This window comes from Molothrus ater, chromosome 17 (assembly GCF_012460135.2).
Source record: "Molothrus ater isolate BHLD 08-10-18 breed brown headed cowbird chromosome 17, BPBGC_Mater_1.1, whole genome shotgun sequence".
NCBI classification, from domain to species: Eukaryota; Metazoa; Chordata; class Aves; order Passeriformes; family Icteridae; genus Molothrus; species Molothrus ater.
In genome coordinates this window covers 4,551,245-4,839,602 of record NC_050494.2, presented here as the reverse complement: position 1 = coordinate 4,839,602, position 288,358 = coordinate 4,551,245, and the positions used below count along the sequence as shown (strand labels likewise).

General features: G+C 44.6%; 4 protein-coding genes across 7 annotated transcripts; all 4 read right to left on the bottom strand.

Annotated features, from left to right (window-relative positions):
• Window positions 1-165,629: 165,629 nt before the first annotated feature.
• DHX35 (DEAH-box helicase 35) lies at window positions 165,630-195,492 on the bottom strand. Of its 2 annotated transcripts, none has more exons than XM_036395761.1 (22): window positions 195,447-195,492; window positions 193,926-194,059; window positions 193,438-193,530; window positions 193,205-193,282; window positions 191,514-191,618; window positions 190,599-190,660; window positions 189,880-189,949; window positions 189,194-189,253; window positions 187,239-187,351; window positions 186,980-187,076; window positions 185,736-185,894; window positions 183,581-183,791; window positions 181,061-181,185; window positions 180,531-180,585; window positions 175,573-175,668; window positions 175,075-175,169; window positions 174,422-174,499; window positions 173,178-173,307; window positions 172,408-172,489; window positions 171,776-171,847; window positions 169,678-169,816; window positions 165,630-167,388 (listed from the first exon to the last, which is right to left on the bottom strand). In XM_036395761.1, exons 1-22 carry the CDS (start codon window positions 195,484-195,486, stop codon window positions 167,344-167,346), a joined length of 2,139 nt encoding a protein of 712 aa, XP_036251654.1. In that variant the 5' UTR covers window positions 195,487-195,492; the 3' UTR covers window positions 165,630-167,343. The 2 variants fall into 2 exon arrangements, with proteins under 2 accessions (XP_036251654.1, XP_036251656.1); XM_036395763.2 differs by having other exon boundaries at window positions 169,705-169,816; window positions 195,447-195,491.
• Window positions 195,493-198,582: 3,090 nt separating this feature from the next.
• Window positions 198,583-201,746, bottom strand: LOC118694597 (protein FAM83D-B-like). Its single transcript, XM_036395745.1, has 4 exons — window positions 201,297-201,746; window positions 200,133-200,300; window positions 199,428-199,552; window positions 198,583-199,205 (listed from the first exon to the last, which is right to left on the bottom strand). Exons 1-4 carry the CDS (start codon window positions 201,744-201,746, stop codon window positions 198,815-198,817), a joined length of 1,134 nt encoding a protein of 377 aa, XP_036251638.1. The 3' UTR covers window positions 198,583-198,814.
• A 1,152-nt stretch (window positions 201,747-202,898) lies between these two features.
• On the bottom strand, window positions 202,899-209,113 carry LOC118694553 (protein FAM83D-B-like). Its single transcript, XM_036395684.1, is given in 5 exon segments — window positions 202,899-204,132; window positions 204,135-204,721; window positions 205,057-205,181; window positions 205,886-206,053; window positions 208,664-209,113. Coding segments are annotated over 5 exon segments (1,695 nt in total). The 3' UTR covers window positions 202,899-203,767.
• Window positions 209,114-209,884: 771 nt separating this feature from the next.
• On the bottom strand, window positions 209,885-273,354 carry PPP1R16B (protein phosphatase 1 regulatory subunit 16B). Of its 3 annotated transcripts, none has more exons than XM_036395605.1 (11): window positions 273,274-273,354; window positions 254,529-254,931; window positions 224,035-224,105; window positions 222,029-222,174; window positions 220,387-220,490; window positions 219,981-220,105; window positions 218,143-218,268; window positions 217,718-217,793; window positions 217,212-217,341; window positions 216,311-216,479; window positions 209,885-215,752 (listed from the first exon to the last, which is right to left on the bottom strand). In XM_036395605.1, the coding sequence occupies exons 2-11, from the start codon at window positions 254,773-254,775 to the stop codon at window positions 215,231-215,233; spliced, it is 1,716 nt and encodes a 571-aa protein (XP_036251498.1). In that variant the 5' UTR covers window positions 254,776-254,931; window positions 273,274-273,354; the 3' UTR covers window positions 209,885-215,230. The 3 variants fall into 3 exon arrangements, with proteins under 3 accessions (XP_036251498.1, XP_036251501.1, XP_036251500.1); XM_036395608.2 differs by lacking the exon at window positions 273,274-273,354 and adding an exon at window positions 272,716-272,775; XM_036395607.1 differs by lacking the exon at window positions 273,274-273,354 and adding an exon at window positions 264,247-264,327.
• Window positions 273,355-288,358: the final 15,004 nt, after the last annotated feature.

Genomic DNA, 288,358 nt, shown 5'->3' with positions numbered 1-288,358 from the left:
ATTTAATAGAAGGGAACCAGCCATTTGTTGAGTCTGCTGGGTTTATCACATGTACAGCCTCCATCAATGGACACACATGCATTTTCTGGTTGTCTTTTGTTTTTACAGTCTCCTTTCTCCAAATCAGAGAACTAAAATTAACAACCTCAAAACCAGCTTGAGTTGCCAAGAGTCTTTCCTGGCTTTACTGTAAGTCTGGGACAGAGAAGATTTAACGTGAAAAAATTCAGGTTGGGAATGACCTTCTGCACTGATTGACTTTAGTGGAATGTAAATGATGGGCAGTAAATCAGGAGACCTGCACACTGCTCAGTGAATCACACCATTCCCTTCAATCCCATCTAGAGGGAGAGACATAAATCCTCCCAGTTCAAGCTGGGCCAGGAGCAGCCCTTTATATTTCCAATTAAAGATGTCCTGTCCTTTGCCCAGCACTCAGTTGGGACACTGCACATTAATATGGCAATCAGCAGCCCAGCAGTGGGACACAGGGACCTCACTGTCTCTGCCATGGCCATCCCCAGGCTTCCTCCCTGCTGGATGGAGCAGGGTTTGGTGTGACAGGCAAATCCCAAGAGGTGAGAGAGAACCCTTCATTAGAACTGATTTTAATGCCACACTGCCAGTAGGCAATGGACTTTGGTGGTCAGGGCTCTCACACCAATCCTCTGAGGCTGCAGGCTGGGTGCAGATGCTGCCCACCCCAAAACAAGCACACAAGAGTCCAAAAACAGCCTCATGGCTTCAATACCCATCAATTACCACCATGTCACTGCCAAATCTGCAGCTGGGAGGTTGTGTCTTATGGGAACGGCTTTGCTCTTCTGTGAAATCATGGGAGAGCATAGCCCCAGGCTGAGCCCTAAGGGACATTCACAGCCACCACCAGCATCCATCCCTCTGAGCCCACTGGTGATGGTTTTGGGGTCCTGGAAGGGGACTGCCTCTGCATGAGAGCCTGGCAGCACTGACCAACCCTCCTGCTGGGCCCTGCATGTCCCTTGTTACCCTGCCATGAGATAAAGGAACCCAGGAAAAGAGGAAGGGGCCAGGGAGCTGAGGGTGGTGGCCACTTTCTGCACCAGTTTTGGAGATCATCCTTGTGAAAAGGAGTTTCAGCACATGACTAAAAGACAATAAAACTCCTCAGACTCCACAGGCAACTACAGGGAAAGTGACTAATGAGACAGAGTCAAGTTAACAAACTGGGGGGTTTAGGTGCTGGAAATGAGGCATGGACAGGCATAAAAGGTCCCATCACAGTGAGGACAGGCTGCCTAGAAACAGGAGTAGGGAAAATTATTTTTGTTGCTGTTTTCACTAGTTTGGCATCAAACTGTTACCCACCCAAACACAGTTGAATGAATTCTCTGCCTTTTCTAAGTCCTCCTCTAATTCCTTCTACAAGAATCAGGTTATTTAAACAACCTCATTGCTCTGATACAGCTGCTTTTGCCCAGAGCTTTTGAAAGGAGTGGATGGAAAGAGTGGACATAGACCATAACAGTGGGATTCAACACAGTTAGGAGCTGAGCTTGGTCTCTCCAAGCTGCATTGAATGTAGTTCAGCCACAGGTCCAGGGCTTTAAGGCTTGGTGCTATCAACAATGGACAAAATGTGAGTATCTGGTAAATCAGTGCCTCTCTCCATGGCTGAGCTGAGGATTGCTAACTTCTGGCTTAAATCATGTGGACAGAGAAAATGGATGCCAGTTACTTCTCTAGAGAGTGGGTTGGAGTGATGCTGAGGGTGGGGCAGTGGTTATCCTTATTGCAGACCAGCAGGCATGGAGTGTTTTTAAAAACACAAGCTTTTCCCCTACAGTAAGCAGATAAAACCTGTTCTACCTGCAGAAGGTGGTGCCTTGTAACCAGTTTTTTTGTTTGTTTTGGTGGGGTTTTTTTGTTTTGTTTTGGTGGGGTTTTTATTGGGTTTTTTTGTTGTTGTTGTTGTTTTTGTTGGTTTGGTTGGGCTTTTTTTTTTTTTGTTAACTCCAAGGAGGATTTACCTTCCTTAAAAAGATGAAGAGTAAAATCCTGGATGCAAAAGCATCTCCTCCCGCACTGGCCACCTTACCCTACCCTGCTCTCTCCAGCACTCCATAGCTATTTTTAACATCTCATTTCCTCACATTATGGCAATTTACATACTTAAACACATCACATTATCGTCCAATATATAAACAAAGTGAGATAATGCACTGTAAAGAGACTATTAAAAAAACCCTGCAGATACACACACAGGAGCTTTTGGAAATCAGGCAGTTCTTTGAAGCAAAGCAGTTGTCCTGTATCAGTAATGGGAGGATTTCTCAGCAACACTTTACAATAAAGCAGACTTAATGAGAGCCGAGCAGTGGTGTAATTCCTGTAGAATTGCATATTGAAAGCTACATTCATACCCAAGGAGCCCATCAGGACCAGTATTGTTAGCATGAATGCTGAAGGAATTGCAAAATGAATTGCCATTTTGTTATCAAGTGCTTCCGATTGGCTCCATCCTGCCATCTGTGCCACTGGGAGGATGGGAAGCAGCTCAGGTCCGAACTTGGGATCTCAAAGGTGGGTCAAGGGGAAATTTTATGCTGCAGCATCCTCTGCTTCTTCACTGAAGAAGTTCAGTGCACCTGCCTTCCTGTCACTGTACTGGGAGGAAAAGCCAAAACAGAGAGAAAGCCAAAACAGATTGCCAGGTCCTGGGAAAGGCAACTTTTTGCCCTTCAAGTGAAGGGGCAACACAATTTATTGATGAGCCATGAAAAATCTAGGGATAGATTTAGAAAATCTAGGGATAGATTTTCTAGATAGAAAAACACCACTTAGAAACAAGAGACTGCAATTTATCTGTCTCTTTTGGGGCTCCTGCAGCCTTCTCTACTTCTTGGTGTTGCTACAGTAAATGTTGTAAGGAGTAAAAACTCAGAAAGTTCCCCAGAAAAAAAAAGGAATGTGCAGTTCATGTCTCATTTAGCTCTACAGAGAAAGAATAGATGTTTAAACTATTGGAGTGATTTAGAAGCCTAAATTACATTCCCAAAACATGCAGATCACACAGAAAGTCACTCAACAGTGTTCAAAACCCAGACTTAGTTCATATATGTGCTTAATTATTGTATAGAGATGCACAAAACCATTTTTTAAAGTTTTCTCTATTTGTTAACTTCTGTTGGAATAGTCATGATAAAAGAAATCTTTAATCAAAAAATGTCTTTGTTTCATCACCTTGTTCTATAACTGAGGTGCTGACACTCCAGTGAGTTAGATTTGATCTCTCTACATGAATTCCCACTTCTGTCTTTATTTACAATTCCCTCTCAGCCTTCAAGATAAAGAATTACTGTATTATTCATCTCCTTATGTTGGTATTGCCACATTGGGATGCTTTCCAAGGAGAAAAGCCCATTTTGACTCTTGGCACAGCCCTCACACCACAAATAACCTGGAAGCTGCAGAGCTCACACGCCCTTGAAGCCCAGGAGACGCACCGAGAGCGATCCGTGTGTACACACGGGAGCAAACCACAGCACCTTTCATCCCCGCTTCTTTTCAAGGTCTTCCAGCCCGACACCTCCCATCCTGTCTGTCTGTGCCAGGTTCAGCCAACAGCCTGGGAGAGGCAGTGCTGCCTCCTTCCAAAGATGTGGCATCCAGCTGTGAGGGACTGGGGGAAGGCAGGAGGAATTCCAAAGGTTGGTGATGCCCAGGGCACCTCCTGTCAGTGCTGGGGCTCTGAGGGGTTGTGCAAGTTTGCTTTAGGGTGTGACTTTTTCCTTTTAACAGTTTCAGAGCTCCATAATGGTGAGGTCAAGGACATGCTGATTTCATTTGAGAGAAACTGAGGCTCAGAGACAAAAACCCTTTGGTCTAGAAGGGTTTATACCCACAGCACTTGACAGGATGGAGCCAAACAACACAGACAGGAATGAATTAATGACAAATGACCTTGTCCTCACAGTCATGCCATCTAGGTTGTACTTTGACCATGCCAAAGCCATCACTTGGCTCTGTCCCCTTGCAATTTCTTTGTGGCTTGCTATAAAATCCATGCCAAACTGATCCATCTCAGATGATGAACATGTACCATGCAAATGTTGCTTATAAGTCCAATCTCTGACAGTCAAGTTATATGACAGAGCAGAAAGAACAAGTTTTTAAAAATTAAATTATTTAAATTTACAGTACTATAAAAAAAAGTTTAAATATTTCCAGATCTACCAGAAGAATTATTCAAACTAAGTTTATAGGTCTGACTCTCCCATACATCACTCTAAATCAGAGGGGATTTTACTAGACCTGAATGTAAATAATTTATGATCGAATGGGAAATACTCTTCACGTACCAAAAGCTTAACAATCGTTCCCTCTCCAGAAAAAAGGCCCCAGTTTAGCAAAGCACACACTTAACATCACAACTATTCAACTGAAGCATCATGTATTAAATACAAAAAATTTAGTCACCTTTAGGAAGGCTTGGTTGTAGTTCCAGCACTGGCAATAAATAAAGGTTCCTGTACTGCAGGCATTGCTCCCAGCCCTGTGCCTACACCCACAAACACTTTGCCAGCAGTACACACAAGGGAAGGTGTTCATCTTCCTTTCAGCTTCATTGCAACTGAGAACAACTTGATCCTGCAACACTGGCTCACAAGAGCACTTGTACAGGGCTCCAGTGAAATGAGAGGCCAGGGAATGCTTTAGAACGAAGCTCAGACTTAAAGATATTTGTGTGATAATTTGAGACAGATAACTCTTTCCTGTCAGTCAGCTTTTCCCTCCTAAAAAGGAATTGAGCACCATATCCAGAGGGTGAAAGAGACTGACCCTTCTATTTAAAAATGTTAAACCTTTTAGCACCATGTCTCTACCTGTAAAGTACCTGGACTGTACCTAATGTGAGTCCTACAAACACAGCAATGATTCAATAAGGGCCAATTGACAAAAAGCTTCAATGCCCCCCCTTATTCTTTCCTTTGAATAAGAGAGGGTGACAGGCATCTTGAAAATTCTGCATTTCAAAGTTATCCTTTTTCCTTTTGTTGGGTGGTGGCAAAATCAGACTATTTAAAGAATTGTCTGATGATATTTTAAAAGGCTTTGGTTACACCGCCTTGGGGAGTTGAGTAAAACAAAGGTAATTCAAAGATAGTGCACAGGTTTGTGATCTGTCTCAGCTTGGTTGCTCTTGCCCTTAATTGCATGCATCCTTCTTGTAGGGATTTCAAAGGAAAGTTCAGCACCTGAAACACTGATCCCTGCCTCTGCATTGGGAGCAAGTTCTAAACCACAATTTATGCACGTGCAGCTCAACTGAGCCACTAGGATCAGCCTCAGGTACACGCCACAGGCCAGATGTGCTTGGGCACTCCCTGAAGGAACCCCTGGCAGCACATCCTGCCAGGCTTTACTCCATATTACTCCTCAAAACCAGCATGCACATAAAATACGTGAAAGAAATCAGGAGACACACGTACAACCTGGTGTCCAAGCCACAAGGATCTCCAGCCTCTTTGCTATGTCCCATCCCTGCTTCCCATTGGAATCCTGACCCAGTTGCTGAGCACAGAATTCATCTCATCTGACTGAAACAAATAAAATAGGGACACCTACATGCAGGTACATCATTGGGTTCCCCTTCATGATCAGTAGGGGAAAATGGTGTTTCCAGAGCAGTTATTTTCTTCCAATGAGGAACACAGTAAACCCCAATATTCCACAAGTGCCTGCTTCACAGTGCTTCACTCTGGCTGTGAAGGCAGCACCAACTCCAAGCCTGCAGCTTAAATGAATCCCACCCCTGTGGACTTGGGCTGGGCCTCATGAGAGCAAGTAAAAAACTCCCATTCTTCTCAGTAGGCCCCAAAATAGGTGTCTAACCTACCTTATATCTTTGGGGTTAGTATTTTGCTGGTTTGAAGCAGGGTGGGGGGGGGGGGGGGTGTTAAAATTTTTTTATTTTTCAGCTGCTTTTAGCAGTTTCATTATTCCTTCAGCTATCATCAAAACACAATGGAATCAGTCCAGTTCAGTGCTCCAGGCCTGGGAGCTCTGCACTAGGCTGACTTTTTTACAGCTCCATATCCCCTCAATTCTCCTGAAGAACAGACCCCGCTATGCTCTGCTTTCCTGAATTTAGTACTACAATCAACTCTACCTCTCTAGACATCAAGACAACTCATTTAAGCACAGGAAATGTTACATATTAGCACTAAGAGAGGATATAAATTTTCCATTCCTGTTTCAAGTAACTTGACGAAATACAACATATTTTCCATTTATAATGCATAGTTTGAATTCAGATAAATGAGGTAGAACATTACATATGCCTGTTCCACCAGCAAAAAAAAAAAAAAAAAATCCTCACTTTTTAAAGCTATAAAAAACTACTGTTGCCAAAACAATAAAGAAAAATCCAACTTAGAATTCAGCAGGCACACTTCTGCAGCCTTTCAGTGCCTGGGCCAGAGCTTTAGACCAGGTCCAGTTGTGAGCCAGCGCCAGGCTCAGGCTCAGGCTCAAATCTGTGCAATGATGAGACACAGCCAGATGTGAGTGGTGACACTAAGCTGGCTGCATGCAAACCAGTCCTGCTCTGAAGCTGGAGAAAAGAGGATTTTTGTTTTACAACACCCTCATTAAAATACCTGAAGAGGTTTCAAGAAGATGCTGGATTCTGACAGCAAAGGCACACACATCATGAACAGCACTGTCCTTCTGAGGCAACAGAGCTCACATCTTCCTGCTATTTATCTTCATTGCCATAAGTGCAATTTCCTTATTTATTGAGGTGGAGAGATCTTTTGCAGATAGTTAGGAACTGATCTGTAATGTACACACACAGTATTTGAGCCTTAACAGTTAGCATTTAGAAAAACTTCTACATTCAAGAAGTCTTCCTGCATGCAGACACTAAAACTAAGTCCAGCAATTAGCAGTGCAAGCTATGTTCTGTCCTAATCACAGTTTGAGGAACCAAATAGAATCTATTTTATGGCTCAAAAAACACAGTCTCTTTCTTTTATTAATCATTACATTTTTCACTTTTGGTTGACCCTTATCTTCCCCTGGCCTATATCACTTTGCTGACAAAATTTTCATTATTTAGAGTTTTCCTCTAGACACAGGACTGCTTTGCTGCATTTGAAACGCAGCCAGAGAACACTCAGCATGGAGACCTTTCACAAAAGGTGGTTTTTGCCAGCTAGAAGGGTGGAGATGGCTACATTTGAGAGTTTTTGTGCTTCCTGAAGTGCCTTTTCACCCGCAGTGTAAATGAGTGGTGACCTTCTGTTCTGATCCACAGGTCTGAAGCAGAAGGGTCCTGCACATTCTTATAATTTCCGCAGGAACTGGTGGGATGCCAAATTCATTTCAGCTGCTGAAGGAAGCTGCCATACCTCAAGTTCAACAGACTTAATAGCCTTGAGCTCACAACAGAGAGCTCAATGCTCAATAATTGCATTATTCTGTATGTTGGATGGTGCATAAAATGCATTACACCAATATTTAGGCTATTGTGGACCTGACTAACCCATCAAGAATTGTGCCAAAACAAAAAGAAGTTCAACTTTGAAATGCCCAAACTTGGCTCTGCACCAGTTAGAGCACAGCTAAAATAAATAAATAAAATTAATCTAAGTTTTCTGGCTATTTAAAACAAAAATAAACCTGAAATTATTGTGATTCCTATGTATTCTGCTCTAATACTTAATGAAAAAGAGTGAAAGTAAAACCAGAATGTAGTTTCAAAAGAAAAATCAAGAATGTTTCACTTGAAAAAATCACAAATAAATCTTTGTACTTTGCTTTCAAAGTGAGATATCATGAGAACAATGATAATTCAGCAATTTATTCGGATTTGACAGAACTGAATTCAGGTGGATGTCTACTAAAGCTTGCAACAAGTTTGTATTTTATCTTCAATATCTTCTTTACAGCATCCTCTGCATCTATCAACCCCTGACCACCATGAGAGTTATTCTCTACAGTCAGAAGTAAAATAGGAATCAAGCTGCACATCTCCATATTCTGTTCAATCAAAAGGCCTCTGATTTTAAAAGCTTGTATTTTACAATAAATTTACATTCCAAATTAAGTAATGCCCATGATTAAGGCATCATCCTGCAGTGATAACTACACATCAAATGATGTTCTGTTATTAAATTTGATGAAAGTTTTTCCTTTTTGATTGGTGCTGTCCATGAGGCAGAATTAGGAATGCCTTTAAAGGAGCCCCTTTCAGAGTAAGAAGTGCCCCTACTTCCTGCCACACAATCTGTGTAAAACCATTCCTGGGCACAAAAAGTCAGCGCTGTCAGAAATCCTGCCCGGACACCACAAGTATAGAATACCTCAGAACCAGATAATAACATCACTTTGAAATCACAAACTGGTCACCCAACTTTCACTGGGAAGTGACTGGGATGGCAAGCAGGCAGTGATAGCTGGGGCACTGCTGAGGGCAGCCCTTGCCCACTGCTGGGCACCATCTCCACCTCTGCTCTCAAAGAAAATCCCTGCGCTCTCCCACCTGTGTTGGCAGTTTCAAACCTCTTCAACCTCCCTGACAATATAAACCAGCCTGTGATAAATTCAAATCTCCTAAGTCCAGAAAGAAAACCATGTTGAAATGGGCAGATTGTAACTATGAATATTCAAAGTCACTCCATTTCAGCTTTCATAAAGGGCCTTAGCTATCTGATCCAGGAGAAAGAAGAAGAAAATTTTAATTTTTTTTTCAGGTACGCCATTCTTTTATTGAAAAAGTTGTCTTACCTCTTCTCATATCAATATTTAATATGTCTACTTGATTACTGATGATAAATTGATCAATTAAATGTTATCCCAATGATATTGAAATGCTGTTAACAGGCATTCCCTCTTTCAGGACCACTCTGCACTGCAGACAGTATTGCAAAAGAGGCAGCAAAACAACAATTAATTCAAAGGGAAATACTTTCCACGCACCCCAAAAAAGGAAAAATATAAAAATCCTGGATATTAACACCCAGTGATGTTTCCAACCAGAAGCATATTTTCATTCAAATATTGTTCTTCCTACTGCTGCAAAATGTGCTCAGAAAAAAAACCATGACAAATGCTTGTAATATTTACAAGATGTCACAGCAGTAAAGTATTAATATATTTTCCTCCTTGCAGAACAACAGTGTACTCCTATTTCCATAGAAATACGCCCTGGGTTTATCAGAGCCGCTCGCTGTGTGCCGTACGAGCCTTTCCAGCACACACTCTGCACCCAACACTAACTAGGACTGCTGCCAATACAATTTGTACTACAGTAATCTATTAGATTCAGCCAGGCTTGCCTGAGCCTGAGGGGCTGAAACAGAGCAGCTACACTGGGAATGTTTTGTACAAGCCAGAGCTGAGAGGGAGAGGAGGAGGGCGATGCCATCCCAGCGCTGTGCCAGGCTGGGCTAGCACTGAGCTCTGGTCATCCCATGGCTGGGGACAGCAGATCACAGCATCTCCCCCTCACCGCCCTGCAGAGCCTCCTCACTCTCCTCATGCTGAATCAGCTCCTTTCAACCTCCAATTCTTCCTTAAACTTCACCAGAGCTTGAGCAATTTTGCCTCCACTTTCAAATTATCTGAACTTCAAAATATCTGCTGGGCAGAAGCACGATTCACCATTTCATAAGTCCTACATTTTCAGTGTCTCCTTGCCTAATCCTCTGCCCTTCTGCAGCTCCAGAAGGGTGCTGAGAAAGCAGATACTCCAGTTGCAGATGGCCTCAGGCAAGCCTAGGTTGGTCGAGGTCAGTCAAATCTGGCAGCTGTGTTTTGCCAGCCCTGCCTTCCTGCTCGGAGGCAAACAAGCAGCAGCTCACTCCTTTGCTGGCCTCCTCCCAGGCCAGGCTCCCTCTGAGGAGCTGAAGGTCTCCTTTCCATCCCAGCCAGTCCTCAGCTCAGCTTTCCTCTCGTAGCTCTTCCCCAAGGCTTGGTGTTGTCTTAGGTGTTGAGGACAGGGTTGCTGAATTTTCCATTTTTTTGGTCTCTTTTCTTAGTTCATACCAAGGTGTAATTATTGGCTCCATTAGGGAAACTTTCAGCCCCAAGTCTCTCAAAGCCCTGAGATAAAACAAGTGACACCAGTTTCTGGGGATTAGGGATGAAGCCACACAAACTCAGAGTGCTCTCTATCTGGGAAAACAGCAAATGTGCACCCACTCTGTGCCCCTAACATCAAAGAACAGAACACAACAACTGAGGCTTCTCCCAACACTTCCAAATGCTTCATGGGCCAGCACTTGCTTTTATTGTTATTCTTATGCTTCTGAAATAAACAACATGGAAAACCCCAATGCTAATTGACAACAGCTTACACAATGACAGCCAAATTAATGAAGCTTGAGATCAGAGTGGAAAGGTTTCAATTATCCACATGTCCTAATACAAGGACAAGGCTTGGAGTACCCTGAGCCTGTCTGCTAACCAAAGCTTCTCTCCCAGTATCCCAAAGATGACAACTTAGTTATTATTAGCAATTATTAACATCCTCCCAGCCTTTAGAGTTAACAGTTTTACCTCTAAAGTTACCATTAACACTTAATGTTAGAAACTAAAGAAATTCACTTAAGTTAGATTCTTTTATCTGAATGAGTCAGCCTTAATTTTTCAGGTTTGGGCTTTCTAATAGCTGAAGTTTTCATCATTGCTTGACTGCTGTTTTCATTAGCTGATACTGTTGAAAGTTAAAATACACTCAAGACTACAACATTCATTTAACAAGTCTTCTTAAGTAAGGTTTGGGTGTGTAACCTGCAATTAGACTAGAAAATGCACTATAAAGTGAATTTATTAGCATTTGTAAAGGGGAAGTCAGAATGATCTGACAGCTTTTTTCCCCTGTAACTTCAAGAAGTGAGAATTTACTAAAAATAGTGTGAAGTAAGGAAAGAGTTGAAAGGAACATGAAAAGGGGAAGGCAAAGGGAATAATGGGACCACATAAATATTTTAAATACCTATTTGTATACCATGCACTCCACAGAGCTACCACATATTACAAGGTTTCCAGCTACAATGACATCTGACCATGCTTCCCTTTGTCCTGGAGGGAACACACTCAAGTAGTGCAGAGTTTATAGAGGCCAGGAATGAGCACAAATACAATCCAGTGACCTCCAGCGTCCTTGTCACTGACATGTGATATTTATGCATGTGAGGCTAATCTGAAGCCTCTCTCAAGCTCCCATTCATCATCAGCCCATCAGATGCTGACTAGACCATATATCTCTACCTGGATGCTCGCTAATCTTTGACTATTAAACAGGGATAAAACACAAATTTTATACTGAGGGCTTGTCACTCAACTATTTGGATCTACTTTGTGGCCAGCTCCTTTTGTAAGGAAGCTGAATGTAACATTCACCTAGGGCTTGTGCTGGGCACAAAATGCTGCTCAGCAAGAGCACTCACAAGCCAAATTGCCAGGTTTTATACACCAGCATGGATCTGCTCACTCCAATGGAGTCATGCCAGATTGTACCAGCTGAGGATCTGGCCACACATTTTCAAGATACTCCATAAATTAATTAAGCTTTATAACAACCTTGCAAGGTTCAGCAGTACAAAGTGAAGTGGGAAAAGTGCAAGAACTCCGAGCCAACGGCGCACAAGGAAATGCAGCTTCCCAAAGGGCAAACGTCTTGACTGCCTTGCTTTTTAACTGTACATTCCACCCTTCCTCAGTCAAAACCCCTCTCTAAGCTCCATAAAGCCAAAAATAGCTGAAACATCAGGCTGCAGCATTAGGAATTAAACCTGTGGGCTCTGTACCTGTGTGTGAGATTGTGCAGGAGCTAAGAGATCAAGTTGGGCAGCTCAGGTTGTGTTAAGTTCACCCATCTGCTCAGCCTGGCAACAGAGAGATGCTGAGTTGCTTTGTATTTCAAAGAATTATCTGCTATTGAGGACAATAACTGCAATATCAGAAATTAAATGCTTACATTATGTTGTTTTTCCTAGCATTTAAAAGAACAGGGCATAGTCAGTAGAAATCCTCCTGCTTCCCCCATGTGCTTGCAGAAGGCAGCTTGACATCCAGAAGTTTTGAAACTCACAGAAATACCTCTTTTCCACACACTGTACTGAAATGGTTTGTTTTTATTCAGTAACACTGACAAAAACACTGAGACTAAGAACAAGTGAAAACAAGCTTACGATGGAAGGTTGGAAATCTATGAAACTATTAAGTTCTCTCCCTGAATGAGCAAAAACCATGGAATTTCGCCCAATTTATAATAAATAAAATAATTATTAAATAATTATAATAAATAATCCAATTTATTTCTTGGATAAATCATCCAATAGCTCAGCTATTCCAAACTGTGTTTTATTGCCCTGTGCCCACTCAGCCTTAACCCAACTCATTGCACTGGAGGAAGGAGCAGTAACGTTAATAACTTCCAGTTTTGCTGGACTTGCAAAGGGGTTCTACAAGCCTGTGCTGAGAGGGCTTGGGAAGGCTCCTGGCATTCTCTCCTGCCTTTGCACATCTTCAGCCTCGCCCAAATTACCCCACTGTAGTACTCCCTTCCTCATGCATCACTTTATCCTGCCTAAAGTGGAAAAGGCAGCTTATTCAGAGCATCCTCCTAGGCCATAGATCCTGCCTGGAGAGATGAGTGAAGAGCAGCTGGAGCAAACCCACGACCAAGCCCAAACAGCTCCCACACTCCATCCCTACCCTGCACATCCCAGCGTGCAGAGCAGGAGCAGCTCTTCAAAGGCACATCCTGAGCATCAGCTTGACCTTCAGCACCCCCGAGCAGCCTCAGGCTTTATCTGAAGGAGAAAAAACATCCCACCAAATTTCAATCAGAGGCTTTCAAAGCGTTGGCAGTTACAGAACAAGCTCGGAGGCTCCGCTGTGCCACAGGCAGTGCACAAGGTTTCCGGCTGTCGGGCCCAGTGTATAATAGGTCTGATTTATAGTTACCAGCATGGGACTTGATTCGAAAGCTCAATCACCGTGACTTCTCACAGTGGGGTTTGCATGCTGCAACGGGCCTCAAAATTGGAGAGGAATTTACCTCCCGCTGCCGAACATTACATAACAATCAACAGAAAACAAGCGGAGAGCAGCAGGAGGTCCCCATCATTAGCCTGCACAGTCATGTTAATGGAGATGTACACACACTCATCTATCTGCACTTATTATGGAGCTTGCCAGACTCTGGGATTACACTGCAAGAAGGAGTCTAGGGCACAGAGAGACAAGATACAGGCAAAGAGCTTCAAAACTCTGCTCAGCCCACTGAGATTTCCACATTAATGTGAGAGACTGGGGTCTGGGAGGTCCTGTTGCCACATTTCTCTTCACAGAGAAAAGCAAGGCACAATTCTTCCGAGGGACTTCTGAGATTCACATTCTCTGAACCTCAGAGAAGGGAAAACACAATTCTTATCACTTGCTGTGCCTGTGCTGTGCCAAAGTAGAATGCAGCATGGAGATTGTTTACCCACAGTGAGGATGTTTTGTTTCCTTGGCCTATCAGGACCAAGAGTGAGTGTGTGTGTGTGTTTGTGTGTGTGGACTGTTGGGTGACAGTCACAGGATTCAGTGCAGAGTGTGTGCAGTTGTGTGCAGGGCTAAGTGTTTGGCAGATTCAGTTTTAGAGGTACAGAATAGTATAGTAGAATAAAGTAATTAATTAGCCTTCTGATATCCATGCAGTCAGATGCATCATTCTCTCCCCTTCATCGCCTTTGATTTGCAATAAGGTCTGAATCTCATGTGTAGCAAAATGGCTCACAGAGGTTTGGAGGTGTATGTGACCTTGCACTGTGCAAAATGCTGCTTTTCCTCCGCAGAAATAACAGCTCTGCCTTCACCTGTCTGCCTCTTTCCAGCCTTGCTGCCAAGGCAACTGCTCCACCTCCACTAAAGGATGCCCACAAAGTTTTCTGAACTTCTGTCAGTATGGCCACATCGGTCTGCATCCCAAAATAATCACAGACTTCAATGCCAATTAGATGGTTCACATTAGACAAACAGTAGTCCCTGTGGGGATTCCTGCTGCCCTGGAATACAGAGAAGGACAAAAGCAAAAGTCTAACATAATTCAAAAAGCCATTCACATCAAAAGGACTAATTTTAAACATAATATTTTAGGTAACAGTAGCTTTGTTTTCTTATTATATATTGTCTTCAACATCACAGGAGTACTTCAAAACATTCCTAAATCTCTTAAGACTGAGGAACAAAACTGTTTCATTTGTGGGCTTTTTAAAGAAAAAAGTGCTTGAACACCTGATGTGACTTAGCAAAGGTGAACAGAGTCAGAGCAGAAAACAGCCACATCACATTTTCTCTCCAGCCACCACTTTGACTTTTATATATATTCCTGTTTCATTCCCAAGCCAGCAATTTATTGTTCCTCCTTCACGGTGTAAACCCTGCAAATTCATTCTAAAATTTGAGTATACAAGGTTAAGAAAAGGTCAAGACAGTCCAAGTCCCTCTATGCTAATTTAACATGAAGGAGGCAATCCATTTCCCCTTCCCAAACATGCATTAAATGCAGAGCATCTCTAATGGCCCAAGAGTTTTCTCCTTGATGTTTCAAATATTCTTTCTAAATCACTAAGCTATGGATCTAACTTGTGTTATTTCCTTTAACAAAATTAGAAATGACAGCTTTAAACAATCTTAATGTTATAATCAAATCAACAGGAATGTCATTAGCTTTCCCGATTGCCATTTTTCTTTTCTGATTAATATTGTGATTCCTGTAAGAAACACCCTTTTCTTAACCACTATAAACAACCAGTACATTAACCCCATGCAGACTGACAATTTCTTCTCTGTACTATTTACTAACCAAAGGAGAGGTCTCACCATTTCTCCCCTACTTCCTCAAAAATGTTCTATCTTTCTCCCTGTCAATAAATTGACCCAGAAATATTTGCAAACTATTGGTCATTTTACATTTTAAAATGAAAAGCCCCCTGCAGATTCAGCCACAAATTGATCTGTTTGCACAAAGATCTGGAATGTATCTGTTGCAAGGACTAGACAATACAAAGACAAAACTGTCAACTGAAGAGCCCCTGGCTTGTTTCTGAATATTTGTCTTTTAGACAGCCCAGAACACCAAGCAAGCTGTACTGTTTACCCATTTCAGACCCTCTTTAACCTGAATACTTCTATTAAGTTTGTATGGGAAAATAAACTGGTAGCACTGAGAGCTAGAGAACCATAAAGGACTAATAGATAACTGAATTAAGAAAGTGGCCAAACACTTTTAGACTCTACTTTAGCTATGGTAAAAAGAGCTGCCTGCTTAGTGGATGTTCAATGATCTCTGAAAATCGTGTGTTTAGCCATAACATCACTGAATTGTTCTCACTCAGTGTTTCTTCCCCAGTGAATCTCCTTCTGGTTCTTATCCTACATTTGAATTCTTTGTACTCTTTTGGGGCGAGAACACATTTCTTGTTTTGTTTCTGAACAAGTCCCACCATGACTAGAAATTATTAGCACTAATAAGTGCTAGTGAAGAACTAAGACACAAAGATTACTAGCTTTCAAATATTTTTGTTTGTTTATTTGTTTAATCTTAGCGGGAAGAAATGAAGCAATAAAATGCTTCTCTGCTGATTGTGCCTTGTTTTCATGGACAAAGCCTCTGGGCTACAGGACAGTTTAGGTCAGAAACGCCTCTCTAGGCTAGTGAGCCTTAACCCAAACCAACCAAGTGACATTAACTCAGAAAAGCCAGGGACCTCCTGTTTCCATTTCACCTGGTTTTCCTCTGGAAGATCATCTCCTTTTGACCATACTTTATGTTGGCAACTATGTGAAGCACCTATAGCTTAAAGAAGCAACATGAATCCCATCTAGAACTGCTTCTAGATCTGAAATGTGCATGGCAACAACTAACCAGAAACAAGGGGCAGCAAGAGATGTTCCCCTGCAACACAAGACACAGGGGCCAGCTTTCACATTCTGCTTTGTTATCCATAGTCAAACAAGTCAATGAATGGTGGAGTCCCTTCCTGCAGTGCTTAGGAGTGCCAGTGAATCAAAAAGGCATTATGGGAGACACTGTCATGGTTTAAAAATTAAAGTTAGCAATTTATAGTCTACCAAAATTGCAGCTGGAACTACGCTGTAAATTCTCCCATGCCACCTACTGGTGCCTTCTTTATCTACCAACTGTATTTTATAGAAAGCCACATAAATGTGGAGCATTTATGAATATTGTTCAAACTCATTTTTTGGTAGACTTAAGTGGAAAGACACGAGGTTCAGTCCATAACACAGGCTCTCCCTGTTTAACAAAATAAAACCTTAAAAGATAATTAATTATTACTGCTGACAGCTTCAAGACCCCACAAAGACAGTGAGAAGCAACACGAAGGAATTCAGGACAGAAAATGCTGCTCAGTACTAATGCAAATCCGCCACAGGAAGGGCAGGGAAGCCAAACCAGCTCACGCACACCCCTCAAGAGATTATGTGAGAGCAAATCTCTGTATGCTGCTCTCCAGAACACAGCTCCTCCTGCAATCCCAGAGCCAGGACTGCCCATGATCCTACTGGCATCATGATTACTTTCTTGGTTGAGCATAAAATGGAAGAAGTGAAAAAAAAATTGGTCTTGCTTAATCAACTCAAACTACTTTTTTTATTATTTAACATTAAAAATTAGTGTCCGTCCTCCCCTATTTAAAAGGAGAGCTGTCAGGTTCTGACCTAAGTCTAACCAAAAGGAGGGATGGGGAGGAGAAGGGGAGAGTTGGGAAAAATCAATGAATCTACACTAATAAAGGTTATAGGAGTAAAATTTACGCTGGATGCAAGTATGATCCTGTAGTCTTTTTATTTTTTTGGCATGCTGCCCCAGCATGATTTACGTCGAGATAACATGATGGAGCCTCCACCATTGAAAGGAATTAAATAAAAATGCAATAAAGGAGTACAAAATCAATCCGCTTACAGTTTTGTTTAATAAAAATTCATGAAGGATGGGCGGGCAGGCCCATAAGAAATACACCAGTTCAATGAGGGGGCTCTATCAAGCCCACAGCCATTAGAGTGTAGCAGCAGGATAGGATTATTGAACATTAGCATGAGTTAGCTGTGTGCCAGTGTGTTGAATATGCCTCAGTTCCCCCATCATTCCAAGCTCTGTCACTGCTGCCAGTCAATAGCGCATCTATCACCTGAAATAACGGCCAAGAAAAGTACAAAAGATGGGGATTTGACCTTGACTGAGAAGCTGATCCATGGGGATTTTCCAACAGGGGCAGCTGTTTTTTCGGTCAGGATGCTGGGACTAAAACCCCACAGTGGGCCCAGCCTGCCCCTGGACATTAGCAGGTTACAAGTGATTTCCCCAGCTGAGTTTGGGTCCCCAGCTGTCACTTCTCACAGCTGAGGGAAACTTCTGTCCTCTGGAGACATTTGCCCTATTGATAAGTTAGCATTTGTTTCCTTAACTACAGGCTGAGGCCTGAATACACAGGCAAACAAACATGCCCTGTGGCATGGTAAAAAATTAATTGCAAAATCCTTTAGCCACCCTGATTTTGTAAGAGGAGCTGTGAGGCTTAGCCTCACCCTTTCCCTCCAATGGGCATTTCAAAAACTGTTGCTTACAATCTTGACAAAATCATCTTGACAAAAAGAGGATTTTAGTCATCATAGATGAGCATTTGAGAACAGAACTTGGCCAAATCCATGCAGCATTTCTGTGGTTTTCCACCAATTTGACCAATAGTGGACCAGAACTGAGCAAACCATCTCGTCTTCAGAACTTTCATTTGCTCTATACTAAAATCCACACACTTTTCAGGGTTTTTTATTATCACACAGAGTTCAAGTGAAAACATGGCTGAAAAAATGGACTTGTGCCTTGCATGAGCAAAAGCAAGCTTGCAAGTCAGGTGTGAACATTCCCACTGCAAGTGCTCACAAAATACTCTGAGTGTGTGATGTCACCTAGTGGTCAGGACACAAGGGACTGACAGGCATTTAACATTTTCTGCTAATTCCTCCACTAGCTGGAGGTACCTGCTGATACTTCCCAAGGTCCTTATCAAATAAGGGCCATTCCAAGCCAGGATGAGGTAAATTTAGCTTTACACACTCCTGTGATGGGATTTGGGCAGAAACAGTGGGATGTGACTCATTTCCTCCAACACCAGCAACTGCTAACTCCAAACTCCTTCTTCTCTGTACTCAAGTCAAGCCAAAAAAGTTAAACCAACCTTTTTCAACCACCAGCAGTGCTATCATCATGCTGCAAGTTCTGCAGACACTCAGGAGCTGAGAAAAGCACAGAACTCATCAGACTCCATAAATTATCCCCAAGTGTGCTCTCTCTGAGAAATTCCTCTCAGAGCACAGCTGGGAACAACTCCATAGCCTCAGCCTCACTCCAGCTTGTGCCAGCCACACTCTGGCCTTGCTGGGCTGGCTGATCTGCCCACACCTTTCCCCCAGCAGAGGGAATTCATACCCAGGGAAGCATTTCAGCTTAGCTTTCCCTACACTGCACCAGTCTAGGGGCAGCTCAGCTGGCTGACTCTGCCCTGAGCATTTATCACACAGGAGCACAGACAAAAGGCAAAATGCTGTATTAGCCCATTCCTCCCCAAGTGAAGCCTTAGGCCAAGCAAAACTGCCCTGCCAGTTTTTCCTGGTAGGCTTTTCTTTGCTGTTCCAGTATGTTGACTTGTAGGACAATAACCTCTAGCTTGTTTAACAACTTGTCCCTGCTGTGTAATTACACTTCTTTTAATTGGCTCGTGGGGTTTAATCATCCCCTGGGACTCAGCTTGCAGCGTTTCTCATTAACTGCCTGCACACACTGGTGTTCTGAGGGCAGGGGGATGTGCTCCAGAGCTGCACACGGGGGAGGCTCTCTGAGGATCCAAAAGGAAAGACTCACAGCAAGCTCCCAGCCACGTACAGACACACACACACACTGCTCTGAGCCAGCTACACCCCATCTGCAGAGTGCTCAGCCAGCTCTGCATCCCCAGGGAGAGGCAAGCCAGCCCTGCTCACATCCACTGTCAGCTCCTCAGAACAACTAGAGGAGGCAGAACACACCAAGGACAGAGAAACCACGGAGAGGAAGACTCCTGGCAGAGGCATAGAAGGGTGGATATAGGAGCCATGCTGAGCCCCTTACGCAAGAAACTTCTCCCTCTGCCTCAACTGTTCCAACATTTCTCTCAGAAGTTTGCAAACTTCAGCTGATGTCAAAATGATGTTAAAAATATATCTGAAATACTCCCACAGTAATATTAATATTTTTCATTTTATGCCAAGTGCCTTTGTGCCCTCCTGGAGCACAGGAGCGAGTCCAGAGGAAGCCACAAAGGTGATCAGAGAGCTGGAGCACCTCTGCCTTGGAGACAGGCTGAGAGCAATGGGTTACTTGGAGAAGACAAAGCTTCAGAGAGACCTTGGAGCCTTTTCAGTGCTTAAAGAGGCCACAAGAGATTTGGAGGGGAACTTTCTACAGAGGCAGATAGTGATAGGACAAGGGGAGAGTGTTTAAAGGACTAAAAAAGGGAGAAGAGATTTAGGTTGGATGTTAGAAGGAAGTCCTTCCCTGTGAGGGTGCTGAGGCCCTGATGCCCAGAGAAGCTGTGGCTGCCCCATCACTGGAAGGGTCCAAGGCCAGGCTGGACAGGGCTTGGAGCAGCCTGGGACAGTGGAAGGTGTCCCTGCCATGGCAGGGGTGGGATTGGGTGAGTTTTAAGGTCCCTTCCAGCCTAAAGCAGTCTGTGATTCTATGGCAGCAAGGTGGGCTGTACAGAGGAAGCCTCTGCTCAGAGGTGACTGCCACATCCTGAGCAAATGCTGCTCACAGGAGGATGAGCCAAGGACACGATGCATTGCAGAAAATGGAAGAGGATTTTTGACATTTGCTGAAGGAACAACACTAGGTTAAACTTGTACTGGCAGGGCCTTGAGATCCAAGTAGTTTTCTATTACTTCTCAGCCATGCTCGGCCAGTTTGTTTGATTTTTCCATCAGAATCCTGCAGCTCAGTTCACTTTACCAGAGGGGGAAGTTGCTGGGAAAGGGACTGAGAAACAAGAATCTGTCAAAGAGTTGTTTTATTTCCTACAGCACTGGCTGACTGACCAAAATCCTATAAAAAAAAATAGAAAAGAAAAAAAGTCAAATTCAGGAAAAAGCCCTGAACGTGTCAAGGCTTTTGGAACAAATGGCACAATAGGTTTTTCCTGTAGCTATAGGCATGTATTTCTTCTTATTTTTTATTTATTTATTTAAGCCCCTGTAACACACCATTTCCCCCAAAGGGCTGCAAAGGTTCAAAGGCTTTGAGAGCACCAATAAATCATGACCACATAAATGTCCTGTAGTGAAGTTTGATTCTTATTTACCCGGGGTCTTTGGGCCAGTGCTCAGTCTGTGTTGGAGAAGGCAGATTTACTTCTCCTGAGATGCCCTCAATTCACAGAGTGCTCATCTTTCAAGCAGCACTGCTCCAGCCTCAGCTGCCAAAACACTTCTAGCTGCAAGTTTCCATCATTTGCTTTATCACACTTCCCTTTCCCCTCCCAGATGCTGGTCTAAACTCAGTTATGTTTAGAAATACCTTGTGAGTGGCCAGACTGTGAGTCAATGAATCTCTGTAAATCACTGCCATATGCAGAAGAATTTCAGCCTTTAGTGAGCTTTCTTCTTAGGCCACTTCTAGCCATGACTGCCTCTCTCAAATAATCCTCGGGACTGTGGCATGCTGTACAGCATGGAGGAAACCCAGCACAGGTATAATCAGGCTACGGGAGTGGGGTATAAGAAAAAGAGCATTCAAAACAGGGCAGAAATACTATTTTAGATGAAGTGGATGCCCAGCTGCACACCTAAGGTGCAGCTCTGTCCTGCAGGCAGCAAATCAGTATTTCAGTCTCCACTCCACAGCAAGGATGATCTGCTCATCCAACTCTGCTAAGAGGAAAACAAGATCAGCACCAGAAATTCCAGCAGTTTGATTAAAGCAAACACCTAATAAAGTAGCTGCTTCTTCACATTTTTTTTTCTGTTAGGTGACTTAGTCTAACATTCATTCTCTAATGTCAATGAATATTTACTCCCACTCCACTTTGAAGTACCCTTTTTAATTATTCACAGTTAGTACAACTGCAGGTATTCACCAGCAATTTGTGAACAGAGTCCATGTTAATTTTCTGGAAGCATTTTTTCTGACAGGAAACAGAACCAACACCCAGAGAAGTAAATTAACTACTCACATGCCTTAAAACCAAAAGACTACAGATGCAGATGATTCTTCAGATGTGTACATGGAAAAATAAGAACAAGAGACAACTAATTATAGCAAGCCATTTTGCTATAGAACCCTAAATTTTTTGAGACAAACAGAAAAATAGTGTTCAAGCACCACAGAAACATCACAGTTCCGTGCATCATGCATTAGAGACATGTAAATTTGCCAGACTCATTAACCAAAAAACAACTCTTTGATTCAGTGGAATGTGACTGTGACATACACAGGTTCAATTGCAGAGGGAACACACACAGAGAATCTCATCCTCTGACAACAGCCTTGAACCCTGCAGGAATCTGCACAGCTCTGCTTTTAGGAAAGGCCTTTTGTCATTAATAGCTTAAAAGTGTTGAAGGGAAATGTTGGCAAAACCCCAGCAGCAGATTTGAGTTCATTCTGTAACCTGAAAAACAGGTGGGTGAATTAATCTGCAACCAAGACCACTTTGTTCCACCACATGCAAAAAAAGCAAAGCCTAATTGGGGATCTAGCATGCTCTGAATTATATCTATTTGACTTTGATTTAATTTGCCTTAGTTTTCCCCACTCTCTTTTGTCTGGAGAGTGCAGAAGCTCCTGGCCAGAGGACCTGCTCTTTAGCTTATAAATTTAAGGTAATGCAAATGCATTTCAGGCTGGTTTTATTTCTGCTCTGATTGGTTGAGGGTTATTTTAATAAATAAATAAAGGCAGCTAAACACTTGCTTTGCAGCCATATTTTCCAAGGGTTTTGGTCAGGGTGGTGCCCACATTATCCTATGGTGTTGGTGTTGTGTGCTCTGGATGACAAGTTTATTGGAAAATGAACAAGAGCCCCTCTCCCAGCCACTGACAGCAAAAATCCATCTCTAACATAACAGACAGATATAATTGTTGTGCACCCTGTTAGACATGCCAAGTGATTGATACAATGCAAAAAGGAGTGGGGTGAAATTATGATGATCCATAAAGATCTTTCTGGAACAGAGAAAGAGGAAGAGAATCATTTTTAATATGATTAATATTGCAGCAGAGAGGGGGAGAAAGGAAAGAGATGGGATTTGTTCCCTGCTGTAACACTCTACTCCCAGGCAATACTGCTTAGCAGGAAAGCCTTCCAGCTGAGGGCTATGAAACAGTTATCACTGGTAGGTGATTAAGTTACTAATTCTTCAGGGAGAAGACATTTAGAGGCCCATATTAAAGGAGAGCGAGGCAAAATTACATTCCGTTTCAATTTAGTTTAGCAATTCTAGTGATTTAGTTAAATGAAAAGCAATTGTTCCAATTAATAGTATTGAATGTTATTCATCAAAAGTGTCAAAACAGCTGTGTTGGTGCATTAGTAACCTATTCTCTTGTCAGAGATATGGATAATTCCCCGGGATTGCACGGGGGGAATGGCAGAGCAGGCAGGAGCCCTGGGCGGGAGCCGCGCGTCCCGCAGCGTTAACGACTGCGGGGTCATGGAGCTGTTGTCAGGCCCCACACCAGCCTGGGAAGGACAGCTGGGGTTCAGCAGGGCAGGGGATGATCCCAAACACACCAATCTGGCTGCCACCCTCCCCGGTGCCATCCCATAAAGGTCCTTCAGGATGGCCTGGCAGGGCAGCACAGCCCCGCGAGGGGCAGAGCAAAGGCAGCTGCTGCTCCTCTGCTCCCCAGCCCACTCCTTCCTCAGGGGCTTGTGCAGCAAAGGGTGAGACCTCCACCTTGCCTGGCCTAGAGCTGGTGCAGGAGCAATTAGGAAGCCAAACCCCAACAAGTGCCAAGCACCATTTTGATCCGTGCTGAGTCCTCGGCAGAGACTGCAGCCCTGCAGTAGCTTTTCTCATGGAGCTCATCCATCAAAACAGTGATTAAGGAGCTAAGAGGAAAAGTTTGGACATAACCCCTGAATACAATGGGGTAATAAAACACAATGGTGCTGCTGGCCTGGGAATATGACACTCTGGCACAAGACAGAACCTTCTATTTTGGGATAAACAGACCCCGGTCTGAACATGGCGGAGTGCATCCTGGAGCTCATTAATCTGTATGGGAATGACAGAGACAGGATAACAGGTCTGATAAGGGTTTCCTCCAGCCTTTTCCTCGCACCATGCAGGCCCCTGCAGCCACCTCAGCTATCTCCACTCAATAAGGCTTTATACACTTCCTCCCACGACCCATAATTGCCATCTCAGTGCAGGCGATAGTATCGCCTTCCTTTCCTTCCAAATTTCCAGAGCCCTTTTATGGGAGATTAGAAAATCCTGTCTTTTTTGGACTCTGCTGTTTGTTTTCTCCAGGAACCAAAGAAAAACAAATGCATGCCGTGTAGCTGAGTTGAAGGACAAGGGAAAAAAGGATGTTAAGGGCTCAGCAGGAACCTGCTGCAGCCTGTGCTGCTCCCTACCCAGGGTGATGCCTTCACCCTCCTCAGGAACAAGAGAAACCATGGCCCAGTCCCATCCCACAGGGCAATGGTGAGATCCTCCAGGTCACACCACAAGCCAAGAAATACAACAGTCTCTTGTGTCAAATGATGTGTCTGTTCTTTTTTAAAGGTAGTTAGCAGATAAAATCAACAAAATTGTGGTTACATTCAAGGGGAAATGGAGTTAGATACCTCAAGTGAAAGACAATTCTGCTTTTTCTCTCTGTCTCTGGAGGTACATTTCAGGTCACACCAACCAGCCCTCCTCATGAAGGTAACAAGGTTTTGCAATGTGATTTTGCTTCCTCTTCCCTACTCCAGTGACTGCCAGAATCACACCCCAGCAGCTACCCTGCTCTAAAACACTCTGAAACAGCCCAGTGCTCTTGCTCAGCACAAGCTAAAGTCAGTGCAGAGCATCACATCACACCAGCATTGCTGGAATTGAAATGTTCCTTAACAGAGAGGGAAATAATCTCTGATCTGTGCAAGCCAAACAGTTTGTTATCACCTGCTCACACTCAGAGGAGAAGTAAGGCTTGAGAAACCTGTAGCTGCAAAAACCTTCCCCAGCTTTACACATAAAAATGTATGAATCAAGTATCCTCACTAGGTTTGGCACTCCACAAAATCCCCTTTAAGCCCTAGCCTGGAACTGTACCTTGTACACAAGCTTTTATCATAAGAGCTTGAAAGCAGACAGAAAAGAGCACCTTAACTGGGTTTTGTTATGAGCTCTGGTGCTCTGTGCCTCAGGACAAGCTGCTGAAATGCAGCTCCAAGCCAGAGCCATGAACTAAATCCCCCCTTGCTGGTCCAGCACAGGGGAAGGGACACACAGGAGCTCCACACTCAGCTTCTGCAGAAGGCTGGAGAACTCTCATGTTAATTCAGAGTGGGGGCCAGAAGAACAGAGAAGCTCTGTGGAGGCCTCCCCATATTACAATTCAGGTTTTTGGCATGAAAGAAGCTTATTTTTGGCAACTCTTATTTTCTCATTCCTGCTCAGGATGGTAGGATTTTAAAAGCCTGCAGGGCATAGAAGGTTACTGATAATAAAAGTGTGCATTTTAATACACCAGAATAACTACAGATATGCCTACTTTGGTGCACATGGCTCCATCTTAGCTGTATTTCAAACATGCCACATAACATTTATTATGAAAAATAATTAAAGAGCCCCTCATTAATTATTTGTATTACCATAGCACCTAAGGGCATTAATCACACATCAAGACATAGTTCAGCAAACACTGCCAGAACACAGTCTGCCCAAAATCAAAATCCAGGACAATGAAAAGGAAACAACTGCACAGAAATAAAAGAATGCATGGGGTGATGGCTTTAGTCAGCACGAGAGGCAGCAGAAAAACCACGTCCTCTGCCATCAAATTACCTGCACAGCCCAGGTGAGGAAGGTTTTTAAGAGAGGCTGGGTGAGGATTAAGAGTCAGTAATAAGTGATCAGATATTGGGAGCCAAACCCAAGGAGAAGATGTGAAAGAAAGTGGGCAACTTGCAGCTGTTGTGGTGCAGAGCCCACAGAGACAACACTGAGCAGCCAGGTCCAGTTTGAGTCAAGTTATGGATCAAGAGGACTTCTGGAAGATCCTTTCCAGCACAGTCCTTTGACTTTACAACAGTTAAAATAATTTTAAAACAGGCAGGAAAGTTCTAACACCAAGTTTGTTAAAGAGGCCCAAACTTTCAATGTTTCATTAGAACACCAACATCATCCCCTCGCTCTGAGAAGCCAGGGCACAAATGTGTTGGGAACTGCACTTCACCCATGACAGCCCCCAGGCAACAAAGCAAAGCTTCAGCATTCCTCAACATCATTATCTCCTGCCAAAGTTAAACCCCAGAAATAAACAAATACCAGCTTCTGGTCATAAAATGGAACTGAAACCAAAAATAAAAGCTCAGAGCCTGCTGAGATAGTGAATACTAACTAATACAGCAGGTGAGCTCTTTGCACATCTCCAGCTCCTACACCAGCCCCAGAGCTCAGTTCCAGCACAGGCTAGGAGCAGCCACTCATTCCTAACCCCCATTTTGAGTGCCCCATCTCTCGGAAAATGGGATGTGTCTTCATGTGGTTAGAGAAAACAGATGTATGTTGTGAAGTGAGCTGAGCAGCAAATAAAGCTGATCCCTCCTACCCACACAAGGCTTTGAGATTCTGGTGTATTAAATAAAGACAAATTTATGTCTGAAAAGCCACTGTTGCATTTCACATGCCCCATTTTCCTCTCAAGGGGAAGCTCTTGCGTTAAATTATTGGGTAGAAAAGAACAACTGCTGCACACAGAGATGATAGTGAAAGATGAAATTATTGTAATATAGCACATTGCCAAATATGAAATAAACTACTGTATTTTCCTAAACTCCTATTTTATTTTGTCACTGTTGTTAGATTTGTTCCAAAATAAAAACAGGATTATACACAGCTGAATAATTAAGTGTTGTCTTCATTAAAGGAAAAAAAAAAAAGCCGTGAAATACCCCATTTCCCTGAGGGAAAAAAAGTCAAATATAAAACCAGAACCAACTTCCCATTCGAAACCTTAAAGAACTGTTCTCCCAAGCCTGACTGTACAGGAATGTGGCTAACACAGAAAGGATTTTTTTTTTCTTTAATTATTTAGGTGCATTCTCAGAAGTTAATCAACTAATCTCCTTCTCGATTTCCTACACCAAGAAAAGGCCAGATGTAGTAATCTATTACAGACACGATATAATTGTACTGTAATCATAACAGAACAATATCTGCACATATGCTTTTGTTAAGCATGGGGCACAGCCTGACACTACTCATTAAGAAACAAATGGAACATTCAACCACGGCTTTCATTTGATCTTACAGAGATAAGGCTCAGTATTGTTATTCCGGATTTTGTGTGTGTGTGCAGGACACAAAAGCATTCTCTCTCACAAATGAAAAAAGAAAATAAAACCAAAGCAAACAGGCCTACATGGGCAATTGAGCAATGGAACAGTATATTCTGCTATTATCACTCTGTAATAACTTAAAAGTCACTCCAAGCACAGAATTAACACCAAAAAACAAGGCTAAAACAGTTATTTCACCCTACTAGAGGCATGCTGGCCATTTTTCTTATGCACAGCATTTTTCACTATCACATCAATGGTATTTTACACAGCATTGTACTGACTGGTATTGTAATTTAAACCTTGTCTATGCCCTGTGTATGAAAACTTCTCAGCATAACTAGCAGCAATACCAGAAAGGGAAATATCAAACAAGCAGCTGGTGCTGCTTTAGAACTTTCTGAAGGGTGGGCCTGGCAGGAAAGCAGTTAAAAAGCAGCAACATGAAATTGCATATGATACAGCACAGTGATGCTACTGCATTATAAATAATGCTGAGGGATGCATTATTTATATGTCTAATATTGGGCTCTCTTATGAAGAAAGAGTCTTTCTCCAGTTTGTCTCCAGTAGTAATAGGCAGGCAGGATCACACAGCAGAGATGGGAAGGAGACATGGCAATCCAGGGAAATTTGGGAGGCAAAACACAGAAAAACAGTGAGTGAAGCACTCTATTGCATTTCCTAGGTTTAATAAGTTGGAAATCTCAGAAGGTTAGGAGCTCACCCTTCATTCATTTAAACATTCAATAGGGAAAAAAAAAAAAATTGCATGTTTATTTGAGCCTTATCCCAAGTCTGTGTCCTTTAACAGCTGCAGGGCTGGCACGGAAATGCTCTGAGATTTCTGGCACCTCCACGTCTGATCACAGTTTTAAACCAAAACTGGAGCAATGCTTTATCCCATAAAGGTGTTTAAATTGGCTCTTGCAAGAGGATGGAGCCTCCAGCCCCACAGCAAGCTCCATCTTGTAACACACTCATTTTCTGTTCCTTTGTTGAATTCAGCACTTTGCACGGATCCAGCAGGAATGCAGCTGCTACAAGCACCTCTTTCCTCTCTGCACTGGAAACTCCACCAGCAATTTGTAAACAAGAGTAACTATGAGGGTGAAAGCACAAATAAACCTGGTGGTTAGCCCAGGTCAGAGCTCCAGTGGGGCCAAATCCAATTTTTGGCACCACCAACACTTTTCCCTTCAGCCAAAAGTTACCAGCTGTAGATAAATGCCTGGAACAAGTTCTTATCCCACTGGGTTTCACATCATGGTGTCAGATGTCCACCAGAGCCACCTTTCACTGCCATCCACACACAAAGCTGAGGTATGGACAGAGATGCCAGCCACCCATGGGCACCACGGGGCAAGAGATTTCTCTGGAGTTTGGGTGGACAACCAGTTTGGTCTGCAAAAAATAAATCAGTTCCAGTAGGTCAGAAACTGCTCTCAACGTTGAGCACAGAGCTGTTGTGGAAGTTAATGAGCCCCACCACTGTCTAATCCAGCCCAGGCAGGGCCTTGGGGGAAATTAAAGTGCTCTGGTGCTTTGCTGCTGTTGTTGCTTCAGTCCAGCTTTACCTCATAAAAGCAAACTAGGCCTGAGCTTGGGACCATGGTGCTGACAGTCACATGAGCTCATCCTGACAGCTTTCTTTTGTTCTTGGAGTTGCAGAAGGAAAAAAAGGCTTGAAGACCAGAATGGGACAATGATCCCAAAAGATAGCTGGTGGGTGCTTCTTTTTGAAGTACATTTCATGAAACCATTCACTCCAAACCCACTGTTTTGGAAACTTGCTTTCACAATCCTATGCTCCAAGGTCCCAGATTGTCCAAATTCCACATACTATTGCTGAAAATGTTTTATAGTTCCATGCCTAACTGAACCAGCCTCCAAAAACCACCCTATTAAAATCCAGTAAAACAATTCAAAAATTAGGGTGACCAGTGGGAAGGAGCTGAGGTTCTTCTTCAAGATTGAAGGTTATCTTCCAAGTCCAAATATTTCTTTTGCATCTTTTCAAAGCAGTGTTTAAGCATATCTAGTCCCATTTTGGTTCTCCCCTACAGGTCTTTTGCTGCTTCTTCATCTTTGTTTACAAAGCATTTAAAGAGCAGGAGGTTCTCAGCTCAGGGGCCACAGTGAAGGGCTCAAAGCCTCTTCTTCCAACCTCATTCCTCAGAGTAGCACAGGTAAGGAAAGGAATTGGCATCTTACCATTTAGATTCCTGCAACAATCAGCAATTTTTCCTGGATGCTCCCAACTGAGGCCAAAACACCCCCTCACCTAAACCCAATAAGATGAGAAACATGTTCATTTTCACGTGTTCTGGACTTCCCTAGCTGTGCACAGGAGTTGCAGACACAGGCTGAGCACACTCTGCAGCTTCCAAACTGAAAGCAAATGAGGGATGCTCAGGCTGTGTCACACAAATCAGTCACGAGACTTGGTTTGCATTTCCAGAGGATTGACTCCTTCAACTTGGCATGGACAAACTGTCTTTTCCTGTTACAGGGCTTGTAAGAGGGGTGCAGAGCTGGCACCACCTCATCCCAAGATGCAAAACTTGCCAGGAGTTCAGTTTTAGCCCACAGATTCAACTTTTTTGTCCCCTGCCACTCATGACCATCCTTGAGATGAGGAAATCCCCCAGAGCAGAAAGCCCAAAGTCAAATCACATCATGGAGCTTGGTTTATGCTAAGCAGAATTTCCAGATAAATTTTTGCAGTCCAATCTACCCAGCTCTGCTGATCCCAGTTCTCCACTTTGCTGTGCAATTTCAGGCACAGCTTAAAGGGGAGAAACCAAAAGAATCTAAAAATTAAAAACCACTTTCCCCATATTCCACTCAGCAGCTGTCATAAAGAAAATGCAAGTGGAGTGATTAATTCTTCCACTTATTCTGATGCAAGAGCATCAGCCTCTCAGATTTGGGCTTTATTATTATGCTCTGCCTCCCCAGGCCAATCCTAAGAGTCAAAATTTGACAAATTTCATACTGTGAGGCTTTTAAACAGTCAAATATTGCTTTATTATTTAGAACATCATTTTTGGGTTTTGTTTCCAGCTGTATGTAGTACTGAAGTTTGCATTAATGCCCTGCATTATATCATCCTTATCAGACAAGTTCCTGAGGTACAGCTGATTCTCCTTTTTGATTTTCTACAAGAGCTATTAAAAATGCTGACCAAAGAATATAGATTTTCATTAATATTTCCTCTTCTTTTGATCTGTTCCTTTGATTTACCTGACTCTACAATCCAAATAATCAGAGGAGTTCCTGTCTTTCATGCAACAAATGTAATGCCAAAATTTAATCAAGCCAAGCTTTTTAAGATGTGGGGGAAGAGAGGCAGTACATTTAAAGAGCTCTTCCTCACCCTGTCTCTCCAGATGGTTTTGGGAAAAGCAGAATCCCAAGAAGATGCAGTTAATGGTGTCCCATTAAAGCATCCAACAGCACTGGTGATTTCAGAGGGCAGTCTCTGCTTTGTGGGCATGAAAAACATTTCTGCCAACAGCAAAGCTGCTGAAGGTGAGAACTGAGATTGAGATGGAGAGAGCCTTTTTCTTTAGGCAGGGGAAACAAGGTGTTGCTCTCGTGTTTTCTCCGTGCTGTCTCTTGCTTCAGTTCAGTTTTCTCTGCTAGCTTCAGCAGCTGATATGTTCTCAGGACATCCAGCTGACTGTACACTTGTTTTTCAACCCTGTTTTGGCATCAGGTTGCTGTCTTTATTCCTTTTGGTATTGTTCCTGCACAGGAAGGCAGGAAAACACTTTTCCAGGCTCCTAATATATATTTGTTTTCGCTTACCGTTGTTCATTCTGTTTGCACAGTGGTTGTTTTCCCTCATCTCTGATGATGAAATTTAAACTCTCCCCTAAGAGGAGAGAGATTTCAGGGAGTGGAAAATACAAAGACAGCGTAATGGAGCAAACAGAGGCTTTGCTTTCAGCACTCTTGAGGAGTCAACCTTGACCCCAAGATGCCCAAACAAGTTGCAAGTGTAACATGTGCACTTTTGGATTAAGCCCAAGTGCCCTTGTTTTTGTGCTATTTCCACATTAGTGAATGAGGGGACAGATGTGGTTCACAGAAGTCAGTGCACCCCAAACACTGTGCTGCAATCAGTGCCATTAAATCACATCAGAACAGCTCTGCTCAGGAGTCCTTCAGCTGTTCCCTGTGATTGCTGCTCCAGCCCAGCTCCAACACACACCTCAAATATAAGGATAACTCAGAGAAATCAGGGAATTCCTAATTCACCACCCTCTGCCTCAGAGTCAAAATTACTCATGGGGTCTGACATTAAAAAACACAATTTCCTGCAGGGTGGTGAAAGCAGCCATTATATGTGTGTGACTATAGCTGTGTGTAGATGCATTTCTAGATCTGTAGTTACTCAGCTTTTTTCCACATTTCCAGTATTAACTTGGTGATGCAATAATTGGCATATGCAAATGATGGGGATATTTCCAGAAGCAAAGTTCTAACCAGGAGAGGTTCTACCTCCAAGGAGAAGTATGCCAACTAACATAGAAGTTTAGGTGATGTGTGCAATCAAATAAAAGAAACCTGCAGCTCCCCAAAAAAGGGCCAGAATGGCTTCCAACTAGCTAACTACAAACAAATCAACTTTTCTGATAGAAAGAAGGAAGAGTCTTCTTCCAGGTTTTCTTTTGGAATCAAATAAAGAAGTTCATACGTACATAAAAATGGGAATAAACTAAGTAGATCTGAAGGCTCCTAATCCTCAAAAATTCTTGCCACATCACCCCTCTCAGTGAAAGCCTTGAAGCCTCAACCCTCAAGCAAGCACTCTTGTTTTTTTTCACAGAAAAGGAGTTCCAAGGAAACTTCCCTGACCATCCAGGAGCAATTTGCAGCCACACTCAGACTATCTGCACTGGGACTGAGGCCCCTGCACACCTACAAAGCCCAGCACTCACAGGCAACAGCCAGCTTGACCACAGAACACAGGCTCAGATATCTTGATCCTTAAAATAATTTAATCATGGTGCAACAGCAAAATAACAGCTGGAGGTGCCTCTGAGCAGGAACTCCAAACAAAGGAGACCATGGGCTTTTACAGCCTCACAGCCCATGGGTACCAAATTCTGGAGTCCACAGCTCCTGCCATGTCCCTCCCCTGGCTGTGTCACAGTTCTGTGTCCCTGAGCGTCCCTCCTTGTGGCAGTGTCACAGTTCTGTGTCCCTGGGTGTCCCTCCTGGTGGCAATGTCACAGGTCTGTGTCCCTGAGCGTCCCTCCTTGTGGCAATGCCACAGTTCTGTGTCCCTGAGTGTCCCTCCTTGTGGCAGTGTCACAGCTCTGTGTCCCTGAGCATCCCTCCTTGTGGCAATGCCACAGGTCTGTGTCCCTGGGTGTCCCTCCCGTGCTGTGCCCCAGGTCCCTGTGCCCTCTGCTGTGCAAAGGCTCAGCAATTCTCAGCCTCTTGCCTGGGGCTCGCACCCAGAGCCCAAGTGCAGCTGCATCCTGAGCCCCCAAGCACTGGATGGATCCCCAGCAGACCTTTCCTCTCCCAGTTTCCCCTCAAGGAAAGGGCTGGCACCACCATTTCCCCTCTCACAGAGCTGCTGGCTGTCCCAGTTGCACCAGTGCTGGAGCTGAGATTCACACCCCACCATTTCACTGAGCATCATCCATGTCCTTTGTTCTCACAAGGGATGACCTCATCTCAGACCAATTCCAACTGTTTTCCACAGTGATATAATTTCCATACCTAATTCCATATGGTCAGAGCAAGGTTTGAGCATGAATAACCTGGAGCCTGAAACCACAGAAGGGGACCCACATCTCTGGATGACTTCATAGGTGACCTCTGTTGGTCAGGGGCCTTCCCCCCATCCCACCACAGCTTTGTGTCTAAAAGCAGAAACAGCTTTTAATCTCCTATTAAAATTATGCAAGAATGAGCCCACAGGTTATTTTGGAGACATCCAGAAAGATCCCTGAACCATCAGTAAAATTCTAGGAATCAATGGCCAGCTCAGGAAGGCAAAGGAGGAAACATAAAAGAAAAATACTCCTCTGAGCATACCATTATTGTTAAATATCACCATTCCAAATGTAAGAGATAAATTTCCAAGCGTTACAGCAGGTCTCAGAACCCTATTAATAGAAATTAGAGGGAAGTCTAATAGAAAAAGACAGAGAGGAAGACATTCTCTCCACTGCTCCCTGGGGAAGGTGAGAAAAGACTGAAAGATGACACTTTATCTCTTCTAATTCTCGTGGGACCCATAATCACAGCATTCATTCAGCAAATAATAATAATAAATATGGTCTGAAGCGACTCCAGCTATTTCAGCTTTAATAAATGGGCTGAAATAGAGGCAAATTCAGATACAGAGAGCATCTTTTCAATAAAATCTGATAGGGTTATTAATAACATTAATGGAGTACCATGCTGTCTCCATTTTGTTAATAGTTGCCTTGTTCTCCCCCAGTCCATTCCCCACTCCCATGCACAGACACAGACAAACACACACACTTTTCTCTCCAGTGATGACAAATTCAGACTGTCAGCTTTCTGCTGGCAATGCATCCCAAGAATTAGTCAAATTTGACATGATTTTATTGTTTTATGGGAACTGCCAACAGGGATTTTTCTGCCTGAAGTACATTTATATCCTAGTTCAAATCAGATCCTGGCTCAGTTCATGGCCACAAAGAGGATAAGCCAGGAAACCTGCAGCTCCTCAAGGACAAAAGAAGTTCTGGCTGTGATGGGATGCTTAGAGCCTTGCTCCAGGTACCTGTGCCTCTGTTTTGACTGGTCCCTTACTCTCAGGACAGCTTTTCCTTTCAGCTTTTTGTTCCCCTAGAGGGAATCATTCCCAGTGCATGGCCACAGCATTTGAGCTGCTGGTCCCAACCCAGACTTTTAAACTCGGAAAACCCTTGCTCACACTTTTAGAAGAGCTAAAAGACTGTCAGCAGAAGAACAAGTGCAAGCAGGTGGATTTGCCCATTTTATTCCTAATGGAGAGTTTAAAAAGGTTATCCTTGTGTTTTTGTTCTCCCTTCTCCCCCTTTTTTATGAAATAAAATCTGACTTCTCTCTCACCATACCCCATGAAAAAACAACTATTGATCCCAGTTGTACAAGACTGAGGGTTCCTGATAATTTAAAATTCACCCTCTTTTATCCCATTTCACAGCAGTATTTTCCAATAGTCAGGTTTTTACAGACTTAGTGAGATTAACAAAAAAACATGTTCCTTTCCCTTTGCATGTTATGTTTTCAGCTGTGACTTCCATAAAATCATTTTGGTTAGCAAACAAGATGGCTATATGATTAAAGAAATAAATGCATCTTATTTTCCTCATCCCCACCTCTAGATGGGGGAAAGGAGCAGCCAGAGCCAAAGTGTTTTTTATCACAGCACTTCCCTTGCAAAGAAACAAAAAAAAAAAAAAAAGAGAAAAAGAAAAGAGAAATAGAATTATAGAGTTGCAGAGAAATGAAATGTTTGAACAGAAAATAATTTCCCTAACTTGTAGCCTGGAGGCATAACCTGTCATAGCTCTGCAGGAATTGAACAGTCAGGGAGTTCAAGTTTTCTGCAGCTTACCATAAACTAATGTGCTCAGTCATATCATCCTCAGAAGACAGGGATTTGAAGGAGCCACTGTATTTAGAACAGCAAAAGTGATTCTAGGGTTTAATAGAATTAGAGGGAGCCATCAGCAGCCAAACACAGATGGAGATTAGATGGAAGGTGACGAAAAAATTCCCAAACCACACGCCACACTAAAGACAGAGCTAAGAGGTAATTCTATTTTAAACTCTTCTAGAGACCATGGACTCATCAGCTCATACCCTACAAGAATTCACCTGTTTTACATAGTGGTTCCCAGAATAACTGATAGATTTCCACATGAAACAGAGAGCATCACACTGTGAGTCTCTCAGTGTGGTGGGTCAGCCCCAGAGCATGCACTGCCTTCTGAAAGGGGGGGAGCAGGGCTAAGAAGGAAAAAAAAGCTCTTGAGGAAGAAATGAACTACTTTAAAATCTGCATTGAACAGATCAGGCAAGATTCTCTTCTTACATCTGCAGTCTCTTCTCCCTTGATCTTTATAGGCTTCTGCTGGTCTGAAATCAATGCAGAAAGCACAGTAAGGTGCAAGTCCTGGAGGCTACTCCACAAAGAAGACTCAGCTGAACAAAGTAAGTATTTTTCCTAAGATATTCTCTGTCCTCCAGCCTCATCAGGACCATACAAACACTGTGGAGTTGATACTGTCCCAAATGCTGCTCTCTGAACTGCTCATGGGTGAAACAAAAGCACAAGCTCTGCCAGGGACACAGGCTGGATTATGGATTGGCAGCATCTGCCTGGAAAAGTGCAGAGCAAGAGAAACACTGAAGAACCCCCAAACTGGCAACTGGAGGTTTGTTACCCATTCTCAGGCCAAAAATACTTCTCTATTTTTCCACTGTATTACACTATGAAAAGTTCTCCCATGAAGAAAGCAGGTCTGTACTGGGAAACCCTGAGAAGAAAGTCAGAGCTGACCTGGTGCCAGAGCTTCTCTCTGCCTTTATTGGCTCTGTTTGCTCTTCCCATGCTCCTATGGGACAAATTCCCCTTTACTGGGATTTGCTCTAAACTATCACAGGTCAGGTCTGAAATTGCTACAGGTATCCAAATCCTTGAGTTATCCAAGTGCTCTCCCCTTGGAAAAACACATCTCTGCCATCCCTACCCCAAAGTGTGACACATCCTCCTCGAGAGAAATAAAATATGCGAGATCCCACTCTGATTATAATTCCATTTTTACAGAAAGCCCACACTGGTACCATCCTGACCCAAACCCACAGGTTTCCAGCCCTAGACTCGAGTCTGCAATAAAAGCAGTGCCTCTGGCACACCTGAATGCACCTTATTTGCAAGGGGGAATGGGTGCCCAGCTCTGGGTTACCTGTAACTCACAGGTGCTTTCCTTTCCCATCTCCACTGGGACATGGAGTTAACTGCATTGCTTTTAGCTGAGCTAATGTTCAAGTTAGCAGCTGGGACAATCTGTTGAAGGTCAGAGGGAAGACTTCAGCCATCTGCAAAGTGCACTCATGCCCTTCCAGTGCTCCTCTAGCATCCTACCACGAGATCTTATTTTCTCTCCACGAAGAGTGCTTCCTCAAAGAGGGAGATACCAAGAAATCAGCATTCAGAGGCAACACTGGGAGAAAGGCACTCACACAGAGCTGCCACACGAACAGCTGCCTCTCTGGCTTTGCCCATTTACCCCTGAACAAAGGGAGGAAGCCACAGCATGACCTGCTGGGAGCAGGGGCTTCTCCGAAGCACTCCGTCTGACCCCGGGGTAATGAACAGAATTAATATGGCAAAGCCTCTAACACAGCACCACTTCCCAGCAGCACAGCCACAGCCTCTAATTGATTAGTCCATAAAAATCTGTGCACTAAATTGAAAGGAGCTGCACTAATTCTCTTTTATGTTAAATTTCTGTCTTTCTCCTTTATCGAATCCTTCGTCGAATGTCCCTTTTGCTGCCTATTGTGGGCTTGCTCTGGGCCTGTTTTCCTCTTGCCCAGATTAAGTACCTAATCAAAATCTTGTCTCCCTTAATGGCATAAAATTGAAAGATAGATATTGCACTTTACACAGCTGATTAAACACTAGAATGTGGCTAAATGCTTTACAGGGCTTGTTACATTAACTAACTCTGTCATCTGCCAGCTATCTTATAATTGCATATGCTCATGTTGCCACTGGTGAAGCCAAGGTAAGATTTCTTTTCCCTCCATTACCTCTTTCCAGTCTCCCTCCCTCCACATTGCCACGCACCAGGTCTGTGTCAGAGAGGAGCTTCTGACTCCCCTGCAACAACCACCTGAAGAAAATCTGGTTTTGGTGCTGGTTGACTGTAATTTTCTGTATGTTCAACTTTCAGTCGTTGGTTTGTGGCCATCTAAAGTGATGAATGTGATGGCAAGGCACAGTAAATATACATTTTATTTCTGAAGGAAACAATCCTGCCTACACTTCTTGTCTTGTCAGCTTTAATGCTGAGCACCTTGTTCCATAAGGCTGGAGAAAGCAAGGATAGGAAAAACCCCCAAAAGTGTTAACACTACTTTGTTTAAGAACATACTTTAAAAATTCTGAACCTCCCACTGGCTCATCAGAGCAGAATCTCATGTAGGTATCCAGTGTTGCACATCTTGGCTTTTTTCTTACACTGTAATAATGATGCAGATGGACTTTTTGGAAGACTTACAAGTCCATCCCAGCTGATTTGCCTTTCAGACAAGAGTTTCACCTTCTGCAAGGCATTCACAGAGAATAATCCCTAAATACAATCATCAACCAGATTGCCTCAAGAAAGACAAGAGCGAACCAACCCAGAAAAGCTATTCCAAAAATCTTTCTGGAAGAAAGAAAAGAAATAGAGGTTTTGTTAAATATTCTTAGGAGTTGTTAACAAGTGAAACATTCATCAGGGCTTGTATATTGTTTGAGAATACAAACCATGTTGCCAAACACTCTGCAGGTAAGATGTGTTGTCTTTGTCATCCACAGACCCAGCAATTTTAGAAACAGACCTTTACATAAGTATTTCTATATAGATTGCTTTAAAGCAATTGCCAAAACACTCCTCCCCTTTAATAAAGAAAATAGACTGCACATTACACCCAGCCTGTAAAATGTGGAAAGCTGGTTCAGTTCATGTGCATTTCCTCCTGACCCCAATCTTTTACAAAGAATCTATTTGTTAAGCAATAAAATAACCCATCATCCATTTCTGGTCCATATATTACCCAAAAAAACCTTTTTTTCTTATTTCCAAATTCCACTGCAGAAGGTGCTAAAAGTCTCTTTTTGCCACCTCCTTTCTAATTCTGCACCTTCTCATACAGAAGCAGGACTCCAGCCAGGCAGGGAGGCTCTGTCTGGGAGTCAGTCACTCTGAGGAGCTGCATTCACAGCCAGCTAATAAAGCCACCTCTAAGCTCTGCCCTAAAAACACCCAAAGGCCCAATCTTCTTCCCATGGGCTCAGCAATAAGGCTTTACTAGGTGGGCTCTCCCTCCCTGGTTTACATGGCTGCTAAATCAAACTGAGCTGAAGCAGACATTACAAACCTGCTGGCAATTAATAATCGATTAATTGTTTGCTTATCCCACCAGGATTCTGCACCTTCCCATCTTGCATTTGGTTCCCTCCTGAAACCACACAAATTAGTTCATTGTGCCATTGTTAATGGTTCATAAAAGCATACTAGAGGCTATTATGAAATCTTTACTAAGTGCTTGTGTTAAATATTCATGAAGGCACAATATATACTTTAATAAGACATGTAGCAAGTTGCGAAACTGAGCCCTGCACTAAACATTTACATCCCAGGAAAGATTCATTTGAAAGGAAAATATCCACAGAAAAAAAGGCACCCACAACTCTCTCCTAATCTTCCTTTTTCTTGATCTACAAGATCATCTTGCCAGATCCTTTTGCCTGCAGTTTCACACTTATTAAAATTCTTTGGTTTAACAAACATACCAATTCCAAATTTCCTCCTGGAGGAGGAGAATATTCCCCTTTACATGTAGATCCACATGCAACAGTAGATAGCAAAACTGATTTGGCAAGTTTCAAGGAAAAGCTGTAAGTTCAAGATTGATCTGCAGGTACCAAAGGTAGGTGGAAATTTACTCAGCAATCAGCCAAAACCCACCTCAAACTGGTCATTCAATACAGACAATTCATCAACAGTAAGCATTTTCTAAACAAAAAAATGAATAGCTCTGTGACCTGCCACACTATTTCCTACTGCTGACTTTTGAGCTGGACCCACAATTTAGAGTGGTTCATAAAAGCAAGACCAAGTCTGACAATTTTGTCCTAGTGCTTAGTGGACATTTGGCCAAAGCCACATTCCCTTGGCAGTCCTGCAATTCAGCACAACTGTCAAAGCCCTTCTAGCAGAGGCACAGCAATACAGCAGGACATTAAATCAACTTACAGAAGGATAGGATGAGGAACAAAGTTTTACCAGTTCTAACCAATGCCATCAATCCCTCACTTTCAGGATCAGATTCACAAAAAAACACATTGAATCCTTTATATACATCTAAGTCCCAGTGCTCTGATCCCTGCCAAGCATCCACTTATCCACTGGAGCAGGTTTGGGAGCCATGGAATTCCCATAATGTGCTCTCCAGAGCAGAGAACAGCACCTGCAGCAGTGAGCAACCAGGAATGTTCCATTCCAAGGCTGATCTGATGAGGTGCTGAACACAACAGATGGGCTGAGTCACCAATGCCATGGCAGCACCACAGCTCCCAAGGACACCCCTGCTGCCAGCCAGGACAGAGCCACTGTGTCCTGCTCCACGAGGGCCTGGGTGCTCCAGCCTGCCCAAATCCTGCTCCTCCTCCCAGGGCCTGAGCTGGTTTATCTGTTAACTCTACACCCCTGCAGTAGAAGAAGGATTGCTGACACTTGCTGAACTTCACACCCACATTCCAATATTGTTTCTTCTCTCCTTACCCCAAAAAGAGTCACAGCAGCTTGTGGGGGTCTGAAGGGGATGGGGAGGGCAGCAATGGGGTAAATGATCCCATTCAGAGTTCTCCACTTTTTGGTGTTTTGCAAATGGTTTTCCAGTACAGGAATATTTGGAGCACAAGATGCAAACAGCGTCCCTCAGTAGTGCTGGACATGTGCACCATGTGCAAAGCTGGTCCCAACCCAAGCAGGACAGCAAATTACCAGGCTGTATCCACCAGTTTGTATCCTGGGGCCTGTTCTCTTCCACAGACCCTCCAGGCAGTGGGGGCTGAGGAGGAATTGGACACAAACCTCCCTGTGAGGAGCCAGAGTGCAAAGCCATGGAAGAGAAGTCCAAGCAGGAAATCAGGAACTACAGCTGTGTTCAACAGAATAATCCTGTGAGGAATCAGTGATGACTGAAAATGCTTAACTGGACAAGCAGGCACTGATCTACCCTTCTGAGATGGTTGTTGGGTTTATTCATAAGAAAACTAAAGTATGAGAAAGACATTACCAGAAAGGGCAAGATAATTCCTTCCCTTTAAACCCCTGCATCTTCTTTGCTGATCCTCACTTCTCAGTTCCTATTCCATTTCTCCCCAGGGACTGTTTGATTAAATATATGTGAATAAAAAGTATCCATTCCCTTTTGAACTAGGTTAAATTAACAGTGACCTGAATCAGACCCCACAGTCCTGACAGCAATTACTTATCAATGAATCATTATCCATCTCTAAATACAATTCCTTGCTCTTTCCAGATTTCTTGAAGTTTATTAAAAAAAAAGGTACGTTGCCTTTTTTGCCAAATTTCTTGAAGTGTATTAAAAAAAAAAGGCAGAAATATTTCTACAAAGTCAGGATTTTGCCAGGGATGTGGGATGGACACTAGACAAAGAACTGACATAAGGGGAACAGAAAACTGTTACCATCTTCTCACCTCCTTTTACAATTTTTTTTCACATTTCCAAAAGACAATCAGAAACTGAAAGTGAACTCACATCCAAATGGAAAAAAAAGACAAAAAAAAATGTCAACTATTTTATTATGGCCACAGTTGCTATTTTAACACTTTATTTTCTTCTTTCCTGGTTGTAGCATGCCATGGGGAAGTGAGCTCAAATCGTGAGATGTAACTTTGGGGTTCCTAATTCTAATTCAGAGAAATGTTTTGCTGAGATTTTCTAAGATTCCTTTTTATTTCTGGACCACACTGAACAACAAGATCTCTTGTACTTATTCCGGAATTTTAAAAAAGCTTTTCAAGACAATGCCCATAAAACAGATGAAAAAATGCTACTATTAAACCTCTCATACCAGCAGATCTCAGGGCAGCCCAGAAACAAAGCAGACACATCTTTAGAGCAAGAGATTCCTCTCAGCTGGTGTCAGAGATTTGCTCAAGTGGAAATTAAAGGTCTTACTGCAGGATTTTAGAGCTGTTGTGCTGAATGCTCCAGCTTTACACACTGAAGCAAGATCTATTTTTTAAGCCCTGAGTGAACTTGACAGCTGAAGACACTTGTCCCACTAGCCTACAGTAAAGGAACTGCAAGGAACTCCTTGTCTTGAAGGAATTCATTCAGTCACATTTAAAACATAAAGGGGTTACACTGCCCCAAGCTCTGACACTTACCTGAAGCTTCCAGAGAGATCTCCAGATGAGCAAGGCAGCCTGGCCAGGCTGGAACACTCCTGGTCATCAATCCCAGCTCACCAAAGGTGCTTCACTTTGCCAGGAGTTTCCACTGTGGAGCAGCTCAAGGCGAACTTTTGTGGTCCACACAACAGCAGCAGCTGAAAGGCAAAGAGCAGCAGCATTATTTAAAATGTCACAATGAAGTGTTGGTTTAAAAATACTGACAAGTAGGAAAAAAAATCCAGATAGAAGATCAGCACTGACATCCTTCCATTTCAGGTGGGACAGCCTCCAGAAAAGGCTACAACATGAACACTGAGACCTCTGTGTTCCTGATGCAAAAGTACAACACCTTTGTACTGTGCTGAATGATGAGAGAGAGAACAAACCCTCTTTTCACACTCTTCCCACATCACTTAACCCCACTGACCTCAAAAAAATTGTTCCTAATCTCTCTTTCATCCTGGACATGATCTCAGAAGTGGACTGGGCATTGCTGAGTTTACTGATATCAAATTATAGTTTGGTCCATATCTAAAAATGAAGATTGGCAAAGCTACAGAAAACTGAAGGTCTGCAAATCTTCATCATTTGGGGTCCTGTCTAGATTTCAATTTCATTAAAGACTTTAAATTTAGAATGGTTTGGACATAAGAATCTCTGTTTTGTCCATCTATAAATGCCAGACAACCATTGTCCAAAACAGAAAGTGAGTAAATAAATAAATAATTCATATAACCAGAATTTAACCCTAATGAATTCAATCCCTTTTTACTGTAAAGGGAAAGTTATGCTTGCAGGCATAGTTTGGGCCTTGTTTTTAAATGCAGAGAATAGTAAAATAGATGCAATGTTTATGAATTATTAAAAGCTGCACAAGGATTTCTTTTCCTCTTCCACAGCTTCTTGTTTAATCCTTGTTCATTGTTGGGGGCTCTGGGGATGACTGACATTTACCACATCTCTGCTGTGCTTCCTTACCCACTGACATGGGGGAAGAGGGAACCACACACACACAAGCCCTTGCAGATTACAAATGTTCCAAACTTTCATTTCTCCTCACTGCCCACACCCCCTGAACCAAGTCTCTTGCACAGAGAAGACAGATAAATTCCCATCTGGAAGAGTGTCCCAATATCATCACTTCATCTCTAACATGAATAAGAACTTTAATCACCTTGCAAGTAACAGATATTAAGGATTAACAAACTTGGGATTTTGTGGTTGTGGTTTTTTGGTTGTTTTTTTTTTTTTTATTGTTTTGGGTTTTTTTTAATAAAATAGTAACCTTGTTTTGTAGATGCTGTGGTGGTCAAGGGACATGTTTTGATGTAATGATACTATTTTTTCTTAAGAAAAAAGATAGCTTAGGGGGTATATTTAGGAACAGGGATTTAGAGATTTGCAACCTGAAAATACTTGAGCATCCCATCCTATACCAGTTTTCAGCACACAAATAGATCCCCACAGAGTGCTGGCAGCATCAACCACTCCATTATTCCCTGGACATTTACAGCATCAGCTGCTATATAAAACCTATTTCCTATTTTCACAGGGAACAGTAAGACCAAAAATGCAGACACAGATTAATCACACTGTCTCATGGAGAATTTTGAAAGAATGGTTAATTCACTATGAGCAGCCTTATTACAGCAATGGTGGTCTGGGTATAAATGCCAGACGAGATTCCAGGTGGAAACTGATCTAAGCAAAGGGAAAACTGTCAAATTTGGGACCTTCTGCCCAAAAGTGGTTGGTTATTTCCAGCCCCCTCTATATCAAACACTAATGGGAAGGTGTCACCCTCCCTGGTAAAGTCTGCCTTGTTCTAAACACCACAGCTCAGAGAAGGATGAGGAATCCACAAGAGCAGCACTTCCAACAGAGATGGAATTTTCCAGAAAGGGATTTAACAGATTTGGGAGTTTGAGACTAATTCAGAGTATTTGAGGCACTGAGGAGTTAAGAGTAACAAAACAATAATTTGCAGAAGGTGGGGCCACAGTAAACTACCCATGTCCATTAGCACATCCCTAATTAACGTGTCAATGATGCAGAGTACTTTAAAAAAGCTTAATGTCAACCCTTTGCCTGTACTCCCAGTGAGCACAGTCCACCTACCCCAATTCTAGTGCACAAATTGTCCCACAGACTGATAAAGTCCATGGTAAACCACATAATAATACAGGAATGCTTTTAATCAGACTGCAAAAAGATGCTTGAAAGTTTACACTGAGAAACCAACATAAGCATCAGAATTAAAAACAAAGATGACAACAAGAAATGCTTGTGAGCTGCTGCAGCTTTTTTTCCAATCAAACCTGGTTCTCACCAGTGACAGAGGGTGTTGCGCCTTGTATTTAAAACACAAACCAAGCATAAAAGTACAAAATACCAGATGGGAGGAGAGAGAACCACAACTTCAAACAATGAAGATAAACTGGATTTTTCATTAAATTAAGACAGGATCCAAAAAGTTCCCTGCATGAGTTGTAGCTGTAGCTCAGAGTTACAGTTCTGCACTAATTGATGCTGCTGGGACTGTTTGGGTTTCCACTGGCTGGACTGAGCTCCATGCTTGCTGCTTACAGCAGAACAAAAATACAGGAGGGTGATGCAAGAGCTGCAGCCCAAACCCTCCTGCGTGGTGTCACAGCCTGTATTGATACACCAAATCAAGAATAATTTTGCATCAAGTTACAGGATATTATGCTGAGCTGAAATATTTAAGGAGACAATCTTACTTTACAGCTATTTTTCAGGAGTACTCAAAACTATTACTTAATAAAAGAATTATACTCTCAAATCTATTCTCACCCTGAAGAGCCCTAAGCTTACTGCAGCTCCACCCCGCATAATGAAGCTATTAAGAATTTTTGTTGTATTTTTACGTAATTTCTACAATTTTCCTTGTCCCTTTCTTATTTCTCCTCCTAATCACCAACAAACCCATCTCTCTACATAAACACACTTTATCACTGTATTATCGGTGGAAAATGGTACTAAAATAAAGCACATCCACCTTGCAAGTGAAAAATAGAAACAAGCTTGCCATGGTTTTAATGAATCTGTGTATGTGTAACATTTTCATTGCATAAAACCAACTATTAACTGCTCACTAGAGGGGTTAAACAACACATTTGTACCAAAATCTTTGAGATTGCTGAGTATTCCTATGGAAACTTCTCTTCAGTCTCCCCAAAAGGTGATATATTTAAGTGTTCTTTTTATTTTGGTCATTTTTACCCTCATTAAGAGCATGGTTTTCCCAAAAAAACATCCACCACCATTCTTCTGCATGTTTAAACTGCTGCCAGAAAGCTTTTGCTTCCCTGTGTTTATTAGTAAGCTATCTCTTTAAATCTACTCTGCTGTTCTCTACAAATTGTAGAGAGCATACAAATGAGACACAAAGCAGCTGCCAAGTGTGTAAGTAAAGCTTGGCCTGGCCAGTAATAAGCAAAAACTATTTAATCCTCCTTAACACTTTGCAATCTATGCAAAAAACATTTCTAGGAGCAACATCAAACCCAAAAACTATCAGATAAAGTTTCGACAGGTAAAGAAGAGAGATGTAGAAGAGATCAATATTTTCCTTAGCTAACAAAATCTATTTATGAGTTGCTGGGGATTGTTGATCAAGATTTTTTCAATCAAAATTTGTCCATCACAACACAAACTTTTGGGAGAACCAACTGTACTTACAGAGAGAGTTTTTAAAGTAATAACTTTATTACAACTGAATGCAAACACCCCCTAAAGGGTCTTCCCAGAATTCCCACTTGAAAAAGAACAGAAAAAAAGATGGAAAAAGCCCCATCACCACAACCCACAACAAACCACTGTAGTATGGTTTAAGGAGGATGATGCTCTGCAAAAGCAAGAGTTTTAATTATGAAATGAGTGTACAAAAAGCTGCATCTTCCAAGTTTGCCAACACAAAATAACCTGCTTGGTTGACTGAATTTCTGCTCTCAAAACAGAAAATAAAACACCATTTCCAACCTGACATTTCACTTAAACGTAAAAAGAGAAAGAAAACCTTAAGTATTCTAAATTTTCAGTGTAAAGAAATGGCTGTTTACCTCACATTATACAGCTTGGAAAGCAAAGGGAGCTGTGAGTAAATCGAGTCAGTAACTGCAAAAGTATCTCCAGTTTGAGGAGGGAGCACTGGGCCATATTTGGGTTTTCTGCAATGAAATAAACCTCCCAAAGAGTAAGCTGGGCACATCACAAACTTATGCACTTCAAACATTTATCAGAAATAGTCATCCTGCTATAACTTTTACCCAATTTAATGCTTTAATATTAATTTCCTGTGTGACAGTACCTGGCCATCACCTTGAACAAACTCAGCACAGAGCAGTGTGGTAACAGCTCAGTGCTCAGCTGAGCTGAGCTCTCATTTACTGCTTATTCCCTCTTCTGGTGAGGAAGACTCCTATAGGAAATTACACAATCTACTTTTTTACCTCACAAAAAGCCCAAACAAACCCACACATTTTTTTTTCTGAAAGGAAAATTAGCACCATTGCACCTGTAGAGGCACAATCTCAGTCACACGTGCCACGCAGTACTTGGAAAAGGATTCACCAGCAAAGGAGGGGGGTCTGCTGCCTGTGTCTCCTCCAGGCATCTTATATCACCTCTCATAAACTCCAGACAGCTCACAAAACCCACACTGCTTCACCAGACTGAGCATGTTATTTCCCAAGCCAGCTCCAAGTAAAGCATTTGAGTTACAGACCCATTTTTTGCCACAGTTTCTCTTCTAAAACACAGCAAAAGCTTCCCAGGGCTATTGCTTCCAATTGGGAGGAAAAAAATGAGCAGTCCTGAAACAGAATACACCAAGGGTTCATTCATGGTGGCAAAACAGCAAAATAAAGGAAACAAAACCCCAGAACAAGGCAGCGTTTCTGTTGCCCCCACAGATCCCCCCTTTATTTGCCTAAAACCATCGGTATGAGATGCTGTGCCTTGCTGTGCTCCTCACACACCTCCTAAGCCCAGGTTCATTTTGGCTGGAATTTGCAGTGTCCTATGAAATGTCACTAGTTTGAATTGTGCAGCAAGTCCAGCTTTGCCAGAAAATATCCTTTCCATATAATTTCTGTGAAATAGAAGAATTTGTAGCCATCTATGGAGCAGCTTGAATGACTGGGAAGGGAACAACCCAAACGTGTATTGCCAAGTAAGCTGTGGACATCTCCCCTGCTCCTCAGCTCTTATTTTGCAGTTCTCAGGTGATTTGGAGCAAACTTTTGCAGCTCACTGCATGTTTAGGAACAGTTGTTATCTGCTCCTAAGGTCCCATGTGACACACAGCTTCAATCTTCCTTCATTTGGTGGGAACCTGGGCAGCAGAATTCCAGCCAGTATGTGCTGAGCAGAAAATACTTGTGTTTGTCTATGGATTGCCACTGCTGGCATGCAAAAATACATCTTTGCACATGCAAGAGCCACCTAAGAACCTGCAACAACAAAATTATCTCCTAATCTTTTCCAGAAGAGATACCAAGGGCATTAAAGTCAGCAGCTTGGGATGTTTTTCTTCCTGGTGGGTTTGTGTCCCCAACCTGAGGTTTCCTCATGTTGGACATCACCATGCACCAGCTGTCCAATAAAAATCCCACCCTCAGTCATCCTCAAAGCATGAGAAATTAGATGCTAAAACTCACTTGTCAACTGACTATTTGGTGTTTGTGGTTGGATTTGTCTTCACACAATAATTTTCATCCTAATTAAGACTTCTGGGTGAATCCCCAATACAAATAAAATTAATTTGGGAAGAGTAAATACAGAGGAACAAATCACAGTTCAAGTGCACAGTCTCTTGGAGCCTGTGAGACTGCAGAATCTTGCTTGCAGATCATCTCAGCCAGCTCTAATCATTTATTTAAAAAGAGACTAACAGAATAGTCTGTCCTGGAGGATGAAAGCATATGTTAGTCTCAGCGTGGATTCCTTTAGGAGGGCAGCATAATTATCACATTCAGCACTACTGTAACTCAAACCTACTCTTCCATTTTCTCTCTTTAAATACCAAGTGAAGTGCATATAAATAATTTGACTGCACAAAATGCAGCTCTCCCCACTGAATTGTCACCAGGGCAAGACAAAGTCAGCTGGACAAAGGACAGGTTGGATGGTCCCAGCACAGGGGGGGTAACAGCTGCTCTGCCCATCTCCATGCTAACGAGACCTCTGACTTTTGGTTTGCCTGGGAACTTTTGGGGTGTGGTTTAGTTTGCTGTTCCGATGAGAATTTTCTGATTTTTGGTTAGGAGGGATTTTTTGTTTGTTTTTAAACCAAAGAGCCTTCATCACAGCACAAAACCAGTGAGAGTGGCATCCTCTGGCAGCAGCTTTGGGAACCCCAGGGATCTGTGAAGTCCAGGCAGAACACATCTGGAACCTGTCCAGATGTTTTTGGTTCCTCCTACATACTCCAGGGTGGTGGTGGGCAGGTAAAGACAGCATCAACTTTGCCTATGGACATGAAGTGGCTTCCTCAGCTCATGGAAAGCAAGAGCCTAACACAACCCAGATGAGAAAACTCTAAAACAGAAAAGAAAGCAATGCCACCCTTCCATGCTAGCAGAGGGACTCTACTCTGCAAATAAATTACTTGGAAAAAGATTTACTGAACAAGCAACTCAACATAAGCTCCCAGCACAGTGTTGTGACAGAAGTGGCTAATGTTGGTTTTAGAGGTATAAAGAGGAGCAGTAAGTGGGATTGATGAAGTGATTATACTTTTATTTATGACATTGGTGAGACCAGTAAAAGGCACACAAAGCTCAGTTGCAGCATTGCAACTTTGTAAAGAGTGTTGAGGAAAAGCAAAGATGTGAACAACTGGGGAGGCAAATAACTGGGTTCTCAATGAGAGCTGAAAGAGCTCAATCTATTTAGCCTATCAACAAAGATTGAGAGGTAACTTGATTAGTGTATAAGTACCTTCATGGGGAGAAAACAAAGGGTATTAAATGGCTCATTAATCTATCAGAGAGAGGCATAACAAAAACTAATGGCTGGAAACTGGAGCCAGACTGATTTAAATTTAAAACTAGGCACAATTCTTTTTTTTTTTTTTTTGTAAACACTGTGGGGTATTCTCCAGCTTTTGATACACTGAAATCAAGAAATGGATGCTGTCTGAAATACCTGCTTTAGGCAGACACAAGTTACACTGTAGTTAAGTACAAAAGCTGTTAGAATCAATACTGTGGTAACCAGGAGAAACGCAACGGCCCACGATACACAGAGAGTCAGAGGGACAACCCAGGAGTCCCTCTTGGCCTCAAATCCCATGAAGCTATGAACTATGAAAAAGGCTTTTCTCTGCCCTCCTAATGCATCCAATCATTCTGATTTTCCACCTCCATTCAGTCACTGCAGAAACTCCTGTGAGTTCCTGTTGTAGAGATTCAGAGTAAAATCTGAACCCAAGTTGAACCATGTGCTGAGGCATAACCTAAGAGTTAATTCTTTTGCTTGCTCTTTAAAAATGGGGTTTGCATTCGTGAAGAGCATTAGATTGATGACACTGATAAACTGAAAGGGGAAACAGAGGTAGAAGTGGAGAAAATAGGAATTTTAAATGGCTCAAGCACAAAAATACCTCATGCAGCACGATGCCTGCAGGACTATTCTGTCAATTAAAGTGTGTTCATCACTCACGTTTTTTCTGTCCCAGACTTGCAATATATATCAAGGAAAAGGGCTGTTAGTAAGCAATTATGTATTTACCAGAGGAGAGTCATAGAACTCATATTTAAGTCAAAGATTCTCATAAATATGATCAATATATTTAGAGGGGGGAAAAAGAAGGTGGTGGCAAGCTACAACTTTTAAGACCTTCTAGATAGGTTAAACAACAGTATGTAATTTAGTTGAGCTAAATTGATATTTACTGAGTTAAGTTAAAACTGCATAAACAAAGTATTTTCTTTGGCTCAGCATTTGAAATAATGCAATAATCTCTACCAGCACAAAACCCATTTCCTTTGCCATCGTAAAATTTGGCTACCACACTGAACACTCCCTGCCACCTCTGCATGGCACTGGGATTGTCTGCATGGAGGATGGGGCACTGCAGAGAGGATACCCAGCGACACAGGGATTCCCAGCAGAGCTGATGGTGAGAGGGCTCTCAGCTTTCTCCCAGCCTCCAGTTCTGCCAGGCACCATCAGCACAGGAACACCCAGTTCATGGGCACCCAAGCAGAGCCAGGAGGTGCTTCCTGCCCCCATCTCTCCCTGCTGCTTCCTCCTGGAATTATGAACTGTTTGCATTTCCTTCACAATCTTAAATTGTGTCTACCACACTGAACACTCCCTGCCATCTCTGCATGGCACTGGGATGCTCTGCATGGAGGATGGGGCACTGCAGAGAGGAAATCCAGTGTCACAGGAGTCTCCTGCTCAGGGTGGGGCCACAACAGCACAGACTCTTTGCACAGCCCATCAGATAATGCTCCTCCTGCCCAGGGATTCCCAGCAGAGCTGATGGTGAGAGGGCTCTCAGCTTTCTCCCAAGCCCCAGTTCTGCCAGGCACCATCAGCACAGGAACACAGGCACCCAAACGGAGCTTCCTGTCCCCATCTCTCCTTGCTGCTTCCTCCTGGAATTATGAACTCCTTGCTTTCAAAGAGGGCTCAGTTCACCCAGGCTATCAGTGGAGATTTTGGGTCTCCCTGGTGAATGAGACTCAGCATGAATGGAGCCGGCTCTGGCCGCACGCGCGCTGTGGATATGCACCAACTGCAGGAAGCTGAGACTTCATTTGATCTGAAAACCCCCCCAGCCAATGCATTTTAAAGACAGAACCACAAAGCCAATCAATAGGGACCATTCAGATACTTGCTGTCAGCGGCTAAAAGAAAATGGATACCGAGAAAGCCATAACTATGATAAATTCAGGCGCTGCTTCTCTCTGACTAATGTAGGCACTAAAACACTCCATGAATATCCTGCTTTGAAACGTGTCATATTTCTGAGAGGCCAATCAATCTCAGGTTCTCAGTGGACCACATTAAAATACATTTGTCACTGTAAGTTTATGAAATATTGATGGTGTTTTTTAGGGGGGTGTTAGGAGGTGGAGAGGTGGATCAAAAAAATGGGGAGGGGGAGCTTCTTTAATGAATTATCTTTAGGCTAGAAGCAAAAGAAGAAACAAATGTAGGTGCTTATTGTGGATGAGGGTGAAAAACAGGAAACAGAATTGCTTACTGAAGAAGGACTTTTCTTGGATTAATAAGAAAGATCATGTGGGTGAATACTTTACAGAGGCACTTCAGTATTTCAAGCTCAATTTGTACTAGATTTATTATTTTATTAAACTTTTAACTTTCTATATTTGGTATCTAGTACAGAAAATAAAACCAGAGCTCCCTTAATGACAGTCACAGAGGGGAAATCAAAAGTGTATCTGTGTTCCAGGGGGGAGCAGGGTTTCAGTGCACCAGGCACTGCATCATATTTATGCCTGAAAGGGGGAACGAGCCCATATGTGCTAGCAAACCTCACCAAGCAGGCACACACACTCTCCACGGAAAAGAAATGGAATAAAACACAGATACACAGAGCAAAACCACTTTTCCTACTGATGCATCTACACACACTCAATACCTGATATTCCTCGCTGTTTTTCACCAAGAAATTTTCCGTCTTCAGGAATTTATGGTCAGAGTAAGTTAAAGACCAGAAATGAGCAAGAAGGAACTGGGGACCAAGGTGGAAATGGGAACCATGTCACACAGAGTAATTAATTTTAGATCATAAAGGAAGCCTGTTGCAGATCCAAGCTGGGAGCCCAGGGCTTTCCAGACAAGGCCACTCCACCTTTCTGTAGCCCAGCATGCTGAGCACCTAATGACATCCTCAGCTTTCTACACAAGTAGCTCCACTGAAGTCAATAAAGCTATTCACAAGTGTAAAGTTAAGCCCGAGCTCAAATACTGTGGGGTACTGTGATCTATGTTTGTAAATCAAGTGTGGAACTAAAGCCAGTTTGGGTAAATAATTGGAAGTTGGGTCATTTTTCACCATTTCTGTCAACGCAAAAAGCAGTTTTTCAGATAAGAACAGCAGCAGCATTCACCGAAGGAACAAAAAGTAAATCCTCATATGCATTTTTAGCTCACAGATGCTAAACTTTTTGGTAAAGATATTATACCATGTCTCTAGAAAAAACACTCCTAGGCAATAAATAGCACATTTTGCTTTAGTGATGAATTGCAACAAAAATAAATTGAAGCAGAAGCATAAAATTTTTCATTTTTCACAAATCTGGAAAAATGTGAACTTTCTATTAGTTTTGGCCAGTGGCCCAAACATCTTCCCCTTCAACATTTAGGAAGAATTTCACTCTTCTTACTGAGATTATCCAAAGTGATACACAAGTCCATCCTCTATTTCTTTTGCCATAGTTTAGGTATTTTGGCTATAAAAATTTGGCTGCTTACAAAGCTTTCATAAAAAAAGCAGTTTTTCTACCTTCACCCCAGCAATTTCAGCCAAATTGAAGAGTTCCACATGCATGGAGGGTAGAGAGAAGGAAGCATTTTGTTTCCCCATCAATTACAAGCAAGTTTAAACATTTCAGCATGTTCTAGGGAAGCAGAGTGATTTGCTAAAGAGTTTAATATTGAATTACACCTCCTGCTCTGCTGCAGCCCTTCCCAAGAACAGTAGTTCAGGTGCCTAAATCCCTAACTTCACCCTCCCCAAAAGCTGCAGTCTTTAACCAAAGTACTTTTCCCCACCATGAACTGTAGTTTCTACTATGAACAAGAGACTCAACATAACTAAAATTATTTTCTTTTCCCCATCCTGAGCCTTATCTCAGAGGTTTGTATGCTCCACACACCTGTAGCACACACAGACTCATGGGCTGTGGCTCTGTTAGGTCAGGAGTTGAGCAAACAAATAAAAAAGGGAATTTTTTGAAGCAGATCTTTTGACACTTGATAGAAATAAAGTTTGGACTCAAATCTGGTGTCAGTGTGAGCCAGAGACCTTTGCAGTTACAGCAGCAAACACCTCAGGGCTGTGCTGACACTGCTCAGATTAATTACTAATATCAGCAAGAACCTTATTTGCAAACTTTGGGGTGTTTAGGGAAGCCAACAGCACCTGCTGGAGATGAGGTAAGAACATGGGGAGAAATATGAGGCATTTTAACAACCATCAATCAAGGGACATCCTAAAAATTCAAACCATTATTGTTACTGAGGTCTTAAATGCTGGGAACTGATCTTTGATGAAAAAAGGAGATCCAAGTATACGGAAAACACAAAATTCACATTCAGATGTTCTAAACCTTCCACAGACATATAGTATTTAAAAGGTACTATCTCACAATTAGTTAGAAATTAATTTACCATGTTTTAGTGACTACTTTTATTATCTATGTTTAAATTATACATTGTTCTCCCTCACATTCAAATTTCCTAGAACCTTTGCCAGATTCTGAAGACAAGGGTTGCATTTCAAAATTTGCAGCAGAGATTTCAAAATAGTGGATATTACAGCTTCTCTAACTTTTCAGTTCCTCATGAGACCAAGAATCTGCCATAAAATACCCTTAGCAATTTCCTACACAGGAACACGGATCAGTCATGGTTTAATATTAAGAGCTAGAAAAAACAAATCCTACCCTACCTACCACCATAGCCAGACTCTGTGCCTATAGTGTTGACACCTTGATAAAGCATTTAAAGTTACAAAAATGTTGGTATGAAATTCAGTTTTCCAAATAACTAATTTATCCAGTGGGCATAAAGGAAACAAAACACATCCTGAAAGTCATTTAGTATTTCTGCCTATTTATTTGGAATTTTTAGACTTTCTGGCCAAGATATTCATATAGACCACTAAAGATGTGAGATAAGCCATATAATTAGCTTAACAAAGAAAAAAGAATATGGAAGAAACTAGGAAAATCCCAACAAATCAGTGACTATTTAAATACTGAATATTCTTCCTTTGTTCAGGAAGTGTCTGTCCAACAGAAACTCTCCTGTTCAAAATTGGTGTCATCTTGAATGCCAACAAGGGAAGAAAAAGTCATTTATGAAACAATTAGAAATAAGGTTTCAGCCTTGGGGGTCTTCCTCAGGGCATGGTGAAACTGGGACACAGCAAAACTAAACAACATCCTGTTCTTCTTTAGCCTAAGGAAGGCCCCATGGCCAAAATGCCTTCTCTAATTTAATTTTGTACTTCTGACAAACAGGTTGACCCTTCCCCTGCTAATTACTGCTCTGCAAGTTGCCGCTCTGCACCAAGTTTGTCCCTTCATTTTTAGAGGTCACACACAACATAAAGCATTTATCCAAGCCATCTCCAAATCCCACACCTTCGTTTATGTCTGGAACCATCAGCTTTGAAACATTCACTTTGGGAGAAGAGGGAAGCAATATAACAAATTCTCCACTGCCTTTCACTGCTGCCACATCAACTCTCCTGGGCAGGAGGATGAAATGCTACTGGTAGGGGTTTGCATGACTGGATATGACCAGTCAAGGTGCAGAGCAGTGGAGAATAGGACCCAGCAATTTGAGGATGTCATCTGTAAAAAGGAAGAATGGTTTCTGTCACACAAGTTTATTGCAGCCCAGAAATGTCTACAGCAACTGTGGGCATATAATGTGATGTGCAAGGCTTTTATGAATGAGACCCTTGTGGCTTCTTGTCAGAACTGAATCTGAAGTGATGACAGGACATTTGTAAGTCTTTCCTGGGATGCTGAAGGACTTCCATAAGGGAGCATCTTGAAGATTGGGCTCTCGAGGCTTTCATTCAAGAGGAGTCCTTCCAAAAGTTGTTGAAGGTTTTTGGTAAGGAGCAGCAGAGACAGAGACCCTCAGAAGCACTGGGGGACCAGAAGTGCAGGGTTTGAACTCTTTGTGTGTCACTCACAGGAATGAGGCCTCAGGGCAGGTGACAGGACACTCTGCAGGTCAAGTTTGGGGAAAAACAAGCAAACCCACACCTTCCCCCTGCTGCTACTGACACTAGCACTGTCAGAAACATGGCAATCGTTTGTCTGATGCCTAATTTGACTCCCCAAGTACACGAGCAGTTGGTGTAATTTCTCTCCATGTGCAAGTGTACAAAAAGCTGTAAAAAAAAAAAAACAAAAAAAAAAACCAAGGAGGCCACAGAGGGCCCCTTCTCCCAGGCATTGCTGAGAATGGGGGTGCAAGGTGAATTTTACATCTGCTCTGCTCCAGTTCACACAGACTTCAACACAGCAAGCTCCTGCTGTGGTTGCACCACCACCTTCTCCAAGCCCCTACAGCCTGGTGCTCACACAGCCTGGGAAGCAGCTGATGAGCAAATTACTAATGCCTAGCTTAGACAAAGGTCTAGATACACTTGTACATTTCGTATTTTGGGGTTTTTAAACAGTAATTAAGAAGGCAGTCTATTTTAAGTTCCAATTCTTGGTGATCCAATCCGCCCCAAAAAGCTGGTAAGCATCTCTACCATGTCTATAGAAGAATTCTGCTACCAGCTTGGGACACAGAAAAAGCCTGTATTCTAATTTACCAGAACTATGGACATAGGCAGAAACACTGCCAAACCAAAAATCATATAAGTATGAAAAGCATTCTCTTAGCCCTTAGTCTTAGCACCTGGCAGCAGAACCTTCTCCAGAACAGGGAATTTATCCTGCAGAGGCTTCAGCATGAGCTGTTTCAACTCAGATAAGCCAGCTCCAGCAGAGCTGCTCCCAGGAATTCTTACTCATCTCTCCCTGGTATCTTCAAAATACACTTGAGGATTTTTTTGTTTGCCTCTTTGCACCCTTGTGCTACTCTTTGGCTTCTCACCATTTGACATCAAGCTCACTGTCAGCTTGGCAGCATCCCTGTCTCCAAGAATGTCTGTATCTGAACTTGCTGGAAGCTGTACAGCATCCCATTTTCCTGAAATGGATGAGCCTGTATGAAAGCCTCAGTTTTAAAAAACAGCACAAATGAAAGTTTTCATCCCTGGTTCCACTGATGAAATCAGTGTGAGCCTGCTCAGATATATTCCCTGTCTGTAAAATAAACCTAACATTTGCCACTGTCCTAGGGAGGCCTGGTTACAGGCTCATTAGTACTCCTGCAGCAATTAATATTTGGATGAGAGACATCAATGGGAAAACAAAGACACCTCTCAAGGGGGTACCTTTCTGCTGTGCCTCAGTTGGAGCAGAGCAGCACCCACAGGGGAGCCAGACTTGAGCAGTGGGAGGGAAAAGGCAAAGAGAGAATGTGGCTTAAAAAAAATAGACAAAAAAATCCCCCACAAACAAACAAAAACCCACCACCAAACAAAACAGAAAGGAAGGGAGCTCTCTTGCTGTTAAAGGGTTGAAACATCCCTTCACCTACAGTTATGCTGTACTGATCATGTTATTAAATATGATATTAGGATTATTTTTCTTATTTTGATTCACTTATAGCTAAAAATAATTGAAGACAATAACAGTGATTTTTTTGGGGGGGAAAAGATACTTTGTTAATAACAAGAAAGAGAGATGAGAAGAAGCATTTTTAGATAATGATTTTAGTTTTGGAGTTTTTAAACAGTAATTAAGAAGGCAGTCTATTATAAGTTCCAATTCTTGGTGTTCCACCTTTACAATTATATGTGCCTTAAATATCAGCCTTGGGATTGTCACTCTGGGTTGTCTTTGTCTTATTTTCCTAAATGCTCAGAACTAACATGGTCTTTCACGCTCACTCTGAGAGAAACACGGGGTTTTGAGGCAGGAGCACTTTGTCCAAGGCTCTGTGAGGAGCCAGTGTCACTCAGCCTGGTTCCAATCCACCCTTTGGTGGCATTTGGCACAGCTGTCCCCAGCATCTCCCCAATGCCCCTTCCTCACCAGCCTCAGCAGACCCTGCTGGCACCAGGGCATCCCCACTGCCACGGGCCTGATTTGATTTTAAACAAGGTGCCCGCCCTTTAATTGAAACTTTGGGTATGAAAAGTTGATTAAGTCAGACAGTGAGAGCACAGAGAGCAGTGCAGGAATTGCCCTCGGGCTGCTCCTGCCCAGCTCGACATTAGGTGCTGTTACATTTAATTGTTGCTGAAGACAACTCAGTGCTTAATCACACGTTAAACCCTCCCTGTGACACAGGTCCTTTGTTAGAGATGGATATTCAAATAAATTTGCAGAAGCATCTGAAAAGCAGGAACTTTACAAGCAGAGGAAATTACCAATGCAACTCACAGGACTGAAAGATTAAAGCCAGGAGAATTCAAGCACTCATTCATACAGCAACTATATTTTGTAATTTGATTCACTGAAGACTCAGAATTACAACTGACCAGGAGCATCAAGTTCAATAATGAAAGTAACATTAAAAACTGTAAATTCTTCAGGGACTTTCAGCAGATGCTCCAAGAGCTGTGATTACACAAACAGTAATTTAAAGGAATGATATGCTGGCCAGAAGAAATATTACAGTTTAAAAGATGAAAAAAAAATTAAAGTTTTAAAAACTGAGAACAGGGGACTAATGGAATATACAGATTATCAACAGACAATAAATAAGCAACCTATTATAAAGAAACAGCACCAAACCCCCTATAGTCAAGCATTCATTCCCTGCTAAATAAAAACATCAAAACTACACTTAGAGACACTGAAAAAGCAGGAGTGTTTCACAGGTACTGGAAAAAAAGACACTGATGTGTGTAAGCCTCTCCTAAATGCCACAGCTAGATCAGAGAGTGTAACAAAGGATTGTGGCTCCATGGTTTGATCAGATGACTTCTCATCAAGAACTGAATCATCTGCACTATCTTCAGCTGTCTGCCAAAAGTAAAAAAAAAAAAATTAAAAATAAAATTAAATCAACAGGTCAAGATAACAGAGACCAAAGGGTTTTAAAAGAACCAGTGCACTGTTAACTTTTTAATACATCACAGCAAACAAGCTCGTAAATGCCAAAAGTTGCAGGATTGCCAACATAATTTCCATTTGAGTTAAGGATGACTCCAGAGCAACTTGGACCAGCTAGTCTAGCCTTAATAACTGACAAAATAATAACAGATTTATTCATGGACTATCAATAAAGAACTGCAAACTGGAACTACAATTGTGATGTTTCATGGAAAACTGGTTTAAACAGACCACTCTTATCTTTTTTTGGCCAGATTACAAGACTGATTGATAGAAGCAGCTGTGATAATAAAGTGGACTTGGACGTCCCCAAGACTTCTGACTCAGCTGTACCTAAATTCTTCTTTAAAGCTCCATATTCTAGTCACCAAAGAGATTAAATAAATGGTCTAGAGACTGACTTCAAACTGTAGCTGTTAAAGGAGAGCTACCAGGGAGTACAGCAAGAACCAGTCTCAATCCAACCCTGTTCAGAATCCTACAGAAGCTGAAGGTAGCAACAAAACTCATGGTTAACAGAGGACAAAGACTGGACCAAGGGAAAGTTCTGCTTTTTTTGCAGGCTGATATCAATAGTTACCAGACAATTATTACAACAAAATATGAGTTATTGAGGGCAAAACTCTTCTAAAGAATATTATTCCCCCTACAGCCACATCTCCCACATGGCTGTTCAGCCTGCACCCTGATATTCCTGCAATTAAATCTTCTGTCTCAGGTTTGGGCTGTCAGTCTCCAGCCAGGCCAGAGTTGTTGGCACTTTCCAGCAACACTCCCAGTAAACAAGGGCAAAATGAGTTCACACCTGACAGAAGAATCCCAGCAGACCTGCTCAAGCTATGAAAAATCCTGATTAATGCATTCACTGCTCACTTATTGAATGTGCTCTCATACAATCCTGTGTCCCCTCCCACAGCCTATGAGCAGTATTGTTAATTAGCAAGATGGAAGTAATGCAAAATAAGATGTCCTGACAGTCCCTGAAATGTTAATATTTAGTTCAAACCCACATCTCAAGCTGAATGAATGAAATGTCAGCAAGGTTGAAAGCAGCACATTCAGTAACAGATGTAAAGCTGGATGTAAACAAGTGACTTATGACTGAAACATGGGTAATTGGATTCTGCTTCAAGTTCTCATTTTACCTTTTTGCACAACACTTTTCCTGTGCAACCAAAGCAGGCCGAGTGTCCCAAGTCTCCACAGGAGGCAGGTTCCAGTCTGGTTTTATGTCCTGCCAGGCCCTTCATTTAAACATCCTCTGATCCAATGCAGACAGGAATTAAATACAGCTGCTCTTCTGGTGAGTCCTAGCCTCATAAATGAGTGTTTAAGTGGTCTAATGGAGGACCATATTTAAGCCATACCAGGTTAGGTGTCCCCATGGCTTTGTGCAGCAGCGTGCAGACACCAGCCCTGGCAACACGACAGCCAGCTCAGACAGGAGCGTGCTGACTCTGCTTTTACACTGCTCCTCCTCCTCAAAAAGGGTCCAACACACTATTGTGAGCTGTAACAGACCAACTTGTTCTTCAATGCACTGATCACAACACCAGCAATCTACTTTCCTTGGCATATTAAAAAACACAGTGCAGACATTATGCCACAGGAGATTTTTGTGATCATTTCAGAATTTAACCTAGTGTTCCCAAATTCCTCACTTCAATATTTCCCTCTAGAAAGTATGAGTAATGGCTTTCTTTTTACACAAATCTCATTGCTACAACACTTGAAGGACACGAAATTGCCCAGCATCAGTGCTGTTCTAGACATAAGCGACTGAACTTCCCTGGATTTCATGGCAAGTCAGAAGCACTACTGCTCTGCCAACTTCTCCTGCTGCATTCAGTCACAACTATTCCCATCATTGCTGTAAGCAGGTTTGGGGCTCATATTCCTACAGGAGAACAAATCAAAGGTGTGGAAAATGGCAGGGACTGCAGGCTCACACTGGGACCCAATAAGACCAAGGGGGTTCTCTCTCCTTGCCTGCTTTGTACCACAGGCCTTGGACCAGCCACCCAAACAGCTTCCTCTTCCTCCAAGTCCTTGCAGGCATCAGCCTCACCTTTAGAGGCTGTCACAGCTGGAAGCAGCCTGGAGGGGCTCTGAAAGGCAACTGTGGGATGGTGCAGAGCTGAGAGCAGCTGATGCGCTGGGCTTGAGAGCCACATCTGGGTGGGAATGCTCTGCTTTGGGAAGAGCTGCCAGGGTCAGGCTGAGCTCCTGCCAGAGGCTGGGGGGAGTCCTCAACAGAAGTGCCTTGCAGATACTGGTCTGAAGGTGGCATCTATCAAAAAAAAGCTCGTTCTAAGACTTCAGACCTGCATGTGCTGATGCACTTTGATGAGTGGTGATAAATAAGAAGCAGGTAAGTTCATCTGTTTGCTGCACGTGGAAAGCATTCCCACTCTCTATTGAGTGATGATCAGAAATAGATAAACTCTGCTGAGGAGGGCCCTCTCTGACAGCATCCCACCTTTCCTCCCAGCACCTGTGTGCTGACAGCTTTTACTGCTGATCCTGAAGTTAACACAGACAATGTAACACCTGCTGGAACACACTGCCCATCCTTGTTGAGCAACCCATTTCATTTACTAACACTGCAAAGACTTCCACCAACAATCTTACTAAAGTTTCTTGGATTATGGGAAGAGTTATTTGGTTGGGTTTTGTGGGGTCTTTTTTTATATTGCAAAGGCAAAAGTCAGTGTGCTGTTCCACAGCTCCTCTTGCAAAGCTTTACCTTAGCCAAACATAGCCCACTTTCCAAAACATGCTCACCTTTGGCTGATGAATCTTGGGGTTTTCTTGTGCCTACACTGCTCTGAAGGAGAGGGCAGGTAGGTCAGAGGACTTCAAGGAGAAGGAACTGCTGAAACCATCGCTAAGGTCCCCATAAATATTCCCCATGGACCTCATTACACATTTGAGCAAACATTACCTTCACTCACACAGCTAAATTTCCTGTTTGCTTGGCTGATCAATTCCTCATCAAATTTTAATGTGGGGTTCAGGCCGTCCGTGGCAGTTTTAATTAGCCCTAAGATTGCACAGCGTTGGAGGCAAAGCTGAGAACCATGGAAGTCGCCTCTGCCTCGATGGAAAGGAGGAAGGGGGTTGGGGAGGAGCTGCAAATGAAGAGGCCAAGAGCTCTTGTTACTAGGCTAAGCCTGCTCTCTAGTGGTCACATCACACAGCAATACAGCATAGGAAAAGGCTGTGGAAAACAGAGCCTGAAACCGTGGCTGGATTCCTCTCCATTAAATATGAGAGGGATAAAAATGCACTGTATATCCTGCTTGCCCCTGCTGCTGCAACTTCCAGCATTTCTTTCCCTGTAACCAATCCTGTTTTCTTCCCCCCAACTCCAGAAATATTAATATTTGTATTGGTGCTCTGTTTTGGCAGGAGAGAAGAGCACAATGAACTGCAGCTATTTAACCAAACACACGGTGCCCCAATCCCACAAACAGCTTTGAATGCTGAAGAACACACAACCCATGCACCCCCTGTCCAGAGGCAGTCATCAGAAATGAGCACCAATGGTCTGTGGCTTTGGCCAGGAGTATTTTGACCTGCAGTTAGCTGCTGCCACCCTCAAGTTCCCTGCATTTTGTTGTCACTACATTAAAGCATCTCATTTAGCTGAGTTTGACCTGCATCCTTTGGCACTGAAGGCAGTCACATCATTTTGGTATCCAGTACAAGCAGGATAAAGAATCCAAGTATCCGGCATGATTTCTCCCACCCTTAATGTAAACAAGATAAATCATACCAACACTGAAATGTAAGTCTTTGATCCGTGGTGCTTCCATCAAGCAGCACTGCTGTGTTTCACAACCTCCTGAGAAGAGCTTTGTTTCCCAAAAAGTACCTGCACATTGCACCACGGGTATGCAGGAGCAGTTTCCCACAGCAAATTATTAGTGAATTTATCAGCAGTTGCTGCTGCATGGCAGTACCTGCTCCATTCCAAACCCAGGCACAGCCAATCTCAGGTTTGTGTAGCTTGATAGGAGCTGAATTATACAGCCAAACTCCTCCAAAATTCATTTGATTCATATCCAGGCTGGAGAAGTGTAACTTATGTAAGAATCTGTACAAACTTTTTGAAAAGGAAAAAAAAAAAAAAACCTGAAAAGAGCTGAAAGTGAAACAAATTTCTTATTTCCTTGCAGCTTGGGAATAGTTATTTTAAGTATTAGTCTGCACACTGCAACAGCAATGGATGTATTGAAAACAGCTGCTCATTTCAGACAAACAGCAAACTATACCCAGTTCTGATTTGCTTGAAATGAGAAGTTCTTTGAGACCCCATGAATAATATCAGCATCTGCAAATGCACCTATTTACCACAGAGACACTGTAGCATGTAAAGCTGCTGGTGCTGCAAGGAATAACCAGTCCCTATCATTTAGAGAACAGATACCAGGCTAACCCAGCAAGTGCACATTTTCAGCCTCAAAGTATGGATTTTAGTTGCATATATCCATTAATAAATGGTAAGATGTTCAGCTTCAGTCTGACAGGCAGAAGATTTGCACTACTACATGGAAAAGAGCAGAATAAATACTTAACCTGAGTCTAACCTCCCTGCTTGAAACCTAGATGCACTTAATTTAGCAAGTACAAATTAATTAGTATTATTAAAATAGCACTTAACACCAGGAACAGGCAGACTGCTAGTATTTAAAAAACACATTAGCTGGTCATCATAATCTCCCTGTCTAACAAGGCCTGGACCAGGTAATGTTCTTTTTGCCCACCCCAGGAATTACATGTTAAACAATTTACAAAAAAAAAAAAAAAAAAACCAACTCTTTTTCCAGTGCTGGGCTAAACACTAGAAGATCTTGATCCCATACTTTAATATAAAACCTCCTCAGTTTGGAAAAAAAAAATAAATTAAGGGGTAAGGGGCAAATCAGAAAGCACAAATATCACTTTACATATGGCTAGATAAAAATTGAGGAAGAAACATTCTTACCCAGAATTAATTTACAAAACAAATAAGTATTTTTTATGAGCAAATGCACCAGGGAGAGTTTTCTCATCCATTTCTAATTCTTTGTAAAATTTCCAGAACCTTTATTGCTACAGATGATGTCAAGCAGCAGCAGCACTTTTGCTTGGCTTTCCTCCTCCACCTTTCACAGATAATTTTCATCTGTATTTGTTTGGAGTTTCCTTGAAAATAAAAAGCAACTATCCCCAGGCTTTAGTAATTGTGTTTAAAAGCAAAAGAACCCACATGTAAGTCAATAGAACTGTATTAGCTCCCACAGTAAGGTGAATTCCAGCAAGTCCAAAAAACTTGGATTCACATGTCAACAAGTCTTTCACCTCAAAGCATTCTACAAGCCAGTTCTCATCTCAGAAACTGTACAAACCTGCATGTTCCAGGCAAAGGCATCCTCCCACAGCCCCTGGAGAGCAGGATTTGGCCTTTTATTTGCTGCTTTGCTCCCACCCCAAATGCCACCACAGCTGCTGTACATCAGCACTTATTAAAGCCAATAATGTTCAAATACAGACTCCCACCTGCACCAGAGGGGCAGATTTGGGGGTTTTTAGTGGGTGGATAAGATGAAACACCCTGTTTCTTGCAAATAATCCTATGGGATGCTGATGGCTTTGGTCCTGTGCTGTTTGCCAGCTATAGGATCAGAAGTGGTGAGCCACAGATGTCAGAATTTTTAATAGTGATAAATGCACTACAGCCAGCTCCAGCTGCCACTGCAAACACTTCTCACTGAGCTATCACTCCTTCCCCCAGCCCAGAGCTCGGGTGCTGACAGAAAACCAAGGTTTCTCTGGTCCCACAAACCCAGAGCCAGCAGCAGGCTAAAGGAGGGGTCATTTACCACAGGCAGCTTGCATTTCCAAAGGGTTTCCACTGTCAAGAGTTCTCCCCAAATCAATGTTATCAATCCTACTTGTAATTTTACAAACTTCAAAGGGTTAAGACAGCAAGCACATTTATTGACTGGTGCTTCTTGGTAGGTTCAGTAAAGCATGACTGATTAGAGCCCCCAGTTCTAAAGAGCCCAGCTTTGTGAGGCTGGAATAAATGGGAGTCTGTCAATAACTCAGATCCAGGCATATTGACATAGTTTACAGCCTCAATAGGCAATTAACACTTTACAGTGGATATTACCCAGTGGCCTCCCCATGTTTTACTGCACATTTTCTGCCGTCAGCTGCAATATTGAAGGTTTGGAATAAAAATGATATTGGACCGACAGCACCTTTGTTCAGCTGCACAAAAATTTTTTTAACATCTGGGAGAGATCACTGTTTCATTCCTCTTTATTCATTCTCTCACACCCCTTGTTTCACTTTCTCTGTCATTTACAGTTCCTAGCCTGCATTGGTGAACTTAAGAAACGCTCTTAACTAAGTAATTACATTGGTTACATACCAAAACTCCCCAGGGAAACCCCAAAAGAGTGACAACCCCAGCCTTTTCTCCTACCATGGGAGATGCTGAGCAAGTCCATGAACAAATGCCTCTTTGGCACACAAATTATACTGACAAACAAATGAAATCATCCCAGAGCATTTAAAACAGAAATAGCTAAAAAAAGATTTCACAATCATCTCTTGTAGTCAGGTCCAAGACTGTATCCCACTTGGATCAAGACAGAACTGCAACAGAACTCCTACCAGCTGCACATGCACAGGGAAAAGAGGAAAGAAATCCACAGGAATGTGTATTCTTGCTTGGCTTTCACTCTGTTTAGCCCTGGTGAAACAGGCTCAGCATTTTGACAGTCCTTTAGCTCTGTTCCTCTGCAGCAGCACAGCTCAGGCTGGCAGAGAGCTCTGAGGGCACCCAGCCCACCTGTGACCCAGCTCTGCCAGCCCATGTCCCTGAGCACCACATCCACACCCATCTTGGCGGTGTTGTGAGGTCCCCAGGATGAGGTGAGAGATGAGAATTTGACTCCATGTTCTCAGAAGGCATATGGTATATTCTGTATGGTATATTCTGTATGGTATATTCTGTATGGTATATTCTGTATGGTATATTCTGTATGGTATATTCTGTATGGTATATTGGAATAAGAAATGCTATACTAAAACTATACTAAAGAAAGAGAAAGGATACCTCAGAAGGCTAGGCAAGAATGATAATGAAAGCTCATGACTGACTCCTCAGTCTGACACAGCTGATGGTGATTGGTCATTAATTAAAAACAATTCACATGGGACCAATCAAAAATGCACCTGTTGGTGAGCAACCTCCAGACCACATTCCCAAACAATCAGATAATTATTGTTTTCATTCTTTTCTGAGGCCTCTCAGCTTCCCAGGAGAAGAAATCCTGGTGAAGGGATTTTTCAGAAAATATCATGGTGACACATTTTCTAAATCCCTTCAGAGATGGTGACTCCACCACAGCCCTGGGCAGCCTGTGCCAACGTCCAGTCACCCTTCCAGTGAAGAAATTTTTCATAATATCCAATCTAAACCTTCCCTGGTGCAACTTGAGGCTGTTACATAGGATAAGAGCCTTGCCCTGGATGTCTGCAATTGCTGGATGGCCCCTTTGAATTTCTCTTGAGGGACTGAAATAGAAATACTGTGGCAGCTTTCTTCCCTCACCCTGTCCCTCCATGAAACCCACTTCTATCTGCCATTTCCACAAGTCAATAGACTGTTGGGAGAGATCTAGCTTAGGCTTGCTACAGGAAACCAAGTACAACCTGCTCCAGAGCTGCTACTTGAAGAAAAGCACCACTTCAAACCCTCTGTGTTTAATGACTTTCAAAAATGAAATAAATACACAGAACAATGTGAGCCATATGCAAATCAAATTCTTTCTCCCAGGCAGGCACAGTCCTGGAAGTCTCCTGGATTTGAAAGAGGCCAAGGGCTCATCAGGGAATAAAACACTGTCCAGCCCAAGCATGGACAGGGAGCTGTGGCCTTAAAGGATCATGGTAGTTATTACACCTACTAAAATTAAAAAGAAAAAAAGAATTCCAGAGACTAAGAAAACGAATCCCCGAAAGCTGCTGTGAGTTTGCACTGATGTTCTTTCTCCTGTGTTTGTGGGAGCAGGTGATGTCCCCATCCTGTTTGGCAGAGGCAGCCAGCCCAGTCTGGCAGCCTGAGCTGTGACCCTTGCGTGGTGCTCTGCCAGGCAGGGACATCTGGCTGCTCCTCTGATCTGCAGTCCTGTGGTTTCCTTTGTGATGTGGCAAAGCACATGGCCCCCAGTACATCTGTATAATTAATGTGAGGGGAAAATATGAGCAACAACAGAAAAAGGAAAAAAAAAAATAAAAGAGCCCTCAAAGAACAGAAGATGTTCAGGGTCAGCTGAAGGGCTGATAAAATAAGGATGGGATACAGAGTCACAGGATGGGTTTGCCTCTATGCATTGGGGTATTTAGGGGAGGAAGAGAACTCTGATCTCACCCTGTGCCACTGAACAAGTTCTCCATTTCTTGAAACATCTGTTTCACCAGTTTCTCATATTCTGCAGGCCCTGCAGGGCAGGTACACTGCTGTATTTACAGATAAAGTCTCTACTGGACCCAAAAGAATATAAAAACAAGAATAAAAATAGAGTATAAAAACAAGCATAAAAAAGTCATCTGCCGATTACAGCCAGCAGGAGTTACCGTATCTGCAACCTGCTTGTTGTGTTTTGCCATACCGGGGTTTTTGGGACATTTTACTGAGGTGAGTGTCAGACTGAGCTTATGGGGACAAGTGTCCTGTACAGGACAGCAAAGGGCCATGGCCCTTGAAGAGCAGAGCTGGCAAGCTGAGCTCCTTGTCCTGTGAGCCCCCAAAAGCCAAACTGCAGTGACACTGAGCTAAGAGCAGCCACCCTGGGTGAGGACCCAGAGGCAGTGGTGACATCAGGGGACAGGGACTCCAAAGCCAGCAGGGTCACTTCAGAGCCCTGCTGGCCTCAGATCTTGGTTCATTGCAATTGCACTGGTTGAAAACAAAACAAACAAAAAAATAAAAAGGAGAAACAAAAGCAAGCCTTTTTCTCTTAAAGGAGAAAGGGAAATACTGAAATTCAAAGGAAACTTCTCATGTGATTTATAATATTTATAAAAATCTGTTATCAGGGAGGTGTTCTATTAATTTCTTCCCCCTATACACACCAAAGGTCATAGGTAGGGGATGAATTTCCACCTTTTATACTGTAAACACTGGACTGTTCAAATCTCTCCTATGACACGCTCCTCTGTGGGAATTTCACTTGTAGTTGTTAAACTGAGTGTCATTTAGTTGCATTAATGGACACTTAACAGGCTACCAACTATTTTTTGGTAAGCCTTTATTTCAGAGTTCCCATTATGATTAATTCATTTTGCTCTGAAAGCAATAGCCCCACTTGTAATGTATTTTTCTGGTATTAACATGCCTCTGCAAGCATGTCCATAGGTGCTCAAGTGCAATTTATCATTAGTTAAATGAGAGTTAATGGACACTAAAAGTGCCACTTATTTTCTGAGTGATCCATTAACACACACAAAAAAAGGAGACAAAAGCTGGCCGGCAGATTCCTTTGGTAGGATAACTGAGAGCTCTGCTCTGCACATGTCAAATTTGTTTTGATACCAGGGGTGGCCTTTAAAGCACTGAGGGGTTGCACATCTCAGGTGTCTGAGTGCAAGCAGCCGATGTGAAAAAGGGGAGGAGAGACTGAAAGTTTGTGCTGAGCACTGGGGAGGAAGGAGGCAGGAGCAGGAAATGATTGCCTGAATCCAGACAGACAGAGATGGTGTGGGTGCTGTAAGTGAGCAGTTCTGAATGCTGGGAAACTTCTGAATTCATTGGTGACTGCTTAGAAAAAGATCTCACATGAGTTAAGCTGGTTTTTACTGTAAGTCCTCCCATCACTGCTCAGCTGATATGGTAACAATCACACTAGGCCTATGTTTTAGTGTCATCTTTCATAAATTATAAATATCTCAGTATTAAATCAAAATACTAATAAAGTGGTCAATAAAACAGTTATTTCAGCTTGGTAAGGAGAAGGAAGAAAGGATGTTTTCTTCCTGGTATTCAAACTGAAGTGAAAGAAAAGAATGCTAAGCCTTGTGAATCATTTTATCAAGAAATAAATCACTGAAACAAAGTTGGTCATGGGGCACAAGCTTCCTCAATTTATATCCCATAACATTTCTTCAGAAGGTGAGACACAAGAAACCCAAACACCTGAGTTCTGCAGCAAACATTTCCAGGTGCTGCAGCACCTGCAGGGACTCAGTTCAACCCGAGGATTGTCCCAGCAAGGAGCAGATGCCAAAAACTCATGGAAAACACTACCAAGCCTCTTATCAAAATTAATACACTTTTTTTTATTTACCCTTAAATTAGATGCCACCATTTCCCACATACAACCCCCCAAACTGCAGTTCATCTTGTTGAATACTCTAAAATTCAAGGAATTAGCAAAACATCCCCCAATTCTCAGTCCTGCATCAGCTTACAAAGGTCAACACTCAGAGTCACAGAAATGCAGCACTAAGTCAGGTTAAAGCAAAACCAGAGCCTACTTTATCCATTTTTCCTTAAGAACAGAGATGCTTTGACATTAGTCAGTATTATTCCATTTGAATGTGAAAGATGAACATAGGTGCAGACTGGCATTAAATACAAGAAGGGGGAAGACTCCATAAGTTACCTAGATATATATTATATACCTTTTATATATAAAAATATATATTAAAAGTGTATATAAGATATATATTATAATATATATGTTATAATAATATAAAATATAATATAAAGTATAAAATATATATGTTATAAAATGCATCTATTTTTAAGTTATTTATTTGTTTATATCTAGCGCCTATGTATTTTTTTTATATGAGGGAAAAAGGATCACCAAGGGGTACCACACCCAGCCAGGAGGAGCAGAGAGAAGAGGGGATGTGGGTCTCATCAGCTCACAGGGAGCAGATGGAAGGGAGGTGCAAAGACAGCAGAGATCTGTGTGTAACAGAGCAAGGCAGAGCAACGTGGGCCACACATTTTGCTGCCTGTTTAATCCTTCCCACAGTTGTGGCCAGGCTCCCAAATTCCTGACTCCAGCTCTGTTCCTCTCTCAGATGAAGGTAAATGTACAGCTCAACAGAGCATGCTAAAACAACTTCATAAAACAACCTGGAAAGCAAATAACTGAAAGCATTTGACATTTAAAAATCTACTTTCATCAGTTTAAGGCAATTAGTTCAGGGAGATGATGATAAAGCAGTGAAGTTTGCTACAAGTGACAGCACTGAAACTCCTGACACAGATATGGTACAGATTGCAGGAATAAACACTTCCCATGTTTCAGAAATCACATTGTCATCGATGTTTGCAGGCCCTGAAATTAGCTGAAGCAGTCAGGAGCTGCTGGCAGCAGGCAGTTGCTTGGATTGCTTTTGTTTTTCACTGCAAGAATCTCCATTTGCAGCTTGAACTCCCTCACACCTGTAACAGCTTTCAGTCGAGTTTCCCTCCGTCTGTGGCCAAGGAATGTCCCCAAAGCTGATGGAACAGTCCAGGTCCCTGGGCCTTCTGCAGCCTTCCCCAGCAGCTTCTCAGCCTCAGGAGCACAGCCCAGGCTGCCTTTGTCCAAGGCAGAACAGGCCCTCCCTTTTTGTGTCCCCTTCAGGAACACACAGTTTTTAAAACAATAAGAAAACCCTTAAATTGTCAGGCTTTCCCCCAAAATGTGTCCTGCTGTCTTCCATTTTGTCAGCTCTCTGTTATGGTGTGGGTAGATCAGAAATTAGGTAAGTCACCTCTTCTTGAAGAGGGCTCACTGACAACCCTGAAAAGTCCTAATTGGTTATGAAATGTCAGAAAAATCAAACACTTCTGCAAAGATCCCAGGGATATTCCCTCTGTGGAGTCACCTCATCCATTCCCTGCAGTCAGGGTGTCAGGCACCAAGCTTCCAATTATCCCTTTATCCCAAAAGCAGCATTTGGGACAATCTCCCCTGCTCTGCTCAGTCCTGTGTAATTTTTTTAAATAGAATAGAGATGTTTCCAGCATTTTGTTGCTGGAGTAGAGGAGCCATGCTCCAGGAGAGCCTCTCCCTGTGGGACAGGTCACCCCAGGACACAGGGGGATGGCACAGGGAGCTGGGGAGGGCAGGCTGCCTCTCCCTGTGTCTCCACAGCCTCTGGAGAGCTGCTCAAAGCCAGCCCACCACTTCTGCAGAAGGCAGCACAGGATGAGGCTTCCTCTGCTTCCTTGTGAAGGTCAGAGGTGTCCTGATGGACAGGAATTTTCCTTCCTCCCTCCCTGGCCCTGCACCTGGTTGTCTCCATTTGCCAATTATCAAATGAAGCAAAGCAATAAATCATCACCTCAGAGGCAAGTCCCCTGCAACCACAGCATCCCAATTCTGTGGCACATTCCACAGTGAAATCACTGTGTGCTCACACAAGGGCACATTTTGTCCTCTTTCCTTCTGTTTCCCACCACTTTTGATGGTTCCCCCATTCCCAGCACCTACAGCTGACATCTCTGAGGCAGTGGGTTTATCTTTTTTTGCTTGTTTGGCTTTTTTTTTTTCCCTCCTTTGCACTCCTTAAAACCCTTGAGGAAGTAGAGTACCTGACCAGGATTTTTAGATTAACTCCCTTACACCAATCCCAAACCTCTCTTCTTCCTCCACAGAAGTGAACAATAGAAAAGATACTCCAGCAAGGCAGACAATTCAGTGGGTAAAACCCTAGGAGAGATGGAGGCCCAGCACCAGGGCTGTTAACTTGCATGATAAAAGTATTGAACCTGTTTAATCTGCAAGATCTTTGCCTTCTGCCCACAGAACTCACTTCAGTTCACTGCCCCGGCTACATTCAGTGATTTTGGGTACAGGGAGAAATGTCTTCAGTTGGGAAAAACAGTCAGAATCATCCCAAACAGCATTTAGAGGTTTTACTCCTAGGTTTTTCTACCATGTTTGCAGAGGGAAAACCCTTGGAGTAAAATTTCTAAACCCTGACAAGTCGCTCATATTCTGAATAGCCAGTATAAAGTTGGTTTTTATTATATTTCTGCATTTCAGAAGAGAGAATACAAAAGGCATTTTTGGCTAGTCAGTAGAAGAGGTGGAGAAAGTCAGTATGAATATGCAAATATACACAGATCACAGCAGAAAAAGTCTACAAATGAAAGATCCAACTCATGTTTCTCAGCTTGAATTTGTCTTTGCACTTTGACCTTATTGAGGTACAGTGAACTGCTTTCAACCTTGCCTTAGCAGCTAAGAAGGGTGAAGAAGCTTATTCTTTCTGTGGAAATGAACAGAGAAAGTCAACAAATACCAAGATTCACTTTGTCTTAATGTTACTGAGAAGGAAAAAAGCACAGGTTGTGGATATTGGGATCAGAGCCACTGAGTGAACTTGCAGCTGCAAATATGAAAGAAATTGGAACATGCAAGAGTTCATCAAATCATTTATAACAGCACAGGCAGAGCAAGGGAGAGTCCTTACAAAGAGAGGGTACCACAACAGAAATCTTACTGCCAAGGGCCATCATTACATCCGAGCAGTTTAATCCTGCACCAAGCCTTAATTTAGCCTCCAGGTTTGGTCTTTTGTCTCTGCCCACAGGATTTGTGTGCACAGTTGGCACATGTAAAGATGCCTCATATCCTTCTTTTAAAGGTAACAGAAAAATATAGTGGAGCCTCCAGTTCTATTTTTTCTCTCTCTTTTTGATGGTGAAAGAAGATCTGATCTGACTTTAAATTTGTCCCTTTTGTCTTCCTTTCCATATGGCTTATTTGTGGTTCAATTATTGTGATATTCTCCCTATGGATAGTGATGCTTGGGGAATCTGGTAATACTTAACAAAAATATAAAAATAAAAGGATCCTATCTGCCAAGCAGAAAGTAATTAAGGAACCTGGAACACAGAGGGCAATAAAGTTACTGAAGGAACAGTGTTCATTAAGCAAGATAAAGCACAGCAGGGCATGCAGCTCTGGCCCTGTCCCTGTGCCCTGCACACCACCAGGTATCCAAGGGCTGAGCTGCAAGCCAGGAGCCAAAGCAACAGAGCACTAATGAGAGGAAAGCCCAAACTACAACCTCTCACTTCTAAATCAGCCCTTGGTTAAATTAAAATCCAGCAGCTGGCTGAACAAATAATTCCCAACACCATTCTCAGCCTAAACTTGCTCCTCAGTGTTATTCCAGCACTGTATCCTGCTGTATGAATTCTAGATTGGCTGAAGAATAGCCCTCAGCAGAATCTAATGGCTCTGGGTTGAGGATCCTTTAACTCTGCCTGGCTGATACAGCATTGCCTCTGCTTCTGAGCAGGTACCTGGACAAAACTGGGCAACAAAACAGAAATAAACCCCTTAACTCCAGCCTCTCTGTTTACAGGTTCAGTTTCTTCAGTCATACACATGGAAATCCTCATGTCTTCAGACAAGTTGCAATAAAACAAACTCCCAGAAACTCCAGGAAACATTTACCCTATAACATGACAGCTCTGATTCTGGGGAATGCCAGCTCCCACCCCAGAAGCTGCTGCATTTCACTGCTAATTGAAAAGATCTCCGGTCCATAGCAGAGACCTTCAGAATCATTTGGTTGTATTCAAAACTTTCTCTTAAGTGACAATGGTTGTCACTGAGTTTAGTTTTCCTGTGTTGCCACAACATAGGAAGTTGTTATTATTCCCACTTCCCAAAGAAAATTGTCTCATTCAGAGTCACACAGAAAGCATGTGGCAGGAATGGGAGGTGGAGCCAAGTCTCCCAGCCCTTGTCATACCCTAATTCCTGAACTCCTTCATCATGACCTAAAACATTTGGGGATTTTTTTCCCTTTGTTTCCTCTTCTTCCTGTCCTCAGAGTGTATTTATGTTGTATTTTGAACCTTTTCCGTTCAGCCCTTAAGGCCAGAAACATGATTTGAACCACAAGCACACATGACTCCAGGAGTTACCACTCTCTGATTATTTCTCTCAGCTCTTGCCAACAGGTTGCAACGCCACATTTGTATTCCATACTCTTAAATGCTTATGGAAGCAGTAGTATGCACATAACCAAAACCTTAGATTAAATTAAAAGTATTTAAACATTTGAGTAGTCCCACCAGGGCCAATTCCAAGTTGCAGCACATGTGATAATGTCAGAGTTTAACTATAGCCCACAATAACCTCCTCTAGTTTGCTGGTTTCAAATACTTTCCCAGGGGCTGTTGGGAGCACATGAACAGATGATGAAGATGATTTTGCTGACAATTAACTACACATTATCAAGTTTGCTTTTAGCTAAGCCCAAAAAGTGTAGCTGGACACTGATCCCAATGGATATCTGCTACTGAAGGAGGCAGGACAGCTCCCCAAACCCATGGGGCAGCCCCACACCAGCTGCATCAGTTTCCCAAGCACACCCAGCCTGGCCTGGTGCTGTGCAGCTGCATGGGAGCCAACAGCCACATCCTGGCACAATGGCACTGTGGAGCCATCACACACACAAACTTATGCATATAACAACATCTCTTGCTTGCAGAGTTTAATGGGATTTTCTTCTTCGTAAACCTGTTTGATTTAATCTTCTTGCAATCTAAGTCTAATTTTCAAAATTCCATTTGCTTTCGCTAAAGCATCCTGTTATCAAATTTCTTATGTTACCCAAGTCCAAAGTCCATCACCTGTCTTGTGTCCCCCAGCATTCCAACATCAGGTCACACTCTCCACACATCTCCCAAACTTCACAAGATGTTTTTTTCTTGTATGTCTTTCAACCCTGGAGTTCTTGTGTGCACAAGAAGTACCTTAAACTCCCTGAACTCCTGACTGTGCTGCCTTTGATCAGGCCTCAGAGTGTCTCACCTGAGTGAGAAAACATCCTTTTTCCACCTAAAAATCAAGCATTTCCCATTTAAATGACCACTGCCACAATATCTATATCTTACTACACAGCAAGAAGATGGAAATATGAGAAGAGTGTCTGAGCATATAAATAAAGCAGGAGTTTATCATAATTTATTTATAAAAACTATTTCTAATCTAATTCTTTGGATATTATCTAGGGGCAAGAGAGACGAGACAAAAAAATGGTTCTTAATCAGGAATTGCCACATGGAGCGGTTTTGATTAATATGCAAAACTTAGATTATAAATAGATTTATAAATAAATGATCAACTACGGCTGCTGCTTTATTTATCTATGGACTTGCAGAAAATTTGAAGGCTGAATTCTGATTAAATGAGAATCACCACTAATGGTGGACTAGCTGGCTCAAAGGGACTGGTAAAGCAAAGTGAGAATATATTTGCATAGCACCTTTGATTCAGAAGAACTCCCAAGTGCTTTGCAGAATTAATATTATATTTTAGGGGTCACTTCATCCATTACTGAAATGCAGCCTCTGAGGAGGAGGGAAGATAACTTCCTGCATCTATTTCACCTTTCCTTGAAGATCTCTAAGCACTTTGCACACTAATTAAGCTTCCTATTGTATCTATGCAATCCACTCCTCCTGCCAGTTACTGAACCAGTAAAACCTAAAGTACCAGGAATAAAACCAAGAAAAATCCATCAACCTGATAAAACTTCATTTCACTTCCTGATCATCAGGCTGAGGTCAGCTCATACCTCAAAAAGATGAACTCAGCAGAATGGCAGCATAGATCTCAAACCACAATGTAAGAAACATAGTTTTGTCACCTTATTGCAGGCATTCCACGCTGTTGTCTCCTTATCACAAAAGTTCCATACCTCCTTGGTGTTTCTCCTGGGCAGCTCCTCCCAGCACTGACTCTTTCTCCTTCACAAAGCAGCCAACTGAGCCCAATTCCCTTCTCACCCAGCCACCCCACTCTTTTATAGCATCTTCTTCTCATTGGTCAACCCTGTGGCCTGTTAAAGTCAGGCCTGTTCCTAATCTTTGCTAATTGGCCCAGCTGCAGCTCCTTAGGGGTGAGAATACTTTCTATACTGTCTTTATTTTCTTGTATTCTATCCCCCTACACTTAGACCCATTGTGTCCCGTGTCACACCACACAAACTTCTCCCCTAAGAGCACTCCAGCATCCCATCATAAGCAAAACCCCAGGCCTGAGGTTTGCAGCCCTTCCTGAGGGCCTGAACTCCTCACTGCCCTGTCCTGCTGTGGAGTCACACACATCTCTGGGAGACTGGAGCTCAACACAACACTTCAGGGAAAATCTAAAGACCTCAGGGTTTGCAGATGCAACACTCAGCCCATTTCCATCTGTGCCAAACCTGGGCCAGACTCCCCCAAATCCATCCAACACAGGGCACAGGGGAGAAATACATCCCCTGAAAGTGCTGGTGAGCGGGTTCAGCCTCTTCCATTTACCTTGCCTTTTCAAAATAAGAAAGGCAAAGCATTTCTTTTCATATGGCAATGCTGTCCTGCCAAGACAGTTTTCACAGCTGAACACTTCCCCAGGTGCCAGTTCTGCAATTCAGGGCCTGGATGTGATCCCCTGAGCAAGATGGATGGCTTTAAAATAAAGGCACTGTGAGATGTACCAGCTGTCCAGGTGCACATTGGATCAGCTTGGCTGAGCCACCCCTCCTCCTCCTCCTTTGCCTCCCTCTGAGGAAGGAGTAGAAACTCATCCTGTATAGGAAGAAGGCTCTGATGCCAGGAGAGACACAAGAGCCCAGCAGAGATGTGGCCACACATAATTCAGATCTCATCCAAGTGCGAGGCTGCTTTTACTGTGTCTGAAATAACCTGCTGTTATGTGGCAAGATTGTGTGACTCCTTTTAAATTCTCTTTACTTGGCCACCTCATTTATGATTTCTTCACCCCATCAGCCACTAGCTAAGAGGCAGAAAAAAAAGGCAAAATTAACTTTTTTTCCTCAAATAAACCAAGCTCAGGCTCCAATAACACCCCACCCACTGTACACACTTCTTCCATGCATTCATTCCAGGTTTCCAGATATCCCTGGAAAGGGATTTCATTCTAAACCACCCTGTTATTTAGCAGTTTCTGTTTGGAGTCCAGACCATGAAGATAATCTTTAAACACTCCTTGCAGCCAGCAGGGCCATCTTGAACAATGGGCACCTGTATAGCACTTGCTATTTGGGGACAGCTGGGCTGAAATTCAGCCACACCACAAAGAAGGGCACCAGTGTGGCTCCTTGCACATTGTGCAGATGCAACTTTAGCATCCTTGAAAGGAGAAGATTGGTTTCTACACAGGTTTTCTTCTCACAGGGCTTTAGGAGACAGCACAGACCATATCCAAGGTGTTCTGGGGTGAGTGACATAGATCAAACTCCATTTAGTAGAAACCATACACCAATACAGCCCCATTTCCTCTCTCCACCCAGCAAATCAGCAGTGTGGACAGTCTATTGACTAAAGAGAGCAGATTTTACCACAGCAGTAATAGTCTGTCCAGAGAGAGCATTACCCCTCACTGCCAAATTAGAAAAACGTTGAATGTGTGGAAATGCCTTTTAAATAAACACTTGATAACCCTCAATAAAACTGTAAGAGAGAGTTACTGCAGATTTACTACCCAGGAAAGCAAAGCTCTTCAAGGCACAGCCAAGAGCTTATTGCTTCTTATTTAATGCTGGTAAGTGCAAGAGCTCCACAATCCCCCAGCAACCTGGGTTAAAGCAGCTTAGCAGGAAAATAAAATAGGTGTCCACAGATGTGGAAACCCAGGGCACTGGGAATATTTCTCTGGTTGCTCTGGGGTGCCCTGACCCCCAGGGGAGGGCACTGGCTTTGACCCTCATTCATGGAGAAATTTTCCCAGACTTCAAGATAGACTGGAATCCACAAAAGTGTGAAATAGATTCTAGAGAGTAGTGTAGGTGTGTCACTTGGTGAGAAATTGAGGTTTTGGGATTTTTAGTATGCTGTGGATGGAAGCAAGATGGAGGGCACAGGGTGTCATCCTGGGTTTCTTCTTCATGCTTCTTCTTTCTTCTTCTTCATGGGTTTGGGTGGCATTTTGTAATTGGGCAGAAAAGGCTGCACTGGGGGCTCTTTGGGATCAGTTATTGGGTTAAAAGGGAAAATAATCCAGGTGTCAGTTCTTAATTGGATAGTTTAGCCTTAAAAGCCCTTGTACCAAGAGATTGTTGGCCATTTTGTGCCTTCTAATGAAAAGCTGCTGAACTCACAGCAGTGAGACTGTTTTACTGATAAGAAACAATGAACACCTGAGTGTGAACATGAACCACTGTCTCAAGTGCCTTCAATCCAGACCCAGAGAAACCCACAACTGGTACCCCCACACACAGAGGGCTGGGGGAGCCACAGGTTGGCCACAGTGGCTGTGAGTTGCTGTGCTTGCTGTGGGTTGTGTGGGATTTGCTGAGGGCTCTGTCACCCCTCTGGAGAGGCAGTGCCACCAAGCAGCTGCACAAGGGTCCCTGCTCTGCTTGGGGGCATGAACTGCCCAGGCCCTGCAGCTGCAGGGGTGACCAAATGTTGGTCTGTAAAGAAGAGAAAAGAATCATTTAAGGAATGAAAAGTAACACTCACTGGCTAACAGTGACACCAAGATGCTGCTGCTGGGTTGTCCAGCTTTCCTGGTGATTTTTCTCTCCTTCTAAAACAATGGGCTAAGCCTTGCTTATCTCTTACATATATATTAGATGTTTGCTGGTCACCAATGGAGTTATTAAATTTTCACCCCCTTTGCAATGCATATTCTGGAACACACTCCCAAGACACAGTTCCAAGTTTGTGTAAAAGTGATTGTGCCCTTTGGCTTCAGCACCTCCCCTGCTCTTCCCCAGGGAGCACAGCTGTGAGGCACATCTGCCTGGTGAGAACACCTCTCTTCCTGCTGCCTCTCTGGGAGGAAAGGAGCACCCTCAAGTGCACCAGGTGTCAGCCTGGCCACCTCTGCTGTGAGGATGCTTAAATTGCACTGGGGTTTTCTGAAAATGTGTGCTTGGCAAGGAGGAAGGAACGGGCTGGCTCTATTTACACTAGTGCAGGTTTCCCAGCCCAGCTGCCCAACCACCTCGGGCAGCAGCCCTTCCTGCAGGAGCACAATGGGGATGTTCACAGCCCCAGGGGGGATTCCACAAATGAACATTGACATAAAGGTCCTGCCCTTGCTGATGAGCATTGATGTGTTGTTTTCTGTATTCACAGTTCTTGGTGATGGGAAAGCATCTACAGGGTAATTTTGTTTTCCTTCTTGAGGAGTCTAGCAGGGAACAGCCCGGTGCTTAAAAAATAAACACCCACCAAAAATCCTCACTAACTCCCTTATCATCTGTATTCACTTGAACAGGTTTCCTTCCCAGCAGCCCTGTAGCCAGTGCCTTACATCCTTGGGAACACCCAGGGTGCTGGAGATCAGAAACTCTGAGAGCAGAGCAGAGCAGCCCTGCCACCATCCCTGGCAGCAAATGGGTTCTGATTCTCCCACTTCTCCTCCAAGAAAGGATGAGTGAGCAGGTGTTGGGAAGGATGAAAGTTTGACAAGGAAGTCTCACAGATATGTGTGCTTAGCAGAAAGGTTTTTGAATGTAGAATATGAAGGAGGAATAGAGATGGAAGCAAGTTTTGATATAGAAGAAAAGAATTGCTGAGCCAGTCTCAGTGGCTAACCAAGGAGGCAAAGGGTGTGTGAGTTAGAAGGGGTTTTTATGGCTTAGAGCAAAGGATAAACCCACCCCAAACAAGAAGATGTTTTTACCAAGCAGAAAGATAGCACAGGCAAACAAGGCAGCAAATGTAGCAAATAGAAAAAAGTCTCCAAATTTTCCACTGCAAGAAAACTGAAAAACAACTTCTAGCTTCAACTGTAATTTATTAACTTTTAGTGATTGGAGAACAGTAACATGAATATGGTAATTATAGTAGTTATGATAGGCTATAGATAAAAGTTAATGTATAGATTGGTTCTACTGTGTTAAGATGCCCAGCAAAGAAAAGTCTATAATGCACTGTAACCAAAACCAAAGGGTCTCCAGGCCTGCCTGCAGCTGGAGCTGACAGCTGTGGGCACAGCTCTGTCACTCACAACCCTGGACTGCTGTAACATCTTGGATGGAATAAACTGCATTTTGTATACAATAAACTGCATTTTGCATACAAAAAACTGCATTTTTGAGAGCCCCTGGAGTCCCACACCCCTCATTCAGGCTCTCACAAGCAGGTCCAGCCAGAGCAGTCTCAAGGGCCCAGCCACTTGAGTATCTCAGCTTCTCCACCCTCTCCAGCCAAGGCAGCTCTTCCCATGGCACAGCCAGCACTGGCTGATGTTTGTTCTATTTTAGCAACTGCTGCTTTATTGAGGAGCCAGCAAAGTGGACTTTGGAGACCTTTCCTGCTCACACTATTAATGTACAGTGAGCAAACTTCAGGGTAATGGAAGAGAGCAATCAAAGGAATTTCCCTCCAGGCTCCCACTATTATTTCCTATCCAAAAAATAATATTAAATGTGGTCTACCATTGTAGTAATTAAAGAGATAATGTGCTATTTTATGTATTATTGGATCCCTCACACAAGGAAGTGGAGTTATATTCCTGGATGCAAAAACGTTAAGCCATTTAAAATATCACTACACTGTTCCCCTGGGTCAAAAGGTGCATTATCACTCAAATGAGGGTGTAGCAACACCTTCAAATCTTTAGTAATTTATGTCTTAATCACTGTGCATGGCAGAGATGGAGCTCTGAGGGTTTTTCAAGTGGGGAAACTGAGGAAAACTGAGGGGAAGAAAGAGGGTTTTGTTGGGATACTACAGTGGGTTGGTGACATCTGGACAGAGCATCTTCCCTGAATGAAGCTGGATCTGGATTCAGAAACTCATGCCCAGGGAGTTGCCAAATGTTGGTCTGTAAAGAAGAGAAAAGAATCATTTAAGGAATGAAAAGTAACACTCACTTGGTAAGCAAGATGCTGCTGCTGGATTGTCTAACTTTCCTGATGATTTTTCTCTCCTCCTGAAACAATGGGCTAAGCCTTGCTTATCTCTTACATAAACATTAGATGTTTGCTGGTCACCATTGGAGTTATTAAATCTTCACCCCCTTTGCAATGCACATTTTGGAAAACACTCCCAAGACACAGTTCCAGGTTTGTGTAAAAATGAGAATACATCCATGGAGCCCCTGGCGCATTCCAAGCAGGCTGCTGCAGTTGTTCCCACTAATTCAGGGAGAAAGGAGGATATAAATTAGCTACTGGTGTGGAATCAGTCTGTGCATGTTATTACAACAACAGCAACACCCCTGCACTCCATCTCCTGAATCAGTAAACAAACCCCACTCTCCTCTCTCTGATACCACATATATTGTCTTGGATTGCAAAAAGCAACTATTGAGACACAAAACTAGAGAAAAGAAAAGGCTTTTCATTCACAAAATAACGTCTTATACTGACATTTAAACTGGAATTTGTTAACAAGGAAGAATAAAAGCTCTGAAAGACACAGCTCCCCTATTTTCATAAGCAAAACACATCCAAACTTAAAATTCTCCCTGTGCAGTGCCTTCAATTAATAATGTAAAGTATCTGCCACTAATTATAAATCCTTTTTATGGATGCTAAATGTGGTTCCTATCTTTTCTCTCACTTCATCAGATGCCATGAATTGAAGGCTGTAACAACATCCTGGCTATTGCTTTTTTTTTTTCCCCACACAGAATCATATCCAAATTTTTCAATGTTTTTTTAATGTTTCATTTCTCTTAATGGCAAATGAGGTTTCAACATGAAAAGGAAGTATTGGAAAGATATTGGTGAAACAACAAATTGGAAAATAGAGGGAGGGAGAAAAATGAAGTACTATCTGCAGCATATTATATAAGTAGTAGGGGAAAATATTTGGAACATGAAGAGAGAAAGCTGTTAAGTGCTTACAGTAGTGAATTCTGATGTTTTACAGAATTCTCCCTAGAAGAGCAGGGGGAAATTATTAATGGATGTCCAGCACAATTCTCACTTATAAAAACAAGGACATTTTTACTGCAACTTAAAAAGAATTCTAATTTAAAATGTTTTAAACTCAAAACTTGTCAGGATCTGTCTTTTTCAATTATTTCTGCAGTAAAGTTTGTTTCAATTCGACTGAAGCAGGCATTGCAACACTTGGTCATTTTGCCATCTCTTCAGGGACCTTTTTTGTTTTCCTGCCTATCAGACTTGCACAAATGATGCCAGATCCTTACCATGCTCAATCATTTCTTTATCTGTGCTGCAAAAGTTGCAATTTTCATCCTGCAAGTTTTTCTTGCTCATGACTTACCTCTGTAGTGATAAAGATCTGTCTTTAAAAATTCAGCCAAAATCAAGCAAACAAGTGCAAACCCTACATTCAAGGCATTATTGTTGCCTACAAGGAAACAACAACCACTGGTGTGGATTTTTTCCTTTTCCCCCTGCAAAGTTGCATTAGATTTACTGATGTGTGATGTCCTCAGTTGTGCATCCTGCAAACCTTCTCTGAGGAGCTGCTCACACATGGACCATCACCCTACAGTGAATAAAAGGCATACACAAAAATCTTCCTCTTACCAGTAGGATCATCCTGTGAATTTTGGCTCTCTTGATTTAATGTCCAAATCCATTGTCCTAAATGTGGATTTGTACAGAATTACTGATGTATCTAAGACCAAACCAACCTCTAGATTTTATAACACAATTATTATTATTTCTTGTATACTTTTTATTGCTTTCATTACCATGACCACAATGGTAAGGAAGCTTATTCACCTTTTATACCAAACAAATATAAGCACCTTCCAAAGCACACCAAGGGAAAGCTAAGTTTGGGTAATTCAGCCTCCAGATCTCTGGATGAAGTTCCCAGAGTGGAGAACAAGCACAGAAAGTGCCATAATGCTTTGAGAAAGTAGATTAATATGCAACATCTCTTTGATGAGTGCATCTCCAGTCCTGGTCTTACTGAGCTCAGATGTTTGTACAATGTCTTGGACCATGGTCAGGAAGTCCTCTCTCTGCAGGGTGGACAATTTCAACCACCCAGAGAGACAGAACAAGGGAAAAACCAAGAATTACTCCCTGGTCAGTGAGGAAGAGGTCCAGCCTCATGTGCAATGTCATCCAGGATGTCCAGGGCAAAACTGGGAGTGGGCTTCAAATTTTAAATTTACAGTGCAAATGTTAATTGCAAAACTCTATTTTAGGGTCATGTACAGATTGAATTGATGAGCCAAATTCTGACAGTTTGTTCTGTGTGATTTTCATTCCTGCTCTAAATCACTGGGTGCTATGACACTCAAGGTAGAACAGTACAGTGGTAGTTAAGGGTTGTAGTAAGGACCCATCCCACAAAAAGAAAATTTAACCCACTTCTTTTAAGTCAACGGGGAAAATTGCATTTTTAGGACTCGTTTTGAGCTGACACACTGCACTGAGGTGGCTTTTTCCCTCTGCAGCTTGTGTGCAGCAGCTCAGCTCTGTCTGTTTTCCCCACCAGCTGCTCTGCACACAGCACCCCTGTCAGCAGGAAGGTGCAGAGCAATGAATGAAGACTGATGATTAACGAAGAAAGAGGGTGAATATTAATCATGGAGCCAACATTTGATGGGAACACTGATGGAATAGTGGTCCCACTGGAAGTTGTTAGGAGTTGATTTTTATGCCCCAGGGCGGTAGTTTTAAAGCAGGGCTCATGATGGAAGAGAGGTGGCTTGTAATGTATTAAACAGGCCATTGTGGAAAACCTGCCTTCAGCCTCCCCCTGCCCTGACTCCTGCTTTGCTGAGAGCTGTAGCCCAGGTCTGCTGGGCACCTACATTCCCCCAAACACCCCAAACTGGAAAGATCCAACCTTTAAACAGCAGCAAAACAGAAAGAGGACATCTCCCTTTTCCCTTGCTGAGCTGCAGGAGAGCCCTCACCACCTCAGGTCACATCAAGAAATGCTGATGCTGCTGGTTCTCAGCACCTTTTCTGTTGTTCAGCACCCTTGTACTAGACCAGGAGAAAGAGGAGAGTCCCTAGCTGGGTAATTCAGGTTTGAACTATGGCTATTTGCAGCCTGCTCCAAACCTGATGGAAGGCAAAAGGAGTCACAGCTACATCATGAAGTGGTGTTGTCCTAACCTAGGCTGGAATTTCCTGTATCTCAGATTAAAAACTGCACTTCCAATGAATGCCACAAAAGGGATATATCAAAAAAATTATGTTGGTGTTGTTCCAAAGGGGTTTTATTTGAGGGAGGAAGGGATATGTAAAAGAAAGGAGGGCTGTGCTCAGAGCTGGTAATCAATTGTTGTTCATTCTGTTGAGGTCAACAGAATTACCAAGTTTCTCAGGGACAGCTCTTTGGGTCCCTGTGGTGTTCCCTCCTCCAAGCTCTATCAGTACTCCAAAGGATGCAGAATCACAGCACACAACACCTTTCCTGAACTTTGCTCCACAAACTAATCCATAACATAGCTCCTAGCAGGAAAATACCACATGCCCAGCAGCTTTATGTACAGACAAGGTTAATTTTTCTAAATAAAAGTCTAACTTTAAAAGTATAGAGGGCTTATATACTTGCAGCAAACGGTTAGGCAGAGAATGGGTTGGTCATGCATGTTATACATGCATTTTTCTGTAGATTTAGGCTGAGGTCTTTCACCTCCCAGCAGTAATTGCTTTCCCAAAAAGGAAATGTGTCTGCTCAGGGGATGCAGCTTGGCTACCCCTCCATCCATGTGTCTCACAACATGAAGGAAAAGGCAAAGCTGTTCCCTTGATTTCAGCTATAGGAGTGCAGCTGGCTACGGTGCAACAAGTCACAAAGAGTCCCAAAGGCACAAAGCAGAAATTCTCCCAAGTGCACTGAGGCCAGAAGCAGCTGAACAGCAGAAGTTTAATCCTCAGTGCTGCATTTTATCCAGAACATTGGGCCTTCAACAACCCAGAAACCTTCAGGTGCATTTTCACAGTTAGTTAATGCTGTTCCAGGGCTGGGGATTTGCAGATGTGCAGATTATTTGCCTGGGAGCAAACCCGTGGCCCCTGCTCCTGTTTTTGCCTTGCAGTTCACAGGGTATCCCTGACAGGATTGCTGCTTTCCTGCACAGCAGCTGCTTGTGGCAGCAGCCACAGAGGGGATGGCTCAGGCAGCTCTACCCTGACATCCTTATAGAAGTAGGGGCTGCCTTGCAAAGGGTGAGATGCTCTGCAGCTCCCCTGCATAAATAACTTCTTAATGCATCTGTCATTTCAGGTGTCAGAGCAGAGACAAGGTCAAGCTTGGAGAGAAATCAGCCTGCTCCATCCTTGACCCATCATTCATCACTGCATTTGTCCACAGCCAAACATCCCAGCTGGTTAACAGGGAAAATACCTTGGCTGAGCTCTAAAAGGGTCCTGTTTCTGCTGTGGAGAAGTTTATTAATAACACTCTGCAGAAAGCAGCAGGAGTTTTGATGGCAGCATTGCATGGACATTTTTCAGTGGAGAAGTTAAAATCCTGCACTGTGCACCCAATCCCAGGGCTGGGGGAGACAAGAGGTTAATTTTGCAGACAGTAAATGGTGACTGTAAGTTATTAGAGATTCACAGTGGTGGGGATATATGAGCTTTGCCTTCACCTTCCCTCTTGGGTAAAGTACAAGCCATCCTGGCTGTGTTAACTCTGCCATGCCATACAGGTGCCCCCTCATATCACCAGTGTAATTAGCACTGATTTCACAGGATAAGCATTGGTTATTAAAATACATACCTGAATTCATGTTCATTCATATAAATTTCAGCTACCTTTACAGGTAAGACTCCTAGTTCCTAAGGAAAAAGAAAACTTTAAAAGGTGAAGCTTTGTCCTTAAGGCAAAAACTTGTGTGCTTCAATCACTCTTATGAATTGCTGGCATCTGCGTGAGGGTTTGGGATTTTGGAAGGGTGAGGTGGGAAGAAGGAATATATGATTTCTCCCCTGAATGCAGGATAGACAGTGAAAAGCTAGGAAGGAAGAGTTGACCTCTGAGGTTCATTGGTGAGGTGGTTGCAGCTACTTTGTGATGGCTTCAGTGTGCTCACAGCCTCAATAAATCTTGTCACAGCAGTAAGTGCAGAATGTGGGACATACACACAGATTTGGTACAGACCCAGGCTGACCTCTAAGTCTGACTCCTTTCAGCTGAGACAGCTACACCTGCAACATTTTAAAAAATTCTAATTTTTAAACACACAGACATCAGTTAACAGTTTATGGGCTCAGACACACAGACAAATTCCCACAGTCTAAAAAAGTTTCCAGCTCCCACCTAAGCCATGGTAAATTGTCACTCTAGAACATGAAATAAAACAACGCGGACACTGGACTCTCCAAGGTAAAAAGAGAGAAAGTTTAATTCTGACTCCAACATTTCTAGATTTTCAAAAGTGACAGTAGATTGGAGGATGACAGTGCCAGTGGACAAACCAACAGTCCATCAAATTTCTCCTCCTTCATGAAAGAGTGCAAAACAATGAGTTATTTACATGAAGTGCATGAGAAAGTTTGTAACAAGAATGGAAACATCAGAAGGCTCAAAAACTTAAAAAAACCAGGGTGACAGTAAGTGCCCCTGTAGGATCAGCATGACAGAGCAAGAATTTTCCACTCAGTGCAGCTTCCCATCAGTGTGAGCTGAATGAAGCTGTGGAGCTGAGGCAGCCCCGAGGTTCTGCCCAGGAGCACTCAGCAGTGTCTGTGTTGGTGTCCTGTGGCAGGAGCAGGCTGAAGTGTGATGGGTTACTCTGGGGTTACACACAGAGTGTTATCTCTGCCTCTGTTCCTGGGCATGGCAAGATTTAAATGAATTTTTTGGCATTTCTGCAGCTGGTGATCAGCTGGCACCTTTCAGGGCCGCTGCACTCTGCTGTGCACCATGGTGACAGCTGGATGCAAAGTTGGTTCTTTGGCTCACCATGCTCTTTCCTCAAAGATTTTACCTCCATTTACTTGCATCAGTTGTATCATGCCAGTGTTCCAAGAGCCACAGCGTTTTGAGAGGCAAGGTGACCACGTCCTGCAGCCACTGAAGTACTCGCAGGTACAAGCAGCTTACCCAAATTATCAGTAACTGCTCTGCCTACTTAAAATAAATAGCCTTAAGAATGCCAAAGAGGTGAGATTTTCAGTGAAATAGATGAGATCCAAAAGTCCTGTGGGCAGTGTTGGCTGAGGTCCGTGCCCATCACCTTTGAGATCCAAGGCTGCACCAAAAGCCCCCTCAGTTTAAGGAACGAGTCTCTCATGCTCTGCAGCATTTGTTACCCCAAATCTTACAGCATTCCTCAGCTAAGGTCCCATCATCTCTCTCCCGGTGCCAACTCAGCAGCTCCATTAGCCCCTCGTTTGTTTGCTGGGAAATGTGCTCCTCTGCTTTGTTTCTTTGGACCTAACATTATTTTTATTTTTTTTTGCTTCTTTCCTCCCTCCACAGGGTGACAGCTATTTTATCACCTCCAACAAGAAATGCTGAGCCTGTTGTGCAGGCAAAACATTTGCAAAGGGGCAGGGGGTACACAGAAAGCAGTAGGAAATTGATAAGGGCTGTAAAGTAGCTTTATAAAAATGCAGACAAGCCTGTTCAGGGCACAGAGCACCTGCACCTCTGCCCCCGGCAGCGCTTCCTTCAGATGCTCCTATTGTTTTCATTACTATTTGTGACTCCATCATTAATAAATTACTTTTTTTTTTTTTCCTGTTGGCTCCAGCCACCAAGGGAGCCAGCAGGTGCACCACTTTTACAATTAGCCCTTCGTAATGCAGGCTTGGCAAGAAAAGTTGTCCAGGAGCTGCAGAGTTTACTGAGTGGATTTCTGCTCGATGGCCACAGCTCTTGGAGCAATTAGAGAAGAATGTGCAGGAAAGCACCTTAATGCATCTGCTCATCTGGCCAAAAACTTCCACAGAGAGGCTAAATCGAAAACTTTTGAGTCCTGCTCATGAAGCTGGGACAGAGGGAGAATGCAGAGCAATGAGAGCAAGCTATGGCTTTTTAAAACCATAATTTCTATCACATATTACACTCTCCTGCTTTGACTCCCCTGAACTACATGGTTCAGATAAAATAGAAGAGAGGAGGGACTGAGAGGCTGGTGAAATTGTCTGACTTTGGTTTGAGAAGGGGCAGTAGAGCAGCAAACTCAAAAAGTTGCTCATTTCCTTCTCTCAGTGATTCAAGTCTGCGCACACCAGGGCTCTGCTCTGCCACAGCAGAACTGTTCTCTTCAATCATGCTGGGAAAATTATGTATTTACTGAATTCCTTTTCTCATTTGATATGACTTTCTAAATACCATCATATCTGCATTTTCCTCAAGGGTGGTGCAGTGTTTAAACAGCAGCTAAGGGGAAGGGGCTGTGGTTGTCTTTGAATGGGTTAGGTCAGGGACTGTCAGCTCTGGAGTGCAGGTTATTTCATTTCCACTGAGCACTTTTCCCCCATAGAAAAAAAAAAAAAAACACAATAAAAAAAACCAACCAAACAAAACCAAAAAACCACAAACAAAACACACAAAAAAAAAAAAAAAAAAAAAAAAACCAAAAAAAAAAAAACAGGAAAAGAAAATGCAGGGGAAAGAACATAAATTATTTGGTAATGCCTAAACAAAATAAACAGAAATAAGAAATCCAAGAAAGGGTAACTTACCACAGATTCCAAAGCCAGAGAAGTTGTGTGTCTGCTTCTGGCAGCTTTCCTTCAGTCCTTGTGATATTGGGTGTTTCCCACAGTTCTGAGGACAAAATTTGCTGGCATCTCTGTTAGAGACAACCAGCTGAAACACATACTAGGAGCAGAGGAAAGCAGAAAAACAAATATTACAGATGGCATATGTCAAAAACCTCCAAAACCAGGGCTTGCACAGAGCTGGCCCCATTGACTCTGCTGTGCTGCCCTTAGAGCCCAGGATGCCCCAGAGCAGGAGGAACGAGGCCTGCAGCAGGCACAAGGGGTAAAATCTGCTACAGAACAGCCTAGAGACTGAATCAAGCTTTAAATCACAAGTCCCCTTCAAAATCCCTTTCTGTGAAAGGCAAAACTTGATATTCTATTATTCATTTCCAAAAAAGCAGCCAAGCTCCTTATTGTGTGTTGTTAATTTGAATGGGAAAAATTTTTAAAATGCAACTTTTTCCCCCCTAACTTTGCATGATGGCAAAGGCAGAAACTTTTGAAAAGACTGTCCTGAGAGATCTGGAAATCACCATGAATTCAGCACAGCAACACCTGAGACAAGAAATCACTGTGAATGATTTGGTGTAGAGATCCAAATCTCTGCTGAAAATCTTAATCACTACTTGATCAGGTCATTCTTTGTGACCCAACAAGTGCTCAGTCTTAAATAGAGTAAAATAATTCTGACAGGAGAGCCTGCAGAGTTGAGCCAGTAGCTCTTATATCAAATTTAATGGATGGGGACAGCATGGGAACACTTTGGGAGGGGAGTCCCACCTGAGCCCCAACACCAAATCCACATCACTCAGTTCATGTTTGGTGTTGGTTTTGTACCTTCCTGAGAAAAAGGCTCATTGTGGTGAAAAATGGCAAAATTTCTTAGACTCAGGAGCCTCTCAAGAAGGAGAATTTAAGGCAGGATCAGTTAGAGCAGTGTTTAAATAGGAAATTAAATGAACACTTGACTCAGAACCACAGAAAGAGGTGGGGCCAAGCTGATGTTTTCTGTGTAGCTGAGGTGTGTCCTCACTGCAATCCAGCTGGCATGATCCTGGCCTGCCTGTGATATCATCATGATTTTCCTGTTCTCTGCAATTCCAGGGCAAATTGGCAATGAAAGACAAATTTCCTACTACAGATTTTGGTCTGAGGTCCACAGCACCAAGGTGGCAGCTCCCACCTGCACTGAGTCCATCCTGCTCACTGCCTCCCCCAAAATGTCAACAGCCTGAAATTACTTACAGTTTTCTCTACCTTAACATTGATTTATAACAAAATGCAACTTCATTCAAGTGCTTAAAGCAGATTCTCCTGGCCAGAATTTTCTAATTTATGCTCTTTAAAAAAACCCAAAAAAATAAAGAATATTAATCCAAGAGGGAGGAGAAAATCACAGTTCAGTCAGATATAATAGAGGCAACCATAAAAAAAGAAGAAAAGAAGAAACCTAAACAAAATCCAATGAATACAAAACTGAAAATTAGAAAATGAAGTGCAATGGAATCATAGCATGAAAAAGTCAGAAGAGTTGAAATCAGAGTATAGTTTAATTTCAGCTTCAAAATCAGTTCTTGATACAGACAAAATGAGTCACCTAGCCCTGATCCTGTCTACACAGCTGTGTTGAAATTTGCTAAATTAATCACACCTCAAAAACTCTGTTTTCCCTATTTAGAGAACATGGGGATGTTTTCCCTTTTCCCCCCTCCTCATTTGCAGGATTAACAAGGCTTCCTTTGTGTGTTTGCTTTGCCTGGCTGTGAGCAGGAGCCCTGCCCAGCCCCAGGGCTGTGACAGAGGTGATGTTCACAGCCCCTCTCTCTGCCCTGCCCCACTCAGTGCAGGCACTCACTGCCATATGTCTTGCTGAGGCCACATATTGTTAAGCCATTAGACTTTCTCCTGCAACCAAAACACGGAGCCCCTGAGCTCCTTCCCTTTGCTTGACCTGAACTATGGGTTCTGCTCGCAGTAAACTCGATCACTGTCCTTTCTCAGGCTGCTATTAAACCTTGGCTCTAAGCAGCCAAGAAATTAATCTCTGGTGCCCGACCTCTCTCAGCCCCAGCGAGCTCTACAGCAGCTCTGCACAACCTTTGATCCCCATCTGCATGGCTTCATCCATAAACAAAAGTACCTTGTGCAGTCCAGTGAACACAGCTGGTCCCTCACTAACAGCATCTGAAGAGAAAAATAAAAGAAAAAGAAAGAAAAAGAAGGGAAAGGGAGGGAAGGGAAGAAGGAAAGGAAAGGAAAGGAAAGGAAAGGAAAGGAAAGGAAAGGAAAGGAAAGGAAAGGAAAGGAAAGGAAAGGAAAGGAAAGGAAAGGAAAGGAAAGGAAAGGAAAGGAAAGGAAAGGAAAGGAAAGGAAAGGAAAGGAAAGGAAAGGAAAGGAAAGGAAAGGAAAGGAAAGGAAAGGAAAGGAAAAGGCATGAAGCGTTTCAGCTTGGAAGTTTTATGTTCTGCTGTCAAATCTTACCCTTAGATTTCAAACAAAAAAAAAGCAACAACAAGAAATTAAATCAGAACGTCCTGTCTCTGATCTGCATTTTCTGGGGTTCACATATATATTCACACTGTAATGGGTGAACACCATTGCTTTCTCCACTTGCCAGCTCCTGTGTTATTGAGTGAGACAGTGGCACACGTCCCTCTCCTCTGCATATCTGGGATGCATGTCACTCTGGCAGGATTGCTTGTTCCTGGAGAGGGACTAAATCATTACACGTTTGTTAATCCATCATTCATCCTGACAGCCAGCGCTGCTTGCTGACAGCTCCGGGCAGAGGACAGCCACCAAACCCTGGTGAGCTTCACATTCAAATTCCAGCTAAAGCATCAGCATTTCAGGCAGCTTAGGTCTGCCTCTGGAAGTTTTATTTTAATGATAGTGAGCAGGATTGCTGCAGCATAAACTGCTCTCCAGACTGCCGAGGACCAAACAGATGGGAAAAGCATTCATGTGAAAGCCATACCCATAAAAATAAGTTGGGCACAAAGGAGGTATTCTTATCAATTTAAAGGTGAGGAATAAAGGCTGAAAGTAATAAATGAGTTTTCTTGAGGGGATGCAGAATATTTACAGGAAAGTAAGAACCGAGCCTCAAATCTTAATCTACTGCCCAATCCCTTTTCTGCTAAAACTTGAAAAAGTCCAAGAGAAATCATCCCCTCATGCTCTGCCATGTGGGAGAGCAAAACTGGCTGCTTCCCTCTGAAAAACCCCACCTTCAGGTGGGCAGAAATTTATCTCTGATAAGGTCTGGACTCACACACCAATGCAGGCTGGCTTAGTATAGCTGATGAGGCACTTTGGGACTCAAACAAGCTGATTTTTTTCCTAAATGCAAACAATAGACAATCTCCTGTTTTATAACACTCTTTTCTTCTCCATATAAGCCATTCAGCAGTCAGCAATTGACTGTTTTTCAATTTTAGCAATAATCAGTTTATCTTTTATAATTTTCAGAAGTTCTCAGGAGACTCTCCCCTCTCACTGAGCACGAACACACAAACACTTGACTTGGCATTTGCCACAAGTAAGGAGACAAAAGCCCACGCTATGGGGGCGGGAAAAATCATTGGAAACCTTGTAAAATAAATCCCCTTGGAGAGTCCCACTCCCTTCTGCTTCTCCTCCCCTCCAATTTTCATCCTCCTCTGTTGTGCTGGAGACTGAGTCAATGGCATATATGGCTGTGCTCTGACCCTGGGGGTGCAGGGGTGTAGCAGCAGAAACAATAACTAAATCATACCAAACTTTCCAAGTTCAGTATCAGTTGTGCATACAAGGCAAAGTTAAAAATCCTCCTCCTCCGAAGTTAAAAGTCCTCTCTCTGTTGTGGAAGACCCCAGACAGGGATCTCCCTGCCCTGCCTCGCTGCCCCATCCCTGCACAGCAGCAGGGCTCCAGCAGAAACTCAGCTGCAGGAAGGAGTTCTCAACCTCAAGGGCAGCTGTCAAGCCCAGAAGGGAAAACACATATGAGATCACCAGCAAAACTATTTGGGCAGTGCTGCTATCAAGCCTTTTAAAGAGCAGCCCTCAGTTAATTCCTTTTAGAGGTCTTTGTTCCAGCATCTCCCTTCTCACAGCTCCCAGCCAGGAGCATGAGGAGACATGATCCTTCCCATGGAAGAATTGCTGTCCACAGCTACTTCTGCTCAATAAGCTTTGTCACAGACTTGAGACTATTTTTGGAAGCTTTAAAAATATCTAAGGGGCACCTTTCGTTTTTACTCAGACACAGCATCTTTTTATGTTTAATAGAGAGATTTAAAAAAAAAAATTCTGCTCAGCATCAACATGCTTTTCTGTTAAAAATAAAACAGCTGAGCTAGCGAGAAGATTCGGGCAGGAGGAAATTCTATTTATAGAAACTTTTACAACAGTTATCACATGCTGATAAGGATCGTTGTGAACCACAGGCTCCAAGGAGGGGTGGTGTGGGGATGAACCCGACACGGGAGGAGCCAAGGCAGCAGCACAGAGGAGACAAACAGCTCTGGGTCATGCCCTGGTGGGGACAGCAGCTTGTTCTCTGCAAGCTGGGACAGGAGCAGCCCTGGACAGGACACTCAGGAGCACTGCAAGTTCTTCTCCAAAGACTTGAAAGCCCAGGAGCTGCACAGGACAGTGTAAATTGCTGCTTTCACACAGCCTCTTTTTGCATTTTATGCACTGACTGGAAAAGTATCTGCTTTGTATTGCTTGGTGGTGTGGCTGGGCAGTCATGGGAAAGAAGAGAGACCTCTGTGCAAAGAAGAGATTTCCTCCAGTGCAGCCACTGTTCCTGTCTGTCAGACTGAGCCTCCCTCAATCAGTGCCCAGAAGTAAAGAATAATCAGCATGTCTGAGTTATCAAGGTGGGGAGAAAAAAAAATGGGAGAAAAAAAGGGTCAAATTTTCCTCTCCATTATAGGCCCATCAAAAATTACAGCCTTCAAACCATGAACAATAGGAAGGTGGGAGCAGATCTGATTTGAAACTACAGAGCAGATACATGGAGATAATAATAGAAGTGAAATAATGGCAGGGGTGTCAGAGGAGTGAGTCAGAGCAGCAGGCTTCTCTTCCAAGCCCTGCCACCAGCTTGCCACATGACCTTGAGCAAGTTCCTTTCTCTGTTTGTGCTGAAAATTTCTCATCTGGAAACCTGTATCTACCTAGCTTGGAAATACCTGGGTTTGTAGGTATAAAACATGGCATGAACCAAGTGCTGCTGTCACATTGCTACCCCTGGTTCAACATTTCTCTAAAAGAATAATCAAATATGTCTGGTAATCAATGATCAGAAACTTCTGGAAAAGACTGGGTCAAGTCCTGGTTCCTTAAAAACCCTCTTGAAGCAGGGGAAGCAGGATTTTATAACCAAGAAATAAGGCATTTTCATGTCCTTCTGTAGTTAAAATAACCTAGATCGAGCCTCCAGATGAACATAATAGATGTGATAGCCTAAAGAGATAACTTCTGAAATTTCACCTTAATTCTCAAGCATCTGTGTGTTCCCAGAGGAGCTCCCATTGCAAACAGGGATGTTACAAAAAGCAGAGTTTAAGGCATGCCATCCATTGGCAATCAGATAATGGAAGTCTTTTTCTTGTAAAAAATAAATCCCTGCTCATGAGACAACTTACAGGGCCTTATTTGGAAGCAAAGTTGATTTTAGAGTAAAGCTGAGCTACATTTTTGTTTCAATACCAAGCAACAGAAAGAGAAGCGAGAAAGAGAAGCAAAGAGAAAGAGACAACCACCCAAAGAAGATTTTCACAGGAATTACTTTCTCATTTCTGGATTCTTTACAGAGCTGCTCTTTTTTGGGCTCTACCAATTGGAATTTCCCCACAGATGATGGTCAAGGATGTCTTCTAATGGCCCAGGGCTTCTCTCCTCAGGTTTTTCATGCGCCTCTGTAAGAAAGCAGAAGAAAACAAGAGAATAATCCCTTCAAATTTGCTCAAATTATGGTCAATTTGGTCAAATTAAAACAGCCTACCAATAAAAACAGATTACAGGCAATATTGGATTCTCCTTTGTCACTGTCATGTTTCTGAAAAATCTCTTTGCCAGGATTTCTTCTTCTAGGAAGCTGAGAAGCCTCAAAGAAAAATAAAAACAAGAATTACCTGATTTGCTTCTCCTGTGTTTTGCTGCTTTGGAATGTGGTTTGGGCATTGTTTACCAACTGGTCATTGTTTGATTGGTTTCATGTGAATTGTTTTAACTTAATGAGCAATGGGGGTCAGGCTGTGTTGGGACTCTGGAAGGAGCCACCAGTTTTTCATTATTATCTTGTAGCCTTCTGTAAGTATTCTTTCTGTCTTCTTTAGTATAGTTTAGTTTAGTATTCTTTAATAAAATATAGATCATAGAATAATAAATTAGCCTTCTGAGAACATGGAGTCAGATTCATTCATTCCTCCCAACAATGGGGGACCCCAAAAATACCAGACTCCTTGATGGGAAAGACAGTGTTTTTGCAAGTACTTTACTCTACTTAGAGGGGTCCAGCAATTTTCAAAAAGAAAATCACCTTCCCTCAAGCTTTCCAAATGCTGAGCCACCCCGAGAGCTCCCAGCTTCCAGGCAGGAGCAGTGCCCTGCCCTGGCTGCACCACTGCCCATGCAGGAGCCTCCTGCACACTGAATAACGTGTCCTACGGGGTTCTCTAAAGAGTCCTTTGATATTTTTCTGAAAAGTAACCATTCCTTTAAACCATGGCTCCTCTTCTCCTGGTGCTCTGCAATGGGACTCGTTTTCCAGAGGCAGCACCTCAGCACCAAAGTGCTGCTGGCACCGGGCTACCATTTGTGCTGTAATTAAATTGAATCCACTCCTTGGCTTGGCTTTATCCCTGAACAATACCAGCATGTGAGCAATCCATTCTCAGGGCACTCATACATCACTGGGGTGAGCTCTGGCCGTGATGTATGGGCGCAATCCATCAGAGTGCACTCCTGCTAGCAGGATCTATGGGCACCATACATCATCAGGGTGAGGCTGAGTGCTGATGGATGGCTCCAAAGATGGTACCATGCAGCACTGGGCTAGGCCAGGACCAGGAGGATAAAGGTTGGCACCAATGTTACCTGATTTCCCAGTGCTGGCACTGAACCAGCCCTCCTGAACTGCAGTCTAACTTTAGCTCCTTATTTATTTATCCTGAGGTACTGGAAGCCCCTCTCTTGGGATGCAGCATCCTCCCAGAGGTCCCAGGGGTGGTACACAATTAGCAGGAGTATATTCTCAGTTTGATGTGAGGGCTTCAGCCCATTAACACTAATGGCAGCTGTATGCTGATGCTCTGTATATCACCAGAGACAGGCACGAGCTCAGCCTCACACCCACAGCAGAGCACCTGCAGGACAGGGGGAATAAAACCCTCACAATGCTCAGAAACCCCCCTGAAACCCTGAAAACCTCCTGCAGTAACTTCACTCTTTTCAAACATTCACCCTCTTGAGAAAACTCGTCCAAATTTGAAACATAAACCTGTCCAGCCTGTGCAGGCAGAGCATCCCATGTTCATCCTAGACTGGGGAGAGCAGCAGTCTAGAAGTGTGGACTGTGACCCCACTGTGAACAAAATCCACCATTCCCTTGAAGCAAGCCATGAGAGGGAGCATGACTGCAAAGCAGAGCTGCTCTAGGGCCTGGGGGATGATCAGGGCAGGGAAACAGAGGCACAAAGGAGGAAAAGAGAACATTTTCTGCCTGAGAGTCCTTCAGACCTGTGGTGGTGTTTGCAGGGGTTCCAGGACGAGGGAAGAGATGAGAATCTTGACTCCATGTTTCACAAGGCTGATTTGTTATTTTATTATATTTATTATATTAAAAGAAAATTATATATTAAAACTATACTAAAGAAAGAGAAAGGGGACATCAGAAAAGTAGCAAGGAAAGGAATGGAATTATAATAAAGTCTTGTGGCTGCTCACAGCCTCGACACAGCTGGCTGTCATTGGTCATCAAGTAAAACCAGTTTCCCATGCTGGGTAAACAATTCTCCAAATCACATTCCAAAGCAGCAAAACATGGAGAAGCTGAAGCTTCCCAGCTTCTCAGGAGAAAAGATCCTAACAAAAGGATTTTTCAGAAAATATGTCTGTGACACAGATCTCCCTTTTGAAAATGGCAAAGTTAAAGTATAGAGCAATATGAGGGAGTTTTAGGGATATTTGCTCAGGGGGAAAGTGGCCAAGGAGATCCCTCAATGAGCACAATCGTGCATCATCCAAGTCTGTGCCTGAGCCACTGCTGGGGACAGCAATGTCCTGGGGAGCAAAGGTGCTAAAACCAATCTCTGTGCTCCTTGTGGAGTCACTCAGGGTCTCCCATAAAGCAGACTTACTGCTCTTGTGAAAGAAGTAACGGGTATAATAAAATACAGATATCCCAGCCCCGAGGGGCAGTCAGAGGACTCTGGGCCGAGTCACAGCCTGTCCTTCCACCCCTCAGCTCCTCAGGGCAGGATCTGACCCTCAGCACAACCAGCCACCACCTGCTGGGGCCACCACAGGGACACAATTGTCCTCACCCCACACAGGGGCAGAGCCAGCCCTGCCTGGTGCACCCAGCTGCCCTGAGGGGGGGGCAAGTTCAGCAGCTGTACTGAGAGGCCAAGTCTTGCTGTCCTTAAATATATGGGCACAGCGATTTCCCTCCAGATGTATCTTAATAAAAAACAGTTCAAAAAGTCCTAAAGCGTTGACTGAAATAATTTCTCAGACTCTCAATCTAGTCTTTGAAAACAACCTGGAACTGACATTCTCATTAATTACACCCCATGTACCTGGAAAATGACAACATTGCCAAGCTCTGAGCGCAACAAGAAAACAGAAAACAGCTTGGGCAGGTGGATACCAAGCACAATCCCATGAAAAAATCCTTGTCCTCACAAAGGGGAGGGTGGCCAGAGCCCAGAGAGGAGCAGCAGCAACACTGATGGCAGCAGATCATTTGTGCACTGGAGCCATAGCAAGCAGTGGCAGCAGCACCTTCCAGTCACACCCAGAGGGAATTTCTGACAATATTTTCCCTTGTGAAGGCAGGACAAGCTCAAGCCAGACCAGGCATTTGTCTTTGCTCGCTCTGTGAGTTCCTATCAGTGCAGTGGGATTGGTTACTGGAGCTGGGGGCGTTCCCCACCACAACACAAGGTAAATTCAGGGGTCTGCCCCTTGCTGACCCCTGTGCAAGTCAGTGGGAAGTAGATGTAAACCATAAACACCAAAAAGTGGGGAAAATATTTGGTGTCTGCTTCTACTTTGACAGAAGACTATGAAAATTCATATATGAAGAACATGGAGAGAAGCAAGTCCTCTAAACTGGGAAAAGTCTGGCTAGAGTTGATGAAGGGGGTAAAAAAGCCTAATAAGAGACTGTGACGTGCCAGTGAGGGACTTGGAAAACCTGGATTTACTGGTCTGCAATGGACCTATAAAGTTCTCCAGACCACGGGTGAAACGAGAACAGCACTTACTCAAAGCTCAGGAGCATTCACAAGAACTCCAGCAGTTGAGTTAAATCTCACTGAAGCTGGAAAACGGGCTCCCTTCCCTGGGGCTGTCCCCTGAAACAGCAGCGTTGGTGCCCCAGCTGGAACCTGAGATCCCCAGCAGGTGGGGCTGGCACAGGCTCCAGCCCAGGGCTGCCTGCAGAGGAGGGAGGGGAGCTCCGGGAGCACTGCAGGGATGGAGAACACGGCCAGGGATGGAGAACACGGCCAGGGATGGAGAACACAGCCCAACCAGGGATGGAGAACACGGCCAGGGATGGAGAACACGGCCCAACCAGGGATGGAGAACACAGCCAGGGATGGAGAACACAGCCCAACCAGGGATGGAGAACATGGCCAGGGATGGAGAACACGGCCAGGGATGGAGAACACGGCCAGGGATGGAGAACACGGCCCAGCCAGGGATGGAGAACATGGCCAGGGATGGAGAACACAGCCAGGGATGGAGAACACAGCCAGGGATGGAGAACATGGCCAGGGATGGAGAACACAGCCCAGCCAGGGATGGAGAACACAGCCAGGGATGGGTAACACAGCCAGGGATGGAGAACATGGCCAGGGATGGAGAACATGGCCAGGGATGGAGAACACAGCCCAACCAGGGATGGAGAACACGGCCAGGGATGGAGAACACAGCCCAACCAGGGATGGAGAACACGGCCAGGGATGGAGAACACAGCCAGGGATGGAGAACACAGCCCAGCCAGGGATGGAGAACATGGCCAGGGATGGAGAACACAGCCAGGGATGGAGAACACAGCCAGGGATGGAGAACACAGCCAGGGATGGGTAACACAGCCCAGCCACAGCCAGGGATGGGCACGCTGCTGCTGCTGCTGCTGGGAGAGTCCATAAAAACCAACCCCGAGTCTGCTCCTGGTTGTCCAATTCTCCTGAGTACAACCAGGCAGGACCCTCGTGCTCCTTTAGAAGCAACGATAAAAGCTGCAGTAAGAGGAAAAACCTACTTGAGGAGTTTCTCCTGTCCCTGGAACAATTCATAAGTGATCCCTCTTTTCCTTCTCTTTGTTTTTGTTTTTCTTGTTTCTTTTACAATGACTCAGAGCAAAACCTGATTTCCATGAGACCCATACTTACCTGGAAGCACAACCCACCTTTGTTCTGAGCCCTGAAAGCATCACCAGGCAGGGAGGGGAGAGGCAGATTCCTGCTGCCACAGCCCCCAGTGGCATTCAGAGAGGTCACAAGCAGGAGCAGCAGCGCTGGGCACCCATCATGACACCCAAACCCAGCAGCCACAGCAGCTGGGACGTCACATGGAGGCTGCTGCAGAAGCTGACACAAGGAACCAGCAGCTCTGGTGGCTCCACTGGTTTTTCTTGGCATGGTTCTGCCGCCTTCTGCCCTGCAGAGGGAATAGCCTGGTTTCATTCAGGAGTTGTTTGATTTAAGAACGTGCACCTCTGCAGGTTGGAGCTGTGCAGACAGGCTGGTTTCGTGAGAGAGAGAGTGAAAACAGAGCAAAGTTTCAGAAAGAAAGTTTATTTTGAAGTATTTCTTACCATCTGGTCAGCTTATACTTTTAAAAGTTCAATTATCTTCTGAGATAAACTTACTAGCCAAATTAGGAAACTAAATACAATTATTAAAGCATAAGAGAACAATTTCACATTTGCTTTGAGTGCCAATCCAAATTTAACAAGACCACAGATCCTGATGGGTAATTCCAGAAAGATCCTTCAGCTTCCTTTCAAACTAGAAGAACAGATGAATGCCTGGTATATGATTTACATTTATTCTCATGTTTTTAATCAAAACTTACACAGTTGTTTTAGCTGGCCAAAACCAGAACCAGGATTTTATAAAAATGTATTCAATTTCTCCATGGAATTGAGGGATTTGAGCAGCTCTGCTATTGAAGTGCTGCACAGTGTGCAACCCAAAGTCTGCAAACCTGGGAAAAAATTCCATGTACCCCAGCATTTTGCAGAGTGATCTTTTATCCAGATGCTCTCCCAACAACTAAATTAATCTTCTCAAGAAATTCTTTATGGAAAAAAAACCCTTAAACTTAAAAGAAAACTTCCTCTAAACTCTTGCCAAGGGTTGATGCCCTCTGATTTTACACAACAACCTGCAGCATTAACACGTCCCCTGGTGTTCCTCACCCTGACCCACACCCAGTGTGGGTCATGGATCATGTGGTCACACCCAAAATGATCATTTACCCCACTGACTTCCAACAGGAACAAAATATCCATCAGAAGAGACTCAAAGCTAAAATGATCAAGAGCGAAAAAAACATCAGGATGCCACAACACCATTGGTGAAACTTGATGGCAGAAACGTCTCACCTAGAAATGAAACACTTTTCACCTTTTCCTGTGCACAACGGGGGCTCCTGGACAGCACAGGTCAGTGCTGTTAATCAGGAGCAGAGCAATTGCTGCCCACAGGCAAGAGACGCTGATTCCTTGGGCAGGGAGGTGGTTCCCAAGCTCAGTTTGTGGATTTTTGATGCTGTTGTGTTCAAAAGGCAAAGCCCAGGTGTGAGGGTAGTGCTGCTGGCTCTGGTGGTGCTACTGGGATAGACCCACAGCTCAAAGCTGCCCTTACTTACAAATTCCCAAGTCCCATATTCCAAGGAAAACCTTCAAAAGCATTGAAAAACCTTCAGCCTGACAACTTTCCCCCAGCAGAACTGTTCCAGGAACAAAAAGATAGCATTTAGAGGAGAAGGTGCATTTGAACCCCTGATGGAAAGCCACTCTCCTCTTGCAGCAATTTTTGCTGCTGTATTTTCGTGCAGGGGTTCAGAAAGGTTTGATTTTGCAGTTTAGCATGTTGAGGCCTCTCAGTGCTCGCTGTCGGAGGGTGCCGATTACCCAGCTTCATTCATCAAAGTGTCACTTTTCTGACAGCCATTAATAAATATCCTGCCAGAGCCCCTCACACCTGGCAGCCATGGCACACTGCAACACGCCGCTAACCTAATTTGCTAATTGCTGCTTTCCCCATTAATTTTAGTCTGTCTTGTTTGGTGTTGACACGGAGGGAAAAAAGAAATAAGTGTGGGAGAAAAGCAGGCAAGAAAGAAAGCATTTGGTGATTTCTGTTTATTTGCTCATTTTTTCCTCACCCTCCATCACCTTTTTAATCTGGAACAGAAACTTCTGTTGCTGTTGTTGTTGAACTGAGCTTCATTTTGCATCTGCCCTGTCTGCCAGAGGGCTGTGGACAATCCTAATTTTGGTGCTGCTGGGTGAAGGGTTAAGAGTCCACACCCCCTTTTTGTCATCCAAGCCCAGATTTTAGTGCCTCAGTTCTGCCAGACCTCCTCCCTAACCCCCAAAGCAGCCCACACCCAGCCAGAGGCTGCACCCCACGAGCCAAGGGGTGCTCAGGTCTGGCTCTGCCAGCCCTTCACACCTGCCAAAATCCCTGCTCTGTTAATTCAATTCCTGGCCACTTTTGAGCAGAGATCACTCAGTTCCATTAATCATGTGATTCTTTGATAAATCTCCTCTTTAGGGCTGAGCCCAGCCCGAGTCCTCTGAGGCTGAGCTGGACTGAAACTCAGGTCTCCAGCCGAGGTCAATTAAGACGAGGAGCACCAGCCCCATCAACCCTTCAGGCAATGATGAATTGTTGTTGCAGTGCTGGTAAAAGTCTCCCTGCAGGACACTCACCAAGCTGTTGTACTTGGACCACACATTGGGATCCATATGCTCCAAAGCTTTCCTTTGCCTGATTGGATCCAACAGCGATGTTCTTCACCCACCTCTCCAGCTGTGGTGGCTCTGCCTCCTCCTTCCAGGAGTGGGGCACCAGCACACAGGAGAGCAGAGGCTCTTCCCAAATGCCTGTCTAAGGAAGCATAAAGGTTTCTGCAAAGGCTTCCAGATCAATCATCCTCTTCTTTAATCAGTGTAAGAAATGGTGCATCTGTCACAGAAGTAAGAGCTGTGTGCATCCTCCGGTCCCCTCAGCCTGCCAGCCTGGGGTCTTGTTTCAAAGGCTTTTTAAAAATATCTTTAAAATCTTAAAATATCTTTAAAATACACTTTTTGAAAGTGTAGGATTCCTGATCCCTTTGGGTAAGCAGAGCCTCCCTCTGCCAAGACCCCAACCACACAACATTTGCAATGAGACCAGTAATCCTCTCTCAGCCCAAGAGCCTTGGGCCAGCTTCCACTGTCAGCCTCTGCTGGATCCAAACGTTTCTGTGTCTTATAAACACCTGGGAGAGAAGAACACGGATGAAAAATGCAGGCAGATTGCACCTTTAGCAGGGACTTGCAGCCAGTCTTCCAAGACTGAATATCCCTGTCTCAGGGGTAATTCTAACACTGGGGACACGTACCAGGAGCAGTTGCAGTAAGCTGCAAAGAGATGTTAGCAAGGAAAGTTTTGCTGCTTCTGAAAAGAGTTTAGTGTAAAGCCAGTGTTTTTCCTTTAAAGCAGAAGAGGGTATAAATAGACTAAAACTGGATCATGTCACCAGAAGGGTCAAAACCAGGAATAGTTTGTGTTGTCTCAAAGTGTTGAGTGTGTAGGAAAACTACTGCTTTGAATCAGCATTTGTATGACTGCTGCTTGGGGACCAGCTCAGGTCTGGAAGCAAGAGTCAGCCTAATATGCTAATTCAGGACATTGGACAATGTTTTTTCTACCCCTGAAACACATGTGTGCGTCCTTTTAGCTCTTCTGGCACTCAAAGACTGTACTGATATTTAATTTCACAGTGGCACAGCACTCCTCACAGCTGGCAGAAGTGCAACCCACAGCTTGCCTTAACCCCCTGGTGGGATCTTTCTGTGTTTCCCCTTTACCCAGAACACCTGGGCTGGTTCATATTCACCTTGAAAGGTCCACCACAGTGTTGGGCTGCTGCTCCACAAGGTCCCAGCTCCCAGGGAGCTGAAGGAGACCTGCCACAGGCAGAGCCTTCAACTTCCAAGGGCCTTAGAAGTAAAATATACTATCCTGTTCCAAGTGAAGTTAAAAGGGCCCAGTAAAGAGTAACAGCATTTCAGCTTTTAGCCAAAAGCTTCAATTCATGGTCCTTTAAAGTTAAATTTATTGCCTCCATTTAGCAATGTCCCTGTAAAAATCCCGTCTGGCACAGAAAAACCCGTGTGCAGCTCAGCAGTGCTGTGGCAAACAAAATATTTCATCCCAGGGATCTAGCTATGCATCCATCTGCCTTTATTTAGGTCCTTGTGTCTGTTTATTCCCTTCTGTGCTCAATGGCTCCAAGCAATGAGGCAGCACAGGTTATCCCACTCTCCATCCCTCCAGCATCTCCTGCTGCCTGCAGAAGGGCTGACCACCAGGAGGAAAACACCAACACATCATTTCCCCCCGTGCCTGCGACCCCAGGGAAGTGCACAGCTCTGTAAAACTCCCTGGCTCTTTCTCCCAGTGCAGACAGAGCTAGAAAAACCAGACAGGGCAGAGCACCAGCAAAATGATCAATCAGTGTGAGAACTCCTGTTTTTCAGAAGCCAGGGTTACCTCAGGGCTTTGACTGCTGTGCAGTATCACCCCTGCCCTTTAAAGATCCAATTCATACTCTTGCTCAAGCCTCAACATGCCCTGTGTTTGCCATAAGTGCTGTCTTGGACACTGAAACCAAAGGGAGCCTTTCCCAGGGAGAGTTTTGTCAGAGCTGGTGTATTTGGTGTAAAACATTTTGTTCAAGAGCACTTTCTGACAAAAGAGAACATAAAGGAAAATATTTTGTTGAAAAATACCAGGTCTGTTGGGGAGGAAGTCCTTTCATCTTCCATCCTCTGGGTTGGTTTTATTACTGTGAGAAGCCATTTTACTGAATTAGTATCATAATCATGGCAGGGTAATGGGGGTACTGAGCACTGCAGCAGGAGCCAGATCCCTCAGCTGGTACCCACCAGCATGGCTCCATTAACTTCACTGGAGCCAATTTATATCAGCTGAGGATCTGCCCTTTCGTTTTTACTACACAAAAGCCAGACTACAAATGGGAGAAACCTATATTAAAAACAAATATCTTCAATCACAGCAGCAGGAATGCAGAAAAATATTGGCTGAGTCAACTTTTATAGCAATGTTTTCTTTCTCTCTTGAGTGCTCAATTTTGAACACTCCCCTATAAAATTTTCCTAGCCTGGAGCAACTTCCTTCCTTCCTCTGGTAAAAACTCACCTCACCTGATGGAGGCAACTGGAGATTCTCTGCTTCTTTGCCCACCTTGGGGAGCTGGCAGCATCCCCACATCGAGGCAGCTCTGGACAATTGTGCAAATGGAGATCAGGCCACAAACATCTGCTGCTCCTGGGCTTTGTGACCCTTCCCAGGAGGAGGAGGTTGCTCCACCAGCCCCCTTTGGAAAGCCACCAGGTCCCCCAAATGAAAGCACTCTGAAGAGTTCAGGGCCCCTCAGCAGCCTTGCAGTAAGTGCCTTTTGTTCAAAGCCCAGAGCTGTTAATTAAAGACTGGTGATTAATGATTAAACTCCACGTGGTTCCCATCTCAGGCTGAAAAAGTCCTAGGGATGCTGACTTTGCTGAAGGCTCCAGTGTGAGGTTCTGGGACTTGAGGAGCTATTTATAGAGAAGTCCATCAGAGCTCTGAAAGGAAGTGCTCCTTCCACATAATTAAGAGGAAAAAAAAAAAAAACATTTCCAAAAAGTAGAAAGGTCAAATATTCAGAATAGGTAAACAAGCTCTCTGCCTGAATAAGCCTCAGCCAGAAATGAGAGAATATTTCTGTGAGCAATTTCTCCAAATGGCTGTTTTCAGCTCTTGGACTCAGGTTTCTATGGCAAATATTCTCTCTTTGGGAGTTGAGAATTCATTGTCCATAAAGCTCCTGCATCCTTACCTGTGCTCATGAGCAGTGAACACACAGAGCTTCCCCAGGCAGGATCTGACACCCTGCTCAGGGCAGTGAGTGCTCAGCTGCTCTTCAAGGGCTTTGCAGCTGCATTTGCTGCGCAGAGCACACTGAGGTAAGCACAGGTCACAAAAGCTGTCCCACCTGGACAAGCATTTTAGGAATGACACAGAAGGGCCCTTTGCAGTCCAGCTCCTCAGTCCCTGAAGCTGGTGCAAGGTGCTTGGCTTTTCTGAATGCTGTTAAATTCATACTACTCTACAACTTTCTTAAATACCCTGAAAAAGTTTAAAACAAAGCAAGGGCTGTCCAGGACTATTACCAAATTGGTCTGCTCTGTGGCCAGCTGGATGCTTCAACCCTTCCTGAATTACAACCTGAACACTTCAGGGTAAGATCTGGACCTCCCAGCCTCAAACTCTCACTTTGGACAATGCCAGAAAAGTAACATTTGGCTTCTGCTGCCCTCCACTGTGAGAGAAGCACGGCAGGGCAGCACAGAGCCACGCTCAGACCTCTCAGCAGGAGAGAAGGAGGCTCCAAACAGAGCCTGCCTCAGCTCAGGGGAGGGAAATTCAAATCAGGGGGATCCTTTTTTGACATCTGCACTACCATGGCTGAATTCTGTTTGAAGTTTTTAAAACTGTTTGAAGTTTTATTATTATAAGACATTGGACATTTAAACACTTTGCTTAGGTCCCTAGACTGGGACATTGCTGACCAGTTATAGACCAGGTGCCTTTTTTGATTATGAACTCTCACTCTCTGACCACATTCAATTAGGGAAGACTTGATTTATGCTCTCTGTGTTAGGGAGCAGCCTCTCTTCTTACCAAAAGGTATATAAACATGTTTTGACAGCTCCTCATTTGCTTCAGTCCAGCATCTGATTTAGTGCAGTCCACAAATCACAGGAACAAAGAGCCCCTGGGAGTGCTCAGACCCCACCTCCTGCTCAGGGAGGGCCTGTTGGCAGTGCTGCCCCAGCTCAGCCGTGCCTGGGGTCCCACAGAGCCCCTCTCCTGTGCTCTACCCATGCAAGCAGTCGTCTCCTCATCAAAGGCAGTTGTGCTGCTCAAACGCAATTTGCCCTGCACGAACTCACACTGATTTTCCTGACCATCATCTCCTCTCTTTGAGCCCCTGTCTGGAGATGGGTTGCAAGAGGAGAAGCTCCATGAGCTGGAGATGCTCTGCCTGAGCTGGCTGGTGGCTGGTTCTGCTCTCTGCCTTTCCACAGCCTTTCCACAGCCAGCAGGGACCTCCCCCAGCTCACCACAGACACCAAACAGCCACACAAACCTCATTTGCTCACTCGTTCATCACCTTCAAGTGAATTCCATCTGACCCCATAAACACAAATACATCCAGCTTCTCTCAGAAGTCCCTAAATTGTTGGTTTTCCACCCACTTTCTGCCCCTTTCCTTCCCCAGTTTATCCTGACAAGAACATCATGTACCTTTTCTTTGGTTTCACACCACTACTGTAATCCATCCTTCTGCCAAAACACTGCATTTTCAAAACCTGAGTTAAAACAAATGAACATTCCCTTAGATAAACATTGCCAAGTCTGAGTCCCACTGCCAGTGTTTTACATTTTCAGGTCTCCCTGAGGAATGAAAATTCTAAATTGTGGTTTTGAGGGGTTCTCTCTCCCTGTGCCTTCAATCACACTTGTGGGTAGCAAGTTAGACATGTTTATGTTGAAAATCTTGGTAGGAGCTCTCAGAGCCTAATTATTCCCTATCAAAGTATAATAAATCCTATATAGTTTGTATAGGCTTCAGGAGATTGTAGATTATCATTTTTTGATAGCCAAAAAATGAAGATACGTGTTTGGGGTGTTTTTTAATGTAAATGGAAAATAATTGAAGGTAGAGTCAATGCAGACCCTGTTTACAAAGGCCAATAAAACATCCCATTTTTCCTCCACGGCATAAATTGTGAGAAAGGACTGTTCTTCAGAAGTGCTCACACCACTGCCTTTCTGACAAGCACTCAGCCCAAAAATCCCACTCTAGATTTCCCCAAAATTCTTTTCACAGCATGTTTTGCACTGCTGTCTCTCAGCTTTCACGGCCTTTCCACCAACATGTCCTACCAGACCCTCCAGAGCTTTAACACATACTCCACATGTGCCTTCTCCACCAGCAGACACATTTGGCTTTTGGCTGGTGGCTGCTATCACTTAACCACTGTGTGGTTTCAGAAATGTCTTCTTAAATCCTCCTAGTAAAGGGGTGGCACTTCTCCTTCCCTGTGCTGTTACAGGGCTGGAATTCATTAGATGCTTTTCTCTGCTTTGTTTTAGCCTGTGCAAGAATGTGTTTGCTGCTCGGTGCCCCAAGCGGCTGAGGGAGGGCTGGAGATGTGACACACTCAATTAGAGACCCATGGAACACCCAGAGATTGCATTAAAGTCACAAACACTGGGTGCATACCCTCACCCATCCATAGTGATGGCTCTCCTGGCTCCAGGAGCAAAATATAAAGTGCTTCCTGCAAAGAAATGGAGCCATTGGTGGGTAATTAATGCAAGGCTGGAATGCTAAAGCGCTGTCAGTAATACGGCTTTTGAAGTTTGGCCACAAGAGGAGGGGGGAGAATCTCACATATCAGTTTGACCTGGCTCAAAGCTTCAGCCAGCAAAAGGTTCCAAATGACTTGAAATAAAGGTTTTAGCCTGGAGGATATGGTCACTTGTGTGTAAGACCTCATAGCCACAAAATTAGGCAGAAGAGCATTTCCCCTGCCATTCCCAGGAAATCAGGGCTTAGGAAGACACCAAGGTCCTCACTGCATTATGGAAAAGTCAAATGAAAATGCAAATTATCTGCTTGTTTTTAAAGATGACAGTTTCTTGGATGAACTGTTTTTCCCAACAAATAGCTCTCTTCTACCTGGTAATGGGGTGATCCATCTCCCTCCACTCTGTGGACCCTGGGAGAACAGGACATCAGCCTTTGGACAGTAAATTTCTGGAGTTTGTGGGAAAAAAGCCCTTGAATCTAAGGTTCTACCTAAATAATATCATATATAATCATATATAGCATAATATCATAATATATATTATATATTATATTATATTATATTATATTATATTATATTATATTATATTATATTATATTATATTATATTATATTATATTATATTATATTATATTATATTATGATATTATTATATATGCATATAATATCTATCACATATAATATAAATGTTCTACCTTTCAATAACATCAAAAAGTGTGGAAAGAAAGGTATGATCACATACTGAAGAGCAAGTTGCTAATACTCAGAGCTGGAAAACCCTGCCTTGAGTGGTGAGAAGAGCCAGAGCTCTCCACAGCCCACAAAGCCAGGGAAAGCAAGCTTGGGTTGCACCACAGCTTTCAAACTGATGGTAAAAAAGAATAAAACTTCAAAAGACATAATCCCATGGTCTGTTATTCTGAAGTAAATCCATCAGGGCTGTGGAAATCAGGAGTGGGTTACTCCAGATTTAACTGAAAGAGGTTTTGCCTGATGCATTTAATAGTTGCAACAGAACACAAACATCTGGGTCCAATTCCCTCTGATCTGAGCCCTTAGTTACCACAACTGTAAAATACCTTTTTCACTGGAGAGAAAACCAGCATGAAGTATCTTTTTGTGCTGACAAATGCCATTACAATAAAGCATCACCTAGACCCAGGCCCAGCCAATTCCCTTTGTTCCCAATTTTCACAGGCACCAAAGGCTTGTCCTCACTGAAGCAAAGCAAGTCAGTAACGTGACAATGGAAGATAAATGTCTAATACAGGAACACCAGAGGAAAGACTTAGAGTATGATTGTAACCACAAGGATAGGTTCTTCCAGAGTGGGAATAATTAGCCCTTTAATTAAACTTATCTTGCTGCTAGACAAGAGCAATGCTCAGCAACACCTGGCCTGGAACATTCCCATCTCTGCAGGCAGCAGATGGAGAGCACAGACACAATCCACCTCCCTCCTACCAGCTCTACACTTGCCTGTGCCAGTAATTAAGGGCTGGGACAATGTCTGAATTATTGTTAACATCACCAGACATTTCCTTGTCTGATTTGCCCTCATTAGGTAAAGCTGCACTTCTCTTTTTGCTGATTTTCCTCTCATCCCTTCCCCACTTTCCTGCCATCCTGCTGTTTCATTCCTCCATTCCTATCCAGGGCAACAAAGAAATAAACTCAGATTTTGCAGCAGCTTGCAGGCAAGTATTTCCTGGGGACTTCAGCAGGGCTTTGCTGAGACAAATTCATCCAGGTGACAGCCAGTAGAGGCCTGGAAGTGTTAGCCCCCGAGTTAACTGCTTCTCTGACCCCTTCTTGGTGCCCTGAAGGGGAATTAATGGAGATGTCAGGCCTTTGGGATCCTTTTCACATCCCTCCTGAAATCATTACAACATAATGACAGAACAGGGGCAGGTGAAAAGTTTAGCTGCTCCCATAACCCTCCTCCAAGAGCAGCCTGCTTGGGAAAAACAGAATGCAGGAACAAATCAAGTATGTTCAGCAATGCAAAATATGTAAAAGTACATTCAGTGTCCACTGATTATAATTTTTCCATGGGTTTGGCTATTTGAACCCAGATAAACTTCACACATCCCACAGTAAGTGGCTTCATGTTATAGCTACATGTCATATGAAAATGTAAATTAGCTTGCTTTTATTAATTCTGTGACCTGATGAATTGTTTTGACAGCTCTCACTGGTGAGAAACAGTGATGAGCCGTTCCTTATTTAGTTTTTCCTGGCAGCTCAGGCTTTTATGCACCTCTGTAACAGGCAGGTTTCCTTTTCCCAGCTGAAGGACCCAAAGTTAATGTCTTTATAAAGAGTTTCTAATTATATCATACATTTGATCACCTCCACTGCAGCTTTTCTGTTCTAACCACACACTTGAGATGAGGACAAAACTCCCACAGATTATTTAGAATTTGGGCACATCAAAGCCATCCACAGTGAGTAAACAGCAGAGAAATTTCTATGGGAATTACTTCCAGCATGAACATCTTGCTTAAAGACCATTATTGAATAATAATAATAGTAATAGTAATATTAATAGTAATAATAATAATAATAATGAAATTTTAGGACTGATTTTCTCCATCTCCTTTGCTTTGCATTTAACAACATGCAATTTTATCCAGCTCTTCATCATCCACTCAACATCAAGAGATTTCCTAATCCTTGATCCAGTGCAATGCAATAGTTAATCTCAGTATTTCCTCCTTAACCCTCTCACTGGGACATGGCAGGACTAACCCCTGACAAAACAGCTTTCACAGAACCACACTCTGCTGGTCTGAAACAGAAGGTCACATTTTAACTTAAAACCCTCCTTAAAACAGTCATAAATTCAGAGGTGTTGGCCTTGTGCTTGTTGTGGGTGAAACTCAGCAAGCTGTAGAGCATGTGGGAACACACGAATTTTAACCTTAAATCACTTGAATTCTAGGCCATGGCTTACCTTGAACTAGATAAAATCAATCCACTTTTCTCAGCAGCTTGGAAAGGCTTCCCAGTTGGCTTGCAGTGAAATATTTCCCTGAATTACCCATGCAGGGGTTCCAGTTTTGTGTAGGTATATCCTTTATCTGAACCATTTGATCAAGAACACAATCAGATTAAAAAGATATTTGCAATTCTCCTGGTGTAAGAGTTTTGCACATGCCACGTGCCCACAGCACCCATCAGAGCAGGGCTGTGAGGAGCAGACAAGTTTGAATACAAGGAAAGCTGCAGCTGTGATTTCTGTAATGGCATCAGCTCACAGGGGACTCCTAAAATCTTGGAAAGTCAGTGTTTAGTGGCCTTCAAATTTAGATTTTAAAGACAATAAAAAAACCTCAAACGTTACAATAGAGAAATATAAGACTTAAGGTATTAGAATTGGTTGAATAATAATAAAACTGGACTCATTAGTGTGTTTCAAAAGAAGCATGCCAGCTTTCTGGGGTGACATTAATCATGGCTTGCAATTATTCACTTGAAAAGTCAGCATGAGAAAATGAAGCTTGATGTTTCATCCATTTTAGTACACATTCTTTCTGTAAAAAGTCATCCCAGAATTTAGTGATTATTATTCTGTTGTTAGGAAAGGTTCTCTCATCCCATGGAGCAACACTGATTTGGAGTCTGTTAACATTAACCAAAAGAGGAAAATCATTTTCTAAGGTGAGCTGGTCCAATTCCCAGAAAAAAGACAACAGACATAAATCACTTACCAAAAAGTGAGGACTTTATAATAAATGGAATAACTTCTACCAATCAAAAAAAAAAAGATGAGTTTGTAACTGATTCTTTCATAAGGATTATTTATTTGACTTGGATTTCTATTTTTCAGCTGTGAGAGTATCACTGTTCCTAAGCCAGAGCATAATGACCAGAGAAGTGACCTGTAAGTTTGTTTTGTCTTTCCATTTGTTATAATATCCTGCTGAGTTACATCCATAATTTAAAAGAAGTAAGGACCACTAAGCTAAAAGTAGAGGAGGAATTTGTCATCACATTTAATTTTTTGGCAAGAGGTGGACAGGAATTCCAGGTATAAAGAAGTGGAGGGGGGAAATGAAGCAAGAAGAAAGGTGACTTACCCAGCACTAAACTGGACCACAACATGACACAGGAGGAAACAACAGCCACCTCCAATCTCATTGGATCTGTTAGAATGAGCACAAGAGAAATAAATACAGCTTGTGTCTCTGCACAGAAATGGTAAAATATTTGGATTTTTCTGATTGCTTGAAATTAAGGGTAAAGGTGGCACGGATTTCCTGGTGGATTTAGGTGCTGTTCCTCTTTACCTTGCAGCTCATCTCCTTTCCAGCTTGCCCAGAGTAGCAGCTCTACAGGCAGCCCTGGAGACAGCTGAGACACACAACTGGAGGGTTAGCCAGCCTCATTTGCATATGCAAAGTAGTGGAATCAGAGTTTATTATTACTAAAATATTACTTGAGATGTTTGTTAAATTCAGTTGTAATTTTAGGCAGTACCTTAACAAAATCCTTTTAAAGTTGTGTCCAGATGAGCAGAAGTAAATTGATTCAAATCCTGGGTGTCCCACCCAGTGTGGAAATGCCACAGGAGAATTCCTCGCTCTCTTACAGGAGGCTGGAACCATTTGAATCATCCCTTCTCTTTATCTGTTCCTGGGATAGAGACAGGCACAGTTCAGATAACATTTGTGCACCAGCAGCTGGGAATATTTGCACCCCCAAAGCCCATGAACCCCAACATTTTTACTTCTCCAACAACTTTGGCTTGTGCAAATGCTGTGCAGGTGGGTCAGCAGTTATTTTCTTGAGGGAAATGTTCCTCACTGGGCTATCCAGAAATGGGAGGAAAGCCTCGAAATGTAGATCTTTCTCCAAATATTTTTCAGTTTCTTTCAATCATGAATCCTGGCAGAACATTCCTGTTGTCCTTAGGACACAAATGAAGAGATGGAGACACAAATGAAGAGATGGATCTGTTCTCCACAGGTTTTAGGTCCAAATACAGCTGTGGTTCTGAAAAGTGGAGAGGACTAAGCTGAGGCTGATCACTCAGTGCCTGTTGGTGCAGATGAGAAGATGGCTCTGCCTGGCAGTGGAACACAGCTCCCACAAAAGGCTTTGCCAGAAAACCATCATTGCTGGCATAAGGCAGGACCCCAATAAGATGAAAAGATGTTGTAGGAAAAGTAAAGGAAACATCTCAGTGCCTGAGCACAGCCTCAAAAGCAGCAGAGGCCCATCAGCAGGACAAAGATGCTCCTGGTTGTAGAGAATTGCACCAGATTCACTCTCAGTTCAGATGAGCTTTCTCTCCCCATCCCTTGCAGAGATGTACAAGAGCAGCCATGCAAAAAAACCACAACAGAAAAGGAGAAAACCCATGGGACTAAAGCCAGCACTGCTGTGAACATGAACATGAGAGCTTTGGTTTGGCAAAAGGTCATTTGTTGATGTGCACAATGGGTTTGCCCCTCTCCTTGGAGGTGAAATGGGGGATTGCTCCCTCTCTGCCATATTTGCTCCCTGGGCTTCAGCTGTGAGGGCTCCTGGCTTCCTGCAGCCCAAAGAGGCCTTCTGCCCATGCATCCACAATCTGGGCACAATTAGGAGCACAAATTGACCAGTAGATCCTTTATTAATCTGCTCCAACTTCTATGTGAAACACCTCATTCCACTGCTTTGGCTACTGGCCCCTAACATAACAAGTTACATGGGACTTGTCTCATCAAAATATCATCATGTCTAAATAGAGGATCTGTCTGAAGCACAGTGAAAATGAGTAATGATCACAATTATGGGCCGTATAACAGTCCAATAAAATCTAATTAAAATGATCCACATCCCATCTGCCAACAGCACATAAGCAACACCAGTCATGGGGGGGGTGGGCAGGGGAAGAGAGTAAATAACACTCTCTTAATTTTTAAAATATGAAATATTTCATGGTGGAAAAGCTGTTTGCATTTTATAACTAGCTCCAAACTGTGCTGCCAATGAACTTCTGTGATGACTGGAGATTCATCACCCTTAGCTTAGGAGAAGTTTTGGGGTTACTCCCTGGGGAAAAAAAAAAAGTCATATAGTGGAACCACAGAATAGTTTGGATCAGAAAAACCTTAAAGATCACCTGGTTCCAGCACCCCTGGCATAGACAGGGACACTCTCCACCAGACCAGGTTGCTCAAAGCCCTGTCCAGCCTGGCCTTGAGCACTTCCAGGGATGGGGCATCCCAAAAAGTTCCCACCAAGTTTTTCAGAAGAGCCTGAGCACTTTGACTTTAACAAGGTATTCACCAGCACCCTCTTTTAACACCCGATTAAATTGCCTTTGTGTTCTCTTCTGATAGATGGATGGAAGGAGGAAAACTTCTCCATCTCCCTCCATAACATGGCTAGGCTTTCTGCTTGGCCCTCCAGTGCTTTGGCCTGACACAAGAGGTGGCTCCTGAGGCTTTCAACCTCTCCCTTGCCCAGCTTTCACCCAAGAATTGCTCAACTGAAATGGAACCAGTCTGAGCAGGCCTTCCTGCACCTCTTTGCACAGAAACAGATGCAAAGGAGCAGATGAGATCCTCCCTCCCGGGCTGGAAGCTGTGGAATCATTTCTCATACTTCCATGTAGGCTCAGACTTCACCCTGGGGTTTTCAGTCATAAGTGCTCCTGATTACTCATAAAATCTTCCTGAACATACCCTGCTGCTTGGTTAGCACCCAGTTCTTGAAGTGCATCCTTGAGCACCTCCCTGGCTCTGCTCCCCCCAGGCTCCACCTCTCCTGAGGGGCACACCTGCCTTCCCCACCCTCTGTTCTTCACATCCACAAAAGTGTGCTCTAGCTGCCAAGCCCAAAATAGTGATTTCTAATCAAGGTTAAGGATGTTCCTTCTTGAAATTTTATCTAGTGATCAATTCTTGTGTACAAATTCGTGAACATTTCTATGCCAACGTACCAAAGCCATCCAAAATTTTAAGATTCCAGAATGGGAAGGGACTCACAATGAAATTTATTTTCTTCTAGCAGAATCCACCTGGGATGGAGTCCATTGTTTGCATTTTGTATGATTAGTCTCCATCCATCTGCAAAATGTTGTCACAGCTTCACTCCCAGCTGCCCCAGAGCTGCAGAGGTTTCATCCCTCACTGGTTTTGCATGGCTGGGGTCCATTTTCACCCTGTTGCACCAAGGTAAAGCAATTTTAACTCAGTTCAAATTTTAAAGGAAGCAGAAGGGGTCCCAGCTTTGCTTTGGCTATGGTTGCCCAAATTATCTAACCTTTGACTGGGGAAGAAGTTCAGGAATGCAGAGCCACAGCAGTCTCCAGCAGAAGTGTTGGGATGAAATGAAAGAGGGAAAATACATATTACACACATCACCTCTGGGAAACAGTAATCACAAGTTATTAAACATTCTGTCAAAGGCTCTGCAGAGTCCTTTTCTTTCCTGCCCAGTTTGTTCGCAATAAAGGCAGCTTGCTAATGTTTGTCACTTTCAAATTCATAGTTTACTACTCAAAAGGCAGCAAAGGTACATTATATTTTCATAAAAGACTATGAAGTTGTCCAATCTTCAGAGCTGCAGGAGGACTAAACCCTGTGCTGTGGCACAGGTCCTTTCATGCATTATGGATACAGAGATTTTACAATTCAAACAACAGTTCTCACCTTTCCCATTGCCTGGATCTTGGGTGATGCTTTAGGAGATGCAGCAGCTTCTGAGACTGACAAACACAGGTTTATGAAGGCAAAAGGATTGATGGACAAGGCATCCCAAATGCCAGCATGGTATTTAGGGCTTGGATTTCTCCAAGAGTCACTCCAAGTATTCAGTGGTCAAAAAAACTATTTCCTATGTTAGAAATCACTGAGATTTTCACTGCTAGTTCTGAGTTAGTAACCTATGAGAAAAAGAGGTAAATTTTAGGAGTGCACTTGGTATAAATATCCAGTGAGGATGGACAGGACTCGGGCTTCCAACCCCATTGTGCTTTCAGAGCCAATTATTTCAGCCAGATATCACAGGCTACAGATTCACATCAAATCTTTGGATCCTCCCCATTGCAACAGGTTCTCATTAGGTATTGTGAGTATATTCCTATAGCCTTGCTCTTGTGGATCTTCTGGAGTCTGATAAGGCTCTGTACTCTTTAATACAGTTTTTTCCTGTAGCTAGAACCCTCTAGATCTGGGAACCCTATTTTAATGAAACTCATAGCAGGTTAACCTCTTTCAGACCTACTGACAGAAGATGTTTAAAACAAGCTAAAAGGAATTGCCACTTTGCCTGCCTGCAATCAGGCTTCAGCCTTTTCCAGTCCTCCAGACAAAATCCTGCTTCTGCATGTTCCTGAAGCCAGCCCTGCCTGACACGTTAGAGCAGCATTTCATTTTTTCCAAGTTTAATGCAGACACAGAGCAGTTTCTTACTACACACTGAACTCCTCCTATTGGCTTGAGAAAGGTTTACTTAAATTCTTCTGGGGAAATTGGAGCCCACAGACACAGAGCTTGCCTATCCATACACATGCCAAGAGACATGCCAAACCTCATCACATCGAGCCTAAGAACTCCCATTTGAAAATTAAAGGCAGGTTCCAAAAGCTTTCTCTTCCTGAAGTATGGATTTTGCTATGTAGTTAATTTTGCAAGCTTTGAAATTTTACTCGATGTATCCCCCTTTTTCTAATATATTGAAACATCCATTGACAACTCTTTTGATGCTCCTTTTCACTTGAAATTGAATCTTACTCCCTGTTCTCCTCCCTCCCCTCAAAAATCTTCAGATTATCTCCAAAACTGTACTTCATACACTGGAGAAATGTAAAATAATTCCATATCTCCACTCTGCTCAATATAAATATTTCATTATGAACAGGTCTGCTGTAAATTGGTCCAAGTATGGAGAATAAGAAAAATAAGTAAGGTAAGTCAACAGCCTACACATGGAGTGGGCCAGAGCTGGGTATGAGTGAAGGGAGGGAAAGGGGAGGTTTTTGCAAACCAAAAATCTGCATTTCCAAGTGATGATGAAGATCCCCACATTGCCATATAAAAATGCCTTATGTGTCCCTCTGCAGCCAAAATCATGGGGGAGCTCCTAATGCCTGGAAAAGGCTGGAAAGGCTGAGCAGTGACAAGGGAAGTTTATTAAATCAAATGAGATTCAATACCAACGTAGCTCACTGCTATAGATCCTGAATCCAATATCCTACATGAGACAGATAATGATATAGTCAGTGGGAGGTCCTTCCAAAGAGGGGGAAAAGTACAGCTATATTTTATATTTTATATTTTATTCTCTTTTTTTCATCCTTTTCTATCTTGGACCTTTGCACAAGGGAGGGGAAGTTTGTTTCATTTCTACTTTTTCCCTGCTTAGAAAAAAGAAAACCAATTTTGTCACATACACATACAAGAGACCAAAGCCAGAAATTCACAAGCAAGTGCCATTCCATCAGGAATTTGAGAATTAGGCTAGAGAGAGCTGGAGATGAAGTGTGCTGTGTTCTGGAGGTTTTGGAATTAATTTGTAGAAATTCAGTATTCAAGGAAAAAGGCCCAACTTCCCAGCTTCTGTAAATGAAACCAAAATAACTGAAGTCAAATTAATTCCACTGATTTACCCCAAATTCCCTGGCTTATTTCTGCCCCATTCATAACCAGCATTATTCAGTACAACCACTCTGAGTGGGGACCTTTAAATAAGAGCAACAAATTCCCGTTTTTTTAACAGACATGAACACAGGGTCTCCTTAGGCACAACTTCCATCCTTGCTCTTTGGGCATAAAGCAGAGGAAAAATCCAATTGCAGGGCTCTGTCAGGATGAGCTCAGCAGCAGCAAAACTCAGTCACCTTGCACAGTTATTATTAACATATGGGATAGATTACACAGCTATTTCCTTCATTTACCCAAGCATGGAAATCTTGGATATTGAGATTATGAACTGATACAAGTAAGTCGTGGAGCTACTGACCCTCACTGCACCAAAGGTCTGGAACAGATACACAACATCTCACAGGAGCCTGCAGAAATCTCCTGGATGCCAAAAACCAGTGAATCTAGCTGGCCATCAGATAAATCAGCCAAAATGCAGCACATAAATACAAGTTATTCTCTGGGTAGCTGAGTGAAGGATGGGGCCCATTTAATTAAATAAAAATAAAGTTACCCTTTCAGCAATGTTTCATAGACATATTCCAGTGACAGACAGTAAGATTTCTGTAAACTGTACAAAATGGTTTTCCCTACCCTACAAACAGAAGCACCTTTAGAGTTAGATTTTCACTTCAGCAGACAGATATGAGCTCTGGCTAGCACAAGCACGAGCTCTGAAATCTTTTCAGAGGGAAAAGCAAGCACAACTCCCTGGCTGCTTTTGCTGATTCGTACAGAGAAGCTGAGGCTTTTCAACCTGCCCCTCTTCATCTTGTCCCCAGCCCCAGAGAGACGTTTTCCATCACAATTTACATTTTCCTCATTTGTAAGTTGATTATTTGGCTTTAAATTCAGTCTTAATTGAGAGCAGAGGGCTCTGTGTGTGATGCCTCTTCAGCACCTTTGGAGAAGGAGCAAGGAGCTTTGCACCTAACTCATTCTCCACCCCTGGCTCTGGAGCCATCCCCACTCAGTTGTGCAACTGAGGTGTAAAACTGCTGATGAACTTGCAGAATTTCTGGCTCAGCCAGAGGAGGAATGACCAGGATGGCTTTGCTACATGGGACCACAGCTGGGTGATCCTGCCACTGCCCAAAATGGTCCCTTTTATCCAGAGGTATTTCTCCATTTGACTGTTAAGTTAACTAAACCAATGAATTAACAAGTGATTTGGAGGCTGTGTGAATATATAAACATATATTAAGAGCTGTCTCACAACATAACAGAGAAATTACCTATTTTCAAACATCCTTTATGAAAAACTACAAAATTGCAAAAAGGACTGTCCATATCATACAACCAGTACCTAAATGGGATCTCAGACCCCACACATTTCATTATCATGGGCTTGTTTTTAATAGCACAAACCCAATGTTCCTATTAATGCCTGTCTACATTTTGTTTTCCCCAAAAAAACTGTATTAGGATTGATATTGCAGCAGGTTCTATCAGCACAAACACGTCTGCCCAATGTCACATCAATACTAACAGGACTTCTAATGCTGGCTGCCGTCTTATGGGATATTGTATAGAGGGTATAAATATTTATATATGACGTGTGTTTGTGAATACATGGCCATACACAGGACCAGCCAGACCCAGTTAATCAGAAGGTTTGAAAACTTCATTGCTTTCAGATGAAAAAGAAAATGCTATTAACATATCAATGGCATATACATGCTGGGAGAGTGATTACCCTTTACATCTCCAGGATGTGCAAGCACCCACACAGGCCCAGCTATGTGAACACCCCATCTGGAATATTCTGTCTCAGTCTCTCTCATTTCTCCCCTACTCTCTCCTCAGACTTTCTTCTCCCTTATCTGCCTTTCCTCTTTAGCCTCTACCATCCATCTCATTTCTCTTTCCATTTCCCTTGTTCATCCATCTTTCTCCCCTCCCTTTTGTCATTCATCACTCCCTCATCCTCTTTTTTTCCTCCTGTTCCCTCTCTTTCCCCTCTTCCCCTCCTGTTCTCCTTCTCCCACCCCCATTCCTTGCTGCCTGCTTTGCTTGAAGTTTCCACCTTGTGGGTACTGCTGACTTCACATTTGCTGTGGTGTGAACTTCACATCTGTGAGTGGATGACAGGAAAGATTAATAACCCCATGTTCCCCTTCTCCTTGACTGTGGGCCTTTCTAATGAATAAATATATAAATAATAATAATAAAAAAAACCAGAGCTAAAAATCATCTAAATAGAGACCCAGAGCCTGGGAGAAAACAATATTTTGCTGAATCTAGTATTTAAAAAAAAAAAAAAAAGGTAACAAAAAAAGCCCCACAACCTCTAATGATCTTTAGTTTACATACTCGGCAATTTTTTTCCTAAATAGTTTATGGGAAAAAAAGAAAAGTTAAAGGCAAAGCAACGAGCCCTTTCTCCTGAGCCAATTAAAGGAAAAGTGATTTAAAAGCAGTAATGCAGAAGATACAGGAAATGAATGGGACAGAAATTTCGATGCCCCACAAAAAGTAGATTTGGTGTCAGCACGAAATCTCTGTCAGTACCAGAACCACACTGCAGAGCCACAACATTGCAGCAAGGAAGGCATTTCTGACTAATTCCAACTTTTCCAGGCAAATTAAAATCTCTGCCTTTGCCTCCAGACCCATTTAATCCACCCACAGCAATTTACCCAAAGATAGTTCACATTTTGGTCAAGTCCTCATTTATAAGTTGATTGTTAAAATTCAGTCTTAATTGAAATCAGGGAGCTCTGTGTGTGATGCCTCTTGAGCACCTCTGGAGCAGGAAGAAGGAGCTTTGCACCTAACTCATTCTCACTTTAATCCTCATCTCCCCTTCAATATTAAAAAGAGCTAAACAAGGTCTTTTATTCTTGAGGGAAGAAGAGAGCCCTCACTGGCCAGAGCAGGAGGAGACATTTCACCTGGGGCTGCAGGGCAGGTCTGGCAGAGATCACAACAGCAACAGGTCCCAGGGTGTCACATCTTTGCCCCCAGGAAATCCCATGAACAACACTGCTACAAATCCTGCTGCCAAGAGCTCCAAATTCACCTGGAACTGATGCACAAGCACAGAAATGTCCAGGGGAAGAGGAGAAATAATTAAATCAGGAGCTCAGCTCCACTGTTTGCTCTGGGGCAAAGTTGTCACTGGCTTTGCTGAGCCCTGTGTGAAGGTGAGGGGCAGAGCAGAACCCCAGCCCCTTCTCTCCTCCCCCATTCCCATTTTGGTGCATTTTTGTCCAACACTGCCCGAGAGAAACCATCCCCTCCCTTCCACCCCCTGCTGCCCAGCCCCAGGGCTGCCCCACACCAGCATCCTGCTTTTTCCAGGTGGGTTTTCCAGAGCTGTGCGGGGAATAAGCCAGAAATAAATGTTTCTGTGCAGCCTAAAGAAACAAAAAGACTTAAGAGTACAAAAGTGTTCATATTTAAACTCTGGTTCAAGCTGTGCTGCTCCTCCAGCCCAGCCCAGCCCACCTTTGCTGCTTTAGAGGGAGAACATCTCACCTTGCCCATCCCTCAGAGAGGAGCAGACTTGGTACCTGCAGGAGCCAAATTCAGGGTCTCTCTGGCAAGAAAATCCCCAATTTCTCATCTTTAGCTCAAAGACCTGAAATTAAATGTGGCAGCAAAATCCTGGCCTCAACAACCTTGTCTGGGGACACCTGTGCAGCAAAACCTGGTTGGTCTTTCTAAGGTCATCTGTGGATCTAACTGGGTTATTGGAATAGAGAAAAATATTTTAAACTTTCTAAAAATCAGTAATGTAGTAAATAGAAGCTACAATTTATACAATAACATATTTTACATTTTTAATGCATATTATACATAAATAACATTTATACAATTATACATTAACTGTAAATAAATGTATTAACTGTAAATAAATGTGTTTTATGTAATAAATAAACACATGTATAATTGTATAAATATATATAATAAATATATTAACATGTAAATAAAAATAAATATAAATAAAACCTAAACCAGGCATGAATCATGTTTCTGACAACACCTGTACACAGGGGGATTTTACACATTTGAATTTACCAATAAGCCCTATAAAATCAAGTGGGAAAACCCTTAGAGAAAAGAAAATTTTTAAAAGATGACAGGATATCTATGTATGTCACATAGACAAAATTTTTAGATGATAGTACTTAAATTTATGTTATTAATGGAGAAAAATCTTTGGACTAATCCTGCAGTTTTTATCTAGCAAAACTGCTGTGATTATGTAAAGCAGGATCATGCCCAGTGCAGCCAGACTTGGAATTCTTTTCTTGCACTCCGATTTTAAAATAAAGCAATTTTTTCTCTCTGGAAATTTTGCAATATCCATGAATAATAAACTGCTCTAAAATGATACTGACCTTCAGGTTTTAAATTTGAAAAGAATTCTAGCTGGAAGAAATAAACGCAGTGTAAATAACCACTGGGTAATTAAATTTATTTTTAAATAGCATCAAAGTTCAGAAGAAAGAGAATAACAAAGAATATCTCATACAGACATGCATAAAGGATGTGTCTGTATAATTAGTTATCTAGCAGTAACCAAAGTCTTTTTTATACAGATTGATTATTTTTGAGATTGCATCTTGCAAATCTGAACTAGAAATGCTTTTTGTGCAGCGTTCAAACACGAAGCTGCCTTTTGGTAACATTACAGGCTGAGGAGCCTGAAGAGATATTTAATTTAGATCGAACAGGACACTTATGCCACGGTAAATAAATCAGTTTATTCATGAAAGTCTTTTCATTGATGTTTAATGGCTATCATATCTATGGAATTGCTGTAAATCCAAAATAAATGTGTTTAATAAACAATTGATATTTGTTTATAACACAATAATTTTCTTTTTGAGTAAGAACTAAATGTCTTTTAGGAAATGTTAACTTAAAGCTTTACTAAGACCTCTGAATAGGAATATAATTAATTACTCTGTTCTTGAGAAAGGGTAACAAATTAATTGTCAAAATATTGTAATGAATGTTGTGAAACCCCATAAATGAGGACTTTGAATTTTTAAGTACAAAGAAAAGATAACACTTCCCAAGAGCAGATTAAAATTTCTACATTATAATTATTACATTTAGCAGGATTTCTTTTCCTAGGTTTTAATAATTCTAAATTCTTTTTCTTGTAATCCAATTGTTTGATGACTGGTAAAAGAAAAAGAAAGGAGGGATATCTTAATTTTCTTATTTCTTTACAGCTACTTACAAAAGAGCTGCTCTTGTTTCGACAGATTTTCCTTTCCAAAAGCAGTTTTCTGTACTACTGAAAATTCCCAAGTTCTTTTTCTCTCTGATTCCTTTAAAAGGCACGTTTTCTTTTCAAAGATGGGGGGAAAAGAAAGGATTACAGTTAACTCGTTGGCTTTAATTGCCAGCATCTCCCTCCCCATCGGGAGGGCACTTGATCAAAATGCCAGCGATAAATAAATTAAGACATCCATCAGATTCCTGTCCCGGCTGTCATTTTTTTTTTTTTATTATTTATTTTTTTTTTAAAGAACTTGGGAAGTGCCTGTTATTCCCATCCTGAGGGCTAGGCTGAGTGCTGCCGGGGTTTCTGCAGCTTTTCCAGCGCTGAGGAATTCTTGTTTGAGCCTTGCACCCAGGGAACGCTCGGCAGCAGCTGCAGGAGCACCAGGGATGCAGCAGCTGCCAGAGGGAGCTGGGGCACGGCACACCCAGGATGGGATCCTGAGCGTGCAGGGACCCAGGGAGAGGGCAGGAGGCTCTGGTCTGTGTGTAAAAGTGGAGTAGCTGCTGATACAAAGCCACAAGTGCAGGGATGATCTGAAGGTGCAGGTGGTTCAGAGGCAGGTACCACCGAGAACGCTCCTGCTCCGCTCAGCGCGTTTGGCAAAATTGATGTTTTTATACAGGCTGCAGTGGGAGCAGAGGAAGGGGTAAGAGCAGCAGTTCTATTTAAGGAGAAGTGTTTTACAGAGGAACTGGAAAGGTCTGAACCAAGTGACACCTGGTTTTTCTTTTGCTCCCCACTCAGGAAGCTGCAGCCTTGTCCACCGCTGACAATTATCTCTATTAATGACCCAAAGCACGGGCAGACCTTCAAACTGTTCTTTTCCTAACGTTTAATAAAAAAAAAAAAAAAGAAAGAGGGGAAAATAAAAAGGCAATTGGTGTGTTTCCAAGTCCTTTCAGGCAGCTATTGGAGTTATAAAAAGAAATAATGCCCACAGCTAAGTGCCCAGTAAAAAAAAATAAATCCACTATTTCCTTGAGTTAGCAAATGGAACTGAAACAAGCAGTGCTCTCACACCTTCCTTCCACCAGCTGTGGTGACTTTTGACACAGGAGCCTCCTGGCACGAATATTGTTAAAATTGCCCACTTTGAGAGATCTGGATTTAGAACACACAATTCCAGGTTGCAGCAGCCCTGTCCAGAGCAGCACTCAGGGGCTGCAGCCCTGGGTCAGGCTGGAGGAACGGCCAGTGAACCAAAAATCCACAGCAAAGGGGTCAGCCACAGAGAACCCAGCACATCATCAACAGAGGAGCACACACAAACACCAGCCTGCTTGGACAGTTTGCAAACAGAGGGGGATAAATGCTCCTGATGAATTATTCAGGATGTGGTCAGCTCTGCCTTGGGCTGGATTTGTGAATTTCTCTTTGCTCCTCCAGAAGCTCCCAGCCCTTTGCAGCAGGAGCTTTTCCACACCACAGGCTCATTTCTCTGGAAATCTCTGTCAAGTGGTTCAAATTTCTGATAAAAATGTTCACTTCTGCAAAGCAAGGGAGCAGATTTTCAGTAACTGATATGGCACACTCCAGCCTCAAAGAGTTTCATAAACATTTTACAAAATGTTCACTTGTGTTATTCAAGTAATTAACAATATTTCAGGAGACTATTGGCTACCAGAATCTCATTGTCCTCTCTTAATGTGAGTTAGAATGTATAAAATATTTTTAATTAATTTTTGGTCATTTTTAACTATGTATGTGCACAGCGACTAAAACCAAACTCCAGCAAGTCAAAAAAATCACCCTATCTATGCAACACAGTCATAATTAAACACTCAGTCCCTGTCATTACAGCAGGCAGAGCTGAAAAGATCTGACATCCCCAGCACCAGTTCACTTGGAAAACAAGCACATTGAAGAAGAGAGATCACTCTTTTCAAGGCAAAAAAAAAAAAGAGCAAAATAAGGAGAAAAAAAGAAGGAAGAAAACACCTCACACAAAATATTAATTTCTTTTGTTTCTGTAGAAGTTCTATATAATTTAGCATCGAAAATGCTTTTCTTTTAATTAAAGAACCCAATTCTCCTAATTCACTGTGCTGAATTAAATTTTACCAGCTCACTGTTCATTGATTATGAGGGAAGAGGAGCACTTCAAAACATCATTTATTCCCTTAGCCATGAAGGAAAGCCAGTGTTCAGTATTTGCATCTAGAGCTGGGCAGGTTTGAAAGCCTCTCCAGCACAGGCAGGGTGTCAGGGAGAAGAATGCTGTGGGCTAAGAGCATCCCTGCAGCCTCCCAGAAGAGAGAAAAATGCTGCCCTGGAACAATCACCAAAAAATAAAAATAAAAGTTCTGAGTTTCAAATGGAAAAGTAAATAACTTCGACCAGCAACAATAAATTACATTTTATACTTATAACATCTATAACATTTACAATTTTAAAATGAATGTAAAGATTAAACTGAGGGAAAAAATAATAAACCCCATAATTTCGAGGTCTCCAAACGGGTTTTTACGGTGACTCAAGCCCAGCCGCAGTGGAAAGCCCCAGAGCTCCATCTTGTGGTTTTTCTGCTCTGAGGCCGGGAAAAGAATTAAGAATAAAAGTAATCTTGCTATTAACTCACTCCAAAATGCAATTTCTTTTGCTGCCATCACACATAGAAGCAAGGCAGAGAAAAAAACCAGCCAGCATACTATTTTTGCTCTATTTTGCCATGCAATGTTGTCTCCTTTTCTCACTTAAGGAAAAATTCTCTGCTTTTTCCTAACCCACAGCCCATTGCAAAACCATTGCCAGCAGTAGGACTGAAATTAAATAAACCTGTGGTCTGGAAGGGAAAGTGGCTGGGCTGGAGAAGGGCACAGAATGGAGCAGAGGGGCCACACAGCTCCCCAGTGAAAGCAGCTGGCAGCTGCTCATCACCATTGCTGCTCTTTCCTCCTTAATCCCAGAAAAAGAAAATGGGGGATATTTGGGCATCCCCTTCTGCATCCCAGACTCTGCAGCTCATTTTTACATTTCTTATTTGCCATTTTATGGCATCTGCCTGTACAAGAGCTGAGTTCCTGCAGGGATGGCTCTGCATTCACCCCCTCCTCTGCCTCCCACCTGCAGCTTCTGCATCCATCACAGGATTAAGGGTGAAGTTGTAGTGCTGTGGGCAAAATGAGAGATATGATAAAAGGGAAATAAAAATGAAGAGGGCTCACCTTGTTCATCTGATGGAGTAAAAACTTCCAGCCCTGTCATGGAATGGGGCTGTTTTAATATCACAACATTGAGTTTTGCTGCTTTGGAGAGGTCACAGATAAAGCCAACATCTGCTCCTGTAGATTTCTGGAACGTGTCTCTGAGTTTCTTAATTCGGAGGTGGCAACAGGTAAATCCCAGCTTAAGTGGTTTTTTCCCCGCTCTGAAGTAATATCTTCCTTAGGAGGTTATTGATCTGTTTCCCACAGGAAACCACACTCAAAATTCACATCTCCACTCTGTTCAGCCCAATCAGGGACCATCCCTGAACATAGATATTTTTGAGATGCTCATAAATCTTTGAACCTCCTTAATTTAGCATCAAGCCTAAAAACCAGAAGTGAGATCTTTTAGAAATATCTCCATGATGAGACAAACCAGGCAGCACAGGGCCCAAGGTGCACTGTGTATCATAGCCAGGTGTCCCCAGTGCAGTGAAAAATGTGCTCTGGCTCCATGACTCAGAATGCTGAACAATTGCTTTATTAAAACTATACTATATTACACTGATAATATAGTATATGTCATGGTTTGATGCTGTGGTGCAATGCCAGTGCCCCCATGAAAATACATTCTCCCCAGTGTCTGCTGTGAGATGGGACCAGAAGTAGAGCAAAGCAGGCTGAAGCTTAGAAATAAAGAAAAAAAACCAAACTTCATTAACCTACAACTATATGTAAAAAGAAACACACACATAAGTCAGAATGAAAACCTTCCAAAACACTCCTCCTTGCCCCACCCAATTTCCATCACAGCACAGTGAGACAAAACCTTGGATTCTCAAACAAGTTTCCAAGCTTGAGCCTGCTTTGCTCTATTCCTGGTCCCATCTCACAGCAGACACTGGAGAGAATGTATTTTCATGGGGGCACTGGCATTGCACCACAGCATCAAACCATGGCACTGTACTAAAGAGATACTATCCTATGCTATACAGAAGATACTAAAGAAAAACCCATGACTGTCTGAGACACTCAGGACACAGCTTTGACCCAACTGGCCAAGGAATCAAAACAACCCTCAGCAGAATCCAATTAACAAATCCCTTTGGGTAAACAATCTCCATAACACATTCCACAGGTGCAAAACAGGAGCAGTAAATAGAGATGAGAATTGTTTTGTCTTTTTCTCTCTGTGCTTCTCACTGCCTTCCCCAGGAAAAATCCTTTGGAAGTTCTGCCTGCTGCTCTCAGTGAGGAGAGCTGTGGCCACATAACTGCATCCTCTCAAAATTCCCACCATGGAGGAGAAATGGCTCCATGGATCTGCAATGACATGAAGTGCCTGGTGCCTCCAGATGTCCTGTTTGAAACTGGTCCAGTTGCCACCCAGGGCCACCACCATGGGGGATGCAAAGCCAGCTCTGCTCCAGCCAGAGGCTCACTCACACCCCAGGACACAGCTGGGGCTGGCATGGATGGAGCCCAGGTCATTAAACTGAGCTAAATATGGACCTCACTGTGGGAGAACCAAGGAGAGAAAGGTAGTGATGGACTACAAGGAGTAGGCTGGCAGTGAAACCTCTCTCCTAATATTTATTACCTGCACTGGTTATGTTGAAACCACCCTGAGAGTCAGACAAAACTTATATTAGGGTTGACTGAATCAAATCAAGGTGCTGGGGGAAAGGAAAGCATCCTGCAGGCTGAGGTGAGGAGACGCTTCCCTGCCAGCAGGTACAGCAGGAATTCATCCCTCCTCACCTCCACCATCCTGCCAGGGCTGAGCCAGAGCCTGCAGACCTCTCAGCTGTCCTTGGGAGGCTGGAGGGTGGCCTAGGAACAGCTGGCTCACCCACAGCTAAAAATAATCAGCCTCTTCCTAGATGTGATAGGAATCGTAGGAAACACATTGTCAAGTTCAGGGGAGGGCCAGTGGCCATTTCCCCAAATCCATTTGTCTTTTGGCACCAGGGCTTGCAACCTTTGCTCATCCTGGGACAGGACTTTGCTCCTTCAGGACTTCCACTGGCAATAATGTCACTTTCCTGGACTAAAAAGAACACAGTGTATGAAAAGGAGCAGGGAGGAGCAGAAGGATGGGAGAGGTTTGAGAACCTCTGCAGAACAGCCAAGGCCACAGAACCTTCAAGTCCACTATTAAGGGGAGTGAAAGCAAAGCCAAGAGAAGGCAGAGAGTAGTAGAGATCTAAGGGGAAAAGACAGGAGCTCTCAGAGAGGGATTTTAATTTTAGAGGAAACATTTCAGAGCTATGAGGCAGGAGAGCTGGGGGGTGAGCAGGCAGCCAGGTGGCACCAGGAGAGTGTTTGCCAAGGCTTGGGAGGGTCGTGGGAGGGACAGGAAGCTAAATAAATCTAAACTTTTCAGCTATCCTTGTGGAGTATGAAAAAAAAAATTAAAAAGCAAATCATATGTCAGACAGATGTAAATTTGGAGTAAACATGTAACTAGGATAAGTAAACCATGTACATATCAGAATCTCTCTTTTTTCCTCAACTCATTTATACAACAGGCTGTATTTATGTTTCAAAATACTTCCCATCAAAATAAACTGAGAGGATACAGAGGTTGAGTGACACCTTATTTCTCTGTGTTTGCATTTTTTTGCCATGCAGGGCATAATCTGGTTCTTAGGGAGTTAATGCACCTGCCATTCCAGTGCTGACAAGCAGTTTTTCAAAAGAACATGGAAATTTTTTTTATTTATTTATTTATCTGAGGAGCCCTGAAGATTGTACTCAGGAGACTTCTTGAGCACTGCCAATAACTAGCAGGTACCAACACATGTACATTTTTGACTGCACCATGATTGATGGTGCTTATTTGTGGCTTGCTGCCTAAACCTCTCCTTTTCCTTTCCTTTCTGTCTCTCTCATTTGGGCTTTTTCAGTGTGTGCAGGTTGTTTTTTTTTTTTAAATAATAAAGACACTTTAGCCATTTGGGAAAAGGGGAGAGGCAGGGGAGGAATGATTTATCTGGTGCCAGGGTTATCTTGGAGCTGCTCTATTCCGTGGAGATTTTCTGAGCACTGAGTGGTCAGGGGAGTGCAAGTGAGACCTGCAGGCATGGAGAGGTTTGGGAGTGTTTGGACACAAAGGGGCAGATGCCTGTGGGAGCAGTGATTGAGGGGAACCCATCTTCTGAGCCTGGTCCTGCTCCCACAGCCCACACCAAACTCCTGTCTCCAGAGCTGAGACCCAGCCACTTCCCATGGGCAAAAAGAACAGACCTCATTTCTCCACCCTTCCTTCTCCATCTTCACCTCCTTGAAGCAGGATGGGGATGGGAAGTCCATGTAGGAGACACGAGGCTCTAAAAACAGCAGAAACCTGTAAAGTTTACTCAGTGCAATCTCTACTTTCCTGCCATCCTTCACAAAACTCCATCCAACAACTGAGCTTAACAGGCTCACAGCAAACCCAGACAAACCTCTGAGCTGGATGCTGCTCCTCCTTCAATTCCACTCGTCACTAATTGCTTTTATCACTTTTCCTAAGCCCCTCTACACCTGCATGGGACACTGGGGAGAGGCAGAGCAGGGTTTCCATTTCCCTCACACACAGGTTAACCAGCTACTTTCCTTTCAAAGGAAAAGAATTGATCTGATGAAAGCTTAAACATGAACTGCCTGGCAAGAAGACAGGAACAGAAACAGGTCTACAAGGAGATCCCTCTGAATCCAGGCAGAAGTCCTGGGTTTCTGCACGTGGGAGTGATTCACACCTGAGCGTGGCACAGCCCTCACACCAAACAAGGGCCAGAGCCTGGGGAAGTTCAAAGCTCTTGACACCTCATCCAAAATTCGAGCCTGTGAGGAAATTAAAAGCCAAATGAATTTCAGCCAGATCCAGGGGTGCCTGTTTCTGGCCTTTTTTCCAACACCCTCCCTGTGCGCACGTGTGGCTGCACAGTGAGCTCCAGCACGCAGTGAAGCAGCCAGGCCTGATGCTGGGCTGGTGTCTGCGCCTGGCTTGGTGTCAGCCTGAGCAGAAAACAGCAGCAGGGTGGTGTAGGGCTCCCTGTGAGCTGGGGGAGGCCAGGGTGTGCCAGCTGAGAGGGCACCTCCCCGGGAAAGGCAAACAAACCCCTCCTGCTCCAGGTCCCAGCTGTAGCCAGCCTTGAGTGCCTGCCCTCTCCTCGGGCTGGAGCAGCACCGCACACCGGCTCCGAAGGGAAAAGGTGAAAGAGAGGTGATTTCCCACCTCATTGACTTTAAAGAGGCTCTGGGATTTCGGGGCTGAAATGCAGAGAATGTGCAGAGCAAAGGGAAAGCACAGGCTGAGCCCCACTGGCTCTGAGCAGCAGCGTTGCCAGAGCAGAGGAAAACTGCAGGGGACAATCAGAGTGGCTGGATGGATGAACTTCATGCCAGAAGAGACTCCAGGGCCAGCACGGTGCCTCTAAGGCAGTGTGGTGGACAAGCAAGGCACCAAGCCACAAAATGTCACAAAACCTAAGCAGTAGTACCAAATATGCTCACCACCCTCTCAGCCTTCAGCCCATGCACAGCTGCTCAGAAGGACCCAGCATCATCCCCTGGCTCCCCAGAGCTGCTTTTCTCCAGCCCAGCAGCACTGCAGCTTCAGCTGATCAGTAAATTAAATCCCACTAAAGCTCTGGGCATCCTCACAGTGAAAGCTGTTAAATTCCCACAGGGTGAATTCCACTCATGTCAGGACCCAGCACATCCCTCTGGCTGTCCTGAGCAGCCCAGAGCCTGCCAGGGGGCTCAGAGACCCTGGCACAGAGCCCAAGAGCCCCTGCGGGTTTGATTATGACCTGTAGAGCAAGTAACCAACCTTAGATGAAGATCTGCAAGCCACGACGGTTTAAGTGGAATGATAGTGAATTTATCATGGGGTGAAACAAGTAGATTTTGGGGTTTTTGGTATGGGGGTTCAGGAGGCAAGATAGAGGAATCTGGGCGTGTCCAGCCTTTCTCCTTCTTCTTCTTGGCCTCCATCTTCTGCTGGGACTGTGGCACTTTGGGATTGGTTTAGAGTAGAAGCTCCCTGTCTAACACAGGTGATAGGTATTGGGAAGTGATTGTAAACATTGTACAGGTAGTTTTTAGTATAAAGACATAACCCTGCCCTGGGGACAGGCAGAGTGCCTGGAACTGCCCTGCTGGATGGACCTCAGCAGGGCAGGAGAAAGAATTTTATAGATAAGATACAATAAACAACCTTGAGACTGAGAAGTGAAGAGCCCTGACTCCTTCTTCAAGCATCAGGCTGGGAAAAGAGACTTTGGAACTCTTCTCGGGGTCACTGTGACAACCCAGAGATCCTGCCACACTCAGGTGCCTCAGTTAGCACTGCTCACACCCTGCTGAGGGCTGTGCCTACAAACCCCCCCTTACACATCATGCTGGTGCCATCCCAGGTGCCTGACCCTCCCAAAACCGCTCCAAAATTGTGCATCCCGTGGGCAAAACGAGATCTTTGCCCTTGCACCCACCGGGAGCAGTGGGTGCTGTTGGGTCTGTGCCTGTGCCCCGTTGTAAAATTCCCCTTAAACCTGCGGTGTTACCGAAGGTGGGTGGCTGCAAAATGGTCAAACAGTACCATCTGCAGGGAACGGGAGAGGTTGCAGCAGGTGCTGGTGGCCAGCATCACTCCTACCCCAGCCCAAGTGGGCTCTGGTGGGCTCCAGCTCACACAGCTCAGGCACAGCTGCCTTCACTCACTTCAAAACAGATTAACGGGAAGGACATTGAAAAACAAAACAAAAACAAGGACAAAGCAGGTTTAACACTTGGGGAAAACACACCCAGCAGGGCAGGATGTACCCAGCTGCAGGAATCACCCCAGTTCTCACCCTGGCTCCTGTAGGTGCCCCCAAGCACTCTGGGGAGAAACAGGTGAGAGCAAAGCTGAGCTCAGCAAAAGGGACTCAGAGCCAGGAGAGCTGACTGGACGTGAACACAGGATCTGGAGCCTTGTGCCCTGGATAAGTACAAGAAAGGAGATTTTTCAGGAATAGAAGGTGACACTCAGATGTTTGGGCTGTGACCAGCTCATCTGGGCTGTGACCCATCCACAGAGGACTCCCAGCTTTCCTTTAGCTGTTCATTTGTGGTGCTTTCCCTAAAACCACCACCACAGTGAACCTAAATAGCTGCAGCCCCAGCATTTACTGCACATTATGGCATCTGTGAAAGTGCTGACAGGGACAGCTGACAGCCGCTGCACAGTGTAATTCACACCATAGCATCATCTCCCAGGCACTCGGGCTGCTCACTGGAAAATTATGCCATGCTTTTTTTGGAAATCCAGTGCCAAATTATTGATAAACAGCCTGAACCAACTAATGAGACCTCCAGCAATCTTGTTTAACTTTTAATTATTTTTTTTCTTTATCCTGTAAGGTCTGTTTCAACCCATCAAGTGTCGTGGTTTAACTGGGCAGCAGCAAAATGCCCCACAGCTGCTCCTCACTTCTCCCATGGGATGGGGACAGAATCAGAATAAAAGTAAAACTTGTGGGTTGAGATAAAAGCCATTTAATAGGACAAGGAGGGGGGGGGGGAAATTATAAAAGAATATACAGACTGGCTCTGTATACAGGTGCTTTGCAGTGCAATTGCTCGCCACTCCCTGAGTGATGCCCAGACAGTCCTAGAGGTGGGGCTGCTGCCCCCAGCCACCTCTCCCCAGTTTATAGACTGAGTATGAAGCCACTTCAGCCAGTTGGGGACACCTGCCCAGCTTGTGTCCCCTCCCAGGTTGTTGTGCCCCCCATCCCTTCCTTGTCAGGGCAGTGTGAAATGCTCAAAAATCCTTGGCTCAGTGTAAGGAGCACTCAGCAACAGCCAAGCCATCAACATTGTTCTCTTCCTGAATCCAAATCCCAGCACTGCACCAGATACTACACAGCAAATTGACTCTCTCCCACCTGGAGCCAGGACACCATGTTACAAGTCAATGAATCCTTCAGCTGTAAGAAATGTGTTTATTTTATCACTCACCTCTGTCCCCCCATGTGAATAACGCCCTCTCTGTGTAACATTCCTGTGACTCCAGCCTGCTCTCCTTTGGATTTCTGTCCTGAGCAGTTTTATGTCCTAAACCCTCCACCAAGCCACAGCAGCAAAAAAATTCAAACACTCAATAAAATCTTTTTAGTTTCTTTCACAACATAAAAAACACACCTAGAGGTCAGACCCAAACAGTGATTCACCTCTTTATTGGATAGATCAACACAAGATATTCCTTACATCAAATATTTCATGTTATCTACCCTGCAGCCTCTTTGAGCCAGGGACCATCCAGCTGTAAAACACAAGTGTCATTCCCAGCTTCAGTTCATAAGCACCACAGATTTCCCAATATCAAGTGCTATATAGGATTTTTCACAGCAAATCAGACTCTGCCTCACTAGATTTTAAATCCAATACAGGTGACAAAAAAATTCACAATACACATAAAGTATTCAAAGCCTGGGCTCTGCTGCCAGGTAGCCAAGACTGGATTAGTCCCAGTTCCATCTGGCACCTGCTGTCACAGAGGCAGAGTCAGGCTCAGGTGCTATAAAGCCACCAGAAGTCAGAGGACACCAGTGCTGCAGGAGCCAGCTTCTTGTCCAGCTGGAAATCCAGTGCTGGGATTCACCCAGCTACAGTTCATAAAGCCATAAAGGAGAGAGCAGTCTAAAAGTTACCAGCCAGCTCCATCAAAATATAAGAGTAACAATTAAAAATAATCTGTTGCCTTTGTCACCTGGACACATTTCTCTGTTATTTGCATAAGGACAAACGTTTCCACCTCTGCCACTGCTCAGACACAGCTGCAGGATTGAAAAGGCACCACAATCCTCACACTGTGCTCACTGCCTGGACTGCACGCTGAGTTTCAGCATGCAATAAGCCACCAGAAACCTTGTGGATGGTTGGAACTTCAGCTTGATGGTTTGTTCCTGCCATGCTCCTCTCTCCCTCTCATGCCTGTAAAGGATAAGAACAACACAGAGACTGCTCAAGGCTGGCTGGGGAGAGCAGGCGTGTGCATGTGTTGGCTGGGATGGTTCAAAATGCACCCACTGGGTCTGAAACTCAGAGTAAACCACAGAGGTGGGCCAAGAGGGGAAGGAAAAAAGCAGCTTATGCTGGGATTCAGTGAAACTCAAAAAGCAGCCTATGCTGGGATTCAGTGAAACTCAAAAAGCAGCCTATGCTGGGATTCAGTGAAACCCACCCAAACACTGACCCACCCCGAGTATTCCACCTGTGTGCCTCAGGAACCTGAACAGCAGGGTCCTTGTCAGACCCAAAGCAGCTCACATTTCCTGCTCCTGAGCCTCCCAGGAGCAGCAGAGGGCATCCCCCTGCACAGAGCCTGGTGCCAGGGCTGATGAGAGCGCTCCCCTCGCCCTTGTCACGGGGGCTGTCTCCTGTGTCCTCTGGGAAATCATGCACCAGAGCCAGGAAACAAAGAAAAATGGATGTTTAATTCACCCACAAATGAATAGACTTCTCCTCCTTCTGCAGCTTTGTACCAAAGTCTACTTCACTGTCAGATTGGATGCGCTTAAGTTTAACTCTTTCTGGTAAATGTACATTTGTAATGTCCATAGGAAGGAGGTTATCTGAACATTAGTGTATGTTTAGCTGCAACTTCAAGTTTTGTTTATAAAAGAAGGTTTTGAAAAAGCAGATGAGGGCATATTTTAAAACTGGACATCAAGCCTGAATGCATTTTCTAGGAGCACCTTTAATAAAATAAGAGGGAATTGACATGATCAGTTGAGCCGGACTTTAAATCTCCATTCCCAGTGAAAAAGTCAGCCCCATCCTCCAGCCTCAGTGCTCCCTGCCCGTCCAGCTCAGTGATTAAGGCAAACCCAGACCTTTCTGTGTCCTGGTCAGCTCTGCTCAGGATCACTTTGATCTCAGCAGAACAGGCAACAAGCAGTGGGGAGGGGAAGGAGAACCCCCTTACCTGGCTCATCCCAATTACAGAACTGCGCTTTCAGAAGGCTTTAAAACCCTTTAAAAAGGCAAATCTACCTGTGCTCGCTTTACAAAAGCAAAGGTAATACAAAAACATTGTAAGGAGGATGAAAATCATGATGCAAGACAAGAAGGGGGCTTTAATGCTATAAACACACACAAAACCAGAGGTATGGGAATTTCCTTTCAAAGGAGCCAGAGCAGAACCTGTGCTCTGCAATTTGTCGCTGCCAGTGACACACCCAGCCAGGCCACCTGGGGCTCCCCCAGCCCTTGATCCAGAGTTGCTGGATATATAATAAATGGATAATGGACATAAATAATGCTCTGAAAGGCAGACAAGGACCTTCCCCCAACTCACAACCCACCAAGAGCTGCTCCTGGGAAGGAGCATGTGCTCAGTGCTGACTTTTGTGGGTTTGTCTTCAATCAGTTGACATTATTTTGACACAGTTTGCCTCTTGCTGCCGAAAATGACAGCTCCCTATATTGACACTGCATAGTATATTTATTCTAGTTTAGCACAATCTCTGGGCCATGGCATTTAAAGCTACAGCCCATGTTCAATCTGCATCAGTTTAACATGCCAGCACCATATGGTTTTCTATAATCAGCTGCAGCATTGTACTTCAAACCCACTGCTGCATTTATAATATTATTGTATGCTGCACAAACACCAATATTTAGAAAGAAAAACGTCCTTTTTATTGGACTCCTGCTGATACCCCAGCTGTTAGCCAAAGCACGCAAAGAGTTTCTCTTCTTTTGCGTGCAGAAAATAAATAAAAAAAAAAGCCCAAAGGGTTTTTTTTAAAAATCTTACATCTGAAAGGTACATTTTGTCCTGCCCCAGTAGTCTGTAGGACTGAGTTAAAATGTGGGTTTTTATTAGATGAATTGCATCATTAAATTACATTATAAAAACTAAAAATGCACCATTAATTTTCAAAAACAATAGTAAATACATCTCATTTCTGATACATGATTCTGCATTTAATTTTTGCCCTGGGCCACGTTTTTCTAACAGGCTCACTGTCTTCCATTATGCAGACTACACAAATGGAGCTAAATTGCTGGAGTTGTGGGGAAGGAGATATTGGTCAAATGTCTAATGTGAAAATAAATGAATTTCTAATCAGCTGTTGCAAAAAGAAAAATTACTTTTTGATCTCGGCTCAGCCAAGCAAGAATCTACCTAGCTCAAGTAATGAGATCCAATGGAATTGTGCAGGATGCAGAGAGAGACAAAAGGCTGGACAGACAGACAGCCACGGCAGTAAATGAGGTTCGTGCAGTCAGTTCTGTGTGAGCAGCATTTCTTAATTAAATGCACAAAGTTTTCCCCTGAAGTGGAGCCTCATTGCTGCAGGGTGTTCACCAGCAATGCAGCTGCTCCCTGAGCACCCATGGATCCCTCAGGGTGGGGGTGCTGGAGGGTGTTTGTCTGTCTGCACGGCCATGGGGGAGCAAGGGGGGCAGCAGTACAGAAACAACCACCCCAAAACGTTATATGAGCCAGGAGCAGTTAAAGCAAACCTTGCAGAAGGTGCCACAAGCCTGGCAGAGGCCAAGGACGTGCCTGTGCTCAGTGGCTGCTCTTGGCTCTTTTCTCCCTGCTGGGAAAGCTCCCTGTCAGCCAAGCAGGAGTGAGTTCCAAACCAGCCCACAGCACAGAGCTATAAACATCTTCTGGCCGAAACTGCCCTCTGGAATGGCTCCTGTGCCCCAAAATGCACCAAATCTGGCAGGGGTTACTGCCAAAGCCAGCTGGGTGGCCCCATCAATCTCCTGCTCAGGTGGAAAGTCAGTGGTGGTGTCCCCACCCCAAAGGGCTGTGTTTGCACTCCCAGGGAAGGCAGAGCAGGAGCAGAGGAGCTGCTCAGCCAGGCTCCTGAGGAGCTGGCACCCACAGCAGCCACAGCTCAGAGGGTTTTTGCTCCAGATTGCTGCCATGGTCTAAATGCCCCTTAGTGGCTACAGTCACATGCTTGAGGAGCATTTCCCATTTCACTTGGTTTTAGAGGAATTTAGGTCAGACACTCAGAGATGTGAAATCAAACCAAAATCATAGAATCACAGAAGGGTTTGGGTTGGAAGGGACCTTAAAGACCGTCTAGTTCCAACCCCTGTAAGTGGAGATAGCCAGTTTTGTTTCATTAGTGCCTCCCTGATCCAAAGCACACCCCAGTTTAAAGGTTGCCCAGAAAGCCCCTGGCTGCCAACATCTCTGAGCAACCAAACACAAAGGAGAGATCACTGAAGGTTTGGAGATGGAAATGAAAATGAAAATTGAATTGGAAATGAAATGGAAAATTGAATTCCTTCAGAAGACAGGCAAGGAAGACTTGAGTCCCAGTTTTGAACAGCCAAGTCCATCAGAAGTGTTTCATGAGTCATATTTCTCTGCCTCCACCTACCACTACTAAAAATTCCTGGATTTTTCAGTGGTAGGAATGAAACCCACCCAGTAAAATTGATAAAAGCTGTGGGGATCAGGACTACAACTGCAGTATTATGTAGCAATGTTATAAGATAGTTATGGCTCAGTATCCTTTACACATAAAGAGGTTGAATCCTGCTTTTTGTAGGAATCTGCACAGAATCAGAGCACTCTGTATTTAACTATTGTAAAGAGTTTATGATTTATATTATTAATACTTTTTGTTAAAGTAATGATGAGGGGCCAATGCAGAATGAGCATGGAAATCCTTTTATGGTCTCAACAGAGAGGCCAGGCTGCACAGGAGGAGGGAAGGGAGAACATGGATCAAACACCAATGCAGTCCATGGTGTTTCTTATATTTTGTGCTGTTTTTATGGAGCTAGGATAAATAAAAATTAATGGAATCCCAAGAAGAGAAGAAAAGGGTCTGGATAGAAAATTTAAAGAGATCTGCTGCTGTCTTTCTTTTTTTTTTTATCTGAATATTTATTTTTACTAGGAACTCACACTGGTGAACAAGTCAGATGTTACTGGGAGCTCTGTCTCCCCCATCAGCCAGATGAGTGATGGTTCCTTGTTCTCTTTAGTTAACAACAGCCTCCTGCTCTGCATCCCCCCACCATGCCAGGCAGCAGCACGAGGCACCATTTTCATCATCTGCTAATGGATGAAAAATATTTACCACATTACCCTGAGGTAACCTTGTCAAACCACGACAGGAGCCACATTGCCCCACACGTCCCCATTTGAAAACTTCTGTGCCAAATTAATTAACGTGCAACAATTTTTCAGAAGCCAATGGTGGGAGTAGAAAAGCACAGAAATGCACATGCCTGCCCTGTGAAAATGGTCAGGGTTAAAGGGAAGGAGTCTTCTCTGCACCTGGGTGAGAAATCTTGAAAAAGAAAGGAAAAGCAACATGTCACAGCTTCCCAGTCCCAGCAAGGAGAGAGGGAGCTCAGACCTGAGAGCCCTCCCCTGGCTGCCAGCTCTACTCACTGCTTTAACAAATGAGTTCAGATTTTAAACCATGAGCTACTTACTGGAAAATTCAGAGAGAAGTAGAAAGTGGTGGTTTTGCCCCAAAATGGTCAATAGCCTCTGACAGCAGCACTCTGGAACAGCCTGCCCTGAGCACCTGAACCTGCCAGACCTCCTGCCCCAGGGAGGCTTCTCTGGGTTAAGGCAGAAGCCTAATTCAAGGCAATCCTATGTCTATGAAACCTTCCAGCTGAAGGTATTACTCAAATTGATATATTCCTGGGGGAAAAAACAAAAAAAAAAAAAAAAACAAAACCAACCAAACCAACCAACCAACCAAAAACCAAAAAGAGCCCAAAAAACACCCACAAAGAAACAAAAACCACAAACAAACAAAAAACCCAAAACCAAAAAATACTTGTTACAAATTATCAGTGTTCTCTTCAAATTAGTTTTGACTTAAATGTCTCAGACTTGCTCTGGGGACAAGGGTTGCTGAGAGGCCCCCAGAGGTGGCAGGAAGCAACCCAAGAGCTGGGACAAAAAAAGCAAGGATTTCTATAGGGAATGAGGAAAAGTGTGGCCAAGGCCATTTCTGTGGGCTACCAAGGGACCTATGGGAGCTATTGCAGCTGCTGCTTTCTGGAAAAGACATTCCAAAGTTTTACCTTTAGCTAAACTCCCCACCTGCCAATAGAACCAGCTTAAACATTTTTGATCCTGATAGCTCTATTTTAGCATTACCTTCTCCTTTTGTGCTCATCATATCAATTTGGAATACATTTTTCCCCCATCTTTTTGACACACAGAGGTTTCCATGCTTATAGCCTTGCTAGGCTTTTGTCCATTTGATCCCTTTTATTTTTTTTAATCGTAGATAAATTAATATTGCCATTTCCTGTTATCCAAACTGATAATAGGGATAATTATGGAGAAAGTCCTAGTGAAACAAAATCAACTTTCTTTCTTGAAATACACAAACCCTTTCACTAGGGACATAAAACTGCTGTACACTCAAAGAGCCTAAACCCCCTGGGCCAGTGGCCTCTTGCACAAGGCAAGGCTCCTCACTGCAGGCACTGTTTGTCCATGGAAGGATTTGCAGAATCCAGCCCTTCCAGCTCATATTTGAACAGATCCCTTCCCAAATTCCCACGTCACTATTGCACTTCAGGATTTTTGTCGATGCAATGCTACCAAACACATAGAGCTGATTCCATTTCCTGAGCAGCAGCCTCTAGATCACTGGAGAGATTTTTTAAAGCAGACTCTTTGTTTTTAGAGTGCATATTAATTACCCTTAAGCAGGTGCAAAATCAACCTGTTCATTACTGTTTCTTCAAATCCTTAATGGTAGTTGCAAGGAAATAAATCCAGTTAATGCAATAAAAGGATTTATTGTCATCTAAATTTATGCCAACAGTTTAATCATAACACCTTTCCATCTGACACACTTCCTCGAGAACAATTTGGCCCACAATTTGTCAGCAAGAAAATGGCCTTGTATAAATGCTGGGAGAAAATAAATGCTAATACATGGCACAGTCTTTCATTCTTCTAATTGCCCAGGGAGTTTAAGGGAGACAGACTTATTTACTCACGGTAGGAAGTGTGCTGTAATAAATTATCACTATTACGAGCCTGAGTTAGTCCCTGGCAGTGACAAAAGCAAGGGTGGAAGGGAAGCCTGGGGAGGTGCTGGCATCCAGAAAAGATCAGTGCTGGGGTGCAGGTGTGTGAGGGCACAAACAGCCACTGGACATCCCCACTGGCAGCTCCAGTCACCAAGGGGTTAATGATCAGCATCCACACAGGAGCCCTGGGAGACATCCCTTGCATTTCAAAGGGATTCTCACAGGCTGTAGGGGAGCATCCCCCTCCCTGCTTGCTCACTTGCTGAAGGATTCCTGACCCTCTCCAAGCACCACACCCATGGCTGTGCAGCAGCATCCTGGCAGCTCTCCTGGCATGGCCTTTGGCCCAGGCTGGAGCTCCCAGCCCTCAGGGGCACGGGGAATGCCACCCTCTGCTCAGGATCACCTGCACCAGTGCCCTGTTTGCAGCTTCTGCCTCCTTCCTGCTGGGCAGGCAGGAGCCAGGGCAGAGCTGAGCACAGGGATCCCCTGAGTGCCACAGCCCACAGGGCTGAGCTCATGGGTAGCCCCACATTTCTCTTCACAGAGGAAAGCAAGGCACAATTCTTCCCAAGAATATTTCTGGGATTCACTGAACCTCAGAGAAGGAAAACACAATTCTTATCATTTGCTGTGCCTGTGTTTGTGCAAACGTAGAATGCAACATGGAGATTGTTCACCCAAAGTGCTGCTGTTTTGTTTCCTTGGCCTGTCAAGGCCAAGAGTGTGTGTGTGTGTGTGTGTGTGTCAGGACAGTCACGAGATTCTGAGCAATGTGAGCAGTTGTGTGCTTGGCAGGTTCAGCTTAGAGGTATAGAACAATATAGTACAATAAATAAATTCATTATCCTCCCGCTATCCATGGAGTCAGATGCATCATTCTCCCTCCTTGCTGGGGCCATCAAGCATTGCAATACTCGTGGTGAGGAGCAGCAGCCTCTCCACATGCAGGAACTTCTCAGCTCCACTGGTGAGTGGCTTGAGAAGTTTATCTGCCCACAGGCTCTGCAGTGTGAGCAGTGAGCTCCATTGGGAGCTCTTTCAGATGACACCAGGCCCCATAAATAACTGCAGGTGCCTCAGCAAGCCAGCAGGGAGGTGAGGGAAGAGCAGAAACCAGACAAACTCAATGTTCCCATGCCAGACACCTCCTCCTGGGGTCCCTCATGGATGTCAAAAACCCCAAGCCTGTCCTTGAAATGAGATTTTCCTATTGCCATAACAACAGGCCGGTGTTGGCACAACACAGACAAGCTTTAGGTATTTCCCTCTCTTATTATTATTACTTTATTTTCTCTCCTTTTCCTTTTTTTTCCCCCCCACTTCTTTTGCTCGTGTCCCTCTCTACAAAGACTCCCTCATTTCTCTGAAACAAATTGCCTGCAGCTTGCTTTCCCATACATCACAGAGTGGGGACCAGGCCTTATCAACACTGCTCTGCTTTTCCCATCTATTACCCGGTTTGTTTGCACTTTTATCCCATCGTCCTTGCACAAGGGAGAAAACATCCATCATCCATACATCTGCCAGCTGTCACAGGGCTGTCAGCACGGTGACAGCCAACATGACAAAACTGTTGTAACACTGCACCAGTGCTGGGGCTGAGTTGAGATTAAACAGGCAGAAAAGGAGAAAAAAAATGGAGGAAAAAATTTAAAAGTAGGTTTAGCTACAGAGAGCAAAAGCAAAAGATTAGGAAATGCACTTTGTGCAAAGGGAAGAGGGGAATGAGGAGAAAGCAGCAAAGAGGGAGGTGAGAGAGTGAGCAGCAGAGTGAGGTTTGTTTTAAAAGAGGTTTCAGAGAGCTGGTAAAGCAGAGAAGCTGAGCTGTGTGTTTGTTACCTGGCCCAGATGAGCGTCCCTGAAACACAAACGGGGTGCACAGCACTTCACCCTGTGCTCTCAAATCTCCTGCAGGAATGGGGCTCAGCTCAGGGGGTGACACAGGAGGGACACAGCAGCCCCCACACAGCAAACCAGGGTTAGGGATCTTGGCTGCTGCTGTGGTTTCTCTCTCCAGCACTTGGAGCAGAGCTGTGGGTCCTCCTCTCATGGCCATTTCCTTCCTCACAATTCCCTTGGAGCTGTGCAGAGCCCTTCCCAAACCTCTGAGCCAGAGTGGGAGGGCTGTGACCCGAACCCTGAGGAGAGCACTTTTCATTGAAGCCCTCCATGCCTTTAGCATGACTACAGCCCCAGAGGCATGAAAATGCTTTAGAAAGCTGGAGTTAACTCCTTCTCATCAGAGCACAATTATACCAACATAAAACCTTTGGCTAATCCAGCTATGCTCGAAATTTCACAACTACTGTCCAGCCATGGCCTGCTTTGAGCTCCTGGAGGGATCAAGGCATGCTGAGCACATCTACTCACTCACTACTCTCTGTTGTACCTTTTCCTCACCACCATTCAGAACAGGAAGCGCTTCACCTCTGCCACCCCATCAGCCACAATAGGAATAAAAAGCAATTATAAACCCTCAGGATGCTCTCGTGGCATCCTGATCCTCCATCCAATCACCATCCATGTGGCCAGGGGCTGATCCTCAGGTGGTTAGAGACACCTTCCCCTGAAACACTCAAATGGCAATGGCTCAGAGACACAGAGCAGCTCTGGTGTGTTCTGGACAGAGAGAATGCACAGCACTCCTAACACCAGGAGTGCAGAGTCCCAGCCAGCTGGAGTTCAAACCTGTAGATATTTCTTTTCTGCTGACATAAAAATAGAGCTGGAAAACTTGCCCTTGTTTATCTTTAACTCATTTATTCACAAAATACAGTCTGAAGTCCATGGTCTGGGAATATTAATTTAACAAATGGAGAATTTACCTTGCACTTTTCTTTTTCTGCAACTCTCTTTCAGAGAGTTTTGTTTTGCAACCAAAATACCATTCCCTCAGGGATATGTCTTTACTGGTTTCATTTTTTCAGGACTTCTGAGTGAAAAGTGCTGAATTGAGCTTTAACCCACTCTCGATGCCAGTGAAAAGAGCTGCAGGTCCAGCCTCCCAAATCTGCAGCACGTGAAGCCAGGCCCAGTCTGGGAGCAGCACCATGTTCCCTCAGGAAGGTTTTTTTTGTCCCAAATCAGTAATAAACCTGGGCTTCTCCAGCTGGAAATGGGATGGCCACACAAGACAAGGGTAGGAATCTTTAGGCTCATGGGTGCCATGGGGCAGGTGAAGGGATGGTGACAGAGCACAGCTCCTTACAAAGCACAAAGTGGGGCAGCAGGTGAAGGGAGGCAAGAAAGGAGTCTAAAAGCAGGGAAAAAAAAAAAGAGGCTTTTATTTTCCCCATCACACCACATGTTAGAGTGGGGAAGTAATGAATGTACATATGTTCAACTCAATAAATTCACAGAGGGAAAAATCCATCAAGGGCCATTAACAAATATGTTCCCTTTAGCTCATAAGTTCCCATATAATAGATTGCTGGAAGGATATATTGAGGGAAATATGTGCATACACAGTTATACCATTCCACTTCCAGCCACAGTGGACCACAGGTCTGACTCAGAACAGCCATTTTTATACCAGTTTTCAAATTTCTTATTTATCCTATATATTTCTTTTTAAATTTCTTAGAAACAAAAATTATTCAATTTGCTCTAAAAACAATCTTTCTTCCAATTTACAAATCAAATATATAATCCAAATCTCTTCCGAGCCCTTAAATATATTGAGGTGAATAAAAAAGGAAAAGCAAAAATGGAGTAGATCATTCAAAACTGCAAAGTCCAAGTCAGAACTGAGGTAAGAGCTCATTCATTGACCCTGTCAGATTTACAGTTAACAAAGCTCTTGTTCAGTGTTTCCATCTAAGCAAGGCCATCTCATCTTTTACTTTCTTATATTCAGGGATATGCAGAGTGGGTCAAAGTGGACCAAGAAAATCCACTTTTGTTTTGAGAACAAAAATCATTTATTTAAAAAAAAAAAAAAGGTAAATAGTTTTATCATATCCCAACTCAGCACTGATTTAAGCAAAACCTTCTCAAAAAACCGGTGCAGATTGTTTGGCCATGGAATCACTAACAAAGGTTATGGATAAGAAGAGGAGAACCTGGATAATCCCTTTCCCCATGCCCTGGTGGCTCCACTTCCTCAGCAGCAGGAGGCTCAAACTCAGCCAAGCACTGCCAACATTCAGCTCAGAATTCAGGGTTTCTTCCCATTTCCCTCTGGTTTGGGACTACACCAACCATAATTTAGCCAAGGCAGTGCCTGACACTGCAGCTCTGCAGGAAATAAGGATTGTTATGGTTAAGAAAGCATGGAAAAGCTTGTGTGTTCCTTTCCCCAACTACTTTCGTGTTTCTGCTAAATAAAAATCCATTTTTATTCTTAAGGGAGCTGAGTGGAGAGATGTTGTTTTACGTCCTGCTTTTTGCCAGTGATGATGTACGTCCCTTTTACAAACTTATCTCTGGGTTTTTGCTCAGTTTATAAGCTAGGAGCAATCTTTCTTTCCTAAAGCTTCCTTCTCTCACAGTCTGGAGGAACCTTGAGATTTCCTGCTGGTGATTTAAAAGGCTATAATACGCGCAGGCTAGATTTGTTTTAGTGTCCATAAAACTCAAAAATTTCATAAAACAATTGGTGAAAATAAAATTACCAAAAAATGATGTACTGCCAGCAGACTGTATAATAGTTACGGGGGAAATGGAGAATATGATTCACTGGGGTATAAAAATGACAATGTATTTATTGCAGTGCAGTGACAAGAAACTAATTTGTCCCTTTTACTTTTCAGACAGGACTTGAATTCTGATTTTTCTCCTTTCCTTCTGTGGCAGTGTGCACACGGGCTGGGGGGACAGTGACAGCTGTGGCCACAATGCCAGTTACTGTGTCATTGCAAGGAGAAATGAGCTAAATACTCGTGGAAACCGCAGAAATGTTAACTACAAGCAAACACCTTTGACTAAAATAATCAAGTTCAATTATTTAAGGCCAGAAATTGGTCTATTTGTGTGGCTGAAATAGAGTTAGTTCTCCCAAATCCATTTTCTCTTCTTTGTTAAGTCAAACCTCTCCTGTGGCTCAGATGTTTTCCTCCTTAGCTTCTCCAGCAGGAAAAACAAGCAGAATTCAAAAAACTCGGAGTAAAGACACTACCAGCCAGTGAGGAATTTGTCTTGAGGAACCACACCTTTTTCTCACCTCAAATTGTGCAATATTCAGCTCCTTCCCACCCTGCAACCTTTGGACAATTTGCCCCTTTTTGCTTTGGAATGGAGAACTGGAAAACCTCGTTAAAACACAGATTCAGAATTAGATCTGGAAACAGGGAAAGGAGGTTTAGCCCTTGAAAAAAAAAAATAAATGATGCAATGTGAAGTATAAAGCAACCAAAAATGCATTTGGTATTTCTGAACAGAAATTTCTTGGGGGAATGGCTACACAATAAAATTCAAACGCTGCTACAGAAAATCCAGCACCAGGAAGTGGAGATCCCTGGCACAATCAAGTAAAACATGCTGGGAGTGTCATCTTCACATCCTTTTCTGAGGGGTCTCTCTTATTTGAGCTGTGCTACCTTGTGTAAGCAAACATTTTTAAAAATTAAGTCCTGGAGAGCAAAGAAGTTCCCTCAAACCTTGGGCTGCAGGGAGAGGCTCTGCCCATGCCACAGCAAAGGTTATTTATGTCTAAATATCCCTTTCCTATTGATCACAGAGGTGAGCACCATGACTCTGCTCATGTCCCAGTGACTCTTCAACTCCATATCATAAAGTGCTTCTGCTGGCAGTCCCTGCTCTGGAAGGCCCCAAAGAGAACAGGATTGATTCCAGGACTGTATAAACTGGGTTTTATGAGCCAAGCAAAGCAGCTGAACACACTGCCCAGGTCATTGTCCTAAAATGCACCATAAAAGTGCTCTAAATTCTCTCTGTTTTGGGGATGGAGTGGAAAGCTCACTTCTTCCCCCCTAGCTCTCACAGGTCTCTGAAGTTAATAAGTTTCTGTGGATTATAAAACCCCAGAATTGGGTTTCAGCACCATTTCAACTTGTTGTTTCATTCTGTGCTATTAAACACATTTATTTTTGTGAGCCCCCAGAAATAAAGGGCACATCCTGTAGTTTGTTCCTGGCCCATAACACTTGGGTCCCTCCAAATCCTGCCAAGAGCTCCTGAGAGGGGCTCTGGACCAGCTGAACATGGGCTGATTAGAGGCTGATGGTCTGGGGATAACTCCAAACGTGGGATCATAACCTCAGGAAATGCAATCACTGTCTGACAGCAGCACTGCCTCTGGAAAAGGCCCTGCACACCAGCCTGAACACACATTTTCCTTGGGAAATATGGCATGGTTCTTAGCATTTCTCCAATTTCCATTCAAATCAGCGAGGACAAGAGGAAGGGAATCTGCTGACATCTCACCAAGCAAAGCCAGGGCACTGCACCCACCTCCTTGTCCCCTAAACTCTGTGATTTAGGCTCATGTTGGCCATTTCAGCCCTGCCATGGACAGCAGAGCATTAGAGCCAACTCCACTGGGGTTGGAGTGGCAGGAAGAGATGGATCACTCACAGCAGGCTGAGAAAAAAACATTCTGCTGTGCACAGCTTTGTTGTAGTAAGGTAGAAAAATTATAAAAGAAAGGTCTCATAAAATTAAGCCTGCTGTGTTAGAGCAATGGCTAGCAGTTTGCAAGCTTCCATGTGAGAACAATCTTGGTGTGAACAGTTTGTTAACACAACCATCTATTCCTAGGTGACAAACAGCTAGCACCTACATAAACATTAATTCTGTCCCACGAAAATCAGTAAAGAAAATATGTAAACAATTTAAGCATAGAGAGATCGGATGGACAAGAAAAATACCTTTTACTAACCAATAGAGTAATTGGCAAGAAAGCTACTAACCAACTGGAGTCAGAGAGGAGGTCTGTAAAACTGTATAAAAAAGGACATGCAGCAATAAAAAAGCCTTTGATACTTTGCTTGGGGTGTGTCCTAGGGTCACGTTGTGATGCTTGTATCCCCAGTTGTGTGATCTGTTTATGCTGGATTGTGGCATTCATATTTTCTGGAAAAATCCCTTAGCCCAGGATTTTTCTCCTGGGAAACTGAGAAGCCTCAGAGAAAAAGGAAAACAATAATTATCTGATTTGCTTCTGCTGTGTTGTGCTCACATGTGGAATGTGTTTGGAGATTGTTTACCCACAGGTGATTGTTCCATTGCATTCTGCTGGGAGTTGTTTTCACTCTTTGGCCAATCAGGGCCAAGCTGTGTCAGGACTCTGGAGAGAGTCACCAGTTTTCATTATTATCTTTTTAGCATGCAGTAAGTATCCTTTCTGTGTTCTTTAGTATACTATAGTTCAGTATTCTTTAATATAATATAGTATCTTAAAATAATAAATTAGCCTTCTGAGAACATGGAGTCAGATTCATCATTCCTGCCTTCGTCTGGGGGCAACTCAAATACAACAGCCTCCTTTGCTTTTTGGCTAGTTTAGCTAGCTGAGGCTGAGAAGTTTTCCCTGGACTGTGGAAACCCAGGGCACAGGGAATGTTTCTCTGTCTGCTCTGGGGTGCCCTGACCCCCAGGGCAGCACTGACTTTGACCCTCATTCATGGAGAAAGTTTACCAGACTTCAAGACAGACTGGAATCCACAAAAGTGTGAAATAGATTATAGAGAGCAGTGTAGGTGTAGCACTTGGTGAGAAATTGAGGTTTTGGCATTTTTAGTGTGTTGTGGATAGGAGCAAGATGGAGGGCACAGGGTGTTGTCCTGGGTTTCTTCTTCATGGGTTTGGGTGGCAGAAAAGTCTGCATTGTGGGCTCTGACTGGAAATGAGTGGAAGAAACATCCTATTGTGACTGGCCCAGAGGCCCCATGTGTTTTGGGCATAGATTACCTCCAAAGTGGGTATTTCAAAGACCCAAAAGGACTCAGGTGGGCGTGTGGGATAGAGGCTGTAGTGACAGAGGGTGTCAATTGAACACCTGGCCTGGGCTGTCCAAGAATCCATCCAGAGTCAGACATTCCTGTCTGTCTCCACTACAACACAGTTTAAGATTATTTTGGCAGAGAATCTGATGTTTGACATTTCAAACCAGCTTGGAATCACAGAATCACAAAATCTCTAAGGTTGGAAAGGACCTGTTAAGAGCACCAAGTCCGGCCAGTAACCCAGCACTGCCAAGTCCACCACCAAACCACCATGAGAGGCACCACAGCTACCTCTGCCTGAGCTTCTCCCTCATATAAAGGCACTTCAGGACTGCCCATATTTCCTCCTCACATTTTCTCCTCAAACAAAAGGTGCCAGATTTTCCTCTTACCAAATTGCTTAGCAGACATGTTTATTCTGTCATTGTCCTTGAGACTTTTTTCATTTATCTGCTAAGTTTGATTCTATTTTCCACCTTAGTCCTATGAGATGAAAACTTAATTGAGGCTCTTTCCTCAGCTGTAACCTGATCAGAGAGCGGATCACACTTGGCATGGGTTGCTTTTCCAAAAGTGACTTACAAACTGGGGGGAGGCCTGCAGTCCTAGCTTGTCTATGAATTGTCATCCACACTTGTTCTAAAATTTAGGGAGGAAAAGACATAGTTTTCATAATTAATTAATGCAGCTGCAACCCACAGAAAGCAAGAGTCAAAGAGCTGACTATTGCCCACAGAAGAGGAGTCCAGGTGAAGCTGATATCCTCCCAGCTACTCTGCAAACACTGCAGAGCAATTTATAAAAGCACCTGCTTTGTCTGCAGCAAACCAAGCTCCTGACCCTCACCAATCCTGTCATGGCAAAATCCTTACCCAGCTAACAGGCATAGGGAGCTATTTTGTGACTATTTCTGGGCAAAGCAGAGATTTAGTCACCCATTGTTCTGCTTTTTCCCATGATGTTTAGATGGTTTTGATTTTGGATTAAGGATTTTGGTTTTAACATTTGTTAAATTACGGATGAACCCCATTAAACCTCCTTGTACGAGAGCATGAAGCTTTCAAACAATTAACATTTCCCTGAGATAAAGCAGTATTTTAGAGGTAAATTCAGCATTTCTCATGGCTGAAAACAAATCAGTCTGTGCTAGCATGTCTCTTGCTCTCCAGAACAACAAAAATAAAAGCCCAGAACAATATAAAATTAAGTTTAAAGACATTTGCACAGCTCTCAGCAAAACTAGGAGAGCTGACTTTAAAGCCAGAGCCAGCACTGACCTGTGAGGAGCCCTGGCAGGGCAGCAGCATTGGTTCCCCCATTCTCTTCAGTCCACACCCGATTCTCTCCCTTCTCTCACTGAAGAAAGTTTCAAAATTACATTTCTTCATTTTTTTTTTTCCTCTGCTGGCCAAGGAGAGCATTGGTGCAGAGCCAGGTGTCATCAGGTCAGCACAAATGTAGATGCATACAGTTTCTGTATCTGATGGAGGAGTGGGTAATTAGCACTAAATCAACAAAAAGGGGCTTATTACCAACAATCACAAGTAGTCCCTGCCTCACTGAGGTGCAGAGTATCTCACAGTGGTTTTTGGAGGTTTTTAGCTTTCCCCTACATGGACTCTTCAAGAACTCTTTTGGTATTACAGCCATATACCCACAGCCCAGGCACACAGGCAGGTAATTCAGTGCAAATGGAACCATTGCAGGGAGGAAGAGCTGGGAGTGACCATCCCAGGCAGTCCCTGAGCCCATCTGACCCCACTGCTGCAGCTGGTGAGGCCAGACAAACCAGCTCAGGCAGGAACATCCCCATTCCCTTCCTCTCACTGCCTCCAACAATTTCTCTGACACAGAAATAACCAGCAGCCTGTCCATCCATGGTGGGTGCTCTGCACAGAGAGGTGCAATAATGAAATTCCCCCCAGTGCTCCAACACTTGGCTGCCCTTTCCTACTCCCTCCTCTCCCCTCCAAGAAGTTTCTTTTCAAATGTTATTGTATTTGCACCATTAATGTCACCATCTGAGCTCCTCAACCTGCACACAGCAGCCCTTAGAGCGTGGATTTATTATCCAAATGCCAAGAGTCTTGTTATCTCTAATGAACTTTGGGAAGCAGGAGGACTTGTGCATGATGGTCTGGGTTTATTTACCCAGCTGGCATCTTTTAACTACTGAAAAATGTTACCCCTTTAAATCATGCAGCCCCAGATATATGTGTGTGCTTAAAGCTGGTAACTCTGCTGACACAACACGTGGTGACCCTTCCCCAGCACAGCTGATGACTTTCAGATATTAAACAGGATCCAGTTTCTTAGGCTTTGCCTGGAATCATTTTCATGGCCAGAAATCTGAATTATGCTAGTCCAAAGAAAGGAAATCTGTGAATTTGCACTGGAGATGAATTTCCTAAAAAAACAGGAATACGTGCATGTGGACACTGAGATGAGCAAGCCATCCACCTCACTTTGCTACAGAAATGAACTCTATATTTTGAACAGCTAATAATTTCTCCCATTCAAACAACTTGCTTAATTTAACCTCTTTGCAGCAGCAAGCCTTGCTATCCCACAGATCCCAATTTCACAATATTGGAGGCAGCTTTGTGATTGAGCAGGTAAGTGACACTCTGGATGTGTCACATCATAAACATTGGCTTTGCTCAAAAACTGTGAATTTAATACCTTGGTTCGCACATGCAAACTATTAGTTTGGGATATGGAATACTGCTGCACACAACTTTAAACTTTATAGAAGAAAAAACTTTCATACCAGCAGGGTTTTATAGCCCCAATTTTCATGGGAAGTACTTGACATAGAGGCGTGAACACAGCTGAAACAAATTCACTTAAGATGTTACACACTTCCCTCAGATTGCACATGTGTTCAGGGGTTCTGCTGGGCTATGGACCAAAAATCCAGTCACAGAAATCCTTCTTGCTCACTCTGAAATTTTGTCTTAGTGCTTCTGGCCCATCCACACACAGGCTGAAGTTTCTGACAGAGGTCTGCAAAAGCAGAGTTAATGTTCACCACAAAATTCTCCCATTTACATGGTGAGGCAAGGCCAGCTGCAGAACAGATAAAAGGTGGTGGGAAACGTCCCATTCCAGCCATACCCCTCCAAGTTCAGCCTGTTTCTATTTAGAAACCAAAACCTTTAGAGACCAAAAGCCATTCTGGAGAGATGGCAGGTACCACAGCTTTCTCACCAAGTGAAAGAGGAAAAGAGCACTTCTGTGAGCAGAAACAGCTCACAGAGGAATTTCTGTGAACAATTAACTGCACCAATTCTGTTTTCTTCACAAGTGTTTACAATCCAGCAGGCTACTCTGGTGCACTGAGAATCTGCAGCTACCTCTGAATATCCATACATGGTTGATAAAACCAAAAATAACAGACAGAAAAACTAATTCATACCATTTTCATGCCTGAAAGAAAACAAACAAACCCAAAACCAGCACCAGTATAGTTATGATTTTGGGATTATAACAGCTCTTTCTTGATCACAATCATCACCCAACCACCACTATATCCAAGCACTCAAGGTCTCACCACCTCTTGCTCAACCCTTTAGATACCAAGGTTCATTTCCTCAATTCCAGTAGCAGAAGTTCCTACAGCCACTTCCAACTGGACATGAATTCACCATGAGAAGTCATTTCCAAGCCCAGCATTCTTTGGCTTGCATTGGATGTGGAGCAAGTGAAGCATCACAGGAGGAAAGCAGTTTCAAATATTTTTGTTGTACCTGATGGTAGCTGCTTGCCAATTCTTTACATTACACACAACTTTCCAAATGAAAAAAGAAAATAGAAGTGAACACCTCCATACATATAATGATATGTAATGAATGTATTGTGAGTGTATTGTCCACCCTCCAAAAATAAAAAGAACATAAGTAGCTCAAAAATTAATTTAGCTTTTTTAACTTAAGTTTTTCTTTGTCTTCTAGTCCCTGAGTCTTTACAGTGGAGCCAGATCCCATTTTAAAGCCATTCTCACAAACCACAATTACTAGAAATGCTTAAAACAAAAGCCAAGATTCCCTTGCAGTCCCTTGCATCCAGGAGCTGGGATAATAAACACAAGCCCAAATATCCCAAGGCTCAGTAAAAGCACAGGAACAAGCAGCACTGTCTCCATTTCAGTGTTAAGAGGCACTAAAAGCCCTGGTCACTTAGAGGGTATAAACCAAACCCTACAGGATCTGTGACTGGAGATCTGTCCCATGGTCAGGGACCCTCCCAGATGGGCAGAGGCAGCTGTGCCAGCTGGGTGGGAGCTCCAGAGGCTCAGCTTGGCTTTGGATGAAAGATCCAGGCTGGTCCTCTGTTGGACTTCATTGGACAACTTCAAGAATTCTGATTGGTTTTCTTCCAACTGCTCAACTTCTCTTGAAAAATGAGAAAAAAAATAAAAGGAGACAGAGAGGAAAACACTGGGGAAGTGTGACAGTGTTCACAGGGGTCTTAGGATGAGGGAAGAGATGAGGATCTGACTCCATGTTTCAGAAGGTTTGATTTATTATTATATATATTATATTAACTATACTAAAAGAATAGAAGGAAGGATTTCATCAGAAGGCTGGCTAGGAATAGAAAAAGGAGGAATCTAACAAAGGCTTGTGGCTCAGACAGAGTCCAAGCCAGCTGGGCTGTGATTGGCCATTAATGAGAAACAACCAACATGGGCCAATCCCAGGTGCACCTGTTGCATTCCACAGCAGCAGATAACCATTGTTTGCATTTTGGTCCTGAGGCCTCTCAGCTTCTCAGGAGGAAAAATTCCAAGGAAAGGATTTTTCATAAAAGATGTCTGTGCCAGGGGAGGATTTAGAACAAGATGGGTATCTGGGAAGAGTTTAAAAGCCTCAGCTAAATGCAATGGGAGTTGGCACACTCAGGTTTTATCATCAATTTTGCCTTCACATAAAGTTTTACAGCTGCAGATGACCCAGCCAGCTGCCCTGTGCCCCTTGCCATGGGTGTGCAGGAGGTGTCTGCCCACTCTGCTCCCACATCTCCTGCCTCTGCACTGGTGATTCTTGACCCAGCTCAGGGCTGAGGTGAAATCCTCATGTCAGCTCACTGTGAGAGAAGAGCAGGGGCAGCAGGGATGGGGATTTCTCCATTTGCATTCAGGACTAAATTCTGCACCCTGGTGTGACAGACACTGGGCCCTGAGCATCACCTCCCACCACAGCCAGGGATGTGCCAGGGCTCAGCCACATGAAGGGACTGTCCCCACTCGAGCTCTCCTGTCAGTTGTTCCCTGACTGACCTCTGTGCCCACCTGGCAGAGCTGGAACCATGGTGAAACAGCTGCCTCAGGCACGACTGAGATGGACTGGGTTCAAACCAGCTGATTGCAGGAGTTTGGTAACACTACTCTGCTCATTGGTCTGAGAGTGGAGAAGAGTGAAACCATTGCCCAGTAAAACCCTAATGGCTCTCCCTGGCACTGATGGTGTGTCCAGCAGCATGAACCCCCTCCTGATCAATGACTGACTTCAAAGGACAGCCCCTTCCCTAGAGGATCTCCAAGACCACCACATTTCACAGGATTCTCCTCTCCACTTTAAGAGGAACAAGCACAAGTTAGGAGGAGGCCAATGCTGCAGCACCATCCAAGGGAAAGAGCAGGGAAGCAAAGACAAGAGCTCTGACTCCCAGCTCTGAGCTGCAGGTCAGAGTTTCAGAGGCTCAGCTCGTGGCATTGGGAATAAACATCCAACCCCACAGACTGGGTTACCCCCTGAGTATCCTCAAAGTGCTAAAAATAAATCTGAAAAATAAAAGCTCCTGCCGGGCGCACCAAAACACAACAGGCATCAAATTGCATTAGAATGTTTATATTGAGGGAAATTGCATCCTGCAAACTTAAATTATCTCTCTCTTCCTTCTCCCCTCCCACCTGCCACAGCCCATTTCCTATTATATTTTTCTAACAAACCAATAGATGCTTGAAATCATGGAAAGCCATAAAGAATTGGAATCAAATTAAGTCTACATTCTAACTGCATTAGGTGCTGTCAAGCATAGTTTACTCACTCTTCACAGTTCTATCTAGAGGCTAAACAATTTTGTACCCTTTCTCTACTAATCAAAACTGATTACTCTGATAATGGACCCCTGACGCTGAACACTTTATGAAGGTAAATTATTCCATATCGAACAGGAAGGGGAATGGAAAAATCACCCAGAGATAAATAGGCCTAAAGATGCATATATTGATCTCCCACTCATTCCTTCTCTCTCTCTCAATGTCTCTATGGCTAAAGGTTCAATCAATACTTCCAGTGCTGTAATGCCATCTTTTATAATCCCATCATAATTGGCCATTCCCATCGCATGCCCTCGGATTGGCTTGGGCTGAGTGGGGCCTTTCAGAGCTGGGATCTTTTGTTTCTTTCCTTCCCAGATCAGGTAACTGAAGGAGCAGGTCAAACCTGGCCCCAGAGGTCTCTGAACCAGGACCTGCCTGCACCCCAAGGCAAGGGGAGAGCAGGGATGCTCAGCCATGAGCTGGAAAGGCTGGGAAATTCAGCCAACAATCCTCCCATTCCTTCACCAAGGAATTGCTCAAGTACAAGCAGCTCTTATGCTTGAACACGTTGATTTTTGATTGTGAGAGACAATACACCTTCACTCTTCTGGAGCTTCAAAACCCTTCCTGTCCCCGGAGGAAAGGATGGCTTTGCTTTACAAGGTTTAGCAGTTAACAGAACAAGCTGCTCAAGGGGAAAGAAATGCTGCTTTGATGCCTACCCAGCATGAATTCCAATAATTCTGGACTATTCTGTCAGAGGACAAAGAACAGGGCTACTCTGACTCCCAAGCCTCAGAGGCCGCCCTGGGGTGGATTCATGGTTCTCAGGGGTCAGGGTGTTACAGAGAGCACAGTGCACACACCTCCAGAGGGGAAAGCTCTGTGAGGGGGCGTTTTTTCATTGTGGAAAACCTGTATTGGGTCACACTGCATTTGGCTGTACTGGTTTCCAAACACCCTCCAAAGCTTTGCTTGAGATGCCACCAGAACAAAGTTGTGTTCCCCTGGGGTAGGAGCCCCTCTGGTTTTGATCCACGCCCAGCATCTTCCTTCTCATTCCTCTGTAAGGAGATGCTGTGCTTCCACAGAAACCAGGAGCATCCCAAAGGCTGGGTTCAGCTGCTGGTTCCACTGCTGCCTCCCCAGGGCAGGGGCACAAGTGCTGGACTGTCCACCTCACTTGAACTCTGATAAATGGTGGAAACCTCTCTGTCAGAACAGCCCAGGACACCCCACAGCCACAGAGGGCAATGTAAGCATGAAATTCTCTGTATTCACAGGTTAGGGCATGGTATGAGCTTGTGCAGATGTCAAGAAGCCTCTTCTTGGGAATCAGGTGGCAAAAAAAATAAGTAGAGAGATAAAACAAAACAGGAAACTGCATAAAATCATGTGCTCCACAGTATAAAAATGAGCCTCGATAAAATTCCTGAGTTGCATCTATAAATATCCCACAGAATCCCTTCACTGCACCTATAAACATTCCACATGTAACTCACATGTGAGACAAGAGCCAGGTTTTAAGTTGTGGAGCTTTCTTTTTGTCCAAGATGTTTAAGCATCACACAAAACAAGGGGAAGATTTGTGGCATCACGTACAAATTCTGCTAGGCAAGGTACAAACTGTTCTTTGATACCTGGATGTGGCCAAAGGAGTCCACTCCCCTTACTGATTCAGGAATTTAGATTGTTGCAAGTGTTTAAAGACATCACAAGGAACTTGGTGAAACACAAATAAAAATTAACAAAAGCTGGGCTGAACTGATACTGAGCTAAATCTTCTCTTTTGGCACATCCAGACTTCTCATTTGTGCGCTTCTCAATGAAGTAGGAATTAACACCCCACTCTCCACCCTCACAAAATATCCTGTCCTCTCCCCACCCCTGTAAATCTCCAGGAGGCCAAAACATTTGCATTTCACTAGAACAGGATCCCTGACCCCAAATTACACCACAGGAAAGCACAGGGAGGATCCCTGTGGGAAATCAGCAGGACCACTCTGGGAACCTCTGGATCAAGAGGGGAAAAAAGCAAGCAGTGCTTACATGCTCAAACTTGTAAGGCTGGAAGACCCAACAGCAAAACAAGTTACCAACTTTTCTATCACATGGGGAAATGGGGAGAGGAAGAAGTCAATCATTTTCCAAACATTTGCAAAAGTATTTCATAAACAAACAACTCTTCCATTTTATAACCTGCAAATGTAATCAATTTTCACTCCAAAGTTCTTAGTCAAGATTTTATTTTGGGGCTTAGCAATCACATATTGATGTAATTAAATTAATCTCTCTCTGCTGGCTGATCTGACCTTGTTGTCTGTAAAATGGCCAACATCCCAGTTAAATTTTGCAAATGTTTCCAATGGTAACCCTACCCACTGAAAAAAAAAAGGAAGGGGAAAAAAAAAAAGGAAGGGGAAAAAAAAAAGGGGAAAAAAAAAGGGGAAAAAAAAAAAAGAAAGGAAAAAAAAGGGAAAAAAAAGGGAAAAAAAAGGGAAAAAAAAGGAAAAAAAAGGAAAAAAAAAGGAAAAAAAAGGAAAAAAAAGGAAAAAAAAGGAAAAAAAAAGGAAAAAAAAGAAAAAAAAGGAAAAAAAAGGAAAAAAAGGAAAAAAAGGAAAAAAAAGGAAAAAAAAGGAAAAAAAAGGAAAAAAAAGGAAAAAAAAGGAAAAAAAAGGAAAAAAAAGGAAAAAAAAGGAAAAAAAAGGAAAAAAAAGGAAAAAAAAGGAAAAAAAAGGAAAAAAAAGGAAAAAAAGGAAAAAAAAGGAAAAAAAAGGAAAAAAAAGGAAAAAAAAGGAAAAAAAAGGAAAAAAAAGGAAAAAAAGGAAAAAAAAGGAAAAAAAAGGAAAAAAAAGGAAAAAAAGGAAAAAAAAGGAAAAAAAAGGAAAAAAAAAGGAAAAAAAAAGGAAAAAAAAGGAAAAAAAAGGAAAAAAAAGGAAAAAAAAGGAAAAAAAAGGAAAAAAAAAGGAAAAAAAAAGGAAAAAAAAAGGAAAAAAAAAGGAAAAAAAAAGGAAAAAAAAAGGAAAAAAAAAGGAAAAAAAAAGGAAAAAAAAAAGAAAAAAAAAAGAAAAAAAAAAGAAAAAAAAAGAAAAAAAAGAAAAAAAAGGAAAAAAAAGGAAAAAAAAGAAAAAAAAAGAAAAAAAAAAGAAAAAAAAAAAAAAAAAAAAAAGAAAAAAAAAACCCCACACCACTGTCTTCTGGGTTTAGAGTCTTCCAACAGGAATTTAAGGTGCAGTTGTTTCTACCATCACAGACACCTGATGAATCCAGCAATTCCTTTAACCCCTCTTCCCTACAGCTGAGCTACATAAATCCCTTCTCTTCTTTCAGCTTCCTTTGTGGACTCTTCTCTTCCCCAAAAATGGCTCTCTGGGGGCCTGGCAGTTCTGAGCTGAAGTTACCCACAGCAGAAATGCTCTCAGGGCTCTACATCTCCACCACGGCAGGCACCTCACGTCTCCCCTCCCTTAACAATCCAGTATTTATTTCATCTTCCTTTCCTGCTTTGCTCCACAAGGGAGAGGGGCAAAAGCCAGAGGAAAGACAGAAGCCAGGGGAAGTCATCTTTCATAAAACAACTAACAAAAGGCTGGACTTTTTCCTTTTCTTTCCCAAGTAGCTCTGTTTTCCCAGTATTCAACCACAATAAAGGCAGGTAAAAGTGCACCAAGATAACAGTTCATGGTGCAAAAGCTGGGATAACTAAAATAGCTCAGCAAAATAACCTAATCAGACCCTCTCTGTTGTTTCTGACTGCTTCTGGGACACTGTTCTTCCTAGACACACTAAGCACTGGAATAAAAGGCCATTTCAGCATTGAAGAGGGCAGGCAGAACATTCAGTTCCTACCTCACCTATTTCTGAAGTGTGTGAAACAGAAAGATTTTGCTAGAAGATAAAAATAGTAAACAAAAGGAGCTATTCTAATTTACAGGTTTTTCATTGCACAGATGCTCATATCTGAGAATTATTCACACAAAATCCACACACCTGCAAGGGAGTAGCTGGACCTGTGTCAAACCTTTGAATTGGGTATTTCCCAGCAGAGAACAACCACTCAGGAACTGCACCCATTAAAAACAGGGGAGGTGAAAAGACTCTCATGGTCCCTTTAATGAGGAGAGGAGAGGAGGTTTCTTATTTAACATCCAATATCAAGACCCAAAAATAAAGTAATTCCTTTCCCCCCTGTAGCCAACCACCCAGCCTCATTCATCTCTCCTGCTGCCTTATCCAGGCAACACTTTTAAACACATTTTTAAACACATTTGCTCTTTTTACAGCTACTTACATCTCTCCTTTCACACTGTCCTCTCACCATTAGAAGTCTTTTTGAAGTCTCTTGGAGTTGGAACATTTGGACAGTTCCCAACACACAGCAGTGCCCAAACATCTTCTTATCCAGCTCTGGGGCAAGTTTTAGTTCCTGAGGTGGTCAAGGATGGCTGCAGGTTGTACCTACACCAACACAACAACCTGACCTGAGCCTGTTTCACACAGGAAATGAGAGCATCAAATCCTCCAGGAACAATTTCAGGCACTTCAAGTGGGAGGAGGCAGGGATTAAACTCGTGTTAATTTAATTATTGCTCCTATTTGAAATGCCTGTGTGCTGGCAGAGGCCTGTCCTCAGCTGAGCAAGGAGCACAAATCACCTGATCTTCCCTGTGAGAACTGACTCAGGCTTGTGCTTTGGGGTATTGGGGCAGATGTGACCAGACTGACCCATTTAAGGGCCATGACCCAAAGCTCAGGTGCCTTCTGCAGTTCTGTGCCTCCCCAGCATCACAGGGGATCCTTTTTTCTCTCCCTACAAAATCCACTCAGTTTTCAAATAACACAGCAAGCCTCGTGCCTCTCCTCTGTGCCTGCCAACAAAGCTGCTTTGTCTCCTTTGCACTTAACAAGACAAAGAAGATGGTTAACAAGAACTTTTGCAGATATGTTTTATTTTTATTTTTAAGACCTTCGGAAGCCAACTCATCTGCTCTCATGGGCTTCTCGCTGATACATCTCACTTTATTAGTGACTTTGGCCTTGAGTGTCTCAGCTGTTTGATCAATACTGCAGGGGGTCAGTGATATTTTCTCACTTTTAGTGTCTCCCTGCCTTTAACTTTGTCACCTGATGAACAGCACTACCCCTGGAACGCTTATCTCGTATCGATTTTCTCCGGGCTCCTGCTGCATTTCCAGCTGTCCCACCATTTCCCTCCCTGTCACCACATGCCCATTTAATGTTAACTTATCCCCTTTCTCCTAGGCTTTTCATTCTTACGGGGTCTTTTGCCTCCCCCCTCCCCTGCCCAACAGCAGATTGTCAAAAAAACAATTTCCTTTTTTCACCTGACTCATTGTTATCCTTCAGCCGTTCATTGTTTGTCAGCCCTGGCTGGGCTCAGAGAGGGGCTGAGTGGAAGCAGATGTTGGAAATTCCCCTGTCCCCAGCCACACCACCCAGCCTGGGCTGGAGGGCTCAGATTTACCACAGAAGGTTTGTCTCCCTCACCAATAGAACTTTTCCTCTCAGCTGCATAGATCAGAGAACAAAACAAAATTATCTTTGCACAGCGAGGTAGAACAAACAGCATGATAAAGTTTAATACCTTCTAAATGGTACCAATTGAAAGGCCAAAGCTGTTTTGGGGAACACTGGAAAGCAGAGCCCTCCTTAGGGCAGGGAGTGTTTAATTCCACTGGACCTGGCCCCAGGATGGAGGAGTCTCTCCAGCCATGCCTGGAAGCAGGGAGCTGCTTTCGAAAGTAGCAAGGTGCTGCCTGAAAAGAATCAATTCATTCCATTCCCAGCATCTGAGAAATTTACCCACAAAGAACCACTCCTCCTCATTTCCAGAGCTCTGGCCTTTCTGCCTTATCCACCTCACATTTGGTGAGGGCAGAGTCTGTTCACATCTTAAGATGAGACTGAGAAAATAATTTCTAGTGAGAGAACCTTAGAAACATACCTCAATTTGGAAATATCTAAAAGCAAACCAAAGTAACTCATCTAGAATTAAAAACAAAACTAAAAAGAATCCTAAGATCTAAACCAGTATTCCTGATTTCACATCCCAACAGAAAAATAAAAAGCAAAATAAGTTTCACCTGATGCTTGACATGTAAAAGTTCAGTTTATTAAGGAAAAAGAAGCAATGATTTAGTTCTATTAGTTCTATAATTTAGCAATGATAATTCTATTTTCAGTCCCATAGGTGGGAATCCATTGGTTTCAGCAGAGCAGATCTAACAGAATCCATGTTGTTTCCCTGTTACCAGCTCTGATCTTCAGCCTTTCAATGTCCTGAGCCCAGGGCTGGAGAGATGGTACAAGACAATTTCTTACCTTGTTCTACTTTTAATGCATGTCCTTGGCTTGCATTGCTCCATTTTTAGGCAAATAACACAGTAAATCTCAGGGAAACTATTCCACTACCTGAATTAACATAGGAACTGTCCTCTGCAGTACTTAACCCAACATTCTCCTGATTTTTGCCTTTTGAAATGTATATTTTGAATGAACACACCCCCTTTAACAGGTGAGTATCCTACCACGGGTCCAAATGCTGCCAAGGAGATCTGGGGCATGAGCAGTGAGTGGGGCTGGATCATTCCCACATCCAAGAATTAACCTGAAGGGAGAATTCATTTGTAGCCCAGCCATGGCTGAGGCAGCTGGGGCTCGAGGTGGAGGAGGTGGTCACCCCCATGTAGTGAAGCAGCAGAACATGCAGGAGAGCCAGGGAACATTTTTGACCAGGAAAGGGTTTCACAGGAGCTTGTTCCTCACTGGGACTGTGGGAAAGGAACCACAGGCACACAGCACACTCTGCCCAGCAGGACAGGCAGGGCCCAGGGATGGAACAAGGGTGCAGTGGTGCTGCTGCTGCCATCACCTGCCACCAGGGCAAGGATGCTCCACAGGTCCTGGCCTCCCAGCTCCCTTCTGCAGCAGCCACCCAGTCCCAAAGGAGGTTATGGACAGGTCTCACCCTCTCCTTTTCTCCTCTGGTGGGTGAGGACAACACACACACACAGGACTGGGGGGCAGTTTGTCCCTGTCCTGCTCATGAGAAGCTTTCAAACCCCTGGGGTCTTCCTGCACCTTTCTCTGAGCCATCCCAGAGGATGGAGCTGCATGGCTGAAGGGCCACCTGCAGGTCCCTGTCCACTGAGCCTGGTTTGAGCAGCTGTACCCCCTGCCCACCCTCTCAGCCCCTGCCATTAGCCCCTGATTTCACATCCACGTGCTTTTTTATTCATCTAACAGGTTTATCCCTTCGTCAGGTGCAGCCTCACGTGGGAGGGCTGTGCTGGGACATGCACAGCAGGATTTATTGTGCTAACAGGTTTGTTCCTGGAGCAGCTTTTCACTTCTGCAGGCTCCCAAGCAGAGGGAGGCAGGAGGCTCCTGCTCAGAGCGAGCCTGCATTGCCCTCCTGCGGCCAGCACCCGGCTGCGGAACCCGCACATTAATCATAGCAGCAGGAGTGTAAAATTCAATTTTACCTCTCCATTCATTCTGAGATGAGTTGAAGGCCGGCCTTGTACATATAAAGCACACTTTACTTCATCAGAGCCCTGGTAACAAATGGAGTGTCTTCTTGGGGGAGTTTAACCATCAAAAAGCAGCGCGCCGTTTAATTCCACGCGTGCCGAGGGTCAGAGCAGGAGCTCTTGGCATCAGCAAATGCTTCAGCCCTCAGCTGTGCAGTAAACTATGTTTTAGAGATTGTTCCTCAATACAAAATGATCAGTCCATTTATCTGCTAAAGCAGCCTGTCTCTTTGTTCAGTCTCCCAATAATTTTTCCGCTGACCTGATCTGGACAATAAACCAAAGTCATCTTAAGATATTCACTGTTCAATTTGTTACTTCAGTGCCTCTGGGTCTGGCTGGCCCTGCTGTCAGCATCCTGGGCTCCCCAGCCTTCCCCACTGACCCCAGTGCCTGTGCTAGGCATCCCTGGTCTGCCCCAGCTCATGGGGCCAGGCTCTGGTCCCAGCCCCTGCCATGTCCCAAACCTCCAGCCAGATGTTCTGTTCCGCATCCCTCCCACACCAAACACACCTCAGCACTTGTAGAAGGGTTTGGGGCTCTCTGTGAAGCTGCTTTTGCACAGCTGCAGCCACAGTCTTTCCCCAGGGTGCTGTGGTGCTGGTTTCTTTTCAATGAGGAAGAGCTGATCTGTGCTCAGGGGGCGCCCAGGTTCCTCTGTGCACCCTGACCCCTCTCCTGGAGCTGGTGACCCACCCCAGTTTGAGTGAATGCATCTGGGCCAACATGCAGGCCAGGAATTTATCACTTATCTCCTGCCATAGCTGGAATTTTAACTGTTTTGCAGCAGTGTGGGGCAGGAGCTCACCACCCTCACTCCTCTTTGCACACTCACTAGCAAAGGCAGTGAAATGGATGGAACTCATGCACAAAGCACTGCTGGCCATCAGCATCTCACTGGTGTCTGAGCTCTGGCTTTCACTGTTAGAACTGCTTTGCCTCTCTCTACATCACTTTATGATGAAGCTTTCAGAGACTCAGTTCCACAGGAGGTTTCACAGCACCTCAGAGAGCTGAGCTGGCTCTGGCACCACCACCTCAAACTCCCTTTTCCCCGGCTACCTCAGGTATCTCAGTTAGCAAACTGGGTGCCATGCACCTTATCCTTTGGCATCAGCAGTCCCTCTGCACTGCATGGAGGCTCAGACACCCACACTTGGCTGTGGTGTCCCCTGCAGGAGCCAGACACCCCAAAGTCAGCCCTCACAGCTCCCTGACTCACACTCTGAGCCCTTTCATGCAGGGAGCTGTAAGTAACTCATGCAGGTTTACACTACAGCGATGAGGGATTTAATCTTTAAAGATGTTAAAAGAGCTTCCAAACCACGAAACCATCCTGGCTGCACAGACAAGACACTGCCTGGAGAAGCTGCTCCTCATAATCATTAATTTTGATTCCCTTGCCATTTTTCCTGGTGTGTTTGCCCCAAGTTGCTCATGAGGAGCTCCATATCATCTGTCCAGCATCACATAAGCAGCAAGATCTTAACAGCAGCCTGCTGACTGCAGCTTTCTCACTGCTTCCCACCTTCCCAACCCTTCAGCCAAAGCAGCACCAGCCTGCAGGAGCAAATGAGAGGTGCTGGAAGTCTCTAGAAGGATATTTTCATCTCACTGCAAAGGTTCAGTGAGTTGGACTCTTGTGGGGGTGTGTGTGTGCAAAGCACAGCTTGGGGAGCCACACCTCAACAGCTGGGCAATGGCAGGCAGTGCCATAATCTTAATTTGTCTTTTTTTCACTGAAAACTTGCATTTAAAACGTTTTTGATCTTTTTTCCCGAGGAAGATCCTAACCCTCTCTCCATGTTTTGAAGTTTCATCCTGTTTCTTTCACAGTTTTTTTAAAAAGAAATGGAAGGGGGGAAAAGCTTCCTTTGCAGCTCTGCATCTTTCTGCAGTGGAAAAGCACAGCGAGGAGAGGGATGTGGCAAAATACTTTCTGCCACTCAGCCAGAGAGAGTGAAGTGAGGAAAAAAGTGCAACTGAACTCAAGCACAGCATTTAGAGATCAGTCAGCACTGAGAAATATCAGATGTCAGCAATCTGCTCCTTCCAGCTTTACAAAGAAGAGTTTTCTCTCAAACCATCTCAGCCAGTTTTGGCGACAAAACTCCAAACATGCAAACCCACTTGCCAAAACCATTTTTGCCTTCCAGAAAGCGTCGTGTTGGTGGGTGTCAATAAATCTGACAGACACTGCAGGCTCCTACTGCTGTGGGAGATAAAATTTCACCCATATTTACACTTCAGTAAAATGAACTACAAATGGATTTACCCAGAGAGAGACAAAGTCAACAGCAAAATTCACATGTTCCAGTTCCTTGTTTCCAACCAAAAAGTGATTCCAGAATAAAAATCTGGAGGGAGGAGGAGAATAGTCAATGTTTATCTACCAGCTTCAGTAAAAATACACCAAGCAAATATAAAATACACCACTCCAAAGTGGTGGATAAAGCCTCTGGTGTCCTTGAAGGTGTTTTTCCCTGGAGAACCCACCTGGGGAAGAGCTGGGATGGTGACGGGCGCTGTGCCTGCCTCTGTGGCTGTGCCCTGGGCAAAGCTCTGTCAGGCTCAGCTCCACTCTCCTCCTCTCGCTGCAGCTGATGCAGGAATTCTGGCAAAGCCTAAAACTCCTGTCTTGCCAGAAGTTATTGCTTGCTTAGGTACAAGGGCTCCTGGAAAGTTTCCAAACCCTAATGGGAACTTCACTCAAATGACTGAGTAGCGGGTTCCCACATATTTCAGCCTCCCCAGTCCCTGAGATTTCCTGCTACAATACATCTTCCCTCTGTATTCCACTCCTCACTCTCACAAGACAACCCTTAAATAGACTCAAGAGGACTTTGTGACAAAGGGACAAGAGTTAGGAGGTGTCTGGGAGCAGCTTTTGGATGGAGAGCAGCAGCTGTTCTTACCAATGTGTACCAGCCCCTGCTGCCTTCATTCCCTGTTCAATGGTGAGTGCTTCCCTCTTGGATATCCTCACTCATCTTCACAAACCTTCCTTGTGGCACAGCACATCCTCAGGAGGCCTCCAAACGGGGCTGAAATGGAAAGGTGGAACAATGAATCACACAAATACCCCCAGAGTAACCTGCCCAGAGTGGGCTTCACACTGTCACTGCAAATCCTGCCCCCAAAATGGCACCAGTGGGGACATTCTGAGCAGGGGGTCATGAGGCTTGAATGGGACCATTTGCCATACGGAATTCACTGAAAATTACCCTTTTCCACATATATTTTGGGGGCAGGATGAGGAACAGAACATAACATGAGTCTTGACAGCTGCTTGGAAAATCAGTGCTAGGGCATGTGGAGATCTTACAAGCATCACCATGGGGGGACCCTTGGCCAGACAAAGGGGCAGTGACAGCCTGGTTCCTCCCTGCACAGCAAGGGAGATGTGCCCTGCTGCCAACAAGAAACACACACACACACCCCACCAGAACTGTCTCCTTCTGTCCATGGTGAGCCCTGCAAGGCAGATCAGGTGTCCAAACCCTGCCCTGACTCCCTGCCATGGTGGTGCTCAGCCAGGCAAGCTCTGAGGGCAGGGTTTGTACCAGAAACAGGAATTTCCTCCTCTGGAAATGCCCCAGTGCAGCAGCTCCCCTGCACACAGCTGCAGGGGGAATCACTTTCTGCTTCTCTAGCTCAAGCAAGAGGCTTCAAGGCTTCTCTGATGGATCCCTCACTCTTGTAGCACCTGTAAAATGCAAAGGGTTAAACCAGCAGCAGCTGCAATTGCCAAAAAGACAGATTTTGAGTAAGACAAGACTTGTTCAACAGTGGTGCTGCAGCTCTGACACACCCCCCTCCATGTGCCAGGCTGGCCAGCATCCCCAGGGAGCTGCAAAGAGCCTTCCTGGGGTCCTGGCTGCTCTGCCAGCTCCTAATGGCCACCACTATTTCACCCTGCCCAGGCTGGATTTACACCCAGAGCTGCCTCTGTGATGGATGCCTCCCACCAGCACTGCCCCATCCTGTGCCAGCACAGCAGGGCCAGGCAGGTCCTGCTCCCTGGGGCAGGACTGAACATGATCCTGGCTCTTCCAGGTCCCAGCAGGGTCTTTGCACAGCTTGTGAAAGCCTGGAATCTCCCCAGACACCAAAGGGAGAAGCAGCAGGAGTTCCAGAAAACCTGGCTCGTGGAAGATGTTTCCTGACATCAAAACAGAATCATCTCTCTGTCACAGGCACCTGCCATAAACAATCTATTTCCTGGCTGAAGGAAACCAAGAAGCTCTTGTGATTTGCTGCTCTCTGTCCTGCTCCCTCCTGTAAATTCTGACTTTTCCAAGCAGTACAGGATGGAAACTCTACCAGGATCTGGTGGCTGATCCCTGCTCAGGTGGGAGGCCTTGAAGGGAGCCCTGCAGGCAGAGGCTGCACAAGCAGAGCAGGATTCACTGCAGAGACACCCACCCACTTCCATCTGTGGGAGGGCACCAGAAACAGCCCAAGGACAGGAAATGTCCTCCTCTGACTGCTGCTGCCTCAGCTTTCCCCCCCTTGTGCCTCTGCCTGGGAGGAGAGCACAGGGAGCAGCCTTGGAGCTGCTGAGAGAGAAGGAAGCAGCAGGGCTGGGATGTGCAGCTGCAGCAGCTCCTGAAGCCACAGTGAGTTCTTCAGCAGGGATTTCCTGGAGTGGAGCTCCTGATGCTCTGTGCACTCCAGGAACCGTAAAGGACAGTTCCAATAATCTGCAAGACAAGTTAAATGCATTTAGTTATTTTAAATTTTAGCTATTGTTCTAGAAAGGAGCAAAGAGGGTTTTTCTGTTTGTTTTTTTTTTTTTTTTTGTAGGAAATTTTTAATTGTTCATAATTGGCAACACAGCCAAATTCAACCCCTGCATCTCACAGCCTTGCACATCCACAGCCCTGCAAACCAATTCTGGAATGGAGCAGGAAGATACTCTGCATCCTCTGAGACAAATCACATCTACCACAAACAAAACAGGGGGATTTCTTAGCTTGGTTTGGGGTTTTGGGCTTTTTTTGGGTTTTTTCTTTGGTTGGTTGGTTTTGTTTTTGCATTGAACTGTTAATTTTGTTTATTGCAATAGTGGCTAGAATCCAACAGAGCTGAAAGATTCCTTGGTAGTGAATATGAGGTGTGGACAAACTGCCATTTTCTATGACTCACAGTGTAAGTGAAAGAACCACTCCAGGATGTCCTGGTTGGGAATTTTGGGGGTTTTTTAGGACAGTTTGTTTGTTTGCTTTTAAACCAGCAGGACATTCAGCCCCCTGGGCTTTTCACTAATCTCTGCACCTCAAATGCTGCCTTTATCCCACAGCCACCGACAGCTTTGTCCTTTACCCTTTGTCATCCCACTTACCATTAAATAATTAATTGTTAAAACTGAAGAATGAGGGAAACATTTGAAGAATTGGCAAATTAGTTTTTGCCCAAGGTACTTTTTGAAACCGGTGCCTGCCATCTACTGGCACTTTTCTCAAAATGCAGCCAAAACCTGGATATAAGAACAGTTTTTCCACAAGCTACTTACATTCATCTTGCAACTTTTTTATTCCAAAGTCACTTACTCTAAGTGCTGAGTTGGGGTGTCGACTTTCTTTGCCAGTTGTTGATTGTGTGATCACTTGACAGAGATGAACATTATGAAATTAGAGTAATAAAGCTGTTTCCAAGCTGCTTTGAGTAAAATTGCCTGAGCCCAGTGACAATTACCAGAATCTTGGATAAGCACAGTTATCCATGACACTGATGCTCCCAAAAGAAGGGATTCTGAAAGGCTCCCTGCTCTCTTCTCTCCCTCCTTCCCTACAACCAAGGCTCCCAACTTTTAATTACTTGTCTCTTCAGATTAACCAGAAAGGGCTGTGACTGTTTTCCCATTAGTTTATCAGAATTACTTTTACTCCACAAGATGGGAAACATATTTCAATTAATATTTTCTTGGCTGAATCTTTTTCCAGTTTAATTTGATTTTCTTCTAGAGCTGACAATACTAAAGTCCTGAGTAGAAACATTGACAGCACTTCCTGAGGGGCTCGAGGAGTTGCACTTTGTTTTTTTTTACCCCACAATCATTTGATGTCAATGGGTAGTAAATTTACTTTTTAAAAAAATCTGTCACCTTGTCAGCATTGGAATGACATCTATTCCAAGCAGTATTTTGATTCAACAGACTGATATTTAAACTTCATTCTCTAAAAGCCAGGGTTCAAATCCTTAAATGTTCCCTAAACTCCTGACAACCATCTTCAAATGACTCCAACCTTGCCCACAAGAGCCTGCTACTGTAGCAAGAGCCACACCAAGGCACCGAGCCACCTCCTTACACCAAGCTAGTTAAAGCAGAATGCTCTCTACTAATCTTTGGAGGCCAAAGCTTTACAAAATAAAGAGATTTTCAGGAGTTTTTAAAGTTTTCTGTCTTCCAGCACCTTCCAAAGGCCCACATCTCTGGTGCCAGCAGTGTTTTCTCTCTAAAGGTGACCTTAGTCTGGATCCTAGTAACACTTGTTCTTAGCCTGCATCTCTAGTGTAGGGTGTGGTGATAACTCAGTTTGTAAAACTGCTAAAAAGTTTCAAGTTTGTTTGTTTGTTTGTTTATAAAGACCTACTGCACTCATTCTCACTTAACCATGATGGTTTGCAGCGTGTGACAAAGCTTGCACACCCCTGGGTTCTGACCTCAGCAAGACTCACAATCATTCCTAGAGGAAATTCTGCAGCTGTGCAGCCAGGTCAAAAAACATCTGGACAAGACAGGTCTCCAGAGCCACCCAAAATTCTCAGAGCTGGCAAATGCAGTGGCCACCCTCTGCCAGCCCAGCCCAACACACCCACCCAGCACCCCTGAAATCACCCCCTTCTCAGGCCCAAGTGATGCATTCCCAAGCTTCCTCAATTCAACAGTTTTATTTTTCTTAAGAATACTTCCAGAGGACAGAGAAACACAGACAATTGACAAGTCTTCCTATTCACTTCTTTCTCCGATCCTTTAAGAGAAAAAAACCTGCAAATGAAATCTTTTTAGTGAGTTCCAACATTGCTCTCAGCTCTGTCTAGGAGACAGTCCCTGCCCCAAGGAGCTTCCAGTCTAAGAGAGTGATTGATACAAAGGTGAGGGGCACAGGGACAACAGGAGAAGGTGACAGAGTTTTCATGCTGCTGGTGCCATTCCTGGAGACTGGTACATGTGTTTGTGCTGGCAGTCAGGATGGACACACTGAGGAGAGCACACAGTGCACGTGGCACAACGTGCTCTCTCTGCAGGTATTGGAAGGGACAAGGTAAAGAAGCTCTCAAGAAAGTTTTCAAGGCAGTCCTGTGATGAGGAAGGCATTTTTTCCATGTAGAAATTTTTGCCTATTTACATCCCTTTTTTTTTTTAAGAAAATAAAACAGTTAATATGCCAAAAAACACATTCATCAAATCAGTTGAATTACAAAAATAAAATTTTCAAGCGATGTCTTTCTAAAATAAATAGCAATAGGTAAAAATGGAAAATGGAAATAAATAAATATCTGTATCCAAGCTGTCTTGTTAAAACACAAACAAGCATAATTGCTTACTGAAAAGTAGCCATGGAATCCCAATTAAAGCAGCAACTGTTCAGAGCATCCTTCTCCTCAGTAACAGAGGAAAACAAGTCCCAAGCAGCAAAGAACAGATTTGTAATAAAAGAAATAGAAAGAAAGGACTGTGTTCCTTATAGGAAAGTACAGAACATTTCCTTCTTTGCTGATCAACAGAGGCTAAAAACAGAGTTCCATGATTTCCCTAATGAAATTTACTGGTATTTCCAGCCAGTGGAAGGTCAACATTTTTTCTCTCATAGGATAAAAAAGAAAAGTAAAGCCCTGTCTGTGAACTTGATTGATTGTGAACATACATCTTTAGTCCCCTGATTGAGCAGAAAATTAATCCATCTTAAAAATACTGAGCTGCCCTTTCTCCCCCTCCCCAAGCAGCAACTCCCATGAGCAGAACCCAGACATTGGGGTCCCAGGGAGTGCTCAGCACAGTGGGCTGGGCCAGCTCAGCCTCGGGCAGGACACTTTTACTGCTTGGGAGCACAAGCTGCACCAGTTTGGGATGGTCCAACAGGAAATCCACGTTTCCATGGCAGCACCTTGCATTTCAAGGGGTAGTTGATTGCCCTGAGCTCCTGCTGGCAGGAGCCAGGCTCAGTTTGGCCGGTGTAAGTCACAGTGCTCTGGGTGACAGGAGGCAGGGTACCCCACTCCCCACGCTCATAAGGCAGTACCACTCCAGGAAATCTGTTTCTTTCTTGAAGGTTTCAGGTTTTTTTTTTTTGTGGTCCTGTATGTCCTCTTACTTTTTAAGTTGTTTTTTCTAGCTATTTAAAAGGAGCAACATGCCCAGATTAACAAGAGAGGTCAAGTAGGCAAAGATTAAAATGTCCACAATGCAAGCTCTAGGTTTACAATGTACTGCTCATGCATAAACCCCTACAGATCCTGGCAGGCATTTAAACATTTAGGTTGATGGAAGATCAAATTGCTAATGAACTGACTGCTGAATGGACTGTAGCCAGCTTGAAATCACTGGTAGGTTCTGCTTCTGATGTCACAATAATTGAAGTTATGTCAGTGGTCATCTACTTTAGCCCTTTTTGCTTTCAAGGAAAGATGCTGCAAGAAAAGACAAGACCAAAAAAACTGCTTAGCAGATACATCAAAAATGAGGGGAAAAAATCAACTACAACACTTTCTATCCTTAATCACAATTTAAATACAAATATCCACACCCATCCAACCTCTGCTTGTTACTGACACAACTAAAATAAACCAATTAAATAAAAACCCACATGTACCCTAAAGTGATATTCTGGCTTGTAATAAAATAACTCCTAGTTCTTCTGTACTAGCTGCAAGCATAGGAACAATTTCCCACTGGAAGTAATTTTCCAGGTGTAAAAATGCACAGAAAGATGTGTTTCCAACAATACATCTGCAAAAAGCACCAGGAGAATGTCCATGAAGGACAAGATTTTAACAGCTGTATTAATCCTGAAGTTGTACTGGATCTTTGGAACCTCTGTGCCTTTAAAGACCTACAAATGTGCAAGGAAATATGAAAGGAGCTCTGCAAAACTTGGAATGAGAAATAAAAGACCAAGATCAAGCTGTAGAAGAACGTTTTTTAACAGAGTCCTATTCAGTGGTAATTGGTTTTTAACTTGACAAAGGAATAAAACCTTTCCTTCCTAGCACAAAGATGTATCCTTCAGTAGAAAAGGGGTCTGAATATCTGTAAATTAACATGAACCTGTGTGATTTGTAACAGTTCACTTATTCAAATTTCACATGTATGACTGAAAGTTTTACACAAAAGAAATATTTCTAATTTTTCAAACATTTTATAAGGACACCCAAGATTTTTGGCTGATATGGATAACTGACCAGGCTGGGAGAGAGAATTTTCCTCCAAACCAGCACCATCCTTGAGAGCTACCATTTATTTTAGGATGAAAGCAATGATTAGATCACACTGCAAACTGACTTCACTTGATCAAAAGGTAAAAAACTTGGTAAAAATTGGGTTTTGATGCAATTTCCTAGAATATCTACAGCAGTAGTAGCCCTGAAGAGCATGTTCCCTCATTCAAGACAAGTCCTCTTTGCTACCACCTACCTAAAGGAAAACCTCACCCCAAACTTCAGCCCATGGAGAAATCACAACAGGATTTGGTGTGGGTGTGGGCTGCAAAATGTAAATGATGTGCCAACTGTAAATATGTGAGTCAAAGGACTAATTATTGCAGGAATAGATTTGCTACAACATTGGCTCAGCTCCTTTTTACACCATGTCTGCAGATCATCTCCCAGCAGCTGAAGGCTCTGCCCCACAGGGGTCATCACTGTCTTACAGGAAAAAGGCAGAAAATATTCAGCTACTTAGTAAGTCCATTTATAGGTAAGAATTGTCTGGATAATTGAGATTAATTATCCAAGATGAGCATAAAAAACCCCTCTCTTGAGTCAATCACAAGAGCAGATGCCAAACTGTTGGGAACTGTAACCACAGAGGTGTCCTAAGGTGCTCCCTGCACCACAGGAGTCTCCATTTTGACAAAATCCCAAGGAAGCGAAGAAAACAAACATTAGATTCTCCAAGAAGCCAAACAGTGAAGCAGATGTATAAATTAGAAACACATCACCTGTTATGCAAAAGCATTTTTTTCACTCAGACTTTGGAAATATTTCATTAATTTAAAATATAAAGCTCAGTAGATATTAATGTCCCATGAGAAAGTCAAATAAAGATCAATTTGGTAATCTGTACAGTATTGATAGGCTATGTGGTACCAACAGATCCAGCTGAACTAACATTTAGATAATATTTAATACCAATTCTCAGAATGACCAGTGAATAAGTCTGGATGGACAGATTCACATGGGACAGTCAATACAGGTTGGGGACAACTACTAAAAGATACTTATAAATAAAAGGTATCAGTATCACACACAGCAATTTGCAATAAATTTGCCATTTGACATTTGAACAAATCAGAACTGATTTTTCTGCAGTAAACATAATTAATGCTCAAAAAAAAGGCTCAGGATTTTACAAACTTTTGCAAAGCATGCAAAGGCTCTCCTAAAATTATTATGCAAAGTGTGACCACTGCCTACCTACAGTGCTGCTCAGGGAAATGCTAACAAGGGCCTGTATTGAAGTGCAGTAAGTGATACCATGGTAAATGTAACTTCAGCAGCAAATTGATCTCATTTTGTAACTCTGAGATCCATTGGCTGGATCATAGGGAAAAACATTTCATGCACCAACTTATTATCCTCTTCCTTTATATTACAAGCACTACAATGACTAGAGGCAAGTTAACTTCTGTCCCATCAGAGCAAGCAGAACATAACCCCTCAGAAAGGTCAGACACAAGAGCTGCTGAGCAGCAATGGTACCGTTTGGCCTTTATGGCGATTCCGTACCGTTCCTTGCTGGTAAAAGTGAGGGGCCAGCTCCAAGAGCCACGAGGATTCCACAGCTGTCACATCTCTCATGTAGTATTTAGCAGTCTGTATGACTTCATTGTAGACTACCCTGGGAGAAAGGAGACAAAAATGAATAGTGTTTGCTGTCAAGCAATGAGGGAGAGCTGATTAACACATATTTAGACAGTTTCACGTATATGATGGCAGAGGTGGCACTTACAGAGTGACAAGAGAGTCCTTAAGCTGTAATTCAGCCTCTTGCCTCTTTCTCTCTGGTTGGTCAGAGTTGTCCACATTAAAAAAACTTCAGATTGCCATAAAAACAACTTCACATACTACCAGACCATATGAGTGCAAGGTATACATGAAAGGTTTCTTATAATAGGGTCAAGGGGGACTCACAAGTGATGCTTTAGAAGACAGGATATGAATTACTCTGTGATATCATAAGGGAAAATGTCCAAAGCACCAAAACCCTGCACCCACAACAAGGAGGGCACAAACCCCAGCATGACTATCTCTGGCGCCAGTCTGCAGACAGGTGAGATAAGCATCAGAGGAAGAAATCAGCTTTAACTCCTGCCAGAACATCTCCTGGCGAGAGATTTAGGAACATCCAACCATGTGGACTCATCCCCACTGCCAGCACAGTCAGGTTGCAGCATGGACAATCTATTTCTGAGGTCACCTTCAGTAGGTAAGGTCATTTTCCCCAAGAAGTACAAACCCTTGCACTGAAGGGGCAGCTACCAAATCCTTAAGTCACCATCTGCCTTCTACATAGAGCAGAGCTGCAAACACCTGAGGTTTGTGGTTTCTCATGAATTGTTATTTAGCTCTCAAAAGCAAAGAGGAAAGAGTCCAAAATTCTCTTTGCCAGATGCATCCTGAGACATGGCAACTAACACAGCTAAAAATAAATCAGAGGAAAACAAACCAGAATGAAAAGACATTTCCTATACACTTGTAGCAGAGAGAACTGAAGCCCTCAATAGAGGATGGTTGCCCAGGCTGCAGCAGCACTGAAATTTAGGTTGCTGACTAAGTTAACCCCTATGTGACAGGATGACACCAGGCCAAGAATATCCCTCTAAGTTTCAGCAGCAGGCAGTGCAGGATGGAAGTCCAAACACTTCAGGCTAATCATGCTGACCTGAGAGTTCCACACACATTTCTGTTTGTTTTCTGGGACCTTTGACCTGCATATGGGATGATCATATCCCAGCTAATGGGAAGCACAGCTAGTTCTTTCCTCAATCTGCTGGACATCCCTAACTTTTCACATCATGCATTTTATGTGTAAGCCCTTTTTCTGCAATCCATTTGCCATTTCTGCAGCACCTGTTTGTGGTGGTGTTTGTGGGTCCCCAGGATGAGGGAAGAGATGAGAATCTTGACTCCATGTTTCAGAAGGCTGATTTATTATTTGATGATATATATTATATTAAAAGAAAATTATATACTAAAACTATACTAAAAGAATAGAAGAAAGGATTTCATCAGAAGGCTAGAAAGGAATAAATAATAAAATCTCATTACAGACTCATAGAGTCCAACACAGCTGGTTGTGATTGGCCATTAATTAAAAACAATTTCACATGCTGGGTAAACAATTCTCCAAATCACATTCCAGAGGAGCAAAACATGGAGAAGGTGAAGCTTCCCAGGAGGAATCCTGGCAATGGTATTTTTCAGAAAAGATGTCAGTGATACCTGTTTGATAGGATACTTCCTTAATAGGCTTAATAAAAGTAAATTAACCCTAGCTCTGTTTAGGTACAGAGACTCCTTGGAGAACAACCTGCAGTGCAAGATGCCCACTAAACAGGGTCACCTGGCTCTGCTTTCCAGCCTTTGCAGGTTTCTTTGACACTCAAACATCACTCTATTCCCCTTCTTTATTTGGATACTCCCAAAAAAATGTTGCAAAGGAAACACTACTTGGATTCTCCCTGTGGGAACTACGACCTTCTACATCTATTCCTCCACTGATGGACAGAAACAATTCAATTTAGATGCTGCAAATCCCTTAAAAAATCCCAAAGAAGAGGAAGCAGCTCTAACTTACCAGCGTGGAGGTTTCTCTGCATACAGCACTGAGCTGGGGTGGATATGGAGCTCGTGGTCATCACGGATAGTCCTTGAAAACAAGATATTATTTCAGACTGTGCCTCTCTTTATTGCTTAACATTTGGTTCCTTTCTGCCCCAGTATGAAAAGATAGTTCCTCAGTTTAATAAAAGCAAGAATGAAAGGGCTGGAGTAAATTAACAACAGTTGCATTTAATGAACAGATGAAACCAGGCTTAAATGCTGGCGAAAAGAACAATCAAGAATTTGATGTCCTAAAAGAGTTTTATCTATATTAAAAGAAAAAGCAGCATTTCAGGCTTTTACTCAGTGCTCTGGGAGTGCTACAACACTACTGCACTACAACTATACTTGCTTAACTTAAAGCAATCTAATGACTACCAGTAGCAGCTTCCCACTATTAATATTTTTAGTTATATTTGCCAAAGAGAAGAGATAAACACTGAGGCAAGTTTCCAAACACAGAACTTCCAATATTTAGTGCATTGATTAGCACATATTCCTAATTGCAAATTAGGAGAAACATCTGCTTGTTGATTAAACTTAGATTTATTCATCAGGGGAGCTTTCCAACCAAGCCCCAGTTATAGTGAAACTGTATATAGTCACCTGTAAGCTCCTGTGGAGTGGAATTTAGCTGCATTAGCAAAGAATCCTGAAACTATGCACCTCAAAACAGGATCTGGATCACCTGGAAAGAAGATTTTTTCTGTAAGATGAGTCAATGGAAAGGCAAAAACCCCTAAAATACCACTTAATAATCTCAAACTTTACAGAGTGCATCAGGCTTTGACAGCAAAGGCAGGAGAGCAGACAAACCCTGCAATTCCTTTTGACTTCAGTTGCACAGCAAAGCAAAAATTGCTGCCTAAAAAACGAATGTTGCCACCTGTGTCTCCATGAAGAGTCCCTAAAGCAGCCCAGTGTGACAGCTGAGCATTGAAGGCTGATTTTTCAGAGCAGGTAGAGACAAGTGCTAAGAACCAGTCCCAGTACCCAGGCACACACAGTGCAGCTGGAAATCACATCCCAAAGGCTGAACAGCACTTTGAACAAAAATGGCCTTTTTGAAAAGACAAAGAGGGAACAGGATGACCTATTTATGAGTCTTTTGGAAAATCTGTCCATTAAATAGATAATCAGTGGTTAAAACTTTTGCTGGAAATCTCAACTAATGAAGGCTGGACTAAAATTTAATTGTACAAATAGGCTAAAGTACTCTTCTGCAGCCATTTTTAGGAAAAAAAATCTGGTCTAAATTAGCATTATTTTGAGGCCAGGATAAAAACACTCCAAAGGTTACAAGAAAAGCAGGGAGCAGACTGACAGTTTGGAAACTACCTTCACTATGTATTGGACAAGAGCTTTAAAAAAATCACCTTCACTGGACTTCTTTGGCACTTTAAAGCGGACAAGAAGTTTTTTCAGCTGCTCTCTTACAACAGAAGCTCTCACAAGCCCTTTGTAGTTCAGAAAGTGTTCCTGACACCACTGGGAGCTCTTGCTGTGCTGTACAGTGAGAAGAGAAAAAAATCTTAATGAGATATCATCAGCAAAACAAACCCAATCTCTTTTGGATAGCCTTGTTCTGTTTTAATTCTGGTCTACTGCAACACACTTCTTGTGGTTTTCCCTGAAAATTACCTATTTACAGAGCAACTAACTAGGGTATGTGGCACTAGTAACTAAAAAACATGTCTCAAACAACTTGTAAATAGCAGCAGAACAAATGCTGTGGGGTATTTTCAAACAGATGTGCTTCATTTCTTCATATGTGGTGAAAGAGAAGAGCATCAGTCATTCCATTTAATTCTCTCAGATCATAAACTCATCTGTTTTCAACCTCAACATGTAAACAACCTTTTCAGTGCTGTTTTCATTGGTCTTCTCTCTGCAAAGGGCTGTTTCTCCAGAACCCAGCACTCCCTCCCAAGAACTTTTGCATCTGACTGTTTCTAAGAGAATTACACAGATACAAAATGTGAAGGGCAAAATTTCAGCTGGTGCCTGCCTGGCTGCTTTGTGGCTGGGGAAAAAAGTCATGTTTGAACACTTGGGTGGTTGTACTGCTTCAACTCAGCACTGCAGCAAGAATTTTACTACAGAAGTTGTTTATACCAGTAAAATATACTTCTCCCAAATAGGTGTAGCAACTTCAAAACTAATAAATAAACCTCAGCTTACAGAGCAGTACTAAGGTTGGTGTTAGACCTCAGGGTATGATGATCAATGAGTTAATTTAACACCAGAAAAAAGACTGCTAGATTTAAATGCAGACTATCATCAGTAAAACATGAGAAAAGTATTAATTTCACTGGAAATTTGGACATTTGTTTTCCCCAAGCCCCAAGACAAAATCCCTGTCTCCTTGAAAACACAGCTGTCTACCCATAAGATTTCCACGCTGTACCCCAACAAAATTCTCTTTTACTCTCTGTTCAGAGGAACTGTGGAAGGTCTGTGGCAAATGGTGACCAGAGAGTCTTTTAATGTAGACTTATCACTTGATAGGCTTGGTAAGTCCTCAGCTTTGAGGATTTTTTTGTATCCAGAACTTCCAGATTCAGAAGTGAGAACCTCAGGTTCCTCCGCTGCAAATCCACATCCACTTGAGCTGACTTACTTTGACAAAGGCTTCATAAACATTCAGCATGGTCAGATGATCACCTTCCTCCACAGCAAACTTTCTGTGTTGCCTGGCCTGCAGAACAAGAAATACCATTTTATAGGCAGACTGATTCTTGCTGAAATCACGTCTGACATGCCCAGTTCCCTTCAGCTCTGTGTTTCCTGGGGACTGTTAAATTCTTATCACCTAGGGCAGCTCCTCTGGGCAACAGCAACACTTTACTAACCCCCCTGAACTCAGGAACACTCTTAAAACTGAAATTGGAAAAATGAACAGATGAGAATCTCCATTCATTAAAATTAGACTATTATGAATTTGCTACATCCTTCCTGTTCTGTTCATCTCAAAGGGAAATGGTGTGTGGGAAGGTTTTGGGGGAGTTTTTTGCAAACCCTTCCACTGACCAATATTGTTTTATAACTTTTCATGTTTCTGGCCCTCACAAATAGGTTTTTAGCACTACTAAAAGACTCCAATGTTCTCCTGTTATTTGGTTTCTTCTTCTACCTACAACAAACAGATACAATACCAGACCTTATTTTATTTTCAAACAAAGTTGCAGTTTGTAATAGGCACCAGTAAAATACTTGCCAGAAGTCCAGAAATGTGGAACCAACAAACAGAAAAGGAGACACAACTGAACTCACAGCTTGGTTTTTTTGATTTGGAGGGATCACAAAGATGTTTTGAATCTGCATCATGGCAGCAATTGTCAAAATCTCTTGGGAGCAGCCAAAATTTCCTAAAGAGTAAATGAACAAATTCAATAAAGGAAATCTTCCATTCAACTTACCACCATAGAGAATAAAATGCAAAAGAGGCAGAATATGTTTTTTATAGTATTTAAAACAAAAATACATAAATTCCTAGATTTTTTTTTAGTGTAAGAGTGAATGTTTTCAGTGGAAAACTTAAGAGATGAATGGTAGACTTTTTAGACTGTGAAATGTCTTAGACTATTTAATAGAGATTAAATAGATAAATGGATTTAATAGAGATTAAATGGATAAAATAGAGATTTTAACCAATTCTTTTCACTGCAGACCACACCAAGATGAAGTATAGTTTGAGTTTAGCAAATGTCTAGCCATGCATTACAACTCCATGACTGAAACTGGTGAAGAAACTGATCTTTCTCCTCCTACCTGATTCCAGAAGCATCTTTGCAAACATAGGATTCAAAGGAAACTCTGCTATTCTCATCCCAAGAGGCTCTGTTAACCGGCAGTGCATGTCCAAACCTGCAGCACAGGAAGAAATGTAGCTGGGACACAGGCAAAACAGCACAGCAAGGCTTCTTTTACACTTTAACTGTACTAAAGAGCAGAATTACAAGATAAAATATGGCAAATGCACCTTAGAGTAGCTAAGTGTATATTGCACTTAGCTTAAAGGCAATCCATGATAACCATTTACTCTCCCATGGGTCACCAGATTTATTTTTCAAAAGTACTTGAACACACAAGTTTTTTGATTTTGACCAAGTTTCAATCTTATGTCAATAACTGTAAAAACCTGCAATGTAAGTCAATGCCATGGCCAGAGAGGATATTAGCTGTTAGACCTCTGATCCTTTTTTTAAATATTTAGTAACATCTTTGTTCATGGGGATATAAAGCAGATGAGAATGAAAATGGGGATAAATGTGGAACAGGCATTTTGCAGGAACAGGAAGCACTGCTGATGGTAGGGTGTCATTTTTCTAAGCACATCTACTTAGGTCATGGAGGAAAATAATGTATTATTATCTAAACAAGAGATGCACAGCTGATGAAGCTTTCCTACAGTTTAGTTTGCTTCAAGTACCATCCACTCAACTGCCAGCAATGTTCCAGCTGTAGCCTTTTCCCTGGAGATGGCACAAGAGGGAGGCCTGACAGCTTGATCTGTGATGGCCAGAGCAACCCAGAGCAACCCTGCACATTTACCATTTTAGAGCTTTGGCTCCCTCCATTCAAACCCCTGCAGCAAGGGTGACCCATGCAAAGCACAGGTCACAGTCTAACTCTGAGCTTTATGCTGAGATTTCAGGGAAAGATTTAAATGGAAAAGCCTTTCCTTTGCAAGAGAATGTAGAATAAAAAAATACAATACACAGGGAATAATAATAAGGAAAAAAAGCTTGCTAAGAAAGGCAGCAAAGAGTAAAAATTGAAAGAGAAAACTTCAAGAGGCTAAGTTGTATGAGGTATGACAAAGAGGTAAAGCACGAGAGAAAGGCTACACAAGCAGGACTTTGGGGCACTGCAGGTTGCATAACCAACCACAGCAAAGAGACCTGAGGAAACACAACCACAGCTCTCACATTATATAAACACAATATTTGTCAGACTGTGTGCTGGTAACAAAGCCACAGCTGCACTGCAGCTCTGTTTCACAGAGAAAAGCAAAACCACAAATCAGGTCAAGGAATGAGATCTCCTATAACTCATGTCAGCATATCTGAACCCACAGATCCCTCCAGCCAGTGTTTATTTTATTATTTGATATGCTACCAACTCATGACAATGTAGTGATTCACTCACACACCCCTACACTGTCACACAAAACCTACCAAGCTTTTCACACAATGTCACAGAGTTTTCCCCAGAAACAGGTACCAAAGGCAGCTTTTGTGAAATGGTGAACTAACATTTAAACACAAAGTCACAGCACCTGCAAAAATTAAGGTATGACAGCTTTCATTTGACTAGTGTCATAGGAGAAGTTTAAGTTCTAACACAACTAAGAGCTTAGATAGGTTTTCATCTACAGAACTGCATTCCTAGGCAGGAAAAAGGAGAAATTTCCATATATTTATGCACCACCTTCTACAGGTTCACCAAGCAAAAATCCTTTGGCTTCTGCTGCATCCTACAAATGTCAATACAATTTTGCATGATCTATATATGGGTTGTGCACAGATCTATTTGTAGTAATAAGCTTGAATATAGCCTGCAATGGATATTAGTTTGGAATAGGTGAAAGTTTCCTTCAAATAATCCTGGAAGCAATCACTGAATCCACATATATACAGGAAATGAAAGATCTTAGAAAAAGATATTAAAAACATTTTAATTAAATGTGCTCAGGAGAGATTATTCAAGTACCATGGCACTAAAATGTTTAAAGTAACAACCACTAGTGTGTGACAGGCTGAGGGACTAAAACTATCCTTTATAACCTTAGGCAGAGTGGTTGTTTCTGATAGGTGACAACTCTCAAACAAATCTTCAACAAACACCTGAAATAACCCTAAAAATAACGCCACTTTTTGCCTGCTTATTTACTTCTTAAATTATGCTTAAAACCAATAAACTCCAACTGACAACTCAGACTCTCAAAAAGGCATCAAAGGAGAAGGCTGAGGAGAGATAGTCCTGATGTAATCAGTTTGCACCACTGTAAAAATAATCCCTCTCCAAACAGTGATGTGTTTATTCAACACAGCTATCTTACCTCAGGAGCATCTGCCCTGCACGAGCTGGCAGCAGGCTGCCACAACAGGGGCCTGACCCCAAACTGCCTTTTTGAATGTGGCTGCAATGCCAATGATGAAATTCATGTTCCTATTTGCACAAGAGAAATTTAATCCTCCCTGCACTGCAAATGCTTGGGCAGCTTCACCTCTGTACTTTATATAAAATCTTCGTAATAAACCACCTAAAACTTAACTTCATGTTAAACTTCAGCAAAAACTGAAGAGTGTATCACACACATGCACGCACATTTCCTTCCATCTGAAACACCAAGATCAGCACTTCTCTGCTCTGCTACAAAGCTGTACAGCCAAGAGAATAAGAGCTCTTTGAAGCTACATGAGCAAGAACACTTCTGCCAAAACATCACCCAGCTAATCAGTGAGTTTATTGAGCTTTCCTCTCCATTTCCCTAAGGTGGTTTTGGCTGTGAATTCATCCTTGCTACACATTCCTGAGCCACTGTGAAGGTCCTTGTTCCAAGCTTGCAGAGGTTGCCAAGAACCAAGTGTCTTAAGTGAAACCCTCCATTGCGAGATGGAGCTGAACCAGCACAGGGCACAATCCTGGCCAAGCAGAGTTACAGCTCCATGAGAACAAAAAGAGAGCAGACTGCCACAACTTACAGCACAGCATCTGTGAGTGCTCTAAAAACAGCCACAAAGCTCTGGAAGTTTCCAAAACTTACACAATCTCCTTTATGCTGCCTCATGTTCACATTCTGGAGCAAACATTGTCAACTGAATTAGCTACAAACAAGGAGCTGAAGTCAAACACAGCTTAGTTTTGACTACTTGGCCTCATATCAAGTTTCTGTTTTGTTTAGTTTGTTGCATTCAGAAAGATTACACAGCTGTCAAAAAAACTCAACAATATAACAGTTCTTCCTATAAACAAAATTTGGAAGCAGGCATCCCACTCACCACACTAAAAGGAGTTGAAAACTGTGTATAAAAACATATTACTACAGTGTGATCTGAGTGTTAAAAGTAGCCAACAGCAGCATAATGAATAAAAGCAGAATGAACACACTTAGAATCAAAGACTATCTCAAATTGGAAAGGACCCACCCCTAAGGCTCAAGTCCAAGTCCCTGCTCCTCACAGAACCACCTAAACCCAAACCATATGCCAACAGTGTTGTTCAGACTCCAGTGAATTGGAGAACAAGCTGTGATTAGTAACACAGAGAACAGAATTTTTTAAAAGATACTCTTTTAAGTAGCTTAATAGTATAAAAGTACTTTGAATTATGCTCTCAAGATCTCTCAGACTAATCTCTTCTTTTCATTACAAGTTTGTGTGTATCTGTTGATTTGTCCATAACTGGCAAGTTCAATACTAAAACTAGAGCAGAGTCTTTGCAAGTGGCATGCATTTAAAAGCATGAAAAGACAGAAAGCTGTTCACTGAAACACACACACTGCCTTGAGAAACACAGTTCCAGTTCATCCAGGAGAAAATGTGCTGGTTTTAGGGATGATCAGGGGTTTTTATTAGTGGCTGTATCCTGTAATCACAGCAAATAGAATCAGAACAGTTTGATTTGTTGTGGGTTTGAGCCTCAGCTGCAGGACCAACAGCACAAACATGAAGAGCATTACACTACAGCAGGTGTAGCCTTTTAGCCACAGCCCATCCTGCATCCAGAGCAGAGAACAGACTGGGATTCATTTAAAAAATTATAATTAAATTAGCTCTTAATAACTTCTGTCAGTAAAACCTTCAAAATCATAGCAAGGAGGCAGTTTGAAAACTATCACACTCTCTGTGGGGTTTCATGCACAGCCTCCAGGGACTGAGCTCTCCCAAATTCAGGCATCACATTTGACTCACAATGCTTAGGAAGAGTTCCAGCACACACAGAGCAAGTCAGATAATGACTGAAACGTGTTAACAGGAAAATTTACAATAGACAGACTATGCTTATCAAAGTCCCACTAAGGAACAAAGTTGCAATTCTATCAGCCTTGATAAATTCTGGGTTATTACAGTCCAACCTATGCTTACAACTTTTTCTGTTTATATCTGCAAGTGTTACATGTTGCCATTGCTGGATCAGTAACATGAAATAAAAGACCACCACACCAAGTCCTAGGTATCTAAAAATTTACCAATTTATCTAACTGGATGCAGGTAAAATTAGTGTCTAACTCCTCTACTGGTCTAATTAGTGTCCAAACTCCATTTTTATCTTCATACCACTCTGTAAGGACTGAAGGAACACAAAGAGGATCTGCCAGTGAAAAAAACACCTTCATCACCTCAGAGCCCTGTTCCTAGCAAGGATATATAGCTGGTTTCCTCCCATGAAATCGCCAGGAAATACAGATAAGAGAGCTATAGAATATTCATTTACCCAATCTAAATAGTTAAATTCTAGTTTAAACTCCATTGCTGCTGTTTGTTTGCTTATCCATCTGAAATAACCAAAAGAAAAGACAGTAAATCCAGAAGAGGTACACTCTAAAAACCCACCAACAAAAAGTTTGCCCCAGTCACACCGGTGTTTCTCCTTCTTTCTCAAAGCACAGTTCTGAAATGCAAATTTTATTAATGTCCCTCCAACACCAAATACAAATTAGAGGGTTTTTTTCACAACTCCTGCAATATAGCTCCAAATAAAGCAAAGCATTAAAATCTCACCTCCCAAAGCATACAGCAACTCTAAAGCTTGCACCATCGACTGTGCAGGGGGTGGCTGTGAAGAGAAAATGTGCATTGATTGAAGTTATCAGCACAGAACATGAATTCATAGACCTTCCTCTTTTGCAAAATCCTTAACTACCTTCTCTCTGCTGCAAAATGAACAAAGAGCTCTCACACTCTTCCTTCCTTCATAAATTCAGTGCAAAGGGACTGCAGTTACAATTCTACAGAACTGTAGAAGTTTGTCTTTCATCTCTTTAAGACTTTCCTCGCAGTTTCTATTTTTAAGACTTTCCTGACTTCTCAACAATTGAAACATCAAACTCTGGAATCCAAATGGTTGTTTCTAAGGGGTCACACATATTATTTGCACTATTGATTCCCAGGAACACATTTTGCTGCCTGACAGGGCTACACTTTCCAAACCAGCAGGGCAATGGTGAATGGTTCTGTGGCTATCCCCAAGCCATGCCCTGATTTCCCTTCAGCCCAAGGAAAGCTGGCAGCCTTCAGAGGCTGGGACTCACCGAAAGGAAGGGGAACCTGAGCACGTTGTCAATCCCCAGAGCCTTGAGCTGCAGGATGACAGGGGCCAGGTTGCTGCGCTGCATCTCCGGCACCGTGGACTTGGGCAGCTTCTCAAAGTCCTCCTCTGTGGGGGAGACAAACACAGCTGGGACTGAGCTTCAGCTCCCATTCTGTGCACTCACCATGACAGAATCACACCCATTTCGAGTTTAAATTATCACATCTGGATAATTAACAGCTGTTAAAAGACAATCTCTATCCTAAAGATGATCTTTCTCTAATTACTGTATTTTACATTACTTTTATTTAAATAAATTCAATGGTTTTGGCTACAGTTTTGATTTTGTAGTTCACCCACCCACATTTCAATTTGAAATGTTAAAAATTCTTCACAGAAATCTGGAAATGTTTTGTTTCTCTTCTGTTTCATGGTTTTGTCAGAAAATAAAAGGCAGGGTGCAATACTACAAAAAAAGCATTCTTTTAAAGAGACATGGAAAAGTTTCAAAGCAGCATGCTTTCAGTATAAGAACACTGTTTTTGTAACTACTCAAATGGTTTAAAACATATATTTTAAATAAAGATTTAGGATGGAAAAACAATTTATTTAACAATGCCTTTTTAAAATCACGTTCACTATAAAATCCAAGTCTGGAAAAATAATCCATGTAAGGATAAAACCTTCTACTAACCAATGGTCCTGCAGTAAAAAAAGGGCACATTCTACATTATTTTCATTTCTACAGAACCCTTTTCTATCTCAAACCTTCCCTAGGACAAAGACAGTGCTGTTTCTCTGCTGTTGTTCACTCTGTGCACTTTCTTCTTTTCTTTTCTATTTTTCCCTATTTTAAAACACTTCTTAAAGCACTCCCTAGACCTTGAGCTCTTGAGCATACAAAAATGTCTTCAGTGTAGTCATGGTTTCTCCAGTAAAACACTCCCAAAGCTATGTAAGCTTGGGATATTGTGTAGCACATATTGTCTCCTGATTCTTACTGGATACATATAAATTCAGAGCATAAATCATGGCTTGGTTTAATGTGGCAATTGCTGGCAAGCGCATACACATTTTAAAGGAAAATGCTTCATCTCCAACATCTCAGAGCTCCAGTAAAACTAGAGGGGACCTGAAGCCCATCAGCAATGGGAGTGTTCAGCTGCAAAGCCTTTTCTCATTAAGCAGCTGAGAACAGACACTTGATTGCAGCTCTCTGGACAGTGTGAGGTGGCCAAGGGATTTATTTGTAACAGCAATTTTTGTGCACTGCCAGGGTCATTGATTCAAGGGAAGAATTTGGTGCTGGCAGCTATTCCTAGGAAAAAAAGAGACATGAAGTTTTCTCTGAGTTACCTAAAGGATTTCCAGAGCCCCTTTGTTAAATGCAAGGTCTATAGACTTCAGTCAGAGAAGAGAGATTATAATAGTGGTAAGTATAAAAAGCTGAAACTGCTCAGAAACCAAAATCCTTAAAGAACAAACTTCTTAATAAGCTCATCACTTTTAAGAGCTGCATCAATATTTCATGTTTGCAGCTGCTGACTCTACCCCATTTGTGCTTCTGAGTCACAAAAAGATTCAGTTTCTAACACCTAGCACATAAGAACGAGGTATTTCTAAACAAGCCAGAGGAACAACTGTGGAATCAGAAAAATAGAAACTTCCACAGATACTAAAGAGTTTGATTTACAGCCTCAGAAGAACTCAAAAATGCAATACACAGAAAAAAAATTAAAGAGAAGAATCATAAACTTATGTTTCTATAGTTGTAAGACTATACCCTAAGTAAGTGAGAAATTGTATTGATAAGATAGTGAAGGGTTTATAATGCAGGGGTGAAGTTACATAGATTATATATAAGTATATATATAATATATATATATGTGTGTAGAGGTTATACAGAATAAGCTAAGAGTTTAGAAATGATAATAGAAACATGTGTGTATGTACAAAAGCAGCCTGTTAGACAAAAGTATCTACAGTGCAGTAGAAGTAAAAGTGATAAGTTAAAAAAACAAAATAAACCTTGTAATATCTGTACATTAAACTAGAAAGCATATAAATATATAACTAGAAAGTTATATATTATATAAACATCATACTATATAATTATATAAATATTATCTTTATATAATATAAATAATATATAAATATTATTTTATATATTATATAAAGATTATATTTGTGTAATATGGATATTATATAGAATTTCTATATAGTCTATAAATATATAACTAGAAAGTTCATATATTATCTTGTAGCTAAGAAACTTGTGACTACTCTTAAACTATAACCAGCTACTTAATCTCAGAAATCTCACAACCGCTAAAACTAACATTTATCTAAATCATAAACGGTTCTTAACCCAAAAGTAATCCATTCCTCATTAGTAACAGCAACCATAACAAATAACGAAGGGAACTATTGCTCTTTCCATGAGCGAACAAGCCCAGCGCTTTCTCCCCGTCTCGCACTGCACGAGAAGCGCACGCAGGGCGGGCAGCCCCGAGCTGCTGACCCGTGTAGAGCCGGTAGCACTTCCCGGAGCGGCTGCGGCCGGCCCGCCCCGCCCGCTGCTTGGCCGAGGCTTTGGACACGGGCACCACCACCAGGCACTCGATGGCCGTCTTGGGGTTGTAGGCACGCAGCTTCACAAAGCCACAGTCGATGACAAAGGAGATGCCGTGCACTGTGATGGAGGTCTCGGCAATGTTGGTGGCAACGATCACCTGCGGGGACGGGCACAGAGAGGATCCTGTGAGCTCTCAGTGAGCCCGTCAGCCAAATACAGCCAGGGACATCTCAGCCATGAGAGCTCCAGGACATGCTCAGGAGCATAAAAAGCTACAGTACAAGCAGAAGGAGTTGTCAGCTTGAAATAAGCCCAGTTTGTACAGCAGTTCTCACAGCTTCATAACCACTTTCTTATTCAAATTTATTCTCTCTTCATGAAAGAAGAGCTTGGCAGTGTTTGCAGAGAAAATCTTTGGCAGTGTTTGCAGAGAAAAAGATTAACTAACTGTAAATCAAGTGTTCTTGTGTAGCAAACTACGAAAAATGTGTATTTTATGATTGGCTTTTCACAAATAATATATATATATTATCTATATATATATATATAAAATATTCAAATGAATATTATATGTGTTGTGTTAGAAAGTAATGCTGTATTAATTCTCTTAAGTAGTGTGTTAAATATAGTTTCAGGTTATAACAAAATGTTAAAATAGAAACTATGCTATGTAGGATACTTTTTTCCTAAACGAAGGACTCGCACTGAGATAGCAGCCACAGGACACCTCAGTCTTTCAGAGAAAGAGAATTTATTGCTCCATTATCAGAAGAAATTAACTTCTTCCTGCCTCGCTCAGCCATGAAGATGCTGGTTAGGATTAGGAGGAAGAAGCTGACACTGCCCAGACAGAATCCTGTGTTTGAATGGAATTTATGCATCATCTATGAGGTGTGTGAATATGCAACAGGCTGTTGCTTTTAAGGGTTAATCCTCTCTTAATGTGGGTCCTTTTTTGGGCTTATGCTGCCCAGAAAAAGGTACTCGGACTGTCCATAACTCTTTGTTTCTATTGTCTCATATTGTCCTAATTCAAATTGTCCAAATTATTATTACTCCAATTATATTACTATTTTTATAACCATTTTATTACTATTAAACTTTTAAAATTTTAAAACAAGTGATTGGCGTTTTTCACAAAACTAAGAATGTTTTCTTTCTGCTTCTCAGTTACACTGAACTGTTCTTTGTACACTCTCAAAGCTATGTAAGGTGAGGTGAGAAGATGTAAAGCTATGTAAGGAATGAGGTAGGAGACAGGAGGGGAACAGAGCTGATTAGGAGTTTCACATTCAGCATTCCTGCAGGGATTCACTTATATATGTATGCCCTAAAATAATAAAATAATTATTCCCAGACAACAGTGGGAAATCTAATGTTTATTTCACCTGAAATTAAAAAGTAAATTTTGAAAGTGTAACTGACTAGAGAGAAGTATTTATACGAAATGTTCTTCAATGGCAGATGAACAATTTCACTTGTCAAACCCCAGCAGGTACAAGACTTACAAGTCACCTTGGTGTAGTTTTGTCAGCTTATTTCAGCCCCAACACAGGCTCTGCATAAGCAGAAAGCACTAATCACATCCAATTATATACTTCTGTGACATTAAATGTCTAAATGAGACTTTCAGAAGTCAAAAGAAAGCTTTTTTTCCCACTAAAATCAAGTAAGCTTGAACTTGTTCCTTAGATGAAAATACAGCACTTACCCACTCTGTCACCAATTTTTCTACTACTGGTAGAAAACAGCCATGGACATTTAGATCACAAAAAGAAAGAAAAAAGCAAAAGCAGAGGAGTTCAGAGGGTAAGAAGACAAATACAAAGTTGTATGGAGACGCTTAAAAATTGCAGAGTTGATGAGGCACAGAGGAGAGTTGGAACTGACATGTCTAGGAGTGATCAAAGATGAAAAGGGAAGCCAAGGAACATGTTCTTGGTTCCCAGTTTGAAAGCTGGCAGGCACTGATGGGAGATGCAGAAAGCCTCCCTCAAAGTGCCATTTGCAATAGTCCCACGATGTGAACCTGATAAATGCAACCTGTGTGCTGCAGACACCCTTCTGGGTGGTGGAAATTGAGACAGACACAAGAGCTCACCTTCCTGACAGTGTGAGGGACTCTCTCAAACACTTTCAGCTGCTCAGGAGAAGGCAGTCCAGCGTACATGGGCAGAACACGGAGGTGCTTCTTCATCCCGGTGCGAGCGAGGGCCCGAGCCTGCTCTATGAGCATGGAAACAACAGTCTCCACTTCCTCCTGCAGCCACAGCAGCACACAGTGAGAGGCTGCACTTTAACAGCACATTCCTGTCACCTAGATACAGAAACTGCACCAAATAATACCACTGTAATTGTCCAAACTCCAGGATTTTGACTAGCTCACTCCATGCTGTAATATTCTTAAGATAAATTGCTATTAGTAATAAATAAATAAAGTTTTATATACATGTTTGTGTTCACTGTTATTTGAGTCAATGTCATATCACAAAAACATGAGCAAAATCATGGGGAAGGACTGAACCAAGCTTAAGAGGAAGTAGGTTAATTTTCCTGTCTATCTCAACTGGTGAGAGCAAAATGGGAGGCCAAAATATTTTGTCAGAGCAGAATGATGTGGGCCTGGATCAGGAATGGCACAGGAACAGCATTGACACCTCCTGCTCAGTTTCATGTTTAATCTCAGCTGTGGCATCTCACTCTTAAAGATAGAAAACAAGATGTTCAAACATTGCCTCATGAAAATGCAAATTCATTATTCCAAAATGAAATCAATAAAGGGGATGAGGAATTGCTTTTGAAAATATGCAAGATGTTACTGAAGTTCTTCAAGGTAGCTCCTCACTGGAGAAATGAGTTGCCTCCCATTTGCTCTTCCCAGCTGCAAAGTGAGCTGACAAGCATAAATAGAGCAGAAGAGACCAGTACATTTCCATCTCATGGCAATTTGTTTTTCTGTCAAACACTTCAGATGTTAAGCCTAACAAATGGAAATTCCATTTGCCTTAACTATTAATGATGACTCACTGTCAATTTAACAACTGGGTATATGTGACTTGCACCAGCAAACCACACAGAATTCCACTCACTAACAAGGCTGAGAAGTACAGCATTAAATGACAAAAACTACCATCCATCACTAGCTTTGACAAATTCAGGCCATATATTGTCTTCACATCTTTGGGACTGGCCTAGTTTTGCTCCCATCAATAGAGAAATGTTTGTCATCTTTACTGAGGATAAAGTAAGCACAACTAAGGAAAGCCTCAGGAGACTGAGGCAGCTTTGCAAAGCTCACAATACAGCACTGTAAATAAAAGGAAAAAAAATAGCTTATGTCTATACCTGGCCAGTTAAAAATGCCAGTATATCACCATCATTCTCCATCTGGTGAATTTTCATTGTAGTTTCCACAGTTGATTTTATATAGTCAGGAACAGGGCTATGGGGAGAGAAAACAGCAGAGACATGAGCAGAAAAATAGGTACAGATTGCTCCCCTCCAGCAGGGACAAACAGAGCAGCTTTGGGACACCAGAGCTCTCATCTAGACAAAATGATAGCACAGTTGCACAGTGTCACTACTGCCCAGACCAGGAACACACCTCTGCAGGTAAAAGATGTCCACTGGAAACGTCCTCCCCTCAACAGTGAGGATCACACTGGTGTCTTTGCTGGGGTCACCGGTATCATTTTGATTAAAGAAATCCCTGAATTTCTGCATTAAAATACAAACAAACAGTTTCAGGTTGACATTTCAAGGAATGGAGAGAAAAACCTAAAGACACAAAGAAGTTAAATTACTACTACTTGGATGTTTACTTCATCAATTTGATACTGCCAATTAAAAATGTGGAAGTTTGATTTTGTTGCCTTCTATTCTGTCTGGGGTTCAGGCATTTAGCACAAATAGCATTGCATGTTTATTACTTTGAGAAGTAAAAATTGGAAAGGGAAATAAAATTAAATTAGCAAAGTCAAAGCTAAGAAGAACTTAGAAATAATTGGTGCAAAAAGGTTTGTGTAGGGCCTGCATATTCTCATCCATTTTTGGGTGAGTGAGTAAATTCTACAGCCCTTACTGAACACCAAGACCTCACTTTGTAAAAGCAGAGTTAGGCATGATTTATGAAAGTTTTTGATTTATGTATTGTGAGACACCTTCATAAATTTAGATCTATTGTCATGAAGTATTTTGAATAAATAACAGCAAAAGATGGAACTTAAGAACCCATATAATTCATCTCAACTTTTATGAGCATTGTAGAGATAACCATCAACTCTCTGTATTAAAAAAGATATTTATATAGTCACACCAATCATTTTGCTCATATTAACTCATTTTAGATTAACTGTCATCTATTTGAAATGTGGATTTTGGCAGTTAAAATTTTGCATTGTAATGTACAGGATATACAGCAGTGCAAACACTACCAGAGCACAGCACACTACCAACATTCATGGCACATGGTATTTGTCATTAAAGGAAATGTCTGTCTGCCCACATCTTCAGTGCCACATGCAAGCTCTCACCACCATACCTTATTAAGGACAGAGCAGTTAGGAAAAGGGCAGAAGAGGAATGAACATGATATAGGAGATGGAATAGCTGCCATATGAGGAGAGACTGAAAAGGCTTTGTTTGGGGAGCATAAGGTTGAGAAGACACAGCTGAGGTTTACAGAATCAAAGGTGACAAAGTAAATGTAAAACTGGTTTTGGGGGTGGTTTTTTTTAAACACAAATCCCCAGTACAAGAACTGGGAGATCCTTGATGAAACTAAAAGGTTTGGAAGAATTAGACCAAGCACTTCGTTATACAGCAGGTGGCAAACTCCTGAAAATTACTCATGGTGTCCTGGAGACTTACAGATTCAAAGACAAATGAACAAACAGCAGGTCCATAAACACACAGTAGAGGGAAACAGCAGGAAGGTGCTAATATCTGTACTACAGCTACTGCAGCTGCTGAGGCAGCTCAGACTGAACAGACCCACAGCAGGTGCACAGCCTCACGTGCTCTCCCTGAACAGCATCTCCTGTTGCTGCTGCTACAAGCAGAACACAGGGCTGGGTGAAACACTGCTCAGCTCTAAGAGTTCCTCTGCTCTTCGTACTCAAAATGAAATTCAGGATGTTTTAAGTAAGTTTACATAAGTGTCCACAGGCCATGAGTCAATCAGGGATGTTGTAAGATCTCACTGAAACTCAATCTATTAATTTATCACTTAGTTTTACTTGTCTATAGTTGCCTCAGGTTATTTCTATCAGCAAAACTGAGCTAAATGTCCCTTAATAAATTAAGCCAAAAGAACATAATTTCATAAAGAATACAAACAAGGAGAAAAAAGATATCAATACATAAAAAACAGATTCATATTTAAATTCACATCCAAAACAGTTTGCTAATAGAACATGAAAACCAAACAGAGCAACTGAACTACAGCAGATTTTTTCCTGCAACCACTCCAGCAGCACAGAGGACAAGCTGTACATGAATAGCAGCAGTGGAGCTGTCACCTAATGTCACCTCATTTCAACCCAAATCTCTGAGCTGTACCTCTGCATCCAAGGTGGCTGAAGCCACAATCAGGCGAAGATCCCCACGCTTCTTCTGAACCTGGGAGAGAGACCAACAACAGCCAGAGTTCAAACTGCTTCTGAAATATAAGACTAGAACCAAGATTTAGAGAATCCAGATTACCAGAAACCTCTCTGTAAAACTCCTTTAAACTACAAGACAGGTGATGAATGAAGCAGCCATATCACCACACAGGTCTAAGAACCCAATGACTGTTTAATAGTTTTATGTATTTATTTTAAGGGCATTCAGTCAGTTATTTTAATTTACTCTTGATTTCTGGTAGGAGTCAGATCTTTAGTAGGCTGAAAGTCAGCAACAAGCCCCAATCAGATCACGTCACATGATCAGCAACAGCAGAATCAACAGTGTATTTTTGGAACTATCAGCTAAGGAGACATTTCAGCATCAGGGGAAAGAAACAGAGGATCCTCAATGTCAGATGACCAAAGTAAATAGCTGGGTATGTACAACAGGCTGCAGGATAAATGAGGAAGCAGCAGTCACACTCCCTAAATGAGGAAGCAGCAATCACACTCCCTCAATTACCAGCCATCAGGATCAGAGGTTGAATGAAAAGGATGGAAATTAAAACAGTTACAGAGAGCTGTATTAAAATCACCAAATTAAAATTACAGATTTACAGTGAATTAAAGAAGAATTACCTTTTTTAGTAAGCCAATGGCAATGTCTGTATAAAGAGTCCTTTCATGAGCTTCATCCAGCATGAGGACACTGTGAAAAAAGCAGAAAGGTAAGGTTTCAGAAATTACTTGACTGACACTAGAATCAGTGTCTCCCTGTCCTCTAGGAACAGCATTATTTGAAATCTGCTGCTGGACTGTTACTGTTCACAGCCACTTACAGAACTGGTGAAGTTTAAAAAGCTTCCAGCAGTGAAGCAGGGAGAAAAATGTACCTGACATCACATGGGACATACACACTGTTCTCTAATCAGGCTAGTTTTTGGAAAGGAGTAGAAGAAAACAAGTCTATGTTTACTGTACTGCATAGGTTTTCTGCATATCAGAAAAGCCTGTTTGTTGTTGATTTGTTTTATTAGTATAAGGAAGAAAAAATAATCTAAAATCAGGAAATTAAACAATTCAGACTCCATAAGGCCCTCTTAGCTTTTGTCTCAAAACTACAGGATCAAATCCTGTTGGTTTTGGTGTTGCAATGATCAACTAACAGTATGTTTTGCTAAAAACAATGTTGTTTTTACAACATAAAAAACTCAGACTTCTACAATAATTTTCACTTTTTTGGTATTTAATTTATAATAGCCACTAATGATTTATAAAAACTGCTATCATAATAGCTTGAAAAAAGCAGGTTTTTACCAAATTGCACTTCAGAAAGCACTCATTCTACGTTTTCTTACCTGTATCTTGTTAACAAAGGATCAGCCATCATTTCCCTCACCAGCATACCATCAGTTAGAAACTAGAAGTAAATGAAAAAAAAAAAAGTAAAAAAATTCTTGTTATATAGTCTCCACTAACTGTGATTTTTATAGATGCTTTTGTAGGCTTTTTCCTGAATGTTTCCTGGCCTTTAATCTTCTAATGATCTATCAAATTAGACTGTGATGGCAAATTTGGTCTTGAGCTAGGTAAGAATTGATGGTAAAACCCTCCAAATTTCCAACTCTAAATGAATAATCACGCTTAAAAAAGTTAAATTCAGCTCTATTTAATGAACAAATATCTCCATTTCTTTCACTGTAAAAGGAACCAACCTCTGAAAAAAAAAATCACAAAGCAAATTGTCTCATTCATCATCACTGCTATTCCAGCACAACTAAAGCAAATCCTCTTCTGCAGAACACAAGCAACACTCACATTGCTCATAGCACTGAAAAACAGCTGCAAAGTTGCTATTTAATCCACCAAATTATCTCTCAGCCTACTCATCTTGGGTTTTATCTGTGCTTTTAATCAAAATCTATTGTTAGAGGAGGATACTTTTAATCTGTGATTCACTGCAGCCTTTCCCTATGACTTTGAGTGACACACAGGTCACACCAGTGCTGTACCAACAGCTGGCCATACCCTGAAATTGTCCTCTAGATTTAAAATGGTGCTTGTTAGACTAGCAGAATGGAATAGATACTCATTTTATTAAGGTTTGGATTGCCACAGCCATTTCAAGCACAATTTTGAGATACCCACTTGGGAAACCGAAATGTTACCTATTCTCTTGAGTGGGCATCACAAGGTTCTCATTTATTTTGCAAAAGAACTTGAAGAGTTTCAACCAATCCCTTCAGAGTAACCACACACTGTTGGTGTTTCACCTTAATTCTTGTGGCCTGTGGGTCTGTGCAGTCGTCAAAGCGGATGCAATATCCAACCTCATGTCCCAGCACTGCCCCTCTTTCATCAGCAACTCGGCCTGCAACCTGAGAAAAGAGATCCTCATGAGCAACCAACAGCTCAGCACCCTGCAGCCTTGTGTCATGGCAAGCTACAAAGACATCTAAAGACACAATGAAACTCCACAATACATGAATTAGTCCCTGTAGAATTCCAGCCACAAGTTAGTGGCAGTCATTTGAGTGACACTCTAGCCCATGCCTACAGGTAGTGGATTCATGATTTCAGTTGGAATCTTATCACCCAAGAATTCAGGGTAATTGTCAATCTGGGTAATGCAAGCAGAAGTGCAGGAATTTCTAAACTATGCTTTATATCTTTGCAGCTACCTAGCTCTATTTCTAACAACCCCCATGCTCTAGATGGGAGAGCAGATAAGTCACCTATTAAAATAAAATATCATTTTCAGTTCGGGACAAAGCAATAAATCATCAGTTATATTTCTCATCTCCTGTAACAGCCACAGTCCAGGCAGGCTGCAACAACAGTCTCAAAGAAAAACCCTGCTGTGTCCATGTACTAAGCCTGAATGGAATAATCTTTCTATTTTAAGCTTAAAAATGACGCATTGAGACATGAAAGGGAAAAGAGAAGAGAGTTTGCTGTGAGAAATCATTGCAGCACTCACAACATCTCCTGTAAAACTTGTGCTCTGTCAGCTGGATGCCCTATGAAGGAGAAAAGGGAGGACACTGCAGGCAGACTGCCCAAAGCACAGGATGCAGAGCAGTGCTAGAGACTGTCCCCTTAACCAGGCTGGATCTGGTCAAGGAGTACTGGATTCTACAGTATCTACTGAGGTAAATGCTGCTGTGTTGTACATACCAGTTACTATATTACAGAGAACAGGCAAAATGAGGGTTATAAAATGGCACCTCAGCTCTCTGTATAAAAAGAATGCTGCAGCAGAAACTTCACCCAAATCAGAGCCTGGCAGCAGTTGTGAAGACAAAAGAGCAGTGGATGCTTTCTGTGCACCCTGCTAACAGAGAGAAGTCATTGCCCTCAGCATCTCCTTTTCCCCCTCACAGCACATCCAGATGATGTTATGCTCTCCAAGACAAAATATGTATATGCAAACATCTCTCACAATAAAACTGTTTCTCCTTCTGCCTGACATTTTTACAAGGGGAAACCAAAAAAAAAAAACCACACCCCATAAAAACAACAAAACCAAACACAAAAAAAAATATTAAAAACTTGGTTATGAATTGCTAGAAAGAGGTACACAATCTCTTGCTTCTTCCACTGGCTGCATAACTATATGCAGATTTACATCACTGTTTCACCTTGTGAAAGAAGTTGAGGGTCACACAAGCACAGTTCTAGTCCTGAGTCAATCACAGCTCAGCCCTAAGTTCTGCACACAGTTCTGCTGACATCAGTCAGTTTTACTTCAAAGCTTCTACATCTGCAGTTCTGGAATGCTGGAATGTTTGTCCAGACCCACTAATCAGGTAGAATTCAGTGTGTAACACCAGCAGCTCTTAGAGAAAGACAAGCAGAAACATATTTTCCTTCAGGAGCTTGTGCAGATTCCTGCCATTCAACAAAACCTGCTGATACACTGGAGGTTCTAATGCCAGCAGACTGGGGAGATGGGGACACTCACTGAAACTGCAGCGACCCGACGAGGCTGTGTCACCCCAACAACTCTGCCTTCAGCTGTCCAGCCAGCTTCTGCCAGGTACTGCAAACAACAGTGGGGAGAAGAGAGACACTGTCATGCTGTGCTTACACCAAGGTGTCAGCTCCTCACACTTGGTGTTTTCACCTGGTTCTGCTCAATATCCCATGAATTCCCCTGAGGGACTACCTGATTTCACCAACCCAACAGACACTTACTTGTGGAATCTGTGTTGATTTCCCACATCCTGTTTCCCCAATAATCACCAGGGTCTGATAGTTCTCCACTAGGTAAAGTATGTGATTTCTGAGCTGAAAGAGAAGATGACATTTAAACATAAAAAGCAAATAGTACAAATATAAGAAAACTATTAAAATAACAACATTTACATATCTGGCAGACACAGTAGCTTCTTGTTACATGGAGTTCACTGCCAAAAGCTAAAGAGTCCTTTAAAATCTATAAATGACATGTACAGCATATAGTAAATAACATCCATCAACAAAGCACTGAGAACTGTCAGTTACAGTTGCCAAACAGGACAATAAATTCCAACAAATAGAGAGCAAAGCCATAAAATTATTATTTATGTTGCAAAGTGATTTTACACTGCTCTTTCAAAAAAAAAAAACCAACAAAAAAAAAAACAAACACAAGAACCAGGCATCATACAACACATTTAATACATCAAAAAGAACTCCTGTACCTTAAAAACAGGCAGCTTTTGCCTTTGCTGTTCAATGGAGAGGGAAGCATAAGGGTTGTAGATGACAGTGACAGCGCTGCTCTCAGCAGGGCTCTGCCTCTCCTCTGAGACACTGACACCAGGACCTTCTGAGCCTACACAACAGGAGTGAATTTTAACTGGAACAACACACATCTGCCTGGTACATCACAATACAGCCAAAAGAAATATGTTTCGTACAAGTAGGAATCATGGGTGACAGCATTTAAAAAAAACCAAACAAGTTTTCTGTGAAAGCAATTGAAATATTACCTAACAATAAACAAAGGATATGCCCCCCATTTCAGCTCTGAATTCACCTCAGGAACTGAAACTTGATTTATTCCTGCTGCAAATTATCACAAAGCTACTGACAACTGAAACTGTGGAATCACACAAGAGAACTAGAGACAAAAACTCATCTCAGTAACAGAATGGGTCATCTCCAGCTGCAGATTCAACCAGGAAAGTCTGAGAGCAAAGAGGAGGATTTCCCTGCTTTGTAGGATTTCCTTGCTTGCACTTCTCCCACTGTTAAAAGGTTACTCCTTTTCAGAGCTGCCAAGCAGTTCTACCACAAATCAACAATTACCAACATTATTTCCAAGGTGCTTCTCTCGGAGCTGCTCTCCCTGGTGTTAACCACGGTTACTCCCACCCATGGCCAGGATTTTGCTCCTCCCTCAGAACTCCTTGGGATCCCCCTGCACTCTTCACATCCCCTGGAGACCCCGGCAAAGGGCAGCACACCCACCCTACAAACCACCCCCCTCCATCCCCTCCCCTGCCACCCCATACCGGGCAGCACCCAGGGGAGCCACAAACACCCCCTGGGCTTGGGCAGGGAGGGAACAGCCATTTCCCCACTGCCCTCGTGGAGTCATCAAGGTTGGAAAAGACCTTCACCATCATCAAGCCCAACCATCACCCCTGCACCACCACTGTAATCCCTAAATCACCCAGCACCGGACTGTGACGCCTCTTAAAAACCCTCAGGGATGGGTGACTCCATCACCTCCCCGGGAAATTATTCCAATGCCTGACCACCTGAACAGTGAAATAAAAAATTATAATAGCTAATGGAAAAAATATAATAGCTAATGCCGAGTCTCAGTTTAAGGCTATTTCCCCGGTTCTCTGACGGCAGACACGGCTGAAGGGACCAGCTCAGCACAGCCTCCTGTCAGGGAGTTGTAGGGAGCGATGAGGTCACCCCTAATCCTCCTCTTCTGGAGACGAAGCAAACAAACCCAGCTGCCGCTCCTCATAAGACACATTCTCGAATCCTTTCACAGCCTTGCTGCCCTTCACTGTAAACGCGCCAGCGACCCCAAAGAGCCGAGGGGGGCAGCGCCGCACCCCTCACCACGGCCAGCCAGCTCGGAGCTCTGTCCCCCTCACCCCGGCCAGCAGGGCTCCATTCCCCGCACCCCTCACCGCGGGCAGCCCGCGGCGGGGCTCCGTGCCCCGCACCGCCACATCCCGCACCCCCACATCCCTCACCCGGCTTCCAAAACTTCACCGGCCCCACGGGCGCCGCCATCTTGGGGTGAGAGGGCGGCCGGAAGCGGCGCCCACGTGACGCGGCCCGCGTTGCCATGGAGACCGCCCCCCCCCCCCCCCCCCGGGCCCTCCCCTCACGCGTAGTGCCCGAAGGTTTTGGCCCGTGGCAGATCCGCCCTTCTTCCCGTGAAAAATGCGTATTTTATGATAGGCTGCTCGCAAATATTCAAATGAATATTATATGTGTTGTGTCAGAAAGGAATGCTGTGTTAATTTTCTTAAGTAGCGTGTCAAATATAGTTTTAGGTCGTAACAAAATGTTAAAATAGAAACTATGCTATGTAGGATATTGTTTTTTCCTAAAGAAAGGACTCACACTGAGATAGCAGCCACAGGACACCTAAATCTTTCAGAGACAGAGAATTTATTGCTGCATTATCAGAAGAAATGAACTTTTTCCTGCCTCGCTCTGCCATGAAGACGCCGTTAGGATTATAAATTGACACTGACCAGACAGAATCCTATGTTTGAATGGAATTTATGCATCATGGATGAATATGCAACAGGCTGTTGTTTTTAAGGGTTAATCCTCTGTTAACGTGGGTCCCTTTTCGGGCTTATGCTGCCCAGAAAAAGGTACCTGGACATCTGTAACTCTTTGTTTCTATTGTCTCATACTGTCCTAATCCTAATTGTCCAAATTATTATTACTCTAATTGTATCACTATTTTTATAATTTTATTACTGTTAAACTTTTAAAATTTTAAAAAACAAGTGATTGGCATTTTTCACATTCTCTCTGCCTTTCTTCCCTCACAAGGCAAAGATCTGCAGCCGAGAGACACCAGAGTTCCTGTTAGCACTTAGGAACAGGTACTGCCCAGCAAACTGCAGTGCAGTGGGTGGCTTGGCAGTGGCTGGCCGAGGAACAGCGGACTATGAGGGAATAAGGTTCAAACTGGCATCAGGTTTGCACCTTATTTCCTGGCACAGAAGCTGGGGCTGCCCCTGGATCCCTGGCAGTGTCCATGACCAAGTTGAGGCTTGGAGCAACCTGGGATAGTGAAATGCATCCCTGCTCATGGCAGTGGTTGGGATGAGATTGGCTTTAAGGTCTTTTCCAACCCCACCCCTTCTGTGGTCACCTGGGGGAGCATTTAACGGGGTCGAAAGATCACTGCCAGAAAGTCTCTGCTCATTCATTAATTAATTAATTAGAGCTGATTCCTTCTCCAGTGAAGGATGCCTCCACAGCTGCTGCACTTTACACCAGGCAAGGTGTAAAGGACAAAAAAGAAAATTATCACACTAATAGTGAATAGATACAGCTGTGCCCCACCACAGCCTGCTTACAGCCTGTTTAGACTACAAACACAGCCATGAAAGCCCATGGAAGTTAATATTGAATCAAACTTAATGTAGGCTTTGAGTTAATTAAGTAGAAGCTAAAGGAAATATAAAAAATTGAAAGCCCAAACTGTTTCTAGTAAGTTTAGTAATACTGTCATATATTCATGCTTATGGGAAAGTAAAAATCTAATCACATCTTATATTCTTATAACCTCCCACACTAGCAGTGCAGTTATGGTGATTAACACAAACTGTACCTCACAACACTCTACCTCCCTGTTATGCTGAGTAACCACATGTAAAAGAGGTTATTAAGTTATAATTATGATGTTCTTTAACGTTCTAAGTATATGTTTCAATGTACTTTTGATACTGAGTCCACACTATCAAAAATAAACACAACTCACAGTATTTTGTATCATCAATATATTAGTAATCATTGAGAAAAAAATCCCACATGGAAAGAGCTGCCTATTAAAGTAACGAGATGAATAGCAAGTGGAGAAGTTATGCTTGAGAAAATATATACAGATAATTATTATGAAAATAAGACTTGCACAAACAGTATTTTGCATAGAGTCCAACATTGTATGGGGTTTGCCTTTATGGAAAATAGAGCTAAGAATAAAAATACATCTTTCAAACTTCTTTACATCTGGATGGAAGTTAATAGTACAAAGCTATGAACTATTGAATATTTACAGATTAGGAGAGCCAGAGTGATTACATTTCCATGATTGTCAGTGCAGAAGAAAGAGGGCCCAGATTAGCTGCATACCAATCAGTACATTTTTGCAATGTACATTTCTGCAAGCTCCATCTGTCCAGTTTAATGTCACCTTGCTGCTGTTTAGCTGAAACCCACGTGAAATTCCTCTGCCAAGTTTTAACCTTCCCCTCTGAAGCCCAGAACCCACAAGACACTCACACAAGCACATATCTGAGTATTTTGTAGTCGAAGAGCCACAAGATAAATTGAGAAATGATAAACCTTTGTTTTGGCTAATGAGTATCTGCATTGGCAGGCTGCTGTAACTTCAGTGCCTCAATGTGCAGCTGTTTGTGAGGATAACTTATTCTTTTGAGGGTGATTTTTTTTCCCTCCAGAAATGAATGGATTAAAAATAATAATATAAAATTGAGCTTCCAAGAGACCTTAAAAATGGTTCTGCCACTGACTTCTGTGTCATTGCATTTCTGGTGAAATTAGGACTTCTGTGAAGAGGCAGCAGCTTCACAGATTTCAGATCTACTCAGCTTTTCCCACACAACCAGACAACAGCAGCAGACACAAAGATAACAAAAAGTCTGTCTGGTAATGCCAAGGAATTGGTCTCATTTGGCTCTCCTACAAACATAGTGGGTCCTTTAGGATATTATCACTCACACATTTATTGCATGATGTCCAACAACCCTAGCAGTCTAATATAAAGGCCATTTGAAATTCAGTCACACTAAAGCCTTGTTTGCTGACACATTAGCTCATTCTGCCTGCCAGCATAGCTTTGTATGAAGAAAATGTAACATTGGAGGAGTAGTAGTGTGGTACTGACCTACTGGTTTCTAGATTAGGGTTACTCCTGGTTTGTGTCATGAACCAGTTGGTGGAGAGTTTGTACAAGACCAAGACTGATTTCAGAGCCTGCTTTCATCTTGGAACAGACTTTCAAGCAATATGAATTTCAATACCTAGATTTCTAAACAAAAAAAAAAAAAAAAAAGGGTTGAGCTACTGAGCTGTGACACTGCCAACCCATGCCAACCCATAAGTTTAAAACATGCATGAACAGGTTGAGAAATGAAAATTTAACAGAATAGTAGAAGTCATAATGTAGTAGTAGAAGTAATAATGGCTGTATAGTATTCTTCAAACAAAGCCACAATTCCAGTCTCACTTTCTCTCAGTCTGAGGTTTCTTTCCCAGCTGCCCTCACAAACACACTGCAGGACAGTGCTGGGCAGGGATGGACGGACGTGGTTCCTGAGTTTCTGCTGCTTGCTCTGCATGGACATGCAGTTCATCTCTCTATGATCCAGTGTGGCCTCATAACCAGGGAGCCATTCCTCTTAGTCAGCGGGGGAGAGGTGTGCAGCGTGTTATTTGGGCTGTACAGGGCCTCCCTGGAGGCGTGCAGCCAGCTCCTCTTCCTCTTCAGATCTCCTACAAATGCTCTCAGATACAAAAATTCCATTCTCAGGAAGTGTTCCCTGGTCATGTCTCTGGAAGCCACTGTTATCCTGAACAGCTGGTCCCACACCCTGTTCTTCTTGCAGCTAGAAAACTCTTTGAGGTTGATAGGCTTTGACCGTGAATGAAGAATCCGAAATTCCAGGTCAAAGTGTGCAACTGCGGGGCCTGACAGGATCAAAATGTTACTGCTGTTCAGCTTCCCATCTGTCCACGTAAAACTAGCAAAGGAAGAGTGAGAAAATGATGAGTTAATTCCAAATAATCAGTAAAGAAAATATTCACTGAAAATTCTCCTTCATCACGTTTAGTTATGTTGTTCTTACAACCCAACTGATGAGCAGTGGGCGCTTTTAAGGATAAAAGTTGGTCATAAAATCTGATCAGTTTTCCTTTCTATGGAGAGAAATCATGTAAAGCAACAGAAAGAAATTGGCACTTGCCTGTAGGAGCCTGTGGTCACTCTAATGCCATCAATCAACATGAACTTTTCCCGGACTTTTCCAATGATTTTGGTGCCCGACCTGGTGCAGTACGTGCGCCCCGTGATAATCCGAACCCTCATCAGCTGTTAATGACACAGCAAGAGTCAGGTGCACTGCAAAGTTCAGTGATTGCATTAAAGGAGTAACACAGCAACAGCCATCCCTGATGAACTGTGCACTGGCACAAGAGTCACCCACAGGGAACAAAGTGAGAATTTTGTAGGCAAAGAGGTGACATTTAGGGGCAAACCCATAAACTGACCGTGCAGAATGGGACTGTGAAAATTCCTGTCACCTAATCATCAGGATCCAAATTCCACAGACTCCTGAGAACCTGCTTCTCCCTCATCCTTCAAAGTCTCGACAAGCCCAAGCAACTCCAGTCATGCTTTAGGAGTTGGACATTCCTCCTGCATTTCCTTGAACTTTCAATTAGTATTTGTGCTCAGAAAGCAGCTGTGACATCCAATTACAAAGGTTTCAGATCTTCTATTAATTACTATCTTATGTAGGAATAGTTAAATCTTCCAAGATAGAGCTGGAGCTACATAACACCCATTTTAAGTTGTGGCAGCAAGTATAATAATTTCTTCACTTCACAGCTTAAAGATTAGAGCCATAAGATGATCAGTTCCCTACCCCTATAAATATGACAAGGCTCACCTTTTCCTGCTCAAGGTCAACTCCCAGATCCTTGCACATTTTTAGAAAATGGGAAAATGAAGACTGATCTAGAAGGATATACACTTTAACTTGCCGTTGGCTACAGGCTTCCAAGAGGTCTGTGAAGATATCAGTGTCTGTGAAGGAATCCATAACCAGGGCAATCATCTGAAATGAGTTTCAGAAGAAACCATTAGGCTGTTTCCACAGCATTGCAAAAGAGATAGCACATGAGAAATTTGAGTTTCAAATTAAATACTCCCCCCTGACTTTTTTTCAGGTGGTTATGGAACATGGTACAATCTTCTGTGATAAAGAGTATTCTTCCTCACCCCGAGATAGAGCTAGACCCTTGGTTTTGCCCTATGTTAGGCAATTTGATCTCTTCCTAAGCAGGAGAGCTTTTTTTCTTGAGAACAGATGACTTTTCCTCAAAAGCATTGCCAGAAGAAAAAGTTGAGCTTACTTCCAATACTACAGTTTTCCCATCGTCCAACATTTCAAATATAAAAAGAAACAGTAAGAAAACCCAAAACCACCAGTGTCTGACTGCTCTTTATATCTCAGCTCTCTGAGATAAAAGTCAGGTTCATCCTCACCTTACTATTCAGATTCTCATATTTCAAGTCAAGATCTGATTAAAACATCCCTTGAGAGCCAGCTCCTATCCCCGCAGATCTCCCCCACGATCTGAACCCCAGGATTTGTGGATTTCTGGATGCTCTGTAGGATAGGGAAGCAACGACTCTTTCAGGGAGCCGGGAATGGGCACTCCGGGTGCCAAATCCGAGAGAACTCAGCGGCACCCAGAGAGCCCGGACCCGGTTTTCAGCACTGTGGGAGTGGAAAAAGCTGGCAAATGATGAACCTGATTAAAAAATAACTACAAAAGAGGGCGGAAAAGACATGAAGCAATACGAAACAGCAGAGTAATTAAAAACGGAAGAGTATGTAAGTAAGAGTATGTAAGAGTAAGCGGGAAAGGACGAGGCGGCCCCGGGAAGCCGCGCAGCGGGAGCGGGCGCTCCGCGGGCACTCACTCACTCATTTACCCACTCACTCACTCACTCACTCATTCACTCACTCACTCACTCACTCACTCACTCACTCATTTACCCACTCACTCACTCTCTCACTCATTTACCCACTCACTCACTCTCTCACCTGCCGGGCGGAGCGGATCTGGCGCCGCACCGCCTCCTTGCAGCCGTAGATGCTGTCCCCGCAGCCGGGCTGGAAATGCGCCTCCACCCGCGTCAGCCCGCGGAAGGCGCCGCTGGCGAAGCCCGGCCAGCCCAGCTCCAGCGCGGGCGGCTCCAGCTCCGAGCGCTCGGGGAAGTAGGTGAGCGACGAGGCGTCCAGCGAGGCTCCGGCCGAAGGCTCGGCCGCCGGCTCCGGGCCCGCGGCGGGCGGCAGCGCGGCCCGAGCGATGTCCTGCACCTCGGGCTCCGACAGGAAGGGCGGCAGCTGCTCCCGCCGCAGGAAAGCGCGCAGCGCCTCGGGGCCGCCCGCCACCAGCTCCTCCAGCGCCAGCCGCTGCGCCTCGCTGTACGGCCCGGCCGGCGGCGGCCAGCGCCCCGAGCCCTCCTCCAGACACTGCGACGCGTTGGCCATGGCCGGAGCGCCCCGGCGCTGCCCCGGCTCTTTATAGCGCTCCTGCTCCTTCCCCGCCCGGCTCCGCTCCTCCCGGCCGCTCGCCCACGGCACAGTCACGGGTGGCACAGCCCGCAGCCTTCCCCACGCCCAGGGAAGCGCCAGCCTCGGAGGAGGAAGATCAGCCCAGCCCGCATCAAAAGGCTGCTCCAAAAGTTGGAGAGGGCAAATGGCCCCAGCCGGAAAGGACCAAGCGGCGACGAAGTGACTTAGTCACCCCGATTTAAAATGCCAAATAAACAGAAAGCAAAGCTCAGCGATGATCAGGTGAAAGCCCCCAAGGCAAAAAGGAGTTTATTTGTAAACTGTTTCTTGTTCCTGTTAGAGTACCTTAACAGCTGCACGGCATAATAAAGTCAAAAAACACATAGAACAAACAAGGTAATTTTACATACATTCAGGAACTGCAGGACTTGGGCTCTTAAAAATACAACTCGATATTGGCTTTGAAGGTGTAATCTTGGCTCCCTCCATGCAGCTTGGTTTGGTGCCAGTGTTCCAGATCCACAAATCAAGCAATAAAGTACCTTATCATTTTGAACAAGTGCAGACAGAACTTTTTTCCCCACCTCCACCTTTAGTGAAGGAGTGGCTGTTTAGAAATCCAAACAATAAAAGTAGCTAAGCCTCATTGTCCTTAGAGATTTCAGACAGAAATTCTAAAGTTAGTTACTTTCAACACTTGCAGCCTTTTTGAGTTATGGATATTTCTATTCATTCATTCATTCATTCGGTGTTCAAGCAAACAGCTGAAATGTGCCATCTACCGGACACACATGCTCCTGAATAAAAAAATACATAACCTAGACTCTGATTTGATTTGGCAGAATTCAGTGTGGTTGGTCACTGAAGTACTGAGATCAGGTCTAAAGAACAACAGTACAGGCCAGATCTCAGGGAGAGACTGCACACACTGCTCAGGTAAGAGACCCAGCAAGAACAGACATGCACAGAAATCTGCAAACAGTCACAAAAAGGCTTTGCAAAGCAACCAAACTTCAGGTCCACTCAGTATTGGAAGTATCTTCAAAAACTAGAGTGGCACTTTAGCTCCTCAAACCAAGTTAGTAGTGAAAAAATGATGAGCAGGAAAGAGTATTTCAGACAGCAAAGTTAAAAAGAGAAAAATGTTTATTTATTTCCTACGGTTACTTGTAAATTAACATTACCCAACATAACCCATAACATTCTGTAGTGCATTTGTCAGTTTACTTTTGAACAGGGGCTTTGTCACATGCCCTCAGTGATTGTCTCGCCTTGGAGCCCACTGCAAAGAAGGAAACACACACACACACACATACACACATACATATATTTATATATCTCTAAACAAAGGCACCTGAGCATGATCAAACCAGAGGGCTAGTTAGCTCATTCTGTTTCAGGAGGCTTAAAGAAAGGAAAAATAATACAGTTGAAGATAACCTGCAACTGTTTCAACCCTCTTTGCAACTTGAGTGGAAGAGTAACATATAAATCACAGAAGTTAGAATAAAATCAGCTTCATGGCTCTTTGTAAAAGCTGATTCCTCTCCTGTCAAAGATAAAGTAGAAATAAAAGTCAGTATTGGAAAAAAAAAGATTGAGAATTCCTTGATATAATATAATTCCTTGATATAACATAGATCTCCAAAGCTACTCTGAGCAAGTTCAGTGTGACTCAGATTTTTCCAAGTTTACATAAATTAAAACTAGGGCATTAGCAATCCTGGAAAGCAGTAACAAGTTCAGTTTTGAAGTTAAATACCCAAAATTAAAATGATCTTCACCTCTAATCCATACAAGAGGAACCTCTAAGTTGTTACTATATAATGTCTCTTTTTCATCACTTACACTGCATACTATAAAACAAAGTGCTGGAGAGTGGTGTATTAAAAAAGTATCGAAGAAATAAAAGTGCTGGACGGAAATGGAAGAATTTTAGGTACAAAGTGACAGCAACTTGAGCCTGGGCTTTGCGTGGTGTGTGGTCAGGGCAGGAATCATTTACTGAGGGAATAGAGCGAGGCGTGGCGCAGGCTGTGCAGGCTGGCGCTGATGTCGCGCCTCTGCTTCAGGCTGCCCCCGGCAGGGACCTGGCTCAGGTAGGTGGCAGGGACACGGCCCCGCCGGGACAGGATGGCCACCATGTGGCTCAGCTTCGACCTGATGGTGGAGTAGTGGAACTGCCTCTCTTTGTGCAGTTTTTGGAAATATTGTGCCCTGTGACTACTGGAATATTCAAAGGAGCGGAGAGAGGATATTGAGCCTGTAGAGCTTGCAAGAGAGCACTGGGACGATGATGAAGACAATGATTGCAGACTAGAGCTGGATATGGCCTTCGCAGACAGAAAATACTCTTCTTTGAAAACTTTCTGGGAAGGAGGGGTGTTTCTGTGCCCTCCTCTTCCTTTGTCTGTGTCACTGCAGTCTTCAGCAAAATGGATGTCTGAGTGCCTGTCCCTCTGGCCGTGACAGAAGCCTGAGTGCCACTGTCTGCTGTGGCAGTGCTGGCCTGAGTGGCTGCATTGCATTTGGTCACAGCTGCCATCTCTTCCCACGGGCCAGTTTGAGTTGATGCACTTCTCTGTTCCACTGTGCCCACTTGATTGCTGAACGACTCCTCTTCACACAGGCAAGAAAGCTGCAGGTTGCAAAGCTTTCCTGCAGGAGTATATTCAGTTTGATCTGCTTTTTCCAGCAATTTCTTTGGCGTGCTAGACAGTCTGGCAAATTCTGCTCTCAAGTTGCCTTCCACAGTATATTCTTTGGAGGATTCTGTTCTGGTCAGCAGGTGATCAAACATGCCACTGTTCCTGCAGCTGGACAGTCGCTTTGGGCTGATGGGCAGTGACTGGGCATAAAGAATCCTGAACTGGAGGTCAAAGTGCTCAACCACTTGACCTGACAACACCAGCAAGTTGCTGCTGTTCAGCTTCCCATCAGACCATGTGAAACTGTTGAAAACAAACCAAGACTCACAGTTAATCTCCAATGCATTTCAGCAGTGCAGCTACAGACAGCAAGACTCAGTTTAAAAATGAAGGTAAGGGAAGAAGTCAACAGGCTATTAATTTCTGCAGAAAGAACTCTATTTAGCCATGGCCAAAAGTTGAGTAAACCAGTTTTCCAAAGGTGTTTTCAGATTGGTGTCAGCCCCACTTGGACTCAGCTGGTCCATGTGCCATTGGCACTCATTAACACAGGACAAACAGCAAAGTTAATGCATCCTTTTGCAGCAAATCTCCATTTCTACAGCTTCACTGGGCACCAGCAGACCCCCAATACTTGCCTGTAGGAGCCTGTTGCCACTCTAATGCCATCAATTAACATGAACTTCTCCTTGGCTTTCCCAACAATTTTGGCACCTGACCTCATGTAGTACGTGCTCCCTGTGAGAGTTCGAACTCTCATCATCTGGTTCAGAAAAGAAAGGAAAAAAGTGACATCAAATTTAAGTTAACTTCCAAAAACTTTTGATTAGGAATTTTACTTAAAAGCAGCTAAGCACAGTATGGAAGATAGAATGTAATGAACTTTTTTATACAGTCTGTGTATGAGTGGTTTTAGTCACACAGTGCTAAATTGCTGTTAGATTAGGTGACAACAGTCAGTTCCAATTAGTTACTGCACAGGAAGGCAGGAGTGTTTTTCCCTCTCCAGAGAAACTTACTGCACTGAACAGAAGCCTATCCAAGCCATAACACAGCCATGTCCATTTATATTCACAGCAGTAAGCAAATCACCTGGCTCACATCACCCAAACCCTCTTAAAAGAAAGTATTAGGAAAGAAAGCAGATGGTACCAGAGCTGTACCACCCTTCAGCTTCCCACGTTTCTGTTTTGCTTAGCAAGCAGTTCCTTGAGCCAAAGAATAAAACTATTTAAACATTGCAAAATTAAATCCCTGAAAATTGCTGCATCCTCAGGATAGGGATCCCAGTGCACACAGCAAATGGGGCTGGTACACATCAGGGTTGTAGCTCCTACATATGGGCAACAGACAGGTTGCTTTGGCCTTTCAAGGCAGTCTGATGCTTTGTAGAAAGGCTTCTTTGATATGCATACACTGCACCACAAAACTAAAAACAAACCACACGGACCCCAATTTAGTACTTACACTTTCCTGCTCAGGACAAACTCCCAAATTGTTGCACATTTCCAAGAAATGGGGTACAGAGTCCTGGTCAAGGAGGATGTAGACTGGGACTTGGCGGTTGTTATAGGCATCCTGAAGGTCACTGAAGATCTCAATATCTGTGAAGGAATCCATCACAAGGGCAATCACCTGCAAGGAAAGCCACACCACTTACTCGAGGGACTTATTTTACACAAGACCACTGCCTCCCCCAAGCATTTTCTCTTGCTGTTATCATCAGGGTCTCATGCATTTCCTTGTCCTGCTGCACAGGCTCTAGCAAGCTCTAAAAGATTTCTATATTCCCACAACACTCCTGTAAATTCATTGTGCCCCAGCATGCAAAGCAAAGGCCTGAAGAGGTTATTCCTCTGTCTGCTGCTTTTGTACACCTTCACATTCTCCTTTCCTACACAACCCCCTGTAGTGTGGCTAGGCTGGGGAAGCAATCACAGCAGAATCTGACAAATCTCAAGATAAACCATCTCCACACCTGTTCTCCCAGTGTTTCAAGCAGCTACAGGAGAATTAGCTCAAATGGCCTCCTTGCTGTCAGAGCTCACAAACTCCAGCTGATTTCCAGACTCTTCCTGGTCTTACTGAGTTTATATCCCTTACCTTCACAGGAAGTCCCTCCACTCACCCAACAGTTCTTTCAAAAAGGCAAATCCTAAAATGGGAATATCACATTTATGAACCATCTCTCCAGCTAATTCAGAGCCACCTCACACACTTGGTGCTCGAGTTCTCACCCTCCCAAACCACTTCTGTGTAGGGACACAAAGATATAAAGGATTCAGCTCTATGACTGAATTTTCCACTTTTCTATTAAACCAGCGTAAAGAACAATGAGAATACAACCACTGTGAGTACCTGGCACCTGCCCTTATCAGATGGAGGCTGCTGCAGCACACCCAAGGTGTATAGGCATGCAACACAGCTGCTCTGTGTGTGGCACAGCCTGTACTCAGAGGAAACCTTTCCCACAGGAACAGGCTGAGCTCTGCATTCCCACTTCTCTCCTGCTCCCTAAGGCACTGGTTCTGCTTGGCTGAGTTCTGTCATATAACATGCACAAGCACATGGGTATTTCTAGATAAAGTTACTTTATGTTGGTGCTTCTTGCGTGTGTTCTGAGTTTCTTGCCACCCAATCACTTGTCTAAGTGTTGAAGAAGATTAAAAACCAATAAGATGCTTTTGACAAGACCAGACAAGTGAGAAAACCACCCCTGAAAACAAAACAATTCACACTAAATCCTTGGGAACAATGATGCCTTCAGATGACAGCTCAATTCACAGCATGTTTGATAATTCTAGTCCCAGAATTAGCAGCTGAAAAAGAAATACAGGTTTGCCCAAAATGTTTAGAGGAAAGACAGAAAAACCTTTTCTCCAGTCATCCATTCAGGATAGCAAGGACAAGATCACAGCACTCACTTGAACTAACTGCATTTGAGTGCATTAATTAGGGAAGAAATTATGCAGCATCTGGAGTTTTCCCAGTCTTCACATTAACTTGAGGAACTCAGAAATTATTGAGAAGTATCACACGGAATCTGACATTCAGTAAATCTTAGTGTGTCAAACATGCCCATTTATGTCCACAAAAATTCTCCCTGGATCAGGCACAGCCACAAACAGGGCAGGAGCAGCTTGCCTTGCTCTTGGCTCAGAGGGAGGGAAGGTGTTTGCCAGGATGCTGCAAGAACAATATTACAAACAAGTACAGCTTTTGGGGGGAATGAATGCCTTTATGGTGTTCACTCGAGTTACCAGACTGGTCTCATATACCTGTAGGGATTGTTTGAGAACAGAGCTTCCTCTGGGACCGTTTCTGGCAAGGAGCCCGTCGTTCATGTCATCCTCGCACACTCCCTAAGCTCCTGCCCTCGCAAGGGAGTAGAGCCTAAGCTCGGTTGCTGATTCAGGGTGTGCCGTGCACGTTACACAAAGAGACAGAGGTTGCTTCATCTGGCCACCCAAAAAGGAAGCTACACATTTAAATTTTAGCTGAGCCAATGGAATGGCTGCTAAGGAGAAGGGTGGTTCCCGGCTGGGATTACAGTTGCAGGCTATAAACTCCGGGAATGCAATGAGTTACAGGGAACAGTTACAAGTTCCTACGCCACGTGGTTTTCAAGCCATACTGTGCATCAGAACAAAAGCGTTCACTCCTGTGGGGAGAAAGTCCTGTCAAAAGCAGTTCTGTACGTCACTTAGCGAGCTAAGGAAGGAAAATACAGTCACGGTGTTATATCTATAGGTACCCTTCTCTTATAGAAGAGGCTTTTTCTGTGTCACACCTTTAAAGGAAGTTTCTGCAAGCGCACCTGTGTGGCAGAGACCATCAGTGGGGACTCTTGAACAGGAGACCTTTTGCTCCCTGAAAGCAGGGTCAGCTGGATCCAGCGGCTATGCTGGCCAGGGCAGAAGCGCTGGGCGCATCACCCAGAGCACCCGGGAAAGGGAGGGCTCGCAGATGCAGCAGAGTGCCACTTCTTCTGCATTTTCGAGCTTGTCCTCCTCAACGACGCTGTCTGCTCGACAAGGGTTTTAAAGCCACTTGGCTTTGCTCGGTGTCCCATGGCGACGCTCAGCGGTGCCGATTCTTGATGCGCACGCAGACCCAGGGGAGAGGGACCCCGGGCAGGGCAGGGCAGGGCAAGGAAGGGAGCTCCTCGGGCACTCACTCACTCACTCACTCACTCACTCACTCACTCACTCACTCACTCACTCACTCACTCACTCTCTCACTCACCTGCCGGGCGGAGCGGATCTGGCGCCGCACCGCCTCCTTGCAGCCGTAGATGCTGTCCCCGCAGCCGGGCTGGAAATGCGCCTCCACCCGCGTCAGCCCGCGGAAGGCGCCGCTGGCGAAGCCCGGCCAGCCCAGCTCCAGCGCGGGCGGCTCCAGCTCCGAGCGCTCGGGGAAGTAGGTGAGCGACGAGGCGTCCAGCGAGGCTCCGGCCGAGGGCTCGGCCGCCGGCTCCGGGCCCGCGGCGGGCGGCAGCGCGGCCCGAGCGATGTCCTGCACCTCGGGCTCCGACAGGAAGGGCGGCAGCTGCTCCCGCCGCAGGAAAGCGCGCAGCGCCTCGGGGCCGCCCGCCACCAGCTCCTCCAGCGCCAGCCGCTGCGCCTCGCTGTACGGCCCGGCCGGCGGCGGCCAGCGCCCCGAGCCCTCCTCCAGACACTGCGACGCGTTGGCCATGGCCGGAGCGCGGCTCCTTCCCCGCCGGGATCGCTTTGTGCAGAGTTTGAATCCAAACAGCGCGGCCGCCGCTGGAGGAGCCTTCCCCGCCCCGCGCCGCCGTTGGCTCGGGCAGGAGGGCACCGCCTCCGCCGGGCGGGACCGGGACGGAGATCCCGGCTGGGGACAGCCCTGCTGCCCTTCAATGGAGCCGGGACAGCCCTGCCCGAGCCCGCTGTCCTTGAGTGGAGCCGGGACAGCCCTGCCCGAGTCCCGTTGCCCTTCAATGGAGCTCCTGGCCGGGGACAGCCCTGCCCGAGCCCCGCTGCCCTTAAGGGGACGGGCAGGGATCGCGGAGCTTTTGCCCTGAACGGAATCCAACCCCTCTGAGAGGGGCGCTCGTACAGACGCGTGCTAACAAATGCTGGAGCTAAAGGCCTTGAACGCTGCCATGGAAGGCAGGCACAGGTTTGGCTGTCCAGCTTGTCTCCAGCTCCAACTGCTGCCACTTCACAGAATATTCCGTGCTGGAAGGGATCGCCAAGACTCATCAAAGTCCAATTTCCGGCCATGCACAGGGCAGCACCAAGAATGCCACCATGGCCCTGAGAGCATTGACCAAACACTTCCTGAGATCTGCATTTGAAACCAAAAGTTACACCCACCCACTGCCTAGATTTATTCCTCTAGATCTCCCCCGGTTGTAGACAGCTGAGAGGCAGAGAAATATAACAGAGTGCCAAAACTCAAACCAACCAACCAACCAACCAAAAAAAACCCCTCAGTGGCATGTTTGTATTATTAAAGAAATTTAATATAATTTTTAAATTAAAAAATTCAATCTCTCTATTAAAGACACTGAGTCAGGTGCTAATACTGTCAAACATACGCTTTTGGCATGAGTTTTACATAAAGTTTAAGATTTTATGCATTGCTTCAACATGTTAAGAAACCATCTTCATACTTACAGTAGCAATAAAGTCAATTCCATACAATATCAAATATCCTTTTTTAAAAAAAGTTTTAAATATATTAGACTCTGATTGCCAAAATGCCATTTTATACACAAAGCTGCTAATACAATATACAGTTCTTACATTATTTTTTTTCTTCACATAAAATACATTTCATCAAGTTTTATCTGTACATGGTTTACTACTGATCAATGGAATTACGAGTTATTGCAGAAGGCTTGCCATCATCTCTTACTGTCCTGTACCAGGCTTATCCACACTCCTGCAACCTCACACTGCAATCTAAAGGCTGAAGACGTGGTGGTGGCAATGCTAAGGCTGCATCTGCACTGTTTAAAAACCCGTGTGTCCCCTCCAGCTGTGGGTGGAGATCATTGCATTGGTGTGGCTTTGGGAACAGGTATCTTGAGCAGAGCCTCCTCTGCTACAGCTTCCGTGGTTGAAATACAGCAAAATGTTCTAGGTCATAATTGTGCCATGGCAGATGTTGCCCAGAGAGCCCAGTGGTACTTGAATTGTGTGAGGGAACTGAGAAGTCCATTGGCAGTTTGGCCAACATGAAAAGAGAATAAAGGTGAAGAACAACCAGGGAGAACTGTTCTGTCGCACAGCAAAACAAACCAAAAAATGTAAATGTGTTCTGGTGTAAGGGATGAGACCTTGCTGCTGCAAGCATGTTCTGGATTCTGCCTGTAGAGAACTGACACACCAAAGCAGTCAATGTGATTTGTTAAAATACAATGAAGCTCCTGTGCATTTCCTTTCTGTGCATTTAGGAAGAGAGAAGTGGCAATCATGAGAGAAATTGAAAGAGCAACGAATAATGTCACAATCTGGCATGCTCTGGACTGTGATCCCCTGGCAAAAGTCTCCAAGTTAAAGATCAGCAAGAACTGTATAGTCACCACAAACCTTCCAGAGACGAGTTACCTTTAGCAAGTATAAGGCACAGAAATAACCCAGGTATAGGGAGAAACCTTCCAGCAGACAGACAGTTCATCCATGGCTCACTGGAGACCAGTGCTATTGCTTTCTCAGGATATTCCCCTTTCCATGGTAACTGATTTACTTCCAGCAGGGATGATGGGGGTAATCAGAGCTCCAAGACTGAAGAAAAAAGACACTAGGCAGAAGTTATAATGTCATTCTGGAGCTTTTAAGGGATTTCAACCCCATGAAATAAGATCCTGCTCAATAAACTCAAGAATTCACTGCCTCCACTGAGTATTGCACTGAGTCATTATTGCTATTGCCCTGCCATGCTCTTCTCCTTCCCTACCAGGAGTTCCTCATCCAGGTGGTTCTTCAACCACACCTCCAAGATGGCACAGAATCACATCAGCTAGACTCAGTTCTTCCCAAAACTGGGAGGGTTTTAAGATTCAGGAGCACCAAAGAAGTGAAATTTAATGGGCTGAAATCACATCATGTGGTATGTGAAACACAGATTCAGGTCTGATTTCAAACAGATCCCAGCAATGGGACTTAAGCCCTTATCTAACATTTCAGTGCTGAGCCCACCAAAGTAGAGACATTGTTTTGAAAGACACCTTTTTCTTTATCTAACACATTTCTTTCAACGTGGAATGTAAAACTGCTCTCATCAACCACTAGAAACAGTACAAATTCAGCACACAGGAAAATGTGAGGAAAAGGAAGGGTTATTCTCATGCAGCTCTGCCTGCAACAGACCTGTCAGTACATTCACATCCTCAGATCTTTGCACAGTCTCTATGAACAACTTCAACCTTTGGCTCACTGGTAACTGAACTGGGACTCTAATCTGGCCTTGAATCTGTAATAAGATATTTATTGATCTTAAAACTATTCAGTAAATCATAAAAACCTCAAACGCTTCTCTAATAAACTAAGACATGCCAGTCACAACATGATTTCTAGGTTTTACAGATTTTCAGCCATATTAAGATCCAATGAAACAGCCAAGTGCTCTCTGCTCTGTACCTCAGAGCTTTCCTCTGGGATGGCCTTTAAAACACACAGATATCAAACCCCCACTATTGTTGTAACACTGCTAAATTTTACAATGAAAAGTGTTATTCCTGGAGGTAGGCTGCTACAATGCCCATGTACAGAATCTGTGTTTTTATTCCCCCAAAAGCCTGTTTTTCTCCACAAAATAGTCCACCAGAAGCAAGTTAATTATCCACCTTACAGAATCCCTCATCCCAGACCTACAACCAACAGCCCTGCCAGTGCTGCACAGGCAGTGACCATTATATCCCAAATGTCACCACACAGAAGCATGAATCCAGTCCAGGCTATTCTTCAATAGCCTTCCAGCTCACACCCTGGTGCAGCTTCAGCCCAAAGCCAGTGGCAGGTAAATACTTGGCAGGGCTGTGAAATATATCCTGCAAGATTTATCCATTACTGCCTCTTGCCATTAATAACTCTCCTGTCTGATTAAGAATGGATTACATTTGATCAAGCACCACTGGATTCCGAGCTAGGATGATGAGTTCCCAGAGTTTTACTTATGTGAAATACCAGTGGAAGCCAAAAAGCTGTTTATCTAAAATGGACTGGTTTCCTGCAGTTTTAACCCATTAATAGCTCTCAGTGAAAAGAAGCCTCCAACTACTTTACACTATTGCATTCAGTGATCTCCTTTTCATTTCCTTGGAATCAGGCAGGGTTCAATACACTTGCTAGCACAAAGTTGCTCTGAGAAGGAAAAGGGCCCTACTCCTCCTTTGCTGGGAGGGAAGGCAACATCTGGGCCCAGGTTTTGCACCATACACAACCTAGTAGATAGCGGCACCAAAATTTGTTAGAGTTCAGAAATCTCATCAGGATGGATGTGGAGAGACAAACCTCACCACCATGGGAGAAGAGAGGCACCTGAAAGAATCATCTCCCCTGTTCTGAACAACAGCCAGGCCACACTTGGTGTTATCCCAGAATAATTTACTCAAGGTAATCAGAAGATCCACTGTCAACCACACACAAATGCAGTAAAGCCTTTCCTGTTACCAAATCATCCTCTTACTACTAGAGAATGACTTTAAAAATCCCTTAAGGTCAAGCACAAGAAGCATTTCCTAGTTCTATAATTAGCTTATGTTTCAACAATGGAGGGAGCCCAACTTCCCTGAATGCTTCAAGCTCTGCCTGTAGCAGAACTGGGGTTTTAAGTGAACCAGATCAACTGCTACCACTTTCTAGTTTGCACCTGAAACTGGAGAGGAAAGAGAATTCTATCTGCTTACAATTCAAACCATTGAATTGTCAGCTTGGTACCTCCCAGGTCCAAAGGTGTCACCTGCACAGTGTGGCAGTGGTGGTGACACACAACAGCCACCTCTGCTGCCTCGAGGAGCCCAGAGCCCTGCATGGGAATGTGTTCAGCCCCAGCACTGGGGGATTTGATGGGGGGCAGAGGGTAGCACTTAACAGTCACTGGCAGCCTCAGTCAACTTTTTATAGCCTAGAAAAAAGTTAAGGCTGTGAGGATCCCCACAGAGGGAGAGTACATGTGGAAGGGAATATTGGTGTCCAACAGGTGCCAGATAAAAGGAAAATGAGTGGAAGGTGCATTTGCTCTTGCTTGGCTGAAGCACAACTACATGAGCTGGATTTAATCCACTGAGGCTTACAGAGACCCAAACAGGTTCATGTCTTCAGTATTTGGAATTTAAGCTGCCCAAGAAGACACATATTCATGCAGGCAAACAGTTACGTGTGTGACAGCTCCCCTGTGCAGAGGAATTAGAGATTTACAGTTATTTCTGAGATACAACTGAAGTGTGGCCAGTTCCTCAGAGCTGCCCCACACTCTCCTCTCACCTCCCCCAGGTACACAAAGCCTGAAGTTGCTGCAAAGCCAGTGCCAAACCCCCAGGTGACCCCGTGCCAGTGTCTGTCAGAGCTCACGTGAACTCCACCAAGACAGTGTTGGCACTGCAGCTGCTCTACAGCACAGAGGCTTTGTTAAGTGTCAGGCAACTCCCCCAGACACAGAGGCATTTAAACCTTCCTCTGCCAGATGCTACCCACTGCTGACAGCTTCAGCATGGGAGGTGGAAAACAGAACAAAACATCTCCTGTCCTGCTGCAGCTACCACAGCAATGGTCACAGTTATTTCTCAGCCAAAGACTGCAGGTTCATGCAAGTGTCATTCACATCTATGGGATTAGAAATGCTTTCATGGCCTTCCTGGGTTAGTGTTGGCAAGCCTTTCCTTCCCATCCCTCCTGAGCCCTGTGGTTCTGGAAATCCAGAAAAAATCAGAACACAAAGCATATTGCCCCTACTATCTGTGTTGAGCATACAGAGTAAACAAACAGAATCAATAGGAAAGTGAGATCAACAAAAGTCTTTTCAGTTTTAACAAATTAAGAGTCTAAATAGTACAAATAAGTTTTTTAAATTACTTATCCAATATAGACCTTTGTCAGTATTTTATTGCAGTAAAATTCTATTGCCAGGGCCCCTTTATTGCAACATCAGTTTTAAAGCCTATTGAGTGAAGCCTGTTCCAGGGAAAGTTCTGCTTCAAACCTGATGGCAGTCTGCAGTGACGAGCTGACAGAGCAGAACAGGACCCAGCCAGTGCACAGTTTGTGATGGTGAGCTGTCACTGCAAGGAGGTAACACCTTGCAAACTTCCTAGGTGCAGCATCTGTGCTTGCTTGTTGCTCCAGCCCAGGAAGTGCTGGATCCAGCTGTGTAGAAAACAGTTCTGTCCACTCTTGCAAACTTCATGTGGGGGCTGGATATGTGCAGCCCCCAAGAGTGACAACACAGGTCTGAACTGTCACCTTCCAGCTGCTCAGTGACTTACAGCAAGAGGCTCAGACACAAAGATTTGAATTCAGATCCTTTCTTTGTTCCAAGGCATCTCATGGCTTCCCAAGGATGGGGAGGCAGCCCACCATACCTTCTTCCCCAGGGAGCAAGACTCAGGAGACTCTTTTGACATCACATTGATGTGCATCCCTCCTAAGAGCCTTGCTCCACCTGCATTACTCATGCAGCTGCAATGGAAGTAATTGGCAGGGTAAAGTACAATTTGAGATGAACAAGGCTGCCACAGTCAGGATGTCCATAACCAAATTCTCCCTTTGAAATGCAAACAACCTGGCCACTGTGATAGATCCAACCCACATCTGCTGTCCACTCTGGGGTGAGACACAGACCAGACTAGGAAATCCTGCAGCACCCATGCACCTTCTCTTCCATTTCCTCCATGGGAGCTTTGAATTTCAAGAGGGGCGGATCCCCACTGGACACTGTGTAATACACTGAGGTCCCATTGGAGCTGTAGGGAGAAGTCCTGGATTCCATTAAGTGCGACTTGGCCTCGGCCACGTTCTCAGCAACTCCTGCCATGCCAGTGCTGAAGTGGGTGCTGAGGAAGGGGTGCTGGAGCAGCTTGGCTGCAGCTCGCTGCCTCTTCAGCTCCGACAGCGTTTGGTGGTTGTGCTCCTTGTAGGTGCCCCAGAGCTGCGGTGCCTCGGGCAGCCCGGGGCTGCTGTAGGGCAGAACGTGCCCAGGGTTGCTGTCGGGCTCAGGGTGCATGCTCCAAATGTCCCCGTTGGAAAAGGTGTACTGGTAAGGGCTGGCAGATGCCATCAGTCCATTCTGGAGAGGGATCTCGGTGTCACACTGGGTGCTTTTGTTCGCTAGCTCCGGGAGGAGGGAGGAGTTCTCCAGCACTGAGTTCTGTAACAGTGAGACATGAAAGAGAATTTTCTACCATTCCCCATTGCAGGGTTCATCCCTGTGACAACCTCCTAAGTCTGCTCACACTCAGCCTTTCTACCAGACAGGTGCTGCAGCACAAACATTGAATTCCCCCACTAATACTGTGAGCCCCAATCATGACATGGAACCTTAACTCTGAAGGCCCCCCCCACACACAAAAATAATACGCTTATCTACATAAAATGACAATGACTTAATTAAAAACAAGTCACTGCAAAGCATGTTTGCAATGCTTTTGTGCTTACCAGCTTGTGGGCTTTAGAATGAAAGGCAGACACTATTTTTTTGGAGCATCCTGGTTCATTTTTATCTCAAAACTATGTATGCAGCTGTACATCCAGAACAGGCTTTCCACTTGAGTGGGACATCCCAGTTTATACCAAACGAGAATTTGGTCTTTTGCTTATACCTGGTGGATGAGGTCTACAAATTTTTCAGCCACCTTCCTCCCACTGTGACTGAAGCTGCACCAGCAGCCCTCCTCAGTGACCCCATGAAAGAGAAGAGATTCCTTACAGGGTCTGTATTCTCCTGGTCAGACCGAGTCTCCCCAATTTCTCCAATGAGACCCGAGTTTCTTCCTTCTTCTGCTGCCCCCAGCTGCTGCCACACCATGGCCTCCTTCTCACACTCCTTCCTGTAAAGGTTTGTCCTGTCCGAAAGGCTGGCCCTCCTCACCACCTTCCTGTGGGACAGGGACAAGGGCCATCAAAGCTGTGAGCAGGACATGACATTTCCTCTTAGCCTGTAGCTCTTCTCACCTGCTCCTCCTCCTCACAGCCTCTCCCTCTGGAATGGAACGTGGATTCAGCTTCCTGGCACCCACACAAAGCAAAGGCACTGAGGTGGATACTGAAGGTGGGAGGAATTTTGAGGAGCTCTAAACTGGCGCTGCAAATTTGTTTTAGAGTTCATGCAGGTCACCGTATGGACCTATTCTGCAACCAGTGGAGTAAATGTAGAAGGAAATGGCCCATGGGCTGTTTAGGGAGCTTTGTGGTGTGCAGGACTGCTTTGGTGTCTAGAAACATCTCACAAAGACCTCTGCAAACTGTGTCTCAGCACTGCATCTTGGCCATGTGACATACTACTGAAAATCTCAAGTTAGTCCACTTGAAGCAGTGATTTCCAACACCAGTTTCAGTGGTTTAACAGAGTAAATTCTCACCATTTGGTCCTGTGCTCTGGGCAGTTCTTAAACCACACCAGCACAAAACCATTTCCCCCCCAAGAATGAGCACCTCTTCCTAGTGAAAAAACCACACTTCAAAGGAGCTCTGCTTTCAGCAGCCAAAGTGAGCTACTACCTTTCATTCAGAAAGGACAGATGGGTTGCTCTCACTGACCTCAGGGTGAGAATACACCTGGGTGGCCAGGCCAGTGGCCCAGGTGACCTGCAGGGCAGAGCAGAACTCACCCCCGGCTGCCCGTGCTGGAGGTCCTGCGGCTCAGGGAGGATTTGTGCCTCATCTGGGACTTCATGATCACATCGTGTTTGTGCTTCAGCTCCAGAAGCAGAACTTTGAATTCCTCCTCTTCACACAGATCTATGGCACACACACAGACCAAGCCCTTTGTCAGATCCTCTCATTAACACCACGTTGCTAATTGTGCCTTCCTAGTTAGACACTCAGGTCTTAGGGCTGCACACAACAGCAGGGAGGCTCCCAAGCACAAGGGGTAACAGAGGAAACACAGCAGGAAGACCTGGTGCTTGGGATGTGCCTTCTTCCTTCTTTTTATGAGCAGGAAGAAGCATTTTCTGTAGTAAAGTGGTGCTTCAAAACTTTAGTCTTGGTTAAAGAAACTTTAACTTTGATTCTAAAAGGATACCTAAAACATGATGTTAATGCTTCTGAAAGCACCATGTGAGAACTCCAGCCATTTCTTAAACACTTCTTTCTTTAAGCTTCATAAACTCACCTATTGGCATCTCATCCAAAGATGTCCTGGCACTCAAACTAGCCCCATGGGACACCAGCAATTCAGCCATCTGCATCTAAAGAATGGAAAGAAAGCCAAGTTGAGTTGATAGAGGTATTTTAGGCAATTTAGGCTTTCCTCCCTAAAGCTGAAAGGTTGGAATAAGATGAGAGGCAGGTTCAACTTGCCTCAAATAACTCTGGTATGTGTGTGATGTTAAACATTGTTCTCACCATCCACTTGCACTGGCATGCTCTGCCTGAAATTTTTCAGCAACCAGCTCTTTTTGGAGCCCATGGGATCTTCTCTGATGCTGTCCAGAGAGCCCAGCCCCAGTTCAGATTTATTCCATTTGCAGAGTATTCCACAGTTTGTCCAGGCAGGAAGAAATGCCACCCTCACACGTGACACAGCAAAATCCTTACCTGTCCCCAGAAAGCAGCAGCATGCAGAGGTTCCCAGCCATCCCAGTCCTTAACATCCAGGCTTGCCCCCTGGTCAAGAAGCACTTCAGCTGCATGCAGATAACCATTGGCTGCAGCTATATGCAGCTAGGAGATAAGGAACAGAGCATGAGCTGCCTGCAAGGACCACAGATGGTTTTATACACAGAGTTTCAGAGGATTTTCTTGGATAATGTTTGAGCCTAGAGCTGGACAGGCAGCACATTTCACACTGGGCAGATGGCACCAGGTCAAAAGCAGGTTGCTCCTGTTATTAGAGCTCAGTATTGCCTGCATGTAATTCTGTTTGGAGAGGAAATTGCTTAACAGTTCTTAGAATAACTTAGATATATGGATGAGAAAAATAATGTATTCACATTTTAAATCAGGGGCATTTAAGTGCTTTCTAATCTGTAGGGAAAGCACCATCAAAACACGAACCTGCAATGCAGAACATCATCCACTCTATGCCAGAAGAACATCTCCTCTTCCCCACTGAAGTGCTGTGGATGTGATTTTTTTGAATCAAATTTACAGCCTGCTTTAGTCAGGACTCTCTGTGCAATTGCACTTCCAATCACACTGTAATTATTTTCACCATTTGAAAGTCAAAAACATTTTAAACTTTGGCTACTTTAACTTAAGGGAGGATGATTTTTCAGATATTGGCTTCCAACTACAGCCACCACTTTGGAGACAATCAGTAATGGTCTCTTTCAGTTCCCCAACTTCATGTCTCTGAAGATTTTCTTAATTGCAGTCTGCTGTTGCATCTCTGAGCAAAACATTGACCCATGCACTGCTCTGAAGGGATTAACTCCACTCAGAGCTCCTCCTATTTCAGTTGTGCTAAATGAGAGAATCAAAGCTTCTTTTCAAAAAATTTTCATGAGGATGCCACCACACAGAGTTAAAACTTCAATGGAAATATTTCTGATGCTTTCTAGCAACTCAATTAATTTCTACATAAACTTTATGCCACTTTCTAGAGGCCACATAAATTAATAAGGAATCAGTTGGGGGTGATACAAAAGGGGGAGCCCAGAGGTCTGCTTAAATGTGTATATATAATCCTTATTAAAGGGAAAAATGTGTTAAAAAATAAGCTGCAATAAAAACTTCAATCATCTAAGCGTACCTTCAAGGGAACCTGCCCTTCCCTTACACTTCTGGTATATGCTGAAGGTGACATTTAGATTAAGAAACTGGAATACACTGCCATGGCCTGGCCCTGTAATCAGTTATGTCTGGACCCCAGCATTAAATGACCACGGTTGTATGAAATTCCCAGCACATATGACCTCATTACTGAACTTTCCCTAAGCTGGGACTGCTCTAAGACACAATTTGGGAGACACATTTGTGGGGTAAAAAGAGCTGGGATTGCTCAGAATTCCCAGTCCCTGTGCAGACAAATGAGATGCCAGCTTGCTTTGTGCTGCACTCTTGTCCTGGGTGCCCACCTCTGCCCAGGGCCAGGTGCCACCAGGGGGAACAAACAGTGAAACTCTGTGAGCCAGACCCACACAAAGCAGAAAGGAGGCAAGAAGTCTCCAGCAGCACTGGGTCCTGCTCCTGGGAAAGCCAGAGGGCTCTCACATCCCCTCCACAGGACTCCAATCAGCACATGAGAAGCAAGAGGTCACTGGGAGGTCTTGCAGGCCCAGTTCCCTGCAGGTCAGCAGATGTGTTATGTTCTTTGGGACTTCTCCTCTCAGTGACTTGCACCTGTTGATTTTGGGTAACTCCTGCTCCAGGGCAGGTTTCACAACCTCTGGGCTGAAGGAAAGCAAAACTGAAGCCACTGCAGTTTCACTTACCAGCGTGGCACCTTGGGCATCAGTCCTGTTCAGGTCTTGGCCAGTGGCAAGTATGTCATGAATGTCACAGATCATGACCTGCTCTGGAGCAGCTCGCATCTCATTGATCCTTTCCTGGGTAATCCCTGTTAAAATTCCAGTTAAAAGAGGACAGTTGGAAAGGTTGAGTAAAATTCTCCGCTGGCTGAGTAAAATAAGATTTAGGATCCTGGTTGATATGACCCCACATCCTTCACCCTTGTGATCTTTGGGAATCAGAATAACCACACAGAGTCAGGTCCCAAGAAATTATGCCAGGAGCAGCTCTCTGCTTTTCTCCAGAGGCCAATCAAGAGCTGAAAAACAGGGTAATTTTTAGTACCACATTGACCCATTTCTGTATTTTACATAAACTCAGTCTCCTCACCTTGATAGGCCATGCAAGTCTCAATGACATCCAGGGTTGGCTCATCTTCACAGAGGTCATATGGCATGTTGCCATCTGCATTGACTGCCAACAGGTCTGCTCCACTGCAAGGGGAAAACTGAGTTACACCAGCAAGGACCTCAGAGCAGACAGTGCCACACGCTGGGATAAATGCTTAGGAAAAACCACCTGGGATTTGATAGTTACCCAAATGCCACCAAAGTACAAATGACATAAGAAAGATCTGAAGCAAAGCTGTGGAGCTATGAGTGGAGAAGATTAATTCCAGAACTGGATGAAAGGCAGCACACTACACCTCCTTCCTGAATCAGTAATGCCCTGTATTCCACATCTGCTCCATTTTTATAACCTCCAAAAATTTCCTAACCCAAGAGGGAACATCCTCCAAGGGACGCTTGACTGCATCCTCTTCTCTCCTTCATTATACAGTCATAGAAGAGCCAAATTTTCAATGCTTATGTCCCAGATGACACCACCACAGGGAGAAGTCTCCCTCCCTGAGGAAGAAGCAGCAGGCACAGCTGTGCAAGGCAGCAGGTTAACACTCCCAAAGCACCAGCACTCTGGGAAAGGGAAGGCTCCACACACAGGCACAACTATCTGCTCCAGGCAGGAGTCACCACAGGTGCTCATGACACAGCTCAAAACACATCTGGTTTCCTCCTCCTTGCTGGCAAGACTTGAGCTTTAGGGACTTGGTCAAGCACCCTGTGTCACCACTGGGGATCAAATCTTGCAGGAAGTTTGGTGATCACTAATTAAGACCCAGTGAGAAAGGTCCCAAGGCTCACCCAGGTATCTGAGTTACACAAGCACACTGCTGCCCTCATACACCAGTGGCTGCTTGACTGGGGCTGAAGATCTGAAGTGCTGTTTAGGAGCTTGAGGGTGGATGCTGCTGGCTGCTCCTGTTTCTACCCCCCAGCAATCACAGTTCCACAGGCACACACACACACACCAGAACACAGGCAAAAAGGGGCAATTTTTAGCCCAGTCTCCAGAAGCTTCACAAAACTGAGCCTATTCATCCAGGGTTTATTGTCTCCTGAGCCTTTCTGCTCTTCCTCCTATGTGACTGTGTTCCAGGAAGAGGGAAGAGACGAGGAGCTGACTCTGTGATTCAGAAGGCTTGATTTGTTATTTTATGATATATATTATATTAAAACTATACTAAAAGAATAGAAGAAAGGATTTCATCAGAAGGCTGGCTAAGAATAGAAAGGGAAAGAATGATAACAAAGGCTTGTGGCTTGGACAGAGAGCCTGAGCCAGCTGGGCTGTGATTGGCCATTAATGAGAAACGACCACCATGAGCCCAATCACAGATGCACCTGTTGCATTCCACAGCAGCAGATAACCATTGGTTACATTTTGTTCCTGAGGCCTCTCAGCTTCTCAGGAGGAAAAATCCTAAGGAAAGGATCTTTTATAAAAGATGTCTGTGACACTCCTTCACTCCCTTCTCCCCCAAGCAGGAAGGACCCCCCATGAGCAGCCTGAAAGCAGGGAATCACCACCACTGCTGCAACCTCCCAAGGTCCTAAACAGCCTCATTTTCCATCCACAGAAGCTGTGGCTAGAATGAGACCCACAGAAAGGACAGACACCAAAAGCCACCTACTGCTGGATGAGGATCTTCACCAGGTTGATGTGACCACAGGTGGCTGCTGCATGCAGTGGAGTCCACAGCTCATTGTCCTTGGCGTTGACGTTGGCCCCGTGGCTGAGGAGGAGCTTCACTATGTCCTCATAGTTGTCTATGCAGCACTGGGGAGGAAGAAATGCAGAAACATTGGGGTTTTTTAAACTTTGGGAACATGAGGGTTCATACCTGCCCAGCTGTAAAATAATAAAGGGCATCTGGACATGGAGACCTACTTTATCCTGCACTGCTTGGCAAGGAGAGTTAAACACCAAACTGAGCCCCAGCAGGTCAAAAAGGCAGAACACCTACACTGACCAAAGGGTCACTGGTGTTTTCCAGGGCCTGTTCTAGCAGAACCAGCAGGGAACAAAAGCAAACATGCTCACAGCTTCTATTCCACTGGGTCTTCCATATTCAAGAGCAAACACAGCAGAAATTCAATGTAACCAGTAGAACCACATACCAAGGGATGAGCTGACAAGCTGACATTCCCTTTTCTTAGGGAGAATCCCACACACTGGCATGTGATGAGCAAAAGTCTTCTCAGGAGCTCATGCTACCCACCACAGTTATCTGGGGAGGCACAAATTGGATTCCCAGAATGATGGGGCACTTTGCAGGGCACTTTTCACTTCCTGAAAAAAAGCAGCTTCCTTCCTGCATTTAGAGTATAGCCCAGGAGGCCAGAAGGGTCTCAACCTCCTTCCTTTGGTGAAGGTGGAATTTGCTCTTTGATCCAACTCTTGTTCACCTTTAGACATGAATGTGCATGTGATAAAGATGTTAAAATAAGATTTATTCTTGTGCAAGAAGACCCACACAGCTCAGCACACATTACAGGCTCTTAATGGGGCTGAATTCCAGCACACAACAAACATTTCAGAGCTGAGTGACAAGGACCTTTCAGGTATTTCTACTTTGTTCATTATTTGTACATGGAAGTGGGGTTACAGTCATGGCTGACACACAGCCAAATTATCACAGAAGTGGAAGGAAGTCACATTCACTGGAAGGAATGCTAATGTGCCCACTGAGGGGCTTCTCTGTGCTCAGGGATTCAGTTAATTCCAGTGGATACAAAGCTCCCATCAGAACTCCCAAATGCACCTTTACAACCTCTCAGTGGGCAAGGTGGGATTCTCCAGGCTTCAGAGCCTGGCTGGGAAAGCAAGGAGCTGTCAGTGTCTCTCTGAGTGCAGGATAACATCTCTTTGGAGAGGTGATGGTGGTGGCACCTTTTGTTCTTCCAGGAGCCAGTTTGCATTTTTAAACCAACATTCATGCAGCTTTGAAGAGAGCAGGCAACTGGCACAATAATCCAAAATCCCAAGTCAATGGGGGCATTCAGAGCAGGGAGTTCTGGCCAGAAAGCCCCGAGTGCTCGTGTGACAACCACGCCACTGTTGTTACAGGCAGTGGGGGCGGCAGCTGCCAGGCACGGCCAGTCCCACGTGCCTGAGAAAGAATAGAAAAACCCTTATGGAAACAGCACAGGGGCTCCAAGGAAGGCCACAGACCTACACACTACTCTAGCAAGTCTGTATTTCACTGGTGATCAGCTACTCCCCTCTCATACTGACTTTGGAAGTCCCTACAGCGAGCAGCAGGGGATTCTTCAAGCATCTTGTGCATCATTTATTTAAATCACTTTCAAACCTCATGGATTGCCAAGGTCTCTAAATTTGAGTTTATCTGTTATGAGAATTTAGAGCCCAGTCCCACCTACAAAAATTAAAGAGTGGGGGAAATGCTGTTCACATGTGAATTCCAGCCCTGACCCTGAGTTCTTATTATCACTGAATAAAGTCTGGGATAGCAAGAAAAGGATTTGATCTCAGTTTGCTCCCCAAGAAACCAGATCACCAGCACAAGATGGTGAAATTTCACTGCTTTAACAGAGGGATAAAAAAAGAAATCTAAGAGGTCTCCCAGTTACACCTGGCCAGGCTGGCTGAGTGGGACGCAGGGAGGGGTGAGCTCACCTGGTGCAGCGCAGTTAATCCATCCTCATTGCACAGGTCGGGGCTGATGTTGCTCTTCAGCAGGTAACACACTGCAAGGCAAGCACACAGGAGAGTCAGAGCAGCCACCCTGCCACATCTCGTGCTCCCAGCCAGCCCTGGACAGGTTCAAGGCAATGCATTTCACACCACCAGTGTGGGCAGAGTGCTGGCTTGCCACCGCAGTGAGAGCAGAGCCTTCCTGGCTTTATCCAGCAGAGAGCACCAGCACACAATTTTCCCCCAACCTCCTTCCAAAGGAGACTTGCACAGTTACAATTTTCCTTCAGTTGTGCTGGAGCAGTCTCCATTTTTGCCATGTGCTTCACAATGCCTGAGTGCAACCTCTGCACTCTGTGGCCCAGGAGAGCCCCAAGGGGATTTTGGGGTCCCGAGTTACAACCATGGAAGAGATTCCTCCCACATGAGAGGGATGAGGCTTTGCCTCAAGAAGTAACCCATGCATTCAGGGCCCTGCCACACTGAATACACCAGGGCTGCTTTGGACACTGCACTTGAGCTGCTGGGTGTTTGGAGAAAGCTTTCCAGAGGCTTCAGTTTTTAATCACTGCTTTGGGGGGAAAGGGTAACATTTATTCCATTAAAATGCAAATTTCTGAAACACATGTAAAGTCATTAGCCCCTAGGTGAAAAACTTGCACAAGGCAACAGCAACAAGGTTGGCAGAGGGCATAAATTAATAGCAACACCACAAACTCTTCAAATTCAACACTGCTGACAGATCTTGATGTTCCATGCCCATTTTCTGTTGTTTCCTTGCTCGTTCCCTGTTTTTTCTCCAGAGATGTCACCACCTAATTCTTTTCCTACCTCAAATGTCACTGACAGCACAAGCACAAGCCAGAGGTTCATAATCATCTCCCCAGGACCAGAGCAGCAACAGATATTCACATCACATCTGATTTGATGGCAGGCATGCAAGCACTGAGTGAAACCAGAGCTGCACAGCCAGGAAGACTGACAGAGCTAAAAGGGCAATAACTTTCCTCAGAGCTGGCAATCAAAAATACTGCAAGGCTGCTCACCCCAGAGCATCCTGCAGCCTCTGATCCCTGAGCTGCTGTCAGAGGGAGCTCTTGCCCCAGCACATTCACAGGGAGAACCATCTGCAGGGCTGTCCCTGGGGACAGAGCACTTCTGGCACGCAAAACAGAACATGGAAAACACACCCACCATGACATCAGGGATGATTTATGAGGCTTTGTTTAAAAGATCTGGAAAAGGCACTTGCAAGAAAGGCAAATTGAAAGCAAAGTGAAATTTTGATTGGAAGCCACTGCTCTGACGTTATCACAAAGGAAGGCAAAACCAGACAGAAGTGAAATAAAACACTTCACATCACAGACTTGTTTCACCCAACTCAAAATGAATGCTTGGATTTACTTTTGCTGGAAATAATTTCAAGGCATTGACACCTGCTTGGTGAAACTGATACAAAAAAGGAGAATACAGCAAAGACAAAACTCACCCAGCACCACAGTGAATTCAAAGCCTTTTTTTTTTCCAGCTCAAAGGCCAGTGCAGGAAGCCCACGCCTACACTGGACTCACAGCCCCAACACTTGCATGCTGAACAGTAATAGGAGCACTGAACCTCAGCCAGTATATCCAATTTAATGACTCTGCTTCTACTGTTTCTGGCCAGCCCTGAGCTCCTGCTCTCCTAATCCAAGCTGAGTGATAGACAAGTCATCCACCAGTGAGTCTGCTTGTCTCTTATTTACCTTGGATGCTCTGCCATTAGGGTTTTAATTCAATCTCAGTCAGTTAAGTGCCATTGTGTTCTAATGACACACAGCTCCATAATCATGTTTTGCCTGATTATGGAGATTTGGACAAGTAGATGCTGGCAAATTAACCTTGTAAGTGCTGTCTCTCCATGGGAAGAAGCAGCAGCATAAATCCCAGCTTGTTACAGGGTTTTGTGTCAAAGGCACTGTGATCATGGCTTGACAGAGCTTGTAAGAGGCCCTGAAGGGTTAAGATTCAGAGAAGTTTTAATCTTACCCTAAAGAAGCTTTGAATTCTTCCCTAACCCCTGCAGCAGCCCTCATGTTCCCAGTGCAGCTCCCCTTGGCTCCCTTCTGCCCTCAGGACAGGCTCCCCTTATTGCCCAGTACCTCCCAACACACTGAGGACTGACAGCCCCAAGACACCAGAAAAGGGCCCAGAAAAGTCAGATAATGCAGCCAGGCATGGATGTGGTACCACCGAGTCCAGGCAAACAAGGCACGAAGAAGAGATCAGATGCTTTCTGTCCAGTCCTAAACTGAAGATTGCATTTCAGGGCTTGGGAAATGCATTTCAGGGCTCAGGGCAGCACAGGGTCAGGCAGCAATAAGCCCCATTCCTGCCCAGCAGCCCAAGCTCAGAGCAGAACACAGCCCCATTCCTGCCCAAGCTCAGAGCAGAACACAGCCCCATTCCTGCCCAGGTTCAGAGCAGAACACAGCCCCAATTCCTGCTCACCAGCCCAGGTTCAGAGCAGAACACAGCCCCATTCCTGCTCACCAGCCCAGGTTCAGAGCAGAACACAGCCCCATTCCTGCCCAGGTTCAGAGCAGAACACAGCCCCATTCCTGCCCAGGTTCAGAGCAGAACACAGCCCCATTCCTGCCCAAGCTCACAGCAGAACACAGCCCCAATTCCTGCCCACCAGCCCAAGTTTACAGCAGAACACAGCCCCATTCCTGCCCACCAGCCCAAGTTTACAGCAGAACACAGCCCCATTCTTGCCCAGCAGCCCAGCAGCAGGGCATGGGGTGGCAAAGAGCAGCTCCATCACCCCCTCTCCCTGTGAGCTGCAGAGGCACATGGAGGGAGGACTTGGACACCTTCTCCATGGCCACCACCCAGGAACAGCCCTTCCCAAACGGCCAGGAAGAACAAGTCCTCCTTTCTGATAAACTTCAGGAGAAAATGTGCATTTGTGGGTTATCCAGTGCCCTAAGAATAGGAAAGGGGGGGCTCCTTTGTGCTGCTGAGCAGTGCTGGAAGCTGGACCCTCACCTGTGGCAGTACAGACCTGCTCTGCTGCTTCACACACAGCATCAGTTACAGCGACCTGAGCGTGCAAAATGCTTCTCCCTTCAAGCCCTGCTGGTGTCCCATGCTTCCCTGCAGAGGCCCACACCTTCTCCCCCACCTCCAGGCATGACTGATGCTGTCCAGGTAGGAAGCAAGCCCTTCACTCCCAAGGACACAGAATAATCAGCCAGCACCAGCTGATCGCCTTCTGTCAAGCCTCAGCCTGAGCTGGTGGAAGCACAATCATCCCCATGCTCGTGGAACAGCACAGAAATGAGCCCTCTGAGAGCCCCTGAGCCCCACAGAAGGGGCTCTTTGGGGTCACATCAGCGTGTTGAGCAGCATCAGGCCCCACACTAACACCTGATTAACTTCTTAGGGAGCTCAGGGCCAAAACTGCTGAGCCCTGTCAGAGCTGCACGTGGGCAGAAGCAGGTGGGGAGCAGGGGCTGGGTGCCTGGAGATTCTTCATTACACATCCAGCACAAGTTGTGGGAAGCAGTTCCAAAAGCATGGCAAATGAAGGAATGAAAATGATGGCAATAAGAGCTGGGTGAACAAATTGTTGTGAATAATTCATTGCAAATTGTATTAACTGAGCGATCACTCAAATGTATTTTCCATTATTCTCCTTGCTCTGCCTATAATTGAAACTCTCACACACCAAGATGGTGTACATTAATCTTCAATTTCTATTTTATCATTCACATCTGCGCTGTGTTAAATGGAAAAAGCTCCCACAACAGCTGTAAAAATACAGCCTCGGTTGAGGAGGGAGGCTCAAACACTGTCCTGGGGCAGCCTTAGAAAGATTCTCCTCCCCAAACATAGCAAACCACTTCTCAGGAGCTCCTCTTCCTCCCAGCCTCATTTATTCTCCCCAAAAACTAAAAAGCAGGGGAAAGGCAAAAACAACACTGCAAAGGTCTTAAGGAAAATTCAACACAGGGCAATTGACTCTCCAGCCTGAAGAGATGTTGCAGTGCTATCATTTTTTTATTGGTGTTACTTCCCACTGAGTTTACTCTAGAAACAGCTTTTCCAGAAAAGTTTCTGAACCAGATGAAGGGAAAAAAAAAAGCCTCTGTTAGTGCAGTTTCCCCTAAGTCAATAAGCTACACCATAAAATCCTGGATACTGTTACACTCCCATCTATACCAAGCACTTGCATACCTCAAGCATTAATAACTCATAAGAGAAAAAGCCAGCTGGAACTGACATGGATATCATGGAGGGATTAAAAAAAATCCAACAGACATCTTCCTGATAGGAGGTCCTGATTCCTCCCAAAAATATATAATGGCAAACTGCCTCTCCTGGCAAGCAAGCTTACCTGTGTGCTCCAAGTTTACATACACACAAAGGCCATTACTTTGCAAAAATCCACGTTTGTCTCAATCTTTTTTACTCAACAATTTCTCTTTGAAATCATCCAAACTCTTCATGTTCACTTTTTGGTGAACCAGGCACTTTCAGGTCACCTTTAAAAGGTGGAGTGTCTATGACAGTACAATAATTTCTGCATGTTCACACATGACTTCACTACATAAAATGAGGTTTCACTCGGGTTAATAAACCATTTTTACACATTGCTCCAAGTCCCTTTCACCCAAATGCAGCTTTGGTCAGAGACCCAGTGTAGCAGAAGCAGCTCCTTGCAGCATTATTTGTAGTGACATACACACAGGGGTGCTGGCAAATGTCTGCAAAGACTGATCCCAGCCTGCCAGGCATGGGGCTGTGGAGGAGCTCAGCTACTTCAAAGCTGCATGTTTACTGCTGTGGTTGTGCAGGGATATTTATTACACAGGAGAAACAATGCCAGGAAAACAGCACTGAAGCTGTGAGCGCTCTGCCAGCTCCCTAGCCCAGCATACAATGACACTCACATTTTACAGCATGTCTCAACTCTGAGCAATAACAGGATGAACTCACTCAGCCTTATCCTCCACCCCCTGCAATGTACAACTGATAGCCCATGCTGGCCCATTGATAAACTCCACAGCTCCCTAAAGCTTTCTGAAAGACAGAAAAACCTCTCAGAAAGCAAAATGCCACACTCAGCTTCAAACACAGAGTACACCTAAAAATAAATATGGCCCAGTTTGCCTGCTGAGCCAGTGACTGAGACATCCCATCCTGACTGATCACTGAGCTTTCTCAGGAAGGTTCAAAGCCTGTTAAACACTTCCCACCCAGTTTATAGCCAGGCACACACACTGCTTCTAATATACCCACAAAACCTGGCAAGTCTGGAGAGAGGCCAGCAGAGCCCCATCTGCTTGGTGCCACATCCAGGGCAGGCACTCTGCACGCAGCCACGCTCAGTCCAGGGGCTGCTTCTCTCAAGGAAAATCTATTTCTGACTTTGATGCTTCTTAGTTAAGGGGCACAGCCCTCCTCAGCCTCCAGGAGCCTGTTTTTCACAGCAGGCTCCTCCTGCATGGTTGGGGGCCTGGTTTACACAAGTTTTATTCTGACAGCAAGTCAACAGGTTGTACATTTATTTAATGCATAGAGTCCAATTCTTTCTCCCCCTGTTTGTGCGTGTTTCAATCCATTCGTGCTTTATGCTTTCACCCTTGCCCATCACTGCAGCACCACAGCAACAAGAGCAATGCTACAAAGGGACAACAACCTCCTACAGCTGCTTCTCAGGTGGATGGGGAGAGCCTGGCCCCCACCCTTCTGCATCCCACATTTTTCTTGTTGTGCATGCAGGACTTCAAGCTCTGATAACCCACTTAGGGCTAGTGATGATAAAGCATCTTTCCTCAATGGCTGCCATCCACCTGGGATTACTGGGATGAAGAAATGTGCAAGTTACCCATCTGCAGCCACAGTGCTTGAAGGGCATAGCAGAAGCAAAGCCACATTTATTTCAGTTGGGAAAATAAAAATTAGAGGATGCTGCCCTCTGACACAGCTTTCTAAGGATGTAGTGTCATGTTCAAAAGTATCCTGATCCTCTTCTCATGTCAGGCTAACAGTGAAATTGGTCCACACTGGAAATGTTAAATACATAAAGCAAAATTAAAGTCAAAGGTTACTTCTCTGGCTTCCCATTTGTCATCTGGTATTGGAAGAATAAATAAATCATTTTGGGATGGTTTTTAAACAGATGATGGGATTTGAAAGGGATGAGTGTTTTATATAACCTTTGGGCTCAGCTGCCTTCAGCAGGATTGCATGGGCAGGGAGCCAGGAAAGCAGATTCCCCAGTATCACCGTGACAGAAACACCTGGGCTGCAGCAGAGCCTCCTCTCTCTTCAGAGGCATTTCAGACAAGTTATTTGAACAGTTCTGATTTAGAGAGTACTAAAAAATATATTAACTCAGACTTTAAGAGGCATGGACCAAGCAAGCCAAGGCCAAGTTTCCCAAGGATGACACAGGAGCTTGGCACCAGCAGAGCAGTGCTGGCTCTTAGGGTGTGAGAGCTCCCAAAGGGAATGGTCCTGCTGTGGTGGAACCACAGGAGTCAGTGGCCTGAGCAGGGAGCAGCAACACAGAGAGGGATGATGCACAGCCACCTTCTCCAGCAGCAGCTCCAGGGGCACCTGAATCCCCCTCTCCTGAGGTCACACCTGGAATTTTGGGTTTGGTGGGCCCAAGCAGGTGAGCAACACATCTCCTTTGAATTTGAGCTTCAGGCAGAGCAAGACAAAGGGCACCTACAGAGCCAGAAACTCAAGCAGCACCTCCTGATCTCCTCCTCCTCTGGCTGCTTCCAGCTTTCTCCCTACAAAAAGCACTCCTTGGAAGTGATTACAACACAAGCAAATCCATTCAGGCTACACAAAATCAACACTACACATGCCTTTAATCTGAGCAGCACAAAGGATCTCACTTGTACACGAGTTCAGAAACAACTTTTGATGTGTTGGACCAAAATCCATCTACTGAGACATGGAGCACTCAGCACCTGTCTGTACTAATCTTATTAGATATTAAGTCTGTCAGGGTACTAAAAAGGAAATGCATCATAAAAATTAATTGGCTTTAATAGAAATGACAACCTGAGAAGTGTTTAGATGAAAGGGAGCAGTGGTGTCAGGAGGAAAACTTCTGCAGCTGTCTGTGAAGAGCTTCCCCAGCCACATTAACACAATAACCCAACAGGTGATCAGAGGAGCAGGATTGCAAAGGCCCCCTCCAACCTCCACGCAGAGCCAGACTGCCAGGATTTGCAAGAGGATACTCTGATGTGCTCTGTGGAGCAGGAAATAGCTCCTATTGCCACTTGAAAGTGCTCTTAGGTTCCAGAGCCAACAGCCTCTGCCCCCAGCTCGTGTTTCAGGCATCCTCTGGCCTCAGCTAAGCAGCTGAATGCTGACCTGAACCACAGGAACGTTTTTAAGAGTTTCAATTATAAAACAGGAAACTTTCTACTCAGAGTAACAGAAGAGAGGTTGTGCTGGAGGGTGGGGAAATGCAGATCTGCTTCTCAAGCTGCCCTGAGCTCATACTGAACAATTCCCTGCAGGTACAGCCTGCTGACCACATCCCAGGAGCTCCTGCCAGCCTGGGCTCTCCTCCTCTGCCCAGGACTCTTGTTCTGTGTTTCTCTAACCACACTCTGATCTTCAGAGAGCCCTGCTCTGCTCTCTCCATCTGCTCTGGCTGTCTCAGTACCTGCTCCCCTCTGACCTCAATCAATCCTGCTTATTGGGGGTTTTTCCCCTCCCCACCTCCAAGGCTGTCTCTTTTTGGTTTAGGATGAGCACAGAGGGGATGGAGATGAGTACAATGGGGATGGAGATGTTTCAGAGCCACAGACCCACATCACACCCTCAGGTCTGCTCCCATGCATGGCTGCACTCCTGCCCCAGGTGTGAATGCCTGCAAGGGTCTGGTGTGCCAGTGTGAAAAATGCAGATTTTATGATTGGCTTTTCGCAAATATTAAAATGAATATTGTATGTGTTGTGTTAGAAAGTAATGCTGTGTTAATTTTCTTAAGTAGTGTGTTAAATATAGTTTAGGTTATAACATAATGTTAAAATAGAAATTATGTAAGTGAGGTATTTTTTTAAGAAAGGAATGAGGTACTCACACTGAGAGAGCAGCCACAGGACACCTCAATCTTTCAGAGAAAGAGAATTTCTTGCCCCATTATCAGAAATGAACTTCTTCCTGACTCCTCAGCCCTGAAGACATTGTCAGGACTCAGAGCAAGAAGCTGACACTGCCCAGACAGAAGCCTGTGTTTGAATGGAGTTTATGCTTCATGGATAAGGTGTATGAATATGCAAAAGGCTATTGTTTTTAAGGGTTAATCCTCTGTTAATGTGAGTCCTTTTTTGGGCTTATGTTGCCCAGAAAGAGGTACTTGGACTGTCCATAACTCTTTGTTTCTATTGTCTCACATTGTCCTAATCCAAATTGTCCAAATTATTATCACTCTAATTATATTGCTATTTTTATAACCATTTAATTATCATGAAACTTTTTAAAATTTTAAAAACAAGTGATTGGCGTTTTTCACACCAGGACACATGCCCAGCTCTGACAGTGGCACAGCAGGAGCTGCTGCCAGCCCAGATGTGTCTCACACCAGTGTCACCCACCTGGGAGACCACAAGGGACATGCCAGCAGTCAAAGAGTAATCTGCTAAAACCTCAGCTCCTTGGCACCGTTTCTAACTGGAAATGCTGTGCAGTGTGGGAAGGGAAATGTCTATAAAAGCACAAAATCACCTCCCCACAACCCCTCTTCTAATATCAGATAAAGACAGAATATAGTTTCACTTTAAAAAACAAACGTTACAGAAAAAACTTTCCTGCAAGTTAAGCAGCAACCTGAACTTTACCAGAGAAGCACTGGCAATCTTTGGCAATCCTTTTGCTTTTGCAACCTGCAGTTATTCAGCAGGAAATTTTACACATTTCAGAGATTTAGATTTCAACAGTACCTTCCATCCAGAGATCCCCCAAAGTGCAGCTGCCTGTAGTGGAGTGAGCTCCAGGCTGTCTCCTGGATTTTACAATCAGTTTTTGCCTCGTTTCACAGCTGTGACATCTCAGCCCAAGTTAGACCAAGGCTCTGGAGGCTCAGGGACCTTTCTGTGCCAAGGTGACAGTGACAGTCCATGGCACAGCTGTGACACTGCCCTCGAGCCCAGGTCCCAGCCCTGCCCTTTAAGCACAAGGAAACTCTGCTCTCTCCCATCCTTTCTGTTGTTCAGAACTGGACAAAGCAGCTGAAATCTCAGTGCTAACAGCAATTTTTTATCCCACTCTCACATGCCCAAGTCCAAGTCTGCAATTTTTAAGTGCTGATCAAATCTCACTATTCCCCCAGACTTTCCAACCACTTCTCTCTGAACCTTCATTTCAGCACCTGTCACCCAGACAAATCACACAGCCCACAATTTATTCTTTGTGTTAACAAAGCAGTGCACTCACATTTGCTCTCCAGGTCAAACACCTCCAATCCCAAAGCAATCCCCAAAGTCCAGTGTGCCTTGGTTACCAACAAACTCTTGTCAGAGAAGTCAACTTTCTCTGTGAACATCATCACCAGAGGCATTCAGCACTGCAGGGAATCCAGCTCATACATGTGAGAGTGGAATCAAAAGTTAGCACCTGAGCTTGGCAGAAATGCAGGTTTTTCACAGCTACAGAGGGGCTTGCAATAAATGAGGCAGAGACTGCAAAAAAGCCTTCAAATTTGGTCAAAACAAGCAGGCACACAGTCATACAGCCTTGCTCTATAACCTGACTGGGAGTGCTGTGCACACCTTGTTTTAATAATTATCTCATCTGTTCTATTACACAAAGTTGAAAACTCTCTCAAACAACTTCTGCCACAAGTTCCATATGATTTCTGCTTGCCACCACTTGCAGAAGGAGAAGATGAGCATTCCCAGGCAGGGTGATGCAGCTCTGTGACTGCTGGGAGGCCCACGGGAGGCAGCTCCAGAGCTTGACAGGTCATTCAGACCTTAGAAAGGCACAAAAAAGCCCAGCTGGCTGTGTTCACCCATCCCTGCCCTGTGCACAGACACCAAAGGGAGCCTCATGTGAACTCAGGACAGCTCTTGCTGCCAGCTCTCCTCTGCTGAGCTTGCAGCACTTTGATGCAGAGAAGAAAGGAACTGAGCATGGGGCTGGCAGCACTTTCCTTTTTCACCTCACTTTCAAAAGCCATCTCCATCAGCTTCCATCTTTCATCTGCACAATACAGCCTGAACTCAGCAAACCCCTTCAGATCAGTGGTGAGCAGAGAGAGAAAAGCTCTCCATTTCCTGGCAGGGCAACAAGGATGCTCCCTCGAGCAAGGAGAGGTTTGGGGTCCAAACCTAAACCTGGAGCTCTGAGCTCAGGACTCTACCAGCCTTTGGAGCAGCCTGAGAGCCTTTTACTTAACATAAAGAGGAAAAGAACTGAAAATCTCCTCCAGAAAGTGCTTTGCCTTAGTGCTTCAGACCAGGTCACTGGTGTGAGATGAGCACTTCAGTCTCTATGCACACACTGATTTATTTATTTTTAATTCATTGCTTTGTGTTTACACGCTGAGCTTATTATAATTATATGTATTATGCATTATCTGAATCTATTGTTGTAATATATATTAACAAAACACATAGTTCAAACCAGCAAATTAAAAAATACGTCATCCCTGCAGCTCCTACACAGGTTTAAAGCACCCCACTTATCAGAGCAGTATCTCTGAGCACTGAAGCCACAGCTCCTTGATGCTGGGAACAAGGAGTTACAGGCAGCAGCAGGGAGCAGAGACAGCACAATATATCCCACTTAGAATCACAGAATTGCTAAGGTTGGAAAAGACTTTGAAGATCATCAAGTCCAACCATCTGTTGACTTCTCTCCCTTCATCCCCGTGAGGGGACTCTTATGCTGAGATAAAAGACAAGTCTCCATGTCAGAATTGCAGGTGAAATGCCTCCCCCAGCCTCTGCAGCAAGAGGCAGCTCAGAGGAATTCTAGTTTTCCTTTCTGCACCAGTGGAGAACAGCTTCAGTTTGCAAAAGTAGATCACATTTCCCAATAAAATGGCAGTTTGCAAAATAATTAACAGCCATTAAAATTCCCCATTAAGTTCTGCCACTAGCAGCAGCAGGACCATTCTCCTCCCAGCAGCAGTGAAAACTCTGCTTATTTCTGTAGTAAACCCAGTGCTGTTATTGAGCCATTTCATCCCACCCTGTTTGTTTCTGAAAGCTCCCTCACCAGCAGATCCCTCTTGTCAGGGAGTTTTTCATTACATATTAACACTACAAGATCCTGAGTGCCATGGACCACCTTGGAGCTGTCACAGAGCAGGAATGGTGACATCCATCTTCTGGGCATGAATGGCAGACTGCTCTGAGCTCGCTGCTCCCCTTACACCGAGGAGTAAAGGGGGAGGAAAGGAGCCTCCCTACTCTCTCCTGCCATGCTGCTTGAGGAGAACAGACTACATGACCAAATTAACTAAAATAACCCCAATTTTGAACATTAAGGCAAGAGGAAATCCAGGCTCCAGCTTTGCACCATCCCCCACCAATTCTGCAGTTTGATATTTTGACTGGAACATTTACAGGAACAACAAAATGCTTTAGTAGCTCAACGCACCTGGGTAAGTTCATTAAAGTAATTAACGCTGAAGTGGCTGCTTACAGCTCTGCTGACAGCACTAATTACAGGCTGCAGAGGTGGATCCCAGTGACAGCAAAGGAGCTGGCATGGGCAGATGTGCAGCCCTGTGCCATCCCTGGGCTGGACCCTGCACTCCCCTGGTTCCTCCTGCTCCTAACCCCAACATTCAGCATCCCCAGCACTGAGTGTAACTGAGCAACTCCTGCAGCTTCTGCTGTTTTTCTGCAGACCAACACCCAGCAGAAGAGAGCTGGAGCATCCTCCTAAACACCTTTGTGAGAGCAAGCCCTTCACGAACAGGAGTAGGGCTGGTAAGCCAAGGGGACAGGGCCCTTGCAGAGGAGAGCAATCCAAGCAATCCAAGCGTTCTGGTTCTGGTTCCTGGAGACATCATGGACCATTTAATCTCCTGTGAAATGAAGTGGGAGGGTTGTACTCTCCCTCACTAAACCAGGGCTAGAACATTCCTCACACAAGAAGGCATGGGCAGAGACCCCCACAGGCTCAGTGTGACTTGTGCCAAGAGCACCTGTGTCTGTTTTGGGAGATGTAGGAGATCTGATCCTCAGTGCTGGATCTGTGATCAAGCACAAGATCCCTCCCCAGCTGTTTCTGGTTCACCTTTGTCTGGGAAAAACACAGGTTTAGAGAAAATTATTATTTTTTCCAGTCAGTTGTTTGTAAGAAATGTTTCTGATATGTTTCCCACATTTCACAGGCTGAGGCAATCCCACTCCAAGCCTCCATCAGCACCCAATCAGTGCTACAAGAGAGGAATCCTGCTTCTTTCTGTTCATCTGACCACACAGAATCATTCCCAGGGAAAGGAGCCCACCCCACCAGGAGCATCCAACGAGGCTGGCTCTCACACAAGCAGCTGCAACCAGTACAGTTGTGTAATGGAAACCTGGCCTACAAACCCTGAACCAAATTCTGCCTGTCCCCCTTTGAGAAGTGAGCACGTGAAGGCTGCACACATCATCTGCCCTGGCTGCTGCCACCTCCCACAGCTGTGATCCCAGCTTGGCTCCACATCCCAACAGGACTGCTGCCTCTCCTCCATGCAGCACAGCTGGCAGGGAGAGGACTGCTGGAACTCAGGACATCCCTCTGGCTGTCCTGGATTGCCCAAACCCCTGCCAGGGGGCTCAGAGACCCTGGCACAGATGCCTGTGACTTTGATTATGACCCATGGAGCAAGTTACCAACCTTATATGAGGATCTGCCAGCCACAAAAGTCTAAGTAGAATAATAAGTAGTTTGTCATGGGGTGAAAAAATAGATTTTGGGGTTTTTAGAATGGGGGTTCAGGGGCAAGATGGAGGAATCTGGGCATGTCCAGCCTTTCTCCTTCTTCTTCTTGGCCTCCATCTTCTGCTGTGATGGTGGCACTTTTGGATTGGTTTAGAGTAGAAGCTCACTGTCTAACACAGGTGATAGGTATTGGGAAGTTATGGTAAATAATGTACATGTAGTTTTTAGTATAAAAAGATAACACCAGAGTGCCTCTGTCTGACCTGCTGAGCAGACCTTAGCTGGCCAAAGAAAGACTTTTATAGATAAGAAACAATAAACAACCTTGAGACCGAGAACTAAAGAGCTCTGACTCCTTCTTCGAGCTCTCAGCTGGGAAAAGAGACTCTTAACACATCTCGGTGTCACTGTGAGCAGCTCAAGCTCCAGGAGAGGACCAGCAGCAAAAAGTGAGTTAAAAATGGGCCCTGATTGCATAAATTGCGTCCTCTGTGCCTCCTACAACTCAGGGATGGACGTGGTTTGGTGGCCAAGCTCTCCACACACCACCACCCACTCCTGGGTTGAAGGACACACAAAGGAGCAGCTGGTGAGCACTGCAGCAAGGGACATCCCCAGCACACACACCCCTCCTGGAGCTCACAGCCTGCTGGGGACAGAACTGCTGTGTGGTGATCAAAGTGACAACCAGGTGACACAGAGAGGTTGGGACAGACAGCATTAACCTCTTAGCTGCTGTAGCCTTGCTCTCCAGAGCAACCCCAGCTCCTCAGGAGGGCTCTTTCTCGTCACAGACCCAATGCCAGATTGGTTTGAGGTGTTTTGTGATGCACAGCAGCATCAAAGGCATTAAGAAGAAGACTATATTGCACCAGAGAGTCTAACAAATAACTCACCCATAAAAGCAGAGATGAAAGCTCAGCACACACAGGCAAATCACAGCAGCTGGGAGCTGCAGAGTCACCCTGGGAAGGGGACAAGAGGCAAAGCCATCTCCTCCTCCACCCCAGCACCAGCCAGGACAGCCCTGAGCTCCAGAGCAGCTCTGCAAGGTGCACAAACCTTCCCTTGGGTTTCTGCTCTGCAGTAAAATTCCAAAAAGCATTAAAAGGACTGTGAAAGGAGCAGGAGCTCTCACAAGGAGGCCCTTACACTTTGAGATGCTTTGAGTGTAAGGACCAAGGAGGTCCTTACACTTTGAGATGCTTTGCAACCATCTGATCCCTCCTTCTCCATGCAGCACATTTAATATTTAAATCAAGGAGTTTCTTCAGAGAGTGGACTAGATTTGAATTACAAGGTTTCCCAGAGAAACCTGTTTTCAAAGAAATCCTTTCTTTTCCCACAGTCTTGCTGAAAATAAGGAGAAATTGGCCCATTCCCAGCAGTGATGGGCAGGGGCCAGGCTGTGCTGACCCACTGACCAGTCCTGCTTGGCCACACTCCTGGGCCATCCCCATGTGTGCAGGGACACAGGGTACAGCACCTCCCCTCACAGCTGGATAAAAGCTGCCCTTGGACCTATCCCAGGGGAAAAACCAGCCCAGTCTGCAGTCAGGGAGGGGCTACACGAGCCAGTGAGGAAGATGAGTCGGGAAGATGCTGCTTCACCCCCTGCTGCCTTTCCCAGTGGGCAGCTTGAGTGTGTCACACACACCAGGAGCACAGTCAGAGAGGTTTGAGCCAGCACATGTAACCCCAGTGGATAACAACTCACTGAACATCTGATTTAACTCAATGGCTGTAGCAGCAGCTTCACAAACTGTGGGTGATTCCAGGAGTACTCAGGGCTTTGCTGCTGCTCCCATTTGCAGCCAAGCCCCAGAGCAAGGCAGGGACACTGAGATTTCCCCCAGCTGCTCTTATCTTGTCTCACAGCATTGGAAACTGGGACCTACTGAGAGCAAACAAACAAGGCATGGCATTCACTGAGCTCTGCTGTAAATCACTGCAGGGACAGGCTCTTCATGCAGGAGTGACAAGGAAGATGTGTCTGCAATGGTTTTATGGCACATCAGCACAGAAAATGGTTTTATGTCCCTAAAAGCAGGTGATTAAAATTCCAAGATGTCACAGATTTTAATCCTGAGCTAATTTTTTTCCCTCTCTTCTATGTTGTATCATACATCACCGCCATCAAGAGAGCAGAACTCTCAAAAATCAGATTTCCTGAAGCTAGAGAACAAGAAAATTATGTTTTCTACAGCAAATCAGTTCAACAGAGGCTCAATAAAACATGATTGATAATTAGTGTTTTCTTTTTGGCAGCTAGTAGCAATTGTCTTCTCCTTAAGCCTAGTGCATTTGCCAATTTAAAACTAATCTGTCCAAAAATGAAACAAAACATCTGCCAAAAAAATTCCCAGTGACTATTGGTTAAGATTTACAAAGTTCCACAGCAGAGTGTCACCTGCTACAGCATCAGACAACTCATCAGTAATTAGGGTAGAGCTGAGACAGCCTTGTGCAAAGAGCCATCAGGCAAATGGAAAATGGATGGGAATAGCTAAATCAGTTTAGATTTCCTTAACAGAGGGAGATCAAAAGGAAACTAACCCGATTAAGAGGGAGAGAGACACTGATCCAGATTCATGGAGCAAAGCAGAACAGCTATAAAGTGATATTTATGCCTGTTTTCCTTTCTAGGGCTGCACAAAGCATCAGCATGTACCAGTAGATCTGGCCCAGATTTATGGGCTAAGGGTAGACCCTTTTAAACCAGGACAGCTTCTCTTCTCCAGTTTACTTTCCCAGTTAAGCAACTGTCCAAAAAAAAAAAAAGAAAAAATTAAAATAGGCCATAAAAAAAAGCCACCCAAATTCAATTAAATAGAGTGGGTGACAGTGACAGTCAGTGCCTGCTGGCAGTGCCATTCTCCTGCTCAGGGCACCTTGTCCTGCTTGCAGCAGGGCAGGGATGCACTGCCAGAGCCCAGCTTTGGGCACAGCCCATTGCTGAGAGCCCCAGCTCTGCTGCCAGCACTGCCTGTGGCCAGGCCCAGGGCTCTGGGATGCCAGTGTGGCTCTGGGGTCCCTGACCCCAGGCAGGGCAGCTCAGTGCTGCTGGAGGGATGCTGCAGCTCTGAGCACTGCAGAGTACAACACACCCAATCCCCCAGGAGCTCTGTGCTGCCTTCCCAAGGAACAACTGAGCCAGACCCTGCTCCCTGCACCAGCCACCACCTCCTGCAGCAAACCCTCTGCTGCACAGCTGCCACCACTGCTGGCCAGGGCTCATTTCAGCTGAATGCAGCTGCTCAGTGACCTTGGGCTCCTCATCAGCCACCCCCAGCACAGCCACAGCCTCCCCCTCAGCCCCAGGGTAAGGGCCTTTGCAGCTACACCACCCTCTGCCAGGGTAAAAAGCTCCATGGAGCCACTCCTGCTGTCCCCAAAGCCACTCTGCTGTCCCCAAAGCCACTCTGCTGTCCCCAAAGCCCACGGGAAGGACTCACTGCCCAGAGATAACGAGAGCACTAAAGCTCCCTGCCACCAGCAGGCTCAGAGAAGGCCACCCTGGCAGTGTCCCCAGGTGCTCTTGGCAGCCCTGCTGCTTTCCAGAGCCGTGAGTGTCCCAGGGGATGTGTGAGCACAGGTACACAGCATTTTTCCAAAGCAAGTACACTGCCAAGCCTGTGCCACTTGGTTCAGGTTAAACACTCATGCCCCCAAGGCAGTGTTTTACATCTCTACACCACAAATGTGCCCAATCTAAAGAGGTTTCTGTTGCTGAGGCTGTGCCAGAGCCAGGGCAGGCTGCAGCACTCCCCCTGCTCTGACAGGGACACCTCCAGCTCCCTCTCACCTCCTCCATTAGCACTTCCCCAGCAAACCCTCTCAGAGTTCAGTGCTTCATCCCCATGCTGGCCTCTACCCCAGCTGTGCAGAATTCAGACACCCCAACAAGAGCAAAGGGATGCCCAAAATAAGAGCCCAAAGTCTCCTCATATTTTAGTGAGAGATTGTGGTGTTTGCTGGGTCCCCAGGATGAAGGAGGAGTTGAGAATCTGACTCCATGTTCTTAAAAGGGATATATTATTTTATATTAATTAATTATATTATTATATTATATTATATTATATTATATTATATTATATTATATTATATTATATTATATTATATTATATTATATTATATTATATTATATTATATTATATTATGCTATACTAAAACTTTACTAAAGAAAGAGAAAAGATACAGACAGAAGGCTACAAAGAATGATAATGATAATGAAAACTTGTGACTGATTCCTCAGAGCCTCAGCACAGCTGGCTGTGATTGGTCATTAAGGAAATACAATTCACATGAAACCAATCAAACAATGACCAGTTGGTAAACAATCTCCAGACTACAATCCAAAGCAGCAAAACACAGGAGAAGCAAGCAGATAATTATTGTTTTCATTTCTCTCTGAGGCTTCTCAGCTTCCCAGGAGAAGAAATCCTGGAGAAGGGATTTTTCAGAAAATGTGACAGTGACAAGAGATAAACGCAGCTGAGACTCTGCATGAGTCCCACCTTCCTCCACCCTCCTGCATGTGGCAGATGCCACCTGGCACCTCCCAAGGAGCTGATATTGGTTGCATGTCACTAGGATCTAACAGGGGAGCTGGTTTGGGACAGGGCAGAAACAACTTTGCCCACTGCAGTGCCAGCAAACGCCCTTCTTGTGCCCTCCAGTGCCAGGATCTTGGGTGACCAAGCTGCTCTTGGCATGTCCCAGTCACACAGGAACAGGGCTGGGTTTGGAGAGCCCCTCTGGCTGTGGCACCTCAGGATGCTCCATGCAGAGCTCCTAGCAGAGGAACAGCACAGACAGGGCAGCTGACAAACGAGGCCACAGCCACGGCACGAGGAGCAGCTTTAAACAGATGTGAGCAGCTCAGTGGGCAGCTAAACAGGATCCCCACTTCTTTCCTGTTCCACAGCTGGAAAACCCACAGGCCCTTCCTGCAGGAAGGCAAGGAGGAGGCTGGGGAGCCCACAGCACTGGGGTCAGCTTCCAAAAGTGGGAACTGGCTGTCCCAGGGAACCCCTCCTGCCCATGGCACACACAGGATGTTTCCACTGCTGCTGGGAACTCCTGGCTCTGATCAGGGTGATCCCTGAGGACTCAAAATGCCGTGTCAATATATTTTAATACCAGAGGGCAGTGATGAATGGGGTGGCCTGTGGAGCAGCATCCAGCAGCAAGGAGCTGAGTGGACTCTGGATCCTATGGAGCTTTAGGATGCTTGCACCAGCCCTGTTCTGGCCTGGTTGGCAGCTGATGGTGTCCATGGCAGAGTTACCTGCACACAGCTTCTGTTTTGTCCTTTGTGGCACCTTCCAAGCATTTCCATGTGAGCAGCAAGGGTTAGAGGTGAGGTGCTGCCACTGCCATGGCTCTGGTTGCAATGATGAGGGCTGAGACACCATGGCTTGGTGTGTTCATGGTCTTTTAAATTGCCTGAGCTGAAGGATTCCCTGTGTCAACTGACCCAACCAAACTGATTGCAATAAAGGCAAAACACCCAAATATCTTCAGAGGTGTGTGCCAAAATGCTCAGGGATCCCCAGGAAGCCCCCAGCCAGTGGCAGCACCCAGGACAGCTGAGTGAGGAAGGTGTTTGTGGAAGCTTTGAACCCCACGAGAATGACACGAGGTGGCCACACCTCTGGCTCAGCACCCTCACCCTGCTCTGGGCACAGCTTCTCCCACCTCCACCTGCAATCCAGGCTGTCAGTCCCACCCCACAGGAGAAAAATCAGCCAGCAAATATTGCCCTTGAGCTACAAGACAAGTGTCTGGATGTAAGCAAAGCAAGAAATATTTCCTGTTCACTTGTTCCCAACAGGGTAACTGACAGATCAGTGCTGCAAACATTTCCATTACTGAGCACATGGCAAATCCTACAGCACTGATTGAGACAGTGCAGTGATGAGCCAAGCCTTGAATTAATGCTACAGATCCAGTGCTGACCTGTACTCAGATGAACCTTTCCTGGCTCTGAAGAGTGATAGAAAATTGCCACAAATGAGAGTAATTTGGGTCAGGGGACAGAGCAGCAGCTATTTCATAGCTATTTTACAACTGCATGATTGGAGTTATAAGAAATAAATTTCCTATGAAAGCACAAGGAATCCTCCTTAGGTGCCTTTTCAGATGAAATTTTAAACCCATTTGCTCTTCCAATAAAAGCAAAATGGACTTCCAGCACCTCTCCATGACCCACTGCCACCTCCCAAACCAGAGCTGCTGTGGTTTTGGGCAGCATCCAGCAGCAGGTTGGAAGTTGGCTGGTTACAGCCTAGACTAGAATTTCATATCACAATCAGGTCTTGCATCAGTGTTGTGACAGCATCAGCTTTAGGAGGAAAGGAACCCCTGTGCTAACAACCCTGACAGGCAGGAGGATGTCACTGCAGATCCATGGGGACTGTCCTCCTTCTCTGGAGCTCTGGCTCTTTCTAACTCCTGCTATTTCAGGCTGTTACACCAGAATTTTAATTAAAACAAGAGGCCCATTTAAGCTCCCATGGAGCCCTGCTCTAGCCTTGCTAATTAAAGACAAACTGACAGGATCTGAAATGATAAAATAAACCAGGTCTGAAAAGTTTGAGGGGCACAGGACGAGCCTGAGCTCTAAGTAGGCTGAAGCTTGCTCTCTGTGGGGGCACTGTGTGCTGCCCAGCCCCAGGCTCCTGAGGGAGCTCCTGGTCTCTGAGGAGCTGATGGGCTCTCCAGAGGGTGAATCACAGCACCCCAGGTCAGATCTCACCTGTTTTCCCTGACAGCACACAGGATCTGAAGCCAATGTTGACTTCAGGCAGATTGGGGAAGTTCACTCCAGGTCCCTAACACCAGTGCAATGTTCTTTACTGCAGGGTTCCTGCTCCTCTCCAGCCCCAAAAGGCTGAGCTGGGATGGATTTCCAGCTGAATTCCTTGACCCAAGTCATTGGGCAAACCACAAACACCCTGCAGCAATGAAGCCTTGGTGCTCTCTGTGCAAGGACTTTACTCTTCATTCAACATTACTGAATAGGGTAAAACTTTGCTGCTATTGATAAGGATGGGTTTGACACAGGGAATCCTTCAGCTCAGGCAATTTAAAAGACCATGAACACACCAAGCCATGGTGTCTCAGCCCTCATCATTGCAACCAGAACCATGGCAGTGGCAGCACCTCACCTCTAACCCTTGCTGCTCACATGGAAATGCTTTGGAGGTGCCACAAAGGACAAAACAGAAGCTGTGTGCAGGTAACTCTGCCATGGACACCATCAGCTGCCAACCAGAGCAGGGCTGGTGCAAGCAAGGAGAAGGTCTGACAGTGCCTTAGAGGTTAATTCCAGCTCTAGTCTCCCCCTTTTTTAGAGCTGAACTCTACAGCAGTAGCCCTTAGGACAGAAAAATATGAGTGTTGTTTTGTTTGGTGGGTGGGTGGCTTGGGGTTTTCTTATGGAGGAGGATTGTGGTTAACATTTATTTTTACTAATGGGATTTCTCTTGTCAGCCCAGCTAAAAGCAGACAAAGACAAATGAGACTTTGGAAGTTCCCCACTACATTTCAGAGCTTGATGCTCTTACACTCAAGGCAGGGACCTTTTTGCTGCTTTGAAAGCAAAGCCCAGCACAGCAGCCCAAACCACCAGGGAAATGTGAATTAAGGCCTGGCTTGAAAACCTTGGCCAAACTGAGAAATGCTGTGAACTGTTATAAAAAGGCATCAAAGCAGGAGAAACAACCCAGAGTAACTAAAGCCCATTTCCCACACGAGTGGCACTTGCAGCCAGCCCACCTCATGCTATCCAGGGAATCCAGAGGCCAAATCCAGCACCAAACAGTTGCAAATTGCAGGGACCTCAGTGGAAACTGCATCCACTGGCTCAGAGCTGCACATGGGCTCTTGTTCCCCGAATTAAAAGGGAGTGCAAGGTGCTTGATTGCATCTTGGCTCTTGATTACAAATGCACCAGCAGCCAGAATTAAACAGTTGGCTTCCTGGCCTATTTAGCATCCTTTAGTGCTGGGTTAGAGGGTGGGCAAGGCTTAGGGGGTGTTTTTATATACCAGCATCTGATTTTTTTAAATTTTTTTTTTCTCAAGACACTCTCAGCAAATGGTAACATTTCCCAAAGATCTGGCCAAGCTCCAGAGGAAAAAACAAGCAGTGGAAGTGTCTGTAGAAGCAGCTCTGCACTGGGCTATAAGGCACTGCCTGAACCAGCTGCCATAGCAACTGCTATTAAAGAAAGAATTAGAGCATTCTTCACGGAAGTAGGAAAACTCCCAGTCAATAAGAGTAAGGATGAGATGCAAAGCAAAAAAGAAAAAAATAAATAAGGAGGATAAATATAAGCAAGTAGGAAAAATATGCACAACTGAATGAGAAGCAGGGCTCCTTGCACAGGTAGATGTGGAGATGCCTATAAATACACTAAGATACCTAACTCCACCCTCATTAGCAAGCATTTTAGATACAGTTGATCCTGCCTTGGGGCAGGAGGTGGATTACATGACCTCCTGAGGCCCTCTCAACCTCTATTTTCCATGATTCTAGGAGGGAGAAATCTACACCAGCTGAGCTGAGCTGGCCTTGCTCCAGAAAGGCAGGAATTTAAATCTGGAAAAAAAAATAGATTTAATCCACTTTTCAAGTTCTCCTTGACCAGGAGAAAGGGGCAGAAAGCAGAACCTGCAACCACAGCTTAGAGGCAAGGAATGCATTTTCAGCTGTAGCAAGGGTAAAGCAGCAACATCAGGTTTCACCCTGCAGGAAGGATTCACCCCCAAAAGTATTCATTTCCCCACCAACGCTCATTTGCAAAGAACAATCAGATAGGTGGCTGCAGACCTGTGGTTTTGGTTGTGGGTTGCTGTACAAAATACACTTGGAAAAGAAAATGATGCTGCAAAAAGCCAGTGAGCTCTGAGGAGCAATCAGGCTCATGTCCCACATCCCTTGGATCAGACCCCACAGCACAGCCCCAGAGCAGGACAGAGCCTTGGCTCTCAGAGCTCACAGCCAAGCACAGAAAACACAAAATTCCCCTCTGGATTGTGCTGCTTACTACACAGAAAACACCAGAGTCCCCAGTGGAGCTGCTGTTTATGCTCTCTGATCCCTCACTACTGGAGTGGGACAAAATATCAGAATAAATTATGTGAGGCTCCATTTTCTTCATGTGGAAAAGCCTATTCTTTATTCAGACAACTCATTTTATACTCTTTTTACAGAACTCGTGTGCAACTGGAATTGGTTAATAGTTTTACTAACCAATAGCTTTACTCTATTGGTTAGTAAAAGGTATTTTACTTGTCCATCAAATCTCTCTATTCTTAAATTGTTTACATATTTCTTTCACTGATTTTCGTGGGACAGATTTGATGTTTATGTAGGTGCTAGCTGTTTTTCACCTAGGAATAGACTGTTATGTTAACAAACTCTTCACACCAAGATTGTTTTCACTGGGGAACTTGCAAAGTACTTGCTGCACTTAAAAGAAATGACAGGCCAGCCATCAACCCAACAGAGCAGGCCTGATCTTATGAAACCTTTCTTTGATAATTTTTCTACCTGGCTGCAACAACAAAACACACCATGAATTGGAAACAACACTCATCTGGAAGGCAGTCAAGCAGGCAAGAAACACTCAGTGCAAGAAAAACGCCCATGTGCCATCTCCTGGGGCAAGGACCTGGCTGGGCTGTAGCACCAGCCCTTCCAGCTGTTATCCCAGTGAGCAGGAGCCAGATGTGCTGCTCCCAGTGCTCCATCCCCCTGCCCCTCCTCGTGCACACTGCAGGCAGTGGTACCCTCAGCAGGAAACACCAGGACAACCAAGCTGGGAAGTTACAGGCTAGAAAGAACCAGTTGTTGGGGAAGATGAAACAGGAAAGCCTTACAGATATGACTTCCTGGCAAAAGATTTTGAGAATATGGAAAATATAAGCGAGATTGAAATGAAAGCAAGCTTTGAGATCCCTCAGTTACTGAACAACAGGAAAACAATGGTGTGGCTGGCTGAAGGTGATCCCCTTTTGATGGAACAACACCCTCTGCTTGCAGACAGGCCCAAGGCTCAGAGCAGACCCTGCCAGCTTGGCAGAAAGGGCCCAAAGAGGAGTTTTTAGGGTTCAAAATGTAACACAGGATGGTAATGTAATGATTCTTATAGGCTGTATGTAAATGCTATGGGATTTGTATATTGTACTAGATTGGTTAGTGAGAATTAGAATATTCAACACAGAAGAAGATTTATTGAATTGTAATGGGAACCTTGCTCTCTAACTCTCTTATCCTCTTTTACTCTTCTTTGCTCATTTTCTCTTTACCATGCTCTTGCCTTCTTTCTCTTTACCACTTTTTTTTACCCCTCCCTTTTTGGGGCCTGCTCTGGGCTGTGCCTGGCAGCTCCCAGCAGGGCCCTTTGCAATAACCCCCAAGTTCCAGCCCTGGCTGTAGAGATCTCTGGTCTCCATCTGTCCCACCCCCTGAGGCTCCTACAGCCACTGACACACCAGCAAGCAGCAGCAGATTTGGAAATCCTGACTTGGACATTTGGCAGCTCTGCAGACACCAGGAAACCAGCAGGCATGTGAGGCTTCCTCCATGTCACAGGAAGCAGAGCAGCCAGGACAGGGAAGGGAAGGGTTAAATGGCACTGATTTAGCACCTGTGGGCAGGGACATCTCCAGGCACCTGGTTGAATTAAGGTCCCATTGATAATCTGCCTTGAGCTCACTAAAGTCTGACATGCCTCTTCTGAGCCCTCCTGTGGTATTTTTGGGGTTCTCCGTGGCAGGAAGGAAATGACTGAGAATCTGACTCCATGTTCTTAGAAGGCTAATTTATTATTTTATGATGTTATGTTATGTTTTGTGTTATGTGTTGTGTTGTGTTACAGAATGCTATACTAAACTATACTAAAGAATACAGAAAGAATACTTACAGAAGGCCATAAAGAATGATAACAAAAACTCGTGACTCTCTCTCCAGAGTCCGACACAGCCTGACCTTGATTGGTCATTAAGTTGAAACAATTCACATGAAACCCATCAAACAACCACCTGCTGGATAAACAATCCAATCAAACCAATCAACCAACCACTTGTTGGGTAAACAATCTCCAACCACTTTCCAAAGCAGCAAAACACAGGAGAAGCAAATGAGATAAGAATTGTTTTCCTTTTTCTCTGAAGCTTCCCAGCTTCCCAGGAGATGAATCCTGGGCAAGGGGATTTTTCAGGAAATGTGAATGTGACAGCCTCCCTGCTGTGGTTTGGCTGGGCAGGGCTGGAGAACAGATGGTGACCTGACATATCCTACCTGCTGCACCTTGCAGCACAACCTGAGCAGGTCCAGCCTCTCCTCCCTGTTATTTTAGGATATGAAACAGAAAGATGTGGATATTAGATTTTTTAAGGTAAAAAAAGGGAAGTTTAATTTTGACTTTAATATTTATAGATTTTTAAAAGTGACAGTGGATTGGAGGATGACAGTGTCACCTCTCCAATGACACTGGACAAACTAACAGTTTATTAATTTTTTTCTTTTTTTATAAAAGAATGCAAAACAATAAGTTATTTACATAAAGTGTGTGAGAAAGTTTGTTACAAAAATATAAACATCAAAAGATTTAAAAAACCTTAAAAAAATCAAAACAACACCTCCCTATTGCCCAGATCTCCTTGGGAGGCAGAACATTGCTCACACACAGCCATATTAACACCATTAACAACACCAATAAAGCAAGGAAATGTCCAGTTTGTATTTAGGTGCACATGCAACCAAGGAGACACTGAGTTTCTCCTCCAAAACACACTGCAGCCAAATGTTGGAAGATGATTAAGTGGTTTAAGCTACCTCTTGTAAGAAACAAAATCTTGACAACAGCAATTGGCCAATTCCTGTTTGATTAAAAACCCCTTAAAACCAAACAGAATTCTTACTGCAGCTTGAATCCAATGTTTATTCATTACCCTGTAATCCTATTACAAAATACACCAGAAATATTTTCAGTGGTACCAGAAATGGTGGAAGGGAGCACACGTGTAAAAGCCAGAAAGTGAAATGATGTGGAAATGATTAACTTTTGGGAAATAAAAGAAGTATTTCTGATCAAACTTTTTTGTTTAAAGAAAAATTGTCAAATGAATCGGTGAAGTTGACTCCAGATTTGGGGAGGGGAGGGGCTCATCCCAGGAAGACCTTAGGTGGACTTTCAGTGTTAATTTCGAGACAGGAAAGTTGGCATTTGAATTTCTTATGGATATAATTTCCCCACTTGACTGAATTTCAGAGAGTAGGGGGAAAAATTAAAAATATTTACTTGTTATGACAACAGAGAAAGTTGCTGATTCAATATTGCTCATGCTCCCAGATGCCTCTAGTTATCTGCCATATGCAAATCACCCCACTTTGGCATCACATCCAAACTGCATGAAAAAGCCAAGTTAAAATGTGGCCAAATACGTGAATCTGCTTTTGGAAGACATACCAACCCCATTAACAAAATTAACAAAATTCATCATTGCCAAGGGCTCCCACATGCAGCTTCCTAAAGAGGACAGCTCTCATTTCCACACCCAGTGAGTTTAAAACTCAAGAAATGCCTTTGTTATTAAAAAGAAACGTTTTCATTTCTGACTCAAACCATTCCCAAATACGCAGATAGACACTCAGACTGATGGTGATAAGAGATCTTTTCTTTTCAGAGCCCTTCAAAGGGCACAAAACCCAGGGGAAAAACCTTCTCAGACAGATAAATGCACTTACTCACAGACCTGGACGCAGGAACCCCAAGAAAAAAAGCTTTGGGAGATTAATAATGTGGGTGGAAAATTAAGGCACCTCATAAAGGGACTTGAAGTAACAAGGGAACAGATCACATCAGCTTGGAAAGGTTAAAGAAAGCAATTTATAGACACTAATTAGGGCCTCTTTTAAAAGTGCCTTTGCAAATGACAAGGTTGGGTTTATTCCAGAGGTGCAAAGGGAGCATGGTCGGGGATGCTCCCAGAAGGTGCATGAACCATGCTAGGCACCACAGCACAGGCACAGGAGGTTTGGGATGGCTCAAAGGGAAGGAGAAGGGATGTGTTGATAGGAATAAGTTGCTTTCTCCCCAAGGAAATCTTCCCCACACAGTGAGCTCCAAGCTTATGCCCTCTGCTCTGTCACCGTTTCACCGAATGCCAAGTCCAAGGTCACCAAAGCTGAGCTTTCCTTCACCTTCAGGCTCTCCAGCCATGAGGATCTGCACAGTTAAACTCCTGCAGAAGGAGGATAACTGTGCAGATCCTCATGGATCTGCTGCTTTATGCAACTTTCTGGCTCTGATAAAGGTTTTGCTTGCAGGATGAAGTGCCAGGAGGTGGGAGCTGAAGGACTCTGCAGCGGGCGCCTGGGGGAGGCAGCTCTCACCCAAGAGCACGAGAAACCAGGGCACCTCTGGTGCTGCTGGAAGGTGAATCAATCCTTGGGGTCTCTGCTTATCTGCTGGCTTCTTGAAGGAGCCCAGCTCACCCTGAAGCCAATGCCAACACCTCCAGTTTGTGTCATTCAAGCAGGAGCTCCCACCACAAACAGCCCAGGTGTGCAAAGGGAGCTCCAGACAGCAAATGCCACATGTTTGTACAAGCAGCCACTTTACCCACCTCTGGGATCTGGGTTTTTTTTCAGTTTACAGAACACCAGCTCATCTCCCCCTGCTCTGGGGCTGCTTTTAGAAAAGCTCAGCGATGTAGAAAGACCTGGACATGACAGCCCCGGCTGCTTTTGGGGCCAAGGTGCTGCCCTGGGAATGGCAGGACCAGCCTCCTCTCCATGGTTTCAGTCCATCACCTCACACAGCAGCCTCAAAGGGCCACAGCCCTCAGCAATTTCTTATCTTCTCAAATCCTTTGCCATCACTAGAGTATAAAGCATACATACAACATAAAGCATTCCTTTATTGCATTATAAAGGAACTCTGCAGCCATCAGAACAGCCCAGAGGCTGCACCCAGCACCACACCCCTTGGAAGCTCTGTGTGGGCTGGGGGTCCTCCCTTTGCACCATCCCTTTGAAACCAGCTGGGACTGAGCCCAGAGCTGGGTGAGGATGGAGCATCTTTCCCAGTAAAGTGGAGATGGTGTGGGATGCCCCTCCCCAGCATTCCCATTCCCAGGTCTGGTCTGGCAGCTGGGAGTGCTCTGGGCTCCCACCTCAGGCTCACCCAGGAGCTGTGTGGAGCTGTCCCAGCCTGCCAAACTGAAGGTCCAGGCAGCCCCTGCAGCCCAGGGGCACTGGTGCCCTCAGCCTGGGGTCACCCACTGCCTGTCACCTCGCTGTCCCCAGCCTGGCTGCCTGCTCACATCTGCCACCAGCTTGTTTGCAGTGTGCTCCCTGCCCCTCTTCTGCCAGCAGACATCCAAGGGAGCTTTTAATAGCAGCTTGTTTGTAAACCTGGGATGGTTTGACAGAGGTGTTGCAGAAGATGAGAGGAACAGGCAGACAGGAGCCATCACCCCTTCTCAGCTCCTGCCCACACTGATGGTCTGCAGCAGCCCCTGCCTTCAGTCCTGCTTGGCCACCACACTGAGACCATGGAGCCACAGAACAGCTGAGGCTGGAAAAGCCCTCCAGGATCAGAGTCCAGCCATTCTCCCAGCACTGCCAAGGCCACCACTAAGCCATGGCCCCAGGTGCCACAGGGATGCATCTTTGAAATCCCTCCAGGGATGGTTACTGCAGTGGGCAGCCTGTGCCAGGACTGGACAATACTTTGGGTGAAGAAATCTTTCCCAATTACCAATCTGGGTGAAGAAATCTTTCCCAATTACCAATCTAAACCCACCCCTTGAGGCCATCTCGTCTTGGCTTTCCCATGACAGCTGGCACACAGTAGCTCTCTCAACCTGGGCCAGAGGCAGGCAAAGGACAGTGAAAGCAGCATGTCCAGGACCTTGGGACCCCTGAAGAGCAGGGCTGGGTTCTGCACCCACCAGCTCCATCCTACAGCACTCAGCTACCACCTCAGGAGGTGCCATACACACCAGAGCCTCCGACACCATGTGGACAAAGAGCCAACCCAGCACCCAGCTCCACCTTCTCCTCCCTGATTCCATTGCACAGCACCCACCACCATCCCCTCTCCCACTTTGGGGGTGAGAATGACAAAAATGAACAGAGAAGTCACAAGGGATGGGAATGGCACAGCCACCCAGAGGTGCCACGTGCCAGCTGCGCCCCCAGCTCCAACCCTCCTCACTCTGACTTATCAACTCCTTCATCATTTATATTTCACCTCCCCCTCCACATCCCACGTGGAAACAAAAGATGATTCATATATCAAAATAATCACCTGGGACCTCCAAAAGCCCACGAGTTTCCACATTTTCTTGATAAAGAATTTTGCCAGTTTGGCACCTGGGTTTGACTCTGTCCCCTCCTCCCTTTATACTGGTCCCACACCACAGAGGGGGCAGAGCTGGCACAGAACCTGCCCACACACTACTTTTAGGGCTTAAATTAATTGAGAACAAAACAAATTCATTGTAAAAACTTGAGGCATCTGAAAAATCCAGCTACTTGGGAAGCACCTGTGCCCTGGGACTACTGTCCCTTGTCCCCTCCAAAGGGTTGGGAAATGGATTTTCTGTCAGAGGGGAGTGGCTGTGTAACATTTGGGTTTTATCACCAGCATCACATTGGAAAGAGCAGCTGCTGGTTCAAGCCCACAACCTGGGCTTGCCCACAGGAAGATGTGAACAGGATTATGGTGCCAAAAGGGACCTGCAGTGATGGGTTTTCCCTCACAGGATGAAAAGAGTGAAGCTGGGAGCTGAAAGATCAACTCTGCAGCTTCAGCAGTGAAGGATCCATGTCCACATGTGGTGCAAGAGCACTGTGCACAGGACCCTGCCAGCAGAGCACTTGTGTCACAGCCTGGACACACTGGGCCAGCAATGCCTGCCCATGACCCTCAGGGAGCACAGCCACCCTTCACCAGGCCCTGACCACAAACACCTCCACCACTCCTGCCTGCCTCACAAAATGACAAAGCATCTGTAGGACAGACAGTGAGGAGCCTTCCTCCTTCCAAACAGCCCAGATCCCAAACCAGAGACAGCTGAAAGCAAAACTGCAAGGCTGGGCCTCTTGCAGAGCCATCACACCCCCAGCCACCGCGCTGAGCACAGGCACCAGCACCACAAGGAAGATGATAAAACTCTCATCACCTGTCCCAGTGCTGTGACCTGCCACTGGCAGCTGAACAGCTGGGTATGAAACCCAAAACACAACCTGCCAGCACAGGCAGAGGTGATACAAAACCCAGACCTGTCCCTCAGGCAATGCCAGCAGTCACAGCTGGCTGCACTGCTGGAGCCCTCCTAGAAAACCACAGCAGCTCAGAGTGAGAAACACAACGTGGGGGTACTGAGGCAGAGAGCTGGAGAGAGCTGTGAAACCTCTAAAGCAAGGAATGAATGGACAAAAGCCAGCATTTCCAGGGCATTATCACAGGTCTGCTGTTCCAGGGGGGTCACAAAGGCACAAAGAACCAGAGCCACAGCAGGGCTGGGCAAATGCAGTGACAATGCCCAGGCAGGGCCACCACTGTCCATGCTCTGCTTCCAAACAGGAGCAAAACACACACACAAGGACAGAAAAGGCTTGCTCAGAAACAGGGACAGGATTTTGGGGAGATTCTTCACCAGACAAGACGAGGTCCTTGCCTTCCACCCACGTACCAGGCAAGGATTCACTGCCTCTTGTAGAGGGTGCTGGAAACCAGAGCAGCATTCTCTGGCAGAGATGCTCAGCTGGCCAGCTTTCCTGAGCACCCTCCTCTGCCACACCAAGGGATCAGGGAGATCACACCAGTTTTGCTGCCTTGCAGAGCACCAACCCCAAAGGCTGCTCCAGCTCTCCTGCAAGAGATATTTTCACTCCTCTGCACAGAAGCACTCTCTGGCTCCCCAGAGCTCACAGGTTTTCCCCCGTGCTGAGGCTAATGGTTATTGACTTTTAGACATATTTTTTCCTCCTCCCTTCAGATTTTGTAGCAGAAGCACTTTCATCCACTTTGAAATGGTGCAATTAAACCAATTTGGGAACGATTTGCAGGTCTGTTCTGCAGGAAGTACTAAGCAAAGCTGTGCTTCCCAGCATTTTGGGGAAAAAATCATACACTCATGTAGCTCTGAATGCATGCCCTCAAGCAGGGAAAGTGAAGAGATTCACACTGACATGCAAATCCCTGTGACAGACTCCTCTAAAGCCACGGAGAGGCACACCCAGAAGGCAAGGAAGTGTTTCACACCTCCTGTAAGTAGGAAGTGTGAGAAGGAAAGAGATGAAAACTGCCTTCCTTCACCCAAACCTCAGTCACAACTCCTATCCTGGCACTCACACACCCACTCCTGATGCCAACCAAGGTAACACTGGGGCTTTGGGGACCTCAGAGCTGTGTCAGGGATGGCAATGCTTTAGAGCCCAACACCGCAGCAAGGGCAGTCCGTGGATGACACCACAGATGCCTTCACACCACCTGGAGCTCACGGGCAGCCAGACAGACCCTGCCAGGCACCAGTGCCATACCTTCCTCCACGTCATTCCTCAGGGAAGCCTCCAGCAGAGCAACGCTGGCTTCAAAGGACACTTTCTTTCTGTTCACAGCATTTCTCTTCTTTTCATGCTTCCTCTTCTTGTGCTGCATCTCCTTCTCATACTGGGCCCACTTTTTCAGCTGCTGAGCCCTGCGTTTCTGGGCTGCCCTCAGCCTCTCCAGCGTGGGCACCTTGTCCAGCAGTTGCAGCTCGGTCAGCAGGTCCACGTGGGCATCCATGGCTCCTGCCCAGACAGGGGACGGGGAGGATGGCCCAGGGGGAAGGGATGTCCCAGCACAGCTCCTCTGGATGGCAGCCCCCTGCTGCTATACCAGCATGCTGAGGCTGAGATGGGGAGGGCCCATGGCAGAGTCCGGTGGGAAGGCGGTGGGAAGCTGAAAGGAGGAGAAAAGCAGGAGAGATCAGGTGACATCAAGCACCTGAGTTCAGGCTGCTGAAAACACAACAGGCAACACCTCCCACCTCAAAAGGCAGCTGAGTTAACTGGGCTTTAATTGCTCGAATTGCTTTAATTGTTCTTACCAGCCTTGGTGATTTCCCTCTTCCCCCACTCCAAGCATCCCAGTAAAACCCTCTTGATTAACAGAAGTTCCACTGTACAGCTTGTTCATGTCTATTGCTCACATTAACCTACTCCTAGGAGCAGAATAAAGTCTTAATGAGCAAAGACCTTCCACATGTTGAATACCATTTGTCAGAGAACTTGGGAGCAGTTTGAGTACTGGACTCTCATCCTTCCCTGGGCTGGTCCTCTGTCACGGACATATTTTATGAAAAATCCTTTTGCTAGGATTTCTCTCCTGAGAAGCTGAGAGGCCTCAGAAATGAAATGTGACCAATAGTTATCTGCTGCTGTGAAATGCAATAGGTGCATCTTTGATTGGTCTTATGTGGTTGTTTTTAATTAATGGCCAATCACAGTCCTGTTGTCTCGGACTCTCTGGTCAGTCACAAGATTTTATTATCATTCCTTCTTTTTCCTTGCTAGCCTTCTGATGAAATCCTTTCTTCTATTCTTTTAGTATATTTTTAATATATCATTTTCTTTTAATATAATATATATCATAAAATAATAAATCAGCCTTCTGACACATGGAGTCAAGATTCTCCTCTCTTCCTTCGTCCTGGGACCCCTGTGAACACCAGCACATTTGGTGACCCCGAGTGAAGACAAATTCCACATTTGGTGAGCCTCCAGAGGAACAGGACCACAGTCCTCCCCCTTACCCCTGTTCCAGGTGTCCCCTGCCCACAGTCCTGCTCCAGTGCACACCAGCAGCCACCTCCCTGAGGCATTTCAGTCTGAGCAGCCACGCACAGCTCAGAGGGGACCAAGCTGCAGTGCCCAGGGCAGCCACAGACACCAGACGAGGCCATTCCAGCACAAATAAACCAGAAGCCAGAGGCTGGACATACCTGGGGCTACCTGCCAGGTGCCACGAGGCCGGACAGGTTTGCCCAGAGGAACTCTACCCACCAGGAGCATCATCTGTGCTGCTCTGCCTCATCCATCCAGCCCCAGCTGAGGACAGATGGACAGACCTGGCTCTCAGGTATTAATAACACTTAAACCACCTCAGCTCTAAAAAACACAGGGGTTGTGTTCATTTCTCTCTTCCCTCAGGTTTTCTCTTCACCACACACTAAATCACTCTGGTTTTGCTGTTCAGGGTCCACAAGCAATGAGAGCAGACACGTTCACAGCTCCTGACCCTTGGTGTGACCACAACAGAAACCTCTAAGCAGGGCTACCCACAGTGACCAACCAGTCACCTGCTGCACAGCAGGAGGAAACACAGCCCAGGTTTCAAGAAATGTCAATTTGAAATAAAGCTGAAATCACAAGCAAATTGAATTCATCCTTTCCAATCAGACCTGTGCAAAGCACATTGAATGGCTCATGCAAAATCCAGGTAAGCAGCAAATAACCAGGTATGAGATGAGAGCTTGTGTGGTTCAGCCAGCTTGGAGGGGACAAAGAGAAAAGAAAAATAAAGTTTTGATGGGAAAGGGTGACTGAAGGACTGAAGTATTGACAAACACCTGAGAAAGCCTCAATAAGACAGCTGAAGCTAAACTCTGCTGCTGCAAAAGAGAGGAAGCAACAGCTTTGTAAGCACTGGATGCAGAGAATCCATGGGAAAAGGAGCAGAGGAGAGGCAGCTGCACCCAGCTGAGAGCCATGGTAAGAATATCAAACCTCACCTAGCTGAGAGCCATGGGGAGGACACCAAAGCTTACCCATCCAGGTGAGGACACCAAACCTTACCCATCCAGGTGAGGACACCAAAGCTTACCCAGCTGAGAGCCATGGGGAGGACACCAAACCTTCCCCAGCTGCCATGGTGAGGACACCAAACCTCACCCATGCAGGGGAGGCAGGAAAAGCCACAGCTCCTCCCTGTCAGAGGGTGGAGCAGCCCATGGAGGAGACTCTGAGGGGCTGCAGGGCAGTGTCCACAGCACTCAGCACATCCACCACATCCCAGGGAATCCTGCCTGAGGCCATCCACACCGACTGAACACTGCTCCAGGCCTTCCACAGGGCTTTGACCTTACCTATAAATATCTGGGCAGACTGAGAGCGAGACAGGCCATTTCCTCCAACAGATAATTGGTTTGGGAACTGAAAACAAACAAACTCAGCCAGAGCACACAGGCAGGTCCAGGCAGCTGCTTTGTCCAGCAAATGGTCAAGGACAGCTTCAGCAGCACCTGCAAACCTTATTTTGAAGGCTTCAGGATAGACCTGAACAGAAAAAAAACCCCTGCTTAATCCCACAAGAATTTAAGAATGCAAAAAATTGCTTTAGTTTTACAGGAACAAACCCAAATCCTTGCAAAGTTTTTCATAAGGGAGCTACTAACTCAAAAATTCAACCTCAATTCAGTTGCTTGAGATGGAAAATACCAACTCGTGCTTTAGAATGGCACTGGAAAGCAAGGGAAGGGTGCCAGGGCTCCTCCACAGCACTCACAGCTCTCCCTGACCCCTGCCCACGGGCTGGGACTCACCACAGTCCCCAGAAACCCCGCAGAAAACGCATGAATGCACTTCCCAAGAAGCTTTCTTTTGGGACAGCCATTTCCCCAGGCAGGCACTCAGCTGGAAAGCTCTTCAGCACCTCTGGTGAGCTCAGCTCCTGCCCCTGGCAAGCATTCCTGGGCAGTATCTCTGCTGGCAATCTCAGCCTCTGCTGCAGCAGCACAGCCTGCAGATCTGAGGGCCCAGTCACAATACCTCGAAGGAGGGGAGATAAGGGCAGGAAATGCCTCTCAGGATACTGCACAGGCACTCCCACCTCGCTCCTTTTCCAGGCCACTTCTGCCATTGTTTGCTGAAAGATGAACAAATATTTTCCAAAACATACCTGGAGTAGAAATGAGGACCTCACTCTGCGGGATTGCTAAAGCAGGAAACTTTATTTCAGCGTTTCACAAGACAGGCTGGAAGTTTTCTTGTGGGTTTAGGAGTGCACCTTGGAAAGTGCAATTTATAAGTAAAGGACAAGCGTGGCTGGGCCTGTCCATGTTTCAGCTTTCCTGCATCCACTTTATCCTCCAGCAGCTCCTCTGCTCTCACAACAGAAGAAATGGGAGATTCAGGGCGTCTGCAAAGGGGAGTGGAATGGGGAGGGGAGATCCACAGACATCAAGACATGTCTGGAAGTACCAAATGCCAGCATGTCCTCAATCCAACCAGAAAACCAACCTCTAAAGGAGCTAAAAGGGCACCCTGAGAGCTCTTCCTGAAATGGACACAGCTCAATTTCTCTCAGACATAATTCCCTACCACTCTCACAGACCCCAGAGCCCCAAAAAAGACTCTGTCCCCATGGCTGCCTGTTTTCCAGTGCCCTGGTTCCTTCCCTGCTCCTAAAGAAATGGCACATTGACTTGTGGCACAAACAGGTCAGGCTAACTATAGCACAGGTTGAGGCCCCAGCACTTGTTTACCTGCAAAGTGACACAGAAGTGCCTGTGTGGGTGTCTGTGGCTTGCAAGGCATCACACTTTGGTTTCTGTTTTATTTAAAGAAGCAGAGGGGGCAGGGAAAAAAGCACCTTCCTCGTGTGGGACTGAGCTGAGCAGTTTCCATGAGCTCAGCAGAAGTGGTGCCACCACTCTGAGCACATCCTGGCCCCCACACACACACACAGAGCCCCTGGCCCTGCAGGGACAACTGGGGGCATTGCAGGGGCCAAAAGGAAGGCAAGGAAGGCACTGGTGCCATCCCCCTCCTGCCAGCACTGCAGCAGGGAAAGGCTCACTCTGACCAAAGATTGGCTCCTGAGAAGGGCACACAAGTGTTGGCCAACACCATCGTGGGGATTTTTGGTAAATTTGCATTTCCTGTGTGTTTTGTATCACCTGACTCAGCCCAAGAGGACTCTCAAGGCGAGGTTACTCACTGCCAATGCAAGAAGAGACAGCAGTTCTGTGAAGTGGGGGTTCACTGAGTCAGGGGCTGCAGACTGTGCCACCAACCCTGTCTCACACACAAACTCCTTCCCATTTCACTCTTGAGGTTGGAACCTGCCTCCCTCAAAGGTCAAAACCAAAGGTACTCATTTCCTCCACCTGCACACACTCAGAGCTGCCCCCTGACCTTCCTATTAAGCATTCAACTTGCAGTTTGCCCTAACTAACACTGCTGAGGCTGGAGCTGGGTCTGGTAAAGCAGCCATGAGGCTGGAGAGGCTCCTCATCTCCCCATCTGGTGATGAAGCTGGAGCTGAGACCTGCAAATGCTCTGTCACCTCTTCCCAAGGCAGCACTTAGAGCACAGCATGACACTGATGCAGAACACAAACACAGAAGTCCTTCACTTAAGTGTCATCAACTGATTTCAGTTTTATTCCACTTAAAAAAGAAAAAACCAAAAAAACACCCACAAACCATGGAAGAGCAATGGTACACTTTGAAGTGAAAGACTGGAGATTCTTAGAAGTTTTCAAGCAAAGGGAAAGCAGAACATTTCAGAAGTGGCTACTCTGGGCCTAAGGAATTGTTTCCAGCCACTGGAGTGCTCGTGGTGAGGCACCTGCAGGACTGGGCCTGGATGTCAGGTGAGGTGTCTGCAGCACAAAGTCCAGGCAGTGGCAGAGCAGACAGGAATAGCCCTCTCCTCCCCACACCAGGCTAATCTCTGCACTGGAATTGGAAACCCAGCACCAAAGCCTCCAGCAGGGATCTGAGAGCATGAGCAGCCAGCAGAGGAGGTGGTGCCTGATTGATTTATTTCATTAACAACAACACCTGCACCGTGGCAAGGTGAGCAGCTGCCAAATTCACCTTTTCTGCTCCCTGGGAGGGCCAGTGCCAATCTGCATGCTCCTGTCCCATGAAATGCAAGGTGCCCAGCCCACTGCAGCCCTTCTGCTGAACCCATCCTCTGGAGCAGGCACCAATGAAGAATTCCCAGGATTTTCCTTTGGCCATCACCTTCAGCACTGTCCCTGCCTAGGGACACAGGCCAGCCAAAGATGTGTGTCCTGCATGGGTGCAGAACAGCTGGCCAGGATCTTCCCAGGGGCTGGAGGAAGCAGCAGAGCAGCTCTTCACCCCTTGGTCCCCAATGAGGCATAACAAAAAGTCAAACAGAGCCAGCCAGAAAGGCACAGAGAGGAGGAGGGGACAGCCCAAGGGTCAGGCAGGAGCTCAGCCATCCTCAGGGAGGACAAGGCTCAGGGGATGTGCCCTGGGGCTGAGCATACACCAGGAGCTCAGGTCCTTTCCCTCCTTCCCACAGCCCAGTCTGGGAGGGAAGGGCAGCAGAGTCCTCCTCCCACCCTTCCCAGGGGAACATCTCCAGTCATTTCCATGTCCCACAGAGCACAGACCCAGAGCAGCTCTGGCCAGGCACTCCCCACCCCACCAGGCACACCTGAGCTGCTCTCACCTGCAGGAAAATGGGAAACAAACCAACAACCCCTCTCTGCCCTGCTGATGGGAACAGGAGCCCTGTGCTGGATAGGAGCTCTTGGGGTTTGGGTGGTTCATTTCTTTAATTAGCAGAGAGTTCATCAAATCAAGAGGGTCCTTCATGCTTAGACCACCACAGCCTAAAACTGTTTGGTTTTTTTTTTTTTATAAAACTGCCTCTGTCACTTCCTGCCTTTTGGGAAAACATTTCATTAAAGGACACTGCCCTGAGCCCCACCTGGCACAGCCTCACATACCCACACCTGGCCACTGGGTTTTCACACAAAGACAGACACGGGGGTGACACCAACAGCACCACATGGCAAACTGGGAAGGGTTTCAAATCACAAGAACAATTCCTCCACAGAATCACAGCCCCAAACCACTCATTTTCACCTGCAAAGCCCCATTTCCTACAGAACCATGTTTCCAGCCTCCTGAAGGCTTTCCTTTATTCCTGAAGCCTAAATGTTTATTTCTCCAGTATCACCCTGCCAGGCAGGCTGTACCATGTCCCTTGTCTGGGTGTCTGTGCATGGAGTGACACAGGTGGGCACTGACATCATCTCCTCTGGTGGCAGGGCAGAAACCTGCCCACAGCCCACGGGCACATCAAACCACAGCTGGACACACACCTCAGCCAGCAGCAAACCCTTCTCCAGAGCATCCACAGGGGAGCACATGAACACAGATCAAAGTCCCTGCAGGAGCCACATCACCACCTCAGGATTGTTATTTCCAGTCCTGTGCTCCTGCCACAAGGTGCTGGTGGAACCTGCAAGCCCCTCAGTGCTGCTCTGAGAGCTCTGGCTATTGCCTCTGGTGGCAAATCCTTCTTGCACACCGTGTGATTCTCTGTGTTGTGCTGTGAGCCCCACAGCAGCCACAGGCTGACCACATGGAGGAGTGAAAATTATGAAAATTGTTGCTGCCTGATTTAATTTCACTGGTATCCTAGAAGTAAACAGCTCCTTTCCTCACTCAGGGTTTCAGCTACACTTTAAGCAGGAGATGCTCAGCACTACCAGAAGAACGGGCAGAAGAATGGGTCCTCCTGAGGGAATGACAGGGAAGGTGACAGGAAACATCATTTTTAAATATATATATATAAATATAATATAAGAAATATATTTATATAAATATATAATTATAAATACATAAATATAAATATATAAAATATATAATATAATATATATATAGAAATATATAAATATATATTAAAATATATATAGAAATATATAAATATATATTAATTTCAGCCAGGACCCCTTAGGGAACACAACTCCTACATCTGCCCTGGAGTGCTGGTGGGGAAGAGCATGTACAGAAATATTCTGGATGAGATCTCTCATCAGAAATTGGGAGAGATTCTTGGCTTTCCCACAGGTTTCTTGTATGCAAAGTAAGTAACTTAATCTGTGCCCCAATTACCTTCTTAAAGGGAAGATACTGTTTTACCATCTGCAGCAAAGGAACTTTCATTGCTGCCTGCTGAAAATGTGGTGAAGTTGCATCATTGTAAAATATTTTTCTAACTTGATGGAAAGCTCAAAATTTCAAGCTAAATTCTGCTCCAGAGAACTAAAAGGATTTTGGTTTGGCTGCTTTATCTCTAATTCCAGATAATCTCTCTGTCTTCAATGAGTTCCTTCCCAGCAGAGGGAATAAAATACAAGCAAAAGAAAGAAGTGAAGAAGAAAGTCAAAAAGATCTCTTTGGAGCCAACATTGGTAATAGAAAAATTTAGGTGCCTCTTTCTTTCCTCCTCCCAACTGTTCCACTCCTAACAATACTGGCAGTTGTTTGAGGAAAGCCCCTCAGTATTTTCACTATATATTTCCTGCAAACACCCAACACAGCACAATATACATTCTTTTTCCTAGCAATATGTCAACATGGGCTTCCTTAAAGAAATTAAAAAAAAAATTTAAAACCCCCTTCTGTGCCAAGCAGTCCTCCCCCAGATCAGCGTGCAGTGAGGAGTGACCCACACCTGGTGATGGTGCCCAGACACAGAGGGGATGGAGGAGGATGACTCCACCTGGGGGCTCAGCAGACACAGCAGGGCAGGGCTTTGAGCACAGCTCTCCCCCAGGATTTAGGAGCACCCCACAGCATTAAAGCTAAACCAGCTCAGATCTCACTTCCCTCCACGTGGCTCCTGGGCAGAGCAGCAGCACCTGGAGGTGTTTCAAGAACCTTCCTCCAAAAGCTCTGCAGAGCAAATGCATCTCTCTGTCCCTGCTCCAACACAGCCCCTCAGAGCTGCCACCTGTGAGGGATGAGCAATGCCATGGCTGACTCTCACAATTAAAGGGCAAATATTATGTGTATGTTAAGGGAAGTTTTATAGATTTATATTTATGTTTCAGCCCCTCCTTGCATTGTTATCATCAGGAGTGGCCTGGGGCATTTGGGAGGGTTGGCTTGTTATTATGGCAGCACCTGACCTCCAATGAAGATGTAGGAGATGTCCACCACTGGACAGGCAAGAAGGAGTTGATGGACAGAACTTTGGGAGGGGCTAAAGGGTTAAAAACTGGAACATCAATTTTTTGGATGAGCACACAGTGGGAAAAATCCTTTGCTCCCAGCGCTGTAATATTTTCTCTACTCTGTCTTCTGTTGTCTTTTTGATATGGTTTTAATAAACATTTTAAAATGTTTGAAAGTGAGTACCATTTCTCACACACCTTTCTGCATTGAGCTGCCCTTGCCTGGGGGTATTTTCAAATCTAGAACTTCCATGGGGATGGTTTTCCCACTCACTAAGAGTTGGGGGTTTCTTCTCTCCTCTCTATTTTTATTCCCTATCATCTTCCCCACCAGCCAAGCTCTACTCTCACTGGCCCTTCCTCCACATCCATGGGCAGAATGGGTTTTTCCAGCCCCAGTTTGAGGTGTAGCTCTACTCCAGGCACTGGGAACAACTTGAAGGATGCACTGGAGCTGTAAAAACTGCTCAGCCCCCTTGTACCTCCCAAGGGGGACACCTGGGGCTCCCATCTGCTTTCAGGTCTATCAGTGAATCAGTAAAAACAGACACCCTGGGCTCCTGGCTATGAAATTCCACAAGGAGAAGGGAGGGGGGCATTTCTGCCAGCTTGAACTTGAAAACCTCAGCGGCGATTCTGAGTCGAGTTAAAAATCAGAAAGTTCAGGGCTCAATTTCAAAGGACAGCAGAACAAGGCACTCCCCTTTAACCCAGTGCAGAGAAACCCCACTCAACAGCACTCACTAATTGTCCTGATTGCTTTTCTCCCTGAGCTGAGGGCTCAGCACACGGAACCAGAGCAGAGCTCTCCCCTCTGACCTGCCCCAGACAGCTCCAGGGAAGATGATGCTTGAAGACAGGAAATTTTATTCCTTCAAGAATCCAGCACACACCACTCCCCTCTCCCCTTCGCTCCCCTTAGCAGAAAAGTGTCTGCTAACAAAATTTATCTGCAGCATCAGAGGAGCAGCAGGATCCCTGCCCTTAGGCAAAGAAAGAAGGATCAGAATGGGATTTCTGTGCAAACACGAAGAGAATCCCAACTTCCCTCGCACGAGAGCAGCCCCATCCTCTGAGCCAGGCAGTTAAATATTGAAGCAAAGGCATGCAGCAGCTCTGATTATGTGGAACAAAAATTAATTGAGGGCATAAGTCTCCGATTGGGCTCTCAATTTATTTTTTTCCACAGCACATTATATGGGAGTGGGGATTGCAGTGCAGACACCTGCAGGGAAAGCAGCCCAACCCCATCTGTGACAGTGATATTACCTCTTTTTATTTGTTTTTCTGGTTAGAGCTTCCATTTTTTATCAACCCTGCCACAGACAGATGTGTGATGGCTTCCAAAACTGCATCCCTCTTCCTGACATTTTCAGCTACACATTGAGAGATCTGTAATTTGGAAAACAACAATTTTCCTTCAAAACAGGGAAATTGAACATTTCCCCTTGAAAATAAGACAAGGGGAAAATTTAAAAAAAAAAAAAAAAAAAAGCAAACCCCAAGCTAATTTCCAACAGAATCTCAAAAACACCACTGGAAGAGCCCACACCCTTCCCTCAAGATATAAATTACAACCCTATTCACACCCCCACCCCGCTCTTTTTAACAGAAACCCTTCCATTGTTTAAAGCCCTTTACACATATTTTGGCCCACGGAATAAAAAATAATCCTAGGAACAGCCCTATTCTGGCACAGCAACAAGCTAGATAAGTGCCTGGATTTTCCATTTGCAGCTCCTGGGCACCTGAGGCCGTGCCAGAGGGATGTGCCAGCAGCAGGGCTCTTGCAGGGTCCCAGCTATGGACAGGGATGTGCCTTTCCCTGGGAATTCCCACTCCAAGCATCTCCCATGCAGATGTGCACCCCCAGGGCTGTGCCTCCTTACAGGGAGTTACCATCCAGTGGGACTGCATTCCACAATTTTTATTGATTTTCTGGGGTTTTTGCCACCAGAAGAAAGCCCTGCCTCGCTGGTCCCTTTCCAAGGAAAGGTGTGATTCTGTCAGCCTTGTGGCACCACGGTGACAAAGCCAGTGATTGGCAGAATTTAAAAGCATTTGCTACACACCTGACAGGAGGAATATTGATTTTGTGGGAGATTTATGAGAGGATTCTCTTCCCGACCATCTGATCCATCCATTTTAAACAGCGTTTGCATTTAATTACCACTAACAAAATGCTTTCAACCCTAAAGCTTATGGACATTATTGACATTATAACAATTCAAATAATCCTCAAAAGGTCTTAACAAAATAAGATAAAAAGACACCCTCTGACCCATCCTGCATCCATCAGGGAGCCCGTACAGCTGCTCAGGATCGTGTTACCCTCCTGCCTCTGCTGAGGGGGGACCAGCAGGGTGCCCATAGGCTCTGCTGGGAGAGTAAAGAGGTGAGACTTTGGAAAAAATGAATTATCCATGTGACAGTGTGGGATGCTTTGTTCCAGACAGCTCAAACATCTGGATTTGTTGTCTAGGCTTCAGCCCTTATACCTTGGTGAACTCCATGATGACTTCTTGACCTAAACCACGCACGTGTCACAAAAAAATTCATCCTCCAGTTCCCCCAGACTCTGCAGGCCAAGGTTAGCCCCCAGCATGCAAGAAGGGGGCCCTGAAGCTGCTGATCCAACACTTACAGACCAGGTGAGGCCCCCTGCAGCACCCTATAGCTGCTATAGGGTACCAGGGCCAGCCCTCTCACCATCAGCACGCCTGCACCTGGGCAACCCAGGCTGCTTTCCCTGGAAGCCTGCAGGAATATTACAAGAGCATCTCTAGAAAAGTGGAAGCACAATACTTGAAGAGGACAAAGGCTCCTTAAGATGCAGATGAGCAGAAAGCTGCACGGGAAAAGCAGCACCGCCTCTCCCTGCCACGCCGCCCGCCCGCTCCAGAGGAACTCGCCTTATCTCACATGCGAGCCAGGAGATGGAAACGAAATGTTTTGCTAGCAGAATGCTAACAAAAGCTTAGCACGGCTCTCTGCGGTGCCAACATCGCCAGTTTCAGTCTGAAATCAGACTCTGGGAGCAGCTTGCCACTGCCTTGCTTGCGAGGCAGATTTTCTGTTGCTGAAGAACCTTATTTTATCAACCCTCACGTCACCATACGTGCCCTACTTTCTGTGCTTTCTGCATCTCCTCTTGGCCACAGGCAGGATGGTTGTTGGCTTGACTCGCTGCTCCGACAATACAATTGCTCTGACATCTAGTTTAATCAAATATTTACCACTTACTCGTTTGAAAATAGGATTTCTGATACTTTAGATTAACCTGACTAGTGAGCATGGAACCAGAATTGCTGGTGCAGCTCTCCTCCTCACCAGTCCAGTTCTTACTTTGCTTCTGCCATCTCTGGGATTACCAACACAAGGGCTCTGCTGCCACAGGCCAAGGAGGACCAAGGAAAACCTTGGCAAACCTCAGGCATTGATGAGCCCAGCATTCAGCCATTCTTCTCTGCTGTCCCAATGTGCAAACAGTCAGAGCTCTCCAGGAGAGACTCTTCCCAAAGATATCAAGATTTAAGGGCCTCAGCTGGGAAGAATGGCTGCTCTTAGGTGTGGTGGTGTTCACAGGGTCCCAGGAGGAGGGAAGAGATGAGGATCTGACTCCATGTTTCAGAAGGCTGATTTATTATTTTATGATATATATTATATTAAAACTATACTAAAAGAATAGAAGAAAGGATTTCATCAGAAGGCTAGCAAGCAAAGGAAAAGAATGCAATGATAACAAAAGCTTGTGACCCTCAGAGAGTCCGAGACAGCTGGACTGTGACTGGCCATTAATTAAACACAACCACATGAGACCAATCCCAGATGCACCTGTTGCATTCCACAGCAGCAGATAACCATTGGTTACATTTTGTTCCTGAAGCCTCTCAGCTTCTCAGGAGAAAAAATCCTAAGGAAAGGATTTTTCATAGAATGTGTCTGTGACACTTAGGGAAGACTTTCTGCAGGGCTTCCTGGGCAGAGGTGCCAACCCTGCCATTCAGCAGGTACCTCACTTGAATATTTGCTCTGAGAAGAAATGTTCTTTGGATGGCAGAAAAACCAGTGCAAAGTCAAATTCAGGTAACAGGGGCACCTTAAAGCCTGAAATCTGATCTGCTCCAGCAGATGGTGGGGATGACCCTTCTGCATCCCACTGACAGCCCTAGAGCCCTGCTCCCACCCACTGCTTTGGGGGGCTAAGCAAAGCCCACCCAGTACAAAACCCACTTAACTTCAACTAGCAGATGAACTCTTGCTTGACACCTCACTAGTAAAAAGCCAAATCCTACACAAATCCCTAAATCTCAGCTTAGCCCCACCAAGCAGAGAAAATGAAGGCATTGCTGGACACCCCACAGCCAGCACAGGGCCTTCCTTCCTTCCTTGGTCTTTCTCCTTGGAGGAGTATTTGACCTTTGAGCTGCTCTGCCAGTCATCAAGCAGAATGTGTGCCCATGAAATGCTGCCAAACTCCAACATCACCACATGGAGCACCTCAGAGCAAGGTCTGATACTTGAGGTTTCCCATATGGATCATAAAGGATGCCATATCATCATATGGAGCAGCTGGGATAAAATTAAGGCAACTGGTCCAGATGAATGAAGCTGTGCATCCCCATCCTTCCTTCCTAGGCTCTCCTCTCTTCCAGAATTACCCAACCTGCAACTCCTGCCCCTCACAGCTCAAGGGCAGATCAGCAAGACACAGCAGACCCTCACTTACAAAGCAGGACAAGAGCCAACTCACAAGGAAGGTCTCTTGGCAACTCAGGGTGAGAGAAAAGGAGGGGGGAGTTGCTGCCAGCTTGTTTGTGTGCACTTAGAGTGGCATTCCCAACCCTGTAATTGTTGCATAATGAATTTAGCAATGGAGTTCAAGAGCAATGAATCATTCAGGCCAAGAAAGCATGAGTCAGCCCCCGAAGAATCAGGAGATGTTAAAATTACATACATTTAACTTGAGCTTGACAAATCCAGAGAAGCAATGTCCCAGCACAACTCAAACCACCATGCCAACATCCTCACTGCTCCTCCTGATGGATACAAGACCACAGCAGCACCAGAGCAGAGCCTTTGGCTAATTATTTTGCAAATAATTTACACCTGCCACCCCCTGGCCAGCCCAAATTATCAGCCCCAGCTCGGAAAAACCACCTGATGCTGCCTCTTAGCTGCTGCTCACACTGACTCACTGAGAAAGGTGGTGAGCCTGAGAAAAGCTCTTTGCACAATCCTGACTGAGCACTCAGGATGCTCATTTCACTGAGTGTCACCTGCTCAGGAGCTGGATGGGGACAGGGGAGGACAGCAGAGGTGGCTGTGGGAGCTGCAGTCAGGCTGTTGGAGCAAAGCACAGAGCTGGGGTGGGAAAGGAGCACGGCTCTCTGCGGGGGATGGAGAATGAAACAGAGCATGACAGAGAAGGATGCCTGAATTAAGGGGTGTGTGTGGATGCAGAGAAGACCTCAGGAAAAAGGAGGTGTTTTCCTGGCTCTGGTGGGGATCCTGCTTGAGCCATGCCCTGTATTCTGCATTTACAGGGCCTGCATAGATGGAAGGAAAGTTATCTTGAAGTGAGAGAGGGCGCGAATTCAAAGCAGAACAACTATTCTGGGTTAACTCCCCAGGTGGCTTCTTATTCTAGAGTGGCAGTACCTTTTTCTAGTTTAATTCACTGTAAAAATAGATTAGGCCAATGGTTCTCATCTGCAAGGCCATGGTAGCTGCCCTGCTGCTTTTAGAGCATCCTTAATTGGAGCCTGGCTATGGGGACACGGGGGGCTCTGGGATGCAGGTGTGGGACTCTCAATTTGGGAATATCACATTAACTTAAACCAGGAGAAAAACAGCCACCTGCAGGAGTGTCTGCACAGCCACAGGGCTGTCCCTCAGCAGGTGCACGGGACACACAAGGCAGGGGACAGAGCCTGCAGCGCTCTCTGCCCACCATAACCAACCAGCACTGCAGCAGACCCACAGCCTGCCCTTTACAGCACCCCAAGGCCTCCTTGTAATGCCATTTTTGTTTGAGGTTCCTTTGAATTTACCATTTATCAAGCTTCCATTTAGCCCCGTTAATCACAGCCTATCAAGCTCTTTCAAATGCAAACACGGAAATGTACCCAGCAACTGCACTTCTCCCGTTTATCCTTCTCCTGCTGGAATTATGGAGGGCTACAAAGCAGGAATGCCAACCCACCTGTCTCATGCTTTTCAACCACTTCCCATGGGATAAATCAGCTGACTATTCTGGAAAAAAACAGACTGATCTCTTTCCCTGCCAGCCAGCAACATTCAAGGAGAGCAAACAATGTGTTGTGCAGGAGAAAGAGCATCCCTGTGAAAGTCAAGGGGAGAGGCAGATGGGCGGCTCCAGCAGCTCAGCACCTGCATCAGCACATGGATGCTGTCTCTGGGAGCAGGGACAGCCGAGCCACCTTTGTCACAGGCTGTGCATTTCCCAGCTGGGCCTCTAGAGCCAGGGATCTCACAGCTCACTTAATCCCCGTCAAACGATACACCATTTTTTTTTTGCTTTGTTTGGGTATTAAGGCTTAGCCTTCCTCAAGCTATTCATTCCTTTTCCTCAGTGCCCACGTGGCTGTTAACCCCAGCGCTGACATGCTTCTGAGAGTGCAAGGAAAAGCTCTGTGAGGAGGAGCCACACCACTCTGCAGGTGTCGTTTGTCCCACACAGCAGCGCTGGGTCCTGACTCAGTGTCAGAGCCTCACTGACAAACCCCTGCCCAGTGCTGTGAGATCCGGGGTGTTGCACTCATTCCTCTCACCTCCTCCATCTGACAGCTTTTCTGCTGCTCTTTGCTCAAGCCAAGCCAAGGAAATGATCCTGATTTCATCCCTGGGAGCTATCCTGATTGCAGGGGCGAGGTGCAGGTGATTCCCACCCACCATCAGTTGCCCCTGGTGCTGCTGCCGTGGCCAAGCACCCCGTGCTCCATTCTGAGCCTGCAGCTGAGCAGGACCTGACCTAGGAGGGGGCTTTGCCTTAATCAGAGCTGGACTCAGCTTGCTGCTGGTACCACCCTGCACCTCCACCCAGCCAGCAAAGCACCCGGGCTCCACTGTCCTTTCAGGAGCATCACCTTCAGAAAAAACCTTTCAAAATACAATATCTCTCGATATATAAAGAAAAAACACGTTGGACAATAAAAAGTGACAGTCCAGAACTGTGCAAGGCCTAGACAAGGCTCTGGCAAGCAGCAGAGGTGGTGTGGGGCAGCAGCAGAGCAGGGCTGTGGAGGTGAATGTGCAGGGGAGCGCTCGGGAAGGAGACAAAGAGAGACAAGCAGATTAATAGAAGACGACAGATTTCTAGTAAGATTGTGATAAGCCTCTTGAAACTTCCCTAAAGGATGAGCCAGCTGGCAAGCCCATCCTAGGAGGTGGTGTAAGTCGACTAACAGCCTTGCAAAAAGCCACCAGCTGACCCCTTTCACACATCCCTGCTCACTCCTGCAGCTGCTTCAGCAAGGAAAGCTGAGCAGGCCACACCTGGATGTTCTACCCTGGCACCCACCTGCAGTTCCAGCTCTCCTTGCAGAGAAGCCACTGGCCCTGAACCGTTCAGAACAAGCAGCGAGGTCGGGCTGACCGCAGCACGACACAGCTCACTGCCCTGCTCTGCTCTCCCCAGCTGGCACCCAGCACTGCCCACAAGGGGTTAACCCCAACCCCTGTCCCCAGCATGAGGCCACGAAGCTGCCAGGCATCTTTGGGAAGTGGCACATGGCTCCTGGAAAGGGCTTTGCCAAAGCAGGGATGGGAATGGCAAGGTGATGAGGGGCCCCTGCATTATGCTTTGCCTTCCTTCCTAAATTCAGCTCTGCTAGGATCCCCCCAGAGCCAAGTCCTCCAAAAACACCACACCCCAGCGAGCACCCTCTGAGGAGGAGGAAGAAGACAGGGCTGTCCACAGGGGAAGGCAAGCTTGAAGTGTTAAGATTTTCAAAGGACAATACCTTCAAAACCTGCCCGAGGTGGAGTGGACACCACATCCAGGTATGGCAAAAAGAAGGAGCTCACTGTGTCCCCTTGCCAGTGCCACAACAAAACCCTGTCACTGCTTGAAACTGGAGCTTTCACCTGGAGCATCTTCCTCGGGATAATGAACAGCAGCAGCCAGTTTATTTGGTATCAGGCAAGTTTTTCTTCTTAGGCCAATTAACTGCTGATATAATTTGCCCACCGAGGTCACTGAATCATCATTTAGCAGTTTCAAAGGAGATGAGATGAACTGCAGGCCAATTTCCCCCCTCCAGCTCAATGAGTGATTCAAAATGCAGTTAATGATAGTGGCTCATAAGTATCTGGCAGAGGATTTGAGAGAGCAATTTATTGCCCAAAAAGAGGTTGATCTCTTTCAGCCAAAGCAGCTCAGCTGGTGAAGATGTGGGATGTGATTTCGCCACCTTACTTGACATTTGTTAAGTTTAGCAGCTCTTGAGTATTTAAGTCAGACACAAGTAAAAGGAAAAAGGAGAAGAAGACCCAAAATCAGGGTAAGGAAGGTCACAGTTAAAACCCACTTTGCCACCAGCAGGCAAGAGACCTTTTAAAGGATGGGGAAAAGAACCAAGTAATAACCAACAAGACTTTCAGCACAAATCCTGCATTTTTGTGAGTTTATATAAAATAAAAATGAGACACCCCCTCATCCACAAAAGCTTCATTATTTGTCAACCTCAGGCTTCGTAACCAGTAAACACTGGTTGATGTTTTTCTTCTTGCTGGATGAAATGTGCCTAGAGGCAACAGGCATTTTATAAATTATTAAACCAAGGGAAAATAAGGTTCCAACAAAGTGACTGCAGAAGCACCGAGGAGCTGGTACAATTGGTACCAGCACATTTACACAGAGTCATTTTTCCTGCAACAACTGACTCAACAACAAGACATTGTTAGAAATGCACATCCTGGACACGTGGTCTTGATGGCAAAAAGAAGATGTGATATCTCAGCATTTCATCACATTCATCACACTTATCTGGAGTTCAGCACTTTAAACCTATTTTTCTTATGAAATAGTCACTTATGTTTTTCAGTCAGAGGGAAAATTAGCTTTTTTTTTAAATTACAACCTCATGAGAGATCTCAGGGCATAAAGCAAAACCCATGAAAATACTGTAATAAGAATATTATAATATCATCCACAGTTTTTTATCCAACCTATAGCATTGAGAAGGAAAGGAAGGAAAAACATGAATGAAAAAAGTATTCTTCACTATCAGGGTTTAATACATTACATCTATCACAACAAACACAACCCACCTCCAGACTAAGTTCTGTTCCAGCCAGAAAAAACCCTTCTGCTTTCTGCCATAACAGCACTTGGCCCTTCCCTCTGTGAAAAACCACTTAGCAGTAATGGCAGGGCTCAGGACAGCAGGTCAGGGGAGGCTGGGTCAAGGTGACAGCGAGGGCAGCCCAGGCAGCCGCTGCTCCCGAGGTTCCCTGAGGGTTTGTTAGGGAACAGGAGGGCTCAGAGATGGGTTTGGGGTTTTTTTCCAGGTTTGTGAACCCTCTCCTTTCTCTGATAATTTGTGAAAAGCCACTTTTCCAGCTATTACTCTACTGCAGCTTGAAGCATCTTCCTCCTCGAGCTCTTTTCACCGTGCAGCACAGATCTTTTCACGATAAGCAAGCAGAGAGATAAACCAGAATTTGGTGGCTTGACAGTCAACCAAAACCATCTCTACCACCAGTGCCACCTACCTCAGGCCCTGGTGCTGGAGAAGGGGCTGAAGTTCAGACTGAAGTTCCCCGGGTCTGCCCGAGCCTGAAGGAGACTGTCCCCAAAAGCCCTTCACCCCACCTGAAATCAGCACTTGCGATGCCAATTTCAGCAATTACGGTTGCTCGTATTTACGCTACCTCGAGTAAATTTCTTCCACACCCCTTTCGTGCCAGAAGGGCTCGGAATTCCACACGCACCGAGCAAAACCCACCCACGAACATCCCAGAACACATCCCCATCCTCAGTGACCCGCGCTGCAAACACCGCTCCAACCCGAGCCACCAAAGCTGCGCGGAGAGAGGGGGAAGGAACATCCTCACCCATGTGCCAGGGAAGGGGCCGGGCTGAGCCGTGCCGGGCTGAGCCGTGCCGGGCTCCTGGGCAGGGCACAGCCCGCTCCGGGCTGGAGTTCCCCAAACTCCGCCGTGCCTGCGGCGGGGACCGCGCCCGCCAGCACCGCGGCAGCCCCGCAGCATCCGCGGCCGGACCGAGCCGAGCCAGCCCCGATCCCCGCCCGGCCCCGGCCCCGCACTCACCGCGGAGCTGCGCGCAGCCGGCCCGGCCCCGCAGCACGGCGGGCGGAGGGAAGCGGAGGGAAGCGGAGAGAAGCGGAGAGAAGCGGAGGGAAGCGCAGGGAGGCAGCGGCGGCGCCGCGCAGAGCCGCTCCCCGCCCGCCTCCGGCCCCGGTTGCGGCCGCAGCTCCGCCCCGAGGAGGGGCCGAGGCCGGAGGCGGGCGGGGAGCGGCGCCCGCCCCGCAGGTGAAGGCGCGGAGCATCCCCGGGGATGCTGCGGGAGCGGCCGCTGCGGGCTCCGGGCAGAGAGGGATCGCCCGCGTGGGGGCGGGCGGGGCGGTTTCTGTCGCCGGGAGGGGTAATTCGGATAAATAAATAATTTTTTTTTTAATAAAAAAGCCTCTTTGAATTTCGGTGGAAGGTCACACCCCTGCCTGCCTGCCCGCCCGGCTGCCTATGGGTAAGATTCACCCCGACTTTTGGCTTAGCACAAGGATGCTGCTGCCCCCACTGAGCCTGGAAGATGTATATGTGGTTTAGAAACTGTTTTGCCACGGTTTTTGGCATATCTGAGCCTGGCAGCAGGTTCCTGTTTGCTGGGATATGTTCCTATATGATGGGGTCCCAGAGAATTTTTTAGGAGGAACAACACCCCACCCCCCCCCCCCCCCCAATGCAGTGTAACATCGCTTTAAACACAGTGACTGATACCAAAACCAAATGCCATTCCTGAAGTGTGCCTTATGCCAATTTTATAGGCAGATAAGAGCCATTGCCAGGAGTCAAACCAGTCACTGGAGCTGGGAGAGAAGTCAAGAAGCCTCCTGGGCCAGGGAGTGGCACTGGGGAGCCCACACTCACCCACTGGGAGCAAAGCAGAGCAGATTCCTCATGCTGCTGTCAGATATTGTGTCTGGCATCAGTTGCATTTTCCAGGGTGAAATGGGTTTCAGAAGGTTTGGAGGATTAATCACCATGGACTCTATTTCTCCTTGGGAAAGAGCCTCCTCCCAGGCTGAACAGATCCACAGGGAGCAGCTGTGACACCGAGCTGTGAGGTTTCACTGAAACCCTTCTAGCCCGAGAGAGGCCTTTAGGTTCAAAATGTGAGTCACTCCCTGAAACAGGACAAGGTGTAGGTAAGTGTTCACAGGTAACAAACCTGAATTTTTTCCACTGTACAGGAGTGTGAGACACCATCCACAGGGTGAAGGTCTGGCTAAGGTGGGAGCTTTCTCTGACATGTGACTGAGAACTCTGTCCTGAATTCACTTATTATTACTGCAACATGGCAGAATCTCAGTTTAGGAGTCAGCAAGTGACCCACAGAGACACGGCTTAACTGTAAAACGTGTTTATTGCTGCCTATGTGCGTGCAAAAATCCAAAACCAAAGCTGATGAGAAGAAAGTGCATCTGTGTTCCCCTCCTCTCCGTATCCACAGAGATATAGGTGCAGGATGGATGGAATGGGAAAAGCTTTGGCCACGTTAGAGGTTAATTACAGCTCTGGGACTAGACTTAGATCAGCAGCCAGGACCTTGGCAGCCCTGGGCTGCGCAGGGTGGAGGCGGCTTTCCAAAGCTGAGTCTGGCAGCAGGAGCCTTAGCCCAGGGCACTGGAGAGCTCAGCAACTTTGCATCAGTCTCTGAAGTCCATAATTCAGTTGTCTGTTTATTGAAATTGTGTTGTAAGCACAGCTGCTTTCTGAGGCTCGTATGGAAATGAAGGGGGAGTCTCATAAATGCCCTGGCTCTGCACCAGACCGGTGAGTCAGCGTAAAGAGCTGAAACGCAGCTTAACAGCTACATGATAACAAAAAACCCTAAAATATCCTCAAAATTGCTCTCCCAGCCCCCACCCCCCCTTTTCTGTTCAAATTTGGGTATCAGCATTGTTATTGGGAAGATAAGGAGAGCTACAACCTCAGCAGGATCTTGCAGTGCCCAGGGCCTGGGACTGGAGAAGGTGAAGACCTTCAGGGCAGAGGGAGGGCTGAGCTCATCTGAGAGCCTGCAGGCATCTGCATCATCCTCGTTTCTGCTGGCAAATCAAAGCCTTTGCTTCAGTTGCCAATGCAAAGATTTGGAGCTAGAAGAGAAATACAATGTTTGTTTACTAATATAGTCAAAATTCACGGCATCAAATTTTCCTTCTTTTTTCCCCCCAGTACAAATAAAATTTTGCAGAGACCTAAGTTAAGGAAAAAAAAAGACATTTCAAAGGTGAACTTGCACAAAAAGCACCACTAAAACATCCAGCATTTTCAAAGACTCAGTTCCTAGATTCCTGTTCCTCATGCAGCGTTCAATCCAATTTCACAGGTAGCTGTGGTCGCTCAAGCTCCTTTCTTCAGGGAGCTCACTATTTGCTGGAAAGATTTCACCCAGGCCTAAGAAGGGGATTTTTCTCTTGTGCTTTCATAGTACACAAGTTGCTCAGTGGCCAGAGGAGCCTCCTGGATTAAACAAGCAGGTGGAAAGCTGCAGTGGCTGAAGGACACTGAGCAGTCCCTGTGCCTTGGATGCACAGAAGGAGCTGCTGTGGGCTGTGCTGGGAGTTTAAAGTGAAGAAATGAGGTGACAGCAGAACTCCTGCCCTGCTCTGCAGGCGTGCGGGACACGTGTGGCTGTGGTCTCTGCTCCAGCATGCAGTGCTGCTGTCAGCCTGTCAAACACACAGCTGGGCACAGCTGGCCTGCAGCCCCACACAGGGCTGAGGGTGCTGCTGTGCCTTCCTCTCCCCTCCTCAATTTGTGCTCCCAATCTCTGCAGTTTTAGTGCCCTGGCAAAGTTCTCCTTTCGTGGTGTCTCAAGGTCTCCTGCTGTGTTTATTTGACTGCAGCCCAGAGCTGCTGTCAGATGGAGAGCGAGCAGCCCATGTCCTCACTTAAACCTGCTGCGAAGGAGCAAGAGCTCTGCAGAGCAGAGGAACGTGTCCTCTCCCTGTCTGCACATCCAAACCCCTCTGGGAATGCCCATGGGCACTCTGGCAGCACCCTGAGGGCTGGGGAGGAGGAACAAGGCATGAGATGACAAATGAAGGCAGAAGTTGGCCACAGATGCTCCGAGCACTGGGGCTCACCCAGGGCAGGAGGTGAAGCCAAGGGAGGCACAGAAAGCACTGGGAGGGTGCTGGGAAAGGAAAGTGGGTAAAACAGAGGTGGGGAAACAGAAGGAAATGGGCAAACTTGCAGATGAGGGCAGGTTTTGAATGGAGATAGTGGGAGGAAATCAGTGGTGCAGCACAAGGGGAACTGTGGGGTGGTGGGAGGGGAGGAGTGACCCAGCTGTGGGGTGTGGGTTCTCCAGAAGGCAACAGCACAGGACAAAAAAAGGAAATGATGTTCAGGCCAGACAGTTGCCAGTGGTGAAACAATATCATAGAGGAAGATTCATGTGTAAGAACACTGACATTGATTATTCTCTGTTAAACAAACAAACAACAAATTCAAGGGCCTGAAAAGTGCTGATGTCATGGGAAAGCTCTCAAATGTCTTACACATGGAATAAAAACCAGAGTCTGACTTAAAAAGGAAAATTAGATGAAGGAAATCAGTAAGACAAGAGAGGACACAGGAGGGCACCAAGGGAAAGGTGAAAGTAGCAGCAGAATTGAGGGACTAAAAGAGACAGAGGAGTAGATCTGGGATATTCATGCTGATTTCAGTAGAAGGTCGGGAGAGGATATAAGAAATTAGCTGAGAATAAACCAGGATGCAAAACCAAGGTGCATTCATCTGGTACAGCTGAATTAAAAAGTGCTGTAGCAAGAAAAGTCAAAGGTAACTGATATTCCATGCTCCAGCTTCAGATCAGTAAAAAACATTGCAAAGGTTGGTGGGAGGGGCTGTGACCTTGAGGACATCACCTGCACCAGGAAAGTCCACACCAAACTGGGCAGTGAACTGGCACAAGGAATTCTCAACACACCAAGAAGCTCTCCAAGTGTATCCTCACCACTGCAGGAAAACTGAGACGTGGGATGGTGCCAGTGGCAGTTTGTACCTTGTAAATAGACCAAAAGAGGAAAAAGGATTAATTGATCAATCCCCAATATTTGTACAACACACCCTTATCACAGGCTGCCACTCACTTCTCCTCTTGTGCAGGCACAAAGGCCAACTCCCAGCAGGCAGAACATTCAGTGCCAGCCCCAGCCCTCAGCAAGGCACTGAAGGCTGCTCTGTCACACCAGGACTTTCCCAGCATGGTCACCTGCAGACATAAGAGCCAGGAGCAGGTCTGGAGAGGAAAACTTCTCTAAACCCACGAAGAGCCTGTGAAGGATTTCAATGGTGGGCAAAGATCCACGGCTTGCAAGGTCACAAGTCAAAATCCCTGTGGTCAGGAGCTGCCTGCTCACCCAGGGTGAAGCTGTGTCCCAGCTGCTCCTCCTCATCCTCGGGCTGAAGGAATGGGCACTGCCTGCCCCACCTTGCCAGGGATGCCTGCAGCCAGAGCAGTGCCCTGGTGTCAGGTGAGCACATCTGTGGGGTCACCTGAGTGCCTGGCATGGAATCCTCTGGGGTTTGCTTTGAGGGAATTTGCTCTGGAGGTGGTTTCCTCCCCCACTGTGCACAGGAGCTGCAGTGACAAGCAGGAATTGCACTGCAGCACAGCACAGCCCTGCAGCTCTGGTTTTATCTCACATTTAACCCCTACCTCTTCTCCAGTGCCTCCAACCCCTGCTGGGGCCCCCCTCCTGCTGCAGCATGTGGGGTGGGTGCCATCTCCAGAACTTTCTGGGAAGACCACCCTGACAGCTCCAAGCATTTCTCTCTGTCCGTAGCTTGGGAGATGAAAACCTTTTATACTGCTCTGTCTTGTTTCCTTCCTCTCACCCTCACATGGCACTTCAATTGTCACTCACCTTCTTCACTGCATCTTGGGGAGATTATTCACACAGATCATCTCAAGGTACAAACTTTGTACCTGGCTGGAAACTTTGAAGGTCAGCAGTAAGCTGGTTTATGTTTATCACAGACCAGAACATGAAAGCACAACATTGCTGGTGCACTGCCACATTGGCAATAGACTCATATCAGGGGCTTTAAAGGTCACAGCTGCTCATGAGGAGGGGAACCTCAAAATACAGTCTCCAAAAACAGTGAATCAGAACAAGACTGGCTACCTGAAACCAGGCCATTCTGGACAGCTCTGGTGTCAGTGATGAAGGCTTTTAGGAAGAAAATATCACATCAGGCACAGCAGGATGCTTCTAAAATATCTCAGCACTGGGCTACTGAAAGATGCTTTAGCATTTAGATGAGAAAATGCTATTTTATTTGCAACTATCCCTTCTGATAGCATCCTTGAATCTCTCAGTTTCTGGCCTTGAGGAAATCACCCAGCCCATAATTCACTTGTGGAACAGGGTGGGCCTTCACCTGTAGTTCACAAAGCTGATGGAAATTTGGAAAACAATTGCCATGCTCCTGTTCTCCAGCCTGGGAACTGTGCCCAGAGAAAGCAGAGACTTACACAGAAACCCAGAGCAGAGCTACCAAGTTTGGTACCCCTGCAAAGTGGGGTCTGCACATCCTCAAACAGCCTGCAGCACTACTCATTTCTCTAAATTCTGGTTTCTTTAATCTGTTAAAAAAGTCTGAGAATAAAGACCTTGATCACAGGAACACAAGTGTAATGGCAAATTCAAAGAGCAACACTGGTTTTGAAAGCAAATGTCACTTTTGCAGAGGGCTGTGGTTTAGAGGGAAAGTCAGGGCACTACCAGAGGAAAACCATGACATTTTCTACACAACCCTCACACACTGGTCCCATTAAAGGCCCTTCCACCTTCTATTAGGCAGCCATTGATTGGAATTAATTAAAATATCTCCTGTGCACTGGACTTGAAACTCATCAGTGCTTTGTCATTATCTGTGAGCTTTCTCCCCAGTTAAAGCAAATATTGTCCAATAATCTGGTTTGCAGTAAGTGTACAGAACATTTAGCCACAAAATACCCTGTGGCATTCAGGTATTTGACAAGCTGGAGGGTTTAAGGGTGTGCCTGGCATTTCTGTTTAGATACACAACTGTGCAATGTATTTTTTAATCCAAGCTCACATAGAAACTTGGCCTCAGAACCCTCTGGAACAGAAAAACAGCAAACACTTTTCTGGAGTCATAACCTCAGGCCCTTGGCTTGTTCTGGCACTTAACCCTTGAGGTGAACCAGCCATGCTGTCCTTGCAGCCTGCTCATTCACCTGGTTCTGCTGGCTGAGGAGCTTCCTCTTCCAGTTCCCAGGTGGGTTTATTCTCAGGAATGTGGAAATTTAGGGCACAGGCAATATTTCTCTGTTTGCTCTGGGGTGCCCTGACCCCCAGGGGAGCCCTGACTTTGACCCTCATTCATGGAGAAAGCTTCCCAGACTTCAAGATAGACTGGAATCCACAAAAGTGTGAAACAGATTATAGAGTAGTGTAGGTGTAGCACTTGCTGAGAAATTGAGGGTTTTGGGATTTCTAGTGTGTTGTGGATGGAAGCAAGATGGAGGGCACAGGGTGTTGTCCTGGGTTTCTTCTTCATGCTTCTTCTTTCTTCTTCTTCTTGGGTTTGGGTGCCATTTTGTAATTAGACAGAAAAGTCTGCATTGCAGGCTTCCAGAGATCAGTGATTGGGTTAAAAAAGGAAAATTATTGTATTTGCTGGGAAATGTCCCAACAAAGGCAAGAATTATGAATCTGACTCCATGTTCTCAGAAGGCTAATTTATTATTTTAAGATACTATATTATATTAAAGAATACTAAACTATAATAAAGAACACAGAAAGGATACTCACTGAATGCTAAAAGATAATAATGAAAACTGGTGATTCTCTCCAGAGTCCTGACACAGCTTGGCCCTGATTGGCCAAAGAGTGAAAACAACTCCCAGCAGAATGCAATGGAACAATCACCTGTGGGTAAACAATCTCCAAACACATTCCACATGTGAGCACAACACAGGAGAGGCAAATGAGATCAGAATTGTTTTCCTTTTCTCTGAGGCTTCTCAGCTTCCCAGGAGAAAAATTCTGGGTGAAGGGATTTTATCAGAGAATGTGAATGCCACAGGAAATAATCTGTATCCTTTCTTAATTAGATAGTTTAGTCTTAAAAGACCTTGCAACAAGAGATGTTGGCCATTTTGTGCCTTACTAATGAAAAGCTGCAGAGCTCCTGGTTGTGAGACTGTTTTACTGATAAGAAATAATAAACACCTGAGTCTGAACATGAATTACCCCAAGTACCTTCAATCCAGACCCAGAGAAACCAATACAGGAGCTTCTCTCCAGCACTCCCATGGCTCTGGTGCCTTCACCCAGGTCCTGCTCCTCTCCCAGGAGTGAGCACACGCTTTGTCCCCTGGAGCAGCACCCAGAGCTGCTGTGGAAGGCTGGCAGTGCCACCCCTGACTCTGAGCAAAGCCAGCTCACAGCTGGGCCAGCTTCAGAGGGGCCTGGGTTCAGCAGGGTTTGACCATCTGGGAAGGAAAGGAGCACAAGGAGACTGTGAATGCTGGAGCTGCTGCTGCCAGCCCGGGCAGAGCTGCCCCAGGGAAATGATCCTGACAGGCCATGCATCTTTAATGGTGCTCTCTGCACAGAACACATTTGATAGCTGAAGGCACAAAAGCCTCAGCAGGAGTGTCAGGAGCCTTTGTCCATCTTTCAGAGCCAGATCCAGTTTCTACAGTTGATGAAAGCTCCCCTGTTAGTTTTAGCAGGGCCTGAGGAAGGAAAGCTGCATCTTGGGCTTACAGCTGTGAGAGTCAGGGCTGGTTTATAGGGATTTAAACACAGATAGTCCATGCTTAGCACTTTCTCTCTGTAAGGAGGATGGGTTTGCTGGTCAGCTGCCCTGACAGTGATGATGCTGTGCAAACACAAGACTGCAGCAGGAGCATTCAAACAACCTGGGCTATGTTCTCAGAGTTCCCCTGTCACTCATGCCCACTGTTTCCAAAAGGGAACATAATACCTTTGCTCTTTAAATCCACAAATTCACATTTAAATAATCAGCATGTAAGAACAGGGAGAATGAGAACAAAGCAACACCAAAAGATACATCAGGAGACAGCAGGAACTCAGCCCTTTATCAGAGTTCCCTGACATTCAGAATACAGACTCAAGGTTAAAGTATCCAGCCTCAATTGAATATTCAGTATTACACAATGCACACAGCACTAAAAGCAACATCAGGATTCTTTTTTTCCCCCTGAGGCCGCTGAGACCTGGTTTAATGTTGTATCAAGACACCCTAACAGAGCAGAACACGCAGAGCAAACCCCATTCCCTGGTCTGGGAACACACAGGTCACTCCTGCCCCAAGCTTGGGTTTTATTTTGCAACCCCCCCAAATTTCCTCACTTTTATTGAGCTTTTAGCAAAGCAGATAAATGGGTTTTTTTCCTTTCCCAGTGCATTCAGCAGTTCATTTGGGCATGGCTCTGCATCCATTGCAGGTCAAGATGTTCCTAATTGCTTTCACATGTATTCCAGTTAACCAGCCCCTGGTCATGTTACACTGCAAATGAAAAACCATTTCTTCATTGAAATCCTAATGAGTAGGGAAAAATCAATATGACAACTGCAGCAGGAAAAGCGATGATGACAACATACACTGTCCTACAGGATGTAAAACGAGGGGGGGAAATTGATTCTAATCAATATTAATTGGAAGTTTCCTGCTCTGATATTCTGAGTGCTTGTTGAAAGTCTGGTTCACAGTTGTACCACCTGGTCTGATCATGGGCATTACTGTCCCACAGAGTTTGGCTGTGATATCTTTTGACACAAAGATGAACTTCCAGGAAAAATAAATACCAAGAAAAAAAGGAAAAAAGAGCAAGATGATGGCTGTTTCACAAATGAGTTCTCCTCACATACTTCTCCATTTTACAAGACATAAAGCTCTTAATGTCTAGTTCCCATTAGAAGATTTGGTGCCTGACCAGGCAGAGTGCAGAGGGCTTTATTTCAAGTTCTTATCTAGGCCCAACATCCCTTCTTCCACTGCTGCTGCTTGTTTAATAATAACGACATTTATCCATGCAGTTATTCAGCTGCTCTAAAGGTACATGGATAAAAACTCACAGCACTGGGGGTGAAGTTACCAAAAAGGAGCCTTGGCCGCTTACATTACATAAACAACATTTATTTCAGTCTGAAAGCATTCCAGGTGTTGGCTCAGTAGCCAGGACAAGCACAGAGCTACCACACTGCTCAAGCTCCCAGGAAAACACAAGTGCAGAAAGGAAGATGCCATTGAAAAATGTAAGAGGACCCTGTGTGAAGTTATTCCAAAGCACACAAGACACTGCTAAATGTTGATAACTGCTTAGCATTAATTAATTTTTTTAATTCCACCCACAAGTGAAGGAATAAAGCCCTGGTGTTTGAAATGAGCACTTTTGAAGGCTCAGCAGAATTAATGCTGTAATGACTCAGTGCTGGTTACCAGCAGAACTTAAACTGGTGGCACTAAAGAGACCCCAGAGGGACAGGGCCAGCTCACAGCAGCACCTGGCTGTCCCAGTGCTCTGCAAGCCTAACCCCACTCATTTCCTAAAGGTTTTGGAGAAGGATTATTCTGGAGGAGATGGAAAGAAAGGAGGATTTGTGATGGGTAATCTATTTCTTAAGGAGCTACAGTATTTTCATAGTCATCAGAGAAATCCAGTTCTGCAGATTGGAGTGTGGGGAGAATGAGGGGTGGCTGTTTCCATGGCTGGACATGGACAAGCTGCTCCTTGCTTTAAGGAGATGCTTGGGCACCCGTGCTAAGTCATTCCTGAGGGGCAGTGTTTAAAGTGGGAGACCTCTGCTCTGCCTTGTGCCAACAGACTGCAGCCAGCTCTGTCAGCTGGGATGGAGCCCTCTCAAGAGAGCCACCAAAGCCCTCAGGTGTGGGATTAAACCACCCCTCCCTTCCTCAGAAACCCCTGCTCAGCACATTGGGACACTAAATAACATATAACACAGAATGCTGTGGCTGAGCTTCTTTGGTTAGGTCATAAATTTTCTTGGTAATAATGTTTTAGAGGCATATGGGGGGTGAGGCACCAGTGAAGTCACCAGAAACACAGATTTATATCTATTAAATCTATTAAAGCTGCAGTGAGTATTCACAGTAAAATTATTTTCTTGGCTGTGCCTTAAATCACATTCTTAACAAATAATTTTAATACCTGGACTACATCAGCATGGTGTCAAAATATCACTGTCTTCTATCAAGGAGCTATTCCTATCTCTGACCATGAAAGAGTGGGGGGAAAATCATCTAAATCTGAAATACAGTAGAAAAGGAAAGGTTTCCAAAAGCAATGAATGCTGGTTTAAATTTGCTCCCAAATATCAACAGAAGCTTTGTCTTATTATCAGCCTGGACACTTATAAATCACCTCATAATGCCTGAAATACAAATTCTGCTGAGCAAAGGACAAAATCTTGCCTTTTCCCCTGGGTGGTGAGCTGTAAGTCCTCACTCAGGTGTGTATAAATAAAAATAAATAAATAAATAAACAAGTAAATAAGTAAATAAATAAAATACATACACCCATGGAGTGTAACTGAAGTTTCAGGTCTGACTTTTTTTAAAATAAGTCAGTTTGCAGCTCTCATGGACACAGAGATATGAAGCTCACTTTGGAGGCCAGACCTTTGCAGGCACACCTGGCTTGGCAGCATCATCCCCCAGTCCCTGGAAAAGCCCTGGGAGCTGCTGGCAGAGCCCAGCTGCAGGTGGGAGATGCTGCAGAGCTGCCCTGGGACTGCAGGCTGGAGGTGCCCCACTCCCAGTTCACACGTGTGGGAGGGATTGAGAAAAATCCTCTCCTGCTTCCTTTCACTGATTCATGCAGGCAGCTTCCTGCATTTCTTAAGACAAGAATTAACAGAGTTAATGGGATGCTATAAATTCCTTATTTCTGGAAAGCTGATGCTCTCACTGCCTCTGCACAGCAGCACTGGAAGGGAAAATCCATGGGGTTTCCTTGGGCTCTCACATGGATTGGGGGACCCAATTTAGAGATCACCAAGGACTCTGAATGACCTCTGGGCAGGCATGAGCCCTTCTCTCTTGGGCTCTCTCACTGCTCACAGTGACCCTGAGCTGTGTTAGAAAGTCTCTTTTCCCAGCCCAGAGCTCAAAGAAGGAGTCAGAGCTCTTCAGTTCTCGTTCTCAAGGTTGTTTATTGTTTCTTATCTATAAAATTCTTTCTCCTGTCCAGCTGAGTTCCGTTCAGCAGGTCAGACAGAGGCACTCTGGTGTTATCTTTTTATACTAAAAACTACCTGTACAATATTTACAATTACTTTCCAATACCTATCACCTATGTTAGACAGGGAGCTTCTACTCTAAACCAATCTAAAAGTGCCACCATCACAGCAGAAGATGGAGGCCAAGAAGAAGAAGGAGAAAGGCTGGACATGCCCAGATTCCTCCATCTTGCCCCTGAACCCTCATTCTAAGAACCCCAAAATCTACTTTTTCACCCCATGATGAATTCACGATCATTCTACTTAAACTGTCATGGCTTGCAGATCTTCATCTAAGGTTGGTAATTTGCTCCATGGGTCATCACCAAAGTCTCAGGTGTCTTGGGCTCTGTGCCAGGTCTCTGAGCCCCCTGGCAGGGTCTTGGCAGTCCAGGACAGCCAGAGGGATGTCCTGAGTTCCAACACTTCCCCTGCCCAGGGGGCTGCAGGAAGAGCCAGAAATGCCAGGAGGAGGGACACTGGAGATGTGTACCTGGCTGGCCCCTGGGTCACAGCCTCATTTGTCCTCTGACCCCCTCACCCAGTGCCACTGGACACCTCCATTTGCTGGGAATTTCAAAAGAACCCAAAGCACTCCTGTTCATGTTCCCAGGGCTCCAGCACACAGCAGAGTGAGCCCCCAGCAGCATGAAGCTCTCAAGATGTCAGCCCCCAGCCCTCCAGCTGTGCTGCCCTGAGGGAATCACCCATTTCCCCTCAGAGCCCTTCCACAGTGTGCCAAGGCAGCCCCCAAACAGGAGTGTCACCAGAACCACCTGGGATCAGACACATCTGCAGAGCTCACAAGCAGAAGAAGAACTCAAATTGTGTCCTGTACAGCCTCCTCCTTTCACAGTGACAGTCCCAGCCCCTCAGCAGTGGCACAGCCCTGCCAGGCTGCAGCTCAGTGAGTCCCCAGCACCCTGGCAGGAGCCCCAAGTGCTGCTGGCACACCTGGCTGAGCTTCCTCAGCCTGGACCCTTCACTTCAGCCCAGCCTGAGCACAGCCACAGCTGGAGACAGCCCCTGACTGCTGGCACTGAGCTCTGAGACACAGACTCTGCTTTCAGCACTGCTGCCAAGGGTGCTGCAATGGATTTTCCTTCCCTGCAGGCCCACCAGGCTGTTGTCCCCACTGTGACAATTGGCTTTTCCCTTCCTTCTTCCTGCCCTAATCACCCCCAGTGCCCAGCCTGGCCTTGCACAGGCATGGCAGAAATGGGGAGGAGGTCTGGGAAAGAGAGAGTCCCCAGGGGCACGAGGAGCAAAGCACAATCCATCTACAGATTCTTTACAGCCAGCAGAGAGATGGGGAAACAGCCCTGATGCTGGTGATCCCTGGAGAGATGCTTCTCTGAGCAGCTGCAGTAGCAAACACTCTCAGAGCCATCATTCTCTTAATTCAAGAGTAAGGAGAACATTATCTTAGATAGATCTACAGCTTTCTTCCCTGTCTGCTGTGGGAAACCTGGGCTCTTCTACCTCAAGGAAGCCTCCTTTAAGCAAAGCCAAAGGGAGCCTGTGACCACTGCAGGGTTTCTGCAAGGAGCTCTGCTCACCAGGAGACAGAGGCACCTGTGCTGCAGAAACACCATTCCAACCCCACCCATCCCACAGGGCTAAAGCCAAGCAGGGAGTCAAGCCAAGGGTCCAACAGGAGTTACAGGACTCCTTGGGAACACCTGAGGTGGGATTTCACTGGGGTTGCTCCACCACAGAAGGAAAAGCAACAAATCACAGAGACCTGTTTACCTCCCCTGCCCATCAATGCAAACCAACAGACCCAAAATTTCTGAAATCTCACAGCTGAGCATCAAACCCCTGTGAGACAAAGCTGATTCCCAGCTGGACAACCTCCACACTCATTATTCCATCCCTCTGAGCTCATCTCCTGCCTACCCACAACTCCTCCACGGGCTGAGCCCACCACCAGGCACTCAAATGCACCCACCAACACAGCACAGGCACAGCTGGGCAGGATCCCTTTTATTCTGCAAGGATTAGAAATGCTCCAACCAAATGTGCCATGCAATTATTGCAGTAATGTATAAAGCAGAGTGGAGGTGGTGAGTAGTTCATGGTGCCTTATTTAGTGGCAGGTGATTAGTTAAGTTCCAGGGTTGGGGATTTTTTTTTTTTCTTTCTTTCTTTCTTAATCTTTCACTCTTCTGTGAAAAATTCAATTTGCCTTAAGGCAGTGTTGAGAGCTGATACTGACCTAATCCCTGAGCAGCTGGACCTGACCTGCTGCAAATTCCCACCTCTATCACAAAACCACATTCCTCTCCCTGACAGTACAATAGCCCCTGGATCTTTTTACCTTCAGACCCTGCTTAAAATGTGTGCTTCAAAGCACATTATATAATTGTGAATCAAGAGTCAGATCTGAGCCAGCAGGTGAAAATGTATTTGTCTTGTTCTGCCAGCCTGAAAAAGCAGCATTAAGTATTTTCTGTAGCTCTTTCTTTGAAGACTTCCAGGTTTTCCTTCTCTTCCCTTTCCTGTTAGCATCTTAATCTTTCTGCTCAGCAAAATTAATTCCCTTCTGTCCTGCTAGTGTTAAAATTGGCATCTCTGTTGATCACTCTTGCTCCCTTCCCTGTGCACCTAATTGACCATTATCACTGCTAATGTCACCAGGAATCTGGGAGGGATTCTTAATATCAAAGTTCTCCTAGGGAACAGCTCAGGGAGGAACTGCAGGCAGAAATATGCATTTATTTCTTCTTCCAGCCCTGCAGTAACAGAGAGTTTGACATACACTCTCCTCCCTCTGCATGCAGAAGTTTAAGCAAATAATTTGAAGGTTGTATTCTCGAGCACAAGGGTGTTCCAACACACTCCCAGTGACATCCAGCTGTATTCCTGAAACACAAGGGTAATAGTGGCCTTGGCCATGTGGGTGTCAGCATGCAGCCATGTGGAAGGAAAAAGCACAAATGTATTTACATCACACCAAAAATGTGGGCTGGTGGCTCAGAGGTGAGCAGTGATGTGTGAGCAAAGCTGTGGCACATTGTGCTAGGGTGTGCATAAAGCACATTCCAGCTGCATCAAGCCATTAGTGCTGCATTCCCACCAGGAGAAGATGAAGAGAGGAGATAAATGCTCCCAGGCTCCAGGAGCTGGTGGCAGAATGTGCTGTACTGGAGATAAAGGGATGAGGTGTCAGTGCTGGCACTGTGAGCCCCGAGGGATGCACCAGGGCCAGGCAGCAGCGCTGCTGCAGGTGCTGCTGCACTCACTGCAGGGCAGGCATGCAGCCAGCAGACCCTGGAGTGTGCTGGTGTTCACAGGGGTCCCAGGACGAGGGAAGAGATGAGAATCTTGACTCCATGTGTCAGAAGGCTGATTTATTATTTTATGATATATATTATATTAAAAGAAAAAGGTATATTAAAACTATACTAAAAGAATAGAAGGAAGGATTTCATCAGAAGGCTAGCAAGGAATAGAGTGGAATGATAATGAAATCTTGTGACTGACCAGAGAGTCTGAGCCAGCTGGACTGTGATTGGCCATTAATTAGAAACAACCCCATGAGACCAATCCCAGATGCACCTGTTGCATTCCACAGCAGCAGACAATTATTGGTTACATTTCATTTCTGAGGCCTCTCAGCTTCTCAGGAGGAAAGGATCCTAAGGAAAGGATTTTTCATAGAATGTGTCTGTGACACTGGAGTACAAGAGCAAAGTTTAAAGGCACACCAGGGCACCTTCCCAGAGCATCCCACACCAGTGTGCTGGACACTGAGTGCAGGAACTTAGAGCTGAATGAAAACCACCCACTCATGGAATGGTTTGGGTTGGAGGGACCTTAGGGACCACCAGTTACAGCCCCTGCCAAGGCAGGGACACCTT

What these genes read in the sequence shown, in the direction of transcription:
- LOC118694597 (XM_036395745.1), bottom strand. Translation starts at nt 201,746, where the DNA reads ATGGCCAACGCGTCGCAGTGTCTGGAGGAGGGCTCGGGGCGCTGGCCG. An exon ending in AGATCCGCTCCGCCCGGCAG is followed by an intron (nt 200,301 to 201,296) that starts GTGAGAGAGTGA and finishes AACTCATTTCAG; the next exon opens with ATGATTGCCCTGGTTATGGA. An exon ending in TTGACCTTGAGCAGGAAAAG is followed by an intron (nt 199,553 to 200,132) that starts GTGAGCCTTGTC and finishes TGTCATTAACAG; the next exon opens with CTGATGAGGGTTCGGATTAT.
- DHX35 (XM_036395761.1), bottom strand. Translation starts at nt 195,486, where the DNA reads ATGGCGGCGCCCGTGGGGCCGGTGAAGTTTTGGAAGCCGG. An exon ending in GTCGGGTCGCTGCAGTTTCA is followed by an intron (nt 191,619 to 193,204) that starts GTGAGTGTCCCC and finishes CTCTTTTCTCAG; the next exon opens with GTTGCAGGCCGAGTTGCTGA. An exon ending in ATCGCCATAAAGGCCAAACG is followed by an intron (nt 167,389 to 169,677) that starts GTACCATTGCTG and finishes CTTTTCTTGCAG; the next exon opens with CATCTTTCCTTGAAAGCAAA.
- PPP1R16B (XM_036395605.1), bottom strand. Translation starts at nt 254,775, where the DNA reads ATGGATGCCCACGTGGACCTGCTGACCGAGCTGCAACTGCTGGACAAG. An exon ending in GACTTGCATGGCCTATCAAG is followed by an intron (nt 220,106 to 220,386) that starts GTGAGGAGACTG and finishes GAATTTTAACAG; the next exon opens with GGATTACCCAGGAAAGGATC. An exon ending in ACCAGGAGAATACAGACCCT is followed by an intron (nt 215,753 to 216,310) that starts GTAAGGAATCTC and finishes TCACTGTTACAG; the next exon opens with AACTCAGTGCTGGAGAACTC.